The sequence below is a fragment of the Pleurodeles waltl genome, chromosome 10, assembly GCF_031143425.1.
Source record: "Pleurodeles waltl isolate 20211129_DDA chromosome 10, aPleWal1.hap1.20221129, whole genome shotgun sequence".
NCBI classification, from domain to species: Eukaryota; Metazoa; Chordata; class Amphibia; order Caudata; family Salamandridae; genus Pleurodeles; species Pleurodeles waltl.
This window is the reverse complement of record NC_090449.1, coordinates 119,476,917-119,765,274: the sequence shown is the minus strand read 5'-3', so window position 1 is coordinate 119,765,274 and position 288,358 is coordinate 119,476,917. Positions and strand designations below refer to the sequence as shown.

At 44.7% G+C, this 288,358-nt stretch overlaps 1 protein-coding gene across 5 annotated transcripts; it reads right to left on the bottom strand.

Moving 5' to 3' along the window:
- Window positions 1–153,883: 153,883 nt before the first annotated feature.
- LOC138261200 (carbohydrate sulfotransferase 12-like) lies at window positions 153,884–270,425 on the bottom strand. 5 transcript variants are annotated; one of them, XM_069209945.1, is made up of 5 exons: window positions 270,233–270,391; window positions 260,072–260,153; window positions 232,296–232,337; window positions 158,081–158,273; window positions 153,884–155,841 (listed from the first exon to the last, which is right to left on the bottom strand). In XM_069209945.1, exon 5 carries the CDS (start codon window positions 155,750–155,752, stop codon window positions 154,484–154,486), a length of 1,269 nt encoding a protein of 422 aa, XP_069066046.1. In that variant the 5' UTR covers window positions 155,753–155,841; window positions 158,081–158,273; window positions 232,296–232,337; window positions 260,072–260,153; window positions 270,233–270,391; the 3' UTR covers window positions 153,884–154,483. The 5 variants fall into 5 exon arrangements, 3 of the variants coding, with proteins under 3 accessions (XP_069066046.1, XP_069066045.1, XP_069066044.1); XM_069209944.1 differs by lacking the exon at window positions 158,081–158,273 and having other exon boundaries at window positions 270,233–270,412; XR_011199052.1 differs by lacking the exons at window positions 153,884–155,841; window positions 158,081–158,273 and adding an exon at window positions 174,679–174,719 and having other exon boundaries at window positions 270,233–270,425.
- Window positions 270,426–288,358: the final 17,933 nt, after the last annotated feature.

Below are 288,358 nucleotides of genomic sequence, written 5' to 3'. Positions count from 1 at the left end.
AGAGTACTGCCAGACACAAGGCCAGCACAAAGTGACATGACCACAACTTGTGAGTCCTCCAATCTACATGACATGTGAGTCCTCCAATCTTTTCTGCTTGTGCAGCTAAGTGCTACTGCCACCTGACAGAGCTTGAAGTTGGCCCCAAAGAAAGGTGCTGCCAAGTAAGTGGCCACTGAGGGGGAGAAGAAGAAGTATATTTCCACCACTGGCATGCTGACTAAACCTTTTCAGGAAACATGTGCCTGCAGCCCTGTCCTTCGGCCAGCAAGCTGGGAGAAGCACTCCTGCATCAATGGCGCCACCCCAATCTCAGTCCAAAGCCATGTCTCTCAGTAAGGCCGCCACTGCAATCATGGCGATGATGAGTGAGTCTGAATTGGAGTTGTCTCTGTCGCAAACTAGTACCTAATCGTCGCAGAAAACTGAGCAAAATGGATAACAGGGGGAGCCGCGGCCAGCAATACTAGATCTTCCTGAAGTAGGAGCACAGCAGGAGGTTGAGCTTCCTGCTGAGCAAGATGTACCTTTTCTTGAAACATTGGCTTTGTGACCTCCAACAAGCAAAAGGAAGGATACTCCACCATTTTTTCCTAGCCCCCCCTTCTGATAAACTGGACATGGATTGGACCCTGGCCAAGTATGAGACCTGCCACGAGTGACAAGAGAAAAGGAAAGGTCCTGAAAGTCTTAGAAATATGGAAGAGGAGGAGTAGGATAAATCAGTCATTGTCATGGAAGCTGGCTCAGAAGGCACCCACATTACCCTTCCTACTCAACCTGCTCAGAGGGATGTGGCACTGGTACCACCACCACCTCCTCCAGCTTCAATATTTGTAAGGCCCCTGCTGAGACCTGCATCCACCACCACCTCAGTCCAAGTACACACTGCAGAGAGACAATCATCAACACACCCACCTATCTCCAGTTCTTTGGGCAATGACTGTGGCACCATTGGCCCCCTAAAAGGTTCTCCTCCCCAGGTTGGCACTTCTTCATAGTTAGAAAGCAGCAGGATAACATTGCAATATGCCCTATTTGCCAAATGAGTGTTCATCAAGGTAAGCCTGGCTCACACTATGGTACTGGAGACCAGACGACCCATATGAAAAAACATCACACAATCCGGTGGGACGAGCACCTTAAAAAACTGCTGCAGGTGGTGGTGGTGATGAGAGAGGGGAATCAGTTCTGATCATGGTGGGAGGTGAAGATGATGAGCAAGAAGAGGGACACAGATTTACAGATTATGCCCTGGCAACAGTATCACCCGCCTCAGCAGCCTTGAAATTACACAAGAGTCAGATGGAGACACCATACCCTAAGAAGAACATTGAGTCTACCACCCTCTAGTTCTCTGATGCCTCCTGCGTCACTGGCAACACAAAGGAAAAAATACCAGGCTACTATTACGGGCATGTTTAGGAAGGGAAGGCCCTACAGACGCAACCATCCAATGACAGGTTTGTACAATGGGAAGATGGCAAAAATGTTACCGCTGGACCTCCTCCCTTTTTCTTTTGTGGAAGGAGTAGTAGTTTTAGAATTTGTGGTGGTCAGCCGCCTGAAATGGAAGGCTTTGCCAGAGTTGCTAATCCATCTCCATCATGATGTCTGGCAATTGGTTTGACAAGCTTTGCAGCAGAGTGCTTTTCACATTATCCACCTGATGACAGACATGTGGATCATTTGTCAAGCAACTGATTACATGTGTATCACTGCACACTGGATCAATTTTGCTGGGGTTAGGCAACAGCTATCTACAGGTGTCAGCACTGAAGAAACGCTTAAAGGCATTCAGGAGCAGGCAATGGTAGCTATGTTCGCCATGGAGAAATCCCATATAGCTGCAAACATCTTGAAAGACTTTAACAGCAAGGTGCTTAAATGGCTTCTACCCAGAGGTCAGACAATTCGATATGTTGCCACAGACAATGGTAGTAATATAGTTAAGGCCATGGCAGATGGTAGCTATTTCAGGGACCTAGGTTTCAGGACTTTCTTAAAAAAAAGGAGACATAGCAACAAACTGACCATCTGCAGTACAATCTGCACTCATTTTAACCATTCTTTTAAAGCCCGGAAGCAGTTGAAGATTATTTAGCATGCTAATAAAGTACCAGGTAAAGCCCTCATACAGGGGGTGCCAACAGATTGGAACTCAACCTATTACATGTTGAAACATCTGTTTGAGCAGTACATACCGATCAATGACTATGAAATTCAAAGAGGAGGTTATGCTATTTGGAAAAAGCATGACCATGGATACCACAAATAGAGCCTAGTCAAATGCCTGACGCAGATGCTACTTCCTTTTGAGGTCTTCACATGAGGAGTCAGCAAGGAGCACTGCACAATGAGTCAAGCAATCCTGTTGTTGCATCTGCTACATGACCAGTTAAAAAAGGTATCGGAAAAGTTCACCGGTATGAACGGCAAAAGAGAAGCGCATGAGTTGGTTGAGAGCTTAATCCTTCAGTAGGCTGATAATCCAAGACTGCAAAAAAACATTGTGTCGTCCAGAGAGTACATCTGTGCCACAACACTTGATCCACAGTACAAAAAAGTAATGGATTATTGAGCAAGCAAGAGACCTAGAAGGGGGATAACTGGAAGTTAGAGGCTCACGCAGAAGTTCTGGGGTCCAGCTTTAAAACTGCAGAGAGGGCAGTGGGGTTGTCTCACAGCAGCCAACACAGGCAAAAAGAACACCAGCAACAACAGCAACAGAAGAATCGGACCCAACCTCTGTAAAAGCTTGGTTTCAAGTGTCAGGAGTTAAGTCAAGTGCAGTGGTGAAGGCAAAAGAGGGCAAGCAAGTGGCATCACCAATTACCATTCAGAAGATGTTCTAGGACCATCTGGATGGCCCAAAAGAAATCTACGTGGATCAAAACCCATTGGTTTATTGGTATGGGAAGATGCGCCAATGGCCAGAGCTCACTAGGCTGGCAATAAAGTATTTGGCTTTTTCAGTAGCCAGTGTTTCTGCTCAGCATGTTTTCAGTGCAGCTCGAGTAGCTGTTACTGTCAGAAGGACCATTCTCTTGTCTCAAAACTTGGAGATTGGCCATGATTAAAATGAACCAACACGTCATACCACACAAATACACTTTTCCTGAACACTAAAGGAGGCGACAGAAGATAAGGGTGATTGGTCAGACTCACGTTTGTTAGCTGACCAAAGTCTGGGCGAACCCCCTGAATAGAGGATGAAATCTACTTCCCTGACTGAGTAGGCCACCATAGAACATTTTAATTATTTATTGTTGAACTGCTTAGTGCTTTGCCAAAACAATTGATATAACTAGAGTAGCATAATATATTTTGTTTGTGTCTGACTTATGCAGCCCTACCACTTTTAAGGCACATGTATGGTCAGATAGCGGTTCGGCCAGTGTGCAGTGAAGAAGCCTCCCATTCCCTTCAGGACACAAGAGACAATACCTGCGCCCCACCTGCGGCTTTCATTCTTTTTTCATAACCTAGCAGGGCAGCCCCAGTAAAGATCATTTGATTTACAAGACTGCACAATTCCAATGTGTTGTTTGCATCAAAGAGGGGATACAATTGTGCACCTACCACCATGCCTGGATTGAAACTGGTAACTATTGCACCATTGAGTTATATATTATTGAGTGATTATGAGTGATGATTGATGATTCATGTGGTGGCAGACAGTGAGGGAGGGTATTCAACTAACTTGTAAACTTGATTTCGATGATTTGCAATGTTCGGGACTGATGGGTAATCATTTTTCCTGAAGGTGATTGGTCCTTTCACACTTAGTGAGATTTGCTTTCAGGGTCCACTCCTTTTTTCTGGTTCTTCAGAGAGCAGACAAACACAAATCTACACAAAATACTCAAATCCTGTTTCTCTTCTTGTTCTTCAACAGCAGTGCACTACAGGTATATCTGCCTTAGGTCGAGAAAGAGTTGGAATGATTTTTACTTGAAGTCAGGTGGAGGATGGAAGGACTAAGGGTGTTACTACCTCAACAGCTAGAAGAAGGAAGTTATCGACTTAAAAGGGAAACCGACATTATGATGACCCTGAGATCTACTCAGCTCTCTGAACTGCAGAGAGGTGAGTTGATTTGGGAAATGCTGCAGAGTATGTGTGCTGGCTCAAATGTGAAACTCCTCTTATGTGGTTATGGTGGGAAGGCTGTTGCTTGTAACTCGAAACAGACTTATGATGCCACATCATCATCATCATATTATGCACACACTTGAATAAATGTTACATTTGTCAGATTGATTTCCCGGGTACATGAGCTTTGTCTGTGATTGGTTGTAAATTGCCCTCACTTCACAGTTAATCAACTATAACCAGTGCCCTAAGGTAACTATACCTCGCATCCACATGATGCACAATTTTTTCGTCCCCAAGCCCTCCAGAGGTCGTCATTGCTCCCATAAGCAGGGAGCTGCTTTGCTGGAGCCATGTTTTCATCTGCTTCCATGAACGCATATTTGCATGAAGGGAAATAGATAAAAACTCCGCTTTCTGTAAGCAGGAGCTGTTTGATAGCACCCACTTGCAGAAAGCGGAGTGTTTGCTGTGACTTGGCTGAAGCTGTCAAAGCTCCCCCCAAGTGAGAAGAAACAACTGTGTCCTGGGGGTGGGCACCCCGGGACATAGCAGGAGCCGGGCTTAGAGGGTGGCAGTCCAAAGGGCCGTTATTAGCTCCACGAGGGTGGGGCACGAGTCCCCCCTCCAATGTTGCATTTGCCCCAGGGAGGTGGTGGTCCCGGGGCTGGGGGTCTGCAGCGGACCCCTTTCATTCTTTTATTGTAGACCAGCAGGCGTGGTGACGGTCCCTAGGGCTGTGAGGGAGGGGGAGCGCGCGGCCCCTGCATACAAGTCAGTCATTCCCCTTCGGGAGGTGGTGGTCCCCAGGGTTGTGGGGGTGCTGTACAGCCCACCCACATTCAATTCCAACTTTGCCATAGGGAGGTGGTGGTCCTCCACCCTACTAAAGATGGGTGGGCCGCACCCCTGACCTTCTGCGCTGCTTGCATAGGGTGCTGGTGGAACATGTGCCGCCTGCTTCTGTCATCGAGACTGGAGGAGGAAGGAGAGGGCCTGAGTTAGCATGGAAAGTTGAGAAACAGGACGGGGAAAGACAGAGGATAGGCCAGAAAAGAGGAATAAAGATTACATTTTAAAAAGTGCAAAAACGTACACAAAACGTAAAATAAACACACAGGAATTTAGTAAGTAACAAAATAAGTAAAAACTAGTTGAGAATCAGGATAGGAAATAGGAGATGGAGTTGCATTGAGATGGATTGGATTCACAGACAGCAAGGAAAGGGGAACAGAAGCATACAAAAGCAAAATGACCACATCTATGTGGACCACTTGGTGCCATTTGTTCTGACTTTTCAGCGGTTGACATGAAAAAGCAGTGTGAACAGATAGCCGAGCATTCTTCTGCCCCTTTGTGAAGTTATGTGGAATCTTGAGGAGTGTTTATGTATCTCTGCTGAATTCCATGGAGCAAAACTCTACTAATTCCTCCCAGACCTAGTTTTTTCTGGTTACAATCAATTTGCTTTTAACATGAAGATTAAATTAGTAAAGAACTGAATAGGAATTACACTATGGAATGCCCTTGAACACTTTGAAAGTGGAAGTATTTGCACCATAATATGACTTCATACATGGAGATTGGAAATACTGGACATTTATATTTTTTGATTATTTATTGAGTGCTGAGTAATATCATTCAATTTCTGTTCAGGGTTTTACCTGATTGAGGGATTTGGGGAGGCTATTCCCTCATATTCATGCACCTATTTGACTTGTTTCATTCTTTTGTATAACTATTGAAGACAGTGGTAGGTGTAGTTCCTGTTTTTTGCTTCACCAATCCATTGTAAATTATGCGAGATATTGGGAGATATCTTTGGCGTTTTAATGCCATCTGTACAACAGATTTAAATTATGTGAAAATTAAAAAACTGCCTATGCTAGTAGATAGGCTTACTACTAACACTGCAGTAATTTTAAGAGTAATTAACAAAGAATTGTTTGCTTTAAGAACCAAGGTATGGCAAAATAGACTTGCATGAGACATGATGCTCGTAAAAGAGGGAAAGCTTGCAAGATGCTTCTTTTAAGACTATGCTGTGCTTTTATTCCCAGAGTATACAACTTGATTAACAATTTCATGCTCAATTTTACTAATGATTCAAAATAATACTGTACCAGAAGGTCAGTAATGGAGAGGCACACGGATCTTTATAGAAAGGTTTTTTTTTACAGTCTTATAATCCTTAGTATTCTTTTCCTGCTTTTTAGTTTCTTCCTCTTTATCTTCTCCTAGGTATTCCAACCTTCTCTCTCTTTATATTCTTCTTTACCCAGATGGAGACTCAGGAGGCGTATGGAAAGAAAGAAGAATACAAGAAGGTTGGTATGTATGTAACACACTTTGTTTTCCTTTCTTTCTCCTTACTGTTTCTGACTCTCTCTCTCTCTCTATCCCTCTGATATTTCCTTTTCTTTTCCTGTGCTGTTGTTTTCACTTTCCTTTCTGAGGTTTCCTTTCTGCCTATCTTGTGGCCTTTCTTTGTCTCTGGTTGCGTTTCTTCCTCTGTATTTTCTCTGTCTTTCACCTCTTCTTTATGACTTAGTTTATCTTTTCTTCTCTCTTTTTGTTTTTTTTCTTAAGTCCTGTTCTACTCCCTGAACTTTGCTACTCGCAACAGTCAGAGTGTCAAAACACATACAAAGATATACATGGAAACAATGTATGGAGCATAACCTGCTTCGTTTTCAATAAAGTAACTCAATCAAAGGTTTACAACAAAAAAAATACTATTGTGGTCAATCTCAGTTTCTTTCATTTCACCCTTCCCCGAACCCTATATTCCTTATTCCCGTTTGTTAAAAGTATTATTTTTGCCCCCGTGTCATACCTGGTTGGCCCACGCCCAAGCCAAAAGAGCTGACAAGTAACCTTTAACAGTGAACAAAACAAATAACAAGACTTCAAACATCCTGGCTTGGAGTGGATGAATTTGGTGGGTGAAACACCAAACCACAAACCTGTGCCAACAACTGGAATACAACAATTTTGCCTCACTGTCACGATTCTGTCAACAACCTTGAAAGGAAGATCAAAGGCAGTCAACTGTCGCCACTCAATCTCCATGCAGGAAGATACAGAGTGCGTAGGTCGGGTGCAGGACCCGTCACTGCTGCTGCAACAGAAGCTCCTTTCACAGCAGTAGCTTGATCAGAGGACAGATACTCATGACCAAGAATTTCGGGTACCACAGTCTTCTTGCCCACTCCGGTGCCAGTAGGATGACTTGGACCCAGTGATTCCCGGGGCTGTATTACATTTACAGCACACTTTACCTGTATGATTTACGGCATACCTTTGAATAGGTGCACCAAATTACAGTGAACGTGCTGCCTTAAGAGCAGCCGTAAACTAATTCTGCCCCGGAGCAGTGCATTGAAGTGAAATACAGAGTGGATGCTTCAAAGTGGGTCAGTGTTTCACAGTGCAGACGGCAAACCACCTGCACTTTTAAGAGGGAAGACAAATCCACTTGCAGGTGGGTTCAGTGAATGACTGCAGTGGCAAAAAGATTGAACTGCGGTTCTCCCCATTCTTGAAAGATGTCCCAGCCACCTCCAGGTCTAACTGCTATTTGTAGCCCACTAGGCAGGAGTATGGCTTCAGGGGGGTGTATATGGTGGAACATCCCTTAATAAATTCTCAGTCGGGTCTTGACATGGCATTAACAGTAGGATCGACCTACTGCTACAGAAGTGATACAAGTCACTGTTGCTGCAGACTGGACAGAGGTTGTTGGGAGAAAAAGGGAGTAAGGGTGTTTTTTAATGATGTTCGTCGTCCCACAGGTTAATCCATCACTAACTGAATATAATGCACTCAGTACTGCGAATGGGATATCTGTCAGGTTCAAGGTGGAGTAACCTGACTATCAAACTCTAAATCAGGCCCTAACTGTCTAAAAAAGTGAGAGACAGCAGAACAAAGTTGTGTGATGGGGAACAAAAGTGATTGAGACTCTAAAGACCGCCTTCCCTTCCACAGATCTAAATTCAAAAAAATTGTTGTTACTTATTTATTTAATGCGGCTATCTAGCCTTTGCAAAATCAATATGTCTGGTTTGTTTCTTAGGTTTATGCCTCTTGTTCTGTTATATGTCTGGATGCCAAAATATACAAGTCACAAAGAGGCACCTAAACTCTGGCCAGGTGGCATGGTTTGTCAGGTTCAGGATTTTAGTTTCATATTTTAAGCCAGAGACCTAATTACACAGGCCAAGTCTCTTTGAAAGGATTTATAATTACACCTCTTTGCCAAAACCCCTTTTAGAGAATCTCTGTCTTTTTAATCCTAATTAAAGAAGTGGTTGCCTGGGATAATTACTACAGTGATCAATCCATGCACATCATTGGAGATTCACACCCCCCCCCAGACCTTATGTGTGTTGCTTAGACACCTGAGACATAGTACTTCAGCAACAAAGTCAGCTTTCCTCTATTTGAATTACCTTGTGTACACGAGAAGCCTCAGTCATAAAATTTGCATGCCAGTATTTTATTTTTCGCAGTCAAGTTCTAAAAATTCCACCTTTGGTCACACTGCACCACCTTCTTTGCTTGGTCTCTGCCTGGCCTGCCACCCTTATGTCTCTGCAGAGTGACAGTGGGTCACATGGCCAGTGTTTGAGATGTTTCCAGATCTACTCTGAGAATAGCAGCCCAAAAATGTACACTTTAGAGATAGTTAATTAGCATCCCAACAGTTAGTTCTTACAGCACTTCATGCTGCGTCATTCTGCAGGGATGTAAATATTGGATGTTCTGAGAAATCGAAACACATGATGGACACAATTTCTGTAGTTCAATTGCATGTGTGACGTTAGCAGCCTCACTGCTAACCTTTCTGTTAGAAGCCTCTCTTAGAACATCAGTTGTGGCCAAGTCACAGTGTCATATCAATACATCATGTTCGTTGGTATCTATAATTCCATTACCATTATCCATGGGGGATAAAACCTAGTGTACATAAGACAACCCCCTGTCTCTCTGCAGCATCCAGAATCTTTATGGAATTCAGTAACAGTGCTTCCCCATCAAAGAGATTTATTGTGTTATCTTGCGCAGCAGGTAGATATACATGCCTTTCAATGTCACTAGCCACATTTTTACCCCACAGCATGTGCAAAAGTCCAAAAACAACAGCATCAAGGTGGATTACACTTATCCGTCCAATTATGCTTCCATCTGGGCACACATGCGCATTCACACACAAGACTCATCTAAAAGTACAAAGATCCATACACGCATCATAGGCATAGACATATAATACATACATAAAGTAAACTTTAATCCACCCATACGCACAAACTAATCATCAAATATCCTTGCACAAATACCCACCAATCTACAAACATTTTCCTTTGACATCTATTCCTCGTTTATCTACTCATGCATCTGTCCACACAAATTCAGCATTCATCAAAAGAATTTCATGAACCAGCCATCCTCCCACTCACTAAACTGTCCACCAAATGACACCACCATCAACTTCTCAATACATTCCCTCATGTATCACATAAGTTCTGAAATAATAAATGTTTATACTCAACCATCCATACTTAACAATCTTACTTGCTCAACTATCCATGTATTTACCTATCCACACAACCACAGTAAAACATACACATCACATAGGCAAGGGTGTTTGCACTGCTGCTACAGACTGTGCTGTACCCATTATGTGGGAGGAGGGAGGAAGCTTCGCTGATACTTTCTGATTTACCTATTGTGAAACAGAAGGAAGCTTATACTGCTGCTCAAGTGTCAAGGAGGGAAGCTGCCCTGCTGTTACCATGCTGTACCAGTTCCATGAAGAAAGAACGTTTGCACTAGGTTCCCAGAAGGAGGCCCTGGCCTAAACTGCTCATCCAATAAAGCATCACCAGCGGCTCACTTAAATTGTACCAAGAACTGCCTTCTCCAATTGGGGTCTTGGGGTCTGGTTGCGCCTTCAGAGATTTCTCCTACACAGCATGCGCACCCTGCAGCGTAGAACAGCAGATGCCATTGGTGTCAGACTGAATCAATTGGCCCCAGCACAAATTACGGCACAAGGGTGCTCAGGGAAAGGCTTCCACAGTGACTAAAGCTTACTGTGACTCTCTGCAGAAAATAAATTCACAACCACTGCCGAAATGCATATGATTTGTACTACAGTAGTAATGGTTTCATGAGTGTATTTTTTTGTTTTATTTAAGGCTGCTTATAGACATAAAAGCTGTCAGGCCTTCTAGTGTGCATGCACGTTTATCTGTTAAACAAATATACACATATACTAGCTGCATCTTCACTTATCCACAAAATATTAAAGACATTTGGATAAACATGGGTAAAAAGAGTACAAAATAAATATGGATAAACGCTGATGAAAATGTCCATAAGGCGGGAAACCAGGAGGTCCTAATAACCAATAGTCTGTGAGAAGGTAATATGTGACAGTGGGCCAGCGGTATTAGAGCCATCTGGTGCAGAAGCCGCACCAGTAGGCTCTGTTAATCTTTCTGAAGAGCCACATGCTGATATTCTGCCCCCCCCCGCCTCATCTCCCCCCCCCCCCCCCGCCTCAAACAATACCCATTATTCGTGAAGCAAAACCAGTTAGACCTCCAGCACAGGTGGAAGTTCAGGCAATGCTTCAAAATACACAGAGCGACATTCGGAGGGGCAGGGGGGCGAAGAAGCCTATTACAGACTTTCGGTGCGGTGGGGGTAATGTCTTCGGTGCCAACAGAAGTCACGGCCAACGTGGGACCCCAGAAAGCACAACAGACACTAAACATAAGTGAACCTGAAGAAAAGTTTGCACAATCAGTGAAAAGCACTCCAGATATTATTTTGAGTGAAATGAGGGATTTGAAAAGCGCGCAGGCACCTGAGGCAGCTATGATTCATGAGAGGCTGTCAGAGATAGAGGAAGCCATGACTTTGACCCCAAAGAGGTTAAAGGAGGCTGAAAGTCTAATCTTGACGCTAGAGGATCAAGTTATGACTATACAGCAGAAGTTACCCATTTGGAAAAGAGTAAAAATGCTCTGGAGAACAAACTACACGATTTAGAGAATTATAATAGGCGCTCAAACCTCCGCATAGTGGGAGTTGTGGAGGGAAGTGAAGGCCCCCAAGTAGGGGAGTGGGCAGAACCTCTTCTGAAGCAGGCAATTCCAGAATTAAAGATCACAGGAGCACACAGAGTCCCGGCTTGACAAATTCTTAGGGAAAAATATCCACACACAATCTTACTAATTTGCGACTACCGTGAAAAGGAGCTAATTCTTCTAAGACTATTGCAAAGAAAACTCTCTCAACTACTGAGGTGCCCCAATTTAGAATTTTCTCCTACATGCCAGCAGCCACGACACCAATGCGCAGAAACTTTGTTAAAATGATTGACACATTCAAAACCAGGGGAGCACAAGCAGCTATTGTTCAACAGTCAAAGCTCAGGGTCTTACCCAAGAGACAGTTTTTTTCTATTTAATGATATCAGTGAGGCTCAGGTGCTTCTTCAGGAGTTGGCCAGCAAGGCTGTGTGACAGATGGTAGCACTAGTGTGTGTACATTTTAAGATGCCTTAAGGGTGTTTAAAGCTTTCAAAAAGTTCTGATTTTCACAATAATTGTGTAGCAAAGATATGCATGATTCTATACTATTTTCTGTTATCTATTTTAATAGGCAGTTCTTCAGGTATACTAATGGGGCAAATGGGGAAAAGAGATGAATGTATTGTGTTTTCTTTGGGGGGACAGGGTTGAGAACTTCCCAGGGCTAGGTCCTGGTAGTTTTGAGCGCAGTAGGCTGCAATAGAATAGCACCCAATGGACCTATTGGGAGAGGGACGTAAATATGGGAAATTCTTACTTTGGGGAGGCACCCAGTCGGGGCAAGGGTAGGTGGGGTAGCTGGGTCACTGCAGGGTGGATAAAGGGAGAGTTCTATTTCATTGTACAAAGGTTGAAAATATTCAGTGGAGTTGGATAATGTTATAATTCGAACTGATGCATGCATTACAGAAGGGAGAAACTGTCTGGCCCTGGTATGGTTGGTTCAGAAGACACTATTACATCTTTAGACCTACATGGTAGACAAACTATTTATCTGTATATTGAATTATGGTGTAATTGCAGTATATGTATTGCAGAGTGTTGATTGCAAAGTTAGCCACCTCAGACATTTAGGCACTTTAGACACTTACAACGTTGTATTATGTTAAGGCAGACTAGGATTGCATTCAGCTACTACACCACTCAGTCACTTTATTCGCTCAGAAAAATGTTATTAGGGTTAGTCCAAATACAGTTTAAAATTAGGCCATACGCACCGTAAGAACTAGCTTATTAGATCATACAGTGCACATAAGGTCTATAGAAGCATAGTTACATTGAATACAAATGGCCTTAATAATAAACGTAAGGCTCAGGCTATAGATGTTTGGATTAGGAGACACTCTCCGGATGTTGTGCTCCTTCAAGAGATGCATTTCAGGGCTAAGAGTAATGATTTATTTAAAATGTTTAAGCACTGGGCAGGGTACTGTTGTGTGTCAAACACGAGTGCTGCATGCAGAGGGAAGGCCCTTTATATTAATAGACATTTTCCTTTGCAGGTTGCATTCGCCCAGGTTGACACAGAAGGCTGCTAGTAAGTGGACTGCTTAACAAAACTAGGCTTACTCTAGCCACAATATATGCACCAATCTCAGATGATCCAGTGCCCCTTACCAAACTGTGCCAGACGCTATTCACTATCCCGGGTTTTTTGATTTTCTGGGGTGACTTTAACTTCCTCCAAAACCTTGAGATGGATTCATTGTCAGGCATGTGCAGGCAGAATAAGCCACTCACAGCTAGCTGCTTAGCTCAGTACACCAGAGCACTTAATCTTGTGAATCTGTGGCAAGTTAACCATTTTGATGCCTGGGATTTTTCATGCTGTTCGGCTAAATATAACTCCACGTCTAGATTGGATTATTTCCTTGTTCACGCAATTTGCAATAAAAAAATTATGGGCATATCCAGAATTAATTCTATGATCATGCTTTGGTGAAAATGGAAATATCTGGCATCAAGGTCGAAAGGGCAGATGGTAGGTGGCCTTTTAGAAGAGTTAACCTGGAAAAGGAAGAATGGGGCAAAGACATTGGCACTGAAATCACACAGTACTTTTAGGCCAATGTAAACAAGGCTCAGGTTGAGAATATCTGGGAGGCCTTTAAAGCAACTATCTGTGGCCACATTACCTCCAAAGAAATCACATAGTGTAAAAGCTTGGCGGCTTAGAGGGCAGAGCTAGAGATACCTCTGACTCTCACGAACATTAATGTCTTGTGCAATAGAAGTTCTGCTAATAAGGAGGCGCTTAGACAGGCAGGAAGTCGCATGCTAGACTACTATTACACACAGGGGTATGTTGCCAACTCTGCGTTCCTTCAATAGGTGTATGAAGAACGTGAATACATAGTTAGTTTCCTTGCATTACAGGCACAAAAGCGCTCTTCGCAAAATATTTACATATCTTGTTGATCCAGACACTCACACTTCTATAATTGAACCTGCAGATGTACAAGATGCATTCCTCAAACACTACACAGAAGTTTATAGTAAGCAGCAGCAAGTAGATGTTACGTGACAAAAGTCCTTTTTATGTAAACTCCCTATCCTTAAGCTACAATTAAGTCAAGCTCAGGCTTTTGTGGCCAAATTGTCATTGGAGGAGATAAAGGTGGTTATGAAATCACTGGCTTATGGAAAAGCACCTGGGGAAGATTGCTTACCAGACAAATTGTATAAGAAATTTACAACAGTGTTAAATGTCGAACTATTAAAACTGGCTAACCATATCCTGGAGGGTGGGGAAGTTCTGACTTATTTTCCTATGGTAGAAGTAATTAGCTTCCTAAAGAAGGGAAAGAATAAGGAAAACATTAACTCTTATAGACCTATCTGCCTCTTAAATGTTGACTACAGCATTTTTGCTAAATTATTAGCAAACTGTATACATTGGGTTATGGGGCTCCATCGTTCATGCCAATCAGTGTGACTTTGTGCCAGATAGGCAACTATTCACCAACACAAATTTGTTAATTGAAGCTTTAGATTATTTTGCACACAACAAAATACCAGCCCAGGTCATGTTTTTAGATGCCGAGAAGACTTTTGATTTGGTCCCCTTGGAAAGCCTTTTTATTACTCTCAATGAGTTTGGCTTTCCCACGAGCTTCATACAGACAGTAATGCATCTCTATAGGGACGCATCAGCACAAATAATTATTAACTCCTATAATGTTCGCACATGCAAGGTGGGCAGGGGTACGCGGCAGGGTGGTCCCCTGTCACCTATACTTTTCACTTTCTTCATCGAACCATTAGCAATAGCTATTCGCAGTAACATGGAAGCGGCACCACCAATAAGTGTGACAACTGGTATTAAACTGTATGTGAATGATAAAGCCTTGTTTTTAAAATCCAAGATAAAAATTCAAAAAAGGTCTGTGGGATTTTTCAAGAATATCAATAGCTAAGAGGTTATAAAATAAGTCTAAAACTGAGATTTTATTGTGCAATTGCGCATTAGATACTTTAATCATCAAGTTTCACCTGGTAATTTGCACAAAACCCAAGCGTTACCTTGGTGTGTTTGTCTCTTAAAACATTAACAATCTATACATGCTAAACTACGCCCCTTTAATTATTAAAATTAAGATACTGTTTGCTATATGGACCAATCTGCCTTTGTCAACCCTAGACTGCGCTGCTATGATTCGCATGCCGGTCCTCCCCTTAGGTAACTTTCTGTTTGCTGCTCTTCCTTGGGCTCTGCAGATGAATTTTCTGAAGGAGTTGGTAGGAATGTTTTCTGCCTTCTTATGGGCCATTAAAATTCCTAGATTGTCTCTGGATACATTATGCCGACCTATAAGAGAAGGGGATCTCGGTCTCCCAGATCTAAGGGAATATTATTTTGCTAAATTTGCATACATTACATATAGATTTTTTAATTCCTCAAATGTAAATTTAAGCAACGATTTTTTTCTTGATTAGATTTTTCAAGAATTCGAGATTTTTGATTTCCTCAGGCTTTTGAAAACCCATAAGAAAGTTAGATATAAGACCCTACAGTGGCTATTAAAACATAAAGCACAGTTGTTTAAGCACTACCATATGCCTGTTATTAATGGTGTCACTTATCTGGTGGACACATTTAGCAGAGATCGACCCTTCCTTAAGAAAAATATTGTTTCGAAATGGGAGAGCAAAGGCTGCAACACAATTAGGAACTTTATACACTTTGTATTGTGGACGGTCTGGAGTGAAGTGGAGGCTAAAATTAGACATTTTAAAGTTGTGTTGGAATGGTCTTATGTTCAAATTCAACATTTTTTAAATGAAACTGACTTAATTACGATAGTCTCAAGTTTAGAATTGGCAGAAGAAATGATGGAGTCTAGAACCCACAGGTCCATCAGTTGCTGGGTTGCTCTTTTTAGAGGTAGAAGGCAAATGTATTATATCCAGAAGCTCGGGCTAAATGGCAGGCTAGAGAAGATCTCTCACTCACAGTCGCCACCTGGAATAAGATTAATGAGTTTAACACTTCTTTAGTGAAGAGTGTGAATTTCAGCAGTATGTAATTTTATACTAAATGGCTTTTGTATAGAACAGTAGCTTTCCGGCATAAAATGTAACCTCAAATTCCAGAAAAATGCTTTTGTTGCTCAATGGAGGAGACGGGCGGTTGGACTCATATCGTATGGGGCTGCTCCAAAATAAGGCTATTGTGGGAGGAAATTCCAAGGTATTGCTCCTGTATGCTGGGATTGGAACAGACTGCTAGATGTTCCGAAATGAATATTAATACCCTGCAAGCAAAATGTATCTTTATTATCGCTTTGATCGCCAGATTGTTAATGCTTCAGAATTTTGCGCACAGAAACAGTTCTGTCGTTTCAACAATGGGGGTCTAAAGTGAGAAAAATTAAGGAACTTGAAAGGAAATATGCTTTAAGATCTGGATCCTATGACAGTTTTTTTGAAGTTGTGGGAGGGTCTCGGATGAGGAAGTCAAATGTCTAAGTTGATTTTTTTTTTTTTAAATAAGAATGTGTAATGTGTGATGTGCAATGATAATTTTTGGTGCTATGATATGTCTCTTTCCACTGAGACAGATGGCTATCATATTTCTGGTTGTAATGTATGTGAATTTATGATTTATCAGTTTCTATGAATTTGACGTTTTAATCTTTTGTTTATTGAATTCTCTCAATAAAAAAATAAAAAAATATAGCAATTCTGCTTCTGTTTGCATCAAAAATAGCAAGAATCTAGACAGCTCTAAAATCATCTTGTATTTGATTATGTAATATTGGAAAGAGTAACATACTGGATTGTGATGATTTTCAGAATTTCATTATCTGATGTGGCATGAAAACACTGGTCAAACAGATGGTTAAAGTTTTATTCCTCTTAAGATTGCTTGGATAGTTAAGGTATATGCAGCTGAGCATCGCTTGATATGTTATATCTCACATTTGTAGTTTAATTAAGATAGATTAGTTAGAGAAAGCTTTTGTAATATTCCACTTGCTCACTTCCTTTTGTGTCTACTACACCCAGAAATGAATGACATTTTAGCCACATAATTAGGAACGGTAGCTCAAAACGTAACAGCCGCTTGAAGCAGAGCAATGGACTATTGTACCCCAGATCACAAAACAAAATTGCAATGTTCTTCAGCACACTTCACACAAATAATCTTCATGTTTTTTACATTTGTGCTACCAATTCTATATTTTCTATTAAAAGAAAGATAAATCACTGTTTCCTTGCTGTGTAGATTACCACAGTGTACAAGGGCTTTATGGTCCAAGTAGTTTCAAACTTCCCTTTACTGGAGTTATAGATACTTTAGGTTGTTACACACTGCTAGGTAATCTGCAGGATCTTCCACTATTTTTCAGCGTTCAACTACCCTGCTCTCACTTGTTTCTTCTCTTTTAAGTGTTGCCTACAGCTGGGCCTAGCCTTACTAGAAGCCCTGTTCACATCGCCCATCCTAAACCTGGTGTCCTAATGTTAGGTATGGGATTTTGCTAGTCTCCTCTCCTGGGTCTCTCTGTTCCACATTGCTGTGAGGAGGAAATTGGACAATATAGCCCAGACTATGGGGGTCATTATGAGTTTGGCGGATGGAAAAGACCATCCGCCGAACTCCTGTGGTCAGTTTACCACCAGTGCGGCCCCTTCCTGCAGGCCCCATTAAGAATTTCCCGCTGGGTCAACGGGAAACAGCCTACAACATTTATGCTGGCTAATATCAAGCTGGTGGCAATGCTGTAGTGCGTAGGATGCACCTGCACCCGTCGGGATTTTTACTGTCTGCAAAGCAGACAGTGAAAATCCGCCAGCCTTTTCATGGCGGTAGCCCCGCCATGTAAAGGCTGGCAGAAGCAGGGCTGGCCAGGGGGGCACCTGCACTGCCCTTGCCAAGTGCATGGGAATTGCAGGGGCCCCCTAGGGCACCCTGTCCCTGCCAGCCTTTACATGGCGGGGTTACCGCCATGTAATTGACATCCGGGAAGGGAGTCATAATCCCCAGGGCAGCACTGCCTGCATCGCTACCCTGCGCATTAGGACCGCCAGCACTGCCATCCCCTCCAGTGGAGGAAAACTGGTAGTGCTGGTGGTCCGACCGTGGCGCATCGCCATGGTTGTAATGTGGCTGTCAGACCGCCACATTGGCGGCAGTGCGACAGCTACCGCAGCTCTAGCGGTCTTAAGAACGCCAGGGTCATAATGAGGCCCTATGTCTCTGAGGCCTTTAGCTGACTGGCCTTATTTTCCAAATAGCTGAAAACTAGTGTCTTTCACCCTGCCCATTACCATCATCCAATGGCCCAGTTCTCCCTATATTAGTTGAATACACCTTGATGCACGTTGGGAAATCTCAGACTCACACCCCCTAACTTTAATTACTAAACAATACTCCTGCCACTAGGGGGTCCATGGCTGAGTTCATCTGCCCTGGCATTTAAAGATCCTACCAGGTGGTTCACCACCAGGGAAATCACCTGGAGGTCCAGCCACTTCCAGAGGCATAATCCCTTCTGGCACAGGACAAAATAAAACACCCACACTGTTTGTTTTAGTTTCACATGGCAGTTGTGGTGTCCGTAAACACCTGCACCAGCCTCACTCTGATGGTGGGCAAGAAGGCCTTAATGCCAAGTGAATTGCTAGCTCCAACACACTGATGTGGAGCTGGGCCTCCGCCGCAGACCAGAGTCCACCAATCTCCAGCTCTCTCATATGGCCCTCTCAACCCAGAAGGTATGCTTCTGTCACACTGCCAATTCTGAGTAGGGTGGGGAGAAGAGGTTGCCACTGACCCAATCACCGTCCAGAAGCCATCACTGCAGGTCTTTTGTAGTCTCCACCAAACTCTGGATCAATTCTGCCAGATTTCCCTGGTGCTGTGACCATTGAAACTTAAGATCCCACTTTAGACCCTGCATGTGCCATCTGGCATTCTTCAACAGCAGGATGCAGGAGACCAATTATCCCAGCAACCTGAGGTTTATCAGCACTAAGGTCCTGTACAGAGGATGAAACATCTGGACCATAGCCTGAATGTCCTGGACTCTTCTCTCCATGGGAAAGGCACAAAACTCTACACAACTAGAATGGTTCTGATAAATTGAGGCCTCTGTAAAAGAATGAGGTGTGACTTCAGCATATTTACAGTAAATCATATTGATATTAGAAGGTTCACTGTCATCTGGAGGTGGTCGACGACTGCCTGCATGGGGCGATCTCGCCTTCACAGCCAATCATCAGGGTTGGGGATGACTGGGAACCCTGACCTCTGAAGGTGTGTTAAGACCACCGCAAACAATTTCAGATATATCTAAGGGGCACCGGTGACTCCAAAAGGGACTACCGCTAACTGAAAATACCCCGGAGCACCATGAACCACAGATAGCACCTGTGGGCCTGCAGGAGAAGAATGTGGAAATAAGCATCCTGCAAATTTAACAGTACCATACAGTCTGCGGGGCACAGGGAGCACAGGACCTGGGCTAGTGTGAGTATCTTGAATTTGCCTTTCCACAGGAAGGCATTGAGAGTGCAAAGATTTAAAATAGGGTGAGTGCCTCTGTCGTTTTTCAGCACAAGGAAGTAGCATGAGTAACACCAAGTTCCTACTTCTAGGGCCAGAACCTTCTCGGTAGCTCCTTTGGCCAATAGAGCCTACACTTAAGCTCTAAAACGCACATATGATACAGGGCTCCATCAGCTACCCTGGTGGTGCTGGAAGGTGTGGTGGGAAAGAAAGGAAAGGAAGGGCATATTGGAGGACTCACTTGTATGAAGTGACAGCTTTTCACCCCTGGGGAAAATGTTGGATCTGCTTCCAACTAGGTGGCTGTGTGTCAAAAAGGACACACTAAAGAGGTTTTGCAGCAGTGGTTTGTTGTGGAGCGAGGCCTAGCAGCACATTTTCCATGATGCACTGGACATTGTCTTTGTGAGTGCTATAGTCGGGCACAAAAAAGTTGGGACACCCGCTGGGCTGGTGGTGTGGTCTGGCATTGGTGATACTTGGAACTCTTGCCAAAGACAAGGAGGGGTTGAAATTGCTAATGGAATTGGCTGGTGGGGGCAGACGGACCTAAGGAATGTTCTGTGGCCCTGCTTTCCTTAATTCCTGTGCCTTATCCGTTTGTCACCAAAAAGGCAACAGACATCGAATGGCATGTCCATTAAAGAAGCTTGGACATCTTCGGAGAAGCCTGTAGACCTCATATAGGTGTGGTAGTGATGTTTCACACTCATTCCAACTGCCCGCCCTCAGCAGCTGGTTGTGTCCATGCCACAAATTTGCAAATTTGGCAACATCATGTCCATCATGTATAGCCTTAGTGAAGTAGGTCTGAAGATCATCTACGACTGCTGGCAATGTTTGGGTCACAGTATCCCATATGGCATGGGAGCAATGGCCTAAAAGGCAGCTGTCATTGACAGATCAGAGAGCAAGGCTAGTAAATATGTGTCTCAGTACGTTTCGATTCACAAGTGGGGTGAAGGGGACGGTGTTAGGATTCACTTATTTGTTGAGGCCTGTTCAACCAAGCACTCAGACGTTGGGTGCTGTGTAAGAAATCCAGGGTTGCCAGGTGCTGGTCTATGGCAACATGTGATATTGGTTCCAGTGGGGCTAGAGCATGGTGTCACCTGACTGCAAAAAATTGTATTTGTGAAGGCTTTCTTTTAGGACGAGAGGTTCTGTTGGTGCCTGACCCCATTGAAGATCTCTCTGTCTTTACCTCCATGATCGGTAGCTGCAAATCAAGGACTTCTGCCCTCATCACAAAAGAGAAGAAAGTGCCACTAACATGCCATAGCTCCTCATACTCTTTCATACCTATTGTCTGTATTTTACAGGGTAGCACATTCATCTCCTGCATCAAATTGTCATTGTCTGGGTCAAGCATTTTGTGCAATTCCTTGTCTCTGTCATGAGGTAAGGGAAAGGTATGTACGTCAGATGGGTTGCTGATGGCTGAGTCCCAGTGGGATTGGATGCGCCCTTGAGGTTGGGATGTATTCAGCAGAGTCAGCCAGCACAATGGGTTGTGCCTCCTCTTCTGGTGCGGGCACCAGCCTCAATAAGAAAGAAATCTGCGCAGGAAGGAAAGGTGGGAATGAAGTCAGCAACAAGAGTTGGTGCAGAAGCCGAAGAAAGTTCAAAGGGCATTGACAGCGCCAAGGGTGAACCCAACTGCAAAAGTCCAACTGGAGATGCTCGCAGATCCTTCGGGCCCTAAGGTGCTCCAGTAAAGAGCTGAAGATCTTCAGTGTGGCCTCATGACAGGCCTCAACCTGCAGCATTCTTGCCGATGGACCCTGAAACTCAGGGTGCATTGGGACCAAGCTTCAATCAGCTCTGATGGAGATCAGGAGTAAGAGATGGGAGGCACAATGATGCCTTCATGACTTCTCTCTCGATTAAAAGTATCAAGAAGGGGATTAGTAAAGCTTAGACTTCTTGTGTTTCTTTTTAAAGTTAAGCAATGGCTTGGACAGCAATGAAGATCTGCCGTGGGAAGAGGACCTTAATTTCAACTTCGCTCAGTCATGGTGTGGAGTCTTTTAGTGGCTGGTGATGCAGGGTTTTGCCTCCTGGTCCTGTATGGCCTTGGGATTCATTTGGATGCAGTCATAGGTCCTGGAGTCATGTTAGAAACCCAGGCACTACAGTTATACCTCACTGGGATCTGTCACAGACATCTGTTTGCAACAGTCCCTACAAATGTTAACCCTGTTGTTTCAGGAGGTGGCATCCCTAGCACACTGGTAAAATTTAGAAAAGCTCATCAAAAGTGAAATCCGTGTCTGAAGGTGCAGAGAAAGAAAGGGTCAGCGCGCAAGGGTGGTGGTTATATGAGCAGAGCCACACAACGCCACCTACTGGGTTGCTGAAGTACTGCTTTAAAGTTTCGAGATCTGAGGTTAGAAGTGTCCATCAGCAAATCAGCACAATTAAACTCTGAAGGTAATGGAGGTGAGGCCAACCGGAACTAGATGCGAGTGGGATCAGACAGTGGGGATGAGAAACAATTCTGTATGGGACAGGGCAACACAATGTAAGTAGATAACACATCACCAAAACCTATTAATGGAATCACAAATGGGGCAATGTAACATTGCACCATAGTCAACGGACCTGAAAGACAGCCCTTCCAACTAATGGAAGTCCTTGAAAACTACATAGCTGCAAAACGCCAAATGGTGTTGGCGCAATGCCACACTCTATATATGTACTTCTTACATTTATGTACATTCATTTACTGTGCGCCTGATTCACAAAGGTAAAGTTAGACTTTTAGTCTAACTTTACCTTTGTGAATTGGGTCCTATATTGGTAACATGAGGTCATCAACAACCTAACAGTATTTGTAAGCAAGACCTAAAGAAAATATTTTATCGTATGAAAAATGTAATTTAAAAAGAGTCCATAAGTGCACCACATTCATTATTCATTGTCTGGCCTGTCATGGGAACATAAAGGGTTTGGAAAATGGGCAAAAACTCCCATTGTGCATGAACATTATAATTATATGCATATCAATTATGTCGTGCAAATTACCCTTGAGTTACAATGGGCTGAACAGAAATGACTAAAAGCTGTAGAGCGCAAACATGCATTAGTGTAATTTAGCAATGCATAATTTACACGTCTTATTCCACAACAATGTGAATGGATCTCCATGTGTAGATCAACACATTTGGCCTCCTTTGATGGCATACCGGCGACAAGTACAACATAAATTGTTCAGCTTGACCAAGCAACAGCTAATGAATTTTGAAATCATTGGGAAGACAGCAAAGCAAACCTGTGCCTGTATTAAAGAGCTGTGCACAAACATGGACAGTGCCCCATATTAAAATGTATTATCTGCCCCCAGGGTAGCTGCAGACCTGCCGTTACCCTGTGGGCTGCATATTCAGTAAAATATGGAGCAGCTCTCTGAAGAGGGAGAGAGATCCCGTTGTAGGCCGGTGCAATGAATGACTGCACCTGCCTGCAGATGGATGTCTGGGTAGTCCATTGGGCCCCATTTGGCCCTATCTGAAGGCTGAACAAGGTGGTGCATTCACAGTGTGCCACCTTTTTGTGGCATATTTACAGAGTAATATAATAGAGCATGGCAAAAGATACAAGGAGCAAAGTGATTCACTCATTTGCATGAGTCTAGCAGGGGCTGCTCCTTTCAGGGCAAAGCAACAGGGTGGGTGGGCACAAAACAAACACAACAACATTCCAAATAAAAAAAGTAACTGACCTGCCGCATTGCCACCGCCACGCCGCTCTTCTGCCTCCTCTCACTGCAGGTCCTGTGGCCAATCCTAATGCTGCTCTCATGCCGCTGGCAGCATAAGAGCAGCATTAGGATTGACCTGAGAGTCCTGGCTTTGCGCTCCCAGGCAGACTGGGAACCTGTGCCTGCTCTCTCCACCCGGGCAACACAGTACCGGGTTGGAGACAACCCAGTGCGCATGTGTGTTTGGCCATCCTTAAATGGATGGCCAAACACACATGCACACTGAGAGGAGTGCACACCACTCTTCCTCCGTCCTTATCATCCCATATGACCCCACCCCTTGAAAAATAAAAACAATAATAAACATTGTTTATTATCATTCTTATTTTTTAATTTGCAGCTGCTTCTCCTGGTAGGGGGGGGCAACGCTCCTCTGCCATAGCAGAACAGCCACCGCTGGTGGCCAGGCCTTTATGCAAATGAGGGAATGCCCTCTAAAGGTGGTGTTGGTGCTACATGTGTCAGTCCTATCAGTATTACAGAAGGGGCTGCACAAGCATATGTGGTCCGCTCTTTAAAATCAAAGTGTCCCAGGCGGTGTATAAACCGGGGTCACAAGCCCATTATTGCCCTCAGGGCACTGTGTGTAATCCGGATCTTGATCTCTTCAGAAGGGTTCTCCAGCTAGGAAAATTAAGGAAAAATGAGACAAAATAGTAAATTTTTCAGTAGCATTTTCACAGTAAGTGATTAAAAACCAATAGGTTTTACAAGCAGTCTTGGAGAGGTGCTTTAAGAACAATTCAGTACTCCCAGTTCAGCCGTGCAAGCACAACCCTCTGCAACAATTTTTGAGGGGACCTCCCCTCAGAACAACTTAAAAAACAAACATCAAAACAAGAAGGACAAGGGCTTAAGATCCAATTTCGAATAATCTGGATTGCAATTTGAAAGGGCTTGATATCACTGTCGAAACGCCGAATACAGCAGAATATGTCCTTTCTAACTTCCACTTTCTTCCATTTAGCTATTATTTCTTTTGAATTATATGTCTTTGATACAATGTTTACGTTTCCTGTGTCTCACGTTTGTAGAACATTGCAGGGAAAAGCTTCACACAAGTTCTAATAAAGCTTAGTGGGTTAAGTACTCAGTCGAATCCTGACGAGGTTAACAAAGTCATTCTCTCATCCAAGTTCAGTGGTGTCTTGCTTATATTAGACCAGTACTAGTGGCGCCCAGTGCAACAATCTTTGTTGGCACCCCCACCCAAAAACATCCTTCTCCACATATTCCTCACGACCACACTCCACAGGGCCCCTCATCTCTCCAGGGCGCCGCTCTCACGTGCATGTCATTCGTTTAATTGCACTGCTCGTAACAATGCCCTTTACATCACACACATTAAACAGAACCAATGAATCTGCCTGTGTAAATCAGTCTAAAGGAAAAGTTACGTACGACGTCGAGGACTGCAAGGTGTAATAATCACATGCCGCCCATTCTAACAGGCAGTGTATTGTAGGAAGGTCCGGTCTGGAGAAGCACAAACTCAGGATTTAAAATGTACCACAGTGGTTGGGATTAACGTTACTAATAAAAATTATTTCTATCCAAATTATCAATTTTTAACAAAATTAAGAAAATGGAAAACTGGGAGAAAACAGAATATTCTAACCCACACCATGCAGTTCTTTGATGACAATTCGTAGCTCACTGTGCTAAATATGGGTTGTAACTCATGAACTGCAAGTAACAAAAGGATCTCTGGAACAAAAGCAGTAACCAACTGAGTGATCCACATAAAATGCAGTTCTGTGATCTGCATGGTTAATCCTCTGGCTAATTCATCATGAGTGGAAACTGCCACTAGTTAAAATACCTCTCTCCAGCAGGAACATTAATCACCAGAGTTATCTTGACATTTTTATTGCCGCCTGAAATCTGTTGGGCATTCAAAGAATGCCCCGTCCCGAGTGGGAGGGCAGCACAAAGTGCGGCTGTACCAGCTGCATCACCCTGGGTGGCTACTGCCAAATTACCGTAAAGTTGCTCTCTGCTCCAACTACCACTCACACATTAGATATAGCAATTTTGGGCATCTTTGAGGTAAATTAACTGCGACCTCAAGCAGACCAAAGCTCCCAGTGTTAAATAATGTGATTACTCTAAAAAAATGTAATGAGTAAACAGACTCTGGAGACTTGTCACTTCATTGAGCAACCCTGACTGCATAATAGCACCTAGAAGCAGCTCTTCCCTATGTGGAATTACATTTTGTCCCTGCCCTTGCTTCTATGTGTCTCTTTGGTGATGTGCCCAGAGTCACCGGTTGCGTGTGCACACCCCCTGACTAGTTTGTCTGCTGAGCTGAGTGCCACAGCATCCCTGGTCCTTCACCTAAACAAGACTTCCCTTGTAACCTGGCAACCTAACAGGTGACCCAAACATTTAAAAGCAAAAGCTGTGCAGTGGCGAAACTGGTCATTCTAACACTTTGGGAAACCTCAACATTGCTGACCCTTCCCACTGTGGGCCAGATTTATGGAGCACTTGCGCTGTTCCAATGCCACATTAGCGTCATTTTTTTAGACGATTTCTAAGGTGGCGCTGGATGGGCAAAAACGCCACACCATATTTACAAAGTTGCGCCACTTTGTAGCACCTTGTGCCACATTATGCGGTTCCAGGAATAATGTATGCAAGGGGGGGCATACATATTTATGAAAGTGCATTTAGTGCAGCGCCACTTTTCTTGCACCCATTAGCGCCCCCTAACGCCACCATGGTAGCACCGTATTTATAAAACGGCATACCATGGTGGTAGCTCGGGTGACTAGTGCCATCATTTTTTACGCTAGTCCGGCGCTTTGCTGGATTATAATAAAAAATTATGACGATAACCATTCAAAGCACCCAGAGGCCCATTGTAATCAATGGGTGCCTCTTTTTAAAATGCAGATAAAAATGGTGCAAAGAAATCTCATAGATTCCTTTGCACCATTTTTATGGCCCTGCTAGTGCTGGAATGTGCCCCCTGCATACATTATGCCTGGCGCAGGCATAATGTAGCACAAGGGGTTACACAGTGGTGCAATGCAAGCACTGCGCTACCTAGCAAATATGGCGCAGCGTTTTTCCCCTTCAAACACCACATTAGCATCAAACAATTAACGCTAATGTGGTGTCGAGAACGGTGCAAGGGCTCCATAAATCTGGCCCTTAGTTTGATGATATGAGTGAAATGCCATCCTTTGAGAAAATGAGCTATACATTGAATGATAAACTGATAATTTTGGCGATATAGGGTAGTTTCCTGGCTTGGACCAGACAAGGTCCCACTCTGGTGGGGGTTGTTTGGCTGTGTACCAGACAGGGAAGAGCCTCCACCCATTCCTCATTCAAAGATCTATGCGGCTTGCCCTTCACTACGATCTCATAGAATGTGAGGGCACATCAGTGCTGGATCCCTCTAATCGGGAGTGACTGGGAGGGGAGTGGAAGTCTATCTTACTGGAACGGCGTCGCTGGCCGGGTTCCTGATCAGGGTAATTTGGGTGGGGGGGAGGGGTACATGGATGTCAATTCACAGAAATGCCAGCGGAAGTGACATAACGCGCCCTTTCACCTCCATTCACACACACATACATACACACAAATTCACACTTACATACATCCGCTCTCCCATAAACGCACTCTCACCCGCAAGCATGCAGACAACATACATTTTAAAAGGATTTTTTACTTACCTCGGCTACAATGGAATGGCATATTCCAGCTAATTATACTCAATTTTTATTATACTAATGCTGAATAATGTATTGTTATTCACTATTAATATAATACAAATTTCACAGAAAACAGAGTGAAGCCCCAACTGACATCCATAAGGACGACCTACCTCTGTGTTCCACTTCCTGGCACCGAATTTGCCACCTCTGAGGCCAGGATTCACAAAGGCAGTGGCAGGGGTAGCAAAGGACAAACCAGAGGTCGCAGTTGCTACCCCTGACGACCCCTAAATGACATCCATGGGGCTGTGTGAGTGTTAGGTAGTTAACGCCTCCCTTAGGATTTTTTTTTCGATACCTAACTCCAGTGTTTTCTTCTGTTGCCTAGGACGCTCCCCCCCACTGTTAGATGGGCTGAACCCATGGTGTTTTAGAGTGTACACGTGTATTTTCATTTGTTTTGTTGTCCTACGTGGGCGTTATCTATTGGTCTTCCTGGGCTCCCTACTTCTTCCTCTTGCATCAGACCGGCTCTTGAAACACGTACAAGTGTGGTAATACCACTGCGAATATTGTTTCGATGATTGTTTGCCTCAAGAAAAACAAAGAAAGAATAGAAATATTAGAAAAACAGGCAAGAGCCTGTGGGAGCATTTTTATATTTCTCAATGAATTTCAAGTCACCCCTCCGCCTAAATGGAAAAATGAATATGATGGGGCCTGGTGCACACAGCGTGTCCTCTGCACTGGGCCAAGAAGGAAACTATTGCTCACAGGTTGCGGGGCCACTGAAGCCTGCTCCTGACCATCCTGCAGCGTCATCTTAATCATATTTGGGGGCCCCTGAATGGAACACATTTGAATTTTATTGCCCTTGTCCTGCTAATTCAATCCGTCATGATTCCAAACAATACTAAATTATATGTTAAAATTTAACATGGTCAAACAAAAAATATATGTTTTTCCCGGGACACCAAAAATCATTAAAATTACATAGGGTAGAAAAACAAAGGTAGAGGTAGACAGAGAGGGAGAGATGTTTAGGTAGGCAAATAGGATACATAGAGGTCAGAAAAATAACAGATCCACTCTCCCAGGGGCCCCCTTTGAAGGTGGAGACCCTGGGCAATTGCCCTCTGCCCATGTCCAGGGCCACTGGAATTATGCAGCAGGACAGCGCCAAATTATATGCAGGGTAGAGTAAACTATGCGCCAAAAAAGCCAGATAATGCAACACATTTTGTGATAGTATTACTTCATTATTTTATCATTTTTTACACTTGATAACACTGTCTGGGCATTGGTTGAACCCCATTGGTACCATGTTAATACGCCAATATAGCAATAAGCACCAACAAGCATTTGCAATGCAATGGGTCTCACATTTGCTCGAGTTAGAACCATTAGCTTTGTAAACTCCTAACCAGACTTTTCTTGCCACATAAACTGAAAATGAAAAGTAAAACAGTTTCACATAAGCGAGCCAATGGCCACCATGAGCGTGAAGGAGACACAAAAGGAAACAGAAGTTCGCTTGCAGTCAAACGTATTGGCAAAAGGGCACTTATCCATGTAACTGGCAAAAGGGCAATAATCCATGTAACTGGCAAAAGCGCAACTATCCATGTAACATGGTCGATGTCATGCAAAGCGCTTGACTACTGCCCAGCGAGATCGTGCTGCGTAGGAAATAAAAATAAAAAGTAGTCCAGAAGCGATGCAGAAAACATGGAGCCTCGTACGTTTTCAGTAGTTTACCAGTGCTCTCGAGGAGGGCTGAAAACCAGAAAAGGCATGACATATGCATGCCTTTCACTTATGAAATCAAGCGAATTTTGAAAGGCAGGCCCACAAACCAAACAAACTGATGGGTCTGACAAGGGCGTAGTTAGAAGCCCACAGAGAGATTACAACAGGGACAGAGCTCTTGAGCGCTTGACCCTAAAAAAGGTGACAAGCCCAACTTTGCAAAGGGCCTTTCACTGCACAGCAACACATCACTGCATGTTTAGTAATTTTTGAACTGCTTGAGCTAGAAACAACATTTTTTTCTTTTAAAATATGCATGTTATGTGGCAGATGATGGAATATGTGGCAAATGCGGCAAATCTCTGACTATGCAAAAATCGCTGAGGCTGCACAATTGCCTAATTCCAGCGGCCCTGCCCATGCCTTAAAACGTATCTGCCATTCTGCCTATTGCTTAATCCAGCACAGTGATACCGGGCACGGCCTTGGTTGATATCCACACCAGCTTCAGGCTTGAATTTACCATTGCAACGGTGAGCTGTCAGTCGTGTGGCAACCCTATCAGACCGTTAAATCCACAATGGAACAGCTTCCTGTAGTCATGCACGCACATTTACTGAAAAGGGCAATTACCATTGTACCCCATTTCTAGGCTGGGAAGTGTAAGCGCTGAGTTAATTACTAATGAATATTAATATATTTTGAGTTAAGAGTTTGCATAGAAATTGTTTAGCATAGAAAATAATATGCAACTTGGACAATGAGCTCACCTGAATGGCTGCCATTAATCACGAAGTGTCATCATTAAATGCATATTAATATTAATTGAAGTGTTCGTATTAAGACAAATGTAGTAATGTGTTACACTACTGATCATGTGTTATGTATCTTGCTTTGTTAACAGTAGGCGTTAAGTTAGCAAGGTCTGGCCCTACTTGCACAGCCTCATGTTAAACTGCACTGCTTAAAATTACTGTGAGAAATGTACGCCTGGAGAAATTAACACATGCTTTGTTTTCACTGAGTTGACCAAACGTTAGCAGATGTCTTTAACTTTCTCATGAGAACTGCTCGATAGAAAATCTTGTTTTAGTAGTCGAAACATTGTATAGTTCTAAGTGTGAGACAGCGATGTTCCTAGGAGCTGACAATCGATGCACTGACTGGAGTATGGATGGATACAAAAATTGCTGCCTGACGGTGGGAACAGGAGAAGAAGAGTCAATCATTGACATGTGAACAATAGTTTAGTAAAAAAATCTTAGATTTGAAGCTTTACGTTTATTAGCCTGATGATAAACGTACAAATCTTTGACAACTGGAAACGTGAGAAATCTTTTAGGCGATTCTAACTTAATCCGACTGCACCGAGAGAAGACTGCCTTCATCTAATTACACCCATTACTGCTATCATTCTTTACTGCATTATTATTGGAAAGCTATTCGTACTTCTTGCTCTGTCTGAGGAGCTGAACAAGTTCCTGATGATAGTTGCTGTCTTTAACTGTATTGCTGAATTTTAATGCTAAATGGTTTGGAGAGCTTAGAGTTCCCAATTCTGAACCATTTTCCCTTTCACTGCCCAGTTGCTGATGCTGATTGATCTGATGTCCAACTGATGAAGAGAATTGCAGCTAGCTGACCCTTATTGAGGAGAGGTACAACAAAATGTTAATGTATTTGATGTAAATTATGTTCTTTGTTTCTAGATACCAATCGCTGTTTTGATAGAGCCATAGTTAGATGTTTTCCAAATTAACTAGGGAGACCCACATAGAATGTTTGCAAATTAATCAATAACAGTTGATGTCATTTCTTTGCTGAATCTAAATGTAGGAAATCTCTGTTACACAATTATTCTTGCTCTTAATTTGTATTGTGATTGTTGAGTCTTTAGTAGCTTATGCTCTTGCTAAATTGTGATTCTTTAGAAGATTTGGTCAACCAGTGCCATTCTTATATGTGTAGCATTTGTTTTTCAGATTAATTTACGTGACATTAGCATTGTTAATATAGGGAAATAAATATTCAAACTTTACATAAAGGTGTGGTTATTCATGGCCAAATGGGTCATGGTGTGTAAATGTTACTGTCTCCAATTGATTGGATTGTTGTTTATTGATAGTATTGATGAATCCTAGTTGAATTTGGGGTTCGTGGTGGGAACTTCTCTAAGCGCAGTCAAAAGGTCCATCAAATCTCTAACGTGTCCCCTTATAACTTTAAGATAAGAAACCAAATAAGGTCAGTCGTGCTAACAGTGTTTCCTCCCTGCTAACTGTTGCTGGGTAATAAGCTATGTTAAGATGTTTGTATTTTCTGTCCGTCAATATAAGCACATTGTGCTTAATGAAAACAGAATACAGTGAAAACAGTAAATAAGCAAATAGAAATGAAAACGCATAAAAAATGCTCAAGCTAAAAAAAAAAAGGAATAAGAAAACAGCAAACTAGCTTCAGAATGGCAAAATCACTGTCAAATGGAAGGGCCGGATAGGTGACTAAATAGTAAAGGAAATAAGACCTGTTACAAACCTCCTTGTTAAATCAGTAGCGAGATACCAGGGTCGGAATTGAAAGTTCCAACTGGTATCTCTCCTTGATGAGTTAAACTCCATGTAATAGCGATTACCCTACTGAACCCAAAATTGCCAGGTCCTTTTGCACAGGTTTTGGCCTATTCTGGAGAGTTTAATACTCTCATTTAAAACCTGCTCAGAGCCGTGGAGCTCTGTGGCCGCTGCAGGTTGCTGTACAGTGGGTGAAGGGTGTGTTTTGCGTGGCAGGGCCAGGGCAGTTGGCTGGGCAGAGCACCGACCCATGGACGTCAATTCAACAATATGCCAGGGGTAGCCGAAGTGACATCACACGCCATTTCATCTTTACTTTCATTCACACACATTCTTACACAAACACACATTCACTCATTCACACACTCTCTTTTACATAAACACACTCTCATCCACAGGCATGCACACAACATATATTCAAAAGTTTTTTTTACTTACCTCTGCTACCGAGTAGAGTCATATTACAGCTAACTGTACTCCAATTTTTATTACCCTAATATTGTAATAAAAACGAATTGAAAACAAGGAAGTGAAGCCCCAACCAACGTCTATAAGGACGAGCTTCTCTTGTGTCCCTGGCACACATTCTGCCACCTTTGAGGCCAGGGGTTGCAAAGGCAGTGCTAGGGGACGCAAAGGGCAAGCTGAGGGTCGCAGCTGCGATCCCTAAATGAGGTCCATGCACTGCCTGCTCTCCTGCTGCTCGTGGTGTGGCCATGTGTGGGCTGGCGCGATCCTCTGCTCGCTGCTGGCCTCAAGGCCGGTGGTTTTACCTGCTGCGGATTCACAGTTGGTTTAACTAGTCTGTTGTTCACACATAGAGTAAACTCAGGGGCAGGAGCACGGGTCACGTGGAATACGCCAGAATGGAATCTGTCTGAATTTGGCCAACTTGTAATGTAATGAGGGAATTAACGATCTAAAAATAAGTAGATTAAAAATGGCAAAATAGCCAGCGGAGATAAAAAATGGCAAAATAGCCAGCGGTTACAGTGTAGGGTTCAGGGCGGGTATACATGGAACAACATTATTGTAGTTCTTTTTCTATTCATTTTAAATATCTTCAGCACAGCTCTGAAGCAGGAAGATTTGACCATTCAGACCAGGTACTGGAATAGAAACAGCAGGGGGTAACACAGACCACTGCAGCACAGGGGTCAAGGGCTGCAGTTTGGTCTGTAAAATTGGGGTTGAGGGTGGTGAGCTTCAGATTTCCCGACAGTGGAACAAGATCCCCGAAGAGCAACTCTTCTCCGCACTCGCCGCCAACCAACCCACCCTCACCACCGACCCCAACGACGCAGCCCTCAACCTCACAAACTGGATCTCCAACTGATCAGACATCCTTGCTCCCCTCAAACCCACGCATCGACAGACCAACACCAAAAAACCTCTCTGGTTCTCTGACACCCTCAAAGAATCAAAGAAAACTTGTCGCGCCCTTGAGAAAGCCTGGCGCAAGGACCGCACCGCTGACAACATGACCGCCCTCAAGAACGCTACCCGCGAACACCACCACCTGATCCGCGCCGCCAAAAGGAACTTTTTCACCGACAGACTGGACAAAAACAGACACAACAGCAGAGAACTCTTCAGCATCGTCAAGGAGTTCTCCAACCCCAGCGCCAACACCAATGCCGTCGCACCCTCACAGGATCTGTGCGAATCCCTCGCCACTTTCTTCCATCGCAAGATTAGCGACCTCCACGACAGCTTCGGACACCAGACCCAACCAAACACCACCGAACCGGCATCCACGGCCATCACCCTCAACACCTGGTCCCACATCAACACGGAAGAAACCAAATCCATCATGAACTCTATCCACTCCGGCGCCCCTTCGGACCCCTGCCCGCACTTCATCTTTAACAAAGCCGATGACATCATCGCCCCGCACCTCCAGACCGTCATCAACTCTTCTTTTTCTTCTGCTACCTTCCCCGAATGCTGGAAACACGCCGAAGTCAACACCCTACTAAAGAAACCTACGGCTGACCCGAGCACCTGAAAAACTTCCGCCCCATCTCTCTTCTGCCTTTCCCAGCCAAAGTAATAGAGAAGACCGTCAACAAACAGCTGACCACCTTCCTGGAAGACAAAAACCTGCTCGACCCCTCACAAACCGGATTCCGAACCAACCACAGCACTGAAACCGCCCTCATCTCAGTCACTGACGACATCAGAACCCTGATGGACAACGGTGAAACAGTCGCCCTCATTCTGCTCGACCTCTCGGCTGCCTTTGACACCGTCTGTCACCGCACCCTAATCACCCGCCTCCGCTCCACCGGAATCCAAGGCCAGGCCCTGGACTGGATCGCCTCCTTCCTCTCAAACCGTTCCCAAAGAGTTTACCTCCCTCCGTTTCCCTCAGAACCCACCGAGATCATCTGCGGCGTACCCCAAGGCTCATCACTCAGCCCGACACTCTTCAAAGTCTACATGAGCCCCCTCGCCAACATCGTACGCAAGCACGACATCATCATCACCTCCTACGCCGACGACACGCAACTTATACTCTCCCTCACCAAGGACCCCGCCAGCGCCAAGACCAACCTACAAGAGGGTATGAAGGACGTCGCAGATTGGATGAGGCTCAGCCGCCTAAAGCTGAACTCTGAAAAAATGGAAGTCCTCATCCTCGGCAACACCCCGTCCGCCTGGGACGACTCCTGGTGGCCCACAGCCCTCGGCACCGCACCGACCCCCACAGACCACGCCCGCAACCTCGGCTTCATCTTGGACCCTCTTCTCACCATGACCAAGCAAGTCAACGCCGTGTCCTCCGCCTGCTTCCTCACCCTCTGCATGCTCCGCAATATCTTCCGCTGGATCCTCGCCGACACCAGAAAAACCGTGACCCACGCCCTCGTCACGAGCCGCATGGACTACGGCAACACCCTCTACGCCGGGACCACAGCCAAACTCCAAAATCGCCTGCAACGCATTCAAAACGCCTCGGCCCGCCTCATCCTCGACATACCCCGCAGCAGCCACATCTCCGCACACCTGAGACACCTGCACTGGCTCCCAGTCAGCAAAAGGATCACCTTCCGACTTCTCACCCACGCACACAAAGCCCTCCACGACAAGGGACCGGAATACCTCAACAGACGCCTCAGCTTCTACGTCCCCGCCCGCCTCCTCCGCTCCTCTGGCCTCGCACTCGCTGCTGTCCCTCGCATCCGCCGCTCCACGGCGGGTGGGAGATCTTTCTCCTTCCTGGCGGCCAAGACCTGGAACTCCCTCCCCACCAGCCTCAGGACCACCCAGGACCACTCCGCTTTCCGGAGACTCCTAAAGACCTGGCTGTTCGAGCAGCGATAACCCCCCCTTTTTCCCCCAGCGCCTTGAGACCCGCACGGGTGAGTAGCGCGCTTTATAAATGTTAATGATTTGATTTTGACAATCACGCTGGCATTTTAATAATGTTGAAATACATTATGCGACAAGCTGACTCACAAGAGGGGCTTAGGGGCAGGATGAAGGGAGAGGAATGCAGATTGGTAGGTGCACTAAGTGAGAAAAAGCACATAGTTTGTGAAATAACCAACATTTTTGAAGTATTCCCAAACAGAATGAGGGAGAGAGTGTGCGTTTTTGTGTGTGTGTGTAAAATTCCTGGTGAAATCCGACAGACACCTCACCATACCCGACTAAAAGCCATCTATGGTCTGGTGCGACCGGTCAGCCACACCTGGTGCTGATCTGGTGGGCACATGATTATAAATAACTTATGGGTTGAAAACCACCTGCTGTAGAGTTCCTTGTGTGTCCAGCTGGGTACAGGCAACAATAAAAATATCAAGGTAGCTTAGGCGATAACATTTGTACTGGAGAGTGATCAAAGTTTTGACTCATCATAAGTAATGCAGAGGGTTAACATGGCTGCTGTAAAGAGTGTACCATGCAGATTACAAAGCTGTATTTTATGTGGATAACTCTGTGGGTTACTGCTTTTGTCACAGAGATCTTTTTGATGCTTGCAGTTCATGAGTTACCATCCTAATATAGCACAGTGATCTCTGAACTGTAATCAAAGAGCTGCATGCAAACTGCATGGTTTGGATTAAAATGTTATGTTTTTAACACAGTCTTTCATTATCATAAAGTTGTTTAAAATGGTTTATTTGGTAGAAACACATCCTTATTGGTAAACTCAACTCTAACCACTAGGGCAAGCTTTAAATCCAGAGTGTGTGCTTCTCCCTACCAAAATAATCCTAAAAATGATTGCCTACTAGTATGGATGACACGTGACTCCTACACCACCCGATCCTCAATGTCGTATGTAACATTTCCTATAGACAGTTTTGCATACGTTTGATTCATTGCCTCTGTATATGTGTGTATGATGCAAAGTGTGTTGACACACTTTACTGGTATGGATAGTGCTATAAAACAAATGAAATGCATGTGAACGAGAGGCTGTGGAGAGATGAGGGTCACTGTTGGCGGTGGTAGTGAGGGATTCCATGGAGAAGGTGGTGAGTGTAGATGCCAAAAAAGATTGTTGCACTGGCGCTAAAGTCAACCCTGATAACAATCCGTTGAGTTACATAGGAAAGAGATGAGAAACTGTTATCCAGAGTCTTCACAGTCAGACACAAAACTGCAACTGAGGAACACTTATTACACAGGATACAAACATCGAATTTAGTGAGACAGGGCTGTCCTTGAATGTGGGGGAAAGTTCTGCCAGTGCTGTAGAAGGGGTGAATTTAGTGACAAAAATGATGTTCGTATGTGCTGTAGAGGGCACTGAAGGGTGACTTTGCAGTCTGGCCCTCTGACGTGGACACAGCCTTACCAACAGTTTTTCTCCAACCAAAGCTCTAGACCTTGTTACTACTTTTTACATCTTGAAATTTGGAATATAGACAGAAGTACTCAGAATAAAACAGAAAAAGAAAAACAGACAGTGAAGGGGTAGGGTGTGAATTGAAGTATCAGATACCTCAACCTCTTCCACACCAGTTAAAAAATAAAAACACAAAGATAACAACGCCACACCTCAAAAAGCATCATTATATCTCAAGATGGCCGACTGCAGCATCTAGAATTAATTTAAATTCAACGCAGGCAGTACAAATTAATAACTACAAATAAACAATGTTAAAAACAAGCCATAGGCATTATAAGTAAAAAATGCGATCAGAATTCTCTCGTTTTATCAGGTTAGGTAGTACAAATGCCTTCCTCTACTAAAGTGCAGTGGAGTTATGGCCATAGGAATCATTCAAAGGTTTGCGTGCAAAATGCCATCAAACCTAGATACCTAGAATTACTGTATCACTGTTGGATGTTCACCTTCAACATTTAGTGACAGCAAATGTAAGTAGGTCCCACATAAATCAATTACTTGTACTGTGTTTTCTATAGCACTTCTTAAACAATACTTTCTCCAATTGCTAAAAAAGGTAATATTAATTACCATCTCTAGTCATTATAATCAGACCACATAATAAAAATGGTCCTTTGTTTTTTGATTAGTTGTCATAATCAAAGCACTTTGTAGAACTGATTGAGGATTGATTTGTACAGCATCCATTTTAGGACATCCTCATTCCTCACACCTCATCCTTACTTCTCATCCTGGCTTCTCATCCATCATCCCTACTTCTCATCCATCATACATCATCCATGCTTCTCTTCCATCATCCCTACTTCCTATCCATCATACATCATTTCTACTTCTCATACATCATCCCTACTTCTCATCCCTCATCCCTGCTTCTCATCCCTACTATGCAGCAATCATCCCTACTTCTCATCCATCATCCCTACTATACTTCTCATCCATCATCCCTACTTCTCATCCACCATAGATCATCCCTACTTCTCATCCATCACCTTTACCTCTCTTCCATCATCCCTACTTCTCATCCCTCATCACTGCTTCTCATCCATACTTCTTTTCATCATCCCTGTGTCTCATCCCTACTTCTCTTCCATCATCCCTACTTCTTTCCCATCATTCCTACTTCTCATCGTTCATCCCTGCTTATCATCCATACTTCTCATCCATCTTCCATCATTCCTACTTCTAATACCTCATCCATTCTCCCTACGCCTCTGTCACACCAACACATTTTCAGTTTTGTGAAACACACCTTCACACTGATTGGTTGGCAACTGCCAATCAGAGTTAAGAGAGAGAGCTGCATTCTGTTTCACTGAAAAACAGCTTATTCATTGCCTATGCTGGGTGAAGATGGAGGAGAGTAAATACAACTGTGTGTTTGTTTCCAATGACTTCAAGGCTGTACAACATTTCATTTTATTTAACTAAGTGTTGTTCTGTTAACACAGGCCTCTGCAGAAATCTCTGCTGGTTTGGGAAATAGAATGAGCCCACAGCTTGGGCCATAAATCATCTCTTGGAGAAAGGGTTATAAAGTTAATCTACAGTTCACAAAAAACCTTTCTGGTTTCAGTTTCATATGTAGAAGGAAAATGTTTAAAATCAACTCTTGTGACAGTGCAATCCAATTCATCCAAACATTTTCTGGTTTCATTTTTATTTGTAACAAAATGTTTAAATCTGAGGCAGCTTTTACCTCTGAGAGCTGTTTTTGTTTTCTTTTCTGAAACAAGAAAGGTTTTCATTGAACTGTAGATCAACTGTATGACCCTTTCTCTAAGAGCCTATTTATGGCCCAGGCTGTGGGCTCCTTGTATTTCCCAAACCACAAGAGCATTCTGCAGAGGCCTGTGTAAACAGAAAAACAGTTAGTTAAATAAAATGAAATGCTGTACAGCCTTGAATGCACAGGAAACAAACACACAGTTGCTTTTCCTCTACTCCATCTTCACCCAGCACATGCAATGAGAAGGCTGTTTTTCAGTGAAAAAGAATGCAGCTCTCCCTCGTATCTGTGATTGGCTGTTGCCAATCAATCAGTGTAAAGGTGGGTTTCACAAAACTGAAAATGTGTTGGTATGACTGAGGGATGAGGAATGAGGAGTATGGATGATGGGTGAGGAGTATGGATGATGGATGAGGTATGAGAAGTAGGAATGATGGAAGATCGATGAGAAGTATGGATGAGAAGCAGGGATGAGAAGTAGGAATGATGGAAGAGAAGTAGGGATTATGGCAGAGGGCTAGGGATGAGAAGCAGGGATGATGGAAGAGAAGTAGGGACGAGAAGTAGGGATGATGGATGAGAAGTAGGGATGATGGATGAGAAGTAGGGATGATGTATGATGGATGAGAAGTAGGGATGATTGATGAGAAGTGAGGATGTTGAGTGAGAAATAGGGATGATGAAGAGAAGCAGGGATGATGGATGAGAAGTAGGGATGATGTATGATTGATGAGAAGTAGGGGTGAGGGATGAGAAATGAGGATGTTCTAAAATGGAGGCCATAGATTGAGGATTGATTTGACTATATTTTGCAAAAGGCAAATCGCCTAACCTCGACTATTTTTTGTATCATGTCTAGGATCTACATGATCTTTCAAATCCTCAATCCTATTTAAAAGTGGAATACTGAGATGTTAAAGAGCATTTTCGCCCCAACAAATGTGTTCTATCCCAAATCACATAATCAGTCCTTGTTAAAACATAGCAATCCTTTGATCAATACAAGATCATACAAGGCATATCTGAAATATGTTTACCAAAATCTCTTTCATAAATGAAACCATGGTATATTCTGGGGATCAGGACAATGCAGTATATATCATTTGATGCTACTTCATCATTTTGCAAGTCTTCCCGGGCCCACTCACAAAGCCACAGGTCAACACAGGTCAAAAGAACACAATTTTGCCTCACTCTCAACACTGTCTGGGTCTAGTTCGTATAATAATATAATCCAATGTTACTCATTTGGAGATGAAGTAAGCATAAACATTAGCTTTCTTTAGGAGACAGTTGTTATAAATTAGAAGAAACGCAATGGATCATTCAGCTCTAGCTTACGTGACAGGTCCACAAACTGCCTCCTGCTGCGGGATGTTTTTTAGATGGAGCTTTCAAGACCTGTTCTATATACTTTAGTATATAGTTCAGTGTGGGCTTCACTGCTTTTCATTCGCTTGTTTCAGTGTCCTATAAAAATCCTTACTTGCAAATGGTCAGTGCTGCCTCTTTGTCCCTCATTTTTTGTCTTTCGTGTCCTCCCACACAGCAGAGGCCAAGTACTGTATCTTTACAATTTGGTTGTGTATCTGACATCTGAGGGACTATTTTCTTCTTCTCAGTTCTGTTAAATTGTGGGTGTGTGTTCATCCTTACTGCAACTCCTGCTCCATTGGTTTATTTGATGCTTTCAGACATTTGCCATTGCTTGCGCGTCCCTCCCACACAACATTAGTAGAATGTTGTGAGAACTTTAACATTATTTGACGACTGGAGCGGCACTCTCTCAGCACTCCTGTGAGAATTAAACATGTTTGCAACTGATTGTTGCTGCGTGTACTCGACTGTTGTATTTGTATATGATATCCAGCCGTCTGGATTATACACGCAGAACAATGGAGGATTTGTCTGAGCTTTTTATCGTTTCGGTACATCAGTGGTGAAATCGTCATACTGTTGGCATAACATGTTAAAAACTAGACTGTACAATATTAAAGGACATGCTATGTGTAGTAAATGCTACAACATATGTGAGGTACGTTACAGACAACATTGCCACACCCACACACTGCACATATACATAACGTCTGCTCTACCTGCTCTAGAAACACCATCACGTGAAAGGGCTGTACCATGAGCTTGTTTTCCCATCTTGATTAGTGTTTGGTACACATTGTTCCCCTTCTTGATTAGTGTTTGGTACACATTGAGGCGTCATATGATCACCATGTAGGAAGTAGCACTAACCCTTGTAGGCTTTGCAGAAGACATGTGGTGGTGTGCTAGCTGGGGTCGGTTGTAGCTTGTTTCTCTAATTGGTTGTGACAATGGTGAGGAGGCATTTGATGGCCACATATTCGTAGCGGCAGCAGCCAAGGCTTCGGTATTCATTGTTAGTTGTTTTACGCATTGTCTGTTTTCACTCTCTAAGGCCTTAAAGTGCATTTTAATGGTGCACAGAGCTTTCATATGTACAAAGACGGTCATAAAGAGTAAGGGACATTTCAAAGTGTGGTATTTACACAAGTCTTATTTCCATTTTTTGGTTGCCAAATTATCAAGACCACATGTATCTGCTCCACATGTTGTTGTTCTTGTGCAAACTAATGCATAATATATCAACAACAGAACACTATAGTACATAAATAAGTGTATCTGTAGCGCTTCTCGCTTCCATAGGGCAAATGTTACTGGGTGTTTAGAGGACACCTGTTATTAATGGGCCGGAGACAGACTCTTGGAAATGTGAGATGTCCCCCAGGGGGTGGGGAGGGCTGGACAGCGGCACCCAAGCACTTGTGAGTCGTGACTCCTAACTACACAGGAAAAACTGGACAGTATATGCAGATAGGATGCTGCCTGAGACAGGGCCCCAAAAGCTTCTTCCTTTATTTGAAATAGCTTATGTAACCCTTCAGCTGCCATCTACGTAACCTCAAAGCTACAAATTGATTTTATAAATAAAACGTAGGCCCATTTTGCCCACACTGATCTTTTCCGAACAAGGGCACACAAATATCAGTAGTCTTATAATGCGTTGTACCTGTTTGTCTATATCTGATGTTATGTTTCATAGTGTGGTAGTTGGATAGTGCTTCCACTGGAAAAGCTCGGCCTCGGGCAGCTGAGAATGAAAACACCTAAATTTTTCACTCTCTTTACCTGGGTTTGTTATTTCGAACTTGCAGGTGGTGCTTGAGATCTGATTGCCACCCTCCCCTCGCCCCTTTGCCCAAAAGTGTAAATAGTGTAATTACCATGTAGGGTCGGGGACATTAAAGCCCAGTTCAGGAAGCGAAATCTTTGCACTTTGAGTGTGTAACGTGTAAAAAATAATATTATACATCATGCTATCGCACAATGTGCATTATACCACATAATTTCCCTTTTTCATGCCACATAGTTTGTCCCTCCATTGTCACATAATTCCAACGGCTGTGTTCATAATGTGAGCGGAATATATTTTTCTTTACAATCTGTGTGATGCCATGGCATGTCTGTCAATCTCTAATCTCTGGTATCATGTTGTGTGCTGGGTCCAATGCTAATTTTTCTCAAATGTTTAGTCAAATGTTTTATGTTATGTTTCTTGTTTCAGTTTCACTCCAGAGTAGAGAGATGGATAGACGTTTCAATACAAAACTCAACCTGTGTGGGTTCAGGCGTCACAATGCTGATCACATTTTTTCTTTCTACTGAAATGTTTTGGACTAAACATTTGAGGTGATCACATCAGGAAAATATCTGTTTTGGATTTTTTTTAAAGTGTATCATCAGTGCCCTTCAACTGAGGGTCTCTATAGAGTTATAGGAGTGTACGTATTTGTCACTGGAAATAAATTATTTTGAGCTGTGATATTACTCCAGAAGTAGATTATGGTCGCCTTCACAAGGTGAAGTAAGGAAGCAACATTAGACCTCAAAAAATGCATTTTTCCCAAGTCAGAAGCTCTGGCCACCTCCTCTCCCATTCCTTGAGATATATTACTTCACCAGCTAATATATTTTCTAAGTGCCCCGACACTGATTCTTCAGGCTGTTCAGTACTCTAATGATGCAGTTGCACACAGAATGTTATAGTGATGTTGACTTCATCGAAGCACTTGCCTTTCTGCTTGTGCCTTCAAAAGCCCTGGACTGTGTCCATAAATGTTTCCCAAGGCAAACATTTACTCCTGAATCAGACTGCATGACCCATTGTGTAGTAATTGTATAGCTCTTCAATCCTGGCGGCACAACAACCAGGATAATGTACTGCATGTCTCAACACTTACCAGGTCCAGGAGACGAAATCTATTGGCTATGCCAATGCTTGTTATTCCAACATCTATTTGTGCGTATTTACACAGCGCAAGATCACACATTGAAAGCCACTCCCTCATTGTCAGGACCACAAGATGATGTTTCTGTGCATCCAGATGGCGGATGGTGCAGCCAGGGACAGGCTGGGCTCTAACACCCATACCTTTGCACGAAGGCCTGGGAGCCTGCAGCAGAGCAATGGTGTATGACCACAAAGAGCATGCAATATTTTGTAAATTATAGCCACTTTTGTTACCATTGGCATCAGACTCTTGAGTACTGATTGTGTACCTGTGCACACATGGACATCTGTAAGCAAATTATAAAGTGCAAATTTAGCAACAGAGGGCTTGCCCAGAGGTTGTACTATTCTGAAGAAGGAGTGGTGAGGTAGAGTATGGTATGATCATGAAATCAAGTACATCCCTGCAAGGTATTTTGCTACTGAAATTATCTAATAAAATGAAATAAAAGGCACCACGATTTAGTTTACAGTTAACCAAAAGTACATTAGTAGTACATTGGCTGTCAGATAATGTATGAGATTGGATTAGATAAGCATGGTATTTGCACCACGCTAACTTGGTGCAACTCGGAACTCCGCTGTGTCCCACAGGATGGATCTTCTTCTCAGACTGAGGCTGAAATGACAAATTCAGTAATTTAACAACAACGCTAACGCAGATTTTGCCCCACAGAGATGACAGAGAGCTGTAAGTTTGCAAACCACAAAGGTTTATTAACAAATTAGTAAAGTTACAATATCAAATTGAATTAATTAGACATAATTCTAAATTAACCTGGATACAGCATACATGAATATGATCCAAGTAAGTCAATTTAGTAGCTGTGAATGTTGCTTTATAAAAAGCAACATATGCAAATAAATGCAAAGTCTTGTTTCCATAAAGGAATCTCCCTAATGATAACAAAGGTTGAGGATAGGTTGGGGAAATTTAGAAGCTGCAAGTGTCAGCCAATATACCAATGAAGAAGTACCAAATAAAGGTTCCAATTAAAAATGAGAGGGAATGCAATTGCTCTTGATAGTAGCTCTATGAGCAGTGTTAGACCTGGCATCCTTGGTGTGGTTTCCCCTAACGTTTTGCCCTCTGACCACCTGTTTTGCTGACCTCATATTGGCTGGATTTAGGACTCCTGGCACGCTACCACTGCTAACCACTGCTAAAGTGCATGACCTATTCACCTAAAACATGATAACATTGGCCTATCTACAATTGGCATATTTAGTTTACGTATAGTGCACTACCAGTAAATTAATAGCAACTTGTGGGCTTGAAGCACTGATTGTGCCACACATTGCAGTAGCCCTTCAAACATGGCTGAGGCCTGCCATTGTAGAGCTTGTGTTTGCAGATTTAAACTGCCATGTAGAACTTGGAAGTTAAAGTCCTTGCCAGGAGAAAACCTTTGTTTTTAATACAAATAAATCACCTCTAAGGTACGCCCTGGACAGCTCCAAGGGTAGGGTGCAGTGTATTTAAAAAGTTGGACATGTACTTTTAAGTTTTATATGTCCAGGTAGTGAAACATTCTTGAATTTGTTTTTCACTACTGGAAGGTCTACCTCTCCCATGGGGTAACATTGGGATTACCATATTACATTTTATAACTTTTTATAAGTGTATTTTCCAATTGGGAAGAGATGGGACCCCCATGTTTGGTGTCTCTGGAATCATAATTTAAAATCACAACTGATGGTGAAGTCAGGTTTTAAATTGTGATTCTGAAAATGCTACTTTTAGAAAGTTGCAAAAAGAGCAGATGATGGACTGAATGCTAAACAATGTCAAACATTCACCCCCAGTCACGGATTTGGGCCTAAATCCATTGTTTCTTTGCTCACCACCCCATTCTAGTCTGGACCCAGCCATAAGCAAATCAGTCTTGACCCTGCTCCCCATGGGAACATTCCAGTCCAGACTGCCAGGCCAGGACCTCCCTGGATCTGAAACAAGCACCCTGGGACCTGTTTTGGGGTATCAACCAACATCAGCCAGGCTAGCTGGAATCCTGTGGTATAACGTGCAAGATGGATGGGGATGTGGCCCAAGCGATTGCCAGTGGCTGAGATAAATTCAAGTTCACACACTCCATCCATCACCTTGTTATTTTTGCATTTTTCACCCTATGTGCTCCGGGGATGTCCAGTGTGCAATTGGAAGCAGCGCAGCAAGCACAAATACACCATTTATTTAAAAATGGAGTGAGGCACCTGGCCCTACTCATGACAACTTTAAGTGCACATGGGCAACATAAAAGCTGACCAAGATACATGATTCATTTAGTTTACTAAATTTTAGTACAGAAAATAATGTGTAGAATAATTTATAGAGCAATATGTGGAACTAGAATAACTCAGGTATAAATCATGTGGAAATCATGAAAATCACTTGCTCTCTTAAATCCAAGAGTCAAATAATGTGGTCACACGCATTATTAATTGATCAAACATGTAGTAAATTAACATATTATTGAGCGTGAATAAATGATTGTGACTTTTCACTGTCATGCATAGTGATTGTTAAATTAGATTAAAGATGTGGCAGAATAGGCCGCACTTCCACATATGAAGTCTGAGAACAGAAGCGGGTGCAAATATAGTGATACAGTTGCCAGGGCATAAGTTAGTCAATGAGATTTTTGGGTATATGAATGTCAAATTTCCTAACTAAAAAAAGCAGTGGGACGCCGCAGGGTGAATGGGTGTGATCGCAGGGTTAGGCATAGTCTGTTCCCATGAGAAGCAGAGTCAGTACTGATTGGTGTTAGGTCGGCCTCTGCTGCTGATTTAGAGCTTGGCAGACATGGTACTTCATCGCAATAGCAACAGAGTCCCCTGCCTGGCAAACTCAAGGTCCGCCCATCTGCTTTTGAGTCAGATGGACCGCTAGTTTGTCGCTGATGGAGTAAAGTTTACCTACATTGATAAAAACTGCCATGAAGGCAGTTCCTGTCAATTTATAGGGATATCCATGGTGCTGGCATCCATCTCTACATTTTTTCAGGGAGAGTAAAAGCACAGTTACAGAAGTAAAGTCCTTGGCCACCCTGTTGGCCTTAGCTCCGAACACCGAACCCTAAATCAGGCCTTCTTTCTAGACTGGCACAGTGGTTGAAAAACAATGATTTGAAATGCTACCCTAAGTGATTAAACTATTTGCAAACATTTATCCCGTCATATTTTGGGTATCTGAATGCCAGTAGTATGCTTGGAATCCTGAGACTGGCACAGCTTTCCAAGCCTACTACTCCTACTTTTTGTGAATTCCAAAAAGGAGTAAATTTTCACCATTCAAGCAATACGTATATGGGCGCAAATAACTACTTTTTTGGTAAAAAGGTTACTTGGTATATTTAGGGTTCTCAAAACCCTACTACCAAAGCAAGAATGCATTTATTTGGTGTACACCCCAAACATCCGAGCTGAAGCCACACCCCTGCACAGATGGGAATTAATGGCAGATTAGGGGATAGCCTTATAGGTACCTATTGCTGGTGGAGAAACAAATAATAACAGACTACCTTGGTCCTTTGTCCTTTAAGACTGCCTAGATAGAGGGATGGTCAAAGAGGAGAATTAGAGCTCCACCCCTTACAAAAAAAAAAAGTGCACTGAGAGAAATGTAAAAAGGTAAGTGACTAGGCAGCAATTGTATCCCGATTATTTATGATGATAGATAGATAAATAAATGTGAATCTTTGAGGAGGCGCACTCTGTTGGGGCCTGCCCCTTAATGAGGGAAACATAGATTACTATCATGACACCAACAGCAGATAGGCACCGACATGAAACATCGTCCGAATGATGATGGTCGATGCTGAATGCTGACAGTAAGATTCGAAGTAAAGCATTGGTTAACTGGGTCACAACAATAGTAAAAGGGTTCGTACATGAGTAACAATGTGGCTTTATCCCAGACAGAAGCACCATGCATAATTTAAGATGACTGTGTCATGTGTTTCAGGATCTGCCTGCTTCAAAAGATCCAAGTGTGCTGGTTACACTTGACAATGAGGGTGCATTTCACATGGTAAGCTGGCAATTCATGCTTGAGGTACTGGAACACATATGATTTGGCCAGGCCTGCTTATACTGGAACAAATGCTGTATGCTAAACTAACGGCCAGAGTGCATACTGGAAAGGAGCAGACGGCAGAGTTGCCTCTTCCATCCAATATTATTTGCTTTATCAAGAGCACCATTTGCGTGTGAACCCATACACACTCAAACACACGCGTGCGCCCCCCCACACACACAGACACTCACACACACATACACACTATTCTCTCTCTGGACCTCATTCTGCATTTGAGCTCATCTCTTCACCTGTCACTGAGGGCCTGATTACAAATTTGGCAGAGGGGGTTAAACCGTCCCAAATGTGACGGCTATCCCGCCGGCCGCATTACGAGTCCATTATATCCTATGGGACTCGTAGTACGGTGGGCAGGATATCCGTCACATTTGGGACGGATTAACCCCTTCCGCCAAAGTTGTAATCAGGCCCTAAATCTCTTTCTTTATAGATCTCTCTACCTTACCATCTCTTAATCTTTTTCTTTCACAACTCTCTACCTGTATGTAAACCTCACCCTTCTTTCCCCATTTCACGTCTTTCTCTCAATGGCCCCTTTTCCCTCCACGCCACAATTCTTTCTATCTCTTCGTCTAGATCTACCTCTTGCTTCCTTTACCTCTCTCTAATTCCCCTCTTTCTCTACATAACCTCTGTCTCATCCCCTGGAGAACTGTACTCCTCTGCCTCTCTCTACATTTCCTTTGCACTATTTCTCTACCACACTCTAAAACCTCACCTATTTCTCTGCCTCTTTTTCTCTACATACATCTCCCTCTCACTGACTCACCTTATGTTTCCTGCTGGCTACCTTACCTTCCTTTATTTACTTCTCTCAAATATCTTTCTACATCATCTCTTTCTCTACCCTCTTTGTCCGCTACTTGAGGTCTCTCACTGTACTCCTCTCTTGATGTCTCTGTCTATCTCCTGTGTGCTGCCCTGTCCCATTTCTCCTACTCAGCAGGGTCAAAGGTAAATGCACAGCCAGAGGTGCACAAATATAAAGAGGAGACGTCAGGGAAAAGCAATTAGGAGAAAGTGTTCTTTAGTTTAAAAAATGGAGTGGTGAAGATGCTCAGAGCAGCACTTTGATTTTCACTGTTGAACATAAATGGCGGTAGTAAAGGGGAATATATTTATGCTTACACATATTCAGCGATTAAAGCTACAATTCACTGCTTTCAAGCACTATGTGAATATGTCTTACTTTAATATTATGCACCAGTTTACTCAACATCTGTCATCCTTAGTATGATTTTCCTAAAATAGGAGTAACAACTTTGTGATTTGACACTGAGGCCCATATTTATAATTTTTTTGCGCCTCATTTGTGTCATTTTTTGATGCAAAAGCGGCGCAAACTTACAAAATACAATTTTGCGTCAAAAAGTGGCGCAAATGAGGCGCTAAAGAAATATAAATATGGGCCTGAATTCCACATAAAATGTTGATGTTGTGCAAAAGTAAATCTATATACAAGCTCTAAAAAATATATCTTTATCAATGTTGCTGCAAACTTGAGTGTTTGGGGGAGGGGTGTTTGTTAGCTTTAATGTATACATTACATTTAGAATTTAAAGGCAGCGAGGGGCGTAATGTTTCTGGATAAGAGCATTTTATGGGTCGAGTAAACGTCATTGTTATGTACAAAATAATGAAAACTGCAGGAAGCGTAGCAACTGCGTGTGCAATTTCGCAAACTGGGGTAGTTTTGAGTGTTTGTTTAAAGCATCTTCCGAATCACACGACTTGCTTCTCTGATGACAGTAGGCATATATGTACTTCGGGGCCACGTGTTTTTTTGTGACATATTAGAGGTTCCTGGGTGCTATATTCTTCTTCTTCCAGTTCTGAAAACAACCACCGGTGTCTGTTTTTTTAAAGTAAAAAGTTACTGGTTTTAATACTTTGCACAACTTTCATTCAACAAGTAGCCTTTGCATTAGCATTTTTTATATGTGGTGTTATGATGTAACCACATGGATGTACCCTGGCAAAAATAATATCACATCAGAATCGTGGGAAAGAATCACACATACACAGCTTTGTTTCTCTACTTAAAACTGTACCCTATTTGTACACTCAAATAACTATACTTAACTGCCTGGATAAACACCCTTTGTTTAATGTCACATAACTACTTTAAGTTGAGTTCAGAACACAGTTAAACAAACATCTCTTCCCTGCAAGCACAAGAAGCCTCGCACCTAGAACGTTTTTAAGAGTCTTTTATGACTAAAAACCATGACAGTGTTTCAGCTCACTGCTCCTCATCAGGGCAGGAAGCTGGCTGCAGATGGGGAGGGTCAGGTAGCAGGCAGCATCCGGTGTAATTCAGGATCAGGAGTTAGACAACAGTGCCAAAATGCAGCTAATAAAGAGTCTTTAATGAAAACAGAAATATATTCTGGTGAATTTGGTAATCCTGAGAGGAAAACCATGTAAATAGCATTAAATATACTGAAATTCACCATGTTGTACCCAAACATCTTGAAACATGATTTAACATTTAAGTGTACCTCAGTAAAGTACACTCTCATCTCATCCTAACACTGCAGAAACACAACAGAAAGGCTCCACTCGTTACCTATCTTCGATAAAAAAAATATTTGCCATCTGGCTAGCACGTTTTGTATGCTCGGTGCTCACAAATGTGGTGTTCTGCTATTCATGGCTCTGATTCCCAGCAAGGCTGACTAAGACTTCCATCCTTGTGAGTTCAGCACAATTAGTATCATAAATTGGTAAATTGCTACACTTGTCTTCCATGGCTCTTAAAAATAGCAGAAGTACGCAGATAAATCACTATATACAAGAAAAACCTGTATGCCCTGCCTCCCTTCATTCTTAGCTACTGCCCAAGGCTTGCGCATATTGCTCCTTTCTCCTCAGTGGCAAAGCTCATTTAAAGTGTGCTTGTTTACTATTTTTCTTTTTTTATATTACATTAAAACATGATTATTTATTTTGCTTTCATCTCAGGTGCCCACTGGTGGTATATTTTCTGTCTCCTTTTTCCAGTTGTTATCATTAAATGTATAAGTGTCATTTGATAACTTCTTTGTATATTATAAAAAAAAACGTTAAGATATAACATTGCAAAACGTTAAAACAATCAGTTAAAAGCTCCAGCGACTAAGTAATTACAAACAATTGACCAACACCTGGCTGTCTGCTTTGAATAAGGTCATCAAATTAAAATGACTTAATGACAAAACAAATGCTTTGCAGTATAAAGATTTCATATCCCCTTCTACATACTATATTTCTAAAACAATGTCAATAATTAATACAGCAGCGAAAAGCATTAAGACCAATCGTTTGAAAGAATAATAATTCATGTAAGCGTCTGTATTAACTGAATTAAGTGGCTGATTACGGGTTTTGCGGACGGAAACATCCGTCTGCCAAACTCCTGGTGGGGAGATCCCAGTGGTGCTGGTGACCTCCCCGCCGGCCCCAATATGACTTTCCCACTCTGCTGACTTGGTTCAACCGGTCAGCCCAGTGGGAAAGGTACAGCAGCATGGTTGCCAGCTCATAATAGAGCCAGCGCCAACCCTGCCTCACACAGGAGGCACCAGCCCCCTCGAAATGCACAGCCAGACTTCCATGAAAAGGCTTGCAGAGAACAAGGTTGTATTTGGCAGGGAGGCACTGAGTTCAGCACCGCTCCGGCTGATTAGAACCAGGACTCCCGTCAGATTGACGGGATCATTGATCCTGACAGGGGAGGCGGTAGGTAATGTCACGGTCAGACCTCCACAGCCGTGGCGGTCCGACCACCCCGCGAGGCTGGTCTTCGGACCACCAGCCTCGCAATAATGCCCTTAATTTTGAGGGGGACATATCAACTATTTTACTTCCAATCCAGCAAACATTGGAGAAATTACATATATGCAGAGTGATATGAATTACATTAGTAATGTCTGTCGTACAAAATATTGCGGAAAACAAGATTTATTTCAAATTTTAATTTTACTACAATATTCTATGTATTAAAATATTCATACATTTCCAAACGCTTTTGGGTTGCACAATAAATAAGAAAACTACATTGCAACATAATGTTATTAAAACAAATAAATCATTTATTTTAAAAACATTAAATGTTATATTTCATTACTTGTTTTACATTTTTTCAAATGTATGTCCTTAAATATTTTGAATTAAAAACAATATTTCAAAGAATGTAAAGTAATATTTTCACTAATGATAAAATCATGTACATATTTTTCATATTTTTCATATCTTTATTTATTTATTAAATCAATTATTTAAAAATGAGTAAATACCAATCCAATACTAAAAATATTTCTAATCTAGATCATATTTGGTCACTGGGCGCCTCTGCAGCACTTATGCTTATTGATTTCGAAAAAGTATTTGATACCCTGCGTGGTCATTTCTGGAGGAAACCTTCTGTAAAATCGGCTTTGGTCCACAGTTCCGGGCCTACATCAGGGTCCTGTACCTGCCCCACAGGTGCAAATGAGAATAAAAGGAGCTTTGTCCCCTAGGTTTCTTATCCGGCGAGACACCAGACAGGGATGTCCTGTGTCATCCCTCCTGTTTGCATTGGCCATAGAGCCCCTGGCAGGTTTTGCAAGTATTGGGCTTTGATTGGGATCTGGCTACAGTGGGCAGAATCACACTATATGAGGATGGCGTTCTCCTTTTTCTCTCCCAGCACTCTGTGACGGGGACTTGACTAAGCCACACACTGAACACCTTTGTCTCGACCTCTGGTCTACGGGTCATCTGGGATAAATCCCGCTTGGTCTCCCTGCAGGGTGACTAGTGAGATGAGACCTCAGATCCCCATACGCTGCCTTAGTTTTCTGTATCTGGTAGTGTACGTATCTAGAAAACCAGAACTCACCTGAGGCCTAAACCTCCACGCTTTGATGCGGAGGGCTCGTGAGGACAAGTCCAGACCTGCCAACTACAATGAGAAAATAACTGTGTGAGGAGCAGGAGGGGTTGAGGAGAGGGTAGGGGTGGGGCTTTGTGCCGGGAAGTACCTACAAAGCACTTTTGCCCCATCCCTGCCCCCAAACCTCCTCCTCCAAAGTAAAAGAAAAAAGGCCTGCTGAGCTTGTGCTGATGTCCTGGGGTGTTTTAACACCCCTTAATGACACGTCGGCAGTTAGAAGCCTATTAAAACTAACTGAATGCCAACTGTTTACAGTTGTTTTCAGCTTGTTTTCCATACAACCCTGTGATATTGGCTCCTCACTGGGTGACTGTGCGAAGGGAGACAATACTGTGTGTCATGCGGAGGTACTGTGTGAGTTGGCAGGTCTGCATGACCCAATGGACAAGCTGCCCTTCAATCTCTTGGGCAGAATAACAATTTTTATGATGATCCTCCTCCTCTGGCTGCTCTCTGCCCTTCTAACGTCCCTCTTCACATTCCACGGACCCGATTTAACACTCTAACTGCACTCGTGAGGAAGTTCCTTTGAGGCACTCTAGGATGTTAAGGCTGTTATGGACGGATAATGCAGCACAGTATTTTCTAGTTGTGGGATTATGGGGGAAGTGGGTACCTCTGTGAAGTGCTGTATACACTGTGTTTACCTTGAGAGAGCAATAATGTGTGTACTCAAAATTAATAAGTGTTCTTATAAGAAAAATATTTTAAATCTATTGAAAACTGTCCAATGGTTTAACCAACGCTTTTCATCTAATAAAACCTAAACCACAAAAACAATTAACAAATTAATTAGAAATTAAGACAAAAATAAATCAATTTACTACATAAAATATCTTTAAATATTTTTATTTAATTATAAATAATAAAAATAACTAAAAACTTACAAAGTTATTTATGAACAAATACTCAACCAACCCCTGCCAATCGTATAACTCAAAGACAGTATATAATTGAAAAAATGTTTTTATAAAATATTTTATACTACTATTCAACATTTAACTCTAAATTAACATTGTAGAAAAATAGCTTTTACGTATCAGGGTATTTTAGGAATCAATATTTCAAAATATTATTGTTAAAACAAATACCTCGCCCTGAAATGTTCTCACTTAATATTTTTGTAGTCACAATATTTTGACCTCAATAATATGGTCAAATGTGATTCTGAAGTCAGTATTGAGGACATTCATCGGAAAACAGCACCCATGATGGAATTCGACATTTGGAAGGAGTAAAATCAGAAGGGCCTAAGGCAATATCAATGACCCAAGACTTTATGCAGAGGAGAAACATGCTAATATTGGTTTCGGAATGGACTGATGAGAGCCTTCTCCGTTGTTTGTAACAGTGTTGCAGTTGCCCCTAGTTCTGAACCTTTATGTGGCCCTTTGGTGCCTCTTGTGGCCACTTACAGCACAGATGTAAACACAAAATATGATAGTATCTAGGCTAATGCCTCTAAATCACTCACTAAACCAGAGTCTCCATGATAATTTAGCTTCTCATACCGTTACGGAATGGAAGGAGCCATCTGCAACTCACTCCATCCCTGTATACAATATGGCCTGAACAGGCACTAGTCCACTTCTTGTGGACCATTTGCATAAGAAAACAAGGAGCCACAGAAAGGTTTCAACTTCAGTGAACCTATTCCGTAGTGTACAGGCATAAAAACAATGAAAATGACTACTTAGGTATATTTATTGAATTTTACAGGTTTAAAATTGAAAGAACATTTCCAATTATATGGGTTGTGTTCAAATCATGGGTGTGTAATGTGAGAATATGACTTTTCTTAACTGATCTAAATCCACAATCTTTATGGAAAAGGCTTATAACTCTTCACTAGGCCAGATTTTGTGGTCACGTATCTGCAGGCCCAGCATCTCTGGTACTTCATTATGCTGATATGACCACTCACAATTACTATCGCAGCCCTGCCCAGGACATGGCCTCAAGATGTCTGCAAGCATGCAACATGCTTATGTAAATTTCTCTGCCATTCATCTCAGTCAAGAATAGAGGCTTTGAAACTTTCATTGGGTGCTTGGTGGACATGAGCTACATTAATTAGACATTCTGGCCATCATTTAGAGATGGTTGGAAGGGTAAAGAATCCCATTAAATATCTGGTAAATGGATTTTTGTGTATTTAACATAATGTTTATACTTAATAGAAAAGTGGTATTAGTGCATTAAGAACTGAGGAAATACTTCTCCATTGCATGTGAAATCAGTGCCTGTTATCACCACCAAAAAGCTGATCCAAACTCTACACCTTTAAATGCATGAAACCATGGCAGTTACTACCCTATTTAATGTACAGTAATATCACACTTGCAGATGCATTACTGTTGTTACCAAAATCACAGTACCATCAACACATGTATTATGTATTACAAATTAAGATCATTGTTGGAATTGAGCAACAGAGAACTCAAATCATTCAACTATAATCCAGTAAAACCTATCCAGATCTGTTGCTCTGAAATAATACATATTGAGGTCCTTAGTTAATGATTAGTTAACGATTGCTAAATTGATAACTAACATCTTGTCAACATATGTTGAACGAGGTATTATCATCTTACTAATTAGTAACTTAGCTAACATGGCTCTATTAGTTTAGAGAATTAGTTAACGATCTGGGTAGTGTGACACATTTAGGGCCTATTTATGAGTTTGGCGGTCTCAGGACTGCCATGTTGGCGGTGGCGGTCCTACCGCCAACAGCTGGCGGAGAAGATGACCAAATTATGACAATGGCGGTATTCCCAACAGAATACAGACAAAGCATGGCTGCCACAGACAACGGTAGCCACCTGTAGGCCAGTGCTGACCATGTTTCCACCAGCCAGATTACGAGGTTGCATACCACCAAGGTTTCTGCTGCAGTCGCACCACAAAGGAAACCCAAGCGGAAACAAACTTCATAAAAGGAGACACTCACCGTCAGTAACCCATACTAGTCTGCCATTGAACCAGAACTCCACGTCATCCCACTGCTCCAACTCACCCAGAGACTCCAGAATCAATACTGAAGACGACAACAGCAACCGTAAGAACACTTACCTATCACTGTTGTAAATAGCCAAAGGTCGTATGCTCCCACAACATACCAACGGTAACGAGGGTGAGGGCGACACACACAGCACCGGCCCAATCACACACAATAAATCACAACACGTCACAACACCACAACCGCTACACCATCAGTGCATTGGCAAGCACCCACAATAGACACTACCCAGTGACAAAACACACATATCACACAACATACCACAAACAGGGAACCAACACACACAGCAAACACACAGCACATCGCATCTGACATACTATGCACCAAACACACACATGCACACACAGTCGAAGCACACAAAGCTACACAATACTGCAACAAACACATGTCAACCCAAACACCATTCAATACCATGACAACAACATGCCCCCAACATACACATGCCCATCATACAACACACACCAATCACTGGAGGACAGAAGCACTGCACACAATCTCACATGCTGCCCGGACAAAACAGGTAGCACAAGCACCACTTACACACAAATACTCACACAGAATGTCAGCCATGAACAAATTTGCTCTAGGAAAAGAAATGCAGTATAAATTATGTAACATCGAAACCAACAACTGGTTGATCCAAAGATGTATTAATTATAAAATAGATAATTAATGAAATGTTCAAGGCAACAGGCCAGTCCAATTAGAAAATGTGCAACATGCACACAATGTACATCTGTGTGCCCCGAACTTGACTCCTGACTGCCATGTAACCTCAAGGGGGCAGGAAGCACCTCAGGGATTATCAGGCATGGAGGTGAGGGTTTGGGCCTAGGCTTTGAAAGGGGTCCTTTGGGATTGGGCTTGGGAGGGGTGTTTAGGTCTACATGCAGGGGAGGATTGGGTTCTCATGGGAGGAGTAGACTTCTTGATGGGCGGAGGTTCATGGGTACTTGAAGGGGACTAGGGGCGGCCTTGGAGGTGTAAGGGATGGGTCTGGGGAGGGGGAGGGAGCGGTTATGGGTCTAACAGGTGCAGAGAAAAGGTCAAAACATGAAAGGAACGGTCATCAGAAGGGGGTTTGAGTGTGGAGGGTGAGGGAGTGTTTGACATGTGTGTGGGTGTCGTCAGTGCATGTTTGTGGGAGTTATGCTTGTGGGTGTCTGTTGAGTGGGTGGGTGAGGGTGTTTATGTGTTCAGGACTGAGGGGGGTGGCGCTGCTGGGGAATGCTGTGGTGGGTGGTAAGGTGACTGTCTGTCGGGGTAGTGACTGCAGGTATGGTGGATGTGAAGCATGTAGGAGTGTCAGTGGTTGTGGTGTCTGCGGATCTGGTGACTGGGATGCGTGTCTGAGGGTCTGCTATTGTGGGTAGGATAGGTGTAATGACTGGATCTGTGAAAGCTGGTGTGGTGTCTGCAGGTGTTTCAGGTGTAGTGTAAGTGATACTGCGAGTTGTGGGATTGTCAGGGCAGGTAATGACTGTTGCTGTGCCTGCATCTGTATGTTGCTTGTGTGCATGCGGGTGGTGTGTCTTGTGGTGCCTATGTTTGTCTGTGCTACCCTTGGATGTTGAGGTGGATGTATGCCTATCTGTCTGTGTGTTTTGTCTGGGTCAGGTAAGGGGGGTTTGGGTTTGGGAAGAGGAAGGTGGAGGGGAACGAGAGACAAAGGGTGACTGGCTGCCATCAGGGTGAATGCCAGAGCATAAAAGGAACTCTATAGGGCAGCCAGTGCACTGTGAATGCCCTCCAGAAATGCATTACTCTATTGAATCTGAGTTACCTGCACCTGGATGGCATCACAATGGTCGACTGACCAACAGGGATTGACCTCAGGAGGTCAATAGCCTCCTCACTGAGCGCAGCAGGGCTGACAGGGGCAGAGGTGCCTGGGGCAAAGGAGACACCCACCCTCTTGGGTGAGCGGGCACGGCCAACGTAGTGGGGAGATAAGGGGAGGGGCGGTGGTAGTAAAGGGGGTATTAGACTTAGATTGTGCTGGGGTGGTCACAGATGGGTCCGTCACCGCCAGGGAGTGTCCACTGGAGGAGGAATCCAACGATGAAGAACTGGATCCTTCCCCCCGTGCCACTTGACTTGCCCTCCGGGCCACTGTGTCCCTCGGTGTCGGTGGTATCATGACTTCGGGCCCATGGCCAGCAGCTTCCCCACTCGGCTGTGCCGTAGCTCCTTCGCCTGCCAATGTTGATGCTAAGAAACAGAGAGAGAGGTAGGGTCATCACATGTCTTGCACTAGGAATGTAGAAATACCACCATGCATTTCATCATGTAGGATGTCCACCCTGATTATACATCAAGGTTTTCCAATGTACTAGTATACACTTAACAATGGGGACACCTCCTCACACCTCTGAGTAAGTGTAGCAAGTATGCCATGTGAAATTTCAGACTGAGATCACACCCTCACATGAACTTCACATCTAGTTCACAACTCATGAATAACTGGTCTGTTGCTCACCTGTCAGACCGTATGTTGCACATAGAGCTATTTTCAGTGGAATAGGAATGGACAGAGGCCAAAGTTCAGAACAACCTACCAACAGGATATCTGGAATATGGATCCGTAGGTGGTAAGGATGACCCAGCAGGTTATATATAGAGCAGTATTGTGGCACACATATGCCACTGTCACATGTGATCACCACATGCTTCAATACAATATGGTTCACATTGCTGAGTTGTATGTCCCTATTCATAATGGAATCTCCACATCTGTATGTCATACTTACCCCTTTGTACCTGCTGTGCTGCCCTCAAAGGCCCATCCACCTCAGGGTAGATCACTGCCAAAATGCAGGCCATTGGGTGGGGTCAAGGTCCAACAGTCACCCCTCCCTCGTTGGGAGGACATCCCCAGCTGGGCCTCTGCGGTCTTCCGTCCTCAGCGTCTAAGGTCTTTCCACTGCTTCCTACAGTGGGTGCTCCACTGGCTACGAACCCCCAGGGTTCCCACTTGCTTAGCGATGGCACACCAGAGCCTCTTCTTTTGATGGATGTTGACCTGCATGGATCACACAGACAAAGGGAGAAAATTATGTCCAAATGCACCATCCCAACACAAGTGGCAGAACACTTCAGCCACAGCAAGTAGGTAAACATACCCTTCATCCCAGCAAACTCATTCACAATTTACCATCTGCAGTCAGCCCATGTGTGAATTGGAGTCTCCCAAACAACATGCATGAACAGCACCGGGTATTGGCTAGACACATATGACCAGGCCACCTGATTATTCGTAACATAGTATGTCTCTATAAACATTTTACACACCATTATTGCTGTACATGCTGTAGACTATGTTGTGAATAAAGGAAGTTAGAGAACACACTAGCTACCATGTCTCACTACTGTATGTCTGCCTATGCACATGTACACATTTCCATACACCCAGACATGATTGCCCAATCTCTCACTACCTCACATTGCATGTTCACCATCATACACTCCCCACTTCACACATTGTTATACTATTGGACCCATCTGCTCCTCTGGTGAACCATATAGCTGTTCACACAGGGGTAGGACCTCATTCATGATCTTGTCCAGCTCTTCTGGAGTGAAGGCTAGGGCCCTCTCGCCTGCAAAATGTGGCCTGCTAGCTCCCAGAGGCAGTACACAGCAGCTAAGGTAGTGGAGGTATTGATGTCAGCAGTGTCAGGAGTCAAGTGAGAAATACTGCGGAAGATGAAGGTCATGTCCGCCACGTACATGACCATCACCGCCGGTAGACATCGCATTTGGCCCAGGTCTGGCAAAGGCAGCAATGTGTTCCAATAGTAATGTCCGCTGCAGTTGTGACCGCCTACTGCCATGATGATATCCACCGGCAGAGTTAGGTCACTTCCTCATGTCCAGTACAGTAGTTCATGCAGCTGCCATTTTGAGGCAACTATATGTATGGAAAAGTAAGGGAATCTGCATCATTGACGACTCTCTATATTGTGTGAACTATTAGTAAGTGCTGCCTTCATGTTTAGTGGTCTAATTGTGCATGTGTGTAGTAAAGTCTGAGTAACAGAGGAATTGGTGGTTAAGGAAATGATAACCCATTCTCAACATCCTATGTGCAACGACAATAGAGTATAGGTGCAAAAAATATGTTTCACATGTAAACTAAGTTAGACTATCAAACACTGACTGACACAGATGAATATGCATATGTAGTACATCAGAGGATTCAGGGAATGTGAACCAAGGGGACTGTGATAGGATGCATAGCAATATGCTGTCCTTCTAGTGTCATATGCTTTATCTGACAATATGTGTGACTTCTATTTGAACATATTCATTATGTGTATTTTGTAAAAGTCACCTACAATCTAATTTTTTCCCACATAGTTACCCTGGCATGTGGAGAGGAGGACAACCTATAGTGTAGACCTGGACAACATGGAGGAGAGACACATTATACAGATATATCACTTAAATAGGCATACAATCATGGATCTTTGTGATCAGTTGGAGCCAGATCTGATGCCTGCCATTCGCAATTCCAATAGCATACCTCCTATCATTCAAGTCATGACAGTGCTACGTTTCCTGGCTACTGGGCCCTTTCAAAATACAGTGCCCTTTATTTCAGGGATGTCTCAGCCCATGTTCAGTCTGGTTTTGAAGGATGTACTGTGTGCATTGTTGAAACACCTAGACAGCTACATCAGGTTTCCCCAACATTCAGATTTGGCCTATGTGAAGGTAGAGTTTTATGCTTTGGGACACATTCCACATGTGGTTGGAGCCATGGATGGCACCCATGTAGCAATGCCCCCGTGCCATTGAACAGGTACACAGGAACAACTACCACTCTATCAACGTCCAAGTGGTGTGTTTGGCAGACCAGTACATTTCACAAGTCTGTGCAAGGCATCCAGGATCAGTCCATGATTTCTTCATCGTGCGGAACAGCAATGTCCCACTGCTGATGACACAAATCTATACATAGAGGGCCTGACTGGTTGGTAAGTCACATTTGGCATGTGTGTTTGCAAAGTTTATCTTGTGATATCACAAATGTGCATGTCCAAGATATATGTTTGCGTTATTGTAACTATTCCTTACAGGGGACTCTGGTGACCCAAACCATCCTTGGTTGTAGACACCAGTGAGGTACCCAACGACGCCAGGGGAAGTCCGCTACAATGAGGCCACGGAAGGACAAGATGTGTCATGGAGCGGACTTTTGGGCTCCTGAAGGCAAGATTGCACTACCTGGACATATCTGGAGGAGCCCAACAAGGTATGTCAAATAATGGTTACCTGCTGCATGCTCCACAACCTTGCCCTGAGACATCAGATACCATTCATACGAGATGAGGGGGAGCCAGCAGAACCTGTGGGTGGAAATGCAAATTTGCCAAGTGAGGATCAGCCCGATGAAGATGAAGCTGGAGACTTTGGGGCAGATCTCATCAATCAGTACTTCAACTGAATCAAGGTATGTAATGTCTTCTTAATAGTGAGATTTCATGTAATCCACAACTGATGGCTGTCATGCCACCTCCTATTTACCATCATCTGTGAGGCCTTTGCTAGCTCCAGTGCCAATGAGTCAGGTATGCATGCAGATTGTAAGTTAGGATTGTGTACAGTACATTGTGTCATACAGTGTCCCGAGATGTTACTGTACAAGCAAAGTCACACTTGTAGACATTACTTTTCAGAATTGATGTTTGTTTACAGATATGTCCTCTCCCTTACCTCTGTCAAGCACAGATTTTCTGAGTTTCTGTTTGGCTCTTCATCATTGGCAAGTCACAGACGGTGTCAGAAGCAGATGGGAATTACATTCGGAAATGAGATGTGGACATGGATGAAACCAGGTACTGATTGGCATGAGTATGTGGAGCGTAACTAATATGGCCAGACTGTCAGAACACTAGGGTGGAAGTGTGTTTTGCCACCAAGAAGACCTGTTTGATATTAAAGGTGGTAAAATAGTGTCATGTGTGTGTCCATATGTGTCTGACAGATGTGAAAATGCTGAACCATAGCCTCTACCATCATAATGGTTTCTGTTGTATGTGACCTACATTGAACATAGCTGTCAGTGTGTTACTACTTTGCAGACCAATGTGCATGTCTCTGTGGACTGACATAAGTGAGGGGCAAGCCTACGGGTACATGATCATGGTAATTGAAAGGTTCCAGGACTGGGGACATCAGTACTGATCTCTGTCTTTATCGGATTATTAGGAAGCTAGAAGGTAAGGTAGGGGTATCTGATAAGGCTTTACCTGGTGTTACATAGGACCAATCTGTATGCCTACAGGCTTGTATGAAGATTGACATGTCCCTAACTTCTGTAATCTGTGGATTCCACTAGCAGCCGCAGATGTTGAAGGACCAGAAGAGTCATTACTAGTGGAAGAGGCCTGATATTGTGTGGCAGACCTACTCAGGGTAGTGTTGATGTCCCTCAGCACCCCAGCAATGGAAGCCAGGATGGCATTTTGTGCCTGCCACTGCTGTATGACTTCCTGGTGGTTGTCCCTCTGCAGCTGTTGGATTTCCCCCATCACAGTGACTATCTGGCCCATCATGCCTTGTGAATATTGGTAGGCTCCCAAGGCTTAGGCGATGCTTTCCTGGTCAGTATTGTCCCTTTGAGCACTCATCCTCTGGCTCACACCATCCCTCCCATTCACCTTACCCCAAGTGCCTGTGCCCCTGGTACAGTGTGCCCACTCCCACTGGTGGCAGGACCATCATTGTCAGGGGTGACAAGAGGAGACTCAGGTACCTGTACCGGGGGGTACACAATGGTAGAAATAGTCCTTGGAGCACAGATTTGGGGGTGAATGATTGTCTGCGATGTAGATGCAACAGGGCTGGGAGGAGTCGATGGAGGCAGGGTGAAACTGACCAGGTGTCCCTGATGGGCCAGCTTTGTCCTCAGTGTCCACACATCTAGAGGTGTTGTCCTCACTGAGGCCTTCAACCAGAGGGGTAGTGGCAGTTTATGGTATCCTCTCCATGGTGACAATGGCAAGATTACCTCTGGGAGAAGTGGAACAGAGCATTTCTGTAAGTGATAGAACAAGTGTTGTTTTAGTGAATTTGTGTGAGGTGCACACAGTGCCTTAACATGATCCCCAGAAATGACAATGACAGCTGCTGCCAAATCGTACTTAGTACAACATGAGACTCTGAAATTTCAATACCATACACCATGCTCACAGATGGTAAACTATGTTGGAAGTTATAGACTGCTGATACCCTATTATATTGTCTGACTATTGACATGGGTGTTATCCTTTGTTGCCTAGTGAAGTGTCTGGCATGATACATGGCACAAAATGTTGCACAATAGTGTGAGAATAAGGACACAGTATGGGAGTAAGCAATTGACATTGACCTCTGTCTAGATCTACTGCATGCCCATCCAGTGTGGCATCTATACCCCCCCTCCCGCCAAGGTGAGTAAATTCCTATTTTGGCATCTTTGCTAATGGCAGTTTGATGGGGCACTCTGCTGTAGCTGTGTTTGTGTTGTAATGATAGTGGGAGAGGGTCATTGCATTGCTGTCATCGCCATAAGCTGTTTCACAGTGGACCATTCATGATGTGTTAGATAGGTAGTTAGTTTCACAACCATGACATCTCACATTGGAGCACTGTTCAGGTTTTCGTAATGGTGAAATATTGTCTTTTGGGAGTTGTAGTGCTATCAGTTCCCAATACTTCACATGCTATTCCCAGGGGCTGTGTACCCAAGTGAGTTTAGTGGACATGTGGCATGCCAGAGAGGGGTATTCAGACATTTGGATAGAGGGGTGGTGGATGGTTTGTTAATTGAGGTAGGATAAGGTGGTGAGTGAGCCTGCAGGACAAAACAATTGGGTGACATGAATGTTGCGGGTACTTCCAGACTCCACTCCTCCAGGTATTCCTGTCAGGCCCTCAGGATGCAGGATGTTCAAAACCTTCTTCTCCCAAGATGTGAAAGTAGGGAGTGGAGGTGAGGGTCTACTGCCAGTCTTGAGGACTGCCAGCTGGTGCCTGGCAGCCATGGAACGTACATTCCTCCTTAGGTCGTTCCACTTCTTACTTATGTCCTCCCTTGTGCGTGGATAGCTGCCTACAGAATTGACCCTGTCGACTATTCGTTGTTTTTGTGGGGGCATGGTAGTGGTGCTAAAGACAGTGAGGTAGTGTTTAAAAAAAGAAATTGAACAAAAAGTAAGTGATAAGGTTTATGTGCTGTGATGTCAATGGGATGTTGTGTGTTGTGTGTGAAGGTAAATTATGTGTTGTGTATGTTGTTAAGGTGTGTGATGTTTGCGTGGTGAAATGTGTATAAGTGACAAACGTTGTCATAGACAATCTGCAATGGTAATTCCTCTTCTGTGGCTGTGTGTGGCATTCTGATTGCAAAGGATTGTGGGTTGTGTAGGGGTATGTTATATGGGGGAGTGTTTAGGTGTATCAAGTGTGTGGATGTGTGTCAGTTGTGGGATATTCAAACTATCTAATGTGGTGTTGTGTTCAGTGTAATGTGAGTTCAGACTGCCGAGGTTCGCACGGCCAGTGGTTTTCCACCATGGAAGAATCGCTGTCGTGATTTGTGGATTGCAATATGATGGAAGGATTTTTGTCGGCCTGGCGGTGCAGTTGGTGGGACCACCTCTTTTCCATCCACCAGTGTTCTGGCGGTTTCGGAAATGTGGCTGTTCTTATATATCATCATGAATTTGCATTATCATTAATGGTGTTTTTTTCAATCATGGCTAAAATACTTTTCTGATTTTGCCTCACCATTCTTCTTTGGCTAACTGTCCTATATCACAATATGGTTGCTAGAATGTTGTCTAACATATATATCATGTCCCAAATATTGTTTACAAAACCTCTTTCCATTCTTTGTAGATTTTCTATTTTTAATTCCAAAGACACAACATTTTTCTAAATTATATTTAGGATAAGATATTTATGTTGGCTTTGGTTCCCTTGACTGACATCATCAGGTGCTAGCTAAATGCCTATCCACAGCATTTGATACGGTGTTTCACACCAAGTTACTGCTAAGACTACAAGAGATTGGATTGCAGGTCTGCCTCAGCCTGGTTCCAGGACTTTAGGAAAGAAAGAGTGCAGCCTGTCTTACTGGGAGCTTTCAAATCCATGCCTAGGTTGATCGATAAAGGGGTACCACAAGCTTCATGCCTGAGCCCTACACTATTCAACATTTGGCACCCTTAGCCAAAGTCATCAAAGCACGTGGGTTTGATATCCTGTTGTATGTGTATGACACACAGTTAGTAATTTCCTTTCATGAGGATATTGACAAGGTAAAGGACTGCTTTTTTGTGGGTATGAAAGCCATCACAGGGTGACTGTCAGATAACTTCCTTCAGCTGAATCCAGGGAATACCCAGCATCTTTGGACTCCGGGTTGAATGTCCAAGGCCTGTACTCCAAGTAAGGTTCTAAAAAACCTTGGAGTTAGGGTAGAGTAGACCAGGAACTTACTATGAATGAACACGTTCTAGCTACAACGGGTACCTGCTTTCACATGCTACGCCTACTGAGGAAAGCTCTGTCGTTTCTCCCTTTGACAGCCAGAAAGAGCTTGGTACAGGCTTTGTTATGAGCTGGATGGAATACAGGAATGCATTATTGGCTTCCGCCAATGAGTCCCTACTGTCTAACCTACAGGTGGTGCAAAGTACAGCTGCACGGCTGATTTGTAATCAGCGCACTAGAACGGCTTCTACTTTGCTTCTACAATCTCTTCACTGGCTGCCAGAAAAGAAAAGAATAGTATTCAAAATATGTTGTTTAACCCATAACGCTCTGCAAGGTAATGGTCCTAAGTACCGTTGTCAGAGATCTAAGCGATACCAGACCGCTGGAAATTAACATTCCAGTGACAAGGTGTTATTGTTGGTCCCACACATACGACGAACTAGATGTAGTGGAAGAGCCGCCTTCTACTTGGCCTCACCCTCTGGAATAAATTGTCATTCTCGGTTCGAATCTGCCCTGATTATAGCAAAATTAGGACATTATTAAAAATGGCACCATTCTAGAATTTGCATTCAGTGGCCTCAGGTTGACAGAAATTTGTGCGGATTAGAAAATCAAATTAATAATAATAATATGTCAGATGAGATTTTGAAGTCTATATTTCTGTACTGTAATATGACGTTCATGCCTTGACAAAATGTACCTGTGAGAGTGCATGATAATACTGGCAGCATCCTGATTCTTAAATCCAGATTTAAAGTTGGTAATTCCTTTAATGAGTGTGAATCTTGAGTTTAAAGCCTTTTTTCATTCCTTGCTTTGGATCAGGACTCCAGTGTATTACCTCCAATTGTCAGTGACATCAAAGGGCCTGATTTAGAGTTAGTTTGGAAATGAAACATCTTCCAGCTACTAAATAAACTCATAGACATCGATTAAAAAATATGCAATGAGTAGTGAATATGACACCTGTGCCCCTTTAACTTCAGTGACATCACAGGAAGTTGCGTCATGACCGCTGCCCCTCTGACCCTGAATCGTCTAAGGAAGTGATGTCTAAAGATCTAAACAGTGATGGCATCACAAATTTGGCATTGCTAAAGTTTCATAATAACTACATGAACAATAACAAAGCACAGATTAATGCGTATTATAGATATGACATTAACTAGTGCGGTGACATGAAATTCCAAGAAAATATTACTCCTTTCTCTTAGTCTTGCGTAACAATTATGTGTTTCCTCGTAGTAGAGAAGCTACAGTCCCACAAAACACAGAACAACGTGGGGAACATACATTATTTGTATCACAAACTGTCATGATTAAGTGGTACTTCTAGCGTATACCTCAATAAAACATGTAATGATAAATGAGATGAAAAAAGAGATTAAATAAAAAATAATAGTTATGTCCACCTATATTAACTAGTATAAACCTTAGGCCGATTCACAAAGGCAGATTCAGTAGATAACGTAATGAATGAGTGAATTTACTTCATCTGCTTCTGCCAGGAATTCGCAGAAGGATTCTTGGCAGACATAAGCCCTTGAGTGTGCCATGAGTGCTGAATTCTCTGAAACCATAAATCACAGTCAGGAATAGTCTTAAGGGTGTTCATTGGCATAAAGGTGTAGTTGCCTTGGACGTTTATGAATACTCAAAAACGAGTGGGCCTTCTCAAATGCCCATCTCCACTTTCCATCTTGGAACGAGTTATATTTTTATTGTAGCAAAGTACTGACATAACTTCCATTCCATGGTGGGAAGGGGAAAGGAACACTGTCAAATTTGAACAGGGTGTAGTGGAAGGCGTTTCTCCAAAGGAAAAACGATTTTTCCAAAACTACATTTGGCAGTAGATTTAAATATCAAAGTACAGTTTTACTACTTTTTGTGAATTGGCCACATACTGTCGCGCCGCGCCACGCGGCGCGAGCTGAGCATTCGGCTCGCGCCGCACAGCGCGTTCTCAGGACGCGGCGCGCCCCGAGCCTTCTCTGCACAGCGCGAGGCCCCAGATTTTACTTGGGGCCTCGCTCTGCCTTCTGTTGAGTCCCTGTTTTCCCCTGACCCCTCCTTACCTGTTTCTTTTTCTTCTTTTTCTTCTTCTTTTTCTTCTTTACTTTCTGAGGCATTTTTCTGTCCTTTCTTTATGTCTTTCCCCCTTCCCATGTTACCTTTTTCTTCCCAGCATTCCTTGTTCCCTATTTTCTATGGTTCCTGTTTGATTCTATCCTATGTACTTCTTCCCTATCTAAGATGGTGTCTTTTTACTTCCTGTTGGTCACTTCCTGTTTCTTGGTATATAAGGGCTCTGTTTTCTCCCTTTCCTTGCGCTGCAACACTATCTGCTCTGATTGTGTCTTCGCTCCTGATTCTTAGCCTTCGGTTCTGAATCTTGTCAAATTTGTATTTACCTGCATTTTTGTTTCTTTTTGATTCCTGGTTTTTGTTCTTGTTTCAGGAATCCACTGTTTGGAGGGTTTTTCCCCTTTTTTGGTGTTTTTTCCCTCTGGCACTATTTCTAAAGGGCACAGTCTGTTCTTGGCGGTTCCATTGCAGACAGCACCGTGGCTACTAGAAAGAGTCACCCCTTTCTGGGCCAAAGTCGAACCTTCAAGACCCACGCCACTAGATCTGCGGTTTCCAGGCGCAAGCAGCACGTAAGTCGTGACAGATTGCAGCGCCTAACCATTCCGACGTCTTCTGACACTATGGATGATACAGTGGCGGCTGCAGATCCTGATTCATCTCTTTTGACTACTATTCAACAACAAGCTCAGGAATTGCAACAATTGCGCAATGAGAATGCGGTGTTACGACAGGCTTTGGCCCTCCGCAGTGGCGATGTTCCGACTATCTCCGCCTCTACTCCTCGCTTCTCTGGTGAACCAACTAAACTGCGTGAATTCCTGGATGCACTAACGGTGTACTTCGCCTTCAGACCTACCCAATTCTCTCATGACAGGACAAAGGTGGGATATCTTATCGGTGCATTATCCGGTCCTGCCTTGGCCTGGGCAACCCCGATGGTGTCGTTCAACGATCCGGTATTGTCAGACTATTCTGCCTTCGTGACCCGCTTCAAACAAATGTTTAGTCGTCCAGGATTGGAAGCCTCGGCAGAGGAAGCATTATGTGATATCCAGCAAGGTTCCCAAGATGTCCTTCAATATATTACACGTTTCCGTCAGTTAGCGGCAGAGACCACTTGGGTGGAGCGTACCCTGGTAACTTTGTTCCGCAGAGGACTTAAGGAAGAAATAAAGGATGAATTAGTACATTCCACCAGAGTTGAAGATCTTCGTGGCTTGATGGATCAAGCACTTTCCATCGAGTATCGTCTTCAAGAACGACGAATGTAGAAGAGAAGGAATAGAGGATCTTCTCAGCCAAGCTCTTCACGGATGTATCTACCTCGTCCTGAGGAATTTCGTCCCCTTGCTAGAGACATTGAAGGGGAACCCATGCAAGTGGATACTACTCGAGGGCCGCTCTCCGCTAGTGAGAAGGAAGACAGACGGAAGAAAGGATTGTGCCTATACTGTGGTTCTGCTGGTCACATGCTTCGTACCTGTCCTGTACGTCCACCTAGACCCTCGGGAAACGCCACTTCCCGTCCTCTGTAAGAAGGGAGGGGACGGGATCATCGGCTATACCTTCCATCAGTTCATTTAATGACAATACAACATACTTGTTTGTGTTACCTGTCATATTACAACTACCTGATGGCCGCCAAGAAAGAACTATGGCATTGTTGGATTGTGGTGCTAGTGGTATATACATGGATAAGACTTGGGCCACTAAGCAACAGATTCCCACAAAACCCAAAGACATTCCTGAACAAGTGCACACCGTGGATGGATCCTTGATATCCTCAGGTCCAGTCGATACTACGACCTTGATGTTAAATTTACAGTTTGGTAATCATCAAGAACACATCTCCTTTGATCTCATTTTGTCTCCCAACCATACCATTATTCTCGGAATTCCGTGGTTTACAAGACATAATCCATATGTGAACTGGGTAACCCGGACAATTTCTTTATCCTCACAGTTTTGTCAAGAAAACTGCTTTGCTTCCGATAAATATTGGTCACCAAACAGATTAACACCTATTAAGAGTACTACGGAGTATTCCATCAATACTGTCCAAGAAGTTCCTGAACATTATTTAGAGTTCCAAGACGTGTTTCAAAAACCACCCAGACCTGTATTACCTCCACATCGAGAGTACGATTGTGCTATTCCTTTGGAACCTGGAGCAGTCGTCCCCTTTGGGAGGATGTATTCTCTCACGGAACCTGAAAAGGAAGTTCTTAAGGAGTATCTGGAGGAAAATGTACAGAGTGGTCTCATTGTTCCATCGTCTTCTCCGGCAGGGGCTCCTCTCTTTTTTGTACCTAAGAAGACCAAAGATCTTCGTCCTTGCCTAGATTTTCGAGGCCTAAACAAAATAACTATCAAGGATCGTTATCCTTTGCCCCTCATCAAGGATATTCTAGAGGCAGTCAGAGGGGCCCAACATTTTACCAAGTTGGATCTTCGGGGAGCTTACCACCTTTTACGTATCAAAGAAGGAGACGAGTGGAAAACAGCATTCAGGACACCGTTTGGTCATTTTGAGTATAAAGTCATGCCCTTTGGTCTTACAAACGCCCCTGCAATATTTCAAAGATTTATGGACTCAATATTTTCCGATCTCTTGAACCAGACAGTCGTAATTTACTTAGACGACATCCTTATTTTTTCCAGACATCCCGAACTCCATTCTTCTCATGTGAAACAAGTCCTTCAAAGACTCCGAGCACATCAACTATCCTGTAAACCCCAAAAGTGTGAGTTCGATAAGACGGAAGTCAAATATCTGGGTTATCATTTAAGTCCCACCGGCATAGCTATGGACCAAGAAAAGGTACAAGCAATTCTCGATTGGCCTTCTCCCTCTTCTATTAAAGAAACACAATGTTTCCTAGGATTAGCAAATTTTTACCAGCAGTTCATTCAAGACTTTGCTAAACAGACCAGCCATATAACCCATACTTTAAAGAAGGAAAATCTAAAACAGGGGTTTGTCTGGACTAAGGCGGCTGAAACAGCTTTTCAAGATTTAAAGAAGGCATTCACTCAAGCTCCCATCTTAAGACACCCAGATACCAACAAACAGTTTATTGTAGTTACCGATGCTTCCGAAAGAGCTATTGGAGCTGTCTTACTCCAACTACAAGAGGATGATGGTCTTGAACATCCTGTTTTCTATTTGTCCCATATTCTCTCTTCAGCAGAACAACATTACTCAGTGCTAGAAAGAGAGTTGTTAGCTCTGAAGACAGCCTGCATCGAATGGAGACAATTTCTGATGGGTTCCAAGGAGCCTTTCGAGGTGAGAACAGATCATCGTAATCTGCAATGTCTACATAATTGTGTATGCCAAAATAGTCGCCAGGCCCGTTGGGCCTTTTTCTTCAGTCAGTATGACTTTTACATCACCTATATTCCTGGATCTCAAAACATTTTGGCTGATGCTCTGTCTCGCCGTTATCCAGATTGTACTCCTTCCCCGTCTCAGTTTCTACTGGAGCCTAGTAAGATCATTGGAGTTGCTCAATCTTTTCTGGAGGAGGTACAACTGGAGTACTCCAGCCTGTCTAATAGCGAAATAGAGAAATTAAGAACCTTTTTATGCAAGAAGGAAGGACACTATTATCATCAAAATCTGTTATTCCTCCCTACTAACAGAGTTCGAGACAAGGCATTACAGATGTGCCATGATTCACCCATTGCTGGTCATAGAGGTATCAAGGCCACACAAGAACTTCTTTCGCGATCTTTCTGGTGGCCTACCTGGAAATCAGATGTCGAAAGATACGTTCAGGCTTGTCCCATATGTGCTCAAGTCAAGATTCCCCGTAGCAGACCTGCAGGATTACTACAGCCTTTGCCAGTTCCACCAACTCCATGGCATACTATTTCCACAGACTTCATGTGTTCACTTCCACCATCAGCTGGAAACCAGGTTATCATGGTCACTGTTGATTCTTTCACTAAAATGGCTCACTTCACTGCTCTAAAGAAGTTACCTACATCCCAAGAATTGAGCTAGATATTTATCGACCATATTTTCCGTCTCCATGGACTTCCACATACCATTGTGTCTGACAGGGGACCTCAGTATATTTCCCGGTTTTGGAAATATTTTTGCAAGACACTAAATATCAATATAGCACTATCATCCGGTTTCCATCCTCAGACCAATGGACACACCGAGCGTTTGAACCAAGGATTAGAACAATACCTTCGCTGTTTTTGTAATTCCACCCAAAGCAACTGGAACACTTATCTTCCTATTGCTGAATATTCCTACAACAATACTGTCCATAGTGCCTCCAAGGTCACTCCTTTTTTCTGTTCCTATGGCTATCATCCTACCTCTTTTCCTACTTCTCCTCAATCTACCTCTCCTCTGCCTGCAATTACATCTTTTTCCAAACGTCTCCTGCAACTCCATAAACTAATTAGATCTACTTTATTGAACACCAAGAGATATATGAAGAAGATCGCTGATAAGAAACGTGGACCCACTCCAGATTATCACCCTCAAGATAAAGTCTGGCTTTCTTCCAAATTCTTGCCCTCTCGCCTTTCTCTAAACAAGTTCACGCCTCGCTATTATGGGCCTTTTTGTATTCTTCAGTTGATCAATCCTGTCACTGTTCGTCTTCGCTTGCCTCATACTTGGAAAATTCATCCGGTCTTTCATGTATCCCAACTCAAACCTTATGTCCCTGATCCTTTCTCTCGTCAGTTTCCTTGTCCTTCTCCTGTGTTGGTGAATGATGTCCCTGAATATGAGGTTCAGGAGATTTGTGACTCTCGCCTTTTTCACCGACGTCTTCAGTATTTGATTCACTGGAAGGGTCATCCTCTTAGTGAATGCTCTTGGGAAGATGCATCTTCTGTCCACGCCCCTCTTTTGATTTCTCGTTTTCATCGTTTGTTTCCCTTCAAACCTGGACCTTCGGGGGGGGGACCTACTGTCGCGCCGCGCCACGCGGCGCAAGCTGAGTGTTGGAAAATGGGTTATTGATAGGGCAGGTAGGTACCTACACCTAGCAACAAGCCACAAACCTCCACAAAAGTACAGTTAGGTCTCAGTAAATTAATCCCAGCTCTACCCTTGGTAGCTTAGCATCGAGCGTCAAGGCTTAACTTAGGAGACAAAGTGTAAAGCATTCAAATATCACAAAACAGTAATTAAATAAAACACAGGAAACAGTTTAAAAATCCAAAACCAATTTATAAAAATAGCTTATATTTGTATCTTTAAAATGACACAAAAACGATTAAAATCGGTTCAGGGGAACCGGAGATATGAATTTTTAAAGTATTATTATTTTCTAGCGCATAGAAACAAAAAGCGCCAATCGGGTCATCTGGTTGCACCAGGACCGGGACAAAGTCAAACTTTCAGGCCGACCGCGATGGAGCCCTGCTCGGCTACAAGTCGCGGGAGGCCTCGGTCAAAAAGTTACCTTCTGACTTAGTCTCTTTTTCGATGTTTTTCTTCCCCGGGACGAACCTGCCAGTTGGATCCGACCTCCTGGAGCCCTTGTCCGGATACGCGAAGTCGGTTTCCTCGGTGGTGATTTTTACCTTCGGACTTAGTCGTTTTTTCGAGACGAAAATCCTTCGACCGGGGTAAACCTGGATCTTGATCCGACGTCCGTGGAGCCCTTCTCGGATACGATGGCTGGAAGGTCCCGGTCAACTTTTTACGTTCGGACTTAGTCTTTTTTTCGGATGTTTTTCTTGACCGGGACGAACCACGAAGTCAGGCCGGGTCGCGGTTGAGGCAAGCCGGCTAGAATTTCCGCGTCGAGTCGGTCACTTTATGGAGCTTTTTTCTAAAATTTCTCCAATCTTTTCCAAACTTCTGGGGCTTCACCCAGATGTTCTTTTAAGGTTCTTTTGGGGTCCACAGCTCACCCCAAGGGTCCAGAAGTTCTGTGATGGTCCTTGGGAAGTGCGGACTTCAACTCCCAGAATACACCTGGCGCAAACTCCTTTTTGGCCACTGCACAGTGGTCAGCTGGTCACTTTTTCAGGAGTTGGTGCAGGGGACTCTGGTTAGCAATTCTTCACCTGTAGCAAACAGGGAGTCCCTCCTTGAACCAGTGGAAGCCAGGCAAAGTCCTTCTTGTGGTGAAGCCCAAGTGTGCAGCTGGTGCAGTCTTTCTGAGTGCAGGGTCCAGGTGCAGGCCAGGGGTCCAGCAGGGCAGTCCTTCTTCTCCTTGTAGTTCTTTCTTCTTGAAATTTGGTGGGGATCTGAGGCGTGGGTGCAGGTCTGCCAGTTTTATCCTTGCTCCTGGGTGAAAAGCAGGGGGGCCCTGGTCCTCCAATCAGGGACAGGGTCGTCCCCCTGTGATGACCACTTCCTGGGAAGTGTGGCAAAAATCCATCCCAGAAGGCAACAGTCTCTAAAAATCCAAAATGGATGAATCTGATTTTTAGAGGAAAGATCTGGCTGAGCCCACCCACTGGTGTGGCTAAAAATCATAAACACACCCCTCTCCTGCCCTCTCCTAATCTAATCAAGGGGGCACCTAGCTGTCTGGGGTTGCAAGATGTGGGGGTGTTGCTGGGTGCTCCAGATGTCCTTCTCTGCCTTTGAAGACCAGTTTGGCAGCCCTCCCCCTTCCTGCTTCCCCATCTGCTGAGGGGAGATTCTCTCCCCCAAGCACATTCCTTTGTGTGAAGTCAGGCCACTTCACACCTCATTAAAGTAGCCTGGCAGAAGCTGCTGCAGGCTGGCCAATCAGAGCACAGCAGCAAAAACAATGCAGAGCTGAAATTGGCAACTTTTTAGGTAAAGTCTAAACTTTTTACCTGCACTAGTTATATTAAATCCAACAACTGGAAGTTGTGGGATTTATTATAACAATCAATTTGATACCAAATTCTTGGTATGTAACATTTAAGGAGACTTTAAAATTTAAAAGAAAGTCTGCCCATTCTAGCCTATGAAGGCCATTTACTTCAATGAGGGAAAAACGAATTTGGCTGTTTTTACCTCACCAGGGCTTATAAATCTATTTTTATAAAGTCCCTGCTTATAGTTACATGGCACCCAGCCCTAGGGGCACATAGGGCACACCTTAGGGGTGACTTATATGTAAAAATAAGGTAGTTTAAGACTTTGGAAGTACCTTTAATTCCAAAGTCGAATTTGCATATAACTTTAATTTAAAAGCAGCCAGCAAGGCAGGCTTGCTTTTAAAATGACACTGGGCACCTCAGCAATGCACCTAGGTGTGCACCACCTATGCTGTGGTCCCTAAACCTACATGCCCTACCATATACTAGGGACTTATAGGTAGGTTAACTTAGCCAATTATAATTAGCCTAATTTGCATATCCATTTTACACAGAGCACAGGCCCTGGGACTGGTTAGCAGTACCCAGGGCACCATCAGAGTCAGGAAAACACCAGCATAAAGTGGAAAATGGGGGCAAAAAGTTAGGGGGCCTCTGCAATCAGCCCCAGTTTCTCACACTGAGCATTCGGCTCGCACCGCACAGCGCGTTCTCAGGACGCGGCGCGCCCCGAGCCTTCTCTGCACAGCGCGAGGCCCCAGATTTTACTTGGGGCCTCGCTCTGCCTTCTGTTGCGTCCCTGTTTTCCCCTGGCCCCTCCTTACCTGTTTCTTTTTCTTCTTTTTCTTCTTTTTCTTCTTCTTTTTCTTCTTTACTTTCTGAGGCATTTTTCTGTCCTTTCTTTATGTCTTTCCCCCTTCCCATGTTACCTTTTTCTTCCCAGCATTCCTTGTTCCCTATTTTCTATGGTTCCTGTTTGATTCTATCCCATGTACTTCTTCCCTATCTAAGATGGTGTCTTTTTACTTCCTGTTGGTCACTTCCTGTTTCTTGGTATATAAGGGCTCTGTTTTCTCCCTTTCCTTGTGCTGCAACACTATCTGCTCTGATTGTGTCTTCGCTCCTGATTCTTAGCCTTCGGTTCTGAATCTTGTCAAATTTGTATTTACCTGCATTTTTGTTTCTTTTTGATTCCTGATTTTTGTTCTTGTTTCAGGAATCCACTGTTTGGAGGTTTTTTCCCCTTTTTTGGGGTTTTTTCCCTCTGGCACTATTTCTAAAGGGCACGGTCTGTTCTTGGCGGTTCCATTGCCGACAGCACCGTGGCTACTAGAAAGAGTCGCCCCTTTCTGGGCCAAAGTCGAACCTTCAAGACCCACGCCACTAGATCTGCGGTTTCCAGGCGCAAGCAGCACGTAAGTCGTGACACATACATTGAATCTGAACTCTGCTAGTGGCTAAAATTAGCTCTAATTTTTTATAAAAGACGTTTGTCTGTCCCAAATAGTCTCCCTGTATACCTTTGTCACGCAGATTTGGGACTCATCCCGCAAGGGGACCATGTTAAATTAAAACCGCTGATGCTCTGGAGAGCAATATGGGTCCAGCAGAAAACCTTACTTAAGCAGGCTTTAAGTAATGATAGCAAGTCTTTAGAGAAAGTGCAGAATATCACAGGACTACGATGTAAAGGAGCTCCTCGCCTTGATGATGACAGAGGATAGAGTCCACAACGCACTCTTAATGACTTCCATTGCAAAAAACAACTACAACGTAATGTGTTTGGTGTATGTGCCCAACTACGGCTTGTGTATGAGTCTAACAAGAAGCGGGTAAAAGAATCCTTACGTCTTGCTACCACCGAGAACATGGAACCATATTTGATGTTTCCCCTTTCCCACTCACAAAGATTCTATTTAACTAGATTCAGATTGGGCATAGCCTGTTATCTGGTTTCTTTTCCTAGTACTGCTCATCATGACTGGCTCTTGGACCTCTGTCCGTGTGATTCAACAACGACCCAGTCTCTCTTACACTTTTTATTTTTCTGTAAGCTATATACAGGTCCTCGGAAGCACTTTTTAATTCCCTTACTAAAGCATTTGAACATTAGATGCTGTAGACCAGCCGCATGTTACTCACAGGTTCTACAAACAGTACACCTGTCTGATGTTTACAAACTTCTATCTACCACCGTCCGAATGAGAAAACTAGCGGGGAAATAAAATCATAAGCCCACCGTGCTTGTTGTGGTAAGAGCTGTGTAATTGGGCAGGGTGCATCTTGTCTCCTGTGTAAAGCTCTCCTACCTGTGTTTACAATTGCACTAAGCACCTTTTTCTTGTCTGTTCCTTTACATTTCTGACAATTCTGGTATATATTTGTGGATGGTGTGATGGAGAGTGTTTTAACTGTTCACTTTTATATAGTTTTTATGAAGTTGGAATATGAATTGCTGTACTATGATGTGGCAGTAAACATTTTTGTTGTTTTAATTCTCTATGTTTTTTATTTGATGTTAAATGCATATGAATATTGTCTCTTATGGTTATAATTTTGTATATCGAATAAAGATTATATACTACTACTATCCTTCACCATTCTTACATTCTGATTTGTGAACACTTGTTACAAACGTGAAGCGAAGAGGGGAAGTCTGTGTTCAAACAAATCAGTTTTCATGCAGTCAAAATAACGAAACATGGCAAAAAAGGTGTTTCAAACACTTGTATTTTACTTGTTTATTTTTTATTCAATCATTATTTAATCATAAGAGTGTGAGTTGCACTCCTGAATTTATATGTTTTACAGAACAGAAAGGGCATTGTCCTAGCTCCCAGTGGCTGCAGTAGAAAGTAGCAGTGATCCTCAGGACACTGTTTATATTCACCAGCTTGCACCACGGTTGGTGTCTTCTTCGGAGACATGTAATGCTCAGTCCTCCTCGACAAGTCCAATGGGCACACATAAAAAATTAATTTGTACAAACAATAACATAGGGAATCACCAAAGACTGCATATGCCCTCGTGCATTATAGATGAAGGGATGAAAATAACAATATTCGACACATAATAAATCACCTCACCAGCTGTACCTCTTCCCCAAGCACTATGTAGACATGACCCAAAAGCAAACTAATTATTCTACGCAAGAACACATATGCATAACAATCTATTGTGCAAAACGTGATTTGAATCCGTACTTAATGACCATGATTAGGTAACTGCTGCATTGCAACTCTGGGTGGTAATTTTTTCTTTTTTTTAACATCTATGAGGGACTTTTCCAAGCAAATCTCACACACTTTCATTAAGTTCTCGCATTTATTCATTTAGCAGCACTCTTTGCACTTCATGCTAGCTGTACGCCATTAATTGCATGCGTAGGAATCTTGACTGACGATAAAGTATGGGCGTAGAGCTACTGCTACAGGGGGACACTATTAGGGTGTCTACAAACATTTTAATTTATCTTTTTAAAGTTTCAATTGCTATTCAGGTGGTAGTAAAGAGGTGTGTAGATCCAACACATCGCCTCTTTGACATAATAGTAATGTCTTACTTCTTCTTGCTGTGGTTGCCATCTTGTTAGGAACCGAGCCAGTTGCTGCACATTATCATGCTAGCTATGTGCAGAGAACAATATTTCAACTGCATTAAGATTAGAGTAGGTGAAAAACCCCAGTGGATTCAGGGTAAAATCTATCAGTAGATCTATTCTAGTGGTGATGGGTTGTCTCATAAGAATGCATCCCCAAAGTAATTGTATCTGCTTTCTGATAAATGCTAGGTCAGTCACTGCCATCAAAGAAGAGCTAAAGCTCTTCAGTACTAGCCTAATCACTATTTTCAAAGCTTTTATACCGTCTCTTTCTCTGTCAATGAATCTTCCATGTCAGCTGAGACAATTGCATTTCACATTTCTGTACGTACACTTTGTACAGGCTGTTAGTTTATCGATCCCAGGGCCCATGTTCCCATTTTGGACAACATTGAGCTGATCTTATTGCTCCTCATTTTATGGCTTTCTCTAAATTTGGAAGAACAGTAACAATGGCATAGGGGTAGTGATGGGTGATGAGAACCAGTATAAGCACCGTGGCTCATTGCAAAACATGGGCATGGGCAAGGGTAGGGTGTTCTTAAAGGGCCACAACATCCACTGTAGACGCAGGAAGCAATCTGCTCGCAAAACACTCCTTACCCAAGTACTTCATGAGAAGGAAGGTGGAGGCCAGTGATATAACCGGGACAGAGATACCACATCTTGAGGCAGTGGAGACAGCATCTCGGGAAGAGTACCCCTGGGCGTTAGGTAGCCTTGACAGCATCTGTAATTGCAGCAATGGTGGGGCTGGCAGATTCAGTGATGACCTTACAGAAAACAAAGACGCATGCTGTTAAGGCAGAGGGGCCTGAAATCTTCGAGATCTCTTCAACATTGGATGAGGAAGATATAAGCCCTAAAACCAAATTTAATAAACACGCAAAGGAGTGTAACTCAAGCCTTAGTCCTGTTGCAGCAGATATGCTAATTAGGAAAATTATTAATGATTTATATGTTATTACTAATGAGAAAATGTACAGAGAAATTAATCGTAGAAAAATAATGTGCACGTTTGAAAATGGGCCCTCGGGGTATGATCACCATGTGTACCAAAACAACTGAAATTGTACGCAATAATGAAAATATACGAAAAAAATGTAATAATATGTCAGAATGAGATGTATAACCTCTGTTTTACATTCATTTGTAGTCTTAAATTAGCTGGACTAAAGGCCTAGTCCCACTGGGCCTTGCACACTCTGAACATGGAAATCCCAAATGCCTTGCAAAGGACTGGAAACTGCTGTATGTAACCTTGACTCATTCGAAGTTCAAGTAACTTAGCTAGAATTTTCTGAAGTGTACCGGCGGACAGGAGATGATGAAGACAATTTGCTACAATTATGCATAGAGCAGGCTAAATGTACTTGAACAATAGAGGCACTGACTGAAGAGCCATATGCAACAATTTTGATACCAGATGAGCTGGATGATGAGGGCATCGCATAAAGAACCAACCAGCTTCTTGTGAACAGGGACATATGAAAATTAGTAGATTTGGTAAACAAAAACTATAGGTTAAAGTCATATCTGCTTAGTGACTGACCAATTAGCAATTTGGGGGACGGACTGGGAGACCCTAATAAAAAGTCGTGACAAGGAAGAATTTAGAAGAGTAGCGGGAACAGAATTGATGACGTCAGGAGACGCTGCCCCAGGTGCTGATATTGGGTTTATACTGTGATCCTGATTCGTAGCTGACTAATTGATGACCCGAAGACGAAGACTGATCTGTTGCTGATCCATCCTGGATAGGTAGCTATGAGAATGTGACTGACTATTTTTATGTCTTTTCTTCTAGGTACCAACTGCGCTGATTATAGATGTCCTCATTTAGGTAGATTTTTCCAAAATAATGTTTCCTCCAAATTGTTTTCGCATGAAGACCCACATTCTAATGCTAATCTTGGTTAGGTAGACTATTAAAGGGTGACGTTGACAGTGACAAATGATTGATGAACTTAATTGCTGAACTTCATTATCAATGCTAATGTTGTAGCTTATAGAATGACTTGCATATGTCCTCTTAAGTAATGGTGTTTTATTAATGAACTAACAGATGATTTAGAATTGCAAGCAATAGGGAATTAAAGTTGTTAACTCCTTACCATGTTGTGGTTATTCATGTGTAGATGGGTTTAAGGTGTTTTTCAATAAAATGTTTTCTTGATTATTGACTTTGATTATTAGTTCGGTAGTCACTGCATGACTAGGATACTCCATGCAATTCAAAAGGTTCATCGACCTATACGCGTCCCCTTGTAAGTTTACTTACTAAGGACCAGGCGTGCTAGCAGTCCAAAAGTGTTGACTCAAGATGGTGAGAGAAGCAGACAGGGCTTGGTCCATAGCCCAAACCCAGTAGTAGATAGGCTTGCACCATCAGAATTAGGACACAAGATCACAACGGAGGCAATATTACATCAACATGAGCATGTCCCAGCAAAGGAGTAGGTTGATTGGATGCACTCGACCCTACTGGTCAGTTTGAGAGGAGTAAAAGGGGCTCTAGATTATTCCCATGAGATACAGTGCACACCGACTCAACCATCAACTGATCCAGGGGAACAGTAATTAGGCATAGAGGTGGAACAACGGGGGATCCAGGGCCCCAAACCAATAGGTGACTATTATCCAGGCTCTAAAGAACTTAGTGATAGCACTGTTGACCACATCATAACCACCATGAACTCTTCCTTACTGGAGGTGGTTAAGCCTTCTCGTGGCAGTCGCATAAGCTAGAAGTCCAGGTGGAGTTCATACACATGCTGGCTCAGAGTGTCTTGTCTTTGGATAAGAAGATGGACGATTTGAGTATGAAGATCGACAATTGGCTTTCTCACAAAGGCAATGACCTCACAACAAATAGCGGCATCATTGACAAGCTTACCATACTACCAAACCTATTATCATCACTAATAAAGCATTGTAAAACTAGGCATGTGGATGTCCAGCACACTGACAATTCTGCCACTCAAACCCTGCAGGAGGAACCAGTGAAAGTAGATCATTTGGAAAAAGGCATTGTATACAGCCATGATCAAGATAGGGCTCAATCCATCAGAGCACTAATATCAGAGGACACCCAGCATAGCCCACAGACGGACTTATCAGCACCTAACATGGAAAATAACAAACATGGCAATCTTGAATGTCAGATAAAAGGCCCGGTAGGCCAAGTTAAGAAAACTCACAACAGCCTGATCAAGGAAGCAAGCATGTGAGGCTGTTTTTGAAAGCATGAGGGGCAATGGATCACTCTCAAACTGGTAAAAGAAAAAAATAAGAAAGGCTATGAAAAACAGCAGAAAACTGAGTCGCCACATGAACAAATTCCACATCACCCAGGAAGTGTGTCACACCGCGTTCAAATGCATTAATGTGCAGGAAAACAGCTCTGATTTCGGCAAAGAGGGCCCATGAACTATCCAATTTTCAATCTGAAGCCCTCTGTGCAAAAATCAGTTGAACAACTTAATCAGCAAGAAGGTACCCCAGTGGAAAAGGAAACTGAAACCCAGCCCCCGCAACATAAGGTCTTGCACCTGCCAAGGCTTACCTACGCTCAGGCAGGGGACCCCATTCATAGAAGGTCTCAAATACAATCAAGCCGCCAGCCTTCTGACATCATATACGAGTAGAAACATTTTGCCATGCAAGTAGGCCCTCATCAGGTTCCCTGTAGTGTTACAACAGAGGAGACAGTGGAGCAAAAATACACAGAGGAGGTGCATGGTAAAAATTCTTCCTACACACAATCCATGAAGCAAGTAGTCAGCAAGGACCATGTAGCAAGAATCCAAAATGAAGGAAACAGCTACTCTCCAGTACAAACACTTATAGAGACAACTTAGTACAACCGCTGGCACCATCTAACACCATCCTAATCTTTACCCCACAGTACAGGACAAGAGGTTCTTGGGACATATTAAATAGGTCCATATTCTTTATCTCCTGAACAATATTCCATCACTCAGGCACCTTACAACAGCACACCTGTTGTCTGTGCAGTTCAAGAACAGTGTTCTGACTAACTAAAACTACTCAACCTTAACGGAATGGTCCAATTCTGGAGTCAACACACAAATCATAGCAGAACTCGGTAAATTATTGGAACAAGGAATTAATGTGAGCATGTTGGCCCAGGAAAAGTATCCACACATCCTGGCAGGGAGACAACAAGTCTGTCAAGGAAATCTCCAGATCACTTCTGACAAATTTAGAACACTGGCACAGGACAAGGTAGTCTTCAGTATCCTGAGAGGGATAAAGCAAGTAAGGACCTCCAACTGAGAAAAACGATCACAATCCAGATGAAACATGACACAGGAAACAATCATCCTACAAGTGGTCCAGCATGCCGGACAACTGGAAGAAGCATTGACAACTACGACTGGTCATGGGTGCCAATGGTACTCAAGGCCAAGGGGTAGCCCCACACTGAGCCGCGGGGGGAATATGTCATCACATGGAGCCACAATCAAGGTGATAAGGTGGAAGGTCTTCATTCTACAGTATCTAACACAAATAATGTGGAATTATTGTGATCAGGTGACATTCTTTTTCCACAAGAAACATGGCTGATGGTGCCTTTTGCTATTCAAGGTTTTCATGCAATTCATACACTGGTCTAAAAGAAAACCCTTTTTGGGAGACCTATGGGTGGCTTCACCACTTATGTAAAACTGGATCTACAAGTGAAAGAAACAGCACTTAGTCTCCTCTCTAACAATTTGCAGGCACTGGAGATCAAAGGTCTGGTGATAGCAACCTCCATTATAGCACTAAATCTGTACATCAACCATTGCAGTGAAATCCAATCCGCATAGGTTAACTACATGGTCACATTGATGAGATCTGTTATGTATCAATATCCCTCCCACGAGTACATCATTGTGGGAGATTTCAACATACGTGACTTATGCCTTCCAGGTCTACAAAAAGTGGCACCCCACATGACCTGCTTGAGGCTTAGATTTATGAGTTGCCTAGCAGTGGCCCTTCCTGAAACTTGGAAGAATCCCTACACAGAAAAGAAAGTAAAAAGCGCAAGGACATCACATAGGAAACTGATTTGGCAGATAAGACAAAAACAAATAGGAACGGTTACATGTTCACATGCATCTAGCACCAAGTAAATCAAGGGAATTCTGAAATTACATTTACAATTTAGCAAGTAAGTCATTGGTCAAGGACTACGCTGTCTCAGTGGACAGGTGGTGCCCTCATGTAACAACTTTATATACTGATGCAGAGACAAAGAAAACAGCGCTGAGTGCTTACCCACTGAAGTTCGGGATGATCTGGACGGAAATCCAACATGCATCACAGGAAAAGAGATATCAAGCATCCTTAAGAGCATTAGGGGAGACATAGCCCCAAGTCCTATTTGTCTGCCCAGGAGCATTTCTAAGGACAATTGGGTCTTCTGGGCCCCACACATGCATAGTTTGATTGATGAATGCATTCTGTCATCAAGTCTTTCAGAATCATGGAAAAGGTCCATCTTGTTTCCTATCCCTAAAAAGTATAGGTTAATTGCCCTGCTTGATGTCGATGGAAAGGCATTTGCGAAGGTGCTAATCCATGAATTTGAGGCATGGATTAATGAGAGTAATATCATCCTGTATTACCAGTACCATTTCAGGCCAAATTCATCAACCATTGATAATGTGGTTGCCCTCTCCTACCTGGGGGAAAAACACTGAAGTTAGTATGCCCCCTCTCTATGCTTGTTTCATCGATTATAGTGCTGCATTAGATGGAATTGATCAGAATATTATCTGGGCCAAATTTGCTAGGTGGGGCATCCCAAAGAAAGTATTGGCAGCATTTATAGCTCTGTACACGGATACATGGGTGCAGCTTGTGATCTCACATAGCCAGGCTACCCAGAAAATATACACCAGCAAAGGGCTCAAGCAGGGCTGTGTTATTGTCCCAGCTCTTTTCAATTTATACACAGCCGATTTGGGAGAGAAACTGTTGAAGGGCTACATATTTCTACAAAAATTAGGTCATCGTAATCTCCCTGAAATCTAATATGAGGACGATCTGGTATTGCAGGATCATACTCGATTTGGCTTGACAAGAGCACTTGGAATACTTTATGCATACAACATCAAGAATGCTTTACAGGCAAATGCTAAAAATCAAACGTTCTGGTGTTTGGGCGAAGGACTGAAAAAAGACAGTTAGAATGGCAGCTGGGCCCACTTAGGATACTATTGTCAACAGACTACATTGCCCACTCTTAGACAAAATCTAAACTAGAGAACACTAAAATGTACATGCAGCATCAGAAAACAATATTTAAATAAACCCCTTTTATTTACATACAAAATTAATTAACATATTCACCTGAAAATGCCCCTATCAGAAAAATAAGAAGGACAGAACAAGTGTCAAAAGAAACAGTGCTCGTGTTCAGGAAGAAAGAGAAGAAAGTCAGTCTCACACCTAACCAAAAAAACAAAAATTACAAAACAGCCTGTTGGTTCAACTTTTAACACATCACAATAGAACAAATATTACACATACTCTTCCTTTCTGTTCCTTAAAGCAGAAGACCCTCAAGGATAATCATCTGACCCATGCTTTTCAACATCTATATGAAATCATTACAGATCTGGACAATGGTTTTGACTTCACCTGGTATTACTATACAGATGACACGCAGATATTCTTCAAATTAGAAAACCCAAAGGACATTGGAACATCAAAAATATTCAATAGCCTCCAGGCTGTTGACCAATTGATGACATAGAGCCACCTCAAATTGAATGCCTCAGAAACTGAACTGCTACCCTCTCAGGGTCCGCCCTAATGATCTAGGATCATCTGCAAAAAATTTAAGAAGGTAAGAAACTTTGGAATTAATATGGATGTCAAGCTGTCAATGAATGCACAAGTGGACAACGTAGCCAACTAAAGATTGCTCACAATTGAAACACTTTGACCTATTTTTCCACACCTACGATTCCCTCACAAGGTTCAAGCTACCACCTCTCTTGTCCTATCAAATCTGGGCTGCGCTAATGGTCTTGATCATGGCTCTCCTCTGTCAACTATGAGAAGTTTACAGAGAATTGAGAACACTGCAGCTAGACTACTTCTACTTCTAAAGCCACAAGCGCACGTTTACCTCGCCTTGAGTGCCTTACGCTGCTCTCAACGCAGTGTAGAGCCCTCAAGGCAGGGTAAATGCAGCTGCTAGAAAATCCAGTCAAGCTGCTTTGTACCACACACAAATCAACACATGACAGTGGTCCAGTAATCATCAGGAAGAAAAACAACAAATATGTACAACGAACAAACCTACGCTCAAGACCAGTCCCTGCCTCAACATTCCTACAACATGAAAAAAATCCGTGGGTAGAACATCTTTCTTTGTTCAAGCTGCCAAACTATGGAATACACTACCCACACACACATAAGACCCATTGACAACCATCTTAGCTACAGGAGATTATTCAAAAGCTGGGTCTTCCCCACATGACAACTATAATCATAACACAAGTGTATCATAAGAGTATACTCATGCATGACCAACTAATGCTGCTCATGGTATAGACATGAAGGGCCATATTTATACTTTTTGACGTAAAACTGCGCCAATGCAGTTTGCGTAAAAATTTTTACCGCCGGCTAACGCCATTTATTTGCACCGCTCGAGAATCAAATTTATATTTTGACGCACTGCAGCGCAAACCACTGGTGTGAGTCATTTTTTTTTACTCAAACCACTGTGTCACGTCGTAAAGAAAAATGACATTAACGCAGCGTAAATGACTGTGAGCCGGTTTACAACGTCACAAACCGGATACGTGCCATTTTTTGACGCAATTGCGTCAAAAAGTGTCACAAACACAGCAAAATGTGCTAAGGAGAGCCAAAATGGATCCCAGATGCTTGCAGAGACCCCCAGGAAGATGACAACAGACCAGGAACCAGCCAGGAGGACCCACAGAAGACCCAGGACAGGGAGAAGAAAAAAAGAAAGTGTTGCTTCAGTGCAGAGGAGCAGAAAATTCTGGTGAAAGAGGTGACGGAACACCAGCACCAACTGTTTGTCACCTCAAAGTTGCCAGTCAGTAGGAGAGAGGCTATATGGCAACAAATTGTTGACAAGATAAACAGTGTGGCAGAAGTATGGAGAACAGTCATCAAGAGCAAGAAACGCTGGCATGACTGCAAACGCAGGACCAAGGAAAAGATGGCCAGGAACAGGAAGGCAGCACTGCAGACCGTCTCAGGGATTCAAGGACAGGATAGCACAGACTACCAGGAGACAACACAGATGCAGGGTAAGTCGGATGAGACACTAAAATGCACAAATGTTAACTGCAAGCGGGGGCATACCTACTACACAATGCCTGTAAGTCATGATATTCAGGGAATGGCATGGACAAAGGGGCATGGCCCGTTCAGAGGAAACCTGGGGCACAGTACTACACTACACCAACAACCTTTGCATGGGGGTATGCTGTCATGCCAAGGATGTTGGAATGGTAAAGCCAGGCCAGGAGGGTAGGGTGCAATGTTAAACTGGCCTGCTGTCACAAGTCAGCTGCTATTCTCCCTACATGAACTAGGGCTCAATTAACAGTCTCAGGCCATATCTGCAAGTGGAATTTAACATTGACAACAGTTGCAACTACCACCTCTGCTGTGTGTGCAGGTCAAGTAGCTAATGGCAGGAACGTCACCATGGATCAAACACACCCAAGTTAGAGGGTTCAGGATAACAACGTTATCAATCCCCTGATATCAATACAAATGTTCCAATCCTGTCAAATGTGAATGTCCATAGTTGCTACAAACATCAGACATTGTCATAAACATTATGAGGTACACATCACTAATATCATACCCATGCTGCATATGTCAGGGTCCACCCTGTGCCTGGGTCACAATAGCTCCAATGACACCATAAAACATCCCAAATGTCATAGAGCTCAGACAACAGCATTGGGGGGGGGGGACATATGTAACTGGCTATTGAAATACACCCGCACAGTCAGAGGAGGAACTGGAACACTGCTAGGTCCATCAGTGCAATCCAATGTAGCACACATTTCCCAACATCAGCAGTACACACTTCCAATGCTGACACCCGTATCGTGCCATGCCAATGCAATACACAGTATATGCTAGGTCTCAGCAACATATAAGTGGATGTGAAATATCAGAGACTGGGTCAGTTCCAGAATGTTAAGTGTGGTGCAAGTGCCATCAGAACACCCACAGCCAGTGAAAGGCCTCACCATGAGAATGGAAGTAGACGGAGGGTTGAGTAGGAGAAGAAGGTGGCACTTCACAAATTGGCCAGAACCAACACCTAGAGGATGTGATGCTGACAAGTCCCCAAACTGACCACAATACATGTGACATGCAGGTGGGGCATAGGCCTGGGAGAATGCTAATATGAAAGACAGGAACAATGAACAGGAACCAAGATCACAATGTGCAACTAATAGGAAGGCAGGCATGTCACATTACAAATCCCACAACACAGACACACTAATTGTACCATATCTCATTGCAGAGGACGATGGCTCTCCTGTGGATATGCCTGTCCTGGACTTCCCTGATGACATGGATGACGAGCTGACAAACATCAGCCAGCAGACCCTCCAAGATATCCTTGGGACCCTCCAGACCCCACCTTCACTCACAAGGAGGAGCACAGAAGTAGCAGCCATCACAGAGGACCTACCCACCACCCCAATTGTATGACCTGCCAGCTCCAACACAGCTGAGGACTTTGACGACACTGGCACCAGCTTTGAGAGAACTGTAGTTGGAGTACAGCGGGAGCTGGCCAAGGAGGTGCCGGTGGGGATGGAAAATATGGCAGCCAGCCCAGAAGGGGTGCGTTCGTGCATGATGTCAACTGCAGAACAGGCAGCAGCCATGCAAGGGCGAACATCAATCTTGCAGGAACTCAAAAAAAAGGTTGAAGGAAATCAGCACAGATGTAAGAGAGTTGACATAACACCTACAACAACAATCCTCTCAACGCGTGCACGAATGCAATATTGACCCCCTCAGGGCTGACCAGGCTGCCTACCACAGTGATATGGCTGCTATACTTAAGAACCAGCTTCTCCTCCTTGCTGCAGTACTGCCCTTAATAGCCTCACAGTTGGCAGCTACCGGGATGTCTGACTCCACGTCTTCAAACACTGAGGTGTGTGTTGCCCCTTCACAACCACCACCACCAGGGGCAAAGGAGACTACACACACACATCAGAAGATGAAGACGTGGAACAGATCACCGTCACCCGTAAGAGTACCCAGTAGCACTAGTCCCTGCCACATGGCCAGCTATAACCAAGGTCTTGTGCTTTGTAACATGCCAGTCTTGCAACAACTGCACTCAAGCACTGTTCTTCTGCCCATTGTTTATCTTGTCACCCTGCCCTGTGATTGACTCTCACTAACTCATGGACAAATCCTGTCACTCTGCACTGTCTGACACTTCACCCCAGCATGTCCAATGACATGTCCTTTTGCACTTGTGTAGGATCACAATGGAAGGTGTCACACTAATGGACTCACAATCATAGACAATGTACAAATAGCACTACAGCACTTTAAAATAAATAGCACTTACACAACAACTTTGTCTCTGTGTAATGTGACATATCAACTGTGATGGCCATCAGTGATGTTTACCTCAGGTCAATCATTATAGATTGTCAATACAACTGACCTGAAAGAATGTTGGATGATAACTATGCACTGTGGTCTGGATTGTACCATCATCTGCCCTTCCTGAGGGTTAATTCTGAGGAAAATAGAAACTATACACCATAATGCTGTGTTGGACAGAATAATGCTTCCTCAAGGGATGTCTAAGCCAAAAAGTATTGCCTTCAACTGCTCCTTCAAGCCAAAACTTACGTATGTGACATTTGACCCAAATTTTACCTAACACACACCATACTACATAAATGGATGTGTATGAGTGTACGTACAAATAAGTAACCTGGCTGAACATTGTAACAAATGATAGGGGTGAGTTATGTGTACCATACTATATGAGAGCATACTACCACTCACCTTAAAAGGTTTCGCTTGGACATAAGGCTGCAGGCAGACTTAACACAATGTCCTCAATACCAATTCTGGTCGCAAAGTATGTGAGATTGAAAACATACATCAAAATTAACAACACTTTGGGATACATAGTAACCTTGAGTGGTGGGTGCAATGGATGGCAGAATCTTAGCAATGTAGCTTTGGTGTAGCTGCCAATGTAACAGCTCAATTGGGATTTGGTTGCAGGATGGGACACAAAAGCTAATACTAAAGAGACACTGTTGACCCATGCCAAGGCCCTGATCCCCAAGGATGTGACACATATTGTAAAGGAGTACCTAAATATTTACTTAACAGTAAAAACAGAAGCTAAAACCAGGGGAAACACCTTACCTAACCTAACCTATCCTAACTACACATTACCCACAACTGGCCCTAACTAACCTAAGCTAAACTTTAACTAAACACTCTAAATATCAGCCCCCCACCCCCCTTATGAGACAGGACACATGGAGGAACACATATAGTAACCTAAACACATACTATCTTATACTAAACAAATATATATATATATTTTTATATTATATATATATATATATATATATTTATTTTAAACATCAAAACCCCAACGTCATCCCCCACCTACCCACCCACACACATAATAAAAAACCAATATTAAAAGTATCATACATCCACCCCCCCCACCCACTACTACTAACTAAACTAACAGCCAATTCTAACCTATCACTAAGCCCCCTAAACCCACTAATGAAAAGAATCAGGAAAGAGGAGAGAGGGGAGGGAATCATGGCTGAGGGTAAAATGTTTACAAGGTCGCCCTCCACAGGGTCTTCCTTATGGCACGCACTCTCCTATTAACTTGTGCCACCTCCTGCTGCAGCCTGGTCATTTTCCTCAACATACAGTCAATATTCTGTTGCATCTGCTGAAAATCTGCTGGGTCTATGACTGCAGCAGGGGTGGTCTGGGTGCCAATTGAAGATGTATGTCCCCTTGTCGGTGCCATGCCTGTAGGAGGAGGTGCAGGTGGTGCTGTGACAGGTCCTGGAGCAGTGGAGGTTGACGGTCCAGCAAAGGTGCCTTCTATGGTTGTTGCCACCTGGGTGGTATTGGTGGCGCTGGTGGTGGTGGCTGTGGTGGACACCGAAGGGCCCCCTTGGGCAAATGCACTCACCACTCCGGATGCTCTTTCATGGCGATAACGCCTTGCCATGTTGCGGAACCCACACTCCACATCCAGAATGTGGCGGTAACGCATTGCCCTGTGCTGAAACTCCCGAATCTGGATGGGATTCACATTGGCAGTTGTTAAAATAAATATAAAATCAAACATTAGGTATTTCATTGTGTGATATGGCTCCAGAAGTAAATCAGACAATACATCTAATGTACCAGAAACAGGCCATATCATCATACAGATAACTGATTGTCCCTGAGGAAGTACATGCCAATGCAGCCTACACATGCCATATCAAACAGCACAGCAATACTCTAAAAGATGGGTAACAACTTAAATGACCTATGCGTCATAGTTCCGCCAGTTGTCACGTAAAGTCCTCCACATGTGACAGGCCAACTAATGACTAACTTCTGGATGACAATCAAGGGCCACACGATCTGTGAGTTGTAAATGGAATTGCCAGGATAGAATGCAATTGCTAATCATGAGTGGGTATCCTAGTTTTGGACAAGTGACTTACAGATTTACATGTCTGTGTACTAAACTTGGATCATCAGTCCGAGGTACACTTTTCATAACCCTACGCCTGTGCCTGAGGGGGGAAGGGGATGTGGACAAGCAAAAAATACTTTCAAACATCAAGGACACCCAGGAAGCTTTGGACAGCTGTACATGGGTTTGGACAGTCCACCACAGGTAAGGAGGATGTCCAACTAGGATACACCCAAACCTTGGACAATCCCATCCACATTTATGTTTGGGAATGCAGACAATTGTCAACATAATTTCCTACCAGTAACACATGACTTACAACAAGGAGATAGATGCAAGCACACATCTGGCCATGAGCTGCAGGGACACCTAGGCCATTGTATTCAAGTGCCTCATACAAGTAGCACAACATGTGGAGCTACATGCTGCTAGGAAGTCAAACATACAGTCAAACCTGTGCATTAGTGAATAGGGACGCTCAAGTCTGTGGGGAAGACTTTGGCATCACTATTTTGTGAGAATCAGGGTCTGACTTGCTGACTAAATCACAAATATGGTCCTCTGCTCCATTTTCTTAATTTAAGTTTTATCCACAAAAGTCACCCTATTCACATGGCCGTACCTACAGGGCTGCCCTACAATCCCAAAATATGGCTATACGCTCATGATTGCCCAACTCAAAGATGGGAAAAAATGATACTCCACTCAAAGAACATATCCGATCATTGACCAGTGCATCATACCTTACTATGTGTCCAACACACAGGAGTCAATCACACAACAGCAGCAAACACAATACAGAACATAAATATCAACACTTACTGGAGATGTCTGGGTCCGCAAATCGAGACACCTCTCCGATAGTGTAGGGGGCAGGTCCACCTGTAAAGCATGGAAGGGAGAAATGTGCTCAATGTCTGTGCACTGTACAACACTTCCAAATACAGTTACTCTGTGTAAGATTAAATCATAAAGTCAAGCCTCTCAGACATGATGATACTGCATCCAACATACCACTGCAAACATGTACAGACCCGGCACTCCAGTGAGTGATACACACATATCTGCACACATGCAGTGGCCCTAACTATCATTTGGTTGCAAACATGCTCCATCATTTGTTTGCAGACTCATTCATGGAGTGTATTCCTCTCATCATGTATATCCATGAGAGACATGCAAAGCCACTTTCCTGGAGGACAGCAATACCAGTCACCCAGCTTTTGTGACTAAGACCAATGTAAAACACACAGGTACAATGTACAGAGGGCCAGGGATAGTTGTTACCCCTCAATTTGTATCATTTGCTTCATTTAATGTACCACAGCTATGGTAAGTTGCACGAAATGTTTTGATATGAACCTGTGTGCATTACTTTTGGCATCCGTCCCTAATTTAATTGTGGCACCACAATGTCCAAATATCAGTCTAAGATGTTACCTGAGGTCAGCTATAACTTGTTACGTACATGTCAGCATCCAGTTCAGACATTTATCAGAAATAATTGAGGGACACATTATTTCTTGAAAATATCTGGATTAAAAACATGTCTTTCCTGGTACACTCACAGACCATGCATAAAACATATGTTAGAGCCACATTTGCATCATCTATTGACATGAAGGCAGCACTAATTTACAGGCTCCTGTTGTCTTTTGTAAGCTGGTGCAGCTGTTGCGTCAACAAATGACGGTAATGTGTAGGAATTATTGTATAACTCACGGCAACTGTATGTTTAACTTGTATTCCACATGTCCAAAAACATTGCATGCAGCATATGAACAAATCTGCTACTGTCACAACAGAGCATTTAAATGTGCACATTACTCTGATTTGTATTCACAAACAGGGCCACCAATCACAGTCTCCAGGTGGTCCAGCAGGTCTTGCTCCCTGGCAACCGGGTCAGCCCAACGGTGTTTCAGCTTGTGGTCGTTGCGCGGTGTGTTGTAGATTCTCTTGAGATGGTACTGGACCTTTGCCCACCGGAGCCTCCTTGCCTCTGTGTGATACCCCTGTATCACACGCCCACCTGCTTCTATCATTAAAGGTAGGAAGTGGTACACCAGCCAAATAAATTCCCCCAACTCCTCCTCTCCCATCCTGCCAAGACGAGGCCTACCCAACATGCTTGCAAAAAAAATGTGATAAAGGGGTACAGAGGATAATGAAGGGAAAGTAGGAGAGGGAAATGAAAACAAATTAACACAAAACAGCCCAACTATCCCCAAACTAACACTACCTACAACAGACTTCCAACAGTACAAAGACAAATTTATACACCAGAAATGACAAAAATACACTTACAGGATACCACAGACACTTAGGAAACACCAAAAGACAACCTAAAGACCACACAGGAGACACATTCACAGAATGCACAGAGAGACAAGTCAAAACACAGCCACACAGTCAGGAAATATCACAGACTGCAAAGTGAAAGTGAAAGTACACCCACTGTACCAATTCTGTAAACAGGATATCCTATTATGTCACTTCCTGCCTCAAATGCGGTGCGTTTTTACTCTTATGTGTCAAAATATTATAACACTTAGGGGGTTATTACAACTTTGGAGGAGGTGTTAATCCGTCCCAAAAGTGACGGTAAAGTGACGGATATACCACCAGCCGTATTACGAGTCCATTAGATCCTATGGAACTCGTAATACAGCTGGTGGTATATCCGTCACATTTGGGACGGATTAACACCTCCTCCAAAGTTGTAATAACCCCCTTAGTCTGTGCGTCATTTTTTGGGACACATGTTTAGAAATTACACTGCATCCATATTTTCAAATATTTTTCTTACTTAACCAATTTCATGGGGTACAGTGTGGGAATTACCACTCAGGTCCAATGGATGTATCATGGCAATGGGCGTCATTTTTTGACGCATAGGCGTAATTTTTTTACGCATGTGTGTCTTTTTTGACATGTATGCGTCAACATTTCTGTATTTGACTGGGTTTGGGTCATTTCTCATTTTTAATAGTACATGACAGGCGTGACAGTACAGAGATAGGCTGTTTTCACTTACATTGTGCATTCCGGTGTATGGGCACATGTGACAGATCATACTACTGCGGACCATGATCCTCTAGTTGTTGTACCGGATTTGCACTCTTCACTGACGCAATAGATGGCCAAACGTGAGGAACACAAATAGGCATTACCCAGTTTGGACATGTTTTGCATCAATAGAGGATAGCAAGGCTTTGCAACTCAATACAGTAACTCAATGCCTGTGTGTCAATGTGTGTGAATTGGCTCTTACTCATGTAGTTGTCCCACTGTGTGAACATCACAAGACGCATTTTCTCAATTCTGCTTGTATGCATGTGTAGTCAATGTGTCCAACCATCAGATGCTATTCAGTGTGGAAATGAGAAAGGAAATGTGTTTGTCATACACGTAGCAAAAAATGCTGTGTGAACTTACAAGGTTTTTTGGGACATAAGCATCACCACTGACAAACCATGCACAGGATAGATAGAAGATGGTTGATCATAGCAATGTTCCAAGACTAAGCCATCACATGTCCTGGAATGTTGGATACCACTTCCTAGGCACTTGTTTGTATACTACCCATGAGTCAGGCATTGGATAATGCTATGTGGGTACGGTGTTTGTGACACCGAGTCCCAAAAACAATCCACAAATGTCATGTCACACCACAGTTTGAGTCATATAAAGTAGCCATGTTTCTCCTGTAGCAGTGGAGGACCAGCAGACCAAGCAGCACGTGTGCACATATTTCCAGTGGTTAATTGCACCAAGGTGTCCAGTTCAAGTGTGTGGGGCCATGTGTAGCCTGAGTCATTGTTGGGGTCCATGTTGTCATAGTTACGTGCAGGTCTAGTCATGAGTCTGTGGAGCAATTTCCTGCATTTACAAAGTATCCTTCACAGCTGACCTGAAGGAAAGCCGAAGAGGAATTGAGAACACACATGGGGATAGTCCAGCTATGGCACTGCAGACGTGTTATGAGACTGACAACAGGGCAACCTTGGTGTGCTGACTAGGTTAATGGATCAGGAATGTTAAACCAGCAGGTTTCCTCACAACATTTGTACACAGGGTGGCTTCTAAAATTTCCACTGCAGCTGGGAACTTCAGTGCGTTTGTGCTGGTTAATCTCACAGCTATTCATCATGCAAGCCCCATCAATATGTTGAGGGCAATGTGAATCACCGTGTGGACTGTCAGGGTACTAACATGTGTTGACATTTTATGCACATTATCTGACATTGCATGTTGGGCTGGAGGCACCATACCCAATCCATGCAGACAGCCATGGTGCACTGTCACTATTTGTCACTCATGCATACATGAAACCCAGACAAGGGATGGGCCATGGTTAGGCCATTTGAAGACAAGTTCCACCCCATGATACGATAAGTAAACTGATAACGCTATACAATGTATTTGAGTATTCATTGTAGACCTACATGACACAATACCCCAGGAGGAAAGTGAGGGCATGGAAAGCAACTATGAGACAAATGTAGCCACAGGGAACCTTTATGGTGACGCTAAGACAGGAACCAGTCAGGATAACAGGATGTAGGGTCAATCAGGAACAAAAATGAACAAGGCAAATTCACAGTGAGCAGACTGAGACTGGTCAAAGCTGGAACAACACTGTGGAAAATGAAAACTGTATTTGTCCTGTGTGTTGGAACATAACACAATAACCCAAGGCCTGTGTTACACAAGTGATTTATACGGCAATGCACAACAGTGTTATACATATAATGGCAGTTTCTATGCCGTTCCAGGCAGCTCCAAGGGCAGTGCATGTTCAAATGGCTGGTCTGCATGGAGGTGCTCACAGGTGTGTGCAACTTCAGTCTCTCATAAGTCCTGTAGGTGAGAATCAAGTTGAAAGGGCCAACAGTATCTTTCACATGGGAAGCAATGTACAGGTGATTACAGGTCTTACAGACTACAAGGCAGTGTGTTATTCAACCAGAAGTCCATGCAGACAGAAGAACAATGACTATGGCATACCATACTAAAGAGGGAAGCACATTGGATTCAGAATGTGAGTCTGGGTGTGTGTAGATGAGGGATTATGTAAGTACAAATATTCCATTTCCAGGGCACTCCAAAGAAGGGTGGTGTGAGACAGGGAACATGGCAGTGACATGACTTATGACCTGGGCTGGCATGTGCAGGGGATGTCTTGTGAGCAATGCTAGTCATACCTGGGGCACTCGTGCTATCCAATTGCTGCTTATATGGAATTCTTGTCACACATACTCCTTGCAAAGATAGCTGATGTAACACTTACTGATGTCAAGGGTCTAGTCATACCTTCATGTTACCAATGCACTGGCACATCCACTGCCTCACGTATGGGCCATATCCTGCAATGAACCATGTTGCCTACATGTATGTGTGAAATAGCTGTGCTCCTCTGATATTGCCCCTCAAATGTGAAATGAACAGGATATATGTCATTTACAGTGTGTGTGAAGTTGGGTGTACATTTATACTCATCAAATATGAAGTGGATTTTTCTGTATCCTAATCTCTATTTCTACAATACTCCAGGAGGCTACACTCTGATTATGATTCTTAGGGATAATGTTATGCAAAAATGATTAACAAGACCATGATATAGTGAATAGAATAGGAGTTTATTAACATATGGTAAGACAGTGGTGATGGATGAGTAGAGTTAAAAGACATTTTGGACAATATGTTGTTGCCGACGCAATCCTGGAGCTGTGTTTGGATGGTCACCCTCATGTTGATGGACAGCATTCTCCTCTTCCTCCTCCTCTTCAGGCATTTGTGGGTCGGGTTCTTATAAGGGAATGTTCCTCCTTACACATATGTTGTGCAGGATGGCACAGGTCAAAATGATTTTGCACACCATTTCAGGTGAGTATAGGAGGCTGCCTCCGGTGATGTTGAGGCACCTGAATCTTGATTTCAGGATGCCAAAGATCCTCTCGACTATGATGCGTGTCCTCTGATGTGCCTCATTATAGGCACGCTCTGATGCTGTGCTTGGGTTTGCAAATGGGGTCATGATCCATGGCTGGATCCCATACCCCTGATCAGCTGAAAGAGAAAATGAGTGAGAAAATGTTGATGTTGCTTGCACCATGATTCTCACTTTGCATGGCAGTTGTTCTCTTGTGTTGTCTGTGACTCATCGGTGTTTGTGTTATTGTGTGGAATCTTAGGCTTCTAGGATGTACCATCAACATTGTGTTGTTTCCTTATCTGAACTGGTGTTTGGCTGATTGACTGGATGTCAGCGGTATTTTTGTAGAGTTGCAGTACATTGTGTACTCCCTTGCATTATGTCATGTGAAAGAGGTGTCCATGTGTCTTAACTGGGGGTGACATGATACTTCCATACACAGATTAACTTCCACAGTGGTGGTAACACTGTTGCATCTATATGGCCTGGACATCCCATCCAATTTAACATATGCAATAGAATTAGTTAAACATCAGTGAGGCCCCTAGATTTGGCATGGTGACAATGTACAACACATCTCCATACGTTGTCAGCACTGACGTGTTGACAATTGACTATGCACAAATATCCCATGTGTGACACATTATCTGCAGACCTATTTCTCTGCCCTTGCCAAGTCGACTCAGGTTCAAACGTGTACCTATACTACTGAACATGTTCTAGTTCAGCTGGCTAACTTGGCTGTGAGGTTGTCATTTTGAGTGTCAGAAAGTCCATATGCCTGTACATCTGTTGTGTGTGTGTGAAATGTTCTCGATCCGTATGTGTAGGAATGTGCACTTTCAATATTGTCACATCAATATGTGTTCTTAGCACAGTCCACTTGCTTATTGGTAGTGGGCAATGTCAGAGCAGGAGTGATGTGAGATACAATGATTCCTTCATTGTAGTCATCATCATGCTATGTGTGTCATGGTGTTTGACCTGCAGCAAAACACATTACGCACCCCTTACACAGTACTTATTGCTTGGAAGGGTGTTTGATTGAGTGTTCTTGATGTGATATTGAAAGATTAATCTTCCAAGTTGTACTGCCAGTTAAGGCCATGTCATAGTCATCGTGTTGTTTTAAATTGTTCCCTTGTGTCTGTGGAGTGGCATCTGTTGGTATTTGGTTCTGTCATATGTCCATAGGTGTGTATCCAAATGGGTGAGGATATCAAACAGGCCTAGCGGTGTCACAACCTCAGTGTGTTCCTGGCCACGTGTCAATGTAGTGGTGTATGTGTTGTTTGTCCTAGAGGGTTGTTGTGCAGTGTGTATATAAGTAGGGTTCTGTACTTACCAACAAGTAGGCCAGTTCCATATCGTCCATCCTGGAAGTGTTGATTGATGGTGCAGTGGCGGAAGATGAATGATCATGTACACTCCCAGGATACTTTGCCACGATGTTGGTGATCAATCCCCGGTGATCGACAATGGCCTGCACATTGATGGAGTGTGTGTGCTTCCTGTTGCGGTATAGATGTTCGGTTGCAGCAGGTGGCACAAGGTGAACATGTGTGCAGTCAATGGCACCAAGCACGTGTGGGAAGCTGTTAATTTAGTAGAAGCACTGTTTGGTCTCCTGCTGCTTCTACTGTGTTATGGGGAAGCTGATGTGGCAGGGTGTGAGGGAGATGATGGCATCCAGTACCTTAGGTAGGAAGGCAGAGAATGAGGGCTGTGAGATCCCGGCAACCAAGGCACCAGTGGTTTGAAAGGAGCCACTTGCCAACATGTGGAGTACAGCTAGCAGCTTGGTTTCTGATGGAATGGTGTGGGGGGTCTGCAAGCTGGGTGCCAACTGTGGCTCAATGTTCCGCAGCAGCTGCTGAATGGCTTGCCAGTTGAGCCTGTACTTCTAGATGATGTCTTGTTGCCGGAGTCCCAGAAGGGTTGTCCTGGTCCGGAATATCCTTTCCTGCCTTCTGCATTGCCTTTGGGGTCCCTGCTTCCCTGCTGGTGTTGTAGAAGCTGCTGTTGTTGGTCCTGTGCCCTGCGTCGGCATGCATGCTGGATGAACAGCACCTCCATGTCTTCCTTTTGGAGCTCTGCTATTGCTTGTGTGTGTTTTCCTTAAGTACTGGTGTGTTTGCCCCATTTTAACGCCTGCCCGGACCTAGGCGTTATTTTTAATGCAAATCGGGCTGTGCGTCATTTTCAGACTCCGCCTGCCGGCCGTGAGGAATTTTTGCGCGGTAGCATAAATATGGCGCACAGGTGTTTACGTCATTTTTTGGACGGGAACGCCTACCTTGCATGTCATAAACGCAGGTGGTTTCCTGCATCCAGAAAATGACGCACACGGTGGAATTGTGGCTTTCGCGGGCTCGCGCGGCAAAGTATAGATATGGTGCACAGTTTGTGCCAAATGTGCGTCAAAAATGTTGACGCACATTTGGCGCAAACAGAGTATAAATATGGGCCGAAGTTTTTGTTTACATGTTTGATTGTACATTGAACTATGCTTCCTGTTATAAGCAGATACATTAATAAAGGAAGGAAAGTATATTTTATGCTACAAGATACATATATATATCTGACAATGTCATAATTGCTGCTCTTATGTACATAAAGGTGCATATAAATAAGAGTTTATACCTGCTACTAGAACGTTTAGAAATGTAATAAAAATTGTTTTATAAAAACTGAATAAACACCCACCTCCAACTTTGAGCTCAACAGTCACTTTTTATAAAAACAACGCACCAATAATTTATACATGAAAGATTAATCTGTTTCTTTTCTTAATTCCAGAATTCATAACCAGTCAAAATAAATACCAATCAATACAAAATGTTGCAATGGCCGAGAAACCTATCCCTGTTTTACCACACCAAAAAATATCATACTCATCAATAACACGCATGCTATTCATATTTTACACATTCACAAATCAATAAATCTGTGTTGTGCAATGCCAACCCAGCCTCTCATAACAAAAGTCAAAAAATAAAACCAATTAAAAAATAATTGTAAGTTCATAAACTATTTTATACAGTGAAGGATTGTCAATTTTAGTCTCAATGAATAGATCTCTCCAGAATAATCATACATGTAGTTCAGTACATATAATTATTTGCTTCATTTTAATTGATGACATTCCAATCCGGAGTGGCTGTTGCCCAGGTGCTGACGTGCGTTTCGGTGCAACGAGCCCAGACGACCTCACACCTTCTTCGGGGCACTTGAAAACGAACCAACATGGAATAAAAACCCACAGGTGAGAGAGAGAAAATGGCAACCACCATACTGGTTCTCTTTAAGTACAAGAATACATGCATAAATATCATAATCAAAGAATGTCCCACATACATATTAAAATACCTCAGAAAAAAGGAACATACCATCACAAATTGTCCCATGTGCTTGTTACTAATGGGGTCCAAAGCCCAGAGGATACCTGTGTAAAAAACATTAAGCACCCGAATACAGTGACTATCACCAAATTTTATGATAAGAACAAATCATGCAACTCCAACCATAACAATATCTCCACTAAATCCACAAAAAGCACCAAAGAAAGCCCCATACACACATTGGGGGTCATTACAACCCTGGCGGATGGTGTTAAAGGTGCGGTAATACCGCAAACAGGCCGGCGGACAAAAAAAGGGAATCATGACCCTGGCGGAAACCGCCAACAAAGACAGCCACTTTAATACACCGCCCGCCACGGCAGTACAGACAAGCAGCGCGGCGGTTACCACCAACAGACAGGCGGGAGACAATGTACCGCCCACACTATTACAACCCGCCAATCCGCCACCTTTTCCAGGGCGGATGCACCGCGGATAAAAACACGGCGGAAACAGCTTTTGCTATGGGAAAACGCTCACCTGAACACATCCCACGAGGAAGGAGGACACCATGGAGCCCGAATTACAAATCCTACCTGCCCTTGTTTTTCTGCTCCTTTACGACCAACAGCTACGTAGGCGCAGAAGATACCGGTGAGTACTGCACCTACGACACAGGGAAGGGGGGAGGCAAAAGTTAGGGGGACACCCACCAAACACACCAATGCAGTCACAAAAATCACAGTAACAACCTACAATCCCCCCGGAAGAATGCAAAGACAATGCGAAATTCGGGCAAACATTGTAATGTGCCAATATACATGTCATACAAAAATATACAGATATACATATCTCAAAATCACTCTTATTTACACATACAATCCGAGAAGTAGTGCAGATATGTACACAACAATGTCCGTGCACCAACAGTCCAAAAATGCTTGGGCGAGGCCCACAATAGATACCTGACCAAAATCGGAGAGAACACTGGCGGGGCATCAGATAGAAACACTACAGGCACTTCAGGGGGAAGGGAAGGGGGGGCACCTCAGCCAGATGAATGCGAAGCCAGATCCACGACGGGGCTCCATGACCATTGATGTATCCTGGGGAGTGCAAAGCCACAGTCTCTCAAGTCACTACAGTCGGTGGGTTGCCCACTGTGCCATCCTGGGGAGTGCAAAGCTACAGTCTCTCAAGTCACTACAGTGGGTGGTTTGCCCACTGTGCCATCCTGGGGAGTGCAAAGCCACAGTCTATCAAGTCACTACAGTGGGTGGTTTGCCCACTGTGCCATCCTGGGGAGTGCAAAGCCACAGTCTCTCAAGTCATTACAGTGGGTGGTTTTCCCACTGTGCCATCCTGGGGAGTGCAAAGCCACAGTCTCTCAAGTCTCTACAGTGGGTGGTTTGCCCACTGTGCCATCCTGGGGAGTGCAAAGTCACAGTCTCTCAAGTCACTACAGTGGGTGGTTTGCCCACTGTGCCATCCTGGGGAGTGCAAAGCCACAGTCTCTCAAGTAGATGCAGGTCTCCACTGGTTGTGGAGGGGGACTGGTGCCCAGACTGGATGAGTCTCCACGTGAAAGTACCTGTCCTGTCACTGTCCCAGCTGCACATGGGATAAGGATGCCTGATGTGGCGGTCCATTCATTCCTACACGGTGCATGCCCTGTTCAGCGGTGCTTTGCCATGGCGGTCTTTGCCCTGTTCATCGGTGCTTTGACATGGCGGTCTTTGCCCTGTTCAGCAGTGCTTTGCCATGGCGGTCTTTGCCCTGTTCAGCGGTGCTTTGCCATGGCGGTCTTTGCCCTGTTCAGCGGTGCTTTGCCATGTTGTTTCAGGACTGTTCAGCGGTGCTTTGCCATGGTGGTCATTGCCCTGTTCAGCGGTGCTTTGCCATGGCGGTCTTTGCCCTGTTCAGCTGTGCTTTGCCATGTTGTTTCAGGACTGTTCAGCGGTGCTTTGCCATGGCGGTCTTTGCCCTGTTCAGCGGTGATTTGCCATGGCGGTCTTTGCCCTGTTCAGCGGTGCTTTGCCATGTTGTTTCAGGACTGTTCAGCGGTGCTTTGCCATGGCGGGCTTTGCCCTGTTCAGCGGTGCTTTGCCATGGCGGTCTTTGCCCTGTTCAGCGGTGCTTTGCCATGTTGTTTCAGGACTGTTCAGCGGTGCTTTGCCATGGCGGTCTTTGCCCTGTTCAGCGGTGCTTTGCCATGTTGTTTCAGGACTGTTCAGCGGTGCTTTGCCATGGCGGTCTTTGCCCTGTTCAGCGGTGCTTTGCCATGGCGGTCTTTGCCCTGTTCAGCGGTGCTTTGCCATGTTGTTTCAGGACTGTTCAGCGGTGCTTTGCCATGGCGGTCTTTGCCCTGTTCAGCGGTGCTTTGCCATGGCGGTCTTTGCCCTGTTCAGCGGTGCTTTGCCATGTTGTTTCAGGACTGTTCAGCGGTGCTTTGCCATGGCGGCCTTTGCCCTTTTCAGCGGTGCTTTGCCATGGCGGTCTTTGCCCTGTCCAGCGGTGCTTTGCCATGTTGTTTCAGGACTGTTCAGAGGTGCTTTGCCATGGCGTTTCAGGACTGTTCAGCGGTGCTTTGCCATGGCGGTCTTTGCCCTGTTCCACAATGCTTTGCCATGGCGGTCTTTGCCCTGTCCAGCGGTGCTTTGCCATGTTGTTTCAGGACTGTTCAGCGGTGCTTTGCCATGGTGTTTCAGGACTGTTCAGCTGTGCTTTGCCATGGCGGTCTTTGCCCTGTTCAGCGGTGCTTTGACATGGCGGTTTTGATACGGACATTGGTGTGTGGCATGATGATCTCTACACTGGGCATTGGTGTGTGGCATGACGATCTCTACAATGGGCATTGGTGTGTGGCCTGACGTTCCATCATTGCCCAGCGGGGCTGTGGCATCCTGGCCCCTCATGGGCTGTGACTCCGGCGGTGGTCTCCTGACCAGTGACGATACTTGTGCCCTCCTGGGCAATGACTCCGGCGGTGGTCTCTGGACCAGTGACGATACTTGGGCCCTCCTGGGCTGTGACTCTGGCGGTGGTCCCTGGACCAGTGACGATACTTGTGCCCTCCTGGGCTGTGACTCTGGCGGTGGTCTCTGGACCAGTGACGATACTTGGGCCCTCCTGGGCTGTGACTCTGGCGGTGGTCTCTGGACCAGTGACGATACTTGGACCCTCCTAGCCTGTGACTCTGGCGGTGGTCTCTGGACCAGTGACGATACTTGGGCCATCCTGGGCTGTGACTCTGGCGGTGGTCTCTGGACCAGTGACGACGGTGCTGGCGGTTGTGTCTGGACCGCCGGATATGATGGCGCACTTCTCCGCTGTGACACTCACAACAGGCTGGGCAGACTTCCTCTGGACCTTACCCACCTTTGTTGGAGTTACAGCTGACTCACCAATCGCCTTCGATCCCATGTCACTTGTTGTCCCACCAGGAGTCTTAAGACGTTCCCGTCGTCCACTCTCCATTTTCAGAGCCTTTACAGGGTTGGGCTGCCAGTGCCTTGGCTCCGGGCCCTACTGCCTGCCCTGGTGGCCGGTGCACTCCAAAAACCTGGAACACGCACCACTGGTACTGGAGGCTTTTTGGCTGAGGCGCTACGACGGGACTGATGAATTGGAGGGGGGGGGGTGGGGGCAAAAAGGTCAATTTGACAGAGGGACAGTTTCTGACGAACACTGGGATGGGTAGCTGGAGTGGGTCTGGGAGTGGAGGAAGAGGAGGTGGTTGTAGGAGGTGTCACTTTAGGTGTTTTGGGTGCAGGTACTGGAGGCTGTCGTGAGGTGGATGGATGTTGGGTGAGTGATTGCCGGCGTTTGTGTACTTTGGGAGGGGGCGTCACAGACACATTGGGAGAGGACACAGGGGACGTGTAAATGGCAGTGGAGGTGGTGAGTGCAGGTGAGCGGCTTGTGGTGCTGGGTGTCCTGGTGCGAGTCCTAGTGCCTGTAGATGTGTTGCATGCAGGTGTGTGTGTAGACGAGACTGGGAGAGAGGATGGAGAAGAGGAGGAGGGGGACACAGTGGAGACAGTGGATGTTGCTGTGTCTGTATGTGGGTGAGGCTTGCGTGAGTGCCTGTGGTGTGTGTGGTGCCTTATGTTTGCATGAGCTACTTGTGTGTGTTGACTTGTGTGCATGCTGGACTGTAGGTGTGCTTGGGATGGGCTGGGGTACAGGAGATTGGGTCTGGGTGGAGGAAGTTGGAGGAGGGAGGCTAGACACAGGGACAATGGCTGCCATCAGTGCTGAGGCCAGAGATTGTAGGGTTTGCTGAAGGACAGCCTGACCAGAATGAATGCCCTCCAGGAATGCATTACCGTGTTGCAACTCCCTTTCTACACCCTGGATGGCATTCACAATGGTTGACTGCCCAACAGTGAGTGACCTGAGGAGGTCAATGGCCTCCTCACTGAGGGCAGCAGGGGTGACTGGGGCAGGGCCTGAGGTGCCTGGGGCGAAGGTGATGCCCACCCTCCTGGGTGAGCGGGCACGGGGCGAACTCTGAGGGGCTGCTGGGAGGACAGTGCTGGTAGGGGGGGTGGCGGCTGTACCTGTAGAAGTGGGGCACACAGGTGGTGCTGCCACCACAGGGGAGCTCCCATCGGCAGACGAGTCTGTGTCACTGGTTGGTGATCCGGTGGTCGACGTTTAGCTCCCCTCGCCCTCCGTCCCACTGGTGCATTCAGAGTCTGTGGTGTGGCCCTCCATGGCCATGTGGGATGCAGCTCCCTCGTGCTCCGGTGCCACTGTACCTCCGCCTGATGATGCTGATGTCCAAAAGGACAGGTAGAGCAGGAAAAGCGGGGGAGACAGAACAAAGAAAGTTTTAGTGCATGGCATGCCGCTACCGTTGGCGGACAAGACAGACGCAACAGCCCCCTGCATTACGCCGTGCTCCTGACCTCTGCACATGAAATTTCTGGGACATGGCCTACATGGCAATGGTGGAAATCTGCGCACATGGATGCCACAGGCGCAACTATACCTCAACTTGGCACTCTGCTGAGGTGGGGTTGAATGCCACATGGCCTACATTACGGAGGGGACTTGCCTACCTAACTCGCCCTGGCCTAGGGACACCCACAGCCCACCTCCCCCAGCAAGAACCCTCCACTGCACGCAAAGTCGGCTGAATGAAGATGTACTCACCCCCTTGTGTCTGCTGTGATGTCCTCAAGCGCCCATCCAACTCCGGGTAGGCCACCGCCAGGATCCGGAACATCAGGGGGGTCATGGTGCGACGGGCACCCCTCCCATGTTGGGAGGCCATCCCCAGCTGAGCCTCCCCCGTCTTCTTGCTGCAGCGGCGAATGTCCTCCCATCTCTTAAGGCAGTGGGTGCCCTGTCTCTGGTGGGCCCCCAGGGTCCGGACCTCCTTGGCTATGGCACGCCAAATGTCCCTCTTCTGGTGGGCGCTGACCTACATGACATGCACAAGGAAAGAGGAACAGTCATTACCAACTGCACCGTCAATGTGAGTGCCCCCCTCCCTATTCTGGCCATGTGGCCCATTCATTCCCATGCATAACTGTTCTATGTACTCTGCCCCCTTCCCTCTTCCACCCAGCCCTCTCCACCCAGGCCTAGCCCATACAACGTGCTCCCTGTCTACTAACCTGTTGGTCTGGAGGACCGTTGAGTAGCGTGTACTGGGGGAGGACCCCATCCACAAGTTTCTCCAACTCCTGTGCAGTGAAGGCAGGGGCCCTTTCCCCAGACGCAGCAGCCATCGTCGCTTCCAGACCGAGGTCACAGCAGCACTAGCAGTGTAGGTCCTCTCCTGTCGAAGGTCAGGTATCTAGTGAGTGAAGAGATAGAAAATGGCAGTGACGTCCGCGGCGGTGACGTCCGCGGTGGTGCGCATCATCACCGCTGGCACACCTGTTCATTGGCTCCTGGGACCCATAGGGTCAAATGTTAACCAATGCAGCATTGCGCCACGGTCTACGACCGCCTACTGCGACGGTGTGCAACGCCAGAGCAGTTACCCCACAATCCCATTGTCCCAGTTTAGAGGTCAGGCAGCCGCCATTTCAGGGGCCCACATGGCTTCATTTACTACTGCGTCAGGCATAGCTAGGCCTATACTCAACACACATACAGGAAGGCTTTTTTGTCTGGTGTAGTCTTGTGTGTAACTGTGGGTACATACCTGGAGGAATAGTGACTCGTTCTTCGCTGTTATCCTTCTTAGGCACCGTCAGCTGGGACATATGAGACGATGGCAGAATCCTCCGGTGTACCGACCGCTGGTGGACCTGTTGACAATGGAAGAAAGACATATCATCGTCACGTACCGGTTTGACCGTGCCACAATCCAGGAACTATGTACCTAGTTTGAGCCCGACCTGATGTCACCAATCCGCCATCCGACTGGAATCCCCCTGACGTGCAGGTGCTGTCAGTGCTCCATTTCCTTGCAAGTGGGTCATTTCAGACAACAGTGGCCATGGCATCAGGGATGTCCCAGCCTATGTTTTCCAATGTGCTGTCCAGAGTGTTGTCTGCCAAGCTGAAACACGTAAGGAGATAAATCATTTTCCCTGAGGTGGAGGATTTGCCTACAGTGAAAGGTGACTTCTATGCCCTTGGACATATCCCCAACGTCATAGGTGCCATTGATGGGACCCATGTAGCTCTGGTCCCCCCCGCAGGAGTGAACAGGTGTACAGAAACCAGAAGAGTTATCATTCCATGAATGTCCAGATGGTCTGTTTGGCAGACCAGTACATCTCGCAGGTAAATGCAATGTTCCCTGGCTCTGTGCATGACGCCTACATCCTGCGGAATAGCAGCATCCCTGATATGATGGGTCAACTCCAGAGGCACCGTGTATGACTATTGGGGGACTCTGGTTACCCCAACCTTTCCTGGCTATTGACCCAGTGAGGAATCCCAGGACCAGGGCAGAGGAACGATACAATGATGCCCATGGGCGGACTAGGAGGGTAATCGAACACACCTTTGGCCTTCTTAAGGCCAGGTTCAGGTGCCTCCATATGACAGGTGGATCCCTATTCTACTCACTGAAGAAGGTGTGCAACATCATCATCGTCTGCTCCATGCTCCATAATTTGGCATTGCCAGGTGCCTTTTCTGCAGGAGGATGATCCAGATGACGGTGTTGTGGCAGCTGTGGAGCCTGTGGAGTCTGTGGAGCCTGTGGAGCCAGTGGACAGTGATGAGGATGAAGCTGAGGATGAAGAAAAGGACAACAGGGAGTCAGTCATACAGCAATATTTCCAGTGACACACAGGTGAGAACATTTTCTGGTTTAACATTACATTAACTTTCACACGTCTACCTCTATCCTGTACCTACATTTCACTCACTATTTGTTAATTGAGTTGTACCCTTCCATTTCAGTTTCACAAGTGTGGTAACCTACGTGTCAACTGCTTGCATCCTTCAAGGGCTTGTGATGTGTGACATTGCTATGTTAGCTTTACAATGGGTAACCCATTATGACACTGTAATTGATAATACAAAGTTCCAAATCATAGACTGACTCAAGATTTTTTTGGCTTTCAAGGGTGTTTATTTAAGTGCTAAATAAATCAAGGAAGGTTGTAAAATGGGGATGGGTGATGGTGGAGGAATGTCCATGGGAGATTCCAGTCTATTAGTCTCACAGGTGCACTGCCCATCTGGACATTGGAAGTGGAGCTGGGGCAGTTCCAATCTGGACAGGGTGACAAAGTGGGACAGTGGGGGGACAATCAGGGTGGTCTTATTTCCTGGCGGGGGTCTTGCCATCTTGCTCTGTCCTGTTCCTGGATCTCAGGGACCGCTTGCGTGGTGGTTGTCCGTCTGCAGGGGATGGGGTGCTGGTGTGGTGGTCCTGTGGTGGGGCGTCCTGTCTACTAGCGCCGGCGGAGGTGGTGGGCAGTTCGTCGTCCTGGCTAGTGTCAGGGGCCCCTTGGAGTGCCACGGTGTCCCTCAAGGTCTTTTGAATGTCCATCAGCACCCCTACGACGGTGCCCAGGGCGGAGCTGATTGTCCTGAGCTCCTCCCTGAACCCCAAATACAGTTTGTCCTGCAGACGCAGGGTCTCCTGCAACTTGTCCAGGACCGTGGCCATTGTCTCCTAGGAGTGGTGGTATGCTCCCATGATGGAGGATAGGGCCTCGTGGAGAGTTGGTTCCCTTGGCCAGTCCTCCCTCTGTCGCACAGCAGCCCTCCCAGTTCCCCGGTGTTCCTGTGCCTCCGTCCCCTGGACCGTGTGCCCACTACCACTGCCCCCAGGTCCCTGTTGTTGTTGGGGTGGTGGGTTAGCCTGGGTGCCCTGTAGTGGTGGACACACCGCTGATTGATCTGTCCTGGGTAGGGAGGTTTGGACCCGCTGGGTGGGTGCTGTGCTGGTGTTACCAGAGGGTGGCAGCTCGGTGTTGGGCTGTGGCTGGGCAAGGGGAACCGACTGTCCTGAGGCCCACGATGGTCCGGGCTGGTCATCAGGATCCAGTGGGGCAGAGCTGCTGTCGTCACTGTGGGCCTCTTCTGGGGGTGGAGTGGTGTTGTCTGGACCCTCGGGTGTGGTGACGTTCCTTCGGGTTCCTGCAGGGGTATAAGAACATGATTATTGCATCTGTGTGTGTAATGGTGTGCAATGGTTGGGTGTGCGTGATCCCCAGTGCAGGCATGCTTTAGTGAGGGGTGCCCATGCTTAGTTGTGTCATGCAGGGCTTGGTGTTGGGATGGGTAGATTAGTGAGGATTTGGGGTGATAGGGGAGGGTGTGAGGGTGGGGGTGTGTGATAGCATGCAGGTAGGGTGGGGGATGTGATAGTTAAGATTTGACTTACCAGTGTCCCATCCTCCACCGACTCCTCCGAGGCCCTCAGGATGCAAGATGGTCAGGACTTGCTCCTCCCATGCTGTTAGTTGTGGGGGAGGAGGTGGGGGTCCGCCGCCAGTCCGCTGCACCACGATGTTGTGCCTGGAGACCGTTGAACGCACCTTCCCCCGTAGGTCGGTCCACCTCTTCCTGATGTCCTCCCTATTTCTTGGGTGCTGTCCCACGGCGTTGACCCTGTCCACTATTCTGCGCCATAGCTCCATCTTCCTGGCTATTGATGTGTGCTGTATCTGTGAGCCAAATAGCTGTGGCTCTACCCGTACGATTTCCTCCACCATGACCCTGAGCTCCTCCTCAGAGAAGCGGGGGTGTCTTTGGTGTGACATGGGGTATTATGTGTGATTTGTGGGGTGGTGTATGTGTTGATGAGTGTGGTGAGTGTAGTGGTATGTGGTGTTTTGTGCATGGATGTTGTGTGGGTGATGGTGTTGTGTGCCTCTGTGTGATGGGGTTGTCAATAGCTGTGCTGTCTCTCTGGCCTTCTCTCAGAATTTCTGGTTGTAGGGGTTTGTGTGTGATGTGGGTGTGTATTTTATATTGTGTTGGGTGTGTGGGAGTGGTGTGTGTATGTGTATCAGGTGTGTGTATTTTGAATTGTCCAATGTGGCGGTGTTTTGTATTTTGAGCGCAGCGGTGTGTACCGCCAATGGAATACCGCGGTTCAAAGACCGCTGCGTGGATTCGTGGGTCGTAATAGCATGGGCGTGTTTCTGTTGGCGTGGAGGTGGAGGATTTGTTTCCGCCACTTTATCGCTGACCTTTGGTGTGGCGGTGTTGTGTGGGTGTCTGAATTTTGGCGGATTCCGTGATGTGTGTCATAATAGCTGTGGCGGTCTACCGCGGCCGCGGCGGTGTATTGGCGGTCTTCTGCACGGCGGTAAGCGCCTTATACCGCCAATGTTGTAATGACCCCCATTATGTATAAATAACAAAACGTTGCATACTTTGCAACAAGATAATTGTGCACATCAGACCATGTAAATATTAGTGATTTCGGTAATTATATATAGGGGGTTTCCGCACCCAATACAGCCTTACCAAGTGTCATGTGCATACGTCTACGTATAAGTTAAATTCAATTTTTTTTTATAAACAAAATATTCCTTTCAACCTTTGTTTCATCACTCCTCTATTAGTCATCTCCCCTAACCTTCTGACTACTACTATGAACCCCAAAACCTACTTTCAAACGTTCCCTCCTTTTTTAGCCATGTAGCCCAACTAACAAGCACACACATTAACTACTTACAATAGCAACTTATTACTTCTCCTATCAAATTCATTCCCATTATTTTATCTCTACTCTAAGCTCCACTAAACACACAAGAAATCAAGAGCACAAACCTAGCACAACTAATGCACAAAGGAAAGAAAAATAAAAATACCAATCTAGTATTAACCTCTAATTTTGGGTTCCAGAGGAGAGTGCTACTTTCTACAAAGAGTTTTAACGCCTCATCAGGGGCAATAAGCGCTTTATACATTCAATTTACAATAATAGTTTACTTGAATTACCTTATGTTTGGCCGCACGCAGTGCAAAGCCATTCAGAAATGAATTCGCTAGAACTTTCAGAAAGTTGTTTGATGTTGTTTATGTTGCTTTACTTCATGTAGTGACAGATTTCGTCATGTCGTGAGCACAGTGCACAATTTTACCAAACCTCGGTCTATGCTTTTAAGATAAATATTTACACAAATACTTTGTCAGCGTTTTTCTTTTCTTAACGTAGAACTTAATTTGGTATGTAGTCCTGCACGATCATTTTGCATCTTTGTGTAGCTTTCTTGTCATTTTTGATTTTCCTGCTGCTTTTAACTTTTGCTTTTAGTCCCTTCTGCAGAACTTGATCAACATGGATGAATGACTGACCTTCCTTTGATGAATTAGAGGTCGTGGCCTTTGGCGCACAGCATTGTTTTGGACTGGTTTGATCACCACTTCAAAAGCACCTGAAGCAAAGCATGGTGAAAACTGGATTCCAACTTTGCTTTTTTTTTAACGATATCCATCCTTCCTCACAGCCTCCCTCTACACCATCCCCGCCCCAAAACCTGGCACCAACTTCTCTTAGATCACCCCCAGAACTGATACTTCTCACAGGCAGATGAAGTGAATTAGTCACTCACCTTTGAAGGTGACTCCTTCTGATTAACAAAGGCACATTATTGTATCAGCCCAGAAATGTTTGTGATGGCCCAGCCAGTGCACTGGACGGCAATGTAAGGCACACCAAAAATAAAATACACTCTTTCCAACTAATTTACCAACATGTGGGCTGGCCATGTTTAGCACTGGCCTAGATGTAGTGCTTAATTTGTTAAAACAAAAACAAAAAAACACATATGTGCCAGGGCCCTTGCCAGGAGGCCACTGTAGCTTGCACCACCCACTGCTCCTGCCAGCACTGCCAATGACAGTACCATGACAACTACTGACCATCACACTGGGACTCTGCTACCAGTGTGACGACTCCAATTATTCAAGGCCACCTAAGGCTTTAAGAATGGCTTAGGCGATAATGTATCATTGAATTATTAGAAAACTGTTGTGATCATTGCAAAATTGTAAATGCCAGTATTGATAATTAAGTGTGGCGTTGAGCATAGGAAACCGCTGGCTCAAATCAAGCCCCACCTGGATGTGTCCAACCTATATCTGGAATCACACCAGATTTTTAGGATGTCACAATAATGCACATTTACACATAGATCGCCTAAACAGAATTAATTTACATGGTCTGATTTTATCCTTCAAAATTTGGCATGTGTCTGGTCCTCCTGCATCTACTTTGGACACCCCTGATGTACTTTGACCTTGAGAGGAGCAACAGAAGTGACAACTTATTTCTGGGGTATAATGTGGCACTCTATTGCTGCATAATGCTAGATTCTATGGGTATCTTATTGTTGTCTATTTGTATATACTGTATAACACGTTGGGTGGATTATAGTGCAGAGCGCACCCTGTGCCTTGACTCTTTCAAAGAGATTTAAACAGTGTTGTGAAAAAATGTATTTCTATGACCAACACAATTGTCTTAAATGGTTAAGATCTACCTTGCACACTAGAAATGACAAGTGAGCTCAGTGTGACTCTGCTTGAATGCACGGTCTTTAATTCCGCAACAAGCATCCTGATTCTTCAGCCCAATCTGACACCAGTCTCTGCAGCAAACAGAAGTTGTGCAAGGTAATTTACTGATCCGCACCCCAAGAAAGGATACTCATTTTCTTTTAGGGGATTATCAGCTAGAACCCCTAATAACAATCTGTGATTGAAATAGCATTTGATGAAGCTGAAATACTACCTACTTATGGAGCTTGGAAAGATCACGAGGCGCTTTGTCATGCTCAGAGCGGAAAGGGCTTGGTAGGAAAATCACATTGACTGAGCAGCTGTTGCTCTTTTGGTAACTAATGTTTTATGCTAGTTGCAGTAATAAATACTTCCTGGATGATCTGTTGCAAAGCCAACCATTGGTGCAGATCTATTTGATATAACAATCGGTTCAGTTATCATTTACAACATGTCACTGGTGAAACACTTAGCGAGAGCTAAGGGCAAGTGTTTCAATCTTTTTGAACCCCTGGCTATTCCCATGACAGTGTTCCATTCTATCGCTTTTACCTCATCCATACCATTATAGCCAGTGGTCAACCATATGTAAACCAGGCTTGTTCCCATACGAGAATGGATCTCCTAGTCTTAACTGCTAGACTGTGTCACTTCCGATGAGGAATACAAGCTGCTTCGTTTGAGTACATCTGCCCTGGGTTTACCGAATGTCAGTGTTGAAATAAAAATGAAAAATACTGTACCAAATCTATGCTAAAATGCCATCCAGTTGATAGGCAAATGTGTTCTCTCCTTTCATGCCTTTGGTTTTAAATATGGTAGTGATGTATGGACTGGTTCAGTGGGATGTTCAGGGGGTACGAACCTGGAGTAGCCGCAATAGCAGGCTCGTATGACATCACTGTGTTGCACATCCTAAAGGGTTGGAAAAATCCTATTGTGGTGGAGCTCACGGTTACATGACATAAGCTTGACACCTTTAATTTCTTCCGACCTTTCATCATATGCCTTAGCACAGTGGTTCCCAACCTTTTGACTTCTGTGAACCCCCACTTTATCATTACTGGAACGCAGGGACCGCCACTGAATCATTATTGGAATCAGGGGATCCCCAATTGAGTCCTTACTGGATGCTGGGGTCACCGGCCTAAATATTGTTGATGATTTGAACCGCTAAGCAACACACAAAAAATAGAGAAGCAAACATTCCATCAAACACATACAGAAAAATGTTATTTAACTTGCAAACAAATAAAACCAAAAAATATATTTTTTTAAATTTTAAGAGGAAGGATGGAGCTTTTCTAAAATCTTTAGGAGCCACACATCATCCATACTATAGTCTGTTTGTTGCACCTGCACTGCTCTCACAAATCAATCTGAGGATACCAATGTCATTTTTAGCCCGCAATTTCAAATTACTTGACATTTACAGTACGTTTTTAACATTTTTCATTTGTACATTTAACCACTTTATTTATATATACTTTATTAATATGTGAATGTTAGTTAATTTTCTAAGCAGTCACGACCCCCTAAGGAGGCATTGTAGACCCCCAGGGGTCCCCGGACCACAGGTTGGGAACCACTGCCTTAGCACTAAAGTAATAAAAACAAATATCTTGTATTGTCTAATTAGTGGATGCTCTATAAGTGATGTTGGCTGGTTTTCTATATTGACTGAAATAGTTGATGGTCATGCCGTGAATTGTTACTGTTGAGAAAGTAAAGAAACAGAAGATAGTCTACAATTATGCTGATGCACATAAGACCTTTATTGCTGGTTTAGACAATGGTTCTTTGAGGTGCTTCCTGAAGGGTATAATTAAAGGGTAACAAGGACTCCATGGTGGTGGCAGTTCACTTCAAGTTATTTGTCAAAATGTTGGGGCAGGAGTTGGGCCAGGGGCTGGCTAGGAAAATAAGCCAGATGAAGGATGAGGCAAAAGAAAAAATACATTCATTGAGCAAGAGAGAGAAATTCTTGTAGAAGAATGCGTCGGATATTGGCAAAGCCTCACTCACAGTTCCTGAGACCACGAAAAATAGGATCTGGACCCAAAGTCAGGAACAAATTAATGCAGTAACCACAAGAAGAAGCAGAGACATGTAACAATGGTGGTAGGACCTTCCCTCCAAAATTAAGGAGAAGCTGGGGAGTTGGAAGAAGGAAGCTGCCGGGACAGGAGGGGGCCGTACACAAACACCGTCTCTGGCCCGGGCTATATTGAATGCACTTTGGTTCTAGGGGAAGTGTCCGGATTAACAGCAGTTCGTACTGCTGAACCCGTTGCCATCATCAGGTTACACTTTGCAGATTATTAATATGTAACATGTTTTGTTTTCACAAACCTAGTTTTAGTTTGTGATGTGTGAAATGGTAACATAACAGTTGCTTCAAATTGCTGATGCTTTAAATAGTTATTGAAAAGTGTGATGGAATGCTTTATGGGGTATGTAGATACTTTAGAATTCATGAAACACAGCACAATCGTTTATGTTGCTGAGCTTTAGATGAGTGAAAAGGAGAACCGAATTGCAATTTTATGATTTATTGTGCTGTAGTTAGCTGATACTGACAGCATGTTTCGGAGTGATTCTCCGTGCAGAAATTCCTGATTTATTCAGCAGCACCAGAAAGGTTTTCATTGATAATAATTTTGAGGTACACACATTGGGTTGTTCTGGGGACAATGCCAGCAGCCTCTGCTGTTAGCCTCTGACTCAATCCTGGCTGAGTGACCACTACAGGGATCAATATGATTATGTTCGCTGACCCATTACCTATATTTGGCATTGATCCCCCCCCCCTTTTTCTTGATTGACTCTTGATTTCTAGCAGACATTTTTTGGATTGTTTGTCAACACTACATGTTAATATTTCTAGTCCTGATGATGACTGAATAATGAACAAATAAGGGTCGAAACGTCGATATTCAACAGCTGATTGGGGCATTTTTGTCGACTCATTACATGTGATTGGCCTGCCATATAATCTTTTTCACATTAATCTAAATTCCACCTTATGACGGTAGCCCGCCGGCTATGCATATGTAGTTGTACATTTGCTATATGTTTCACTTGCGCTGTTTATGAGCACTATATTCACAAGCACCATATGCTCACCTGCACTATTTTTCTCATGAGAAATGTGGATGCTGATTATTGATTCCAATGCCTTCTGAACAACAATTTGAATATAAACATATAAATGGGTACTGCCTCGTAGTATCCTGATTTATTGAGGTTTTTTAAGTCTCTGGTCGTTGATTGCACCAGTTGAGACACTGTTGCAGATATTTAGTTAGCTTCCCCAACACAGTCCCCCGTTAGGAATTTATGGTGCCACACATACACTCTTCTCATATTGCAAGAAGACTGAGTAATGTATATTATTATTTTTGTACAATAAGGATACCGTTCTGGTGCAAAGTGTTACTATTTGACATACTTTGCAACTTTGTATTTGGTGAAGAAAATACTTTTGTTACATTGGGTAAGCGACTGAAATGAAAATATTTTTGCAATAAAACCGCTGTCATCAAATTAAAGTGCACATAGGCTGTAATGGTGTAGCAGGGCAGGGAAAGGCACATGACAAATTTTACAAGGGGTAATTTTTTGTTTTAACAGAACTACACAACAATCTGGGTGAGAGGAAACTATCACAGTAAAACTATTATACATAGGTATGTACGGCTATTAGCTTTCTCCCAGCTAGAAATATAATTTTTGTTTAAACATCTATTATATATAATAAAGATCAACATAAATGCAGAAATAACGGTTTAATATAAATAACTGAATATTCAATCTGTGACCCACAGAAATCGAGCTAACTACAGGCGATGTTGAAAAGCAACAAGTGACAGCTGTTTCTCTGACAACTCCATTGCTCTCTACCAAGTGCAGCAATAAAAAAAACTCAGCATCACGATCGATCTACTCCAGTTACTTCATCAGCAACTCGACCAAATGTACAACATCAACTTGGCAAGTGAGCTTTAAACATTCAAAGACTTTGAAGGCCAAGTTGGGCACATATGCGACCACAGTGTACAGTCCCATAGTATGTAGCAGGAGGAGCGGAATATACGCACATTGAGCAATCAATGTTAGAGGTACAAAATAAGCAATTAGATGCTACAGTAATTGGTAATAAGGCGGTAGAAAGACTGTCCTCTGTTAAAAAAAACAAAAAACACAGCATTGATAAATCTGACAGAAGCCATACCATCTTTATGTGGGGCAATCCTTGAAAGGTGTCTCCATCAAAATAAAAGAATTAGGCCTTCATTACAACCTTGGCGATCGGTGATAAAGTGGCGGCAATACCGTCAACAGGCTGGCGGTAACTACAGCCAAAATATGACCATGGCGGTGAAAACTCCCACAGATAGCCACTTTACCATACCAACCGCCAGGGCGGAAACAACCGCCACCACGGCAGTAGCCGTTGACAGCCAGGTGGAAGTCAATGTTCCGCCCACCATATTAAGACCCTGGAAACCGCCACCCTTTCTGGGACGGTACTAACAATATCAAAAGCCTGGCAGAAACAGAGCTCAGAAGTGAAAGAACTCACCTTTGAGAGAGAGGGAAGAACCACACCGCCATGGAGCCCGAACTGCAAATATTTCCAATGATCTTCTACGTTCTGCTCCACCATGAACACCAACGATGGCGAAGACGAGCACGGTGAGTACAGCCGCCTAGCACACAGGGGATGGGGGAAGAAAAAGAGAGTGACACACACACACACACACACACACACACTCCCAACACCGTACACACAATCAGCTGCAGTTATAAAACATATATACCCTGCACCCCTGAGCAATAATGCAAGGACAACAGGAATGTTCTAAAGTGAGTGTAATAATATCAACACAGTAGACATACGAAAATGCAATGTAACTGGTATATACATATGCACAGTTCAAGGGACACTGCTCAGTCCTCATTGTGCGTGGGCCACAGGGCCACAGGCCAAAGTCCAAGGCCTCACTTGTCACCTGCACCAACATGGAGAGAACACTGCAGGGGCATCAGTTGGAAAATAGGCAGGCACCTCAGGGGGACGGGGAAAGGGGAGGGACAACTCAGCCGGCAGATGGAAAACACCACTGGTTCTGGAGGGGGGCAAGATTCCCTGTACTTGGTCCTAGGGAGTACAAGGCCACAGTCTCTGAAGTGGGTGACTTGCCCACTGGCTCTGGAGGGGGCAGCATGCCTGTGCTGTGTTCTGGGGAGTGAAAGGCCACAGTCTCTCAAGTGGGTGACCTGCCCACTGGCTCTGGAGGGGGCAGCATGCCTGTGCTGTGTCCTGGGGAGTGAAAGGCCACAATCTCTCAAGTGGGTGACCTGCCCACTGGCTCTGGAGGGAGCAACATGCCCTGTGCTCTGTCCTGGGGAGTGCAAGGTCACAGTCTCGGAAGTGGGTGACCTGCCCACTGGCTCTGGAGGGGGCAACATGCCCTGTGCTCTGTCCTGGGGAGTGGCCTCTGATGGCTGTCTACTGGTGGTGGTGGTGGTGGTGCTGGTGTTGCTGCTGGTGGTGGTGGAGGGGAGGCTCCAGCCCATCCCCTACAGCTTTGGATGGCTGTCGGCTGGTGGTGGGGGGAGGCCCCAGCCCATCCCCTGCAGCCTCAGATGACTGCACAACCAAGGTTGGTGGTAGGGGGTCCGTCTGAGTCCCTGCACCAGGCCCCTTGTTCTTCCTGCCTGCTGGTGCTGACTCCTTGCCCTTCCTGGCAGCAGCTGGGGCTGGCTCCTTGCCCTTCCTGGCAGCAACTGGGGCAGGTGCCTTGTTTTTCCTGGCAGCAGCTGGGGCAGGCTCCTTGGTTTTCCTGTCAGCAGCTGCTGGGGCAGGCTCCTTGCCCTTCCTGGCAGCAGCTGGGGCAGGCTCCTTGGTCTTCTGGGCCGCAGCTGGGGTAGGCACTCTTTCCTTGAGGCTGCCTGGTGCAGGCTCCTTCAAACTCTGGGCATGTGCCCTGGATTTTTCCCACCACGAGTGGGTGTGAAGACTACTCTGCCCGTAGACTGGATGGCTGAGGTGCTTGCCTGGGTTTTTGCCATCCTGGCCAGATGTGAAGGATGGGGGAGGGGTAGGGAAGAGGTCAATGGTGGAGAGGAAAAACTTCTTAGGGACATTGGGACGGGAAGAGGGAGAAGGTTTGGGAGTGGAGGAAGAGGAAGTGGTTGTAGGAGGTGTCAGTCTGCTGTGTTTGGGTGCAGGTGCATGGGCTGGATGCTGGTGTGAGGTGGATGGCTGTTGGGCGTCAGAGTGCTTGCGTTTGTATACCTTGGGAGGGGGGTGACAGACACAGTGGGAGAGGACACAGGGGACGTGTGCATGGCTGTTGTGGAGATGTCTGCCAATGAGTTGTGTGTTCTGCTAAGTGTGGTGGTGATGCTGGTATTGGATAAAGATATAGTGCATGCAGGTGTGAGTGTAGACGCAACTGGGAAGGAGGTGGAGGAGGAGGAGGACGGGGAGACAGTGGACATTGTAGATGTTGGTATGTCTGCATTTGGATGGTGTTTGTGTGAGTGCCTGTGGGATGATGTGTGGTGCTTGTGTTTGCCTGTGCCACTCTTTTGTGTTGTCTTGTGCGCATGCTCATCTACCTGTGTGCATGGGATAGGTTGGGGTTGAGGGGAATGGGATTTGGAAGAGGAAGTTGCAGTGGGGAGGGTGGAAACAGGGACAATGGCTGCCATCAGAGAGGAGGCCAGAGCCTGGAGCTGTTGGGCCACCAAACCAGTGTGAATGCCCTCCAGGAATGCATTAGTCTGTTGCATCTGGGCTGCCAGCCCCTGGATGGTATTCACAATGGTTGACTGCCCTACAGAGATGGATCTCAGGAGTTCAATAGCCTCCTCACTCAGGGCAGCAGGGCTAACTGGGCAGGGCCTGAGGTGCCTGCAGTGAAGGAGTTTCCCACCCTCCTGGGTGAGCGGGCACGGGCAACCCGCTGAGGGACTGCTGGGAGGGCGGTATTTGTACAGGGGTGGTAGCTGTACCTGTAGGTGGGATTGGCACAGAGCTGTCTGCCATCACCAGGGAGCTTCCATCAGAGGAGGTATATGTGTCCGAACTGTCCCCTCCTGTCCCCGCCATGGTGCTCCCCTCGCCCTCTGTCCCACTGGTGCCCTCACCGTTGGTGGACTCTGCCTCCTGGGTCCTGTGGGATGCAGCTCCCTCCATCGGCGGTGCCTTTGCTCCTCCGCCAGATGATGCTAATGCACATAAGGACAGGGTGACATAACAAAAAGGGGGGAAGACAAAGGATACACTGGGCCAATGGCTGCACCAACACCACCTTTGGCGTACACACCACCATCACACATAGGGAATAGCCCTACGCACTATGCATTGCACTACCAATTAAAATGCTAGCCACAAAGGTATGGGGAGATGCAGCACACCTGAGACCCACACAGCCCTGACCAGTTGTGGATGCCTACGAGCTAGGTAGCAGGATTATCACTTCATAACCCTGGCCAACAAGGAACCTACTCTGCAATGTCAGGCCCGGGCCTAGGGGCACCCACTTACACACAATCCCCCACCCAGGTACCCCCCTACCATGCGTATGTTGTAATGATGGCAATGTACTCACCCTCTTGTGGCTGCTGTGATGCCCTCAAGCGCCCATCCATCTCCGGATAAGCCACCGCCAGTATGCAGGCCATCAGGGGGGTCAGGGTTCGAAGGGCACCCATTCCTCATTGGGAGGCCATCCCCAGCTGGGCCTCTGCCGTATTCCATGCCCAGTGTCTCAGGTCCTCCCACCGTTTCCGACAGTGGAAACCCTGCCTGCCGTAGACCCCCTAGGGTACGCTTGTCCTTGGCGATGGCACGTCATATATCCTTTTTTTGATGGGCGCTGACCTGCAGAGAAATACACACAGGAAATGGTATCAGTCAGACCATCCTGCCTATTACACTTATGGCCCACCATACCCCTTCACAATACCATTTACACAGCTGTACGCCACCCAGTGAACATCCACACCCCCCCCCCAAACAAGACCTTCACACACACCACTCCATGCATTCATGCCACATGCATCGTGCTCACAGTGTACTCACCTGTTGGTCTGGAGGCCCATACAGCAGTCTGTACTGGGGTAGGGCCCCATCCACCAGTCGTTCCAACTCTGCCGAGGTGAAGGCAGGGGCCCTTTCCCCTGTCACACAAGCCATGGTAGGTTCCAGACACAGGTCACAGCAGCACATGCAGTGTAGGTCCTCTCCTGCTGAAGGTCAGGTAGCAAGTGAGTGATCAGATAGAAAATGGTGGTCACGTCCGCGGCAGTGCATACTGTCACTGCCGGCGTAGATAACCATTGGCCACTGTTCCCCATAGGGTCCAATGTTAATCAATGAGGAGTTGCGCGACAGTTCCCGACCGCCTACCACAACGGTGCACAACGTCAGCGGAATTACCTCACTTCCACCTGTCCCTCCACACAGGGCAGGCGGACTCCATTTCAGGGCGGGGGGGTCAGGCCCTGGATAATACTTGGGTCAAAATTAAAACTAGGACATACAGGACAAATACCACTTAACCATTACAAAGTAACATTATGCATTGTACTTGCATTGTACTGTGGCTCCGATGTTCAGTTTGTGACCGTCTCCTCACTCTTTTGTCCCTTAGACTGCAACTGCTGCAGATGAATAGGAGATGTAGAGATATCCTCGTGTACAGACCCTTGGTGGACTTGGCAACACTGGAGGACAGGCACATTATCCTCACCTATAGACTTGACAGGGCCACAATCACAGAGCTGTGTGTCCAACTGGAGCCTGACCTGATATCTGCTATCCGTCACCCCTCTTGTGCAAGTCCTATCTGTGCTCCATTTCTTGGCAACTGGTTCTTCCAAGTGACAGTGGGCTTGGCAGCATGAATGTCACAGCCAATGTTCTCCATCGTGCCAACAAGAGCATTGTCTGCCCTGATTAAACACATGTGCAGCTACATTGTTTTCCTCCAGGTGGAGGATTTGGTCACAGTGAAGGCTGACTTCTATGCAATGGGACATATCCCCAACATAATTGAGGCGATTGATGGAACTCATATTGCATTTGTACACCCCCTGGCAAAATGAACAGGTGTTCAGAACTCGTAAGTTTCCACTCCATGAACGTACAGATGGTGTGCTTGGTGGACCAGTACATCTCCCATGTCAATGCTAAGTATCCTGGGTCGGTGCATGATGCCTTTATCCTGAGGAATAGCAGCATCCCAAATGTGATGGCCCAACTACAGAGGCACCAGGTGTGGCTAATAGGTGAGTCCTTGTTCCCACCCAGTAGATGTTGGTGTATGGGTATGGTGTGGGCCGTATAGGATAGTGTGTGCCTAAATGTTGTCCCTCGATATTTGCAGGTGACTCAGGTTACCCCAACCTATCATGGCTACTGACACCTGTGAGGAATGCCAGGACAAGGGCAGAGGAACGTTACAATGAGGCACATGGGCGAACAAGAAGGATAATCAAACGGACCTTTGGCCTCCTGAAGACCAGGTTAAAGTGCCTCCATCTAACTGAGGGATCCCTGTGCTACTCACGCAAGAAGGTCTGCCAGATAATCGTGGCATGCTGCATGTTGCACAACCTTGCCTTGAGACGCCATGTGCCTTTTGTGCAGGAGGAGGAGGCTGGAGATGGCCGTGTGGCAGTAGTGGACCCTGTGGACAGTGAGGATGAGGAGACAGAGGATGAGGACAACAGAACAGCAGTGATACGACAATACTTCCAATGACACACAGGTAAGACAGTGTTACTTCACATTTCATTGTCATTATTTAGATTATATTTGGCACTGGCATGCTGTTATTTCCCACTTCTATGCCCACTCACTGTACCCTTTGGCAATTCATTTTGCAGATGTTGGTGCCCCACTATCACTCCTGTTGTGATCACTGCAGCCAACTACAGGTCTTTCCTATTTGAATATTACGGTACAGTAGAATTGCAATGTTTGAACCCGGTTAAACAAATACATACTTTAAAAAGTTTGACATACTTCATACTTGGGACGGGGTGATGATGGAGGAAAGTCCAGGGTATTGTTCTAGTCTATTTGGTGCACAGGTGCATTGTCCAAGAGGACATAGGAAGGGGAGCAATGGCAGTTCAAGGTGGACAGGGTGACAGAGTGGGACACAAGGGTGACAATCAGGAGAGTCTTATTTCCTGGCAGGTGTCTTGGCAATAGTCTCTGACTTCTGCCTGGTTCGCAGGGAATGTTTGTGGGGTGCTTCACCATCTGCAGGGGGGCTGGTGGCCTGTTGATCCTGTGGCAGGGCCTCCTGTCTACTAGCGGAGGTGGAAGGCAGTTCAGATGTCTGGCTAGTGGCAGGGGCCCACTGTTGTGAGACTGCTTCCCTCATAATGTTGGCCATATCTGCCAGCACCCCTGCTATGTTGACCAGGGTGGTGTTGATGGTATGCAAGTCATCCCTGATCCCCTGGTACTGTCCCTCCTGCAACTGCCTGTTCTCCTGCACGTTGTCCAGGATCTGGCCCAGCGTATCCTGGGAATATTGGTAGGCTCCCCGGATCTTTGCCCTGGGGTCCCTGTAGTGGTCGACAGACACTGCTGATTGACGTGTTCTGGAGACAGAGGTATGGGTACGCTGGGTGGGTGCTGTGGTGGTGTTTCCAGATGGTGGAGGCTCTTTGGTGGTGTGTGACTGCCTGGGTAACCGACTGTCCAGAGGTCCTTGATGGGCCAGGTTGGTCATCCAGATCCAGCCGACCAGAGTTGCTGTCATCACTGTGGGTCTCTTCAGTTGGGGGACAGTATAGTGCTGGCACCTCTTCTCTGCTGACATTGGCTAAGATACCTGTAGGGATGTAAATGATGTGTTATTGTTCCTGTGTGTGACATATTGTACATCAGTGGGTTGCCCTCTTTGTTTGTATTTGCCCTGGCAGCTTTCACTTGTGTACTTTGCTGTATGGTGGGATGATTAGTTCTCTCTAGTGTGCATGCTTTAGTGATAGGTGTCCATGCAGGTCTGTGAGTGGTGTCCATGCATTGGTATGGCATGCAGGGCTTGGCATTGGGATGAGTGAGCTGTGGTGGTGGTGGGTGTGGGAGGTGGTGGAGTGATGGGAGTGAGGGTGGGGGTATGTGATGGCATGCAGGTAGGGGGTTGATAGTAGTATAGATTTGACTTACCAGAGTCCAGCCCTCCTGCTACACCGGCCAGGCCCTCAGGATACATGATTGCCAAAACTTGCTCCTCCCATGTGGTTAGTTGTGGGGGAGGAGGTGGGGGTCCATCGCCAATCCTCTGTACAGCTAGTTGGTGTCTTGCTGCAATGGAAAGCACCTTACCCTGTAGGTCATTCCACCTCTTCTTGGTGTTCTCCCTTGCTCTGGGGTGCTGTCCCACGGCGTTGACCCTGTCCACGATCCTCTGCCATAGCCCCATCTTCCTAGCAATGGATATCTGCTGCACCTGTGGTCCAAATAGCTTTGGCTCTACCCTGATGATTTCCTCCACCATGAGCCTTAGCTCCTCCTCTGAGAATCTGGGGTGTCTTTGTGGTGCCATGGGTGTTGTGTAAGTTGTGTAGGTGAGGGGATGTGTTGGAGTGTGTGATGTGGGGTGCGTGGGTGGTGTATAGGTGTAGGTGGTGTGTGGCTCTGGTTTTGTCTGTAGTTGTGGTGTCTGTCTCGTGCCAATGGTTTGTATTCATAAGGGGTTGTGGGTAATATGGGTGCGTGTTTTAAAGTGGTATGGGTGTGTGGGTTTGGTGTGTGTGTATGAGTGTCAGATGTGTGTTATTTAAATTGACCAATGTAGTGTTGTTTTGTGTGTGTATTTTGAGCACGGGGGCATGTACCGCCAATGGTTTACCGCCACTGAATGTCCGCCGTGGTGATTCGTGGGTCATAATGTGATGGGTATAGTTCTGTTGGCGTAACAGTGTGGGTTTTGATACCGCCAGTTTATCACTGACCTTTTGTGTGGTGCACTTGTGTCTGAATAGTGACAGATTGGTGTGTGTGTGTCATAATATGGTGTACGGATATCCGCCGCTGCGGTGGTATGTTGGTGGCAGTCAGCATGGCGGTAAGTGGGATTTACCACCCATGTTATAATGAGGGCCATAGTCTTGTTATTCTGCGCATGCAAATTTATGACAAAAATGATAAAAATTGATAACTGCTCAGGGGTTCCTAGGAGAAGAACCATTATTATACAGCAGGAGATGGCCAAAGTAGTATGTCAGGCTACTTTATCACTGTAATTGCTTCAAAGAACTCCGGTATGTTCCAATAATCAGGCACCCCATGGTCAGGAAAGACAGGAGGCTTGTAGCCATAGTAGTTTGTCTGTATCCCATGTTTAAATGGACAAGGTATACTAGGCGTTGTGCGGCTAAAACAGCAAGGGGAGGTAGCAGAATCATCCAAGGTTAGACCTTTTCCATCCAAAACAAGAATCAGACATTTTAAAGGTCAATTTAATAACCATAAAGATTCTCTTTATTTTGAAAATGGGTGTAACAATGGACACTAAGGCCCTCATTACAACCCTGGCAGACAGCGGTATAATGGAGAAAAGTACTGCCAACAGGTTGGCAGTACTTTTCCCCATAATATGACGTTGGCGGTGTGGATCAAGCCAAACCGCCAATGTACCACTCCATCCACCTTGGGCTTGAGACTTCAGTCTCCAGCCAGGCGGCCGTCACTAGGCCGCCCGCAGGATTATGACCCCGCCTACCGCCATGGTTTTCGTGGCTTCCTTACCTCCACGAAAACCATGGCGGTAGGCACTGTCAGTGACAGGGAATTCCTTCCCTGTCACTGATAGGGGTCTTCCCCAACCCCCTTCCCCTCCCCAGGTCCCCCCCACGTACTCTGCCACTCCAGATCCACCCCCAACATACACGCACCTTCACACACCATCGTACACACTCATACCCACATGCACCCACGCATGCAAACATCCATTCACACACACATCCAAACACACTGACATACATACAAGCACACACGTATTCACACATGCACACACATACAACACGCAATACACACCCGCATTCACGCACGCACAGACACACACACACCCCGACACAAAACACCCCATATCCCCCTCCCCTGTTGGAGCACCCAACTTACCGGATTTCAGGGGGTCCTCCGGCAGGAGACGGGACTGGGCGCTGCTGCCAGCAGCAGTGTCCACCAGCAGAACACTGCCAGGCTGTATCATGTGTCATGATACAGTCTGCGGCGGTCTACTGGTGTGGCGCTTCTGCTGTCAGCAGCGCCACCTTACCGCGGTAGGCAGTTTATACTACCAATGTTATAATGAGGGCCAAAAATTTTAAGACAGTTTTCTTTTATTTTCATTACTAAGTGATCCTCATGTTTCCTGTGACACGGCATTTAAAAAAATGGTTTAATATTAAAAAATATTGATTTGAATCAGTATTTCTTTGATTAATAAATATGTACATATGTCAGAAGTAGTTTATAGTTCTGTATGTGCAACGGTCTGCTCCTTCTGCAGCCCTTGTGGCATGGTGAGCTGGGTTAGGGTGTGGTAGTTCACTATTATCATCTGAAGTGTCATCATCTGGCTGCAGTGGCAGGGCTTTACTGGTAGTAAGGTTGTGCAACATATTACAAGTTGCAACACTTTGACATACAACATCAGGGAATACACTCAAATGAGGCCCTCAGAAGCCCACAATTGTGCTCTGTTACTGCCCTTGTATGCCTGTCAGCAATTCTATGTCATCTTTCCTTAGCTGTTGCTACATACAGGGTGGTATAGTCTGAAATAGTACAATATTAACAATATATTTTTAACCTCATTAGGTAGTCCCTAATCACTAGGCATCTCCAAATTCACCACGTGAAAGACAGTTGCATAGGCCACAGCGTCTGAAAATGTGTGAATCATCAGTACACCCTGGAACTTTTGCTACAAGTTCAGTGATTCTAGCCTGCTTTGTATACTTGGATGTTAAAAAAATGCAGCTTTAGGGATTCCTGCATAGATATTCTGTGGCACTTGCTCAACATATGAAGGTATGTGTATCATCCACTCAACCTATAACTTGAGGAAAAGTGGCATTCTAAAACATTCTAACTGGGTTTGCTGCAATGTCTGAGAACTGGTTACTAAAGCAATGTGTTTGCTTACATTAACCAACACTGCATCTATTAAACTACAGAAAAAATCTAGAAGGTGAGATCTATGAAACCCATTGTGCTGTAGGTCCTGCACCATGATAGCTACAGCTAGAAGCTAAAGGCAAAAAAATAACTTGACTCTGTAGGGGTTTAAACTCACTTCAGTGTGTGACTCTAGACAGTATTGGGTTTGGTTCTAGCATGTCTAAAAGATCCAAATTAACATTACCGGTCACCCTAATGATCGGTTGCCCTAATGCCGATTCTTTTGTCATAGACAAGCATGGATCATCCTTGTGCACAGTGCCAGATCTGTCTCGTCGATTGTGATTTTGTTTGACCGAGAGGAGCACCCAAACCACTACCCTCATAGTGGTGGGAGGCTACCACCTTCACCAGGAGTTAAACAGCACAAATGCAGTGGTGGCAGCATACCATATAGTAATCAGTAATAGTTATCAGAGCCTTGTTTACCTAATGTCACTGGAGTTAGGCCTACAGGCTCTCTCACTTTTTTAAAAGTTCCTCTGCTATGTACTTAACTTACCCTTGGCTTACATCAGAATTAGTGACTCTGCGCTGGATGTATGTGTGCCTGGGAAGGGTACATATAGGGCAATATTCTGCAATTTATGTGTGGATGGTGAATGTACTCTGTATATGCATGCCTGAGAGATATACATTACATAAAGAGATATTGTTCTGTGCACTGTGTGTGAAATTATAGAATGTGCTGAGCGTATGGGTGCTTGTGTGAAGTCAAAACATGATGGCTCAAGTGTTGTGCACTGCGCACATGGTGAGTGTGCTAAGGTACCACTGTCCCCAATGTCATTACAATGTCCCTAAATTCCTTGGGTGTATTGAGTCTAGCAGAGACCCTGAGATTGCTGTTGATACTTCAGAACGCTAAGGCTGAGGAAGATAAGAAAGCAAGAGCACTTGAGAGGAAGAAGCTAAGGCTAGCTCACCTGGAACAAGAGGAGAGGAGAAAGGAGAAATAGGAAAAATGGGCCTGGGAAGAGTAATTGTGAGAGAGAAAATAGAGAGAAATGGAGGAAAAACAGAGAGAGTGAGAGGAGATTCAGAAGGAAAAGGAAAGAGAGCTGGGAAGGGACTTTACAAGAGAGACTGTCAAGAGAAGGAACTTAACCCATTGACCTCTGTGATAGCAAGCATGTTACACATGAGTGAAGGTACCCGAGAGGAACCGGTTGCACTCATCCTAGTTGCTATGAACACTTGGGAGAGGGTTCTGGATGCTCTGAAGCACATTCATCCTAACACAAAGAGATTTGTGCAGGAAGTTAGTATCAATGGGAGGAAAGTGCCTGCCCTTAGGGATACTGGAGCCTTCCACACTATGGATGAGAGGAAGTACCTTAAGTCTTAGGAGATAATCCCTAGGACAGAGGATACAGGTTTGGTAGCCAGTGAACACAGCATGGAGTATCCCCTTGCCAGGGTAGAGACTGACCTCAATGGCAAGGGGATATGTGATTGATGTCGGGGTAAGGAAAAGGCAAGGAGCTGGATGTCTCTTTGTCAATGATTTGATTGCCCCTGGCTTGGTGCCAGTACCCGGAGACTTTATGGCTTGGACCATGTCAGCCATGTTGACCAGAGTACAGGCTGCACGTCAGCTCCAGAGTAAAGCTGGGATCCTCTCTTATTTGCAGGAACCAAGACAAGGTAGTTTGCAGAAAAGGGCAGGCTCCGGGAAGGTAGTGGCTGAGAAGGTCATCACTGGTGCTTCAGAGGGAAGGGAGGATGAGGCTCCTAAAGCTATTTGCTGGAGCCTGGGTTGCTTCCAGAGCTGCAGGGTTTGTTAGCTGCTGTACAGCCTACCAGGAAGGATTTTCACAAGGCACAGGAGGAGTGTCCTATGATGGTGGGACTTGGGAAGGAAGCCAAGGATCAGGTCAGCAAAGGAGTGATCAGAAAACACTATGTTAGCTAGGAGGCTGGTCTACTGTATCGTAAACTGGTAAATCCTGAGCCGGATACTAGCAAGAGGCTAGTAGTTCCATTAGTGCACAGGAACGTCCTGTCATCACTGGCCACTGTAGAGCCCTTAGCAGGATATTTAGGGACTAGAAAAACCCAGGATAGTTTGGACCACCTATTCTACTGGCCAGGGATGCACAGAGAAACAGAGGTTCTGTATAACCTGTCCATCTTGCCAGCTGAGTAGTAAAAAAGGAGGGAAAACAAAGGCATTGTTAGTGCTTCTACCAGTTGTAGGTGTTCCATTAGTGTCACTGTGAATAGAAATTGTTAGTCCATTTGACACCTCCCCTTAGCGTCAGTACACCTTGGTTGTGGTGGATCACGCCACCAGGTTCCCTGAAGCTGTATCTCTGAGGTAGACAACTGCAAAGGTGGTAACAAAAGCTCTCCTAGGGATTTTTTCTAGCGTCGGATTTAGAATTATAGCAATTTCTAACTGGGGAACCAACATTAATTCTTCTTGAATGATACAAGCTTGGGTTCAAGCTCATGTGAGATAACACTTCTCCATTGCATACCACCCACAAACCAATGGTTTGGTGGAGTGGTTTAACAAGACACTAAAAAGCATGATAGGAACTTCACCAGAGAACCTCAGGAGGAAGTGGGATCTTCCCTGGCAGTGCCCCTTATTTGCTTATGAGAGATTCTGTAGAAGGAAAAAGTTGTGGTCTCTAAGAATTTTTGTATGGACGCCTGTTACAGCGTCCCGTCACTTTAGTAAGAGACGGGTGGGAAGGAACCTCAGAGTCTCCACAAAATAATGAGGGGACAGTCTGCAACTGAAGGGCAGAATGTACAGAATGCTTAGCCGGGTTCAGGGATGCGTTAAGGCAGGGGTTGCCAAGAAGTTAGTCCAGGGGGTCATCGAGAGACCTTACAGTCCTTGGTCTAGACCTGTCAAAGCAAGGGTCTACTGACTTGCGGTAGTGTGTGGACTACGGAGCGCTAAATGAAGTAACTAAAACCAAAGCACATCCAATCCCCAGAGTGGATAGGCTTCTGGATTAGTTAGGTGCTGCAAAGTACTTGAGCATCTTGGATCTGAATAGAGGATATTGGCACCAAATGCTAAGGAGAAGACAGCATTATATATGCCAGACGGGATGTATCAATTTAAATTGATACACTTTGGGTTGAAGAACGCTCCTGCCAGTTTTCCACACCTGCTGAATCATGTTCTCGAACGGTTGGAAGAGATCTTTGTGGCCTACATGGAAGATACGGGGATGTTCAGCATTTCATGAAAGGACCACAAGAGGCACCATGGACAGGTGTTGGCTTGGATAAAGGAGGCAAAACTGAGCATCATGGCATCGAAGTGTCAGGTGGGGCAGTTCTCTGTTTTCAACCTTGAGCTTCAGGTGGGAAATGGGAATAATCACCTGTGGAATGCCAAGATTCAGTCTGTGATAGAGAGGGAGATACCCACTACCCAGCCTGAAGTGAGGTACTTTTTAGGACTCATCGGATATCGACTATTATGACCTCTAGGAAGCAGCCCAAGAAGGTAATATGGAATGCAGAGTGTTAAAACATATTTAAGGAACTGAAGAAGGCACTATGCAATGCACTGGTACTAAAAGCACCTGACTACAGACAGCCTTTCATTGTACAGACGGACATTTCTGACAACAGAGTTGGAGCAGAGTAAGCTCAACAGGATGAAAAGTGCAGATCATCTGATAATCTCTATTAATAGGAAGTCAGTACCTAGGGAGTACAACTGGGCGGCTACTGAGGAGTGCTTTGCTATAGTGTCGGCCTTGCATAGGTTCTGCCCATATTTGTTTGCCACTAAGTTTGTAGTGCACACTAATCACAAGCCACCAAAATGGTCGATGGCTCTGAAGGGAGAGAATTCCCAGGTGTTGAAATGGTCTATTTCTTTGAAAGGATTAGAGTTTGTAGTGGAGCACAAAGCTTGACTGAGCCACAGGAATGTTAACTGAAATCCCTGTTGGTTTTACCCATCTGATTGCCCAACCTCTCCAGGTTAGAAGTTAGTTCAGGGTGTTCTCATTAGGGATGGTCGTCTGTTGGGAGGGAAAAGTCCTCTGCATGGTAAATGAAGTGTACTCCCACACTGAGTGCCCAACTGCACTGCAGTCTTGATCCCTAATACTGATTTTGTTCTCTTAGGCGAGCAAAAATCATATGTGTGATCAATGACATATGCCCATCTCACAGATTGTGGTAATGTTGGGCTGGGAGGGGCACCCAAAGCGCTAGCCTTACAGTGATGGAAGGCTACCACCTTCACCATCAATTAAGCAGCACAAGAGTAGTGGTGGCAGCATACCGTACAGTGATCAGCAGTAGAAAACAGGGCCTTTTTACCCAGCATCACTGGAGTGAGTCCTACAAACTCCCTCATCTTTTCTAAACGTTGCGCTACTCTGTGCTTTACTCACCCTTAGCCTACATCAGGTAGAAGTAGAGTGCTGAGTAGCACAGGAGTAGTGACTCTGCACTAGATGTATGGGTACCTAGGAAGGGTACAGTACAAGTATAAAGCAGTACTCTGCAGTGCATGTTTTGTAGTGCATCTACTGCGTGTACGTATGCCTTAGAGAAATACATTTAATGAGAGATATGGTGCTGTGCAGTGTGTGTGCAATGAAAGCATGTGCAGATGTGTATGTGTGCTTGTGTGAAGTTCGATACAAGAAGGGCAAGGTGTTGTGAAGCACGTACTTGGTGAGTGTGTATTCTGGCAGTGTGTGTGATTGTAAACAACACGCCCTGGTCAAATACTGAAAAACGTCAGTGCTGAACAGTGAACACAGAGGGTCCGATTCACAAAGGTAAGGTTAGACCAGAAGTCTAACTTTACTACTTTCGGTATTCACAAAGGGACTTACAAGTAGTATCTTTGCAACTGCAGAGGTTCTGCACTAGGAGCAGAGGATCCACACTCGGGGTGGAGATTCCGCACTGAAGTGGAATCTCCACAGTCAGGGTGGAATAAGTGTAATTTCATACACCTCCAGACAATTAATGTCACCTGCAACCCATAGGCCACAAACCACATAAAAGCAGCACACATCCAAGGCTCTGATTTTTCCACACCTACACTTCACATGCCTGCTCTGCGCCTTGCTATTTGCATGTTAGATGTGAGTTGAAAGAAAAACTACACTGACGAGGAGACCAATATAATTATAACTTTTTAGTGAGGAACTACAATAAACTGCATGATCTACCGCCATATCTCAGCAGTGCAACACAGAAGTGTGCCCCATGGCAGCAGTTGGCTCCTGCATTCAGTGTATTGGGGAGGATGTCCGGTTCATCGCAGACATAAAAAAAAGAAGTGGCAGGTTGAGAGGAGGCAGGTAAAGGAAATGCTCACCAGGATAGAGGCAACTAGAGCTCTCCCTGGTAGACAAACTGGAACCCATCTCCATTTCACCCCACTTGAGAAGGACATCCTCTTCACCATGCATCCCCACCTTCTGCAAGGGCTGCCTGTGAATGATGACCTTAATGTGGTACCAGGTAATATGTGATGATTTCAACAATGACTTAATTTGATAAATGTGCACTATAAACTGCAAATATGAATAATGCAGGTCACCTCAAGTTTGTACAAATATTCAAGGTGAGTTAGACTATTGTGTCTTCTTTTGTATATTGCACTACAGTCCTAGAATCCTTTGTAATGGAAACGTTAACGTCCAATTTCTCATTCACAAACTGTTGCCCATCACTGCTGGTGATTCAATTTTACACTGGTATATGGCACTAAAAAATTTGCTGAATTAGTAACGATCACAGTTCTCTTGTAAAGGCAACTGAGTAAAAGTGTGAAAAGTCATACATAAACATAATTTGTTGGTATTCTTTGTGGACTTCTTTTTATTTTTATATAAAGCCAAATTAGAGTCACTAGCTGGAGCAGAGGTGTCTGCACTTGCAGGGAAGCAACGCCATAGAGCACATCAACCCATACCACCAGCACAAATGGATTCATAAATATGGCCATTTACTACACTGTGATCAGACAGCCCATAGATATTTTACATAGAATCCTTCAACAGTCTCATACATGTGAACTGAACTAGGATGTGTTGTTCATTACATGTCTCAACTAGAATGTAAACTAAATAAACTCATATCATTTTAGGTCCTGTGATATTAGCCAGAAACATATATACTACAGTGATCTCTGCTCCACGTACAGGTATGACATATGGCCAGGCAACATACACCTGGTGGATGATAGACCCTGGTAAGTACACTTAAAAATTACTTCATTAAGGGCGCATACGGCCAAATATATGAAGTGATTTTGCATTTCCTAAAGGACTTATGGCCACATGTACTTGTCGCAAAAGACCCGATTCACAGAATCGGGCCGTTTGCGACAAGAAAAAAGCATTTTGGTATGTACAGACCCTATTTTGCAATTTGGTAATCTATTTACCGAATTGCAAAATTGGTTTGCGAGTCACAATTAGGAAGGGGCGTTACCTTACTAATTGCGAGTCGCAGTGCAATGTATGATTGTTTTGTGGCCATGAATGCAGTCACAAAACAATCGCAGTTAGCACCAATTTCAAATTGGTGCTAACCCATTCGCAAATGAGTCGTAAATTGCGAGTCGCAAAACTCTTGGTCGTACATCTGGCCCTGATTCACAATTTCGTCCATTACGAAATGGCAAATTGCCTTTCCATATGTACAAATGCAGTTAGGGAATTGCAAAATCTTATTTCTACTCAGTAGAAACCACATTTTGCAATTCCCTAAATAGGAAATAGGAAATAGGCATTTCCTATTTGTGTTTCCTAAGCACATGTACAAAACATTTCCTAATGTAAAACGGGCATTTAGGAAATGATATTACCATCGACTCCAAGTTTATGGTAACCAGGAAACATCACTTACAACACGGCAAATGCAAAGAGACGCATTTACTGTGATGCCGCCACCACGCTTACCCGAACGACTCCCTTTTTCTCTGCCTTAACCACCCATTGCTAAACAACGCACATGCATGGTTAAGGCAGAGAAAAAGGGAGTCAGCATCGGGAGAGGACGCGGTCAGGTAAGTGGGGCTGGGGGTAGTTTTGTTTTTAGGGGCAGGGGTGGGGCAATTTGGTTTTAGGGGCAGGGGTGTCAGGGTAGGACACGGTCAAGTAAGTGAGACTGGGAGAGGACGGGGTAGTTTTTAGGGGTGGAGGTGGTTGGGAATTTTTTTTGTTAAGGGATGGGGGGTCGGGGTAGTTTTGTTTATAGGGCGGGGTGGGGGTGGCATACTATGGTTTTTAGGGTTGGGGGCAGGGTAATATTGTCTTAAGGGCAGAGGGGGTGGATTTTTAGGGGCAGGGGCGGCAGGGTAAATTTGTGTTTATGGTGGGTCAGGGGGGTTGGGTATTTAGGGGCTGGGTGGGCGGGTCGGGAGATTTTGCTTTTAGCGGCGGGGTAGTTTTGTTTTGAGGATGGGAGTCGGTTGTTTTGAGGGTGTGTGGGGGGTTTGGGGTTGGTTTTAGGGCTCAGGGTGGGTGTGGGTATTGGGGTAGTTTTTAGTTCGGCTAGTTTTATTTTGTGGGTGAGGGGTCAGGTAGTTGCGTTTATAGGGCAGGTGAGGGGTGGCATGCGAAAACCACGCATGCCGTTCCACACATGCCTTTACTAGGCATGCCTTTACAACAAAAAATCATTGTAAAGGCATGCGTGGTAAAGGCATTTGTGGAAGCCATGTGGTTGCTGTTCCAACCGTGTTGTTCAGGCATGAGTGGTGGTGCATGTGTTATTCCATCATACATCCTTGGTAACCATCTGCAGTTTAAAAAATGCACCCAAAGTGCATTTTTAAAGTGCCATGTACCACACATGCCCCTAGGGCATTTGTCCGCTTCACATGTGCACCACTTATTTTTGGGGTGCATCAATGGGGGCTGTAGGTCCATAGGCACCCTTGGTTTTCCATTTCCTAATTTGCAATTTCCTATAAGTATATCACAAATTTGGAAATGTAAAACCATTTTCCTCATGGGCCTTTAGGTCCATAGGAACGAATGGTGTAACACTTCCTAAAAATCGAATTCCTAATAGCGATTCCTACTATTTAGAAATCACTATTAGGAAATTTCTATTTTTGTACATTCCATTTTGCATAGGTATTTCGTACACCTGGCCCATTTTCTTAAATATTGAATGATATGTCAGCAGTACGTGGAGTGTGTCTAATATCCCTGATGTCACTTATCTCCATATTGTCAGATATGGTTCCTAAGAGAATACTACTTTATGACATGTTGGCTAATTACAGGATGACTCTACATTTAATTTTAAAAAATACAGTATGTACCAAATTGCTTGCATTGTCTCATCTAAAGAGGAGAAGCCACAATTGTGTTGAAGGTGTATACCTAGGACATATACATTTTAAATGATTCACAGCAACCTTTGTATTGAAATATGGGTGCGTATGGTACATTGCGGCTGCTATCAGGACTTCCTCAGTTATCCAAAGAACCTCACCCAGGGATTTGGGAGACATTCTGGCAACAGAATTCAGACCCACTCCACCTGTCTGTCAGGTAATTGTGCCACTACCATGTGTCTGTCAGGTCGTGTTGTAAGCAACTGATTACCAAATAGGGCACAATAGCCAAATCCTTGCGAAAGGATATTAGTAGATATTGCCCCTTTTTTTGAAGCACCTGATGTTGGTGTGTGATATGTTCCCAACATAATCACTGTTGTATGTGTTAATTTTGCATGTTCACATATAATTAATGCTGAACATTAATTATGGTGTCCCTTCATTTTGAAGCTGCTGGATCGAGGACCACGTCTTCCACCACACTATCAAAGAGCCAGGTTGAGCAGCTGACATCATAGGGGATCTCAATAACACACAGAGCTGGAGCTGATGAGTTTAATTTTGCATTGCACATCTGCACTGAATACCTCAATGTTACAGTGTGAGCTGTCACATGTAGGTTTCCACAAAACCAGGTCATTTGTGGGTCATCTGATAGATCCAAATAATATTTGACTCAAACCTTGTGTTGTAGCTTGATAGACAAAGAAAAATGTTTAGCATGTTGCAACCTCTGTCTTTCAGGTGCTGAGGACAATGAGTTGCTTGATGAAGCTGAGCCATCCACCATGGAGGGTGGTTGGTTCATCCAAGGAGAGAACCCAATCCTCCTCTAAGCAGCAATGTCAGTGGCCATCACTGCTCAAGAAGAGGAGAATGAGGAAGAACATGATGATGAAGTGCTAGTCGTTGAGGAGGAACTGGAAAACCAGGAGTGCACTGTCGGCTCACTGGCAAAACACTGAAGCATACATCAGGTATGGCCAGCATTATGCCTTTCACTTCACCTCAGATTGCCCATTCCCAGCAGACAGTCAACCAGCCACAACATTCACCTACTGCAACACAACCATCACCTTCTCACAGGCCTCACATCCAAGAAGATGTTGCTTCTCCTTCCCACTCCTCCCATGACAGTGCACCACAGGCCTTCTTGCAAGTATCTGAGGGACCTCACACCTCTCCTGAGGAGCAGGTTTTCCATAGGCACCATTCTCCTTCCCACAGCTTCCAGGTGCCACCCCTCCCTGCACTGGTTGTATCAGAGGCCATCTCATGGGGAGGGGGCTGGCAGATGATCATGGTGGCCAGGGGAGGATGATTTTTTCTAACAGGCTGATGTGGTGCAGGAAATTTATGCCATAGGTGCTACTCCGCCTGACATTTCAGACTCACTACAGGAAAGCCCTCAGATGATTGACAGACGGATAAGGTTGATAAATCTGGCTTAGACATGTCAAGAAGGCAAAAGTACAACATAACAATCTATAGGGAAGAGAGTGCAAGCCACTATGCCTTGGCCATGAAGATGACGAGGAAATGTTGAACTGTTTCAATGTCTTCCTTCTTGGTCAACACATGAAAGGGACCCAACACACTTACCTGCACCACACCCCACACAGCCACATGTACCACAAGCTGCACAGGTACCCCATGTATACAGGCAGCCCCCTGCACATGCTCCTGGCACAGTACTGTCTCCCACCTGTACAGGCACCCTCTGCCCCTGGACAAGCACCCTCACCCCTGTACAGCACACCCGCCAATTGTACCAGAAGATGTAGCACACCTGCCCACACATCGGCACCAACACAGTAAATGCACTTACTTAAAGATCCTCATGACCTAAACTGTGAAAAGAGAGCTCCCATGAGCCCTGTAAAATATAAATACTCCCAAGATTTGTAAATAATATATTTTTCACAATTCAATACTGAGTTGAGTAATAGTTGATGATGATGAATTGGTTAGTCTGGTTGTAGGCCATATATGTGACGATAAATGTGTGTGAGCAACACATCTTGATTTGAAGGACCATCTGTGTAAAAAGGTGTTTGAAATTGGGTCTCCAGTTGGCAGAGATATGCACCCTGTCCAAGTAGGGACCGCAATCCTACTCAAGTCAATGACAGGTCATAAATTAGCCTGTGTTCACCCTCTGGTAGCTTGGTGCAGAGCAAGCAGGCAACTTATAAGGCTATGTGTAAAGTACTTGTGCAAAACACACACAATAGTCACAAGAGATACACCACAGAAAAATATGTCACATGGATGTCAAAAAATAAAGCTTGTTCATATGGTTATTTTTTACATTTTAGCACAATACAGATCCAATTCACAAATAGCGAAACATTGGCTTTGTAGACTTAAAAGCAGTTAGTTGGGTGGCGCTGGGGAATCCTTGACACAGGTGTGCGATGTCCTTGCTTGTGCTCTTATGAGGGTGTGGGGTGCAGCTATGCTGGGCAGAGCAGCTCCAGTTGCAGTTGAAGGTGAGCAGCAGTGAAAGCGGGCTGTTCCATGCAACATACAGATGCGAGCGGCAAAGCTGGGCAAAAGCCGCTCTGGTTGAAGTTGAAGGTGAGCGGCAAAGGAAAGCTGGGCCACTCTAGGCAGGTCACAGATGCGAGCGGCTAAACTGGGTAGAAGGCACTCGGAATAAAGCTGCAGGTGACCAGCAAAGGAAACCCGGTCCGCTCTAGGCAGGTCACAGATGCGAGTGGTGAAGTTGGGCAAAAGCCACTCGGGTTGAAGTTGAAGACGAAGGAAAGCTCTAGGCAGGTTACAGATGCAAGTGGTGAAAGAAAGAAAGCAAGACTGCATGAAGTCAGTCTGGAGTTGGAGAACGAGTCTTGGGTTACGGGGCATAGACCAGCAGGGCGGCACAGCAAAGTAGGGCAGCAGATCCTGAGAGCCGTCAATCCTGGCACACAGCAGTCTTTACTCCAGCAGTGTTTCTTGAGCCCGGAAGTGTACTGGTTTTAGGGGGTTAAGGGCCCAGTACTTATAATAGAAAGTGCCTTTGATGTGGGAGTCACTACAAAGAGTTCTTGTGAAGTGCACAAGTCTCTCTTTCAGGTCAGCTCCAGCTCCAGACCATCAGTTGGAGGTAATCAGTCCCTTTGTGTGGACTCTAGACATTGCCCTATGAGGTGTAGGTGTGAGCCCTTCCCAACCTCCTCTCCAGGAAGCCCCATCAGTATGCAGATGCATGGAGATACAGTTGGGAATCCTGGGTAGTGGGTGTCTGAAGGGAATGCACAAGTGTAGCTGTCACCTAGCCCAAGCCAGACATGTATTGGAGACAGGCTGTGGGCACACAAGGCAATGAGTGCAGAGAAAAGCCTACTTTCTAAAAATATTATCAAGCACAATATCTCCAGGAAAATTATCAAAAACAAGAAAAATAAAAAGAAGGTGCCAACACAGTAATAGAAAATAACACAAATATTTTTTTTATAATTGCATTTATACCACTATAAAATGGCTCCACAATTCACACTGACATGCAAATTCACAGAATAGTGTTTAAACATAAAAGTGATGGATACAAAAAACAAAAAAACTAAAAACCACATCTTCACAAGTAACAATGAATTGTTAGTATCCAGTCAGCCTAAGAAAGCGTAAACAGCGTTTCAATCCTTTGCTGATCCGAGGGTCGTCATTAGGACACATTAATAATGGAGCACATACAATAATATCCTCTCCTACCACTGTATATCAGTCCGCAAAGAACAAATCTAGTTTCCAAAGTAAGTAAGCAAGCCCAAATAACTCCAGACTTTTATAATCAGCACGATCACTAGTCACCACAGAGAAAGCAAATTAACCAGTGCACGGCAAGGTCCTGTATCAATCTATAAATCACATCTCATCTTCTTCATTGGCACAAATCTTAGCCTGACTGCTTCACCCTACGTACGTTGATAGATTTTGATCCATCGCTATATGGTTCACCAGCCTCTGGAAGGTGGCAGGAGTGTCTTTTAACCCAAAGGGCATCACTTTGAACTTCTAGTGGCCCTCTGGAGTGGAGAAGGCTGACCTTTCCTTAGCTCATTCTGTTAGGGTGATCTGCCAATACAACTTATGTCAGATTGTCAATACCGTGATGCCAGATGAGTATGTGGCAGCCCCTAGCCTGTTAATCAGCTCATCCACCCAAGGGTTGGGATGACCATAAGTATTGGTCACAGAGTTGGGCCCTCTGTAATCCACACATAACCTCAGTTAAGGTGTGGTGTATGGTGGGGCAGCTTTTGGTACTAGAACCAAAGGCGAGAGCAGGGGCTACTGGAGGGTTCTATCAACCCCAAATACAGCATCTTAGCAACCTCACTCTTGATGCTGGCCCTCACCTTATCCAACAACCTGTAAGACTTGTGCTTGACAGGGAGGCTGTCTCCTGTGCCCACATCCTAGGTACACAGGTGGGTAATCCTAGGAGTCAGGGAGAAAAGAGATGAGAACTGTTCCAATACTTGGTGACAGTCCCTCTGCTGCTCAGGAGACAAGGTGTGGGAAAGGATCACTAATTCCAGAGACCCATCCTTCCCCTAGGTGGCTAGGAGGTCGGGCAGAGGTGCACTCTTCTCCTCATCAGTCAGCAGCAACATGGTGACCTCAGACCTGGGGGGCGTGGCCAAGATGGTGACCACGGTACACTGGTGAGCAATTATCCTGCCTCATCTTGCGATGTCAGTCCCCTCCAGCTATTAGAGGGGAGCTTGCTTTGCTGCATCCCCAGAGGCCTTTAGGCAGTTGCCCCGCTCCCGGGGAGACACCCAGTGAGTCACCACGAGTGAGCGGGCCGGTGAGCGTGCCAGCTGCATTAGGTGAATGCGCAGCCCAGTCCGCCCTGGTGGCAAGTGGCAGTTACGCAGGACCCAAGGAGGAGGGATACGTGCTGCTTGGGACCCCTCAGTGGGTACTGACGGTTCCCCTGAAGCAGGGGGTTAAGGTTGACCACTGCGATTACACAAACCCAAGTGGATGCAGGCAGCCACACGGTGCAGCGCCAGCAAGTAGGCCGTTGCTGCTAAATTTCTATGTGGAAAGGAGAGACATGGGGAGACCATGACAGCTGCTACATAAGCGCTCTGGCAGATTTCTCTCCCCGTGCGGGAGGCGACTGCAGACGCCCAGAGGGGGTGATCAGACTGACAGACCATGATGACCTGGGGGCTACACCCAGTGAGACAACAGACTGCAATTCTCCCAACAGTCACAAGATAAGTGACGCTTTTTCAATGCATATGAAGGGGTGAATGGTGTAGATGCACATGAGACTTGGAGAGGAGGATACGTGAGTGGCATGTGTATGAACTGTTCATGCTGATACCACTCCAAAGAGACACCTGACTTATCTGCCATTAACTACTTGATCTGCCCCTTAGGTTCCTGGCATGGACTCAGACCTATTTTGTCCCCTGTTCAGATACTGGGTCTGACCACCTCATTTTTCTTGCTAACTCCATCTGCTGCCTGAACACTGCTAAACATGATGGGGAAGACCAGGGGGGTCATTCTGACCCTGGCGGCCGGTGACCGCCAGGGTCCCCGACCACGGGAGCACCGCCAACAGGCTGGCGGTGCTCCCGAGGGCATTCTGACCGCGGCGGTTCAGCCGCGGTCAGAAAGGGTAAACCGGCGGTCTCCCGCCGGTTTACCGCTGCCCCAATGAATCCTCCATGGCGGCGGAGCGCGCTCCGCCGCCATGGGGATTCAGACACCCCCTACCGCCATCCTGTTCATGGCGGGAAACTCGCCATGAACAGGATGGCGGTAGGGGGTGCCGCAGGGGCCCCCGTAAGAGGGCCCCGCAAAGTATTTAGTGTCTGCTTTGAGACACTGAAATACGCGACGGGTGCAACTGCACCCGTCGCACCCCTGCAACTACGCCGGCTCAATTCTGAGCCGGCGTCCTCGTTGCAGGGGCATTTCTGCTGGGCCGGCGGGCGCTCTTTTGGAGAGCGCCCGCCGGCCCAGCGGAAATGTCTGAATGGCCGCCGCGGTCTTTTGACCGCGGTGCGGTCATTCGGCGGCGGAACCTTGGCGGACGGCCTCCGCCGTCCGCCAAGGTCTGAATCAGGCCCTAGGTGTCTAAAGTCGCTGCTATTGGGGGTGAGTGAGGCACGCACATCCTCCAACCTCCCAGATGAAGCCCTGGATGGCCTGCACCCGCTTGAAGCCACACTGCAAACACATTCACTCAATTTGATAAAGTCTTACAGGCTATTTCGGACATGAAGCCCTCATGGAAACCCAGATCAACAGTTTCACTGGAGGTTAACCTGATGCGAGCTGACCACCGCAAACTGGTCGACCATGTTGGTGACACATAATCCACCCTAGCGACGGTGCACCTGTCGGTTCAGGAAATACAGGATCGGCTAAAGCAAGTTGAGACTGAGGTGGCCATGCTTCAAAGCAGAGCGGAGGATTCAGAAGGACTCTCTTGCAGAAATAATATCTGCTTCCTTGGTTTTCCAGAACGTGTGGAAGGCCCTAATGCAGAATTATTTCTTGAAAGGAGGCTTGTTGAAACAGTGTTGGAGGGCAAGGTCCCGAAGTTCTTTTCTATTGAAAGGGCGCACTGCATCCCGGGAGGACCCCCACCTCCTGGAGCTCCATTGCGACCCTTAATAGCCCAGCTGCTTACCCACCGAGACCGAGGTATGCTTACGCAGAGGTTCTGGACTAAAGGGCCCTGGAAGTATGAAGGCAGTATGATTATGGCATATCCTGATTTTACCATGGCAGTACAACACCAACGGAACTCATATGCCCAGGTCATGTCACGGCTCGGTGAGGTGAATTTAAAATATATCCTGCTATTCCCAACAAAGCTTTTTTTAACCGATGTTGACAAGAGCCAAATTTTCTACTCTCCATAAGATGTCTGGATGTAGCTGCATGCCAAGAACCTGACGGGAGAACCAGAAGAGGACACTGAATGCGATTTGGCTTACACCTAAGTCACAAAATAGCAGGAGGAAATCACTTTGGTCTAAACCAACTAAAGATCAGATAGAGACAGCACAAGTGCGAGTGGTCAAGGAGACTTCACTTTGTAATGGCAACGCCTATGCATCATTTTGCTCCGAACAGGCACTGAGCTCTCTTCCCCTGCTCCTTCCCATCTGGGACCGCAGGTCACACCTCGTTCTGTAGATGATCTATGATGATGTCATCCTCTTTGACGGCACTTGAATAAGCACCAGGAAGGTACCTTATCAGAGGAACCTTAAATTGCTTTGGAGGTAAGACATTGGGAGCAGAGGGCTTTAATGTTCACCGCAGCCAACTCAAGAGGGCCCATGCTGCACCCGCAAAATAATCTTAATTGGACACGCCTCCCTCCCGCTGGACTTTTCTGTAAGGACATGACTGAAATCCAAATGTATGATATGTATATGTTACTTAGTTCAATAGAGGGTGGCATGAGGTCGTTTTGCACTCAGGCCAGGGGAATGGGGTTGTTCAATTTTCTGGTTTATGGGATTGTTTATCACTGTCTAGAACTTTTATCGACTGGAACAAGAGCTGGGGTGAGGTACTGTGTATGGGTGGATGCTAACTGACTGGGCAGTGACACATTTGTAACCCATGGCTGCTATTTACAGTGTGCTTACATGGAATGTTAGGGGCATAGCTACACCGGCCAGAAGGCATAAGATCTATCATACCTCAGGCGGCTGCAAATACATTTTGCATGCTTACAAGAAACTCACCTCCCTAAAAGTGAAATGTATAAAGTGAACTGACAATGGGGCAGGCAGGTGTATGGTGCAGGTTATTCTGCTTATGCTCGGGCCCTTTTTTGGGTTGTTCTTGAGGTCCCATTTGTGAGGGGAAGAGTACTGGCTGATGCCAAAGGTCGCTATGTAGTGGTGGAGGGTACCCTGGATGGATGCCTTTTTTATTTAATATCTGCCTATGATCTGAACACTACAAAACCTGCTTTCCTGGACTCTTTGACACCTACCATACTATTAACACCACAACCTTCAGGAATGTGGGGAGGGGACTTTAACTGTATACAGGACATGCAGTTGGGATCGGTTGCTGCCTCCCCATACCGGGCACATCGGGTATAGAAGCCACAAAACATTTGCGATACTGGTCAAGGACCATGGACCTTCATGAGGTCTGGCGGATGGGTCACCCAGGGGAGCATGAGTACACATATTATGCACCAGGACACCAGGACACCAGGTCCACAAGCGCCTCGATTACCTTTTTTGAAATTTTGAGTGCTGGCCACAGATACGTATCTCTGAATACCTGTGCAGAACTCTCTCTGATCATAACCCGCTTAAAATCACCTTTCAATAGGGGAGGCCGCAACCAGTTACACCTTCCTGGCTCCCTCGCACTGAGGTCTTGCATGAGACAGTGTAGGAGGTGGGCTCCTACAGGCCACTCTCCATGCTTAATATAGATTATAAGATATGAAGTAAGGTCCTTGCTAATAGACTACTCCCACTGCCGACAGCATTACTACACCCAGATCAGAATGGCTTTAGGTCAGGTAGAGCCACACATTTCAATAACAGATGCCTTTGCTATGTCGTGGATGCCTCAGTGGCAGGGCCGTGCGTTCCAGTAGCGGTCTCCTTAGATTTTGAAAAGGCATTCAACACGCTTAGTTGGAATTACCTACTTCAGGCTCTACAAATTTTTTGCATCGGTCCCAACTTCCTGGGATGGATTTAGCTATTGTATACTACCCCCGCGCCCAGGCTCCGGAAAGGCCAATGTATTTCTCGTTCTTTCAACATAGAACGGGGCACTCACCTGGGATGCTCTCTTTCACCAGTTTTGCTTGCCTTGGCAATGGAGCCTCTGGCTGCCACATTGCGTAAGAAGGGACCCCACTGGGGGTTCAGGTGAGATCTGTCCGGCATATCGTCTCTTTGGATGTTGACAATCTCCTCATTTACATATGCGACCATGTTTTGACTTTAACATACTTTTATGATCTACTTGCACAGTGGAGATTTAACATACCTTAAGATTAATTGGGGTAAGTCCTGCATTTTTCCTTTGCTTCGAGTTGAGCAAGCCCAACACCACTTGTTGGCAGACAGCCGTCTACCCTGGGCCTTCAACACTTTCTCATATGTAGGGGGGGCGTGTATCACAAAACCAAGGACCTTCTAAACTGCAATCATAGGAAAACATTGACATCTATATGCCAATCCATGCTGTTTTGGATGCGTCTAGCGCTGTCACCTATGGGAAGGGCATTGATTACTAAAATGTTAGTTCGCCTGAGGTTATTGTATTTTTTCGCAGCCCTGCCAGTGCTCCCACCTACATCATTCTTTGTCGCCCTACCTGGTCTGATGTCAACCCTGATATGGAGTCAGGCACGAAAAAGGGTGTCTCTATCGATTCTACAGCACCCTAGTTTAGAGGGGGACTGGGGGTTCCTGACTTAGAACTGTACTTCGCTGCAGCCCAACTCCAGTGGCCAATGAGGTGGTTAGGGGGTTCTGGATCACAGGAGGGCAGTATGATAAGGCTGCTCCTAGGTAATACAGACCTCTTGGGATGGCTATTCTCCCCAGACAAACCGAGTGGCGTTGTGAGTATGTTCTTATGTGTAGCAACACATAAATGGAATCAGTACATAAACGTTAACCATGCCCCACACCCTTATACACCTCAGATACCCTTATGAAGCCAACCCTACATAAGCTCCTAGACACATATAATCCGATGTTGAGGTGGAATGCAGAACTGACCCAACTAGACGTACTATATCAGAGGGTGACCTGCTCTCTCTTTTTCCGACATATGTACTCAATATGGTATAGGGGCTGGCCTTTCACTCTGTGATTCAGCGTTGAGGGCAGGGATCACAAGTATCTGTCCCCAGGGACTGACGAAACCCCCAGTACACTTGGGACTTCAATGTATACTGACACGTCATGGGCCACAGAGCAATTTCAATCTTATGTACAGCACTACATAATTGTAAGAGGGGCCTTCCACCTCCCAAGAAAGGCATGCTGGGTTGACTGCCTGTCCAAGATACTTACTCCCCAACAATGGTCTATGGCCCTTGAGCAAGTCCAGCGAATCTCCCGCAGAGCATGTCTGAAATACACACAATTTCACTATGTGCACCAGACCTATCTCACACCATATCATCTCAGCAAGATGTTTCCCGAGACACAATCCAAATGCCCAAAATGCAATCTGAACTGCGCATCCTTTATTAATGGTTTGGGACTGTCCCCCACTATAACACGAGTGGGCTCAGGTAATGGAATTAATCTCAGATTTCATAGAGGCCCAGATTTCTCAGAGTCCGCTGATTTGCTTACTGGGCATCATGACGTGCACAAAACAGAATAAACATCTGAAACTGATAGACCTGGCAACTGTTTTATATAGACGCCTAATCGCTATGCATTGGAAGGCCCTGCACCCCCTTCCAATAAATAAATGTCTCAGAGTGACCAACAATTGGGCAGTAGCTGAAGCAGAGACCCTGGATCGGGGTCGCAGATTGCAAGGGAATGCTACCCCCATCATGACCTGGGACAGGTATATATTAAATTTATCTCAGAAATTACACACAGCCGAGAACGACTGATACTATCTGTGGATGGTACCATGAGGTGCCTGGGTGGTGACCAGCGTATGCTTGAGCCACCGCTTCCAGTACCGGCTAGAAGATGTTGTACTGTCCCTAATGCACATACTTCCATGCATGTAAACAGAACCCCACTTTTCAGGGTTTTGTAAGGTTATATATACTTATCCTCCCCCTCACCACCATCTTCTTCACAGACTTCAGCAAAAATGAGATGCATTTTTCTTGCTGTTTCCGCCAGACAGATGCTCGCTGCATTAATGTTATATTGTTGCTCTGTGACACTACTTATGTAATGTGATTGCTTTAATTGGCTTATCCTGTGATTATCTCACTGTTTTGAGACCTTTCTTTCCCTAGGTACACTTATTCCAAATACGTCACATTGGCCTTGGACTCTTGCTTAGCATTTGCTGTGATGCCAGCTGTACTCATTGTCACTTGAATTATTGCTTTTGCATTACTCCTCTGTAGCTGTTTATAAACTAAAATGCCAATAAGGAATATATTTTAAAAATGGTGATCACAGACCGCTCATAGTATGGTTTGAGGTGATTGATATGAATCACCCTACCAGGATGCCTAGGGGGTCTTAAGGTCCACCACATAAGTGACCTTCCCTTTTATCTCATCTACCTCCATAGGGTCTGGACCAGAGAGTCTGGAGGGCCCCAGGCTCCACAGGTTCCATCACCCACACTTTCTGCCCAAGCTGAAATCCTACAGTGGTACAGGTTTTGGTCAAACCACACCTTCAAGTCGACCCGGCTGGCTTCTAAGTTGTCAGATGCTTGCTTCCACAATTAGACCATTTGGCTACAGAAGGCCAGCATGCAGTTCACTACATCCTGGGGGACTTTCCTGGGACCTTGCTCCCAACTCTTGTCGACTAAGCTAAGGGTCCCCTCACAGGGTGCCCATACAGAAGCTCAAAGGGGCTGAAGCCCACTACCTTCTGCGGTGCCTCCCTGTAGGCAAACAACAAACACGGCAAGAGGATATCCAGCTTTCTCCTCAGGCAATCTTCTGATTATGCCTTTTAGGGTCTTGTTGAACCTCACAAAGAGCCCATTGGTTTGGGGGTGGTAAGGGGTGGAGAACTTGTATGCATGTAAGCAGACATGCAGTCCGTGCCCCTGTCAGACACCATTTCTTTGGGGAAACCCACCTAGGTGAAAAACCCTGAAGGGCTCCTGCAACTACAGATGCAATGGTAGCCCTCAGAGGTATGGCTTCTAGGTGCCGGCTGGCATGATCCACCAGGACCAGGATAAACGTGACCAGAAGTAGTCTGGGAATCCACAGGGCCAATGATGTTGGTGCCCACCCTTTCAAAGGGGGTGCGAATGACTGGCAGTGATTCAAGGGGAGCTAATGGGCTAAAAAGCCTTTGTAATTGGTAGCTGTGTCCTGGGAAGACAAGTAGAATATTAAGAGGAAAGGCTTTGCCTTGTGCCGTAATTAGCATGAACTCATAAGGAAAGGCCAAGAAATTCAACTAATCATGTAATGGTTAGGTTTACTGAGAGACTGAGGGTGAATGGGAAGCTTGGTTTTGGTAACTGAAATCATGGTAGTCACTAATTCAGGAAGGGATGTATGTGGTTTTTGCAAAGATGCAGGGAAGCTGCCAAAGTTTTAACTAAAGTCCTAAAGTGCTAGTCACCTTAGGAGCCAAATTCAGCCCATGTTGGGGCATTTGGCCATTCTTTGCACCTAATAACCAGTAGCATCAATGATATGCATCACTGCAGCTGCTTAAGGAACCTGGAAGACTGCAAACCCCACAGCTAACAAAAAAATTTGAACAAATACTGAACTAGCAGTTTGTTCAGAGCCTGTGTAGGACGGAGCTCATGCTTTGGTTTCAGATATGAACTTCCCAAACCTTCACAGAAGTGTTCTTCTTTGAACTGCAGGAACCATACTTCCCACAAGTCTGGAAAGAAGTAATATGACATACAGCATTTTTTTTTTAAAAACAAGGAAACGTTTTTAGCTGGCCTTGTAGCCCTGGAGTATTGGCTTTGAACACATCTGTATCATCTGTATAGTGATATTTCTACAGTGTGACTGTAACTAGGGTGCACCTATTACTCAACCTCAAAGTACTCAATTCAGGAAGCATCAAAGTGCTGTATTGTTGGACAAGGACAGATGTTTACCTTTATTTGCTAAACCACTTTTTTGTTGGCTTTTAGAGCCTTGCACATTTTACTGCTGCTAACCAGTGGTATAATGCTTGTGTCCTCCATTCTAAACATGGTAAAACTGGTCTGATTGGTACATTTAATTTACTTACTAGTCCCTGGTATGTGGCACTATATGTGCCCATGGCCTAAATGAAATGCTGCTAGTGGTCTGCAGCACTCATTCTGTTATCCACTAAAGTAGCACTGTAAAAACATTCCCCAGGACTTCCAATGCAGATTGTAGTGCAATTTTAGACTGCCTTTTCGACCTGGCAATATAAACATTTTGCCAGGTCTAAACCTTTTTTTTCAATACTGATAAGGCATGTGCATTTACGTTTTACATATGATGACAAAGAAAAACTACCAAAGTTGTTTTTTACTGTGGCAAGGCTATCTCTCCCATACTATAACAGAGGGTTACCTTATTACACTTAATAAAGTTGTGGTGTTCTGGCCAGAGCCTCTGACTTCAACAGGGGAACCAGGTTCCAGTCTTGGTGTCAGCTCAACATCCTGGGATTCTGGGCAAATCACTTAATCTGCCTGTGCCTAAAAAAGGCATGTGACCCTGTGTAATGTAACTAGGGCTCACGTACAGCGCTCCAATACCTTTGGATCGAGTTTGTGCTATATAAAACTGCAAAAACATAAAATACAAAACAGAAAACATCAAAAGTGCCTTTCTGACAGTGTCTAGGATCTTATAACTGTGAATGGCACTCTTGTAGTGTGCTGCATATTCCTTATAGAAATGGGGACAAAAGGATCCTGGGTGTAAAGGGAGTGGGTCTTCCTGACAGACTGGGTGGGGTGGAGTTGTGCCTTGCCCTGATTACCCTTCAAATGACACAAAGATGGCACTAGGTATAAATGAGACACCTTGAGAACCTCTCATCAGAACATTCCTGGAAGTGTGGAAGATTCAGAGGAAGGAATGGCCTGCTGTATGTAGAAGAAAGACTGGGCTTGCGTGCCTTGAATCCAGAAGTGACTCCAAGGGTCTTTTTGCTGGACCAGGCCTGGACGCCTCTGCTGGCCTCTGTGGGAGAGAGTCCTGACCCTCCAAGTGCTGCCCTTGTACCCTTGGCTGGAGTCAAAGTGCACTTCTCCCTGTCTAACGAAGGTGCTATCAGATCCAAAGTAATCTGTGCCTCATAATGCTGCGCAGCTCCAAACGCTTCACCGTAACCAATGCTGAGCAACAGAAAGCCTTGCAGGGCTATGCTACATAGAGCCAGTCTGAAAGGTGCACCAGATCCAATGCAGGCGGAGCCCCTCAGCTCCTACCTAAGGGCTTAATTAGATATGACACAGAGCGATGCAAAGCCCAGCAAAACCTCATTGCATAGCTGAAAGACTCACCTGATCTGATGCCAAGTGCTGCAAAGGCACACAGATTCACACCGTACTGATGCTATTTTTATTTAAAACTGTAAAAACTCAGAACTCCGGCTCTTCTGATTCAATTTTTACCACTTTGGTGTTGTTTTCTCTATTACAATTTACTCTGTTATTCTACATTGGCTTCGGATTTTTCTTTATGTTGTCACTTTACTACCATTTGAGTGCTGCATAAATACTTTACACATTGCCTCTGGAGTTAAGCCTGACTAGTTTGGTGCCAAGCTACCACAAGGTTAAGCACAGGTTTATTTAGTGACCTTTGCGGGTCACCCTGATAAGTCCTTAATATGTATAGCAATAAAGGGACAAAGAGACACTTTTAAAAGAGGCAGAGCAAATATTCAACATTATCTGCAATAGTTAGAGCTGAGAAAATTGTTGGGGTATGTTGTGTCTGGGCCGCATACTGCAGGAGCTGAAAGGGTGTTAACTAGTGTTATGTTAATCTTTCATCAAAAATAACTGCTGGACAGCAACTATTCATTGAACTAGAGTTCTGTCTTCATATCAAACTTTTCAGTTCAACCTTCACTTCTCCACCACAGCTATCTACTACTAACGTAAGGCTCCATAATCTTCACTAATGTTGCAGAAAATACATCCAAACCATGCAGTCAATCAACTTAGTTTGGGAGGACATAAAAACTCTGTGTTGAATCATATTAAACTTACCAGGCTATGAGGTAAAATATATCCCCACGGATAAAATTGTTTTACAACAAACCTTGCTTTTAAGTTTGCCCTACACAACCAGCTCTATCACCATTTAATAGTCAACGCCGTGCCTTACTTGTTTTTAGCTTGTCATCGAGGACTGATATTTTCTGACAATCTTCCCTCTATTCTGTATCATGTACATGGACTTTGTTAAAGGATTGTTCATTTTTAAATCAGATTATTTGTATGTATGTGCATTTCCAGTTGTATATGTATTTCCATTGGTTTTCTAATGATTTTAATTAACTATACAATCACGTTGATTTGACAGCATATATTATGGAAGCATCCAACATCTTGCTATTTCCCGGGGGTCAAATTACAGTTTACTTATAGTAATATGCACGGTTTAATAAATCTATTCTAGCCGATAAAACGGAGCTCACACTGTATTCTGATCGAACAGGGTACAACAGGTACCAGAGAAGGAATTGTTCCTATGGGCTCTTTATTATAAATCGTCACTCATTTTAAGGTAACACAACAACAGTGGGTCTACATCCAAGGATTGTGAGAAAAGTCGATAGCACCTATTCACATGATTTATCCAGGATCACGTTTGAACCGAAAACAAAAACATGTGATCATAGATATCAGCAATCTAGACATTCAGCGAAGAATGAGTTATAAAACTAATCGAGGGACACAACAGTGTGGTGCTCAAACAATGTGGCTGAAGTGGGGGACAATAATGCATTGTTCTGTCAAAACGTACAACAATACCAAGCAGTCAAGTCATATACGATGGATTAATCCAGATACATCTCTGGTGGTGTAAAAAGGAAGTATTGGATAGAGGGTCTTCATCAGAGCAAGGACAACTGAAGCACACAAAAAAACTAAGAAAACAAAAATCATAGTCCAGCTTGTGAAATGATGGTTGTACGTCAATAAATCAATCAGTCATTTGTAGAGTGTGCTACTCACCCGCTAGGGTCTCAAGGACCTGGGGGGTGGTGGGGGGGTGGCAGTGCTACTGCTCTAACAGCAAGGTCTTGAGGCGTTTCCTGAAGGTCAGCAGGTCCTGGGTCTGTCATAGGTGGACGGGGAGGGAGTTCCAGGTCTTGGCGGCGAGGTGGAAGAACGATCTGCCGCTGGCTGTAGTATGATGGATGCGAGGGACGTTGGCGAGGGCGAAGTTGGTGGAGCAGAGTTGTCGGCTGGGGTGTAGAGGGTGAGTCGCTCGTTGAGGTAAGCAGGGCCGGCGTTGTGGAGTGCTTTGTGAGCGTGGGTGAGGAGTTTGAAGGTGATCCTCTTGTTGACAGGGAGCCAGTGTAGATCTCTTAGGTGGGCTGAGATGTGGTTGCAGCGTGGGATGTCGACGATGAGGATTTCAGTCTTGTCTGAGTTCAGTTTCAGGCGGCTGCTCTCCATTCAGTTGGTGATGGCCTTTATTCCGTCGTGGAAGTTGGTTTTGGCGGTGGCGGGGTCCTTGGTGAGTGAGAGGATCAGCTGGGTGTCATCGGAGTAGGAGATGATGTTGAGGTTGTGGGATCGGACGATGTTGGCGAACGGTGCCATGTAGATATTAAAAAGGGTCAGGCTGAGTGAGGATCCTTGGGGAAAGCCGAAGATGGTCTTGGAGGCTTCAGAAAGGAAAGAAAGGAGTTGGATTCTTTGGGTTCTGCCAGAGAGGAAGGATGTGATTCAGTCCAGGTCTTCATGGCGGATCCCTGCGTCGTGGAGGCGTGTGAGAAGCGTGTGGTGGCAGACGGTGTTGAAGGCAGCCGAGAGGTCTAGAAGGATAAGGGCCACAGTTTCGCCTTTGTCGAGCATGGTCCTGATGTCATTGGTTGCGGCGATGAGGGCGGTCTCGGTGCTGTGGTTGCTACGGAAACCGGATTGAGAAGTATCCAGCATGTTGTTGTCTTCCAGGAAGTGGGTCACTTGGCCGCTGACGATCTTCCCAATGACCGTTGGCGGGAAGGGGAGGAGGGAGATGGGCAGGTAATTCTTGAGATCTCTTGGGTCTGCTTTCGGTTTCATTAGCAGGGTGTTGACTTCGGCGTGCTTCCAACTTTCCGGGAAGGTGGCAGTCTTGAAGGAGTTGTTGATGATCGTACGGAGTTGGGGGGGCGATCATGGGATTTGCCTAGTTGACGACATGGTGGGGTCAGGGGTCGGAGGGTGAGCCGGGGTGGATGATGCTCATGGTTTTGATGGTGTCCTCATCGTTGATGTGGGTCCAGGAGAGCAAGAGGTTGGTGTGGCTGGGGTCCGGTGCATCGGGGTTAGGGGTGGCAGTGACAGTCGTGGGTGTTGAGGTGTTGTAGCTGTCGTGGATGCCCATGATCTTGCGGTGAAAGAAGGTGGAGAGGGAGTCGCAGAGGTCTTGCGAAGGTGGGGTGTCGTTGGAGCAGGACCAGGGGTTGGTGAGTTCCTTAATGATGTTGAAGAGCTCTTTGCTGTCATGGGTGTTGTTGTCGATGCGTTCCTTGTAGAAGGATCTCTTGGTGGTCCGGATGAGCTGATGGTGCTTGCGGATGGCGATCTTGAGGGCAGTGTGGTTGCTCTCTGTTTGTTTGTGGAGCCACTTCTCGATTTTTCAGCACTCCCGCTTGGAGGCCTGAAGGCTGGCGGTGGCCTGGCGGTGAACCAGATTGCCTTGGTGCTGGTGCGGCTGTTGAAGGGTTTCCTGATCGGGGCGCAGTCGTCTATCCATTGCCCGAGGTTGAGGGCGGCTGCGTTAGGGTCAGTGGTGATGGGTGGCAGGGCTTGGGCGAGGGTGGAAATCAGTTGGTCTTCAGTGATCTTGTTCCAGCTGCGGTGGGGGGATCTGTTGTGGGTGGTGGTGCGTGGCGGGTTTCTGGAAGATGAAGTGGAAGCAACGGTGGTCGGTCCAGCGGAGTTCGGTGGTGTGGCTGAAGGTGACGTGGCTGCTGGCGGAGAAGACGGGGTCGAGTGTGTGGCCGGCGGAGTGGGTGGGCGTCATGACAAGTTGTTTGAGACCAAGGTTGGCGAGCAGGGCGGTGGAGATGCTGTTGTTGGCCTTCTCAAGGTGAAAGTTCAGGTCACCGAGGAGGATGTAGTCTGTAGATGCGAGGGCATGGGTGCTGATTATGTTGGCGATGGAGTCACTGAACTGTGGCCGGGGACCGGGAGGGTGGTGTTGGCATTGATGTGAATATGGAAATGTAAGTGTTCAGTGGCGTCAAGGGAGTTCTCGCTGTTGGTCGAGATTCTGATGGTATTCTTGTGGACTATGCAATACCACCTCCCGGTCTGTTGGTGCGGTCTCTGCAGGTGATGTTATAGCCTTCAGGGATGGCTATGGCGATGTCGGGTTCCGAGGAGGGGTTCATCAAGGTTTCGGTTAGGAAGGCGACATCCGGGGATGATGAGGTGAGTGAGTCCCAGAGTTCGACAGCGTGCTTGTGGACGGAGCGGGTGTTGAGGAGGATGCAGCTGAGGTAGTTTTGTTTGGTTCTGGTGGGATTCTTGGCGGCTTAGGGACAGGTGAAGCTGCAGCTCCGGCAGAAGAAGGGTCTGTGGGGGAGCTTCGGGGTGGCTTGGAAGCAGGTGGTAGAGCGGCCTGTGTTGAGGGCGTGGAGGTCGTTGGCACTGTAGCAGTGTCGGGCAGCGTGGGGAACACGGGGGCCAGGTCGACTGGCGCTAGGTGCGGTCCAGGCGTGGACGGGTGCAGATGGGCTTGCCTCTGGCGCGGCCACCATTAAGAAGGAGAGGTGGGAGGGAGGGAGGAGCAGCTGGGAAGCGGGAGCGGTGGGCCAATGGGGGTGTGAGGGGGGCGGGGCTGCTGGGGACACAACGGTGGGAGAGGGTGAGCAGAGAGAATGGCTTAAGGGAAGCCGAAAACATGCAAAAATATGGAGGAAAAGGTATAAAAGGCTAACAGAATGGAAAAGTGGCTGAAAAACGAAGATAACGCAGTAAAAAAGGCAAATAGTAAGACAGTTACAAGACAGACACACAATACTTATGGCAACCACTAGACACCAGGGATGAGGCGCAGGCGGGTGCCTGCAGGTGGTGGAGGGCCTCGAACTCGCAGCAGCAGCGAGGGCAGTGTATTACAATCACTCAATGTCTTTAGCGCCCGATTCCTTGTGGAACGTCAACCTTGCTGCTCTTTTCAATGGTCAATACATGTTTTTGCAAAACAATCCTCACTCAATCAGATTTTTCTTGGAACCTGATACACAATCCATGAAACCGAGTGCGGCTGATTTTTCTGATGCTACATGTATATACAGACCCACTGCTGTGCTATTACCCTTATGTGATTAATTTCCTTTAACAAACCTACGACAACTCTAAAGGCTTCCCCTTGTACCAAGCCAATTTAGTTCAGTTTTTACTTTTCTTAAGAAGAACACAGATTATCAATTTTAAATCCTGTGAAGTTAATATTATCTTCCAGGTCTTTGTTTGGGACTGGAACATATCAACCCTAACATTTCCTCTAAGCCCCCTGGAACCCACCCCTGCTTTCACAGCTATCAGAAGTAAAAACCCAACACTTGTGCCCTGAACAAAAATAAATGGGTTCATTTGTTGTGCCAAAACCCAACCATCTAAAGATTTAGGACAGGAAATGTGGACAGGAAAAAGCGAAAACACACATTTATGAGTGCTAGGACAAGCGCTAATAGCTGCCAATGTAGACTGCCCAGACACTGGATCTCGGCCACCTTCCGGTACTTTTATATGCGGATGACGCTGTGTTGATGGCCAGGACAGCCAAAGGTCTGCAAAGCCTCTTGAATTCCTTTGATATCTTTATGAGTGGGTTGGATCTGTACACTAATTTTACTAAATCCTTTACAGTGGTGATGGGTCCTCATGCAACAAGATCTAAAACATTTAGGATGAGTAACTACATCTTGGCAAAGAATAGGGCCTTCCCCTATCTGGCTGTGTTATTGGACTCGAACATTAGTTGGAAACCCCTAGTTAATTCAAAGAAAGAGGAGCTTAGGGGCTGTATTTAACTTAGCAACTAGACTGGGGAGCAGACCGCTTAAGGCATTAGTCAAGATTTATCAGGCCAAGTCTATTTCAAAGGCACACTATGGAAGAGATATCTGGCATTACAGGATTTCAAGTGAACTCTAGATGAAAGAAAATAAATTCCTCAGGCGACTATTGTGTGTCCCTCAAAGCACGTCGAATTGTTGTGTGCCTGAGGAGCTGATCAAATATCTTAACAACCAGATAGTTCTTTGCCCATTGCTGAGTTAGATTAGGATATGGACCAAAGAGGAACTTTGCCTAAACCTCTTAATATTTAGGGACTGCTTTTCACTTGACCATGCCTTAAAATTTCCCTGTCTCAAGTACATAAGGGACTCATTCCTTAAATGGAGAAGGGTGGAGCTATTTTCTAATTCTGGGGTATTCTTAGAGTGGAATATAAACGAGTGAAGGAGCACTTCCTTGAATGGAATTTCATTTCAAGAGAAGGGTCTGAATTGCTGAAACCCTCTGTTCAAAATCATTTAATGCTAACTACCACCCAGGATAGGGAGCCCTATTTAGCTCCGGTGAAAAATAATAGGGACACATTTTTGCTTGTAAGATGTAGATTTACCTGTTGCATCTGTCTTTAGTCCACTCTAGAGGATGTTACTATTTTAATTGCCTGACCCCTGCTGCAACAATAGGTCTCTGCAGGACACCATGCATTTTAATATGTTCCGTACATTTTACACCATGCCCAAGAGAACTTTTATTGTCCCATTACTTAAAGACAGAGGCTTTTCATAAGTTCCACCTGCCCTTTTGTTTTCACAGATGCTGCCAGATGAGTTCACCCTTTTAAACGCTGTATGCGTATTAAGAGCCATAATTACCTTCCGGAGTTCGCAGGAAGATTTAGTGTGCCGTATTTTTTTCATGAGTATGATTTTATCTACGCCCTTCATGGTTTTAAATGTAACCAAATAAAGATGTGTACTGATGTGTACTGATTGACTGAGTGCTTGAACTGAGGTTTTAGGTCCGTGTTGTGTCTAGGGTGCACAAGTCAAAGCAGTCAGTATGAACACGTGGTCAGTGTTCTATTCTAGGTTGTGTGTTCAGGGGATCTTAGAACGTGGTAGCAGTGGTTCCCAACCTGTGGTCCGGGGAACCCTGGGGCTCTGCGAAGCCTTCTCAGGGGGTCCGTGAGAGCCTAGATAATTAAAAAATATTAACACATATTGACAAATTAGGTCCCCAGCTTCAAGTACTGACTCAGACGGGGGTCCCCGGATTTCCATGATGATCCAGTGGGGGTCCCTGGGTTCCATTAATGTTAAAGTGGGGTCCACAGAAATCAAAAGGTTGGGAACCACTGTGCTAGAGTGCAGAATGAGGTGAGCGTGGAGTAGAGTGTGGTTTAGGTCATGTGGAATTTGGCGGCGAGAGTTGGTGGATGGCTGCAGCAGAGTTTTTATCTTCTAGCGCAGCACTGCATGGATATCTGAAGGTGGATTTATTTGTCACTTGTTGTTCTTCAAAAATAAACCCCCCCTACCTGAACTATCGTTAATGTATACCTCGTTCTTTTCTATAATCAGGCTGACTCTCAGCATCGCGTATGCGATAAATCCAAACACATCAATGACCACGACAAGCATTGCAGAGCTAGACATTTACTCAGATGTATTGTTACCCACAACAAACTTTGCATTAAATATCTGAAATATATTAATTTATGACAAGATAAAATTAAAAAAAGATATTTAAGAAAATGACGTGTATCAAGAACATTACTCCCCTTTGTAAACTCGGCTGAATATAATAAACAGTCTTTAGGCATGACAGGAGAAATAAGTGATCCTGAACATCCACTGTTTTTGTCAAATATATCCTGCATTTTTATATGACATAAAAAAAGACAAAAGAAATAATGTGGGTCAATTTGAAACATCATTTAAAAATCCAAGGAATTGCATGATTCCGAACGTCCATTATTTGTCAAATGTATCCCCAATTCTTGCACGAGATCAAAACAATGGGAAAAAAAATAAAGTGGGTCAATTTGAACCATCGCTAAAAATCTCAAGCAACTGAATGACTGAACTCGCACCGTTCGTCAAATGTAGCCCCACTTCTTTCATTACATAATAACCACCATGAAAAAGCAAATAGGCAGGTCCATTTCAACTATTATTAAAAATATTAAGAAAGGCGTTAAAAGTAGGCGGTGTTTGTTTTTTGGTATTTTGCAGGTGTTTTAGTCTTGCAGCAAGTGTTCTGGCTTTGGATATCCAAAAAGAACATAATCAGCTTCATACAGCTTGTACAACTGCTGTCTCCATGCTAGAGGGATTTGAGCAAACCAGTCCTCCTCCCAGCTGCTAGCAGTCTTATTTTTGTAGCTAGGGGGGAACTGCAGTAGCGTGTCCACATGAAGGAGCTGAAGCAACTGTGCAGCATCATCATTCAGTGTTTCTAACTTACCAACAAAGTCATACTCTATCTGGCATGGATGGCACAGGCGGTACACTTGCCGCCAGTGTTCATTAAAGGGCTTCTCACTCTCAGTATGTGAGTCCAAGAGATACTGAATGAACTGGGTAAAGGAAGGGATCAAGCCTGTGGAAAAGGCCTCACTAACAGAGGCAGGTAAATTTGTGCGGTTGGAATAGCGTCTCAGTATAGGTACAGCAAAGCTACGGTAAAACTCCTCATTCGCCAAAAGAAATTTACTGCGAAATGCCGAAATGAGTCGCACAAAAGGGTCACGGACAAACAGAAACTTGGTGTACTTCTTCAACTTGATCTTCATCAGGTGGCGCGAGAACTTTCCATATCGACGCCAGAACTTGTTGAAGGTAAAGTGTGTGCTTGAGTTGTGGACATCTTCACGAGGGATCTGGAGGGGATCACGATAAGGAGTCCCACGTTCTGAAAGACTCTCGCTCAGCACAATCATGACCCTCTTCCAATTGGTGCAGGCCACCTTGGGCACATAACAATAAATAATGCCATGACGGTCATCCACAATCAGGTGGTCCAACTCCTTGTTTGGGATGTCATCAAAGGAGCGCTGCTTTGTGGGGAAAGTAAAACTGGAGTTGGCACAGAATTGCCGTAAAGTTTGTTTTCTTGCTTCCTGTAATATTTCCTGGTCCAATGATACCTTAGAGTCATGAGAGGTCCAATCATAGCCCCTCACGTTTTCCTCATAACTGGCCACAATGGCTCCTCTCGATCCCGCTGGAGGAGGTTGCTCGGTCTTTTGGTTCAGATTACTATTATGTGGTGTGCTACTATTCAGAAACATGTCTAAAAACTCATCAACATCTGACAAGTAGGCCGTTTCCTCATCTGGGGGTGCAGTGTGTTGCTCCTCTGGTTTATATGGAGATACTGGCCTGGATAATGGAGTGTGAAAGTAAGAGTTAGCCGTCCCACCATTGTCCCAAAACACAATAATAAAAATGATCATAAAAATTGATCCCAACACTAGGGAGAGGCGAAACATCCGTGATTTGGTCATTCTTCACTCAATGTGAGCACTTCCTCCTTTGTTCACGTCAGCCTCATACTTCCACTCCAAGATTCCATGGCTATGAAGTTAGCAAGAGTCTAGAAAGAGAATGAATGAAAGAAAATCAGTACGGGAAAAGGACAAATACACTTGTGTTTAGACCAAAAACACAATATATAGTATATCTATTAATAATAGAAACAGTTTATCAGTCTTTCTTTCAAATTGGTTCTAAATACAGAAATGGAGGTGCAGATTACCTTTTGAGATTACTGTGCTTTTAAATGAATTTACATGGCCACAAGCCAGTTCACAAATCAAGTGAGCCCAACTTAAGATATGCATCGCTTAAGGACAATAATAGTAAAAGCAGGGGCATTCCAACATTGTCTACAAATGTACGCTCTAATCAATGTACGTAGTAAGGAATCAAATTTGCACAAATTAAGTATGATAGGCTGTATCCAAATTGAGTAATTCTCCCACAAGGTGGACTCTTAGACCAAAAACGAATTAGTTGACAAAGTTTGCCGTGGCACTCATTATATGTTTATGCAAGATGAAAACAAGTGTTTTTTTTTTTTTTAAACACATCAAACATATTGCCAGAAGAGCACTGGAATAAATCCCACCCCTTCAAATACATTTGGAAGCAGAGCACCTCAAAGGAAATTAACATTTTTTAAAAGAATAATCAAAAGGTTATTTTAAACAATTCTTCGTTAAAGATTTTGCACATAAACACAATTAGCACTGTAGCAAGCACAAGAGTTTAAAACAAATCACTCACTCATGACACAAATCAGGGAAAAAACAGGGTATATTGATAAACCGGGCCCTACATACTGAATAGCAGAGGTATGGGCCAAGTCGACAGCAAGGGAGGACTTGCCAGGTGGGAATGGGAGCGGCCGAAGGTACTCCAAGCAAACTATCCAGGACAATTCAGCAGCCATATCAAAGGTACAGTGGAGATAAGTAAAAGACAAATCGAGAGAAGGGACCTGCCACACACAAACCACTTAGTGCAGTTAACAAACTTTAGTTCAAAGGTGTATAGATGCTAAAGAGCAATTGCTACGAATACTGCCTTAGCATCCAGTTGCACCCTAGAAGGCGTGGCCACATGAGGAAGTAACCCAACCACGGCCCTTCCTTGTTCCCCAGTTAGGGCCAAAATTAAGAAATAAAGGCCTGGCTCCACCATGAGGTAAAACATGCCAACAGCCCAGTTTTCCGTGCATCTACTTGGCGCTGGTGTAACAAAGCACACCATTTCTAAACTTCTCCTTGGTTCTCCTTGCACTCACTCCTCCACCAGAAGCATCTTGGTGCAATCATATCCATTCAATCATTCACAAAACAACCAAGCCAGTGGTCGATAAATTATCAATTCCAAATAATGTGATTAAACTAAGCACCCAGGCAGCTGATTAGCCTAAGAACAAATACTAGCAAAGTCAATAGTGGTGACTTACATTTTTAGTTCTGACTAAACCATTAAAAGTAAAGCCTGCTGCAGTGAAGAAAAACAAATAACGATTGCTTTCTGGGTTCAATGCATCTGAGATCAATAATTTAATCTGTTTGACTCCGAGTACTTTGAGATCTAATATAGGCTCCCATGCACTGAAACGCAAGCTCTAGGCAGGAGATGCACTGATACACCAAAGAGCCAAGGGTGACAGAAATACTTCTTGCCGGGGGAGCCATGGCCCACTTGATGTACAGGTTTAGGTGTAGGACACAATAGCTTAACAAGCAGGTCCACTATCAAGGCAGACCTTTAAAAGGAACTGGGACTGCCATTTGCATTTTGCTTAGCGAAATGTAAACGCCCATTGTTTTCATTGTTTTGAGTGGTAACACATTAGTTAGTTCGTACAACTGGCAGACAACTGATAAAAAAGTAAAAACATAATATAAAAAAATAAAAAGATATAGCTAAATTAAATCTTAGAAGCAAAGAAAAGATAAACGGGTACAAAAGGTGAAATTAATTTTTGAGCAATTTGATTTTGTCACAGCTTCAAAATGCTTTTATTTTGCTGAAGGCTAAGGTCTAGCAGAATACCGAAGGACTTTCTAAAAACACGAGAATGATTTATGGGGAAACTCAGCTCAAAACAGAAACACGTTATTTTATCCTGTCCACTTCCCAGAAGTAACATCACTGCTTTAAAGTAAAGATTTCTGCAGAAAGCTTCCACTGGGCTGTGAGTACACTGGACAATTCTTCCAAACAGTTCTGTCACAAGGAAACTGCTGTACTGTACCTACAGCAATAAATGTCAAATCTACACATCAAGAGCGAACCTTTGAAGGCATTTTCCTTACCCGCTTCTCTTTCCTTTCCAAGCCAGTCTGTATTTAAAATGTATTTCTTTGACAGCATAAAACAGCATAAATTAAAAGCTTCACCATCCACATATTTTCCAGCCTCGGTGCCAAGTGGACACTACCACATATCCATGTATGCCGGATGTGAGTCTGCGTTTAAAAACACTAAAATAATGTGTTTTGCGTAATCCTGGAAACGGAGATGCAAAAAAAGACATTCGGGTTATTTAGCAATCAGGGTAAACTCTGGATTATGTATGTATGTGTGCTATTTGCATACTGGATGAGAGCTCGGATGACGGCCACCTTTTTGCAATGAACGAGGGTTTGCTTGAAGATAAGGTAACAAATAAAATACAGAGGTGAACGGACTGTTCGCCTTTTTTATGGGGTGAGTCTGCGAGTGCATGCACTAGCGCATGCGTCTCACTTGCGAGACTCTGTTGTGTACTGCAAAGGGCTTGGAGCCCGTCTGTCGCTCACCATTTGTTGGTTTGCGTGGTGCTCTTCTTTACAGCCTCGTAATTCGTCAAGGCCCGCCTGGCATAATTTCCATTCCTCTGTGTGGAGCAGGGACCAAGCACTGATTGATTCGACTTAATTAGTGCCAGTCCACTGCCCCCAATGTGACTGAGGTACTATTGTGCTCTTTTTAACTTCTAGTGCCCTGCAAACAGAAGGCTAGTGACTGGCAAAAACAATGTCCAGCAGGACAAACAAAATTGCAAAGTTTATTTTTTTAAAGCTAACCTTTTTTTTATTTTTTCAAGTCATCTTTTATCACTTTCCACTCATGTTTTCGTTGTTTTTTGTTTGTGGGTGCCCTTCTTAAAAGATGACAATTGTTCCAAATATTGCAAAACAACATAGTTTTTTGTTATATGCAATCTCTGAAATGATGATTAAACCATAATCGTGAAAAACACCCAATCCAATCCACTCCACTCCAATCCGCCCCACTCCAATCCACCCCACTACAATCCTCCCAACGCACCCCAATCTAATCTGCCCCACTCCAATTCACCCCACTCTAATCATAAACAATCTGCACCACTCTAATCCAAAGCAATATACTCCACTCCAATCCAAAACGATATACCTTAAACTAATCCAAAACAATCTGCCCCCATCCAATCCAAAACAATCTGCCCCACTCTAATCCAAAACAATCTGCCCCACTGCAATCCAAAACAATCTGCCTCACTGCAATCCAAAACAATCTGCCTCACTGCAACCCAAAATAATCTGCCCTACTTCAGTCCAAATCACTCTAATCTGCTCCATTTAAAACCAAAACAATCTGCCCCACATCAATTTGCCCCATTTCCATCTGCCCCACTACAATCCACAACAATATGTCCCACTCTAATCCGCCCCACTCCAATCTGCCCCACTCCAATACTAAACAGTCTGCTCCACTCCAATCCACCACATTCTAGTCTGCCCCACTCCAATACAAAACAATACGCCCCAATCCAATTCAATCCGCCTCACTCCACTCCAATCCACCACAATCCACCCCACTACTATCCAGTCCAATCTACCCCACTCCAATCCAATACACCTCAACCCGATCCACTCCAGTCCAAATCACTCCACTCAATTCCATCCCACCCTACTCTAATCCAACCCAACATACTCCAATCAAATCCACCCCACTCAGGTCCACCGCTACCCAATCACCTCACTCCAATCCAATCCACCCTACTCCAATCCAGTCCACTTTAATGCACAGCACTCCAGTCCAATCCAGTCCACATTAATTCACCTTACTCCAGTTCAATCCACCCCACTCCAAACCACTTTATTCTATCCCACTTCAATCCAGTACACCCCTGTCCAATTAATCCACCCCCCACAAATCCAATCCACCCCACTGCAATCCAGTCCACCCATCTCTAATCGATTCCACTCCAATCCACCACAATCCACTCCACTCCAATCCACCCCACCCACTCCAACCACCCCAACTCAATCCAGTCCAGCCCACTCTACCCCAGACCAATCCACTCCAATTCAACCCAGGCCAATCAACCCAAACCACTCCATGCCACCCCTATCCAATCCATCACACTCAATCCAATCCATCCAACCACACCCTAACCTACCCCACTCAATCCAATCCACCCCAATACAGCCCATTTCTGCTCCATCCCACTCCAGTCCACCCCACTGCAGTCCAATTCACCCGTGCCAACTGAATCCACCTCACCCTAATGCAATCCACCCCAGTCCAATCCACCCCACCCCAAACCAACGCACCTCATCCTGGACCCGTCCACCCACTCCAGTCTACCCCACCCTTAACCCACCTCACCTCATTTCAATCCACTCCACCCTACCCCACCCAAGTTTATTCCACCACAGTCCAATCCAATCGATCCAGCCTGCCCCATTCCAATCCACCCCAGCCCAATCCAATCCAATCCACCCTACCCCATCCTAGTTCAGCCCACTGCAACCCCAACCCAATCCATCTACCACCCCATGCTCCAATCTACCCCACCTCCATGCAATCCATCCCACTCCAATCCATCCCATTCCAATCCAAGATACCCCACCCCAATCCAATACACTCTACCCAAATCCAATCCACCCCATCCCAATATATCCCTCTGCAGCCCACCACACCCCAATCACCTCAATACATTTCAATCCACCCCACTCCAATCCATTAAGATCTACTCCAGTCCACCCACTCTGTCCCAGTCCATTCTATCCCATTGCATCCCAGGTCTGTCCACCCCACACAAATCCATCCAGCCCACCCAACTCCAATCCACCCACTCAAATCCAATCCACCCTACAATCCAATGCACTCCAATCCACCTCACTCTAGTCCAATCTAATCCACCTACTCCACTCCAATCAAATCCAATCCACCCCAAACCAATCCACCACAGCCCAGACCTAGTACCTAATTCAAAACCACCCACCCCAATCCAATTCTATCTACCCAACTAGAATCCACCCCAGTCCCATCCACCTCACCCCATTTTAATCCACCCCACCACAATCCAATCCATACCAATCCACACATCCAATCCAATCCACCACACCCCAGCCCCAGCACTTAAATTAAATCCACCTATCCAATCCAATCTAATCAACCCAGCTAGAATCCACCCCAATCCCATCAACATCACCTCATTTTAATCCACCCCACTTCAATCCAATCCACACCAATCCACCCCACTCCACTCAATCCACCCTAATCTACCCCAATCCAATCTGCCCCATTCTACTCCAATCCACCCCACTACCTCAATCCACACCAACTCACTCCACTCTATTCCACCCCAACCCACTACACTCTATGGCACTCTCTGCCACAGAACCATTGAACTCTACTCAATGGCACTCTGTTCCTCCTACGCCATTCTGCGACATTCAAACAAATACACTCTAAAAAACACTACTCCCCAATGCCACTCTGACACTCCACACCACTAACTTTTAGTCATGCTGAACTAGAGTCACACTAGTTTACAACATGGTAAAACACATTGCCAAAGCCAATTGCTCTTGTACAGGCGAGACCTATTGGGTTTGTCAATGCTTGTTAATCTGGCGGCTAACAAGAAATGTCCCTTATCTCATGAGTGAAGTGAAATCCAGGTCATCCGGAATAAAACTAAATGCAATATTAACAGTATTTCTGACCTTACAAATTTGGAAATGATGTGTGACAATTGTGTAAAGAGGATTTCCCTAAAATCTGGAGTAAAAAACAAAAAGTCTACAGGGTCACTACTCACCTTTATCTTTCTTAGCAGGTATTTAAGCACAGCTGTTGGCAGCGTCAGATGTTTGCACTACTTCTAGGAGCTATAATCTATCATTTGAGTTGGTCAATGAGGCACTTTCTCAGCACGATCTCACATTTTATTTAAAAATAGAAGAGTATCTCCACTTCTTAGTGACAGCACTTTTTGGAAATCGCAGGAAAAAACAAGGACTGAATCGGCCCTAGTAATCCGTTTTAATGAGCAATGAAGAGTAGTGTGGAAAGCTACATTTCTGTACAGTACTTTCAACGTAGAAATTTTATGACCTCTCCCATACCCGACAAGTAGCTAACACTGCCAGAGGGCTACACGCCTCTCAGAGGTACCATCCTTTCTTTTGAGTAGTAGCAGTTGTAGTAGAAGCAGTAGTAAAGCAGTAGTAGTAGTGGTAGAAGTAGGGCTTGGTCAAAATTAGTCAAAAGTCAGGTACCGGGCGAGACGCTCCTGGGTTCCCAGGTGGACCTACCTCCATGAGCTTAGATGAATCAGGGATAGTGCCAACGGGGGGCCCAGGGAGGTGTGCGGGGCCTCAATTTGGGCAATCCCGGATGGGTGATCAGGCAGGGTACAAATTAGTCTGGGTCTGCTGCCAGCCGGGGTATTTTGTGTGGCCTGCAGTCTTCAGTTAACAGGCATCACCTTTCTCTGCCGTGCAGATACAAGATGGTGTCACAGTGCAGCAAGAGGCCATCTTGAGAGGGTGAAGATGTAGTATAGTGTGGCTTCTGCTGGCTGTAACTGCTATATACTCGAGAGGAATGACAGGAGTCCAGCCTTGCGAAGTAGGCCCCCAGAGGACCAGCTCTGAGTGAGGGGGTTTTCTCTATGCAACGCCTAGTGACAGTATTGTGGGCCCAGGGGGGTACAGCAAATGTCTATGCAGGGCAGGACACGTCCTTTGGGATGATTAAAGCGGACTGGAGCCGACTTTCACTCATTAGAGGGGCATTTTCCTTCCTGAGAGGCAAACCTGCGGTTGCTGTGTATTCCGAAGTAGGGCCTGATCTATCCCTGGATGCGCTGTCTGCCGAAGATGCTGCCTAAAGAGGAAAAGGAGTAAGAGAGAAAATTTATTTTTTTGCAATCCGGAGGTCTTCTTCCCCTACAAAACTTGGGAGTGATGCAGAAGCTCTCATTCCTGCTGATGTGACCAGGAGCAATCGCTGTTTCGAGATCTAGTTACCGAGTTTCAAGCTACTACCAAAAGCACTGCCCATAAAGAGTCTTGCTTCAATAGTTGCCTAGAATAGCTGAAGGGGAATGTGAAAGAAGCAGAGATGAAAATGGAGAATCGTAACAAACAAATTATGGAGGTTGTGATCTTGAAGGAGAATGAAGGACAGACCCTGGCGAGATATAGCAAATGTAGGAATGGAGCGATCCCAACAAAGATATGACTGGAGAGACATGGACGCTTTTAGTATAGTGGCCCAAGCACCAAAACCGAGTTTTTAGAATTAAATAGTCTAATAAAACAATACCATAACTATTCGGCTAAGCTGCAATATTTTATTTGAGACAGCACATGGTCTATTCCTAAACTCTGCAGTACCTTTCAAGGAATACTATCACCACCTCTTAGAATTGCACACAGAAACTAGAAGTAGGCTTGTGGAAAAGGTCATTGGGCTTCACCGAATTTATGGAATCTGGTTGCAGGCAAAGGCTTACAGCGATGGTAGGAAACCATAACATTTTTTTATTGACCGTCACTTAAGTCAGTAATGTTCTAAACACTTTAATATGCCAGCATGGTAAATACAGCCCTCCCTTCCCTAGCCACCTCTTTCTGCTCACTGTTTCAAGGTTGAAATAAGGGATGTTCTATGAGATTTCATTGCGGTCCAATTACACCAATTCCTGGCTGCAATCAGGGGAATGTGAGTTGAATCCCAAGCTCGACATTCCAATGAAAGTGCAAATGGAAGCTCATCTCCCAGAAGAACTACAATACTTTCAGTAGGCAATACTAGCCCTTCTCAATAGGGCTGTTATACAATTAGTGACAAAGCAACAGCACCGTTCTGTAGGCTAGGTACTGCACAGATACATCGCTTGCTGGTACAGACCTTCATTGTCAAAACACAAGCTATAAGCTTTGACCAAGAAACAAAAATCAAACTGACTGGTTTGCCAAGAGCATGTACTCGGAAAAAGAGATGTATCGGTCTCACACTATAAGAGATCACTATTCCAGGCTTGTTTTCTATTATAAACTGCACAGTTATGGTTTTGAGCCTCTCTTCTGGCACTTTGTGTACCCCAAACATTGGATTCCCGTAAGACATGATCTACATTGACCAGGACTATTTAAGGGAAGGACATGTCTTAAAATGCAATGAGAATCTGTGCTGCACCACAGCCACCAGGTCACTACACGACAGACGATATTTGCTATTCCATGAGCCATGTTGAAACAATGCTCTGTGTACCCTTCAAACGCTGTTAGTTTCTATCCAGATAGAGACATGATCGCTTTGGCTAAACGTTAGATACAAACATCATGGCTACTAAACTAACAGCTAGAGGCAGCGAAGATGTATGAACAATTGTGGAAAATCTGTGAAAGTTAAAAAAAAGAATCTGCAATGGAAGCCTAAGAAATTTGGGTAAAACTTGGTGATGAAGGCATTTCAATTTTTCCTAAATCGGTGCTAAAATAATGAGAAAAGTACATCAACCTACACTTCATTTATTTTCAACATTACTGGATGCTGAGGAACCGAGCCAAGTGAAACCAGGAAGCCTTCACACTCATTTACACCTATTTTCACCCCTCGTGAGTCCTGGTATCAAGGTCTAAATCTGCCTCATGCATGTCCACCAGCACACCTCCCCAGCCCTACTGTCTTCGGATGACAGACCATCTGCTTCTTTACAGACCCTTCCTTAGGCTTTTCCCTTCTGCGTGCCTACACCCAACAGCACACAGAGCTTTCTGCATTTATTTGTAGGAAGTAGGAGAAAGCCTCCCTTTGATGGCTTCCCTGTTAAGCAGGGGCCCTCAACCTTTTCTGTAATAAAAGCTACTTATATTCGGCAAAAATCTTCCCCATTAATATTAGTGTTGTAATAGTGACTACATCAAACAAGATTACATTAGTGGCCACTATATATAAGATTACCAGCAGTGGTAGGGTGACCAGACGTCCTGGATTTCCCCGGAGACTCCCGGTTGTCAAATGACTGTCCTGGTGTCCTGACACTTTTGTTCATTTTACATACATGCCCCGTTTTTGGGGCAAAGGTCAGGTCAACTTGCCAACGCTTTCATTAATCTGAAATACATGTCCTGGTTTTTGGGACAAAGGTCAGGTCAACCTGCGCATCAGAAGTAAAAGGTATGCTCTCCTTTCACATGCACCTCTAGAGTCTTAAATACTTCTGCTGCGTACGTGTGTGTGTGTACACACACACACACACACACACACACACACACTCTCTCTCTCTCTTTTACAGGAAGGACAGGCCAGATATAAAAGTGAGACTAAAGGCTTTAGTCCTACTTTTATGTCTAACCTGTCCTCGTTTTTTTCTTTTCAAAATCTGGTCACCCTAAGCAATGGTAAACTCAGTGCATCACGGGTAATACATAACACCCATAGCTGGGATGTCCCCTGACACCAAGAAAATAGTATTAGTAATAGGTTTACCGAACTCAGAAGGCTTTATTACTCAAATATCCAATTTGAATATACCACATATATTAATCGAAGTAAGCAAAAGCGTGGGCTGGCTGCACACAGGACAGCTACTTCCAGGTAACCGAAGAGCTACCAGTAGCTCATGTGCTACCCTTGGAAAAGCGTTCTGTAAAGACTGCAGGTGTCCACTGCTCTGCCCTGTAACTGACTGAATGCATATAATGTTGCTATTCTAAGCTAGTAACTGCCTTTTTGTCTACCTCTACTTGCCTCCAGTCATTCTTTCTTCCTTTCCGTTTCCACTTCCTCTATGCCTGGAACTATTCAGTTCATTTACAAAGTGTTCACAATTTGTAGGAAATTGGAAAAATGTTTAAAATCTGAGGGGTGCGATGACATTTTTGATTTCCTCCTAAAAATCTAGGGCACAAGTGGAAATATCCTTAAAAACAGACATTCTCAGGAAGCAACGCACGGACTGCAAAACTTGCAAAGAAACAAGAAGTATTTAAAAGTTTGTCCATTACTATTTGTGGGGTGAAAGGCTGGGTAAGCTCTACAAGAGAGAAGCCTACTTTACTCAAGTAACGTACCTTCACACTGAAAATGCAACTCTTGGCCCTTGCATTCCCTCCTTTCCAAATGACTGGTAACCACGCATAATGCAGGTGGTTAGAGGTATTTCTGTTGGTGCAAGTAATCCCTAGCAAGTTGGGCAGGAGGTAAAGCAATACAGAAAAAAAACTATGAACAGTTGAAGACATTATGATAGCAGTTAGCTTTGGAATGGCAAGAATGTGTGCATCAATGTTATTGCTGGCATTAGCTTTAATTTAAGATAGTTTCAAAAAAAAATTCTCTACAGCACTAAACTGTACTGTTTCAGAACTCTGGCCACCGCCTTCATTTTCAATATAAATATGTGTTGGAATGGAAAAGTCCTCTGCATGATAAAAGATGGGTACCCCTGTCTGAGTATCTGTACTGTTGTCTGGATTCCTAGTGCTGATTTTTGCTGTCACAGGCAAACATGGATCTCGCATGTGTGTCATGACATAGGCCTGTCTCACAGAATGCGATCTTGTTGGACTGGAAGGGCCGCCTAAAGCGTTGCTCTCATAGTGGTGGAAGGCTACCGCCTTCACAAGGAGTTAATCGCACAAGTGTGGTGGTCGCACCATACCTTGTAGTGATCAATGGGAGTGAACAGGTCTTTTTTACCCTTTGTCACTGGAGTCTAGCAGACTTGCTTGTCTGTTTAAAGATCCACTGCTGTGTGCTTAACTCATTCTTGACCTACATCAGGTGGATGTGGAGTGTTGCACAGTGCAGGAGTAGTGATTCTGTGCTGAAATTATGTACGCCTTGGAAAGGGTACAATACAGAGGAAGAGTTGTACTGTGTAGCAAATTTGGGATTAGTGCATGTGCCTAGTGTATGTATGCCTGTGAGGAGTACATTACACGAAAGATGCAGTGCTATGCAACGCATGAGCAATGAAAAGCATGTGCTGGTGTATGTACACTTGCAAAAAGTACAATACATGAGGAGTGAAGTGCTATGCAGAGCACAAATGGAGAGTATGTGTTCTGGCAGTGTGTAACGTGCAAATAGCACACCCTGGTACAATACACACAGGCTACAGTACTGAACAATGCATACAGATTTAATGTGTGTGCTGAATGTATGTGTGTCTGTAGTGACACAATGCACGGAGGTAACCGTGCTGGACAGTATGTGTACTGTGAATGCACACTGAGAATAAGTGCCTCTGCAATGGTACATTACATGGAGGACCCTGGGTTGAATTTTGGGAAGCCCAAACCTGCCTGGTGAACACATGAGGAGTAGAGGAATCCCCCTACAGACAGATTTGTGTATTGCTGCTTTCCTGTGAGCAGAGTGGGACACACACTGGAGGAAGGGAGGAACCGCCATGAGGAGCTGCGGGTACCGATGTTGCTAAGATTTATGGCCCTTCACCTGAGTAAAGATTGAGGTTGCGTTTAGCGAGTCGAGCCTGCACAGCGACAGAACTGCCCCTGACTGACAACAGAGAACCGAAGGATGCCACAGATGACATTGCACCCTTGCTGGGATCTAGTTGGGAGCTGAAGGGCCTGAATACCCTCAACCACGTTACAAGGAAGAGGGGGTGGGGGTGGGGGGGGGGGGGGGGGGGTGGGGGGGGGGGGGAGACAGGGATTTGCCTGACAAATGCTAGGGCCCCGAACTGAAGGGATTGTGTTCTTCTCAATGAATGTTGCTATTCCTTTCCTTGTCTGTCTAGAGTTAGAAATAAAATACTTCTTTTTCTTATAAAAGCAAGTATTTGAATGGACTTTTTGACAGTACTGCCTGCACTTTCGGAGGGTCTGGGGAATTGTGGGACAGTGATGATGCTGCTCCTTTTCTGGCTCACATTAAAAGGCTACACAAGGTGGTAGATCTGTGTCACAATATCTATCGCTCACTTATACCTACATGGAGGCTCCCTGCAGAGGGCCTGCAGGACAGGGCCTTCCGTGCTACCTTATCAAAACATATCACCACATATTTCAAAGATAATGAAGGCACAACCTCGGACACCCGCTTAGATGGGATGCATTCAAAGTAGTCCTTTGTGGACATGCAATTAAGACGGTATATGGTGCTAAGTACATGAAACTCCACTCTTTGGGAACGGACTTGCGGAGGTACAAACAAATGATACCGGATGACCAGACAGCAGCCACTCCCTTAGCACAGGCACAGTGCGCTCATAAAATGACCCTAGACCAGTTGGGCACATTGGACTACAAGTCAAGAAAACATGTAGAGGGTGACAAGGCAGGTAGGCTTTTGGCCTGCCTCCTCCGATTTAACTCCCCCCCCCAAGTCGTTATCACCACTATTCGCAGTGAGACGGGGGTACTGCTTAATACCCAAGAAGCCATCAATGTCGCTTTTCAATCCTACCACACTAATCTGTACACAGCTCCTAGGCAGCCAGATGCAAATCTCATTACATTCTTTCCATGTGCAGAGTTAGAAATAAAATGCTTCTCTTTCTTATAAAAGGAAGTATTTGAACGGAAATTGATTTACTGACAATACTGCGTGCACTTTGAGTTATGAGTCGTATTCTCTCATTTGTGTCTAAATTTCCCCCTGAAGGGAGCCTTTGACTGATCATTCACGGCTACCACTGAAAGTGAAGAATTGGTACTTGGCTAAGTTGCTCAGGATACACAGTAGATTGAGCTCCAGGACACCACACGTAAAAAGCCTCAACACCCAGAGTGCAGTAACCACTGCTTGCACTGTGGCCCTCTGAAAGGGGTTCTAACAATTACATAGATAAATCCATGTGTTTAAATTATTTGTGTTAAATGTAAATCATTTTGTGTTTGATACCGTTTAAAGGGTGAGATCTGTTTGTGAACTGAAAAAAAAAGGGTGAGATTTCTGTCTGAACCATCTGCTGCAGTGCTCCGTCATGAAACAACAGTCTCAAAGACACGACGCGAAGACTCGGACGTCATGTCTGCGAGACAGTTGTTTCATGATGGAGCACTACGGCGGTCTTATCATGGCTCATTAACTCTTGACTTTTTTTGTACACACTTACCCCCTGACCATCATTGAACGAGCTACTTTTTCCATACTTGTACGATCTTGGGGAGTCCGATGTGCTTCCTGTGATTGTTGGGGCTCTTATTATTGTCCTGCCCCCTTTTACTTTCGCCGTATGTACTGATTATTGATGATCGTGAATGACTCATGAGCGCTACGTCCAAGCCTTTCACCACAACATATAGAATAAATCAACCAGTGCATTTCTGTGACTGTTTTATGAGAGATACATTCAAGACTCTCGACATAATCTATAGATGTTGCAAATTGATCTTGCAGGACTTAACTGAAGCAGATAGCCTTCCCAAAGTCTCAATGATGAAACACGTGTCGGCTGCCTTTGAAAGTGATACTGCTTTGTTCTAAGAAGATCGATAAGAAGAATAAAAGCCAAAACAAACAATTCCAAGACTTCTGCCTGTCACTACCCATCCATGGTTGTCTAATAACAGTGGGACGCATATGGTACCTCTACTTTACACTTTCAACGTAATACAGAAGGATCAAAAGAGTGCATCCTTAAAAGGGCAATGCATAAAGAGTATGAGCCAACAGTAAGCCCCCTTCCCCCAAATCCAAGATCCAAGGAAAAAATATAACACAATAAGCAAATTATAGAGAATCTGTAGGGTGATATATAATTTGTACCCTTATGTTATTCAGCCCTTACCAAAGCACAAAGTAGACATCAGATGTTGTATTAATGACTGGAAGGAGAAGACGGACTAAGACTTTGTTTAGTTACTGTTTCCAAAGTCTCTACATTTTCCCACTTGGTCTAAATGGGCAGGCACTCAGTACTTGTGCTTCTTTAATCTGAAGGGGATAGTACCTGCCCTACTCAGCATGGGTGCTATCCTTTAATGGGAGAGCGCTTTCACTTCTTATTAGTAAACAGGTACTCCAGGATAGTATGGCCACTTCCAAATGTCCATGTCAAGCTCTGATCTAAAGAACTATTAAGAAGTGGAGACATCCTTTTTCCGTGTCCTCGTTATGCCTCACAGGTGCAATGTTGCTCTAGGACAAAAGACGGGGTCCCCAGCCCACAGGGGATCGCATTTTACTCATAACCTATGCACATTAGTGGGGAGAAAATATTTATGGGCCCCTCAGCCAATTTTGCAGAGGAATCCTTCATGACTGCCATACCCACTACTCTGTCTGAAACAGAATATTATCTCTGAATAAATTCAGTTGCTGCAAGTACGTTTCCTGACGAATAAGCCCTGAATCAGGTTATTATCCTCTTGCTTCACAAAGTTCCTTATCGGTCACTAAGGGACCAAATTGTAGAGGTTATTAAACTGCCTCTCCTTGCCCACACATTAAGGAATTAATGTCAGAGAGAGAGAGAGAGGAGCTAGAACAGTGTAAGGCAAATGAGGAGTTAGCTGAAACAGCTCGACAAGCGTAGTACACAATAAAGGAGAAAATCAGGGTGCGGGCAAAAACAAATGAGACAACATGCAGCAGAGAACACAAAAGTTCCAGGAAGGGAGGACACAATGAAAAAGAACAATTCATATTACTCGGTCAGAAAAAACATCCGAATGTATGGTAAAGAGTCAAGAACCGAGGGGGCGAACTAAACAAAATCAAGAGATGGATAATTCATCCCAAAACAAGTTAAAGAGTAGGCCCAAGCCAAACTTAAATTATGCAGATGGAATTTTGAGAAATTCGCAATATACTTGTTACAAGAAATTTCTGAAATTTTATCAGTTGCGTATTTAGTCTGCTTTTCAAAGTAAAAATATGGCGCAGAAGCGCATTAACAACCAGAATACAAGTAGCTGTTGTGTTGTTTGCGCTTTGTTAGCGCAAAATGCATCCTCGCATCAAAATTTGACACTACAGCCATTTCACACTAAAATACAGCGCTAAATAACAAATTTGCCCCTTGCATAATTAAGCGTAATTTCACATAATTTTCTTGAAATTTTGGGCAATTACACAAAATGTAGCACACCACGCCCCTAGTTAAGAGCAGTAGGCACTAACACTATTTTAAGAATAATAGTAATCTTCAAAAGTATAGTAAACCAATATGAGACAAAGTCACGATCCGTTTATAAGATCAAAGAGCATAAAGGTACCTGAGACCCGCCTATAGTGAGCAAGGATTATAAAGTCAGAAAAGTGAACACGAATTATTTATAAACGATTAAATGCTCCAAGGGGCACATATTTTATTTTATTTTATGCTATTTATAGAATAATCTAATTGGTTCAATTTAAGACATTCAAGTGTTATGGAAAAGAAGGGGAGTTGAGACATGAGTTAGTGCTTAAAGAGTATTTAGGAGTTAGCAGAATGATTTTTGAGCAGCGATAGGACAAATGTAGGTTTTTGGTGCCAGACGTACAAAGCCCTTTCTGTAGTCACAAACCCTGCGATTCACAAAGTCAGACGGTGTGTACAAAAGCCCATTTATGAGATGGAAATCTCTCTCAGACTTGCAAAAGAGCTGAATCTCAAATGGTAGGGGTGCACCAAGGATATCCTTCTCTTCTTTGTGACTTGGAAAGGTGCATGTCAGTGTTTTGTCACAGCAACAGCAGTCACATACTATTGATCAGTTCGCAGGGATCAATCTTAGGGGGTTGACGGAGAGCTGCTGGTATTTAGGGTGCAGTGGGACAGTTTGCAGGTGCTACGAAGCTGTTGGCTCGTGATTGTTTGCCACTTGTAGAGGTGTGTGCATTCGCATCCTTAGGGAACAATCGCATAAAGTCACAGCTAGCAGGTGGGCCAGAGGTATCTAGGGGTAGCACAGCTCAAAACAGAGGCTACTGTGGGTCCCTGACCAGGTCAAAAGAGCCTGAATACATAAGTGTGGAAATCATTGTGAATTTTTGTGACACAAAATTTGGGCTAATGCTTTCATCGAGACCCCTTAGGCCATTGCAACGAGTGCAATGAAGTGGGAGCGATAAATGGAGGGAAATGAGTCACTGCTTTAGCGATAAGCTGAAGCGAAGTAGATGTCATAGTGTATGTGTGGGTGCAAAGTAGAAAGGGGTTTAGAAGAGTGCTGCTGATAGCTGCTGAGGGTCATGCCGCTGAGGAGAATGGCAGGCGGAAGCATGAAAGTCTTCTAAGACTGAGGCAGCAGCTACATTGGCAGAACAGTAACATGACGGGAGCACTAATGGAGGTGGTACGAATTACAACACTTACCATATGGGGGGTACTTGCTCACTGATGGGTTGGGTATGTTAGCAAGAGATTTACAGAGAGGAAGCCAATGTCTGCCTTTTCAAACATTAGTGCGGTGTTTGGGAGTGTGTGCAGCACGGAGAGCAGTTTTTATGCAGCAATCCTTGAGTTAATCCAGGTCTTGTTATTTGCTGAGAAGTGGAGGTGGGGGATGAAAGACAAAGTGACAATAGTCTGTTAATTTACATGCTAATAGCATTCCAAATGCAGAGATGGTTGTCTGCAAAACCAAGATTTTGAAGACAGTTCAGCCGGGGAGGGCTGTGGCCTGGTTGAGTGGTAGTATGGCGGATTGAACAGCTTGGAAGAGCACAGGACTACATGAATATTGGCTTCATGAGGCAAAGTAAGTTGCAATGGAGAACAGTTACTCGTGGGAAGGATAAACTGAGGAGGGAACTAGGGTGTGGTGCACCGGCATAGTGACACCAACGTTAGAATCCACTTAAAGTGTAGGTGGTACTGATGACTTAAAATAAATGTGGCACAAATGACTCAAAATGCTAGTGACTCACATAACTGGATTCCACACTGTCCAGAGCCAGCATGTTCAACAGTGGGGGGATCGTATAACCAGACAACGTTGATCTGCTACAGATCATGCAGAATAACATTCTGCACAAAGGATCTGTTCTCATCAAGTTGTTTCCTGAAGCAGAACAAAAGTGAAGCACTGCTCTCCTCTAGGTTTACCTGGGTTTAAATTTGATCACACCTTGATTTAATGTAAAGGTATCTTCTTTTCCCAAACTCTCCTTTAACCTTATATTTTCTATATTTTCCCTCTCCAGAATTTACCTGCTTTTAGTCAGCTGAATTCGCCTTCAAATATGCAAGCTTATGTTCTTGAAAGTTAGCAATCACGTAATTAAATATGCTTTTCCACTGAAATTCATGTTTTATTCATCTTCTTTTTGTTGTTACTTTTCGATTTTACAAAGGATCACGTGGATTGACGCCGACAGCATGGCAAAGCACAATATAACCTCTACAAGAACAAATAAAAAACAATTTAGGTAACCAAACTAAGCAGGGACAACCTGGGGGCACTTTATAACTGCTTTCACTCTAGGGCCCCAAACTAATCACCTCTCACGTTGGCAAACAACACATGTATTTGTCACATATATTTGTCAAAGACAGTAGATAGCTTGTGTTTTTTATTTGTTTGCAGACATATGCAATAGACAATAAAGGGGCAAAAGTAATAAACAGTAAAAATGGCAGAATCTAAAAGGTAGTGCGCATATCTCTGAGAAAAAGCAAAAAAAAGTCTCATCTCAAAGGGTAATGAAAAAACATGATATTAAAGCAGATATTAAAAGAGATTGACCTGCCAGCTGTGACGGTAAAGTGGATTACTTTTCAGACATGCACACGTGCACAAGCAACATGCTGGCCCTCAAAGTAAAGAGAGCCAATGGCAGTAGTCGAATGACCCCATTGCCGCATACTACATGCTGTGGGGGCAGGGCTGAACTGGGGCAGAACACAGGCCCAGGAACCAAAATAAAGGTGTCCCACATTTAGAGCTGGGTAGTAAAACAAGCATTTGCAATGCAATGGGTCTTGCGTTTGCTCAAGTTAGAGCTATTAGCGTTGTAAACTCCTAAACGGACTTTTCTTGCCACATAAACTGAAAAAGATAAGTAAAACAGTTTCACATAAAGGAGCTACTGCCCAGCGAGATCGACGCTGCCTACAAAATAAAGAGAAAAAGTAGTCCAGAATTCATTTGGAAAACTTCGAGCCTCGTATGTTTTCAGTAGCTGGCCGGTGCGCTCGAGGCGGGCTAAACACCGGAAAAGGCATGACGTATGTATACATGTCTTTCACTAATTAAATGAAGCCAATTTTAAAATGCAAGCCCACGAACCAACCAAACTGATGCCCTGATGGCCGTGGTTAAAAGCCCACAGAGAGATTACACAAGGGAGAGAGAGCTTTGCGCGCTCGACCTTAAAAAGTGTCACACATCTGTAAATCAAGCAACTCCTGGCTTTTGAAGACATGTTGTATGTGTGGCCTTTGAGGGCTGGGAAACGGCAGATATGTGCTTACTTCTAGCAATGTGAGAGCTAATATTACAGGAATGCGGCTGTGAAATACACGATGTTCCATTAAAAAAAAATTGCACATACTTGCTTTCCTACCCACAAAGTGAGATCTGTCCGTCCAAGCTGCATGTGATAACAGCATCCACACGCTGCGTGGTGCTGCTTGATACTGACGCCTAGTCTACGCTTAAAGATTTTCGCAACACCAGTTCACATACAGCCACAAAAAAACAACACAACTGAGACAACACTCACCTGTCAGACAGGCCCAACTGGCACTGCCATACTGCTGTATAAGTCAGTCTCCCCCTGGTGATGGGAAGAAACACACTGTGAATGACAAGTGACCAATGGATAGGGAGTTCTGCCCGAAAGATCTTGTATATATGTAAAATAATATATATTTAATTTGTGGTATGAATTTTTTGAAAACTTGGGGCGGTCTGTGGGCTAGACAGAAAAACTCCAAAAGCAGGTTCTTGGAGGAAGGGGTGGTAAGTATAATAGGGAGCATCCACACAGATCTCACACTACAGTTACATTAGAGGAATCAAATATTCCTATTAACTTTAATACATCACAAAGCAACACTGTGGTTTTGTCAAGAGCTTTCAAACTGCAATCCGCACATAACATCAAGAGAGCATTTTACCTTGCTTTTGCCTGCCACAGAGAACACATATGCCAGGAAAAAAGTAATGTAGACATGTATACATAGCATATAGCTGCAAAACCTGAACACTGATGTACATGCACAAGTAACGTTTCTGCGACTGTAATGCAGTGGTTCGCAAGCTTTTTCAACCTGCGGCTCCCTTAACCTATATTGGCCACTGCCCACGGCTCCCCATTATGTCACTATTTTTCAGGTGGGGCAATGAAAGTCCGGCCTCGGGAGTACTTCCATTTTTCTCCTGAAAAGTGTCTTGCTGCTCAAATGGGTGTAATTATATCTATATTTTTACATTGTCTTCATTGCCCGATTTTAGAAAGTGTCACTCATAGCCATTAAATGTCACTCATAAATATACTGAAATTATGAAAATGTCACACATAGCAATCTGAAACCTTGGCAGCTATGTAGCATGCACCATAGGGCGGGAGCCTAACACACGTACGTTGTTGGCCACGCCGCCTACCTTTTCTGTCTCTCGGTTGACTCCTCACTCAAAAACAGTAAACAAGGGCCTTGCTGCCCATGTGATCATTAGGCAGGGCCGGCCATCGTTATTACAGGTACGTACATACACCTTGACAAGGCGTACGTTTAAACAAGGGCCTTGCTGTCCATGTGATCATTAGGTAGGGTAGGCCATCATCATTACAAGTACGTACATACTTGACAAGGCGTACATACGTACTTGTTATGATGATGGCCTGCCCTGCTTTATGATTACACAGGCAGCAATAACATTCCGGTATCGCTGTGTGCTGATTGCCGCGCACCTGGCCCCACCTAAGTGGAGGATCACATTTCATGAAGGTATTCGCGCTGGACTTTATTTACTGTTCCCAAGATGCACGTGGTGCCCCTGCCTACTTCTAAAGGCACTCCAGGGTGCAATGATGTACAGTTTGGGAGCCGCTGCTGTAATATGTATAAATTCTGCATAATTTATAAAAAGGTAAATTCCGCCTGGGAATAAATAAACTGGGGAGGGGGAGAGAACAGGCTGTTCGGGAGAAATAAAACCAATTGCCAGGGAAATTAATGAAAATCTAGTTACCACTGGGAAATGTTTTTTTAGTTTGTTTTACTATTCACAAACACCTTACAATGTCCTGCTCTGGGAAGTGCACTAGTCAATCCAATGTTTTCAGAATGTCAGTAAGGAGGGCTGCTAAGAATGAAAAACAAGCAAAGCCAAAAGGCCTTGCTTTCTTTACTCAAGCATTCCAAAAGTCAAAAGGTGTGCCCGGTAACTGAAAATGTAAGCCACACTTATTGGCTTTGGCAATGCTTGTTTAAATAGTATGCTAATTATCGTTTTCATATTCTGCACCTGACAAACACACAAGATTTATACAGGGACGTGGCTTGGTCAGTTAGATGTGGGGGGTGCGGGAGGCTGAGGTTCAGATTTTCTGAAAATCAGGCTGGCATATAATGTTTAAATATATCATAGGAGAAGCAGGGTACATGAGAGGGGCATACGGGGCAGTGGAAGGGAAGAGAAATGCAGATTGGTGGGAGCGAAAACAAAATATTTTGTAAAATAATCAATATTTCTGAGCACTTTCAAAACAGGGAGGGATAGTGTTTGTGCGTTTTTGTCTGTGTGTATGCAAAATGTCCTGGTGAAATCAGAAAGGCATCTCACCATACTGGACTGAAAGCACCTGAACTCAACTATCAGAAAATGCATTTATTAGGAGGGTATAACACCTCAAACACCCCCCAAGCTACACCCCTGGATTTAAATGAACAAGAAAATCATTAATTCACAAAAACCCACGGCCAAATACGGCATTCAGATTTGCATGCCCTCAATATTTTGAAAAGCTGCAATCAGTACTTTCTGGATGCATGCTGCAGTACCTGCGGCTATTTCTAGAATTTTCTAGAGTCAGACATGCTTGCTGGGCACCAGCAGAGGCAATACCACTTGCCTGAATATTCAGTTATAAACCAGACTGTATGACCAATTCATGCAAACATAGACAGGCATATATGGCCACGTGTGCATGCCTGTGTTGACTACCATCTTCCCTAAAATATAAATGTGTGAGCTAGAAACTACAAGATATGCTCTACAGGAACACAAAGAGCAGCTGAGATATTCTTTGATTAGTCAGCCTAGTGACCATAGATTGCAAATGAGCATTCACCGCCGGTCATCTTACCAGTATTAAACCAAGAAGCTGGCTGTAAACACTTGGATCTGTGCAGTAATCACTTCAAACGTGTGAGATCATTTAAAATACAGCGTGCTTTGACCAACAGCTTTCTACCAAGTTTTCACATACTGACAATTTCTTTAAGGCAGAGTCTGTGAAAATAAATAATAAATGGGATGACTGTCATTGACTACGCCCCATGAAGCGCCCCCCCATGACTCCTCTTTTGCTGCAACTTAGTCACCAACTTCGAGGTTCCAGTTTTTTTTTTTTCTATTTCCAGGTCTGTCCCAAGTAGGTGACTGTGCTTGACACTTAGTGCCCGGCATTAATAAATGTAGAAAGGTGTCCACAGAGAATGTAATAAACATAATAGAGCGGCCCCCTACTCTCTCCTTCTCTGCCTAGCGACGGGCACTACTCTCACCAGAGAGCACCTGCTGAAGGAAACTCTCCCCATGACTGAGTGCGGTCTCCGCCATTCAAAACCATTGTGGGTGCAAACGACCACACCTTCGGATTGGGGGCTAACACTTGCAGAGTGGAGCACGGCGAGCATTTCAGGCAGAGCAGAGCTATCTTTATAGCCAATATGAGGGAAAGAAGTGACAAACTACAGTTGAAACATACTAGACAAACAATGACTGATTATGATTGAGAGTGAAGTCCACGAATTCCTCTGACTTCTGATGACGCAGAAATGAAGGTTTTACATTTATTAGCGCATAAACGTAGTGCTGCAATAATCAAGTGTGACTTTAACCGAACTAATAAAGATTGTACGGGGACAAATGTGCCCTCAGAGTAGTTTGCCAACATTTATAAGCGTGCTTTATATAACGTGATGTATTAGAATTGTACTAATCTGACATAACCGTAAACGTGTGCCATGATTTGCTTGCTTGAAATGTTTTAACTTAGCATAACTTTAGTGGAGGCTTCGGCCTAGTTGCCTTGTCTCACGGTTTAGATGCTCGTGTTTTCCAATGTGCTAATAAACGTGTATTCTTGCTTGAAGCTGTACTTTTCCAGTGAGATCGGTTCGCATGCTTATCTTTAAGGTTTCGTGCCAGCCTGGCATCTTCTTCTTTGCGCCAAGGTCAATCTGCAGGTGCGGACAATGGAAGCTCTGAAAGTGAGTTAATTGGTAAAATATGTTGCAACTTACGTTCCCGACTCCAAGGATAATGTATGCCTAGGTAGAAGCTTGTGAATTGTTGTTTTTGATTGGACAATTTGAAGCCAACCTATGAACCCTCCAATGGAAGACCCTACTGGATTTGAACTGTTGTTTATTTAAACCTGGTGCACAAGAAGAAAGCGGCCATTACCCGGACATTACCCATCGGACATTGGCCACAGCCATTTTTTTCCATTAGCCATTAGCCATTTTAGCCATTTGCCATTGGACATTACCCATCGGACATTGGCCATTACCCGTCATTTGCAGGACATTGCAGCCATTATGGCCCATCTTGCCGACCTAGTCATTTTGTCATCTTCTAGGATGCCAAGTGATGTTCGATGAGACTTTGATGCTTTCTCTAATCGAGAGAAAGAGACTTTGAGTAATTCTCGCCCTAGAGACTTTAACTTTGATTTGCCCCTTTGCATGAAGTAGTAGTTTTGTCCTTTTATCTTGCCGCTGTGAGGCAATTGCCCCGTCCACCCTGCCCCCTTGCCTCGTTCCATGCTGATCGAAACCGGTACCTGTGAGACGAAGACTTCCTTGAATGCTGATTGAATTTGGTAAATATGAAAGAAAATGTACAATTGCATTGTGTTTCTTTTAGGTAACCAACTGCTGAGTTTTGATAAGAGCCCTAGTTAGGAGTTTTCCAAATTAATGTTGCTAAATTGTTTTTGCATGAAATCCCACATGCAGATGCTAATTTGAGGTTAGATGAGGATTCATTTAATGCACGATGCAATTTGAGACTTTGTTATGCTGACTAATGTATGCAATTAGCCCATTACAGATTATAGTTTTAGTGGTTTGTGTTGCTATTATCGAATGCATTGTTATTCAAATGCTGCATAGATTGCATCTTTTTCGCCGTTATGGACAGCTATTAATGTTCATTTACATATATCATTTGGTGTTGAGACACATTTATATCATGCTAGCTTTGTTAATATAGGGAAATAAATTCATTAACTTTGAATAAACTGGTGTGGTTATTCATGGCCGAAAGGTCATAGTTCGCCAGAATGTTTTCTGGATTAATTGTGAAGTGTTATGTTGATCAGGGTATTGCTTATGTTCGTTATTGATTATTGATTTGATTAAATTGATTACTCTCGGGTGAAGAGAGCCCCACTTGGTCAAAAGATTAATCGACCCAAGAGCGTCCAGATACAGGTAATTTATTAGGTGGGAACGCTCGATCAGTAGATGGTAGCAGAGGACGGTTTCGCCCTTTGGGACCCCGCTCGAGAGGTAACGGTTTCGCCCTTTGGGACCCCACTCGAGAGGTAACGGTTTCGCCCTTTGGGACCCCATTCGAGAGGTACATGGTGTTGAATTGAAGGTTACGCTCTTTGAGACCCCACTCGAGAAGTATATGGTGTTGAATTAGATTTTTCTTGGGTAAAACAGATTGAGAGAATGATGATGCCCTAAGTCCCCCGCGACTTTCCCGGGATCTCGGAGCTTGCGAATGGAGAAAATGGAGGTGTGACATCGGCGTTGGCGGTACTAGTGACGGTATGAGTGAAGTTAGGATTTTGCGCTTGCACAGCTTATTGCCGAAGATTGTTTGAAAAGGTTGCGAGGATTTTAGAGAATAGCGGAGGTGCGACTCCGAGTGTGAGAGTAGGGAAGTCGTCGAACTTCATGTGCATGTGGCGCTTTGTGCAGAAAAAGGTCCACGTGGTTGTTGTTGTTGAGACGGGCCCTGCGAGGTCAAGAGACTCCGGAGTATGTTGAAAAGTGTATGAGACACTTGTTTTATGTTGTGGTCTGGTCGGTTTAATAGGTTGACCGGGCGTGGTCAACGAGTCGGTACGTGTGTTAAGGGAGTGAAAGAAAACTTCGACTTCGGGCTTTGACAAATTCTAAGTGCACTAAAATAGATCATTGACAAGTTGAGAGCAGAGTCTGCGGGTCAGATTTGCTTGCGAAAGTGGGGACCGAGAAAGATGGAATTAATGCCGAGGCTAGTGAAAAATCCCTAAGGTCCTGAAGCGATTGTGTTACCCTTCCTGTAGTAAACCGACAGATCTGTTTTATTATTATTTGGTTGCTCGCAATACATGCCAGAAGTTGTTACGAGAGGAGCTGAGTGAAGGAGGACAAGCCGCGAGGCTTTGTCAGCCGCAGAGTGTGTGAGTGTGACGTCACTAGGAGCCGCGCTGGGATAGGTTGGTTGCAGAGAAGGGTCGCGCACGGATTGGACGCAGTCCGTGGGGCTCGATTGGAAGGGGAAAGGCAAGCGAAGAGTATTCCGGGAATTAAAGTCACCTATTGATTATAAACTTTGTGAAATAAAAGACGGGAAAATGAAATTTTTTAAAGCATTAAAGAGTGCGATGAAGGGGGAGTCTTACATTAAAGCGAGCGTAGGAGAGGAGACGCCACCCGAAGGTACACCAGCTTACATTGTAATGGAGGAAAGGGGGGTAGCTCCGTGCCTTTGGCTGAAGCAATGGCACAAGCTGACAGAGGGACATGGGAGCGTAGTGTTCCCGATCCATGGGACATTCAATATAAGGATCCTAGAGAATTTGAGATTCGCGATGTACGACATGAAGGTACCTCCAAGGCCAGCACAGTTTGAGGCTCTAGCGATTTGGGAACTAATGGCTAGACAGCAACAGCAAAAGAAATTCGAGACCAGGATAAGAAAGGTAGAAAAGACACTAGCGGACGCTAGGTGGGATAATGCACAGAAGGTGTGGAGGTCAGATATATTGCAGGGGATAAAATTGTTTCCCGCAATTGCTAAGGAAGAAGAGGCGACAGGCAAGAAAGCTACCTGTAAGACAAACAGGAGGTGTTCCAAAGATAGAGAGGACGAGGAAAAGTTAAGGAGAGAAGAAGAGTCAGAGGATGAGGAGTTCATCATCCAATTGCTGAACGACCGTCCACCACCTTATGCAGAGAGTGAACAAGGTCCAAGTACCAGTTCTGCCCCTCCGGCACCGGTACAGAATAATGAAACTCCGAATTCAGAAACGCCATCGGGATCTAAGGACCCGAGTTTACTGTTCACCCCGCAGATACCGCAGGTTAGGAGAATATATCCAGATGTGCCTATATTGAAACCAGCAGAAAATTATCAGCCGCAGGGCCCAAGGTACTACAGCAGTGACAACAGTACGGGAATGATTCTAGATCCAACCGTAATGGGAGTACAGAATGGTCGCAACCCAGCATTGGCACAAGCTGAATCAACCCAGTTTTTGATGCCTCAAAAGCAGATGCAGGGGGGAACCGCACATGCTCAGATGACGGGGAGTCAGACGGGCATGCCGGCAATGATGACCCATAGTGTGGGAATGAACATGCCTCAGAACCTGGGGAATGGACAGAACCCAGATGCGATATCCCTACCCATTACTGTAGGTCCACCGGTACCTTTGTACACTCAGCCTAGCTTAGGTATGAGCGGTCAAGGATCAATGGTGCAGAGTGGGACGGAAAGGAGGTGCATAGAAAACACTCCAGAGACAACTCCGATAGCGGCTCTGCCAACTGGATCTGGGTCCTTGATGGAGTTTAGTCCCATATGTGCTCAGTCAACAGTGGTGAGGTCGAGTCCCCCACTGATGATACCGCTATCATCGAACACTGAGAAGTTGCCGCAACCATCAATGGCAGTCGATGTGAATGCTACACGGATGGGGTTGAATGCGCAACAGCTGACACAGTGGTTCAACAGTCTAAATTCCACACAAAGCTCAGCCAGTGGGAAGGGAGAAGACTATCTGAATAGGGTCAGGTTGAACATGGAAGCAGAAGAATTGGTGGAAGGGACTATGGGTTTGAATAGGTTAGAGTCCTACTCGGAAGAAGAGCTGAGGTATCTATGTCCCAGGGTTACGAGAGAAGTGAACAAGGTACATAGAAGGTTGCAAGAAATAGCTGACAAAAACGGGGTTGAGATAGACAAGACAAAACACTTGAGCAGGAGCTATAGATTGGATTTCGGGACCACAGACTTTGAACACATGAGGTCAGCAGGCATGAAAACGCACCTTAGAGAATTGCTGCAGAGCGCACAAGTGTGGAGGTGCTTAGACAAATGGGAAAGTAGATGGGCAAAGAAAAAGGAAAAGAAGAAAGACAGTGTCCCAGAGCATAAGGAGAAAAGACCACAGAGTAGTGATGCAATAACCATGTTACCAATGAGGGAGACAGCAGGGGGAAAATTAATACATGTACCGTGGCACAGAAGCGACATTCAGTCTTTTACGGATGATTTTCCCAAACTGAGAGAGAAACCGATTGAATGGTATCAACAGACTGATAGGTTTGTGAAGCTTGCAAAATGTCTCTGGGAAGATCTGAACACCCTCTTTGAGATTGTGGTTCCGGCAGATTTGTGGGAAGACTGCAAAAGGGCTGTAGGTTGGCCGACAAGTGAACCAGAGAGAGACAGGGATACGGGTGCACCATCACCTATGGTAATGAGCTTGTACTATAAGGTGATTGAGCATTTGAAGACGAAGGTTGCCGCGAAAAATGTGGACTGGCAGAAGATTGATCGAACTGCCCAAGAGGCTAAAGAGTCGATTCATGGTTACTATGAGAGGTTGTTGAAGGCGTTCAAGAACTACAGTGGCACGGAAACAATAGAGGCGAAGGACATGCTTCATTTTGTGTTTAGATTTGTGGAAGGGCTGAGACCAGAGATAAGTCAGATGATAAAGACGCATTTGATTTGTTGGCAGTCGAAACCGATTGATGAGGTGTTGAATTATGCGAAATACTGTAGCGACTAAATTGAAGTGAAACAGAAAAGGTTGAAAGAGAAAGTGATGATGATGCAACTTAAAGCAGCTCAGACAGGTTTGCAAGGGTTGCAAGGGTTCCAACAGCAGATACCGCAGCCGCAGCCGCAGGGAAATATGGTGTTTCAGCCACAGGCGAGAGGCAGAGGAGGTTTTGGGAGTAATGGTCCGGATTTGAACACTGTTGCGATTCCGAATGGTGTGCAGGCAATGAAAAGGGTGATGCCGTGTCACGTGTGCGGAATCGTCGGGCATTGGAAACGCGAGTGCCCGATGGTGGTGCAGGAAGGTGCAGGTGTTGGTCAGCAAAACAATGATGTCAATGCATTCCAGACAATGAGGGGACCGAAAATGAGAGGTCCAAACCCAAATTTTCAGACCATAAATCAGCTGCAGGGATTACAGCCCATGCAGCCGCAGCAGATGCAGATGCCCCGTATGCAGATGACGCAAATGCAGCCAATGCAACAGCAGTTTCCCATGGTACCTAATCAGCAAATGCAAATACCTTTGGCATCAGTGAGTCAGCAGCAAGTGATGGTTCCTCCACAGGTCTCGGGTCAGGTGATGAATACAAATGGCACAGTACAACAGTTCCCATTACACAGTGAGAATGGAATAAACAATGTATGGGAGAGTGAAAGTTCAGAAGAGGAGGGAAATTGTGTGCTTGCAGCATCCTTGGAAGTTGATCAAAAGGGTCCATATGTGGAGGGAAGAGTTATGGGTCATCGTGTCTCATTCTTGGTTGACACAGGAGCCACACGTTCAACTGTTAGGAGCATTGAAGTACCAAATTTGCCACTCTCAGGGAGAACAGTTCAAGTAGTGGGAGTAGCTAACAGGCACCTGACGAACCCAATCACAGATCCAGTACAAGTCAGAATTGGTAACTACCAAGGGACACATAGTTTTGTGGTATGTGACTCAAGCCCGATAGCACTGTTAGGGAGAGACCTATTGTGCAAATTGGGATGTTCGATTATGTGCTCGGACGATGGAATTAGAATTCAGACGAGCAGTGATGGGGAAGAAGAGGACAGTGTAGAAGGGGATGAGATGGAAACAGTCGATGAAGAATATCCTCGGATTAACCTTTTTCCGATGATAACTGAAGCAGATATTCCAGCTGAATTACGGGAAACAGTTGGAAAGGAAGTGTGGGATATGACAGGAAAAGAAGTGGGATTGGTGAAAGGAGTGGAACCAGTGAAAGTGACCGTAAAACCCAATGTAACCTTTCCCCAGACCCCACAATATCACATGGCACAAGACACCCTCATGAAAGTCGCCCAACTCATTGACGAGTTTGTAAAACAGGGAGTGCTGAAAGAAGTGTTAAGCAGTCCATGTAATTCACCAATCATGGGACTAATAAAGCCGAGTGGAAAGGTCCGAATTGTGCAGGACTTGAGGAAAATAAATGACATCATAATTAAATGCTGCCCTGTAGTACCGAATCCAGCTGTGATAATGTTTCAAATCCCTTGCGATGCCGAGTGGTTCTCAGTCATCGACTTGTCACAAGCATTCTTTTCGGTGCCTCTTCATGAGGACAGCCAATTTCTCTTTTGTTTCAAATTCTTAGACAGAGTTTACAGTTGGTGTCGAATTCCTCAAGGGTTTTCGGAGTCACCGTCAATTTTCAATCAGATTCTAAAGAAAGACTTGGAGGCGTTGGAGTTGCCGTTCGAGTCAACCCTAGTGCAGTACATTGATGACTTACTGATTGCATCTAAGACAGAAAGTGGCTGCACAGCCGACACCATTGCTCTACTGAACCATTTGGGAAGGAATGGATACAAGGTGTCTCCTTCAAAGTTGCAGTTCTGTCAGAAGAAAGTGAAATACTTGGGTCATCAAATAGAGAAAGGGTCACGGAGAATAATGAAGGAAAGAATAACAAGTGTACTTCAAATGAGTCCACCGAAGACAAGGAGGGAGGTGAGGAAGTTTTTGGGGATGGTGAGCTACTGTCGCCAGTGGATTCCCAACTTCTCAACTCTAGCAAAGCCTTTACTGAAACTGACCCAGAAGGATGCCTTGGATGAAATTGAGCTGAAAGGAGACGAGATGGATGCTTTTATTGAATTGAAGGAATGCATGTGCAGGGCTCCAGCTTTAGGCATGCCTGATTACACAAAGCCTTTCACATTGTTTTGTCATGAACGTGATGCATGTTCTTTGTCTGTCTTGACCCAAGCCCATGGTGGCATAAACAGACCAGTAGCGTATTTTTCAGCTACTTTGGATCCGGTCGCAGCAGCACTGCCAGGGTGTTTGCGCGCCGTAGCAGCAGTTGGTATCAGCCTCACTCAGAGTGAAGGAATAGTGATGGGACACCCATTAACAGTCATGGTCCCTCACTCAGTTGAGATACTTTTGACCCGCTCCCGAACACAACACATGACTGGAGCAAGACTCACAAGGTATGAAACAATAATTCTGGGCTCACCGAATGTGCAGCTGAAGAGGTGCACTACGTTGAATCCAGCAACCTTGCTTCCCGGTGAAAATGCTGAAATTGAGAACGCTGAGGACGTCGAGCATGACTGCATTCAGGTGACTGAATTCTGCACAAAACCCCGACCTGACAGTAAGGATACTAAGCTTGATGAAAATGACCAAATTGTTTTTGTTGATGGGTCATGTCTAAGAGATGCATTGGGAATTTTGAAAGCAGGATATGCTGTATGTACTGTAACAGGTGTCTTGGAAGCATCATGGCTCCAAGGAGTCTATTCCGCACAAGTAGCAGAGCTTGTAGCCCTTACAAGAACATGCCAACTGTCTACATTGATGAAGGTTACCATTTACACTGATAGTCAGTACGGGTTTGGAATTGTGCACGACTTTGGGCAATTATGGTCACAGAGAGGTTTCCTGACCTCTTCAGGGTCCCCAGTGAAAAACGGGGAGAGAATAAGGGAATTGTTACACGCCATTCAGATGCCAGCCGAAATTGCAGTGGTAAAGTGTAGTGCTCATACAAAAGGACAGGACTATGTTTCCCTGGGAAATGCATATGCGGATCAAGTCGCAAGATTTTGTGCCTTGAACTGTATATTGCTCAGGGATGAATGGAATTTGATAAGTGAGCCAGAGCTCGAACCAGCTGAAGCATTTGCCTTGAAGGTCGTGGATACAATGGATGAACTAAAAGCATTACAGAATAGCGTCAGGGAGGATGAAAGAGCTTCCTGGATTAAGTCACAATGTACAAGGAGACCAGATGAGTTATGGGTTTCAAATGAAGGAAAATTTGTTTTACCAAATGGTCTCTTATCGCAGCTAGCGCGGTTCTATCATGGGCAGGCTCACCTAGGGAGAGATGCCATGATAAGATTGTTCAAAACTGATTGGTTTAACCCCAGATTCCGTCAAGTTGCAGAAGCAGTTTGCCATCGTTGTGTCATTTGTCAGCAGATGAACCCAGGAAAGGGAACGGTTGTGAACATGAGCCACATTGGCAGGGCGAGTGGCCCGTTCAGCAGAATGCAGATGGACTTTATTGAGATGCCTGTGCATGGAGGTCTGAAGTATGTGTTGGTGATTGTGTGCATTTTTAGTCACTGGATTGAGGCATACCCACACGTAGAAATGACAGCCTTACAGTTGCAAAATTATTGTTGAGGGAGTTGATACCACGTTTCGGATTCCCGATCTCTTTAGAATCAGATAGAGGAAGTCACTTCAATAACAAGGTGATAAAGTTACTTTGCGCAGCGCTGAACATTGAGCAAAAACTGCATTGTAGCTATCGCCCTGAAGCCTCAGGACTGGTGGAACAGATGAATGGTACACTGAAATCAAGAATGGCGAAAATATGTGCATCGACAAATTTGAAATGGCCTGACGCATTGCCTTTGGTGTTAATGTCAATGAAAAACACCCCTGACAGAAAGACTGGATTGTCCCCGCACGAAATTCTCATGGGCAGGGCCATGAGACTTCCCGCAGTTCCCGCAAACGCGCTTTTGAATATTACAGATGATATGGTGTTAGACTACTGCAAAGGTCTGGCTGACGTGGTTCGCTCTTTCTCTCACCAGGTGGAAGCAACCACCTTGCCACTGATCCAAGGTCCAGGACACACACTGAAAGCAGGTGACTGGGTTGTGATAAAGAAGCACGTGAGGAAGTCGTGTCTGGAACCCCGTTGGAAAGGCCCTTTCCAAGTGATCCTGACGACCACTACCGCTGTGAAGTGTGCAGGAGTTCCCAACTGGATTCACGCCAGTCATACAAAGAAAGTGTTGTGTCCCACAGATGAGGAAGTTGAAGCGCTGAAACTGCCAGTAACTGATAACAAAGTGCCGAGCGCTGAGACAGAGCAAAACAGAACTAGAAGCGAACAGGCAGAAATAGAGGAGAGAGAAATATTCTCGGAGGACGAAACAACCGATTCACTTGGGAAGACCAAGGAGAAACCTCAGACAGCGACGAAGCAGCTGAAGGTAACAAAGAGCCTGAAGCAGCTGAAAGTGACAAAGAGCCTGAAGAAAGTAACGGTGACAAAGGGCTCGAAAGAGGTGAAAAAGCAGGAGAGGGTGATCAGAGGAGGGCTTTCCCAGAAGCAGACGGTACAGAAAAAGAAAAGGAAAACCTGATTGACTCCCCAGAAGGAGGGGACAAGGCAGAACAGAACGAAACTGTTCAAACTTCCTCAGAGGAGATCGCAGGTCCATCAAGTGGACACAGTGCAAAGAAAAGACAAAATATATCGCCAGTAAAACTAAGAACTAGAGAAAAGTTGAACAACAATGAAGGGCCAAGAGTGAAAGAGAAAAGAAAGGAAGTGTCTGTCGTGGTACCAACATCAAGTGGCGAAAAAGACTTGGCCAAAGAGGAAAGTACCAGTGAGGCAGAATCAAAGAGAGATGCAAAATTGAAAAGGAAAAGGATACCAAACAGGAGATATTCCGGTCCAGAATGGGCATATGTAGTCAATGACGATTGGACTGACGAATTTGTATCTCTTAGCCTCGAGAACGAAGAAGAAGAGATACCAATAGAAAAGAAAAGTTTTATGGACGCTATTGATTGAAGAAAAAAAAAAAAAAAACTGATAAATGACATTGCTTGCTATAATCTAACGTGATACAACCAGCTGAGACATTGCTAAACCGGATGAGACTTTTGCTAACTTGATAAGACTTTGATAACCTGATTGACTCTTAAACCCGATTTGAGACAACGTTGCTAACTGAAAAGAAAAAAAAAAAAAAAAAAAAAGACTGAGTTATTGCCGAATTGAGACAAATGCTGTTAACCGATAAGTGACTGGGCTCCTGAAGAGAACTGTGTGAACATTGTGCTCGTTAAGCTTTGTAACTAATTGCTAAATCGTTTCTTTTATAAGTGCTTCTAGCTCTCTGATTCTGTACAGATCATGACTAGGTACGCTACACAAAACAGTAGAATGAAATATTGTAAATATGCGTGTATAGGCTTGATAACTGCATGTGTACTAATAATAATGGCAATAGTGCTTGCAACGCGTGCTAAGGGTGAGAATGAGAAAATTGATGCTTCTACTTCTGCTACTGTCACTGAACTAACCGCATTGAAAAGACTAGAATTAGATGAGAGACATTTGCATGATAAGAAGGAACTTTCGTATAATGTTTTCTATCGCCTACTAACAGAATATGTTGAGACTATGGATGCGAAAGATTGTTATGTGTGTACACAGATACCGACATCGGTAACGGAAGGGGTGACTTATCATCACATGCCTCTTACATATGGGATTACATGTAGTTTAGTAACTTCTAGATTTTATGGTCAAACTAACATACAGTATTTTTATTCAAATTATGATGTTACCTTTGCATATGTTCCTATAATAACGCAACTAAGCCAGATTGCTAAAGATTGGGATGCTAAAATAATGAGGGAATTTTTCGAGCCAATGCAACCTTTTGAAACAGCTCACGCTCATAGGGAAAATCTTACCTGCTCGCTATCTGCAGTAGAAATAAGCTTTTTAGATCGCACAGATGATAGAAGGGCACAAATGAATGCGAAATTAGAAAAAGAGCTAAGTAAGAGGACTTCAGTAGATAATTATGCTTTTGCCGCAATAAAAACACAAGGAAGAATAGCTTTAGACGCTTGGCATGTAGGGAAATTTTGTATATATCGTGGTGAATCCTATTATGATAACATTTTCGTGGGAGCGAGTGAGTGTAAACATACGTTTATCTTTAAGGCCAAATGGACATTCATGCTGAACGGACTTGACCCTGTCATACCTGGTGTATATTACATTTGTGGGCATAATGCCTATTATCGTCTTCCAAAGGGATGGTGGGGGAGATGTTATTTGGGTATAGTGTTCTGTAAGGAAATGCCTCCTTGGCATGGTTGCCCCCTGACTTTTTGCCTTTGCTGATGCTATGTTTACAATTGAAAGTGTGCTGAGGCCTGCTAACCAGGCCCCAGCACCAGTGTTCTTTCCCTAACCTGTACTTTTGTATCCACAATTGGCAGACCCTGGCATCCAGATAAGTCCCTTGTAACTGGTACTTCTAGTACCAAGGGCCCTGATGCCAAGGAAGGTCTCTAAGGGTTGCAGCATGTCTTATGCCACCCTGGAGACCTCTCACTCAGCACAGACACACTGCTTGCCAGCTTGTGTGTGCTAGTGAGGACAAAACGAGTAAGTCGACATGGCACTCCCCTCAGGGTGCCATGCCAGCCTCTCACTGCCTATGCAGTATAGGTAAGACACCCCTCTAGCAGGCCTTACAGCCCTAAGGCAGGATGCACTATACCATAGGTGAGGGTACCAGTGCATGAGCATGGTACCCCTACAGTGTCTAAACAAAACCTTAGACATTGTAAGTGCAGGGTAGCCATAAGAGTATATGGTCTGGGAGTTTGTCCAACACGAACTCCACAGCACCATAATGGCTACACTGAAAACTGGGAAGTTTGGTATCAAACTTCTCAGCACAATAAATGCACACTGATGCCAGTGTACATTTTATTGTAAAATACACCCCAGAGGGCACCTTAGAGGTGCCCCCTGAAACTTAACCGACTATCTGTGTAGGCCGACTAGTTTTAGCAGCCTGCCACAAACCGAGACATGTTGCTGGCCCCATGGGGAGAGTGCCTTTGTCACTCTGAGGCCAGTAACAAAGCCTGCACTGGGTGGAGATGCTAACACCTCCCCCAGGCAGGAATTGTCACACCTGGCGGTGAGCCTCAAAGGCTCACCTCCTTTGTGCCAACCCAGCAGGACACTCCAGCTAGTGGAGTTGCCCGCCCCCTCCGGCCAGGCCCCACTTTTGGCGGCAAGACCGGAGAAAATAATGAGAAAAACAAGGAGGAGTCACTGGCCAGTCAGGACAGCCCCTAAGGTGTCCTGAGCTGAAGTGACTCTAACTTTTAGAAATCCTCCATCTTGCAGATGGAGGATTCCCCCAATAGGGTTAGGATTGTGACCCCCTCCCCTTGGGAGGAGGCACAAAGAGGGTGTACCCACCCTCAGGGCTAGTAGCCATTGGCTACTAACCCCCCAGACCTAAACACGCCCTTAAATTTAGTATTTAAGGGCTACCCTGAACCCTAGAAAATTAGATTCCTGCAACTACAAGAAGAAGGACTGCCTAGCTGAAAACCCCTGCAGCGGAAGACCAGAAGACGACAACTGCCTTGGCTCCAGAAACTCACCGGCCTGTCTCCTGCCTTCCAAAGATCCTGCTCCAGCGACGCCTTCCAAAGGGACCAGCGACCTCGACATCCTCTGAGGACTGCCCCTGCTTCGAAAAGACAAGAAACTCCTGAGGACAGCGGACCTGCTCCAAGAAAAGCTGCAACTTTGTTTCCAGCAGCTTTAAAGAACCCTGCAAGCTCCCCGCAAGAAGCGTGAGACTTGCAACACTGCACCCGGCGACCCCGACTCGGCTGGTGGCGATCCAACACCTCAGGAGGGACCCCAGGACTACTCTGATACTGTGAGTACCAAAACCTGTCCCCCCTGAGCCCCCACAGCGCCGCCTGCAGAGGGAATCCCGAGGCTTCCCCTGACCGCGACTCTTTGAACCTAAAGTCCCGACGCCTGGGAGAGACCCTGCACCCGCAGCCCCCAGGACCTGAAGGACCGGACTTTCACTGGAGAAGTGACCCCCAGGAGTCCCTCTCCCTTGCCCAAGTGGAGGTTTCCCCGAGGAATCCCCCCCTTGCCTGCCTGCAGCGCTGAAGAGATCCCGAGATCTCTCATAGACTAACATTGAAAACCCGACGCTTGTTTCTACACTGCACCCGGCCGCCCCCGCGCTGCTGAGGGTGAAATTTCTGTGTGGACTTGTGTCCCCCCCGGTGCCCTACAAAACCCCCCTGGTCTGCCCTCCGAAGACGCGGGTACTTACCTGCAAGCAGACCGGAACCGGGGCACCCCCTTCTCTCCATTCTAGCCTATGTGTTTTGGGCACCACTTTGAACTCTGCACCTGACCGGCCCTGAGCTGCTGGTGTGGTGACTTTGGGGTTGCTCTGAACCCCCAACGGTGGGCTACCTTGGACCAAGAACTGAACCCTGTAAGTGTCCTACTTACCTGGTAAAACTAACAAAAACTTACCTCCCCCAGGAACTGTGAAAATTGCACTAAGTGTCCACTTTTAAAACAGCTATTTGTCAATAACTTGAAAAGTATACATGCAATTTTGATGATTTGAAGTTCCTAAAGTACTTACCTGCAATACCTTTCGAATGAGATATTACATGTAGAATTTGAACCTGTGGTTCTTAAAATAAACTAAGAAAAGATATTTTTCTATATAAAAACCTATTGGCTGGATTTGTCTCTGAGTGTGTGTACCTCATTTATTGTCTTGTGTATGTACAACAAATGCTTGACACTACTCCTTGGATAAGCCTACTGCTCGACCACACTACCACAAAATAGAGCATTAGTATTATCTATTTTTACCACTATTTTACCTCTAAGGGGAACCCTTGGACTCTGTGCATGCTATTCCTTACTTTGAAATAGCACATACAGAGCCAACTTCCTACATTGGTGGATCAGCGGTGGGGTACAAGACTTTGCATTTGCTGGACTACTCAGCCAATACCTGATCACACGACAAATTCCAAAATTGTCATTAGAAATTGATTTTTGCAATTTGAAAAGTTTTCTAAATTCTTAAAAGACCTGCTAGGGCCTTGTGTTAGATCCTGTTTAGCATTTCTTTTAGAGTTTAAAAGTTTGTAAAAGTTTGAATTAGATTCTAGAACCAGTTGTAGATTCTTAAAAAGTATTCCAACTTTTAGAAGCAAAATGTCTAGCACAGATGTGACTGTGGTGGAACTCGACACCACACCTTACCTCCATCTTAAGATGAGGGAGCTAAGGTCACTCTGTAAAATAAAGAAAATAACAATGGGCCCCAAACCTACCAAAATACAGCTCCAGGAGCTTTTGGCAGAGTTTGAAAAGGCCAACCTCTCTGAGGGTGGCAACTCAGAGGAAGAGGATAGTGACTTGGAGGACAATTCCCCCCTACCAGTCCTATCTAGGGAGAACAGGGTCCCTCAAACCCTGACTCCTAAAATAATAGTCAGAGATGCTGGTTCCCTCACAGGAGAGACCAACACCTCTGAAATCACTGAGGATAGCCCCAGTGAAGAGGACATCCAGTTAGCCAGGATGGCCAAAAGATTGGCTTTGGAAAGACAGATCCTAGCCATAGAGAGGGAAAGACAAGAGATGGGCCTAGGACCCATCAATGGTGGCAGCAACATAAATAGGGTCAGAGATTCTCCTGACATGTTGAAAATCCCTAAAGGGATTGTAACTAAATATGAAGATGGTGATGACATCACCAAATGGTTCACAGCTTTTGAGAGGGCTTGTGTAACCAGAAAAGTGAACAGATCTCACTGGGGTGCTCTCCTTTGGGAAATGTTCACAGGAAAGTGTAGGGATAGACTCCTCACACTCTCTGGACAAGATGCAGAATCTTATGACCTCATGAAGGGTACCCTGATTGAGGGCTTTGGATTCTCCACTGAGGAGTATAGGATTAGATTCAGGGGGGCTCAAAAATCCTCGAGCCAGACCTGGGTTGACTTTGTAGACTACTCAGTGAAAACACTAGATGGTTGGATTCAAGGCAGTGGTGTAAGTAATTATGATGGGCTGTACAATTTATTTGTGAAAGAACACCTGTTAAGTAATTGTTTCAATGATAAACTGCATCAGCATCTGGTAGACCTAGGACCAATTTCTCCCCAAGAATTGGGAAAGAAGGCGGACCATTGGGTCAAGACAAGGGTGTCCAAGACTTCAACAGGGGGTGACCAAAAGAAAGGGGTCACAAAGACTCCCCAGGGGAAGGGTGATGAGACAACCAAAACTAAAAATAGTCAAGAGTCGTCTACAGGCCCCCAAAAACCTGCACAGGAGGGTGGGCCCAGAGCCTCTTCACAAAACAATGGGTACAAGGGTAAAAACTTTGATCCCAAAAAGGCCTGGTGTCATAGCTGTAAACAGCATGGACACCAAACTGGAGACAAGGCCTGTCCCAAGAAAGGTTCCACTCCAAACTCCCATCCAGGTAACACTGGTATGGCTAGTCTCCAAGTGGGATCAACAGTGTGCCCAGAGCAAATCAGGGTCCACACTGAAGCTACTCTAGTTTCTGAGGGTGGGGTGGATTTAGCCACACTAGCTGTCTGGCCGCCTAACATGCAAAAATACAGACAGCAACTCTTAATTAATGGGACTAGAATAGAGGGCCTGAGGGATACAGGTGCCAGTGTCACCATGGTGACAGAGAAACTGGTTTCCCCTGGCCAATACCTGACTGGAAAAACTTACACAGTCACCAACGCTGACAATCAGAGAAAAGTACATCCCATGGCAATGGTTACTTTAGAATGGGGAGGGGTCAATGGCCTGAAACAGGTGGTGGTCTCCTCAAATATCCCAGTGGACTGTCTGCTTGGAAATGACCTGGAGTCCTCAGCATGGGCTGAGGTAGAACTAAAAACCCATGCAGCAATGCTGGGTATCCCTGAACTGGTGTGTGTGAAAACAAGAGCACAGTGCAAGGCACAGGGTGAACAAGTAGAGCTGGAGTCTGGAAGAATGGCCCAGCCTACCAAGAGAACAGGAAAGTCAGTTGGGAGACCAACTGCAACACAGCAAAAGAAAGGGAACCTCTCTTCTCAGGAAGAAGTTCTGCCCTCTGAGGGAACTGAGCCTTTGGAGCTTGAACCTTATCAGGTTGAGCTCTTAGGCCCAGGGGGACCCTCAAGGGAGGAGCTGTGTAAGGGACAAGAAACCTGTCCCTCTCTTGAAGGCCTTAGGCAGCAAGCTGCTGAAGAGTCCAAAGGCAAGAAAAATGGAACGCATAGGGTCTATTGGGAAGATGGACTCCTGTACACTGAGGCCAGAGACCCCAAACCTGGTGCCACTAGGAGAGTGGTAGTGCCTCAGCTGTTCAGGAAGTTCATCCTAACATTGGCCCATGACATTCCCCTTGCTGGACATTTGGGACAAACCAAGACGTGGGAGAGGTTAGTCAACCACTTCTACTGGCCCAATATGTCCAACATGGTTAAGGAGTTTTGCCTCTCCTGCCCCACCTGTCAAGCCAGTGGTAAGACAGGTGGGCATCCAAAGGCCCCCCTCATTCCACTTCCAGTGGTGGGGGTTCCCTTTGAAAGAGTGGGTGTGGACATAGTTGGTCCACTAGAACCTCCCACAGCCTCAGGAAATATGTATATCCTGGTAGTAGTGGATCATGCTACCAGGTATCCTGAAGCTATTCCCCTTAGGTCGACTACTGCCCCTGCAGTAGCCAAGGCCCTCATTGGTATCTTTACCAGAGTGGGTTTCCCTAAGGAGGTGGTGTCTGACAGAGGTACCAACTTCATGTCAGCATACCTAAAGCACATGTGGAATGAGTGTGGAGTGACTTATAAATTCACTACACCATACCATCCACAAACTAATGGCTTGGTTGAGAGATTCAACAAGACATTAAAAGGCATGATCATGGGGCTCCCAGAAAAACTCAAAAGGAGATGGGATGTCCTCTTGCCATGCCTGCTTTTCGCTTACAGAGAGGTGCCACAGAAGGGAGTAGGATTCTCACCCTTTGAACTTCTGTTTGGTCATCCTGTAAGGGGACCACTTGCCCTTGTTAAAGAAGGCTGGGAGAGACCTCTCCATGAGCCTAAACAGGACATAGTGGACTATGTACTTGGCCTTCGCTCTAGAATGGCAGAGTACATGGAAAAGGCAACCAAAAACCTTGAGGCCAGCCAACAGCTCCAGAAGTTTTGGTATGACCAAAAGGCTGCACTGGTTGAGTTCCAACCAGGACAGAAAGTCTGGGTTCTGGAGCCTGTGGCTCCCAGGGCACTCCAGGACAAATGGAGTGGCCCTTACCCAGTACTAGAAAGGAAGAGTCAGGTCACCTACCTGGTGGACCTGGGCACAAGCAGGAGCCCCAAGAGGGTGATCCATGTGAACCGCCTTAAGCTCTTCCATGACAGGGCTGATGTCAATCTGTTGATGGTAACAGATGAGGATCAGGAGGCAGAGAGTGAACCTCTCCCTGATCTTCTGTCATCAGACCCGAAAGATGGCACAGTAGATGGAGTGATCTACTCAGACACCCTCTCTGGCCAACAGCAAGCTGATTGTAGGAGAGTCCTACAACAGTTTCCTGAACTCTTCTCCTTAACCCCTGGTCAGACACACCTGTGTACCCATGATGTGGACACAGGAGACAGCATGCCTGTCAAGAACAAAATCTTTAGACAGTCTGACCATGTTAAGGAAAGCATCAAGGTGGAAGTCCACAAGATGCTGGAATTGGGAGTTATTGAGCGCTCTGACAGTCCCTGGGCTAGCCCAGTGGTCTTAGTCCCCAAACCTCACACCAAAGATGGAAAGAAAGAGATGAGGTTTTGTGTGGACTACAGAGGGCTCAATTCTGTCACCAAGACAGATGCTCACCCAATTCCAAGAGCTGATGAGCTCATTGATAAATTAGGTGCTGCCAAATTTCTAAGTACCTTTGACTTGACAGCAGGGTACTGGCAAATAAAAATGGCACCTGGAGCAAAAGAAAAGACAGCATTCTCCACACCTGATGGGCATTATCAGTTTACTGTTATGCCCTTTGGTTTAAAGAATGCCCCTGCCACCTTCCAAAGGTTGGCGAATCAAGTCCTTGCTGGCTTGGAGTCCTTTAGCACAGCTTATCTTGATGATATTGCTGTCTTTAGCTCCACCTGGCAGGATCACCTGGTCCACCTGAAGAAGGTTTTGAAGGCTCTGCAATCTGCAGGCCTCTCTATCAAGGCATCCAAATGCCAGATAGGGCAGGGAACTGTGGTTTACTTGGGACACCTTGTAGGTGGAGGCCAAGTTCAGCCACTCCAACCCAAGATCCAGACTATTCTGGACTGGGTAGCTCCAAAAACCCAGACTCAAGTCAGGGCATTCCTTGGCTTGACTGGGTATTACAGGAGGTTTGTGAAGGGATATGGATCCATTGTGACAGCCCTCACTGAACTCACCTCCAAGAAAATGCCCAAGAAAGTGAACTGGACTGTGGAATGCCAACAGGCCTTTGACACCCTGAAACAAGCAATGTGCTCAGCACCAGTTCTAAAAGCTCCAGATTATTCTAAGCAGTTCATTGTGCAGACTGATGCCTCTGAACATGGGATAGGGGCAGTTTTGTCCCAAACAAATGATGATGGCCTTGACCAGCCTGTTGCTTTCATTAGCAGGAGGTTACTCCCCAGGGAGCAGCGTTGGAGTGCCATTGAGAGGGAGGCCTTTGCTGTGGTTTGGTCCCTGAAGAAGCTGAGACCATACCTCTTTGGGACTCACTTCCTAGTTCAAACTGACCACAGACCTCTCAAATGGCTGATGCAAATGAAAGGTGAAAATCCTAAACTGTTGAGGTGGTCCATCTCCCTACAGGGAATGGACTTTATAGTGGAACACAGACCTGGGACTGCCCATGCCAATGCAGATGGCCTTTCCAGGTTCTTCCACTTAGAACATGAGGACTCTCTTGGGAAAGGTTAGTCTCATCCTCTTTCGTTTGGGGGGGGGTTGTGTAAGGAAATGCCTCCTTGGCATGGTTGCCCCCTGACTTTTTGCCTTTGCTGATGCTATGTTTACAATTGAAAGTGTGCTGAGGCCTGCTAACCAGGCCCCAGCACCAGTGTTCTTTCCCTAACCTGTACTTTTGTATCCACAATTGGCAGACCCTGGCATCCAGATAAGTCCCTTGTAACTGGTACTTCTAGTACCAAGGGCCCTGATGCCAAGGAAGGTCTCTAAGGGTTGCAGCATGTCTTATGCCACCCTGGAGACCTCTCACTCAGCACAGACACACTGCTTGCCAGCTTGTGTGTGCTAGTGAGGACAAAACGAGTAAGTCGACATGGCACTCCCCTCAGGGTGCCATGCCAGCCTCTCACTGCCTATGCAGTATAGGTAAGACACCCCTCTAGCAGGCCTTACAGCCCTAAGGCAGGGTGCACTATACCATAGGTGAGGGTACCAGTGCATGATCATGGTACCCCTACAGTGTCTAAACAAAACCTTAGACATTGTAAGTGCAGGGTAGCCATAAGAGTATATGGTCTGGGAGTTTGTCCAACACGAACTCCACAGCACCATAATGGCTACACTGAAAACTGGGAAGTTTGGTATCAAACTTCTCAGCACAATAAATGCACACTGATGCCAGTGTACATTTTATTGTAAAATACACCCCAGAGGGCACCTTAGAGGTGCCCCCTGAAACTTAACCGACTATCTGTGTAGGCCGACTAGTTTTAGCAGCCTGCCACAAACCGAGACATGTTGCTGGCCCCATGGGGAGAGTGCCTTTGTCACTCTGAGGCCAGTAACAAAGCCTGCACTGGGTGGAGATGCTAACACCTCCCCCAGGCAGGAATTGTCACACCTGGCGGTGAGCCTCAAAGGCTCACCTCCTTTGTGCCAACCCAGCAGGACACTCCAGCTAGTGGAGTTGCCCGCCCCCTCCGGCCAGGCCCCACTTTTGGCGGCAAGACCGGAGAAAATAATGAGAAAAACAAGGAGGAGTCACTGGCCAGTCAGGACAGCCCCTAAGGTGTCCTGAGCTGAAGTGACTCTAACTTTTAGAAATCCTCCATCTTGCAGATGGAGGATTCCCCCAATAGGGTTAGGATTGTGACCCCCTCCCCTTGGGAGGAGGCACAAAGAGGATGTACCCACCCTCAGGGCTAGTAGCCATTGGCTACTAACCCCCCAGACCTAAACACGCCCTTAAATTTAGTATTTAAGGGCTACCCTGAACCCTAGAAAATTAGATTCCTGCAACTACAAGAAGAAGGACTGCCTAGCTGAAAACCCCTGCAGCGGAAGACCAGAAGACGACAACTGCCTTGGCTCCAGAAACTCACCGGCCTGTCTCCTGCCTTCCAAAGATCCTGCTCCAGCGACGCCTTCCAAAGGGACCAGCGACCTCGACATCCTCTGAGGACTGCCCCTGCTTCGAAAAGACAAGAAACTCCCGAGGACAGCGGACCTGCTCCAAGAAAAGCTGCAACTTTGTTTCCAGCAGCTTTAAAGAACCCTGCAAGCTCCCCGCAAGAAGCGTGAGACTTGCAACACTGCACCCGGCGACCCCGACTCGGCTGGTGGCGATCCAACACCTCAGGAGGGACCCCAGGACTACTCTGATACTGTGAGTACCAAAACCTGTCCCCCCTGAGCCCCCACAGCGCCGCCTGCAGAGGGAATCCCGAGGCTTCCCCTGACCGCGACTCTTTGAACCTAAAGTCCCGACGCCTGGGAGAGACCCTGCACCCGCAGCCCCCAGGACCTGAAGGACCGGACTTTCACTGGAGAAGTGACCCCCAGGAGTCCCTCTCCCTTGCCCAAGTGGAGGTTTCCCCGAGGAATCCCCCCCTTGCCTGCCTGCAGCGCTGAAGAGATCCCGAGATCTCTCATAGACTAACATTGAAAACCCGACGCTTGTTTCTACACTGCACCCGGCCGCCCCCGCGCTGCTGAGGGTGAAATTTCTGTGTGGACTTGTGTCCCCCCCGGTGCCCTACAAAACCCCCCTGGTCTGCCCTCCGAAGACGCGGGTACTTACCTGCAAGCAGACCGGAACCGGGGCACCCCCTTCTCTCCATTCTAGCCTATGTGTTTTGGGCACCACTTTGAACTCTGCACCTGACCGGCCCTGAGCTGCTGGTGTGGTGACTTTGGGGTTGCTCTGAACCCCCAACGGTGGGCTACCTTGGACCAAGAACTGAACCCTGTAAGTGTCCTACTTACCTGGTAAAACTAACAAAAACTTACCTCCCCCAGGAACTGTGAAAATTGCACTAAGTGTCCACTTTTAAAACAGCTATTTGTCAATAACTTGAAAAGTATACATGCAATTTTGATGATTTGAAGTTCCTAAAGTACTTACCTGCAATACCTTTCGAATGAGATATTACATGTAGAATTTGAACCTGTGGTTCTTAAAATAAACTAAGAAAAGATATTTTTCTATATAAAAACCTATTGGCTGGATTTGTCTCTGAGTGTGTGTACCTCATTTATTGTCTTGTGTATGTACAACAAATGCTTGACACTACTCCTTGGATAAGCCTACTGCTCGACCACACTACCACAAAATAGAGCATTAGTATTATCTATTTTTACCACTATTTTACCTCTAAGGGGAACCCTTGGACTCTGTGCATGCTATTCCTTACTTTGAAATAGCACATACAGAGCCAACTTCCTACATGTTCCCAAAGGTTTATCAACTGGATGACCTATCGGTGATTCCAAAGACGTCTGGATCTCATCGTATCCAGAAAAGAGAGACCGCAGCTGCTGTGGTAGGAGATATATTTGGAGCCATGATTCCTTCATTGGGAGTTGTGTTGAATCGCATCAAAATAAGAAAGTTGTCTACTATAGTGGATAACATGTTGACAAAGTTTTCAGGTGCTATAATCCTGATGGATGCTGAACTTGCAGCGGAAAGAGCTATGACTCTTCAGAACAGGCTTGCCCTAGACATTCTTTTAGCAAAGGATGGCGGCGTTTGCAAAATGCTTGGTGCGCGTCACTGTTGCACGTATATACCAGACAACAGTGTGAAGATTAAAACAATGCTTGCTAATCTAACAAAAGAGAGTGCAGACTTGAAGGAATTGAAAGAACCAGGAGTTTGGGAGAAGGTTGGAAAGGGACTTGCTTCAGTGGGAAATTGGCTTGGTGGCATCTGGAATGGAATATTACTAAAAATAATACAGGGAATACTAATAGTACTAATTTGCATCTTTGGGATTTGGGGAATAAAGAGGGGAATACTAATGATCATGGCAAGAATTAAGAGAAGGAAGGAAGAGAAAATGATGAAAAGAATGGCAGAAGAGTACAAGGCAAGAACAAGGGGAACTAAAAGGCAAAGAGAACTGACAGAATTTTAATGGAATAAAATTTATGGGAATAGTTTTGTGTGATGACAAGTAGTCATCAGAGGAGGGATTGATGACGCAGAAATTAAGGTTTTACATTTATTAGTGCATAAACGTAGTGCTGCAATAATCAAGTGTGACTTTAACCGAACTAATAAAGATTGTACGGGGACAAATGTGCCCTCAGAGTAGTTCGCCAACATTTATAAGCGTGCTTTATATAACGTGATGTATTAGAATTGTACTAATCTGACATAACCGTAAACGTGTGCCATGATTTGCTTGCTTGAAATGTTTTAACTTAGCATAACTTTAGTGGAGGCTTTGGCCTAGTTGCCTTGTCTCACGGTTTAGATGCTCGTGTTTTCCAATGTGCTAATAAACGTGTATTCTTGCTTGAAGCTGTACTTTTCCAGTGAGATCGGTTCACATGCTTATCTTTAAGGTTTCGTGCCAGCCTGGCATCTTCTTCTTTGCTCCAAGGTCAATCTGCAGGTGCGGACAATGGAAGCTCTGAAAGTGAGTTAATTGGTAAAATATGTTGCAACTTACGTTCCCGACTCCAAGGATAATGTATGCCTAGGTAGAAGCTTGTGAATTGTTGTTTTTGATTGGACAATTTGAAGCCAACCTATGAACCCTCCAATGGAAGACCCTACTGGATTTGAACTGTTGTTTATTTAAACCTGGTGCACAAGAAGAAAGCGGCCATTACCCGGACATTACCCATCGGACATTGGCCACAGCCATTTTTTTCCATTAGCCATTTTAGCCATTTGCCATTGGACATTACCCATCGGACATTGGCCATTACCCGTCATTTGCAGGACATTGCAGCCATTATGGCCCATCTTGCCGACCTCGTCATTTTGTCATCTTCTATGATGCCAAGTGATGTTCGATGAGACTTTGATGCTTTCTCTAATTGAGAGAAAGAGACTTTGAGTAATTCTCGCCCTAGAGACTTTAACTTTGATTTGCCCCTTTGCATGAAGTAGTAGTTTTGTCCTTTTATCTTGCCGCTGTGAGGCAATTGCCCCGTCCACCCTGCCCCCTTGCCTCGTTCCATGCTGATCGAAACCGGTACCTGTGAGACGAAGACTTCCTTGAATGCTGATTGAATTTGGTAAATATGAAAGAAAATGTACAATTGCATTGTGTTTCTTTTAGGTAACCAACTGCTGATTTTTGATAAGAGCCCTAGTTAGGAGTTTTCCAAATTAATGTTGCTAAATTGTTTTTGCATGAAATCCCACATGCAGATGCTAATTTGAGGTTAGATGAGGATTCATTTAATGCACGATGCAATTTGAGACTTTGTTATGCTGACTAATGTATGCAATTAGCCCATTACAGATTATAGTTTTAGTGGTTTGTGTTGCTATTATCGAATGCATTGTTATTCAAATGCTGCATAGATTGCATCTTTTTCGCCGTTATGGACAGCTATTAATGTTCATTTACATATATCATTTGGTGTTGAGACACATTTATATCATGCTAGCTTTGTTAATATAGGGAAATAAATTCATTAACTTTGAATAAACTGGTGTGGTTATTCATGGCCGAAAGGTCATAGTTCGCCGGAATGTTTTCTGGATTAATTGTGAAGTGTTATGTTGATCAGGATATTGCTTATGTTCGTTATTGATTTGATTAAATTGATTACTCTCGGGTGAAGAGAGCCCCACTTGGTCAAAAGATTCATCGACCCAAGAGCGTCCAGATACAGGTAATTTATTAGGTGGGAACGCTCTATCACTTCCTCGCTTCGGCTGAGTTGCTTCGTGTTGCTCAGAGTTGCTGTAGCCGTACTGGTGATGGGTCGTGTGTGATCCACTTTCCACATGTGAACATTTGTGATGTGCTCATTTTGCTGTGTTTAGATGATATTAATTATTTTGCTGCTTGGTGCATTGCCCAATTGAGTGAGAATCAATTTCAGGTGGGTTTTCATAGTTGAGTACGATGTTTGCATCATATGAATTTGGGTATCCCCACCTGAGACTTGATTCATGTATCACAAAACTCTAATGGAATGCAACGGTTTACCAGCTTGACACAACTGTGTGAACACTGGCAATTACCTTATTTCTCTGTGCTTCCGTTTCCTTTATCATCACATTAGAGAGTACCTTAAAAATACCTCCATTTAGGATGTGTGGTTGAGAAAACTTCACTTGTATATTTTTTAATAAACTTTAATGTTGCGTCATGTTGCCACTGAATGCAGTCATTTATTCCCATAGATGTCACCTCACCCACATTTGTCAGGTGTAACCCACTTTTTACTTCAAATCTATAGTACCATGCAAAAAAAAGATGTTAATTCCCCACTGACCTTAATGAGATTATCCTTTAGCACACTTTTACTTGATTATTTACATTCCATACAGATGGTTCAGCTCGTGTTAATGTGCTTAGAGGCAAAAGCGCCCAACGATTGGACTCTGGCTCGGCACTTCCTATTAATGTGCGGCCGCCTCACCACTGTATTCTTCCTCAAATCCATTCTCCTACTGCACTCCACGTTGATGTGTGGAGTTCGTTACATATTGTGGAGACTGCGGCCCTCCAAACTACTCTAGAGAGCTGTTTTTCTTCGAATCTGCTCCGTGCCTCATTCTTTAGTCAGCTCTCTCCAGGGGCAGCGTACATGAATTTTGCTTCCAATTCCTGGGCAGACGGAGTTCGTCTCTTTGGGCCGCTGCTCGCACCTTCCTTCTGAGTGGCGCGGACAATTTTCTCGTTGCCCCAATTACCTGACCCCGTTGGGTGATAGGGCTGCAGTTCACACTTTCCTTCCGAGTGGAGCAAAGAAACTTTCGTCCGTGTCCCACTTACGTGACCCCAATGGGCTTTGCTGATTGGTTGTCAGCCTCCTTCAGCCTAGTCAGAGTTCACGCCTCCATGCCTGCTAGTCAGAAATGCTTCCACCCTCAGATCCATGACTGCAGTCCCCTCGGCGTGACAGGCATTAACGCCAGCAGAGACTTGTTCATTGCAGTGTCTCACATATCAGTGATCTGCACACCATGAAATAACCTTGAATTACATTAATTGACTATTCTGTGATGCGCACACCACAGTGTGTCGCAGTAGCCGGAAGCATATTGCCTGCTTGTTTTATACAGTGATACGCTCACCATGTAGATACATCAACAACAAAATAATATACTTATTGGTGATGTGCACGCTTATACGCACAGAGTAACCTATTGCGTGCTTATTTATATCACAACGGTGATGCACACACCTCACAGCGCATCATTGTATAGTGACAGGCTCACCTTGAAGTAATATTAAAGTAATTTACTCCTCAGTGATATTTACTAGCGTATCCACTGGACAACTGAGCCAAAGTACGATGTGGTCATGTGTATTATTTGTTAACCTAATTGTATTCCATTTCCTTGTGTATTGCCTGATATCATGTATGTTCCTTGTTACAACATATTAAAAATTCATCGTTCAACAGAGGAGAATATTTTGAAGATGAGACAGAACAAGAAATATGTAAAGTAAATATGTAAAATAAAGATTAACCTTAACCAAAGGTCCAAGAAAGTATCTGAACCCAGCAATATAAAGTGTTACAAATGTGGCAGCTGCAATCATCTAGCCAACAATCCAAAATGCCAGGTGAGATCTACTATGTGTACAAAGTGCAACAAGAAAGGCCATTTCGCCAGAGTATGTAGAGATAGTGGGAACAATGAAGTATAAGAAAATTCTGTAAAAAAAATAATCTTCCAGATAAATGAAGAGAATCTGATCAATCAAAACAAATATCCTGAATGTAACTTTTATGTAAATGGCACCCCAATGTAAACATTTGCTGACTCCTGTTCCCCGATTAACAAGAGTGATTTCAACATTTTAACCAACAGGGAAGGCACAATACTAAAGATAACTGGCATATCGCTCACTAGATACAACAAAGATCTTATTCCACTCAAAGGTATGATAAGTGCACGTATTACATTCAAGGTTTGTTTGATGGTAGGTAAAAAATACATTGTGGAAGAAGGATTGAGTCTATTAGTTAGAAAGATTTAGGTATCACCCTAGATCCCAACAACTGGGAACAAGTTTTGATATTGAACAGATCTATCACTGGAGAACAAATATGTGAGGAATTTCCAGATGTATTTACAAAAAAAGTAGGAAAACTACATAATTACCAACATAAAATAAAATTGAAACCTAACCCTAAGTCAGTTATAAGTAAAACCCGACCCATGGCTGCACTATGAATCTGAATTAGTTTTTACTCTGAATATACACACATATACATATACATTCACTGAAAAGGGTTAAGGTAATAGGCGCAATAAGATTTGTTTTTGTTGAATAAAAACCTTAGAAATTCACAGAAAACAAAGCAATAGGCAAATGTAATGTTCAAGTTAGGTGACAATATTAACTTTTTGAAGTAAAAAAACCTTAGAAATTCAGCAGTTATAGTTAGCAGCACAAACTAAAACGTGCACCCTCGTCATGCACTGCTTTTACCTCACATATAACATCACCCATGGCATGTTCTCTGACATCATTTATGACATCACTGATGACATCTCAAATTACATCAATATTTGAGACATCTTCCCAGCAAGTTAGTTAATATTCTAACACTATACTTTTCATAGCCTTTGTAAGTTTTTTCACATTAAAGTCATAGCTATAATTCATAAAGACAGTCATCAGTTTTTGCAATATTCTATAGTATTACTTTTCACATTATTTTTAAGGTGAAATATAACTCTTGAGAGAGGCTTGCGAGATGCTTCTGGGACAGTCGTGAGATCGAAGAGTTTTAAATTTAATTTTAATCTATTGTATAGAGTTCTGTTTATGTTTTCAGTTATTATTTATTGTTAATTACTCGCGAAAGCCGGAACCAAAAATCATCTGCTTGGACTACAAGGGGGCTGTACTTCCTGTTTGGCTCTTGCTATCCACTATCGAGACTGTACATTTGGAATTAGTTCAGTAACAGTGTTTCCTTGTAATTCTGAACAAAGTAAGACCTTAGAGATGGTGAGTAACTTAGGAACATTAATTATGCATTGTCCAATTCAGTATATAAAACAAGATTTTTTTTGCGGTCTCGCATGACGCTGACGAGACACTCGCGAGAGGTCTGGGGAGAAAACACGTCTGAAAGATTGTGGTTGGTTCATATGAATGTTTTTCATTTAGAAAAAAACATTCTATCCTTTTTTTCTTCACTTCCCTATTGGATTTTGCTGAGGGTAGACCTCTTTGGCTTGCTCTCTTTCCCGGTTTGTCTTCCTAGACAATATTATGTTAATCAGATTCTGATGAGCAGCCTCTCAGCCAGCCAAATAACTTTTGGTATAGTATCATCTCAGCCAGCCAAAGACATTTTAGTATGGCAGTTTTTTGACATGAGGCAAAGTAGGTCATCTGCAAACTTTGCAAGAAGGAGTTCAGTCGGGGGAGTAGAAGCAAACAGTACAGTATGAGCACTACAGGCATGTGGAGGTATATGAGATCCACGCAGCCACAAAGGCTTGCTCAGGCAGACTTAGCTGATCCCGTGGAGCTAGACAACTCTTCAGAGGCTTCTACCTCATTTCAACCTAGAGACACTGTGCCTGCCCAAGTACTCAGTGCTGAAGCAGATAATAACCCTGCTTTTCTTAATAAAGCAATTTCTTGCTGCTTAAGTAAGCAGATACGTTTTTTGTCAGAGACATGCAGTCCTGCATAGGACAAGCTTGCCCACTTCAACAAATGACCCCCTAGGCAGTCGTTTTTTTTTTAACAGTTATATTCCCCACATTTTTCTACCGTTTATTTTGAAGGCGATGTTGTTTTTGTTTTTCAACAAATGTCATGTTTTAGTTATCCCCTTTTCTAAAATAATTTTAAAATACCAACAAAATTAAAAAAGTGAGAAAACACAAAAAAATGTAAAGTTGTTAAAAATGTTTTAAAAAGCACTTTTCAGAACTACCCTATAGTTTAATTATCTATGTTGTTTGTATTATGTTTCCAATTTTTTCTATTGTAAAAAAAAAAAAATAACTCTTCCGAGACCTTTGCAAGGGCCAAAAATGCTAATGATTCTTAAACCATATTTTATTTTTCCATTTCATTGTAATCAGGGTCTCTCGCAAGAGTTCAAGAGAATGGCTTGTGAGAGTCAGGCACACAATAACCTGCGTGCAGTCCGAGGAGGCATTACTTCCTGATTACCGTACTTTTATAATGGAGTTTGCATTTACACTAAATATATCCTGATGTAATATGCATAATTTATATAAACCAAAATACTAATAGTGTGTACAGTTGAATGAAATGCAATCCATTGTGTAACTGGGGGGAAAAATGAATCACTGACACCTTTCACCATAGCAACATTTCTGTATATTAGGGTGTGGTAAGTGACTGGCCTGTCCGCTGAGACCTCTCTCTCAGATGATGGGTGTGCATTGTAGGGTATGGGGAGAGTGAATGGCCTCTCCTTTGAGGCCTCTTTCAGATGACAAGTGTAAATAGTAGAGTGAGTGGAGGGATTGGCCTCTCCTTTGAAACATCCCTTTCGGATGATGGGTGTGTATAACAGTGTGTGTGGCACGACTGGCTTTTCTGAGATGACAGGTATGCGTAACAGGGTATATGGATGGACTTGCCTCTCCTTTAAGACTTCCTTTTCAGATACCAAGTGTGTGTAGCAGGGCGTGTGAATGGACTGGCCTCTCCTTTAAGACCTCTCTCTCAGATGACGGGTGTGCATAGTAGGGTGTTTGGGGAATTGGCCTCTCCTTTGAGACATCTCTTTCAGAGGGCGGGTGTGTGCAGCAGGGTGTGTTGATGGATTGGCCTCTCCTTTGAGACATCCCTTTCGGATGATGGGTGTGTATAACAGGGTGCGTGGAACGACTGGCTTTTCTGAGATGACAGGTATGCGTAACAGGGTATATGGATGGACTTGCCGTTCCTTTAAGACCTCCTTCTCAGATACCAAGTGTGTGTAGCAGGGCGTGTGAATGGACTGGCCTCTCCTTTAAGACCTCTCTCTCAGATGACGGGTGTGCATAGTAGGGTGTTTGGGGAATTTGCTTCTCCTTTGAGACATCTCTTTCAGAGGGCGGGTGTGTGCAGAAGGGTGTGTTGATCGATTGGCCTCTCCTTTGAGACATCCCTTTCGGATGATGTGTGTGTATAACAGGGTGCGTGGAACGACTGGCTTTTCTGAGATGACAGGTATGCGTAACAGGGTATATGGATGGACTTGCCGCTCTTTTAAGACCTCCTTCTCAGATACCAAGTGTGTGTAGCAGGGCGTGTGAATGGACTGGCCTCTCCTTTAAGACCTCTCTCTCAGATGACGGGTGTGCATAGTAGGGTGTTTGGGGAATTTGCTTCTCCTTTGAGACATCTCTTTCAGAGGGCGGGTGTGTGCAGCAGGGTGTGTTGATGGATTGGCCTCTCCTTTGAGACCTCTTTCCCAAATGATGGGTGTAAATTAGTGATTGGAGAGGGAGTAGCCTATCCCTTCACACCTCTCTCTCAGATGAGTGTGCATAGTAGGGTGTATGGGGAACGGCTGGCATTTCCTTTGAAACCTCCCTTTCAGATGGCAGGTTTGTATAGCAGGGTGAGTTGATGGACTGGCCTCTCCTTTGAGACCTCTCTCCCAAATGATGGGTGCACAGTAGTGAGTGGAGAGGGCTAGCCTATCCTTTCACACCTCTCTCTCAGATGAAAGGTGTGCGTAGTAAGGTGTCTGCATTAACTGGCCTCTCAGGTGACAGTTGCGCACAGTAGGGTGTGTGGGCGGACTAGGCTCTCATTTCAAACCTCTCTTTCAGATGACAGGTGTGTGTAATATTGAGGGGGAGGGACTGGGCTCTCCTTTGAGACCTCTCTGTCAGATGACGGATGTGCGAAGTAGGGTGTGTGTAGGGACTGGCCTCTCTGCTGAGACCACTGTCTTGGATAACGGGTGTACATAGTAGGGTGTGGGGAGACACTGTACTCTACTTTGAGACCACTCTCTCAGATGACAGTTGTGCATAGTAAGGTATATGGGGAGCAACTGCCCTCTCCTTTAGGACCCCTCTTTCACATGACAGTTTTGCATAGTATGGTGTGTGGACAGACAGGCCTTTCCTTTCAGGTCTCTCTCTCAGGTGACAGGTGTGCTTAGTAAGAGAGTGTGGATGGATTGACCTCTCCTTTCAGACCTCTCTCTCAGATGAGGAGCAGGTGTAGTAAGGTGTACAGAGAGTGACTGGCCTCTCTTGACACTTCTCTTTCAGATGACGGATGTGCATATTAGGGTGTGTCGATAAACTATTTCTCCTTTCAGACATCTCTCTAAAAAAACAGGTGTACGTAATACGGTGTGTGGATGGATTGGGCTCTCTTTTCAGACCTCTCTCTCAGATGAGGGGGGTGTGTGTAGTAGGGTGTATGGAGAGCAAGAGGCCCCTCCTTTGAGATCTTCCTCTCAGATGATAACTGTGTGTTGTAGGATGTATGGGGAAGGACTGGCCTCTCCTTTCACACCTCTCTCAAATGACAGGTGTGTGTAACAGTGAGTGGGGAGGGACTGGCCCCTCCTGTGAGACCTCTCTGGCAGATGACGGATGTGCCTAGTAGGGTGCGTGTGAAAGGACAGGCCTCTCTGCTGAGACCCCTCTCTTGGATAATGGGTGTGAATAATAAGGTGTGGGGAGAGACTGGAATCTCCTTTCAGACCTCTCTCAGATGACAGGTGTGTGTATTAGGGTGTATGGAGAGCAAATTACTTCTCTTTGGATACCTCTCTTTCAGATGACTGGTGTGTGTAGTAGGGTGTGTGGGTATACTGGTCTCTCCTCTCAGACCTCTCTCTCAAATGACGGGTGTGCGTAGTAGGGTGTGTGAATGGACTGGACTCACCTTTGCAACCTCTTTCTCTCAAATAATAGGTGTGTGTATTAGTGAGTGAGGAGGGGCTGGCCCCTCCTTTCAAATCTCTCTCTCAAATGGCAGGTGTGTGTAGTAGGGTGTGTGGATCAACTGGCCTCTCCTTCAAGACCTCTCTCTCAGATGACAGATGTGCACAGTAGGGTGTATGTGGAGCGACTGGCCTCTTCTTTCAAACCTCTCTCTCTCAAATGACCGGTGTATGTAGTAGTGTGTGTGGATGGACTGGCCTCTCTTTTGCAACTTCTCTCTCAGATGACAGGTGTGCATTTTAGGGTGCACAGAGAGTTTGGCCTTCCCTTTCAGACCTCTCTCTCAGATGATGGGTGTTCGTCGTAGGGTGTTTGGCTAGACTAGCCTCTCCTTTGGGACCTCGCCCTCATATTAACAGGTGTGCTAGTAGGGTGTGGGGAGAGACAGGTCTCTCTTTTTTACACACATCCCTCTCAAATGACGGGTGTGCATAGGAGTGAGTGGGGAGAGACTGGCCTCTCCTTTCAGACATTTCTGTCAGATCAAAGGAGAGATGACGGATGTGCGTAGTAGGGTGTGTGAAGGGACTGCAATGCTGCTGAGACCCCTCTCTTGGATAACATGTGTATATATTAGGGTATGAGGGGAGACTGACCTCCCCTTTCAGATTTCTCTCTCTCTCTCAGATGACGGGTGTGGGAAGTAGTGTGTATGTGGATGGACTGGCATCTCTTTTGGGACTTCTTTCTGATGATGGGTGAACATAGAATGGTATATGGGGAGCAACTGGCTTCTCCTTTTAGACCTCTCTCTCTGTCAGATGATAGGTATGCATAGTAAGGGGGTGTGGATGGCTACCCTCTCCTTTGGGACCTCTCTCTCTCTCTCTCAGATAACAGGAGTGCGTGGTAGGGTGTGGGGAGTAATAAGCCTCTTCTTTCAGACCTCTCTCACCTATGGAACAGCAGACCTAACTAGTTATTATATATATATATATATATATATATATATATATATATATATATATATATGGATAGATATATTTGTAACAGATGTGAAGTCTGCGAGATTAGAAAGGACAAAAGATAACTTGCAACACCATTTTTGTGGTATATGTCACTGAATGTCCCTGTTGTCTTAAGTATGTGGGCAGTACCATTTGTCCACTGAAAAAATGAATACTGGAACACATCGGAGCTTTTGCAGAACAAAGACATCAGCTATGCAAAGGCCAAGCACTATTTGCAACATCCCAATAGTGATTGGAAAACAATGACATACTATGGCACAGCCTTCACACAAAATGATGAAAGAGGGGAAGACAGATTTCAAAGACTGTGACAGCTGGAATCACACTTCACTATAAGATTACAAACTAAAAACCCATTTGGGTTTAATACAGATGAAGAACGTTATACACATTTATAATTCGGAGTACACTAACTTTATGTGGACTTAAAGTGCACGCATTTGACTTTTGATTTTTTAGAACCAGCCGAGAGCTTTAGAACGGATTTGCAGTTGAAATATAGATCCCAAGTGTTATAACAATTACTAGGTAGGCATTGAGCCAGTATTTAATTTACAACAGTACATGCACTATGCATCGAACTTTTCTAGGGAGCACCAACTGTACATTGCAATTAAACACTTACTGGAAAATGTATGATGCACCGCAACTTATTTCAGTATGGATACAGAGAGAACAGGGAAGGATTTAAGTATTAAGGTACTTGAAATTAAATGTGCTTAAGCAGAGACTACACAATGTGCAGTTCATTAAATTGTATCGGCTGACACATACGAAAAGTGAAAATAACTGTGATCTGATATGGGTAAGAAGTATTTCCAAATGGCACATTTTTGCTTTTATGTAAACATATGTTTTTGTTTTAAAAATATTCATGGACCACAGCTCCCACAATGCTGCATAATGGCCCAAATGTGCAATTGTATTTAAGATGAAAGGGAAAGGGGATTCACTAACCATAAGCAAGACTTTGTGTCAAAAAGCGTCGGCATGTGGCGAGATCCAGCCGTTGGATGAATAAATCATTGGAAATATAAGACCCCCTGCTTTGATTGTTAATAAGTAAATGAATATATATTATATATATATTCCAGCACTCAGCCACTCGTTTGCCTTGAGTTCCTATTGAGGCAGGTGCCTCCATGCGTAAAAGTGGTGTGCCCTTAATTATTTATTACCACTTGCAGACACAGCACTCAGGGATGTTTAATGTCCTTTATTTCTGCTCGGTAAAAAAAAAAAAACGAGTTTGGGCTTACGTTATTCTCACTGTTTCTCCAACGTTTAATTTCTTTGTCAATTTCTTTACAATGAAACTAATGACATTGAGAAAGTACATTTTAACCAAATGAATATGTTTTCTGTACAAACACAGCGGCCAATAATGTCCTCTAAAATGAGTCTGTTGGAGAACACTCGGTTATTTATTTTCATTTGTGATGAACTTAAGTTCATACATTAAATACACTAAGGATTTCTCGAAGAAAATCAACATTAGGTGGGGACTAGATATTATTATGATTACATTAAACATTACCAGATTATATACAAGTATGACTCATGCAGATGGTATTCGATCATGGTATAAAGCCACTTTGGCTTCTAGGACCCCATCCTCCGGGCCTTTTTTCTTTTTTATGGGGAGGGGACATGCAGCCACCCCTCCCCGAGCCAATAGTGACCTTGGGGACCCCAATCCCCAGGGCCCACCTGAGGCACTCATAAAACACTACATTTGGGCCCAGACCTCCTCCTATGACCCCGTGGCCTCAGCTGGCTCCCCGACCAGCATCATACTGCGTCCTGGCTGAAGCTGGCAACTTCTTTTGCTCCAACCTGGAGAGAGGAGGATATGGGGGAGAAGCAGCTTTTTTAACTGCTCCTGCTGGTGGCAGCAATGTGGAGTTCCCTTCACGTGCCGGGAACCAGAGTCCCAGGAGTGGGATCCCCGGGACACTATACATTATCGTGCTCTCTGGGTTGGGGATATCCCTAACCCTCTTATATTTTTTCCTTCATTTCACTCAGGACAGGGCACTAAGATCCGGACTCATATAGTGGCTGCCTGAAACATTTTTCCTCATGTTGCAGGCAGCCAATCAGAGCACTCACTCCCATGAGAGCAAAGTGGCCTAGGGTCAAAAAAGTGCCCTAGGCCAATCAGAATGCTCCCTTTTTGTTTAATTGGGTTTGAGGGACTCCTGTGAGAGTCCCTCGAACCCAACTGTCCAAATATACAAATATTTTTGTACCTTAATATTTCCAAACCTACTGAATACAAATCTCCAAAGAACACGCTTTCTGGACCAAGATCTAGCTTCCTGCCAAATTTGGTGAAATTCCGTTTATCTGTTTTTTTGTGGTACTGCTCCTTAAAGTCTATGTTAAATGAATGTGTTTTTGCAATTTGGGATGCCCCCTTTGTGGTTGCCCTGCTTGATAGAGCACATGGAAACTTTCTGTACACAGACTAGGCAAAAGAGTATTTTTAAAAAAAAGTTTAATGAAGACTCTTCAAACAACACCAAAGTTATTAGCAAAAGAAAAAAGCATTTGCAATGCACTAGGGTCTCGCATTTGTCGGAGTTACAGCTGTTGTAAACTCCCAACCGGATTTTTCCTGCATGTACAGTTCACACAAAGTGCGTTTATTAACGTAACCGGCAAAAGTGCGATTAAGGAAGCGCTCGACTTCTGCCCAGCGAGATCGCGCTCCGAAAACAGAGAGAAAGTAGTCCACAACCACAGCGAGCCTCGCATGTTTTCCGTACTTGGTCGCTGCGCTCGAGGAGGGCTAACCACGGAAAAGGCATGACGTGTGCGTGCCTTCCACTAATCAAAAGAATCGGATTCTAACAGGCAAGCCAACTTGCCAATGAAAGACACTGACGTGACGTCGATGGTGCTCCAAGCCCTTTTCTAATACCTAAAGCGTCTCGCTAGCGATACGCATGCGCGAGCGCATGCGACGCAGGCTCGACCTTAAAAAGGCATTTCCTATTGAAACGCTGACCTAACTATAACTATGCAGTAGCATCCACCTCTGGGTAATGTATAGATTGGCATTTAGACAATGCAGGAGAGTGACTGGTAGGACCCATAAAACAATGCTACAAGCCGATCATGACTCACATGTACTTAAATCAAAAAAATATTCACAAATACTGACAAAGACAACATGCTAAACGCAGACCTATTTGGTTTGTTTGCTTGAATCTTACACTTGAGTGTTGAGAAACGTTCTTTTAAAGATTGTGCTGGTGATTTGGATCTGAATTTAGTTTTAACTTATTATAGCATACCACCACCTACGAGGAAGAGTGTTTTCTTTTTTTAAATTCAAATTTTTTACACGGTTTGGTTGTTTTGCACTGGCTCAGCAACAAAACATTTTTAGCATGTCATGGGTGGGGTGTCCCTGCATCACATGTATTCACAAATGTGCAGGCATCTTGTTCATTGTACTTAGAGGCCCATCAGCTTGGGCTTGTACCACATGTGGTGCTGGTTAGAGAGGAACAACTCTGTTGCTACCTTGGGAAATATCCTAAAGTGTACAAAAAAGTGATGGATGGAATGCTTCAATTAATCTCAGCCACTGGTAATTATTCAGGCCACATCCAAATCTGTTGTTATTTTGCACACCTGGTCATATCAGTTTGAACCCAGCCATATGCAAATTAGTCTTGACCCTGCTCCAACTGGAACAGTCCAGCCCGAACTGCCAAGCCAGGTCCTCCCTGCTGCTCCAAGCTGCACACTTTGAATATAACTCAAACTAATAAACACCTTAACCCCTTCGCTGCCAGGCCTTTTCCCCCTCCTGTGCCGAGCCTTTTTTTGGCTATTTGGGGCAGTTCGCGCTTAGACACACAACCTTTTGTTCACATAAGCTACCCATGCCACATTTGTGTCTTTTCCAACATCCTAGGGATTCTAGGGATACCCAGACTTCGTGGGTTCCCCTGAAGGAGACCAAGAAATTAGCCAAAATACAGTGAAAATTTTGTTTTTTTCAAAACAATTGTAAAAAGGGCTGCAGAAGGCAGCTCGTGTTTTTTTCCCTGAACATGGCATCAACAAAGGGTTTGCGGTGGCAAGATCACCATCTTCACAGCTTTCAGGAACAGGCAGACTTGAATTGGAAAACCCAATTTTTCAATACAATTTTGACATTTTACTGGGACATACCCCATTTTTACTATTTTTTGTGCTTTCAGCCTCCTTCCAGTTTGTGGCCAAAATGGGTGAGAAACCAATGCTGGATCCCAGAAAGCTAAACATTTCTGAAAAGTAGACAAAATTCTGAATTCAGCAAGGGGTTCTTTGTGTACATCCTACAAGTGTTTCCTACGGAAAATAACAGCTGAAATAAAAAAATATTGAAATTGAGGTGAGAAAAACAGCCATTTTTCTCCACGTTTTACTCTGTAACTTTTTCCTGAGATGCAAGATTTTTTAAAGCAATATACTGTTACGTCTGCTGGACTCTTCTGGTTGTGGGGATATATAGGGCTTGTAGGTTCATCAAGAACTCTAGGTACCCAAAGCCAATAAATGAGCTGCACCTTGCAATGGGTTTATATTCTATACCGGGTATACAGCAATTCATTTGCTGAAATATAAAAAGTGAAAAATAGGTACCAAGAAAACCTTTGTATTTCCAAAATGTCCACAAGATAAGGTGTTGAGAAGCAGTGGTTATTTGCACATCTCTGAATTCCAGGGTGCCCATACTAGCATGTGTATTACAGGGCATTTCTCAAATAGACGTCTTTTTTACACACTGCCTTACATTTGGAAGGAAAAAATGTAGAGAAAGACAAGGGGCAATAACACTTGTTTTGCTATTCTGTGTTTCCCCAAGTCTCCCGATAAAAATGGTACCTCACTTGTGTGGGTAGGACTAGCGCCCACGAAAGGAAACGTGGACACATCACAATTTTTCACAGAAAACAGAGGTGTTTTTTGCAAAGTGTCTACCTGTGGATTTTGGCCTCTAGTTCAGCCGGCACCTGGGGAAACCTAGGAATCCAGTGCATTTCTGAAAACTAGACACCTAGGGGAATCCAGGATGGGTTGACTTGTGGGGCTCTGACCAGGTTCTGTTACCCAGAATCCTTTGCAAACCTCAAAATTTGACCCAAAAAACACATTTTCCTCTCATTTCGGTGACAGAAAGTTCTGGAATCTGAAAGGAGCCACAAATGTCCTTCCACCCAGCGATCCCCCAAGTCTCCCGATAAAATGGTACCTCACTTATGTGGGTAGGCCTAGCGTACACGAAAGGAAATGGCCCAAAACACAACATGGACACATCACATTTTTTCACAGAAAACAGAGGTGTTTTTTGCAAAGTGCCTACCTGTGGATTTTGGCCTCTAGCTCAGCCGGCCCCAGGGGGGGGGGCAGAAATGGCCTGAAATAAATGTGCCCCACCAAACCCCTGGGGAGCGACCCTTGCCTACGGGGTCGCTCCCCCTGCGTGACATTGGCGCAAAAAAAAAAAGATCCCGTGCCTAGTTGTTTCTGCCCCCGGGGCAGATTGACCTAAAATCGGCCTATTTGCCCCCAAGGGAGGCAGAAATGGTCTAAATACAATTTTCCCCCCAGGGGAGCGACCCTTGCCTAATGGGTCGCACCCCATCTCTAAAAAAAACAAACAAACAAAAAATAAATAAAAAAGTAGCCCTGGTGCCTTGAGGTTTCTGCCCCCCCCCGGGGGCAGATCGGTCTAATAACAATAGGCCGATCTGCCCCCAGTGGGGGAAGAAATGGCCTAAAATAAATGTATTCCCCGGGGAACGACCCTTGCCTACGGGGTCGCTCCCCATGCGTGACATTGGCACAAAAAAAAAATATCCCCGGTGCCTAGTAGTTTCTGCCCACCTTGGTGGCAGATTGACCTAAAAATCGGCCGGGGCAGAAATGGCCTAAATACAATTTGCCCCTCTAGGGGAGCGACCCTTGCCTAAGGGGTCACTCCCCATCTGTAAAACAACAACAAAAAATCCCCGATGCCTAGTTGTTATCGGCCTAATTAAAATAGGCCAATCTGCCCAAATGGCCTAAATATAATTTGCCCCCTATGGGAGCGACCCTTAAAACCTCTAAAAACAAAAACAAAAAAAACAAAAAATGCCCCCCCCCCCCCCCCCCCGGGGGCAGATCGGCCTAATAATAAGACGATCTGCCCCAAGGGAGGGCAGAAAAGGCCTTAAACCCCCATCCTCCCCCCCACCCCCCCATGAGCGACCCTTGCCCAAGGGGTTGCTCCCCTCATGCCAGTTTCCTTTTGGAAAAGAAATCCCTGGTGTCTAGTAGGCATTTCAAAAGCCGGATTGCTTTACAATCCGGCTTTCGAAATGCTCAGAGAAACTTCAAAGGGAAGGAAATTAGTTTCCTTCCCTTTGAAGCCTCTCCGGCCTCCTCCACGTGATCGGGAGAGAAATGCTTTGCATTTCTCTTCCGATCACACTGGAAGCTGAGCTTCCAGCGCGATGGGAGGAGGCCTCTGTGACAATCAGCGCGCGATCGCGCGCTGACTTCACAGAGGGTTGGGGGGGGAATCGGGGTGGAAGTGGAGGGCTTCCCCTTCCATCCCTGCCTTGGGGGGAGGGGGGAACCCCACAGAAGGAGCGCTAGCGCTCCCTCTGGGCTCTGTGCCCAGGACGTAATGGTTACGTCCTGGGCACACGAGCACTATGCCTCAGGACATAACCATTACGTCCTGGGCACAGAAGGGGTTAACATCTGGTAACAGGATCATTTACGCAAGGGTCCTGGGCATATTTTAACATCAAAAAGGAGGGGGGAAATATAAAAGGGGAAACAAGGAGGAAAAAAATGACTTAAAACTGACAAAAAAGGAGAAAGAGGGAACTGACAAAAGTGAGAGAAAGGGGCGGGGGGATCTGGCGGTGGATTAAACAGACATGATGTGGAATGTGGGCTACGCCACATTGGTATTCAGCATGCTGGCTTTCAATAGCCCCGGCTGAGGGCTCCCAGTTAAAACTATGAACTCCTGCACTTACTCTTTCATCAGTTAAACATTGAATTCATGCATCTTCCATGATACAAGGTTTCTCTGGGGTATGGAATTTCCATAGCCTGACGCCCAGGACATATTGTTTATGGTCCAGGGCAATAAGTTTTCATGTTTATTGTGTCCCTGGGACTAGTAGGCCCAAACCCCTGCAGCACAAACCCTTTGGCTACTGTCAGTTTACAGTACCACAGTATGGACAGGGAAGGGCACTGTCTGAAGTTAAGGTAACATTTGTGTCCATATGTTATAGCTGTTTAGACTTGTATTTATGGCTCATTAATGCAGTCTTTATTATCAAGGTGAGCACTGTAAAGAAAAGTAAGCTCATACTGCACTACTGACAGTAGTTCCAGTATAAAAATGTGTAAAAAGTTTAACAATATGAGGCTATGTATAATGCACCCTGCAGGCTCTCTGGTTTGATGCATATATATACAGAGGTCTGAAAGAAAGACTGGTGATTCTTTGCTTTCATAATAAAATGATCACAAAAAAATGCAAGTGGGGGAAAACATTTCTTTCTAAAGTTCTGTGAAATTTAGGTACCATTTTTGTAGCATCATTTGGTAAAATGTGTTGTTGCCTGCTAGTATTTTCCAAATACAATCATAAGGGAAAAATCAATATAACTATAACAAGTTCCAACAAGATTATGGGAAACATGACAGTAAAAAGGCATTGGCAAAGTCAATAGGTCTGACACTGATGGTAAAAGTTTTTGTTTTATCAAAGCATATCTTGTTTTGATATGGTTTTTATAAAACTTTATTGTTGTGGGAGTTCCTAGACCCTCACCATTATAATAAACATTGGCAAAAAGCAAAACAAATTTTGATCTCAAAAAGCACACATTGCCACTGTAGTTTAGGGCACAGAACAAAAAAATATGCTCCTTGTGAAAAAGGAGAATGCTGTCACTCACATTGAAGCCAACCGATAAACAGAGAAAGAGAGAATTTTAATACAAACAAAAGGCCTTAGATAACCAATTAGGAACCTGCTCCTTAAAGAAAAATCACAGAAATTCACACATAGTACATGTCCTTGTATTCGTGCAGATTTATGGCCTTCATGAATTCACAGTACTTTACAGAAGTAGACCAGGAAATTGTACTCCTAAAAAATATGAGTGAACTGTATTTTAGCATGAGCAAATATGCATATGTAAATTTGCTGATGCGAAAATCTGTTGAGCGTTTACCAGTTCACTTTCCCTCCAACCATGTTTTCTTAAACCTGGAGGACGCTTTAGTTTGCCCTTGTGAGAATCACATTTCCAGCCTTTCTCTGTATGGGAAAAGATTAGAGAAGAGCTGGTTAAAACCCCTAAAACATGCAAGTTAATAAGTTTTCAACGCTATAACTATTGCTTACTCTGTCTCCAGCCTCAGCATGTAGATCTGTTGAAAGGTGCCTAAATAAGGACATTTCTAGTATTCAAGCCGTACGAGAGTATGAGCCCTGGCATAATTAAAGTCTATTATCAAAGCTCTTATTTAATGAGATTGCTGCCATAATTTGTCACCACTGTACATGGCACCAAAGGGACAAGTGGATTTTTTTACAGGACAAGTACATTTCTGAAGCAACTTGTCACATAGACAAGTAGATCTTTTATAAAATCACACACCCCTCCACCTATTCTTGTGGATTCCGATGTTCTTGCTTTGACTTCCCTTTTACACTGTTTTTTCGCTACACTGGAACATTAACCCATAAAAAAAGGAGACTCAGGAATGTGAAGATGAAAAATCATAAGCAGTCTACCTCTTTGAGCACACTATTACCTGACAAGTATGCTTATAAAAAAAGTGAGTGTGAGCAACAATGCAGCAGCAACAGTAGAAGCATCAAGGAAAAAGTACCTCAATCCAAGTGAGCAGCAAAAGAGCACGAATAAAGCAATTAATCAGTACTTCGTTCTTGCTCCAGTGAAGGGACAAACGCCCCAAGAGAAAGTGAAACTGACATTCGCTGATCAATGAGGAGCAAGGACATGAGTCAAAAGATGGTAACCAATGGGCGGACTCCAGGCTATATTCAGTTAACAAAATATTTTGCAAGAGATAGCGCATGCATTGTTCGCTGGGTGGGACCCTAAAATTGGACACTCCATTAACTTATTCCACTTTTGACATTTTGTGGTAATTATGAGAGGAACTAGTGTGAGAGGACGTTCACTTGTGTTACCCTGCTTGGGAAGTGTGCCACAAGTTGACACGTCCACCGAAAAGCGGTACCTTTCTCATATAGTTTTCATTCATTTAGTGCTCCCTGTTATTTTTTTTTTTTTAACAGTCTATATTTTCATCATTTGTTCCGTAAAATTGAAAGTTGTGCCTATCACATTCTGACGAGCACCAATCTCCGGAGCCCATATTTAAAATGTGTCTGCTGTTTCTTGCACTTTGGGAAGTGAAGGGCATGATGGTATGGCACCCTAAGATGTTTAATTAAAATAGCCAGCTGTATGTATAAACTACATCCCAAGGAAAGCAGTAGGAAGTTTGAGAAAATGTACAATCTGTTCCCAAGACCCAAGCACTGTTTAGCTTTCTAGCAAACTAATATTGATGGACCTGCGGCTTAAAGTCGAACATACAACTATCTCAATTAATTAACCAGAGAGTGGGTGCTTTATAATGCATTAAAACGAACCAGGTTTAACAAATACATGCACGTTTTGCTGCTCTGTTAATGGTGCCACTTGGCAAGACGGGACCTACCCGATAGCGTATCCGGCATTGAAGTGCAGGGATGTGGAATTCCTATTGCCCGACGCCCGGGACATCTTGTTTGGGGTCAAGGGCAACAAGTTTTTATGTTTACTTTGTCCTTGGGACAAGTAGGCCCAACCCTCTGCAGCACAAACCCTTTGGCTGCCTGTTTACAGAGAGTGGAACTCTCTGCAGTGGAGGTAATGTGTTTCCAAAAAATAATGCTGTTCGAACTTGTATTTATGGTTCATTATTTGAAAGCCTTCATTATTAGGGTGAGTGCTGTAAATATATGTTTTAAGGTCACACTTCACTACTGACGTTGGTTCCAGTACAAAAAAAACAAAACCGTGTATACACATGTTTGAAAAGTTTAGGCTATGAGGCTAAGTATAATGCTCCCAGAATGCTCTCTGATTAGATGCAAATGAAGTGTCATTTAGTAAAATGTGTTGATGCATGCTAGTATTTCCCAAAAATATTTCTAATGGAAAATCAGTGTAACCATTTTCAACACGAATATGGGAAGCATGAAAATAAACAAACACTGACAAAGCCAACTGGTCTGACATATTTTTATAAGTTTTTTAGTTTCATCAATGCGTGTCTTGTTTTGACATGGCTTTTGTAACACTTTATTGTTGTGGGAGCTACCAGGCCCTCAACATTGTAACAAACACTGGCAAACCCCCACCCCCCCCAAAGTTTTTGAACTCTAAAAGCACACGTTGCCACCAGTGGCTTAACAAAGGCCCTGCAGCCGCCCTCCAGGGGGCCCCTTCAGCACAGCACCTGCCCTGAGTGAGTCTGGAGAGGGGGCTCCTCCATGTTCTTTGCAAAGGGGCACCCTTCAGTTTCGTTACGTCACTGATTGCCACTGTAGTTCCTGACACTGAACAAAACTACTTTGTGTGCCAATATGCTCCTTGTGGAAGAGCAGAATGCGATCACTCACAGTAAAGCCAGCCGAAAGAGAGAGAAAAGAAGTTGAATAAAAACAAAATGTCTTTGTTAACACCAGACCTAATTAGGGACCAAGACCCACATGTAGGTAGCTTTTTGCATGTCGCAAACAGCGACTTTCGCTGTTTGCGACGTGCAAAAAGCACATTGCGATGCACAAGCCCAGTTTTGCGATTCAGTAACCTGGTTACCGAATCGCAAAACGGGTTTGCCACTCGCAATTAGGAAGGGTTGTTCCCTTCCTAATTGCGACTCGCAGTGCAATGTAGGATTGTTTTGTGACCGCGAACGCGGGCGCAAACCAATCGCAGTTTGCACCCATTTCAAATGGGTGCTAACACTTTCGCAAAAGGGAAGGGTTCCCCATGGGACCCCTTCCCCACTGTGAATGTCACTGTAAACATTTTTTCAGAGCAAGCAGTGGTCCTGCAGACCACTGCCTGCTCTGAAAAAATGAAACGAAAACGTTGTATTTTTTGTTTTTGTAATGCATCTCGTTTTCCTTTAAGGAAGCAGTCACAGACATGGTGGTCTGCTGTCTCCAGCAGGCCACCATCCCTGTGAGGGCCGCTATTCGCAAGGGGGTCGCAAATTGCGACCCACCTCATGATTATTCACTAGGTGAGCATTTGCGAAGCCCTTGCGAATCACAGATGGTGTCAGGGACACCATCCTACATTCGGATTTGCGACTCGCAATTTGCGGGTCGCAAATCTGAACCTACCTACATGTGGCCCCAAATTCTTAAAGAAAGTCACAAAAGTGCAACCATGGTATATGTCGTACCCCTATAAAATATTTGTGAACTGTATTTTAGCATGGGTTAATACGCATGTGTAGATTTGCTCATGTGAAAATCTATTGAGCATTTGCAAGTTCATTTTCCCTCCGGCCACTTTCTTCCCAACCATGGAAGAAGTTCTAATTCTGCCATTGTCAGGAGTAAATGCCCAACCTTTCTTATTATGGGAAAATATTAGAGAGAAGCTGGTGAAAATCTTTACGACATGCAGGTTAGTAGGTTTGCAGACTCAAAGGCATTCCAGCCCTGGAACTATTGCTTACTGCTTCCTCCAGCCCCAGTATGCAGATCTGCAGAAAGGTGGCAAAATAAGGAAATTACTACAGTAGGGATTGAAACTGCAAGTATTCAAGCCCTACTATGGTAGTAGCCCTGGCATAATCAGAGAGGCTATTATCAGAGCTCTTACATAATGAGATTGCTGCCATAATTTGTCGCCACACTACATGGCACCAAAGGGACAAGTAGATCTTTTTACAGGACAAGTAGATTTGAGAAGCAACCTGTCCCCTGGACAAGTAGATATTTTAATAAATTCCACACCCCTGCTAAGTGTTACGTGCTCGGATATGAAATGGCTCCCGGGTACCGCAGGGGTAGAACGACAGGGGTCTTGCTGATGTAAGCAAACTCCAACCCCTTCCCAGCATCAGGCGTTGCCATTTAAATGCCCGTCCACAGCAGTATACAAGAGTACAATTCTAGATCCCCAACCTAGGTGCAAAAATGTCAATTTTTACTTCACTGCTCACTTTTTGACATGAGTAGAGGCTTGAGATGCTAGGAAGGGACATTTCAACCTCCAGCAGCATAACACGTTTCCGCTCAGCAGCAATACGCACAAACAGGTTTGGCATTGAACAAGTTTTGCTCCATTCCTTTCCTAAAGCAGGCGTGCAGAGTCCACCAACAGCCCTACCACTGACCCGTACCCCAAGGCCACATTCTGCAGGGTGAAGGTGTAAATATGCAAACCGCGGATACACCGCACAGGCTTCCCATGCACATACGCAGTCAGAAATAATTTCCATATAATGTATATTAATACAATACACCACACACGATACGAACTGGTCTCCAAACATTCATTTCAGTAATATGAAACATACCAGACAGCATATCTTCAGTTCCAAATTAGCACCAAGTCTTGCCTGCTGCCTTTCTAAATTTCTCTGAAGCAGTGGGGAGCGTCGTCAAGCGTCCCTGGATGGGTGGCAGTCTGGTGAAACAGCTTCTCTGGGCTCGGGCCTCCGTCGCAGGGCCCTGCAGCATCCGTGGAGATCTACAGCCCTTGCTTACACAGGGACTAGCTCTGTCACCACGACACCGTGCCACGCCCCCAGGGGAAAATGACACAAGCACTTACATCATCTACTTAAAAAACATACCTGATAAAGATGCGAGCTACGGGTGAAAGGGAGGGGGGATGGAAAAAAACAAGAGAACATCAGTTCAAGTTGTGCAAAAGGTCAGCAACAAGTTGCTACGATGATAATACTTTACCGATATTGATTCAGTGAGATCCGAAAACTGTTGCACTTGCGGCTGCGTGCCTTTGCTGAGGCAAAGTGGAGCCATAAAACGTATTCTTGGGGTTCTGACACACCCAGCTTCCAAATTTAGATTTTTTGCAATTTTCATATAGCGCAAACTCGACCCTAAGGTACTGGAGCGCTTCATGTTAGCACCAGTTACATTATGCATTTAATTTTTTTTAGGTACAAGGAGATTATGGGCCTGATTATGAGTGTGGCAGTCTGTTGGCGGTCCTACCGCCACATTAAAACTCTGGCGGTCTGACCGCCAGGGAACCGACAGCTCCGCCAGGATCTTGGATCCTGGATCCTGGAGGCAGGCTGGTGGTGGCGGAGATCCTAATCCACCTGCAAACAGAGCTGCCCTTGGGATTACGACCTTGTTCTCAGCTGGCCTTTTCATGGCAGAAACACAGCCATGAAAAGGCTGGTGGAGAACAGGTGCAGGGTGCCCTGGGGGTCCTCCAGGGCAGCTCCTTCCCAATAGCGAAGGAGCTTCACTGCCCTGGCTAAACAAGGAGATGAAAGATAAAACAATATTTAATTATCGTTTTATCTTTTATCTGCTGGCTCAGCAAGCAGTGTGTTTGGGGTGGGGCGGGCGGGGTTGGGCTGTGGGAGGTGGAAGGGGGGGATAGGGCACTAAGTGCCCATGTGTGTTTGGCTGGCCTCAGTGAGTCTGAGCGACACTCCAAGCCGCTCAGACCAATCCTGACATTGCTTACATGCTATGTTTAGTATATAAGCAGTGCTAGGATTGCTGGGGAGCCTGTGCTAGTTCCAGAGGAGCAACGCGGCAGGAGGCGGCAAAGAGGAGAAAAAGGTAAGTGTTTCATTTTTTTAATAACTATATATTTTTTTTATTTATCCCTCCTGAACCTACTGTCTCTCCCCCTGTCCCTCCCCTTGAGATATGCAGCGGCCGCTGTTGGGGGCCCGTGCACTGCCCATGCACTTGACATGGGCAGTGCAGGGAGCCCCTTGGCCAGAACCATTGCAGTGTTTACTGTCGGCTTTGCAGACAATGAACATTGTGAGGGTGCTGGAGCACCCTGCAGGCGATAGCATTGCCCCTGGGACGATTACGAGCCAGAGACAATGCTGTAACCTGTTTCCCGCTAGGCCAGCGGGCGGAAACGTAGGTTTACACCTGCCAAAGTAGCAGTAAACCCATAATAGCTCTGGCGGGGAGGTCACCGCGTAGGCGGCGGCCACCCTGTCAGGAGTTTGGCGGACAGAGTTTTCCATCTGCCAAACTCGTAATGACCCTCTAAGTGATTTTCCCAAAATCGCATGACGTTGAAGCAATGCCCAGACTAGAACCCAGTTTCCCCGTTCGAAATCAGGAAGCTCTGGCCCTTGTGCCACATCCTCCTCTCCCCAAATGCGCACGAATACAGCACTCTTCACACTTGGTGCCCAGATTTCCTGTTGCACATTCACAAACAACAGTGCATTGAGTGCACTGGCGTGTTTTGAGTTGCTAAAGTTGCCCTAAGTGGGAAGGGTATGCCCAGACGTGGTTCCCTTGCTCACTGTGCCACTGGATTCAAGCTAGCCTGGCTGATGAAGGGTGATACCACGAAACCCGTTCCAAGATGCTTGTTTCCGGTCCAGGGAGGACCAGGCTTGGCAGTTCGGGCTGGACTGTTCCCATGAGGAACAGGGTCAAGACTGATTTGCATATGGCTGGGTCCAAACTGGGGTGGCATGGTGAGCAAAAGAACGATGGATTAAACCCAGATCTGTGACTGGGGGTGAGTGTTTGCATTGTTCAGCACTCAGTCCATCATTCTTTTGTGTTGCTAAAGTGTTTAAAGCGAGGGCCAGCTCGGACCCATGTGCCAGCTCTATTTCTCCTGCTCTGCATCGCCCTATCACCTCAGCTGCTCAATGAAAACTAAACAGGAAAAAAAACTGCACGCCACGCACATGAATTTGTCCACTTGCTTTCTATTGTAATGCAGTGTTTGCTTAAAATACTTATATCTGACTATCACACAAAAAACACACATTAAATTCAGTCATCCGTTTTACGCAACTATATATAAATAACCTTTGTAAGTGGTCCCACCAGTTTAATCTATGCCCCAATCTGTGCCCCTCCTAAAATTCACTTCTTGAGGTTCCAGTGATTAAATGGTATAAAAAAGTGGGTGAGTCTCTAAAAGTTTCTTGACCGAAAGGCATAACTGGGAATGCTTTCCAACAGCAGAGGCCTATGGATTATATGTTATTTATTATGCAACTGAGGAAGTGGCTTAAAACATTTAGGCCCTTTTTATGACTTCGGTGGTCTACAACATGGATCGCCGAAGTCCCGCCAGCCACAAGACCGCCAGTGATGGTAGTCTTCAGACTACCATATTATGACTGCTGGCAGCTCTCGTCCATAAATTGGGTGGAGAACTTCCAGCAGCCATACTGGCGGTGCAGTGGAGTGTAGGTTGCTCTGCTGCCACCACCACACCTATCACGACTTAGTAATAGATGTGGCGGTGTTGTGGTGATGGGGTGCCGGTGGCGGAGCAAGCACCATGGACCCCGTTCCCTCCCAGACGACCACTGGGACTACCAGGTAAGGTGATCAACCGTGAGGGGGGGTGTTGAGTGTTGTGTGCGTGAATGGGGGTGTGTATTTGTGGGACTGGAGGGGGTAGGGAGTGTTGTGTTTATTTGCGTGTGTATGCAAGTGTATGTGTGCTTGTGTGAATGCGTGTATGCGGGGTGGTGGAGGTGTAGGTGTGTCGTGGCCATATGTGCATGTGTGTGTGAATGAGTGCGCGTGTATGTACGTATGTGTGATTGCATGGATGTACGGGGGTGGAGGGGTTAGGAATGGGGAACGGGGGTGGGGGAGTTAGAAATGGGGATCGGGGCAGTGCGTTCGAAATGGGGATGGGGCGGGGGTGTCACTGCTTGGGGGGCCTCTGATATGGTCGGGGTGAGGGGAGGGTCCTACATAGAGGGGGGGTTGAGGAATCCTGCACTGGCGACAGGAATAAGCATTCCTGCCGCCAGTCTAGTTACCGCCAGGGATTCCGTGGCGGGGCTGCCACCACAGAATCCCTGGTGGTAAGGATCCTCAAAATACCTCAGGTGGTGTTAGGTGGACCGCCGGGTCAAAGGTGGTCAACCTTCGGCCAGACGGTCCTCCCCCCCCTGGCGGTACAGGTAGTGAACTAGCTGCACTGCAGCCAGTTTACTACCATTGTCATAATTTGGCGGTCCTGCACCGCCACACTGTCGGCGGTCTGGCCGTCACTGCTGGTATGGCGGAGCAGGACCGCCAGGGTCATAATGACCCCCTGAATCTGAATGTCTGTGCTTCACACAGCCTGTCAACTGACCAGTATTTGGGGGCTGCTCTTTGAGTTTTTCGTTACATATATCACACAACAACCACCGCATACCTCTGAAACACGCCGGGCCTATTGCCTTTTATAGCATTTGTTAGCTGTATCAAATAAATAATAAAAAAATGACAACTGAGGAATTGTGAGACACAATAAATGAGACTGAGTTTTATGTCACTGCACCCAGATATGTCACACAACAACCACCACATACCTCTAAAACACGCCGGCCCTACTGGCTTTGACAGCAGTTGTTAGCTGTATGAGATAAATAATAAATGAATGACAATTTGTTTGGTTTGCACACCTTTATGACCCATTTACAGGCACTGTGAGAAATTCTGCATCAACTTCAGAGTTCTCAATTAAGCAACCTCAAAAACCCACACACAAACTGAACTCACTCAGGCATGTGGAGGCAACTCAGTTCACAGTATGCACTATAAAAGAATCACATGTTGTTGAGAAATCTATGATTATTTTTACCAGTAAAGTTAGGGACATGAATATTGAACCTGACAGAGACTCATTTCAAAGTCAATTTTTAATTATCGTCTGGTCAGAGACATAATAGGACCTGTCCCAATTAAAGCTGTGAGCATCTTCTGACAATTATAGTAAACATACTTAAATAAAATAATACTGTGTAGGGGTCTAATTAGCATATTCACTACCTCAGAGAAATTATTCTGCACCACATCATAGCTATCACTTTATTAGGAATGTGTCTAGTATTCAATTAAGCCATAGAGCCAAATTAAGCCATATGTGTTTATATATATATATATATATATATATATACACACACACACACACACACACACACACGCACACAGTGGTGGTCGCCAATGGGTAGTTAAAGTTAGGACCTAGTTACCATAGGAAATTGATTTTTTTGTTATGCTAATAAGCGTGACGCCATTTGACGAATCTTCATGAAACTCCCCCCTCTCACAAAGAAAGATCATCTACCCTAGCCCACTCTGGAAAGTTTTGCAGCAATCCATTAAGCAGGCCTGAGAAAGGTGGAATCTCAAAACACAATTTCCCCCATGCATTTCCATAGGGCATTTTAGACAATGCTACAGCCAAACGGCTGAACGGAATTACCCTACATTTGGCACTAAGGTAGGACTTTTGGTGTAAATCCGTCCAACAGTTTGAGACATTAACACTAAAGGTTTATAGATATCTGGACCATTGTGTCGAAATTCCAAAATTCAAACCATCTGAATGGCTGAAGTGACTTTCAGAGCGAGCACTCCCTTTGGCTGACTGCAACATCGAAAGAAATTTTGTGGTGGCCATTACAGGATTCAGAGACAGAGGCCACTGCCACGAAACGGTTTTTGAAAAAGGATATAAGCGGGCAGGGTAGAAATACCATGACCCCTTAGCCCTTGTGTGTGTGTGTGGGGGGGGGATTAGAGGGGCACTTTAAAAAATATCGGGGTCTCCGTGAGTCTCAAGGGGCTCCAGAGGGGCTGGGAAAATGAATTGCAAAAAAATAAAATGTGGGCTGGGTGTCTGTGGGGGTTGGCAACCCATGGGTGGTGGTGAATGAAGGGCCTGGCCTCAGGACAGACCTGTACCGAACCCCACTCTGTGCATGGCCAGAGCCCAGGCATAACATGACTCTGCCCATTCACCAGCGTTTGAGTATGTTAATAAGACTTTACTTAATTTAAACAAACCCTAAGGAGTCCCTGAAAAAACAAAGGTTAAAGTGATATTACAACTAGGTACGTTAATTATATCTTACTTTGCATTAAAAAAAAAACTTCAGAAACCACATAAAAAAGGTTAAAGTGACATTATATTAAGGTGAAAAAGTATGTTAAAAAGTTAAATTTTAACTAAAAACACAGAATTTCACCAGAGGAAAAGTGTTTTTTGACTTGCCAATATCTTTGGCACGATTTGACAACTCTTCACAAACCCCATCCCCCCCCAAAAAGTGTCCTCTATGGTCTTGTTGAGCATAGAAAGCTTCAGGATGATCCGTCAAACGGGGGCGAAGAAAAAGGGAGGGAGGTAAAAAAAAAGTGTGTTTCCCGATGTTAAATCCCATAGACTCTTCAGACATGTCTGCAGCCCGAACCACTGGATGGAATTACACCAAATTTGGTAGAAAGGTAGCGTTTGGTCCGTAGAACAGCCTTTCTTCATTTAGTGTAAATCCGTTCAGTAGTTTAGGAGAAATTAAAGGAAATCCAAATTTGTATATATGGGGTTGTGACAAATTCACAAATCCTGCCAATCTCATGCAGAGATCTGATTGGCTGCCAACACTCCAACCAGTGTTGGCAGCCATTTTGAGACTCAGCCTCATCCGAGTCTCGAAAAATGATAAATATATACAAAAGCGGGCAGGGTACCGTTACCCTAACGCCCTAGCCTTGCCCCCCCGCCCCCAGGGCTAAAAATAATTTTTTTTTAAAAGTGAATATTCGCGAATTTTGCCATGATTTAAAAAGAAATCTATATATACAACTGCGGTCTCCCACGCTTGCTTTTAATTGTGCCCTTGGTGGTCTAGATAACGGGGCACTGCAAGCAAAATAGGAGGAGGGGTGCACAGGGCTGTTGCGGACCCCCGGGGACCACCATGGCAAAATCTAAAAAGATGGTTGGGGGCCACAGGCCCCTCCCTCGTGGAGCCATGCATGGCTCCGGGGGCCCCAGGGCTGGCTCCTGCTACCGCCTGAGGTGTCCACCCTCAGGAGGTAGCTGTCTGCTTTTGCTTGGCAGGAGCTGACAGCTGCCACCAAGCAAAAGGAAACATAATTACATTTTCAGCAAGCAGAAGCTGTCAAACAGCTCCTCCTTGCTGAAAGTAGAGTTTTCATTATTGCTCCCGCAAGGAGGAAGCTGCTATTTAAAGCAGCTCCCTGCTTGAGGGAGCAATGCCGGCACCCGCAAGTGACAGGAGTCAGCTGGGACTGCAGGGGCCTTGAGGCTCCTCAAGCGGTCCTGTAACTATGACTGCAACGTCACACTAGCAAGATGTTTGGTTCAAATGTTTTAGTTACATTTTGATGCACAGAAGAGTCATTTGAAGCCTTCTGGTAAAGCTCTTGATCTGTCACTCGATAGTTTGAAGATTCAAATCATCGTAAATCATGGTAGTACGACTGTATATTTACTAGTGTTTTGAACGTTACACATTCCCCATCATGTAACATGTACGTCTTTTACAAATCAAAATCTTTGGGTTGAATGCGTTAGTTATGTCTGGACATTGCAGCTTAAGGAGTCACATGTAGCGTAGAGGTTAAGATCTCAGCCCCTCACACTGAAGGTTGAGGGTTCAAGTCTGGGTGTGTCAGTGGCCATAGCTCTGCTTTTATTTCCTTTCAACTTCTCGTATATAAGGTACATACGAAAAGGTGATCTCACTCTATTTACTTGACAAATGCATTTTTCTTTTGGATTTGTCCGATTATATCTCATACTGAGTATATCATTAATAAAAGCCCCAAAAAACCTCTCTTTCTCAAAGTCTCTCTGTCAATCTCTTTCTCTAAATCTCTCTCTCTCTTCCTTCCATAACTGGATGGTAGAGAGAGAGAGAGAGAGAGAGAGAGAGAGAGAGAGAAAGAGAGAGAGATTGCTATTTCAATGGTTTCTCCATACAATCACTTCAAAGCGTCACACTAGCAAGATGTTTGGTTGCAATTTTATAGTTACGTTTTGATGCACAGCAGTACAGTCACCTATGACCTACTGTTAAAGCTTTTGAGTGTCACTCAGTGGGTTGAAGGTTCAAATCCTGGTATCTCATGGCAGTCTGTCTGTTTACCTGTATTTTGAATGTTAAACATTCCTACTGATGGAACATTTACATCTCTTTACCATCACCATCTTTGGACTGAATGTCATAGAGATGCCTGGACACTGCATAGTAAGGAGTGACCTGCGGTCTAGTGGTTAAGTTCTCAGACCCTCACAAAGAAGGTTTAGGGTTCCAGTCTAGATGTGCCAGCTGTCTTTTCTCAGCTTTAAATTCTTTTCAACTTCAAACATTTAAGGTACATACAGAAAGGTGTCCACACGTTGTACTTGTCAGATACAGTTTTTGCTTAATTTGTCAGAACATTTCTCATTCTAAGTGGCGGAAGGTTGGGTGGTTGTAGGGGTTGGACATTGGGCGCACTCTTGCAATGCACTGCTAATTATCCCACATATTGCAACACTCATGACATCTGTGATAACATAATTTATAATATCAATGTAATATTTGAAGTAAAACTATTGAGGAGAAAACTGCATGGCAGCGGCACGAGCACGGTAACTAGGGCACGAGTTATAGTTACTTGTAATAACTAACTGTAACTGCTCAATTCTATGTTTTTTATGTTTAAAATGTGAGCCTAACTATAACATCCCTGTAACCTTTGATTTTTAAGTGAATATAATATTTAAACATATGCTGAATGCAATTGTCTACAGACAACACAGTCATGTTGTCTACCTACTGGTTTGTAAGTTTGCAGCGACTGTGAACACAAGAAAAGAATCCTCTTTCCTATGAATGGGTGATATGTTCCTAACAGGGTTGACAGCTATCAGCCTACAACAAAAACTGATTATTCTTATGATTACACTGAGGAAAATAGCTCAAAATTATATACCCTGAAAAGTAATGTGATGATTTTTGCAGAAGGAAATAGAGTGATAAATGATGGGTAAATTATAGGGGCTAGAAATACAAAAATACCTGGGGAGGGTCTCACCATGAAAAGTAAGCTGAGGCTGCAATCTACTCATAGATCTAATTTTGCATTATCAACTGGGAAAAGTCTGGCATCTTTTTTACAGTTTGGGTAGGGGAAATCTATGTGATCTGAGGAGGGTATTACAGTCTATCATACCACGATTTTTGCTTTTTAGCTTAAGAAGTATTTTTTACTTTATTTGTTTCAGCAAAAGCTATACAAATAATAAATAAACACAACCATATTAAATCAATTTCCACACAACAGATAAAAGACAGGATTAAATAATTAATCAAATAATTAATCACTCAATTCTCAAGTTAAAAGACAAACTAAATGGATCTGGGTCTTGTTACGTTCCAAGCGAACATAACACAAGAACCAACGGGAAGGGAGATAAAGTCTATGTCAGATAGGTGTAGGCCTCAATAAATCATGCCCACTCACTATACAATTCATATAAAATACAATTAAAAATGAGAACCACTAAATTCATCTGGTGAAGTTTATAAAACAATGAAAACAGACTACTTACAATTTACAAAGGCGGAGGATTTGGCTTTGGAGCTCACAAAACCTAGGAGTGTTCGAAAAAACAGAGAATGTTTTTATGAGATTAATCTTGAGATTACCCCATAAAGCGCCCTTAACGCCTATACGCTTGGATCTGGGTTTGCAAAATATTGTTCATGTGGCAGCATTCAGACCGCTAGCATATTGGACATGTTTTTGGCACAACAGTTGTCCACTTTCTATGAGAGTATTATTGAGTAAAGTAATGGCACTTGGTAGCAAAGGTAACATTCTCTGGTTGAAATACATTAAAACATGGTTAAGTACTCTGGGCATCGGTGAATTGTGGACAAACCCTCAAACTATCACAAAAACACCCTGGTTGTTCTCAAGGTGGCTCATGGTTAAACCAGGATACTGTCTGGATTTAACTGGTAGGTTTTTGGTCTTTAATGATAACTTGCACTGCAAGGAATTTATGAATAAGAGTGTACCTCTGCCAGCCAAGTCCTTATACCTACAATCTAGATACAGTATCTTGCCACTAAACAGCTTTCGCTGCAGATGGAACAGCCGAAAATATTTCCCCCTTCTGCCATGACTGCCCTGAATCAGAAAAACACTCACTATTCTTCTGCCCTACTTATGTTATGAATAGAAAATCATGGCTTACACTAATCTGCCGTATTTTGGCAGCAAGACAAATGAGGTCCACCAGCATCATCTCTGGATTATTTATTTAGATATTTGTTGTATGCATGGCGAGTCAGCTGTAAGTATATGTTGCCTCAGGATAAATAATAGTAGATCCCACAACTGACGTTGACATATCTGGGGAAGTGGTTCAGGAGTTGAAACAAAATGTATTGGGTGTAAAATTTCCACCTACACTTGAAGATTTCTCGCTTTTAACTGTCAACACCTACTCTGGCTGGTATGTTGATTCTACACTTGTTTTTAAGCTATGTAAATAATTGTAATATGCACCACTGAAGCCTAGGTATTCAAACAGTTTTTAATTATTTTAAAAGTTTTGTTGTGAGTTGGCACTTTTTATGTATTCTATTTAATCTACTTTTCTCATATTCAATTTTTGGAAAATGTACATATTGTTTTATATTTATGTGCTTTTATGGTTTTATTTAAAACCGAATAAAGGTATTACTACTACTACTACATTCTATGTTTTTTCTACGCATGTTCTACAGATTTTGGATTCATAACTTATTTTAATGATACGAGAGCAATGAGTAACAATATTTCCACAAAAGTATGAATTACTTCCATTTCAGAGTATTCACTTGATCAATCATTTTTCAATATTTACTCCTAAAGATCTCATCTAGTTTATGATTGTGTGTGTCATGAGAGTTTGCTTCCCACAAGGCTTTATTGCCAGATCAATCGATGTTAAAAGATGCTCCATTTTGGATGGTGGAAGTTAGAAGCCTTGCAATTAGTGTTTCACAATCATGTTCAATTCTTAGTTTGGCATGCATGTCAGTAACAAAATGCCCAGGCTCAATATAAATTAGGATATAATTTATTAAGCTGGCATGGCTGCAGACTCTGAAGGTTTTCTTTGGTGGGTATCCTGTTATGTTCACCAATTAAGAGTTTGGAGGCCACACATTGGCATCACTGAGTCAAATGGCTGCCCTCCCCTTAGTGTACCTCAATACATTTAATAAGAGCTCTAGTACACCCCATACAGACTCCTTATTGTTTAGATCAAGCTCAATCATCATTTTGTGTGGTTTAATATTAAAACCTAGGCAGACCAAAATTATTTTTGTTTTACTTCTAAATCCTGATGTTATTTTGATCCAGAAGGAGGTAAACATTGAACAGGTCAATAATAATAATGTTGCTTCCTACCATTAGTATATGATATAGGTTGTTATTAATACTGTGAGGCACATGGGCATTTGCTGAAAGAGCATTCAAAATACAAGTATTAAAACCACCTTTTAGTCTGCCTTTCTTAAAATCTATAGTGGGTACACAATATGATGTGGAACCAACCAGAGTGCTTTCTCCCGTTTCTCAGATTTTCTGGAAACAGCAGATATCATAGGATTTTATAAAAACAACCCAGTCCTTATTATCTGCTTTTTGTTTTAGCCAAGCGATATTCCAGTTTAACAGAGAGCTTGATCTTAAAAGAGGTTGGGTATTAATTATTGCCTATTGCTGAATTTCCTATGAACTTGATACACCTGTTGCTAAACATCCCCAATAATCACTAATTTATTCACCTTTACTATGCAAGCTGTTACAGTTTTGTACAGCCATTTTGTTCTTTCCATGCTTTTGTGGAATTTTACCCTCAGAGTTGGTAGATTATTTCTAATCTATAGTTTATATTAGGCCAGGGTTCTGAAAAGTCGGTACTGGAGAGCCAGGTCCATGCCAGATTTTTAGCACATACACATTTAGAAAAATGTAGATTTCAGAAACATATTTTTTCTGAATGTGGATATGCTAAAAACCTGGCATGGACTGACTTTGCAGAACCCTGTATTAGGCCCACATATAGCTCGACAGGCAAAATAAATGTTATGTAGATTATGCTTGGTTTTTCCATGTTCTGATTCTTCTAGGATACTGGGGTGGGATTCCTCCATGCGTGAAGAGATTTTTATGTCCCAGAGTGCCAGCACTTTTTTGTTTGCCTATACAGTTTTACCATGGAATGGCTAGACCATTGGAAAACTACAATTAAAAGATATTTAAAGGCAGCCCCCATGTTAACCTATGAGGGAGATAGCCCTTGCGACAGTGAAAACTGAATTTGGCAATATTTCACTGTCAGGACATGTAAAACACATCAGTACATGTCCTACCTTTAACATACAATGCACCCTGCCCAGGGCCTACCTAAGGGGTGCCTTACATGTACAAAAAGGGAAGGTTTGGGTCTGGCAAATATGTACACTTGCCAGATCGAACTGGGAGGTTAAAACTGCACACACAGACACTGCAGTGGCAGGTCTGAGCCATGTTTACAGGGCTACTCATGTGGGTGGCACAACCAGTGCTACAGGTCCAATTGCATCGGGAGCACTAGCACTTTAGCACTGATCTGCAGTGGTAAAGTGCACAGAGACAATAAACCAGCAAAAACAAATCAGAAAAAATAGAAGGAAGAAGGTGAAAAGTTTGTGGATAATCCTGCAAAAAGGGCAATTTCCGACACAACGCTATCCCAGCCTAAAGCCAGGGTAGGCCAATCAGTACCTTGCTGGACTTCCTTGCTTAGGGGGATAGAACCTGGACAATGGCCCACTACTGCAGGGGTTGTTTCCAGTTCTACGCCTCTCTGAACCCAGGTGGATCCCTCAGTCAACACTATCAGGGCCCACTGAACTAACCCAGGGGGAACCTTTCTCCTCATTTAGGGCGTCCACCTGTGCAGCACCTAATCTTACCCTGCTCAGAGATTCATTCCAGGAGGCAGACAATAGCACATTGTCCAACAATGTGATGTGGCTCCTTCCACCCCTTGGGTCTGACTTTAGTCCCCACCCCAGGGAAAACTCTGACCACAAGGGCAACAACCAACAGAGGCTGCTGCCAGTGTCAAGAGCCAGCCCCAGGCCATCATAGGGTCTCTAGCCTCTGTGTGTAGTAAGCTGGCCTGGTGTGTGGTGAGCATCTATGGTGTTATCACCCTATACCTGGTCCAGGTATCACCTATGTGAGGTGTAGTCACTGTCTAGGAAGCCAGGCTCTCTAGAGGTAGCTGTGAAAGACCAGCCCAGGCTTATCCAGGAGACATGCAAAGCTTATGCAATACCACTTATAGTCACACAGCACTTACACACATAAAAAACTCATACAGTCTTACAAAAAAAGGTACTTTTTTTAGTGACAGAAATACTATAATACTATATGCCACTTTTCTATATAAACGAGTCTTTGGAAAACAAAGTAAGGAAGTGTTTCCAGAATTTTAAGTTGAGGGTCTACTTTTGCCTTATGAGAGAAAAAGGACAGGATCTAAGTGCCATACAGGATTTGCCCTCCATGTGAAAATGGGAAGCAAAATATTCAGCATGCTTAATTTGTAAAAGATAATTCCTCAAAATACAAGGTTTTTAAGACCTATGTTTTAAAAGGATTTAATTGTTTAATGCAAACTTGGGAAATATTTGTAATTTTGTTTACATTTTTTAATTCCTTCTACATGTTAAGAATGAAAAGTATTTTGTATTTCAAATGTGGTTTGAGTAAATAACATAATTAATGAGGGTGCACGTTTCCTTAAGGCAAAATTCTGATTTTGTTTAAAATGTGTTGTTTGGCTAAGAAGCCACAGACATCAAGTACAGACGTCATAGAGTGAAATTTGCAGTGTCAAAGATGCTTCATCATTTTGTGTATATAAAAATTGTTTGATAAATGAAGTTCACAGTGAACCAAAGCATCTTATTAGCTGTACTTGGAAGACAAAGGGCGGACCCAATGACCCCTTTTAAGTATCTGACATAAGGCCTGATCTATTTTGGTGCCTTAGCAAAATCTAGGAGTGGTGCATCGCATTAGTTTGACCATGCATGGACACCTTGGCCATCTCACTTGTTTCAGTGATTATTCTGCATTGCCAATACTATCACCGCAGGGAAAGTAAAGGACGTTCAAACTAAACCTTCACCCTCTATCAAACCAACACCCAAATCAGCCCATCACATTTCAATGCTTTTGCAAGCACTGCCGCAGACCCCTAAGGAATAATGCACAGCAATGTTTATTATAGCAATCTTCCTGGGACCTTATGTTTTTTTTTTAACGATTTCCATGCATAAAAACACCACATAACGGTTTAATTAAAGCACAGTTTTAAATGTAGTTGTAGGTGGCAAGGTTTCTGATGTATTACTTTCATATTCTTACGACCCAGGTGCATTAAGAAATAATGGTGTTTATATTCTCCAACGTGAACCCCAGACAAAGTAGGTCACGCCACTGAGTCATATACACTGACCACAACATCTTAAACATGTCATCATAGGAAGTTTCCAGACTGAGGTGGGAATGTTGGAATGGCATGGAAAGCACCAAAGAGAACCAACATCACTATGATGCCATGCTAATTGCAGACTGTGTGATACACAAATTATAGTAATTTAACATAATTCCATCCATTCACATATTCATCAGTGCTGTCAAACCCTGTTACCAGTAAAACTGGAGAAAAGAAAAGTGCTACAAATTAATGAGAAGTGGATGGGGAGGAAAATACTGAAAGCTGTGAATTCCCATGGAGGGGCGAAGGATGTAAATCGTTCAATCTGAAGGATGTCCAGAAGCAGAGAAGAACAAGGGTGGAGAAGAAAGCAATCAAATCAAGTGCAAATGAAAAGTACAGTGTATTGTTCACAACAGATCAACAACAACAAAGCTAACAGTAAAGCTGTTTTGCAAACATTTCCCAAATAAAGTTCGCCTAGTCACAAACTGTAACGCAATGATCCATATTCATTATGAAACACAGCAGGGAAAAACAAGCATTGGAAAAGCCGGCTTCAGGAACTACTGGCATAGCCAAATTATTTTGGTGTTGATGTACAGAACCGAGATGCAGTTCTGCTTCATCAAAATCATTTAAAAAAATGTGCAATGGTGGTTGTGTCATTCCACTGATGCACTCATGCATCCAAACTTTTGCCGGGGCCAGTGGAATGACCCAGATGCCATCTGTTTTATTTTTTAGGTTGAGCCTAGGCAGCGCGCATGCGCTGTCTCTCGACATGCTGTAAGTAGTGTGTGGGCTTAATGCTAGACCCACAGCTTGTGATTGGCTAGTCCCTTTGCCACTCTTGTAAGCTCTGTTCCTATTTATTTCTGGCAGACATTTGTCATACCTTCTTTCGTGTTTATCCTTCCCCGAGCACAGCGACCAAGTACAATCTTGTTCCACTGGTTATCTTTATTATGCATTTTGTGGAACTTTTTTGTTTTTGCAGTCGCACTGCAGCGAGCACCAAACACTACCTTCCTATGTTTGCAAAATACGCATCCTACAATGTTTAAGCTTACATATTTTTTTTTTTTTTTGTGTTTGTAGTTGTACTGCAGTCCCAGGCCCTTTATTGCTTGTTTTATTTTGTTTCTGCTAATGTTTTCAGCTCCTGTAAGCGTTCATACAGCCGATTCTGTAAGTTCACCCACTGGCTCTGCATTTGATTTTTTTTCCCCATTTGTCTTTGTTTAATATTATTTTATCCCCCGATCAGCATTCTTTTATTTTTATTAATTCCCATTGGCATGTTTTTGTAAGTACCTGAAGAGCCAACACTAAGACTCAAAACCCAGTTCTCCGGTCTCAAAGTCGTCAGCTCTGTAAGTTATGTCACCACCTCTCAGACGATAACTTGTTTGTAGAATAGGGTGACCACCCGTCCGTAAATTTCATGGACTGCACGTAAATTCGCCCTGCCATCCGTTGTCTGTGATGAAAGGCTTAATGGACAACATTTGTCCGTAATTTTAGCCTTTCACCAAAAGGACAATGGATGGCAGGGCGAAATTACAGGCAGATCAATTGCCCCAGCTGGATTGAAGGGCAGGGAGTCTCCTGTGCTCCGAGGGAGGCAGGCAGGGGCAGACAGATTAGAAAAGGCCTTCTTGCCAGGGTGTCTCCTTCCCTAAACAAATGCAAATGTGTGCAACTGGTAAATCTGCAAATGCAAAGGGGTTTGAAAACCTGCATTGACTTTAATCAAAGGAGTCACTTGAAGCTTTCTGATGGCAAAGATATTTTCTTTTAAAGTGGTAATGTAATGGTAATGGTGTAATGGTGTTCCAAGGTGAGCTGTGGAGTGTGTGGTTTTAATGGTGTATTAGAATTTTTTTTTAGTACTAGGTATAAACTGTATATTATTCATATCTGTATTTGAGAAGCACTTTTTTTAATTTAACCAAAATGTATTTGCGCATTTTGTAGCAGCCTATATTATGATGTAATTGTATTTATATAGCGCTTACTACCCATAAAGAGGCGTCAACTGCATGTTTAAAATAAGGATTTACACATTCACAGTTCTTTCAGGGACCTCGGTACCTCATAGTACTAACAAACTTTGGCAAAGCCAATAGGTCCCGTCTACGGAAGCGTTATTGGCTTTGCCAATGTGTTTTAGCCATGTTATACACCAGAGTGGCTGCTGTTCATGGCTAAATGTTAGTGGCATAGTGGTGTGGAGTGGAGTTGAAGAGGCATAGGAGCAGTGGTGTAGTGGTGTGGGGTACAGTGCAGTTGATTAAAGTGCATTGGAATAGAGTGCAGTGGTTTAGGGGGCAGAGTAGAGTGGCATAGAGTGCTGTGGAACAGAGTGGCAGAGAGTGCAGTAGTGTAGAGTGGTGCATTGGCATAGAGTGCAGAGTAGGCTCACGTGGCAGAGAGTGCAGTGGAGTAGGGTAGGGTGGTGAAGTGTAGAGGATAGTGCTGTAGAGTGCAGTTGAGTGGAGTGATGCAGAGTAGAGTGTCGCAGAGTGTAGTGGTGTAGAATGCAGTAGTACAGAGTAGATTGGTGTACAGTACAGTGGCGGAGAGTGCAATGTTGCAGAGTAGAGTGTCATTGCAGTGATGTAGAGTGGTTAGAGTGGCACAGAGAGCAGTGGCGTAGAGTATAGTGGTTCAGAGTAGAGGGCAGTGGGCAAACAGTGCAATTGTTTAGAGTGCATTGGCGCAGAGTGCAGCGGCATACAGTGGCATGGTGTAGAGTAGTATAGAGTGCAGTGGAGTAGAGTGGCATACAATAGAGTGGCAGAGAGTGCAGTAATGCAGAGTGGTGCAGTGTCAAAGAGTGTCATAGATTAAAATGACCATTACATTTGCACAGACAGTTTTTCAAATCAAACTATATTGTGCACAGACAATGATGTGTGGCAATTGCATCACCTAATGCAATGATTTGTTTTAATGATATGAAGGTGTTTGTTTCCAGCACAGTTCAGAATTAACGAAACTGTGCTTCATTTGTACTCCTAATTCTGATATATTCTGAACTTTATTTAAATGTTGTCATGTGATAGAAAAAACACTCTTTCCTAACCCCAGTATCCAGCAAGATTGTAGCATAAATCCTCTCACTTTGAAGTCAGAGTAAGAAAAGTAACCACTAAGTTCTCACCAAAGACAGAGCCTGACATTTGACTTTGTTCTTTGAATGCACAGCAAATGTGATGAGATAAGAACAAGATGTACAGGCCTGTTTACAGAAAGAGAGCACTCAGAAGGATAATGTAAAAGGTTTAGGCAAGGAAAGGGACAAACTCAAGCTGCTTAGCCTAAAATAAATACAGCCAGCAAATTGAAAGCAACAAAATGTGAGTTACAAACCACAAGGCCAATGGCAAGCAACGGGCTGAATGCATTCCCAATGAAGCTCTAGGAATGTACTTAAAGTGACAGTCGTGGGATACTTTGTGGGGAAAGTCCAGTATTTTAGTCCAGTCCGTATCTTGCAGAGGTTTGGCCACATCAATCACCCAGGTAGTATGACGAGAAGACCTGGAGTGGTTTCCATGTCGCAGGAAAGGTCTGTACACCCATTCTATCACTTTGCCACCAGTTCCTATGGTGTAGAGCTTCTGGCACAACTCTTGTAGGGTTAGTGCTAGGTGGCAGACATGAAATAGGGCATTTAATGATTATTTAAGGTGGTTGTAAGTAAGGAGTTGACCGGGGTGAAAATGGTAGTCTGTCACAAGGGTTTGGAAATTTAGTTGCTCCCTGTCCAGAAACAAATCCCCCAATTTTAAGACACCTGCAGCATGCCACTGATGAAGCTGCTCTGAGTACAGCTGTCCTGTGTGAGTGGGAGACTGGCAGATATTAATCACTAGGTATCAAAAGGTAACTGGTTCCCAGTTCAATCTGAGATCTAATTGTATATAAAGAGAAAAACTGTGCCATATGTTAAAGAAACACTAATTACATTTGAACATTTTTACTTTTTGTTTGTGCAATTTACATTCAAAAACTTTTTTGAAGATTCTGTATGTACTTGACACTTAGGGATAACCCAGATCACTAGTTTGGCTTTTGCTCAATTTCAAAACCATTTAAAGACATGGACAAAGTAGGCAATTGCCTTGCACAACCTTGCAAGGGGTGTGGCCCCTGCTCACCCTTCACAAGCTCGAACAGCAGACCATTGCACCAGAAGAATTTGCCAAGGTGGATGGGTGTTGCTTGTACAACCACTTGACAGTGCCTCTTAGGTTTCTCTCCTGTGTGCAGAGACCACTCCCCAGGTAACCAATACCTCCCCATAGTCTTGGTGGACCCATTTTTTCTGATTTTAGGAACTGTCCCACCTTGTTCTTCACTTCCTTATTTACCCAGTTCTTAGCAACAACACTTTGACTCACTTGCCATGGATCTCCCATTTAATCTGGATTTATCCTCCTCTTTTATTATCTTTGATTGGTAGTCTGTGCTCCCATTTCTGAGATAAATGTAGAGTCCTAGACATACACTCTAGTGCTGTCAGACTATGGACAAGTTGTGGGTACTTCACATCCTGACATTAGGTGTGAGTCTGTCGCCCACACCATCTGCCCTGCCTCATTACATTTTTTTTAGGTTAAAAGTCCATGGGCAGTTCGGGTGAGCCAGATATTTTTGTTCAATTTGTCTAAACTAGCATGAGGTTAACTACCTTAATGTTTCCCAAACTGTTTGCCAGGGGTTTTAAAATGTTCAGAAACAATCAAAATGTTGCTGTTTCTTTCTCTTCAAGAAAGACTGGGTCGTTCTGGGTAGGGGTGATGGCCTTGACACAGTGCTGAAGGGCATTAATTTACTACTGAACAAGGACCTAGTGTGACACCTGAATGTAGCATACCAGGAGGCAATCACTAAAAGACCACAGTGAATAAATAGTGCTATGTTAAAAAAGAGTAAATAAATGCAGTGACAACATAGTGAGGCATGGCCTCTCTTGGGTGGGTCTGTAAAACTGATGTTTGTTCTTGAACTTTTGTCCTCAATTTTGACCCTTTGTCCTGAATTTTGACCCATTGTCCTACATTTTTTACAGTCGTGACCAGAATTTGCCTCAGTGTCAGGTGGTCACCCTATTGTAGAATGAGTTGAATTTATTTTGCAAGCTAGGCCTCTAGAACGGCACACTGCTGCTGTGGAAGTGCGTCTCCTATGTGCATGCTGGTCCTGCCGCACAGAGCCCAGCTCCCGCTCTTCCACACTATCAGCTTGTAACAGCCCCAGGCTCAGAGGAGGCACTTTCTTCCTGAGCAGCCATCTGTTCTTTAGTGTGCCTTTTCCCAGGAAAACTCCATAGGTATCAGCCATGAAGATCGAGGAAGCAAACAGGAACGCTGGAGGGATAGTGGACCGCTCGAGAGGTGAGGCAAAATGTGCAGCTGTGGTAAGGGAGCACGCGGATCAGACTTTTTTTTTTTCATTTACGTTTGTTGCTGTTTTATTTTTATCTGCCCTTATTTTATTTTTTTGACCGAAGCTCCAGCTGAGCTTTTGGCTCTGTTTGTTCTCTGTGCCTTTGAGACTGCAGCCTGTATTTGTTTGCCCTTCAACCACGTTTTTGTTGTAATGTTTGTGCTTCATTGTCTTTATTTTTCTGTTCCATTCTCACTGTGTAAGAGCCTGTCTGTAAGACCTGCTGCGAACAGGGAGCTTTAGTCTCTCTGATTCTAAAGGTGCAGATTGTGCTCAGCCCTCACTACCTTCACTTTAATTTGTACAAAGAAACAATTCCCCCATGGGCTCACGTGTCATGTCGCCTTAAGCCCAGAGGGCGCTAACACCAGCGCCTCGAGTGGTTTTAGGATGGTGTGTTCTTTCTCTTTATATAAATACGCCTCCTTACGGCACTGTCCTTCACTGCCCGTCTCCTCATGTTGTTCTGTATGTAATCCACTCAGATTCATCAGGCTCGATCCTTTACTATGCATGGAGATTTCTTTGATCTGTCCACACACTAGGCCTCTAGCTATTGACGTCTGCTAAAAGCTATTGGGGCTTCTCTGTGCCATGTTGGTTTCTTTTGTTTCTGCAGCTATTCCACCCTATGCCGCCTCACACTTGCAGGATACAACTTTCCCGCTATACTCAAATTTCAAACTAGGCGTAACACTTTTCTCAAGGTTACAAATTTCGTCCTCCCACAATTGGGTAATGGTCTTTTTTAGGGTCGAGCCTGGTTTGCATGCGCTCGCGCATGCGTATAGCAGGGAGTCTCTTTAGTATTTAGAAAAGGGCTCCGAGCCCTGTCAACTTCACGTCAGTGCTTTTTATTGGTTCGTGGGCTTCCCTAATTAAATCGGCTTGCTTTCATTAGTCGAAGGCACGCATAGGTCATGCCTTTTCCGGTGGCTAGCCCTCCTCGAGCGCAGCGACCAAGTACAGAAAACATGCGAGGCTCGCTGTTTTCCATCGGGCTGGTGGACTTTTTTTTAAACTAATTTACGAGCCCGATCTCGCTTGGCAGAAGTCGAGCGCTTTACCTACTTGATTTCACTTTTTCGGGTTACGTGCATAAATGCACTTTTGCCCGATAGGTGAAAAGTCGGGTTAGGAGTTTACAACGCGATCGGCTCTAACACGAGCAAACGCGAGACCCGATGCATTGTAAATGCTTGTTTAAGTATAGGCATTGAATTAGAGCAGTTGTTTATTTAAAGGGTAAACAATGTCCCTTTGCAGTCTAATCCTTACGTTTCAGGGCAGATCACATTGTAGTTTTAAAGGGGCATCTTTGCTAGAAATGTGAAAGTTTACTAACTTTCGGTATTCCTCCAGAGGCATGGGCCTGATCAGGATTCTTCACATAAACCTAATCCACTTCCCTTCATGTCACCCATTTGTGAGATTCCCAACAAACCAAGGCTCACTCCCCGCCCCAGCATGTCACCACCATACACCAATGTACAAAGTAGAAAAAACAAACTTGACAACAAAAGCTCGATCCAACATTTGAGGTCAGAATTAATGCTAATTATATTGTGATGTTACAGTTAGACTCACGGTTCTCCTGGCAGCCTAACTGTAACATCACAATGTAATTATCATTTCCAATTCTCACAAAAAATCGTGCACTTTAAGTTCTAAGGCCCTTGACCTTTTGCATGCACACAGCTCTTTCCAATGCAAGGATGTGGGAAGCTGCATTTCACACGCCTGTGACAGAGCATCTGTGCACCAGCCAGAGACTGGACCTTTTCCTCCACTCACATTTGCTGCCCAGTATGGTTTATAACCTCCTTTATAAATCAACTTTTTGGGAGATGAACAGAACGCAAGACCTAGGAGACAGAACAACTTCTGCAGCCCAGCTCGGTGTTCTGCACAAGCATTTATTTTTTAATGCACTGCATGATAGGCATATTAATGTTTCAAGATCCGAACAGTCTGAATTTTATTTGAACGTTTTTGTAATTTTAAAATAAAAGATATTGGGCCTTAGAGTCTTAATTAAGATTTGTTCACGTTTGAGACTCATGGAAGGCCGTCAGTATTACAGCTCATTTCCTGGGCTCCCCACTGCATGCCAGGTTTGCTGCACAAGGTTGCAGGCATTCAGGTGCAACCTCAGTGGGCCCCTAATGTCTTTTGTCTTCGCTGATTGTGAAAGATGAGCAGCATAGTTGTCAGTCGTGTCATTGCAGCATGTAAGACCCTTGAGTCACTCTTGGATCTTTGCGGACGGGTTCCTATTCCAGCTCATGGCAGCCTGTCATTGTACGCCAAGAGCAAGTGTTGTTTGTGTATTGCCAGTGGTGTGTCTCCCACATAGGCTAGTGTTGCAACAACAAGTTTGAGTGGGGTGTATCCTCCATTCTACGAGGCAGAGACTGAAATATATCAGCTCAGTATTTCCATTCCCCATGTGGTAGAACACTGCTTCAGGGGTGCAACAGGGCCAGCATTAAGTCATCACTTTGACTTCTTTTAGCTAAGCTTTCTGGATTGTAATATGCTCTGTATACAATTTATAACCTATAAGATGGTGCCCGTTATTGAATGAGACGCCTTGGTAAGAAAGCAACAGTACACTCATTGCGTCCCTGTGATTGGTGTGCCACTAGCCATTTCTATTAAATCCTTGAGTAACTGTGTGGCCTGATTGATTTTGCTGTGTATGTACTGGAGGAGTGGATCTCTATGCTTCAAACATTGCACATCTTTGGATCTTTAGAAGAAGCTGCCCCGCCCATTATATTGCAGTGAGTCAGTTTCCAATCTAAAGTAAAGAGTGTAAGGAAGGTGACATTAAACCGTTATCTTTCCATGAAGCGAAAATCTGTATTTTTTCACATGCACCACAGTGAATTACTAACAGAACACTTGTTACTTTTTAACTGTGCATCTTATGTATTACTTTAAACCTTATTATTTAAGATCCCCATGCATGCCTCAAGTACATTAGTATATGTCTGTACGTGTATTACTCTGCTCCAACTACCTATGCTATGGTGTAGCAGTACTTCAACCCTTTCTCTGTTTTTTTAATATGGAAGTTATTTCTGTTGTTTGGATATTGGCCATGCTTTCTTTGTTTTTTTGTTGCTCTTTATAGGAAAGACTTAATTTAGAGTAATAATACTTTAATATGTTCCAAATGGACTTCTACCACACTGTTTGAGTTTTACATTTCTTACTTTACATAGCATCCATCTCACAGGCACTGTGCTTTATCTATTATTGTGGCATGTTGGTCAGGTGTATTTAGGTTGGTCAAAGGATTAATCATTTTTACAAAAAGCCTACTCCAGTAAATGTTTTGTCGAGCAGCAACACATCATTAGCAGTATTACTTGCTATTTAATTTAAAATAAAGTGGGTCACTAGGCTCAAAGACATGTCTACAAATTTCCAAAAGCTAGCTAACAGACTGACCTGTCGTACCAGCCCATCTGGGAGTGCATACACACAACAAATATCCACATGAGACCACAAAATTTACCAGCACACAACATAATTCGATTCCACACCGTGCCATTTCACAGCATACATTACCATTCCACATAATTAACTCCATAACACACAATCTCACTCTACATAATTCCACTACAGTTAATACAATTTAATTACTATCTACTTAATCCCAAAGCACACCATGCCACATATTTTCACTACACAACTCTGCACCACACAATTCCACAACAAACAATTCCAATACAACTCATCTCTACCTCACTTCAACCATGGTCACCTCTCCCCCACACATCCATTGCCTCTCTCATCTCAACTCCCCCTCACACTTCCACTACCCCCTCTCATCTCACAATTCCACTGCCCCTTCTCATCCCTCCCTTACACTCCCTGTCTCCTCTCTCTACTGCTTGCTCACACATGCCACCTCTCCTTTCCCCCCTCTCCTTCTGGTGCCAGTCCAACTTGTGTGTATCTCACACCTCTCTCTCGCTCTCTCGCGCACTCTTCCTGCTTCTCTCATATTGGTTCACTTCAGGTCTTTGAGCACAGTTTCTTCCCTATGCCTTTTCAACATTTCTGCCTCTCAAACCCACACTTGCCTCCTCTTTTTGGGGTGTCTTTCAGGGACGTAGCTTCGGTGGGAGTGTGGGGAGGTACACCCCCCTAATAAATGAATTTTCTGATAAATCATTAGGTACAGATGCTTTCAGTAAGGTATGGGGAGATGTCTGACTGATTTCACCAGGACTTTTTAGATTCATTCACACACACGCTCTCTCCCTCTCAGTTTTTAAAGTTGTATGCAAACTGTTTGTCCTGTAATGTATTTTTACACTATATTCCGGTCTGACTGTCAGGAAATCTGAAGCTTACAACTCTCCCCAATCTTACTGGCCAAGCTACCCCCCTGGTGTCTAATGCTCCTCTGCCTGACTTCATTCACCACTTAATGCACAAACCACCTATCCCTCTCTGTCTTCCTTTCTATCTATTCTGTGCAGCTCTCACCCCTATCTATTCACCATGCCACATAATTCCACTACACACCACACAATTCCACTCATTCCACAACTAACAATTCCAGTTCAACCCACATAGTACGAGAACACATGTGTAAAAGACATCGGCCCTCATTACAACCCTGGCGGTCGGTGTAAAAGTGGCGATAATACCGCCAACAGGCGGGCGGATAAAAAATGGAATTCCAACCATGGCGGTTACCGCCATGCAAAACCGCCACTTTTACACTTCGACCGCTGGGGTGGTAACGACCGCTGGGCTGGAGTCTTCGGTCTCCAGCCCGGCGGCCGTTACTAGACCGCCAGCGGTATCAGGACCCCGCATACTGCCATGGATTTCGTGGGGTTTTGTACCGCCACGAAATCCATGGCAGTAGGCACTATCAGTGCCAGGGAATTAGTTTCCTGGCACTGATTGGGGTCTCCCCCTGCCCCCTCCCCCGAGTCCTCCCCCAACACCCATGACCCCCCTACATCCCCCCCAAAGGTGGTAGGACCCCCTCCCCACCGCGCCCCCTGCCCCCCCAGAAACACCACACACCCCACCAACACCCTCCTACACGCACGCTCACACCACTCATACACATACACTCACACATACATGCACACATACATGCACACATGCACACAGACATATACGTCACATTTCCCATACACGCACTCACGCAACCCATCTACACACTCACATGCACACCCCCATGCACGCACACAACACCCCCTGACCCACCTCCCCTAACGGACGATCACCTTACCTGTTCCGGTGATCCCCCGGGAGGGAACGGGATCCATCGGGGCTGCTCCGCCGCCAGCACCCCATCACCAGAACACCGCCACGCCGAATACTGGGATGTAATTCGGTGGGCAGTGTTCTGATGATGTGGCGGTGGAGCAGCCTCCACTTCACCGCTGACCGCCAGAATGGCTGCTGTCGGCTCTCCGTCCGATAAAGGGCGGAGGACTGCCAGCAGTCATGATACGGTTGGCGGAAGACTGCCACCACTGGCGGTCTTTGGCCCGGAGAAACCTCGGCAGTCTCGGCAAAAGACCGAAGAGGTTGAAATGAGGGCCATAATCATTTACAGTGCCAATAGCTCTAACTCTTGCAAATGCGAGACCAACTGCATTGCAAATGCCTGTTTTATTTACTGATCCAATAAGACAGGTTCTACTGGGATTGGTAAATAAAATAAACATGCTTTAGCACGAATGTGCTAATTAAAAAAAAAAAAAAAAAGGACCACAGAGCTTTGGGGAGCAACGGAGAACCAAATGGGGGTTGGAGGGAGAGTGGAAAAGCAGCCACACAGAGCGGGTGGAAGCACAAGTGGGACACTACAGAAGCACGTGGGCATTGACAGAATCACAGAGCTCTAGAATAAGAGTGAGAAACACATGGAAAAATGCAGAGAATGCAGGAGGAGAAAATAAACATGCAGATGAGATAGTACAACACAGAGTAGTAGTGGAGAGAGAACCACACAAGGAGACAGATGGAAAACCCATGCTCTTGTGAAGTGCCTATGCAAAAAAGAAATAAGAGAAAGCAATGCATGGTAGGGAGAAAATCCGATGGGACAGACAGAGCAACACAAAGCAGTTTATGGAGAGGGAAGCACACTAGGAAGACTGCTTGAAAACACATGTACTCTTAAGGAGGGTTTAAGCAAAAAAAACAAGCATTTGCAATGTAATGGGTCTCGTGTTTTCTCAAGTTAGAGCTATTAGCGTTGTAAATTCCTAACTGGACTTTTCTTGCAACATAAATAGAAAATGAAAAGTAAAACAGTTGACATAAGCGTGCCCATTCAAAGTGCTACGGCCGTCAGGAGTATGAGTGCGAAGGAGAGACACGAAAGGAAAAAGAAGCTCACCTAGTCAAACATATTGGCAAACGTGCAATTATCCATCTAAGATTGTCAATGGCTAAAGCGGTAACAAAACTGCCCCAAAGAGGGCCAAATTTAAAGCATCTACCAATGATAACAAAGGATTTTTGAAAGGCAAGCCCATGAACGAGTGATAGTGATGGGTCTGCTGTCGGGTGGTTAAAAGCCCACATAAATAACACGTCGGAAAATCGCTTGACCTAAAACTCCGGGACTCTTACACCCAACTCTCAGAGATGCTGGTAATTTGGCCCCAGGCAGGATAAGGCTGGGAGCCAGCGCCACTGTCCTGCCAAGGAAACATCCTCAGTTGGGCACCCTGAGGGGCTTTTATGAGGTGCAAGGAGGATCCAACTAGTCACACTGACTATAAACTCAGAAAGATGACTGAATGGGTTGCACACATGCTGCGAAGATCTGCCACGTGTTCAAATCCTGTCAGGGCAGAGCCAGCTCTCTGATTGATCCATCTGAGGTCGATCACACGGTACCATTGACGCTGGTAATGAAACAGGCGAAACAAAAAAAATGATTTACACTTTCTTAGGGTGACCAGAATTTTAAGTTTAAGGCCAAAAACCGGTATACTTCACACAAAATAGAAGAAGGACTACTATTTTACTTCAAACAATCGCACAGAATGACAGCGCTCATCAGCACAGATTTACAGAAGAGGAACTAAGGGCCAGATGTAGCAAACAAGTTGCGACTCGCAAACGGCGAAAATCGCCGTTTGCGAGTCGCAAATTCGTGTTTGCTATGTAGAAATGCATTTTGCGAGTCGGAACCGACTCGCAAACTGCATTTCCGAGTCGCAAATAGGAAGGGGTGTTCCCTTCCTATTTGCGAGTCGCAGTGGTATGCAATTACGTACGCGGTCGCAAATGGAGTCGCTTTTACCATCCACTTGAAGTGGATGGTAACCCACTCGCAAACGGGAAGGGGTCCCCATGGGACCCCTTCCCCTTTGTGACTGGACCCAAAATTATTTTTTCAGAGCAGGCAGTGGTCCAAGGGACCACTACCTGCCCTGAAAAAATCCGAAACTAAAGGTTTCGTTTTTTTTTCTAAGTGCAGCTCGTTTTCCTTTAAGGAAAACGGGCTACACTTGGGAAAAAAAAACTGCTTTATTTAAAAGCAGTCACGGACATGGAGGTCTGCTGTTCCCAGCAGGCCTCCATCCCCGTGAGTGCCCAGAGTCGCAATGGGGGCGCAAATTGCGACCCACCTCATTAATATTAATGAGGTGGGTCTTTGCGACCCCATAGCGACTCGCAGAAGGTGTCTGAGACACCTTTCTGCATAGCAAATTGCGACTTACAATTTGCGAGTCGCACGGACTCGCAAATTGCAAGTCACAATTTGTTTCTTACCTACATCTGGCCCTAAGAACTTACATAAAATGCAATTTTTAAAGCTAGTATAATGCCTTTTAATTAAATTGCTTTCTGATAACATCTGATAACTATCTCTTCTTTGGAAAACAAAAAAATCAAGTCCCACAGTTTTCAGGTGCACCTCTCCAAAAATCGAACATGACCTAAATTTCCCGAAATCTGACAGGACAGCTGGTGAAAAACCGGGACTGTCCGGGCAAATCCGGGACACCTGGTCTTCTTAACCTTTGCGCAGTATCAGTCAGCTGTGATTAGCATGTGTGAGTTATATACACCAGCTGGTATGCAGTGACTTGCCCCCTATTGACCCCTTCGCTGCCGATCACTACAAGCCTTATGTATGCATTTGATCTGCACTTTTCACAGCTGCATATAGCGCTTCTTGCCCCTGATGAGGCACCAAAGTACTTGGAGTGGACATATAGCATGCTAATCCACACGTTTGGACCATGACTAGAAAATGGAATGGCATTTATTGCAGTGTAAACTTTTCCCAGTATGTATCTGGAAGAACACTGATGTTCGAATGGTAAAGCTGGATTTCCAGTGCCCTCTGATTTTGACAGCATGCCCTGCAGATTAGGTTAGTGATGCGCAGTGTTCCTAAGGCTGCCATCCGGAGAGGGTCGTGTGGAGGGAGGGAGAGAAGGCTGCCTTACAAAGTGCGCGGTTGTGCCGCAGGAGTGGGAGGCAGTGCCAGCGCGAGATGGGGGCAGTGCCAGTGTGGCAGCGAGGGAGGCAGTGCGCTAGCGTAGGAGATAGCAGTGCCACTGCATGAGGGACAAGGTTGTAGCAGGGAGGGGGGTGTTTGGGGTACCACACACCCCTCTAATAACTATATTCTCTGTTAAATAGTTGGGTACAGGTGCTTTCAGTCAGGTATGGTGAGGTGTCCATCGGATTACATACACACTGTCTAACAGTCTGTTAGAAAGTCTTCAAAAATATTAGTTATTTGTTTTCTACAAAATCTTCTGTTTTCTCTAATTTAGTAACCCTGCCAGTCTGCATTTCTCTTCCTTTTCACTGCACCTTAAGCCCCTCTCGTGCACCCTCCTTAGTGTATGATGTATTTATCATTAAATGCCAGTCTGATAGTTGAAAATCTGAACCTCACACCTCCCCCACCACCCCGCAATCTCACTGACCAAGGTACGCCCCTGGTGCAGGACGCAGCATCACTGCACCAGTGAAAGAGGCCGTGTCAGCGAGTGATGGGAGACATCGCCAGTGAGGGTACCAGCGCCAGCATGTGATGGGAGGCAGCCCCTGAGTGGGTGCCAGCATGTGATGGGCAGCAGCGCCTGTGTTAGTACCAGCACCAGTGTGTGGTGGGAGGCAGTGCAAGTGTGTGATGGAAGGCAATGCCAGGGTATGATGGGGCAGCGCCAGTGTGGGTACCAGCACCAGGGTGTGCTGGGAGGCAGTGCAGGGTGGGTACCAGCGCCATGGTGTGATGGGAGGCAGCACCAGTGTGTGTACCAGTGGTGGCATGTGATGGGAGGCAGTGCCTGTGTGGGTACCAGCACCTGTGTGGGTATCAGTGTCAGCGTGTGATGGGAGGCAGCACCAGGGTGTGATGGGAGGCAGCGCCAGAGTGTGATGGGAGGCAGCGCCTATGTGGGTACTAGCACCAGCGTGTGATGGGCGGAAGAGCCTGTGTGGGTACCAGCGCCAGCCTTTGATGGGAAGCAGCGGCAGGGTGTGATGGGAGGCAGCGCCAGGGTGTGTTGGGAAGCAGCGCTAGTGTGGTTGCCAGGGTGAGATGGAGGCAGCGCTAGAGTGTGCCAGATTGTGATGGGAGGCAGCGCCAGGGTGGGTACCAGCGCCATGGTGTAATGGGAGACAGCACTAGTGTGGGTACCAGGGCCAGATTGTGATGGGAGGCAACACCTGTGTGGGTACCAGTGCCAGTGTGTGATGGAAGGCAGCACCAGGGTGTGATGGGAGGCAGCGCCAGTGTGGGTGCCAGAGTGTAATGGGAGGCAGTGCCAGCGTGTGGTGGGAGTCAGCGCCAGAGTGTGATGGGAGGCAGCGCCAGAGTGTGATGGGAGGCAGCGCCAGAGTGTGATGGGAGGCAGCACACACTCGCCTCCGACGGTGCCGAGGCAATGGACACCCTTCTACCTCTTCCTGCATCAGGATGGGACAAACAGTCCCAGGATGAGGCCACTGCCGCTGTGTGAAGTCCTTGCAGAGGGCGACGGTTCACAGAGGAAACCTCTTGTTGTTTTTCCAGTATGTTTATTTGTGCAAGTGGGACTTCTGTTTCTGTGCTAAGGGGTTTATAGCACAGGCACGCATTCCAATAGACCCGACTCAGGCAGGAGATCCCTGATTCTTGGGAGAAACAAAATGAATACATTTTGGCTGTCTTCCACCTGAAATTGCCTTCAGCTCCAATAGAAGTCAATGTGTCAAATACATTCTCCCGATTAGTGTTTTAAAATCTCCCACTGTCCTCTTCTAAAGTTTTGGCATATATGGGGCAAGGACGACAAAATGCTCTGTGCCATCACTGCTCTGAGCTCAGAGAAGATTGTAAAACAGGATGCAGGGCCTGATCTTGGTTTTACAGTCGCAGGTATGAAGAAACCCACACCCAGTCTAGGTTTGTGCGCTCACAATGTCTCTCGGAGCTCAGTGTAAAGAGAATTGCCCAGACACCCATGTGAACAGGTAATCCAATCTCAGAGAATGTTTCTCCACTTTACCCCTCTTGTAAGTGGAAGAACTACAAATCAAGTGCTGAACCAATGCTATGCACCAGTGCTATTACCCGTGTGTTTTGCCTCGATTTACTGAGGTGCTATGAATGAGGTCTTTGGAGCCTAAGCCACTGGCAGTAATCTTTCACACAGAGCACACAGCTTTAGCATTTATTTTTTAATTTTTAAACGGTGCTGCTTGTCTCCTTTCGGGTCATTCAGATCGCACAGTGTTGCCCATAGATATCACTTTGACCATTGGAGTGTCTCAACGAGTCTTAATTTATTCTGTGAATTCTGTGGCTTGCAGCCCTTTATTTACAACGAGGAATATAAAAACTACAAGGGTTAGAATAAAATAGTAACATAACAGCAGGAGTGGACAAGGTGCTGATGCCTGACATGGAACTAGGGCTGCCAACTTTCCACTATCACTCTGCAGGACACTGTGCCCAGGAGGCTTAGTTGGCGGGCAAGTGATCTAGGAGTCGCTGGTCGCAGTTTTATTCCATAATCCCATTCTCTGACTTAAGCCATGTTAAAAATATAACTTGATCAGAATTGAGGGAGATTGCAATTCATACGGTTTTTGAGCTCAGATCCTTTTGCCACCTCCTGCAGTCAGCCTTGGCAGCGCGCTGGTGCCACTTTTGAGAGACAAATGTACAACAAGCATTTTTGCCTCGTATTTCAACAAAGCTCTAATGAAGTTAGCAGAGCAGCCTGAGAAGATTTATGGTCTCAACAAAGGAGATAAGCAATGCCCTATGTGTGATGTCATGAGTGCTGGCAGGAAGGGGCCCTGGAGAGAAAGAGAGAGACTCTCTATGATGCGATGCAAGGGCATATGGTGTTTGTTTAGTAAAATAAGCTTATTTGAGGAGCCATTTGTTTAGTAAAATAAGCTTGTTTTAGGAGCCGGTAACGAGGACAGCACTGGAATAAAGCCAAAACAAATGTCAGCGACATGGGAGGAGGTGGGAGGAACGGAATGCTGCAATAAAACGCAGGCAGCTACAAGCCTAATACACGCACAGTGAAAGGGACCACCAAAGAAATGTAAAAAAATAGCCCGTCACAGCAACAGATAAAGAAACCAAAGTGGAACAATACAGTACTTGGTCACTGCTCTGAAACAGAAAAAGGCAGAACTGACCACTAGCGAGCAAAAATCTTTAAAGGACACTGCAACCAACAGATGAAATTGCTTCCTTCCACAGTCTAAGTATACACCAGGTTGAATGCTTACGCTTGACCTAAAATGTAGTTCCCTCAAGTTGAGCAGTGAAAAGAAAGAAGTAAATTCTAAGAGAGGCACTAACAGGAGTTGGACAAGGCAAACTTTTGAATGAGAAGCAAGCAAATGACGGTGACAATAAAGCCAACCAATGTTAGGCAATGGGCAGGTTTTACGCCCACTGTACAAGCTGTGCAAACTGACAACAGGGCTTTTGAAATTAGACAGAGGGGGTCATTACCACCATGGCGGTCCAAGACCGCCAGGGCTGTTTCGGAGGAAGCACCACCAACAGGCTGGCGGTGCTTCACAGGGAATTACGACCATGGCGGAAGCGCCGCGTTCGCACCGCCGGTTTTAATCCACCAGGGCAGCGCTGCCCAGGGGATTACGAGTCCCCCTACAGCCAGCCTTTTCCTGGCGGTTTGAACCGCCAGGAAAAGGCTGGCGGTACGGGAAGTCGCGGGGCCCATGGGGACCCCTGCACTGCCCATGCCACTGGCATGAGCAGTGCAGGGGCCCTCTGCCACGGCCCCGTGGAGCTTTTCACTGTCTGCTATGCAGACAGTGAAAAGCACGACGGGTGCAACAGCCCCCAGTCGCACGGCCGCAACAACGCCGGCTCCATTTGGAGTCAGCTCCTGTGTTGCAGCCGAGATCCCCGCTGGGCCGGCGGGCGGAAACCAGGTTTCTGCCCGCCGGCCCAGCGGGGATCTCCTGATGGCCGCGGCGGGAGTGCGGTAGGTAAAGCCTAGATAGTCAGTAAAAGCCTTTCCCTAATAATCTCAAAATAACTGCAAAGCAGAAGCTCAGATCTGCTTCCTCTCAATGTATTACAAAGACGTGCTGGATGATGGCACAGATATAATTATCTTAAAACAATTGTTCCTGACAAATTGTGAATGTAATCAAATGAAATGCTATGTGTTTGTGGAGAGCTGAATGACATGATAGGAACTGATATTGTGCTTGCTTTCCAACAAAACTAACTTTCAAATAAGTGAGAATATCACACTGCACACAAAATAGCACTCCTACAGCTTTACTTACATAAAAATATTGTGACAATACATAAGGATCCTAGAATACATAAGGATCCTAGAAAACTCTAACAGAAAGTAATGCAATTCAAAATAATGTGCGTATTCATAAAGCCACTACTCAGCTCAATAGTGAGCTAGAAAACAATAAACACTAGTGTTGAGTGCCAGCACATAATACTACAATTGTGTGCCATGAATAAAGCTCCTGATTATTGGAAAGGGAACATTGACCCAAGGAAAAAAACTCTCAAATCAAATATGGTGAATTTTACCTCATCAAATCCCTGTACCAGCAGATCTGCCAATTAGAAGCACTGTGACATGGAATATGCAGTCCAAATCAGTGTACCTTAAGCTTTTCCACAAGTTGTAGGCGGTTAGTAAATAGCCCAGTAAAATCGCTGAAGCAAACTACCCGAAATTCTTGGATCAGCAAATACACAGTCAAGACTCTCATGCTATTAAACATTGTCTGCAGACAGTGTGCCTACCAGAGGAATGGTGCCGGCATAATTGTAACTCTGCTTCCTTTCTTAGCTGTGGCACACCCAAGCATAGATGCCACATGTAGGGCCTGTAAGACCCATAACATTCCTACATGGTAAAACAGGAAGGCAGTGGGAGAAGAAAGCTGGCGACCTGTTGCATGCTTGTGGTGTCAGCTGGGGAAAGAGAAGTGGCAGGTCTGCTGCCTTGATTATAGTTTAACTTATTATCCATGCAGGCTCCACTATTTACATGGACAGGAGACAAAGAGAATAGGCTCACTTCCCTGATAGCACTTCCTCTACGATGGCTTTGCCCACCAGCATGGAGTCTGTGCTATGGAGGGAGGGGCAGACAGCCTTAGACAAACAGGCTCCTGAGTCCATCCATAGCCTGCCTCTGAAAACACTGGTGCCTGCTTGTTCTGTAAGTCATGGTTTGCCCAACCCGGCATACAGGGGCAAAGAGAGAAGTAAGAGTTGCAATAGTGCTTCCTTGGTGGCCCTTTGAGCCCTGTGTCTTTTTTTCTGACATCTCTACACTATAGACCTTCGAAATGCTGGGTAAAATGACAGGTGTGAGTAAGGTGAAGGCCTATCCTTCCTACCACTCATCATTACCAAATGATTTTGGGGAATTCCCTTCCATCTGCCACATATGCTCAGGACTTGAAATTCAGAGGTATATAATGGTGCACTCCCATTCTCAGAAGAAATCCCCCTTCATAGATTGCAAATGGGTCAGATATCCTACACTGAGTTTTACAATGTTTCAATGGGTTCCAATTTAACTTGCTTCCCTCCTTGCTGGATGAAGAAGGCTTCTACAACAGAGGTTGTTGTATCCCAAGCAAAGCACTAAAGAACTACAGCTGTTCTTTTTAAAATGAACAATCTGTCCTCGCCCCTCGAAAGTCAGGTCAGACCAACATAATTACACTTCCAATCCGTAACTATCATTGACAGTTACGACACAATAACCTTAAACACGCTCACTACCAAGGATGAAGCTGAGCTGTCAAAACTATACTGACCAGATCAAAATCATTGTGAATGACATCGAAAGAAAACAAAGATGGTTTCTCTCTTATAATTCAAATGCAAAACAAAAACTAACAAATGTCTCACCCTAACAAACTAAAACCAATTAATTCAAGGAGCAAATGCATACTTTGCTGAACCACTGACGTGTCAATTTCTCTTTACAATAAAACATTGCATTACTTTCCCTAATGTCTTCATGCTCACTCTTTCTTCTGAGTTTGCACCACTCTACCATATTGGAAACCTCTACCAAGACATATTGTGCTTCTCCATCTCCTCTGCTAACTAAACTGTATTCCTCAATCTATTAATAGTTGACTAATTCCCAAACATTTGACATCTAAGACCACCTCTAACCTCACTACTCAGATCTCCTTCTTTTAGGGGAAATATCCGGATGCCAACGTTATCAAAAGCATTGCCTTATCAGCGGTTTCTCCCATTATTTACATCATGTATGCCCTTCTTCTGTCTCAAAAAGCACCCTTCTCCTTTCTTTGCCTTAATCTGATCGAAAGTGAAACTTCATCCTAATGAATTCACCAAACTCAAGCTAATGAAAAAAAACTACCTTTTCTCTACAAACTGCAGTTAATTGATCACATTGACAAAAAACAGCCACTCTGTTGAAACCAGTCAAGCGTATCGGTGCTAAAGGATAAAGAACTACAATCTGAAAGAACACATGACTGGGAAGTTCTAAATTAATATAAGACACTTAGGCCCATATTTATACTTTTTTAGCACAGCATCTGCGTCATTTTTTTACGCAAAAGCGGCACAAACTTACAAAATACAATTGTATTTTGTACGTTTGCGCTGCTTTTGCGTTAAAAAGCGGCACAAATGTAGCGCTAAAAAGTATAAATATGGGCCTCAAACGCCAGCCGTATTTAAAGGCACCATGGCCACGCTTTTTAAAAGCTGATTTTATGAGTTTTCGATTTGGGATGCTGCCTGGGGAAATTAACACGAAATCATGGAAAAGGAGTTGACCAAGTAAACCTGCTGCTTATGTAAAAACAGAGAAAACAATACTATTTATTTTTTATGTATATGCCCAGCCCTTTTACAAGAAAGAAGTGTTCCGCTGAAAACTCTTTTTAATCAACGCGGAATATGTTAATATAAGCAGGCAGTAATAGCAAGTCTAGAACCAATAGATCCGATGCTAAACTCTCGTATATTAAAATTATTAAGAATTGCTGGGAGGAAACTATCCCTTATTGTTACCAGTGATATATAAAAAGTACAATTAGCACTTTTAACAAAATGCCAAGTTCTTTGCATAAGGGCGAGCTAGGAATATTGCCCGAGCTTGTTTTTTTTTTAATGTATGCTGATGTCTACTTTTATACACAGTTTTATTAACTACAGCGTTTCTATTTTTTTGCCAAACTTTGCACATTGTTAGTTGTTTGAAATAAGGGAAGATAAACCAACTGTGTATGAAAATGTGTAATTTCTAATCCATTTTGGGTTTTTGAATTGATTCTAGGAGATTGCATGTGATAAATTGACTCTTTTTATTTTCTTATTTGTGATAATTTAATTGATTTTAAATGGTTTTACATAACATTACAATAAATATTACCTGATTACCTGATCGAATCCTTGGCTTCACCCTGATGAATTCACCTATTTCAGGTTAATGGAAAACCACCTTTTCTCTACAAACTGCAGTTAATTGATCATATTGACAAAACCCAGCCACTCTGTTGAAACCAGTCAAGCTTCAGCCAGAAATGCAGCACAAAGACAGCTACAATTATAAACTATCAGCCGACGAGGGCTTTAAGATCGACCCATCACGCTCTAATCGACCCTCTCCCGTCCACAACACTAGAACAGTGGGGTGATCATTCTCCTAGTTAGCAGCAAGTCCCTAAAACCTTGCTGTTTCGGTTTCAAACCAATGCTCTTTCTGAAATTTCAGTTTCCTCCCGCGATCACACTAGACTGTGCAAGGATATTCCTTCAGGGAAGGGTTTTATGCATTTATAAATCAGATTAGCATATCATAATTGAGGTGTTGGCTTTTAGGTACTTATTTAACACTCAGCAACAAGATCTAAGAGGTCACTACACTAGCCATTTTTTTAAAGACTGTTGGCAGTGTTGAGGATTGGGTTTTCTTTTATATTTAATCGCAGGAAGACTCCAGCTGAAACAAATGGGTCATCATCTTTCTCTCCCTCTTGTGGAATGCCTGCAGGCCTGCTGTTTTCACCTCATTATTAAACTTTGTGTAAACAATAGCACATTTTGTTTCACAACATCCTCTTGTAGCAAGATTTCCAAGTAAAAACCATGTCTCTTCCTCATCCAGTAGTGGGTGTATTTCTCTCTTCTCAAAATCAATCAATCAATTTTAAAAGTCTACCCAAAATAACAGCATGCATAAGTGAGTGAGTGAGTTAACTGGAGAGAACAGCATATGCCACAAGGCTTTCTGGTGCTGGAACGGTAATCATGACTTTCCCAAACCTGTACCATAAGTATCCACTTATGTCAAATTGCCAGATTTTATTCTGGATTCACAAAATTTCTAACCTGCAAATATATGTGGTCAAATGCAACTACTTAGCCAAAGTAGAACATTTTTTTCCACAAAATAGGTTAATCCTGAGGGCAGTAGTCTTTCATCTTCTCATTCATGGAAGGGTCAAAGTAACCACAAATTTTTTTCCCAGGTCCACCACAGTTCTTCAGAACGTTGTAATTCACTAACCAGCCCAACTCGCATTTGATACTTAATAGTCTGATCACATCAACCCTTTTTGGTTCAACCCTTTTTGGTTCCTTCTCCTTGTCTCCACATGGATTAATGCACTCTTTCAAAGTATCTTGGATCATTCACAAAGCTTTCTTCCCAAGGTACCTTAAAGACAAACTCAAGATTGCAAGCAAAACTAGAGAAACACGGGGCAAATCATTTCTCTGCCTAGAAATTTTGAAATGCAAGTAAACAAAGACCAAAAAGCAAGCCTCCTTGGTGGCATCTCCCATCTGAAGCCCTCTAATGAATTACATCACAAGGACCCCTACTCACCTCTTTTTGCATGCTCCCTCGAAATTCACTTCTTGAAGACCCGCCTTGTCTCCCAGGTTACAGAGCCAGCCACTTTTACCACCTGTTATATAATGTAAATACATTTGTTTACAAAACACATAAAAAAGTTGGTGCATTCATCATACAAAACATCCCAACTAAATATGACAGAGTCAGCATCCGACCCTGCCCCCTCAAGTTCAAACAGGGCTTTTAGTGCACTGAAAACCTAGGGAGGTCTCTAAAAGGAACAGGGCCTATAAAGCACAACTAGGAATCCTTACCAAGAGGCATAGCTTATATAATTAAGGGACTGGTTTAAAACATGCAAACTAAAATCCTTTGCTTCCCATAACATTCCACCAGCCCGGTATTTTGGTGGCTGTGAGCTTTCGGTTATTGCATCCAGGAATATCAAAGAGTGACTGACATGCACCCAAAACAAGCCAAAAATATTGTCTTGCCAACACGTTAGCAGTATAGGCTACATGAGTAGCAATGAGTTTGTTATGACTGATTAGAACTGAAAAATGTTCAGTTCTGAAAATATTAAACTGAAATAAACATTACTAAGATCTATGGAAGAGGTAGTAGTCTCTGGAGTGTCTCAGTCACTCTAGCTCTTCCCTTCACACTACTTCACTCTTCAATCTCTAATAATACATTCACACTTTTTTCTTGCCACATCTATCTGAAAAACTTCCATCCGCATATGTCACCCCCATCTCTTTCAGCAGCCTCTTTTCACTCTAACCTGCACTTAATTTCTTGCATATCTTTGACTTCACCACCCCCTCGCACACACACAATGCACCCAGTCACCTGTAAGCACTGCATTTTTTTTTTATTCTTCCTGTCACTATTTTCACATCTGGGTACCTCGTTTTCATACCTTCACATAAGAACACCATTACAGTTGGCACACATGACCACTTCTTGGTGCGATATGAAGAGGCCAAAGATTGGATGAGCCTAATTTCTAAACACCTTAATGGCCCACTGACATGCATGCTGAGAAATGGGCAATGCCTTCTGCCTCAACTTCAGAGTTCTCAATCGTGTCCTCGTATAAACATCCACCCACAACGTTAAAACTCACATGCAACTGGAGGCGATTCAGCTCACAGTACACACTATACAAGCATTACATGCTGCACAAAAAAACAAGAGAAACATAAGGTTTTGGTAAAAGCTAACACTTTTGGGGAATTCAGGATTACATAAAATGTGAAATAGAAATGTGAACAAGAATTATATCAGTGACATGGATTATCTTACCATTTCTTACAGTCATTGTTTGCAAATCAATAAGAGTTTTGCCTGTAAACTTGGGGGCATGAATAAAGGGTCCAAGGGGGACCTGTTGTAATGTCAGTTTTTGACATTTGGCTGGCAGTGCAACGGTCACCAGACAATTATGCGAGATTTATTAGAGAGGGGATTTGGCGCTACTGGCATTGCTGCCCCTCCTTGCCGGGTCTGAGACTCGCCGGGACACAGCTCACATAAAGCCCTGTATTCAATAACTAATGTTACAGCTCCTAGCCCTGCCATCATAGGTGAGAGCCCTCTGATTAGGGAGGCACAGACTGGATCCTTCCTTGCACACAGGTCAGTAGCAATAAACATTCCATCGCTGAAAAGTGACACGCATATACCTCTTACATGGTAAACGTCAAGCAAGCAGGCCTTCTGGCTGTCCTTCTGACCTTGTGCACCACACATCTTCAAGAACATTATTTTATCTACTTCTGCTGCCACACCTGTAAGAAGAATCATCAATAACTCTTTAACTATGGGAACTTTTCCTGAAGACTGGAAAAAAGCTTACGTATGCCAGTTATTAAAGAAAACACGCTTGAACAACTACAGACCACTTACAAAGGAACCTTTCATGGGAAAACTGATAGAAAGAGCTGTATTCGCCCAGATGTCACAATTCATTGAAGACAACTCCATACTTTCAGACTACCAAACTGGATTCCGCCCAGAAGAGGCACTGAATCTTCACTCATAGCAATTTGGGATGAACTTAAAAACACAGTCAACTGCAATGGAGTTGCTGCACTACTTCTCTTAGACCACTCAGCTGCCTTTGATAATGTTGACCATGACACCCTAATTCAGAGACTCCACGAAGCTGGCGTAGAAGGGACTGCTCTCAACTGGATTACACCCTACCTTCAAAACAGAACTTAAATTGTCTATTCTACACCCTTCTCAGTTAAACTCTACCCCACAAAAGCAGGGGTCCCTCCGGGATCAATAATCTCACCTATGCTTTTCAACGCCCACATGATGTCATTACCAGAACTGATTAATGATTTTCCACTCACATGCTACAGCTATGCAGATGACACACTAGTACTCCTTAAATTGCAATGCCCCAAAGTCACTGAAAACTCACAAATCTTCAGTTGCCTCAGAACGGTTGATCAGTGGATGACTTGGAGCCATCTCAAACTGAATGCTTCCAAAACGGAAATGTGGCAACTGGAAAACTTATGACCCACTCTGCGCATGTCCTGACGATCTGGGACCACCTCCTCAAGTATCTAGGGATGTTAAAAACCTTGGAATTCCCATGGACTCCAAGTTAACAATGAATGCCCAAATGGACAACTTAGCACAATCACGCTTCATCACCTTCAAGAATCTGCGACACATCTTCCCCCCTTTGGATTTCAACACAAGGTGCAGGCTACTATCTGTCTTGTGCTATCCAAACTGGATTACACCGATGGCCTCTGTAGGAAGCTAGCCTGGTGTGTGGTGGACACCTATGGTGTTGCCACTTACCAGGTCCAGGCAACTTCTATTAGTGACTGTAGGCAGTGCCTAGGAAGCCAGGGCTCTCTAGATGTAGCTGTGGATGAGCAGCCAAGACTTATCTAGGAGACATGCAAAGCTTATACAGGACTACAATAGTCAACCAGCAACTTATCACACATGAACCATGAAAGAATCACACAGTGTTACAAAAATAAAGGTACTTTATTATAGTAACACAACACTAGATTACTTATAGGCAGTCCCCCAACTGGATGTAAGTACACTATACATATATATATATATTTTTGTAAACAAATAATTTTACCGCACTCAACGATGTATAACTATATGTATATTTTATTGCAGTCAACAACCACCTACGCGTTTCGACTCGCCAAGGAGTCTTGATCACTGTAAATGAGTCCCTCTTTGCTTTCCCTTTTTATCCTAAATATCCTTCCCGCATTTGTAATGCATTATGGATATTGTAGTTTCTACAATTTAATTTTTATTACAAAACAAAAACACATTATCTTTAAATTTACATATATCGTTAATTTCTTCTTTGGCTTTTTAAACTCATCATTTTTTACACTCTTTCTTAACATCTCAATGTTATTTAACAAAATTCAATAATTCTGCTTCTAGGTCAAAGGCATCATTTTGTTGCGAATAAAGGGCTTTTTTAAGATTATACAATTATTTCCAAGCTTACATCATTTTTTGTCAGTAAATAGCAAGAAAATAGAGAGGGGACCCTCCTATCTACAATATCCCGAGGGGGACAGGGCACCGTAACACAGTGAAATAATAAAATTCCCCCACAGGAAAACCAAACCAATCACTCCACACTCACATAATCAATGAATCTCTCTATTGATCAGTCTAAAGACAAAGGAATCAAAGGTGTATATTTAATATAATCCCAGATAAAAAAAACAAATCACAAGATAACAAAACTAACACATCAATCCAAAACCATCAATAAGACCAAATAAAAATCAATAAAAAGGGAGACAATAAAAGACATATACAATAGTCCATTAAAAAGACTGTCCCAATTCTGGTAGGTATAGGCCTATCGATAATTGTCATCAATCCTTGTTCGATAAGAGCCTCCTCCTGTGGGTCCAGTAAGAATAAAGCGTTGACACGTTTCGGTGGGCTTCCAAACGTTTTTCACCACCTTCTTCAGGACTAAATACTATACTCCCCAAGGTTGTTCAACCAAACCTCCATATATGCCAACTCAAACCATCCACACTGATCCAAATATAAGCATAGATACTTTCCTCGAAATCCGCAGTCGTTAGGAAATATATTTCATGGAATCCACATATATTGCAATATCTTGAACCATATGATCCATATGGTTCAAGATATTGCAATATATGTGGATTCCATGAAATATATTTCCTAAAGACTGCGGGTTTCGAGGAAAGTATCTGGGATTATATTAAATATATACCTTTGATTCCTTTGTCTTTAGACTGATCAATAGAGAGATTCATTGATTGTGTCAGTGTGGAGTGATTGGTTTGGTTTTCCCGTGGGGGAATTGTATTATTTCATCATTTTTTGTCAACCAGATTTCTCTGACAAAATATATTACTTATTTCTTATATCAATTTCTTGGTAATAACAATTGTATTGCATGATATCCAATTCAACAGTCATAACAATAAATCTTTCTTCTGACTTTATTAATCTCTACCACTGTTGAACCTCAACAATACCAACATGGATATTGGCTAAGTGCCTGTTATATATGCCCGTTGATTATACTTTTTCCATTCATATCACCTTTTTCTCATTGAGATATGCCTTAACCACCTTCTGACCACCCTAAATCATAAGTGAACATACTGTTCTTCATCCATACTCAACCCAAATGGTATTTTGGTGCGGAGCTTAATAATATATCTGCTCTACAATTGTCGGAGTTTTAGGATTCTATCACCCCCTCTCTCGTTGTGTTTGATGTGCGCTATTCCCACAAATCTTAATCCTCTCCAATCCTTTGTATGTCTTTAGGAAACAATTTTTGCCACTGCATAACTTAGATCTTGATTTGTTATGGCTCTAGTGTGTTCTAAGATCCTTTTCTTTAGTGGGCATATTGTACTCCCAACATATCTCAAGCCACATTCACATTTGAGCATATATACCACATATTGGCTATTACAGGTAATTATTTGAGAGATATGTATTACCTTTCCCTTATGATCTGTAAATGTTCTTGTGTTTCTCGCAATTTGACATACTTTACATCTATTGCATTTGTAGAAACCCATAGCTTCATTGTTTAACCAATTTCTTGCTATTGGTGCTACATACTGACTATTCACCAATATGTCTCTCAATGAGCGTGACTTTCTATATGTTACTAGAGGCTTGGGACCTATCTTTTGCGCAAGATCTTGATCACTTCTCAATATTTTCCAGTGCTTCCTGAATATTTGTTCTATATTTTTACTTTCCTTGCTGTATGTGAGGATTAATGTTGCAAGGAGAGGTCGTCTCAGGAGTTGCAGTCTTGTCGGTTCCTGAAGAGTCCAGTTGCAGTTCCAGTGACCAGAAGTAGATAAATAGCCCTAAAAGGGGGTTTGGTCACATAGCAAGGTGACCACCTATCAGGAGGGGTCTCTGATGTCACCTGAATGACCTGGCCACTCAGATGCTCCCAGGGGCCTCTGCACATCTTGGTTCCAATATGGCAGAATCGAGTGGCCACCAGGAGGAGCTCTGGGCACCACCGCTGGGGTGGTGATGGACAGGGGAGTGGTCACTCCCATTTTCTTTGACCAGTTTTGCGCCAGAGCAGGGGCCAGAGGTCTCTGGACTGGTGCAAACCAGTTTATGCAAGGAGAGCACCAAATGTGCCCTTCAAAAGCAAACATGTGGCTTGGGGAGGCGACCCCTCCCAAGCCATGTAACACTTTTTTTTCCCAAGGGAGAGAGTGTTGCCTTCCTCTCCCACAGGAAATCTTTTGTTAAACCTTTCCCTGCTTGAGCTGGTCAAGCAGCAGGAGGGCAGAAACCTGTCTGAGGGGTGGAAGTAGAGTGGGCTGCCCAGAAAACCCTAGAAGACTGGTAGGAGCAAAACTGGGGGGTCCTCTAAGGAGCCCCCAGAGAGCATTAAATCATACAACCAATACTGGCAACAGTATTGGGGTATGAATCCATCATGTTTGATACCTGATCCCAGGTTCGGAGTTACCATTATGTAGCTGGACACAGGTAGTGAGTGACCTGTGTCCAGTACATGGGTAAAATGGCTTTCCTGCACTTAAGAAGTCCAGTGTAATTGAACTGGAGTTCGTAGGGGCACCTCTGCTCATGCAGGGGTGCCCACACACACAGGGACCTGCACCCTGCCCTCTGGACTAGGAGAGCCTACTATGGGGGTGACTTACCTGTAGTGAAAGGGTGCATGCACCTTTTCACGCATGCTGCAATGGCAGGCCTGTAGACACATTTTTGCATGATCTCTCATGGGTGGTACAATACATGCTGCAGCACACGGGGAGCTCCTGGTGCCCCAATGCCTTACGTATCCAAGTACCATAAACTAGGGACTTATAAGTCAGCACCAGTATGCCAATTGTGAAGTGTACAAAAGCCCTAGGCAACCACATTTAGAGGGAGAAATCACAATCACTGGGGTCCTGGTGAGCAGGATCCCAGTGAAGACAGTCTTAGCATACTGATAGCAGGCAATAAGTTGGGGATAACCTGCCAAAAAGAGGGTACTTTCCTACAGCCTCTACCATGGATCATAGCTATCTACTATGAAAAAACTACAACTTTACATGAAAAGCCACAAGCCCACATCTCCTCTGCCTTGATAGTACTACATTGATTACCGATTGCCAGAAGATCCACCTTCAAGCTGCTTTGTACCACCCACAAAGCTATACATGGAACAGGACCGCTTTTCATCAGAAACAAAATAACCAAATACATTCAACAAAGAAACCTCTGCTCAAGATTGACACCCCGCCTTAAAACACCACCATACAAGAAAAAGACAATAGGTGGTACATCCTTCTCTGTTCAATCAGCCAAACTTTGGAATTCATTACCCCTAAATATAAGATCCACGAATAACTATCTTGTCTTCAGAAGACTACTGAAGAGTTCGCTCTTTCCTTCATAAATACTATATGCAAACAACAATGGACTGCATATGACTGTGTTGATAAATATTTATAATTTGATTATATGTATATTTTAGATATGTTTACTTCTTTAAGAAATATGTATAGTTGCTATTTCATAATAATAAAATATACACATACTCTTTAAGCCTGTTTGACAAATGTATTTCACTCACGGGTAAATGGATATATCTGTGTCTCCATGAGTGTATATGTATATGTGTGTGTGTATATACACACATATGTGTATATTATTCTATGCTTAACATGTTCATAGGTCATTGCTATATAAGTTAATAAGGGCCAGATGTACCAAAGGATTTTACCCATTCTGTGTCTATGGGAAAATGCTTTAGTACATATGGCCCCTAGATACTTATGAATCTCTGCTTTCTTTTTTATATCACAATGAGCAAATATTATCTTAACTATTCTTACAGCAAGCATTTCGCTATTGAAACATTGAGGAAAGATAAATTAATGTTAGAAAAGTACACTTATAAATTAACATCAAACATTGCAAATCCTGAACGTCTGCGTTTATACAATACTATTTTACATCTCATATTATTATATCCATTATTAAAATCCTTACATATACAGGGAGTGCAGAATTATTAGGCAAATGAGTATTTTGACCACATCATCCTCTTTATGCATGTTGTCTTACTCCAAGCTGTATAGGCTCGAAAGCCTACTACCAATTAAGCATATTAGGTGATGTGCATCTCTGTAATAAGAAGGGGTGTGGTCTAATGACATCAACACCCTATATCAGGTGTGCATAATTATTAGGCAACTTCCTTTCCTTTGGCAAAATGGGTCAAAAGAAGGACTTGACAGGCTCAGAAAAGTCAAAAATAGTGAGATATCTTGCAGAGGGATGCAGCACTCTTAAAATTGCAAAGCTTCTGAAGCGTGATCATCGAACAATCAAGCGTTTCATTCAAAATAGTCAACAGGGTCGCAAGAAGCGTGTGGAAAAACCAAGGCGCAAAATAACTGCCCATGAACTGAGAAAAGTCAAGCGTGCAGCTGCCACGATGCCACTTGCCACCAGTTTGGCCATATTTCAGAGCTGCAACATCACTGGAGTGCCCAAAAGCACAAGGTGTGCAATACTCAGAGACATGGCCAAGGTAAGAAAGGCTGAAAGACGACCACCACTGAACAAGACACACAAGCTGAAACGTCAAGACTGGGCCAAGAAATATCTCAAGACTGATTTTTCTAAGGTTTTATGGACTGATGAAATGAGAGTGAGTCTTGATGGGCCAGATGGATGGGCCCGTGGCTGGATTGGTAAAGGGCAGAGAGCTCCAGTCCGACTCAGACGCCAGCAAGGTGGAGGTGGAGTACTGGTTTGGGCTGGTATCATCAAAGATGAGCTTGTGGGGCCTTTTCGGGTTGAGGATGGAGTCAAGCTCAACTCCCAGTCCTACTGCCAGTTCCTGGAAGACACCTTCTTCAAGCAGTGGTACAGGAAGAAGTCTGCATCCTTCAAGAAAAACATGATTTTCATGCAGGACAATGCTCCATCACACGCGTCCAAGTACTCCACAGCGTGGCTGGCAAGAAAGGGTATAAAAGAAGGAAATCTAATGACATGGCCTCCTTGTTCACCTGATCTGAACCCCATTGAGAACCTGTGGTCCATCATCAAATGTGAGATTTACAAGGAGGGAAAACAGTACACCTCTCTGAACAGTGTCTGGGAGGCTGTGGTTGCTGCTGCACGCAATGTTGATGGTGAACAGATCAAAACACTGACAGAATCCATGGATGGCAGGCTTTTGAGTGTCCTTGCAAAGAAAGGTGGCTATATTGGTCACTGATTTGTTTTTGTTTTGTTTTTGAATGTCAGAAATGTATATTTGTGAATGTTGAGATGTTATATTGGTTTCACTGGTAATAATAAATAATTGAAATGGGTATATATTTTTTTTTGTTAAGTTGCCTAATAATTATGCACAGTAATAGTCACCTGCACACACAGATATCCCCCTAACATAGCTAAAACTAAAAACAAACTAAAAACTACTTCCAAAAATATTCAGCTTTGATATTAATGAGTTTTTTGGGTTCATTGAGAACATGGTTGTTGTTCAATAATAAAATTAATCCTCAAAAATACAACTTGCCTAATAATTCTGCACTCCCTGTATATATATTCTCTTACTATGTATTTATATATATATGTATTACTCAAGTCCTGCTGTACTAGAGAAAAAAATAATACAATTAAATAAATTAAAATAAATTAAAAGAAAAAATAAAAGTAAATTTACTCTTGTAAGTTTTACTCTGTCTCCCCATCACCCTATGCCTCTATCAATCTATCCTCCATCCCCACTCTGACTCATCCCAAACCCATTTTACTACTTTGTTCTTCAAAATAACCCTGCCTAAGCTTTTCCCTCCTCTACCGCATCTAGTTCATCCCAAACCTCATGTTACTACTATGATATCCCAAACATTCCTACTAAATTGTCCCTCCTATATCTCACTTTTGACTCATCCAAAACCTCTTCTATCACTATGATCTCCCTAACCCCATTCCACAGACTCTTCCCTTCTCCACCTCTCATTTACGCATCCTAAAACTCATCCTATTACTATAAACGACCAATGAACACTTCTAAATTCTTCCTTCCTCTAATCCCTCCATTTTTTTGGTCAATCCAACTAACAAATTCACATATCCTCTGGTGAAATTAACTCATAATAATGCTAATACTGCATTCATATTTCACTATGCTAATCCATCACTAATTCCTCTTGGGTTCCGGAGTAAGGTGCTATTCGCCGAAAAGCGCTTCCACGCCTCGTCACGGACAGTAAGCGCTATGTAATCACAATTACAAGACCCTTCCTTGGTCACAAAGTCAGCCCACCGGGCTGGCTTACAAACGCCGACAGAAAACCCGGGCGATCAACAAACAGACCCTTCCCCTCCTGCTTTAACTGGTCAGCTGTCAAGCCCCTCCCCTCGCTGACTGGTCAGGACCCTGAGCTGTCAGCAGGCGGCGGCCCCCCCCGCCCCAGCGGTCACCAGTCACCGCTAAACAGCCAGCAAAAAATGAATGACAGCGAGAAGCAGTGTTATGTTAGTGAAGACCGATCCTCGGTGGTCGGCCTGTTCCTTCTTGTCTCTTCCGCCCTCGGCGGACAGCTTCCAGGATGCCCACCCTCCAGAATCAGGCGGGAGGTTCCCGAGCGCGGGCCTTACCTGGCGACAGACGATCCCAAAAATCATCCGACGGCCTCCGTTTCCCTGCCGTCTCCAACCAACTTCAGTACGTGAAAGCAAAGGGATGATGATCGGGAAGCTGGTTTTACAAGTAATTGACAGGCCAGGGGCGGTGCTAGGAAGGTCTCGGCGGCTGCACTCCCCAGAAGAGCCTGTTCATTGGTTAAGAAAAAAATAATTAAAGACCAGCCCTGGAAAATGACGGCCCCGCCCGTCCGCCAAGAAACCGCCCCTTACTGCACTGAAAGCGACCACCCGCTGCCCCGGAAGGTACGACCCAGCCGCAGGGGGGCCGGCGCGGCTGGCAGCGCTGGCTGGGGTCTTGGCAGTCTGCTCTGGTGATGGAGCGGCTCGAGGCGAGGGTTGACCGATTCTGGCACTGCAGTGTTCGAGGTAGATGATAGCAGCTCAGGAACCGCTAGGATTCGCCCCGCCCGGACCGGAGTCCATAGCCTTTAGGCGCCATGGACGGTGTTGGGGGCAGCAAAACAGGCTTTAGTGCGTAGAGCATAGCAGCTGTCATTGAGCTGCAAGGACGTGGCACACATGGACCGTTGGGTGTCACTGCCAGCTGGGCGTAGTGGGTATACCAGAGGCCTGTGAGATGCCAGAAAGTGCCGCGAGGATAGTGTTGAGTTAGTGTCAAGTAGGTACAACAACTGCTCAAGTAAAAAAATACTTCAGTAGGGCGGGGTCGAATGTCTCAGCGAAGTGACAAAAGGCAGTGTCATGAATAACAGCAGAGTCAATAAAAATAAGGCTGTACATACTCTTCACCCAAAAGAAGCCGTAAACAAGGAACACTTGGTACACTTTTCTCGCTTCCTTTATTTATTTCAAAACAGAATTAATTTTAATTAAAGGTTAGCCACTTTAAGCATCTGCTTCCGCGGTATATCCTGTACATTTCAGTATTCTTTAAATCGCAAGTTAGACCAGTGTTAAATACCTTTGATGGCTAATACACACGCCGGAGAAAGCTGCGTGTAATCTGGTTACAGGCATGAATCGTAAACTAAGGTTTAGAATATTAATGTGCCTGCTACAGAGCGCTAAGTGTAACATGTAGTCCGCAAATTTGCATTCTATGAAACCTAGCATTATGAGTTAAGACGTTTGTTGCAGCGATCCTGTCTAACCTTAAGGTCACACATTACAATCATGGTGAGTTAGCTTGTGTGTTATACACTACTTGCAAACAGCTGCATGCTCCATGCTCGTGTGCTCTAAGAAGCACATAATGCACCGTGTTCAGTACTCACTGCTTGCTGTGCACTTTTAGCTACCATGCACCCTCTGCTCTCCTTGCTGACCCAAAGGATTCACTAAGGGTGCTGCGCTGCAATTCTGTGCTCTGTACTCACTGCTTTCTGCTATGATGCGCTTTGCTTGCACACTACTATGGACACACGGCGTCGGCGAGCTCCTGTGCTCTACTGCCAGCAATGCACCTCGTTCTCTGTACTTCCTCTCTTGAGAGGCTTCCTTCTGTATCTGGTCTGCTCCTCTAGGCTCTATACACACTACGTTCTTTATTTCATGGCTTGAGGTGGTATCTGTTGTTGCTTCTTTGATCTTGTAGATATCATACATCCTATGCTCCATACTTTCTGTGTGAGTTGCCCTCTGCTAGAGCTGCTGCTTTACACACTTTACAAACCATGTTCGGTGCTTCCTGTTTTGAGGCGCCCTGTACAAGATATCTGTGCCATTCTAGGCTCAGTACATCTTGTGGTCTATACTTCCTGCTTTGAGGTGGAGAGAGGCCGGATGTAAGTGTAAAGGAGCACAGTGTGCCTTCACTGTTCACACACTGAGCAGAAGTGAACAGCATACACACAGCATATGGTGCAGTACCCGCCCTTGGAGCTGGGGAGATGTGGCATCATTTTGCATGAGGCTGCGTCAAGAGGGAGGAAGAAAAGAGAAGAAAGACTAAGAGATCAAGACTATTTTTTTCTAGTCAGAGATTAATAAAAAGACTGAATTAGAGTAAAACAAAGAAGAAAACCCCAAACAACAGGGGACAGTTCCTTGGAGAACAAGGAGAGCAAGTGGGATTCATACCAAATAGACGAATCCTGGGAGCATCAGGGAAAGGAGAAGGTTTCATGGAGTCCTCCAAAGAAGACCTTTTGAACCGTGGATTCCACCGCATCGGAGAAAAAGAACCAGAGAGCTGGTACGAAGAGTGGTTGTCCACAGCTTCTCACTGGTTATATGTATATTCCCACCACAGTCCAGGAAAGTACTGTGGTCCAGCAGGTGCATGAAACAATACAGGGAGCAGGAGGGAAACAGAACTTGGAAAGAGGACTAACTCGGGAACCTCTAATAGGAAGGGTGTAGGAAGTTGGCTCTGTATGCACTATTTAAAAGTAAGAAATAGCATGCACAGAGTACACCCTCAGCGGCACAGGGGCGGCCGGGTGCAGAGTGCAAACAGGCGTCGGGTTTGCAATTGGTTTCAATGGGAGACCCAGGGGTCTCTTCAGCGAAGCAGGCAGGCAAGGGGGGGCTCCTGGGGGTAGCCACCACCTGGGCTAGGGAGCGGGCCACCTAGGGGTCGCTTCTGCACTGGAGGTCGGATCCTTCATGTCCTGGGGGCTGCGGGTGCAGTGTCTTTACCAGGCGTCGGGTTCTTTGAAGCAGGCAGTCGCGGTCAGGGGGAGCCTCTGGATTCCCTCTGCAGGCGTCGCTGTGGAGGCTCAGGGGGGTCAACTCTGGCTACTCACGGGCTCGCAGTCCCCGGGGAGTCCTCCCTGTAGTCTTGTTTCTCCGCAGGTCGAGCTGGGGGCGTTGGGTGCAGAGTGGAAAGTCTGATGCTTCCGGTGGGAAACGTGGAGTCCTTTTAAAAGTTGTTTCTTTGTTGCAAATTTCAGTCTTTGTGGAACAGGGCCGCTGTCCTCGGGAGTTCTTGGTCCTTTTAGATGCAGGGTAGTTCTCTGAGGCTTCAGAGGTCGCTGGACCCTGGGGGGCACGTCGCTGTTCCTGTTTTTTTCGAAGTGGGGAGACAGGCCAGTAGGGCTGGGGCCAAAGCAGTTGGTGTCTCCGTCTTCTCTGCAGGGGTTCAGGTCAGCAGTCCTTCTTCGTCTTCAGGTTGCAGGAATCTATTTTCCTAGGTTCTGGGGGGCCCTAAATACACAATTTAGTGCGGTGTTTAGGTCTGGGGGGTTAGTAGCCAATGGCTACTAGCCCTGAGGGTGGCTACACCCTCTTTGTGCCTCCTCCCTGAGGGGAGGGGGGGCACATCCCTAATCCTATTGGGGGAGGATTTCTACAAGTCAGAGTCACCTCAGCTCAGGACACCTTAGGGGTTGTCCTGACTGGCCAGTGACTCCTCCTTGTTTTTTTCTTTATCTCCTCTGGCCTTGCTGCCAAAAGTGGGGCCCTGGCCGGAGGGGGCGGGCATCTCCACTAGCTGGGATGCCCTGTGGCGCTGTAACAAAGGGGGTGAGCCTTTGAGGCTCACCGCCAGGTGTTACAGTTCCTGCAGAGGAGGTGAGAAGCACCTCCACCCAGTATAGGCTTTGTTACTAGCCCCAGAGTGACAAAGGCACGCTCCCCATGTGGCCAGCAACATGTCTGGTGTGTGGCAGGCTGGTAAAACTAGTCAGCCCACACTGGAAGTCGGGTATGTTTTCAGGGGGCATCTCTAAGATGCCCTCTGGGTGTATTTCGCAATAAAATGTACACTGGCATCAGTGTGCATTTATTGTGGTGAGAAGTTTGATACCAAACTTCCCAGTTTTCAGTGTAGCCATTATGGTGACGTGGAGTTCGTGTTTGACAGACTCCCAGACCATATACTCTTATAGCTACCCTGCACTTACAATGTCTAAGGTTTTGCTTAGACACTGTAGGGACATAGTGCTCAGGCACCTATGCCCTCACCTGTGATATAGTGCACCCTGGCTTGGGGCTGTAAGGCCTGCTAGAGGGGTGACTTATCTATGCCATAGGCAGTGGGAGGTTGGCATGGCACCCTGAGGGGAGTGCCATGTCGACGTAGTCATTTTTTCCCCACCAGCACACACAAGCTGGCAAGCAGTGTGCATGTGCTGAGTGAGGGGTCCCCAGGGTGGCATAAGACATGCTGCAGCCCTTAGAGACATTCCCTGGCATCAGGGCCCTTGGTACCAGGGGTACCAGTTACAAGGGACTTACCTGGATGCCAGGGTGTGCCAATTGTGGAGACAAAGGTACAGTTTAGGGAAAGAACACTGGTGCTGGGGCCTGGTTAGCAGGCCTCAGCACACTTTCAAATCATAACTTGGCATCAGCAAAGGCAAAAAGTCAGGGGGTAACCATGCCAAGGAGGCATTTCCTTACACAACCTCCCGCCCCCCCCCCCCAAACGAAAGAGGATGAGACTAACCTTTCCCAAGAGAGTCTTCATTTTCTAAGTGGAAGAACCTGGAAAGGCCATCTGCATTGGCATGGGCAGTCCCAGGTCTGTGTCCCACTATAAAGTCCATTCAATGTAGGGAGATGGACCACCTCAACAGTTTTGGATTTTCACCTTTCATTTGCATTAGCCATCTGAGAGGTCTGTGGTCAGTTTGAACTACAAAGTGAGTACCAAAGAAGTATGGTCTCAGCTTCTTCAGGGACCAAACCACAGAAAAGGCCTCCCTCTCAATGGCACTCCAACGCTGCTCCCTGAGGAGTAACCTCCTGCTAATGAAAGCAACAGGCTGGTCAAGGCCATCATCATTTGTTTGGGACACAACTACCCCTATCCCATGTTCAGAGGCATCAGTCTGCACAATGAACTGCTTGGAGTAATCTGGAGCTTTTAGAACTGGTGCTGTGCACATAGCTTGTTTCACAGTGTCAAAGGCATGTTGGCATTCTATAGTTTACCTCCTTAGGCATTTTCTTGGAGGTAAGTTCTGTGAGGGGTGTCACTATTGATCCATATCCCTTCACAAACCTCCTGTAGTAGCCAGTCAAGCCAAGGAATGCCCTGACTTGAGTCTGGGTTTTTGGAGCTACCCAGTCCAGAATAGTTTGGATCTGGGGCTGGAGTGGCTGAACTTGGCCTCCACCTACAAGGTGTCCCAAGTAAACCACAGTTCCCTGCCCTATCTGACATTTGGATGCCTTGATAGAGAGGCCTGCTGCTTGCAGGGCCTTCAAAACCTTCTTCAGGTGGACCAGGTGATCCTGCCAGCTGGAGCTAAAGACAGCAATATCGTCAAGATAAGCTGCACATCAGGACTCCAAGCCAGCAAGGACTTGATTCACCAACCTTTGGAAGGTGGCAGGGGCATTCTTTAAGCCAAAGGGCATAACAGTAAACTGATAATGCCCATCAGGTGTGGAGAATGCTGTCTTTTAGTTTGCTCCTTGTGCCATTTTGATTTGCCAGTACCCTGCTGTCAAGTCAAAGGTACTTAAGTATCTGGAAGCACCTAGTTTGTCAATTAATTCATCTGCCCTTGGAATGGGATGGTCACCTGTCTTTGTGACAGAATTAAGTCCTCTGTAGTCCACACAAAACCCCATCTCTGTGAGGTTTGGGGACTAAGACCACTGGGCTAGCCCAGGGGCTGTCAGAGTGCTCAATGACTCCCAATTCCAGCATCTTGTAGACTTCCACTTTGATACTTTCCTTAACTTGGTCAGACTGTCTGAAAATGTTGTTCTTGACAGGCATGCTGTATCCTGTGTCCACATCATGGGTACACAGGTGTGTCTGACCAGGGGTTAGGGAAAAGAGCTCAGCAAACTGTTGTACGACTTTCCTACAGTCAGATTACTGTTGGCCAGAGAGGGTGTCTGAATAGATCACTCCATCTACTGAGCCATCTTTAGGGTCTGTGGAGAGGAAATCAGGGAGAGGTTCACTCTCAGCTTCCTGGTCCTCATCTGTCCCCATCAACAGATTCACATCTGCCCTGTCATGAAAGAGTTTGAGGCGATTCACATGGATCACACTTTTGGGGGTCCTGCTAGTGCCTAGGTCTACCAGGTAGGTGACCTGACTCTTTCTCTCTAGCACTGGGTAAGGGCCACTCCATCTGTCCTGAAGTGCCCTGGGAGCCACAGGCTCCAGAACCCAGACTCTGCCCTGGCTGAAACTCAGCCATAGCAGTCTTTTGGTCATACCACATCTTCTGGAGTTGTTGGCTGGCCTCAGGTTTTTACTTGCCTTTTCCATGTACTCTGCCATCCTGGAACGTAGGCCTAGTATATAGTCCACTATATCTTGTTTAGGGTCATGAAGAGGTCTCTCCCAGCCTTCTTTTACAAGAGCTAGTGGTCCCCTTACAGGATGGCCAAACAGAAGTTCAAAGGGGGAAAACCCTACTCCCTTCTGAGGCACCTCTCTGTAGGCGAAAAGCAGACATGGCAAGAGGACATCCCATCTCCTTTTGAGCTTTTCAGGGAGCCCCATGATCATGCCTTTCAATGTCTTGTTGAATCTTTCCACAAGACCATTGGTTTGTGGATGGTATGGTGTGGTGAATTTGTAAGTCACCCCACACTCATTCCACATGTGCTTCAGGTATGCTGACATGAAGTTGGTACCCCTGTCAGACACCACCTCCTTAGGAAATCCCACTCTGGTAAAGATGCCTATGAGCGCTTTAGCACTACTGCAGGGGCAGTAGTGGACCTAAGGGGAATTGCTTCAGGGTACCTAGTGGCATGATCCACTACCACTAGGATATACTGGTTCCCTGAGGATGTGGGAGGTTCAAGTGGACCCACTATGTCCACACCCACTCTTTCAAAGGGGACCCCCATCACTGGAAGTGGAATGAGGGGGGCCTTTGGGTGTCCACCTGTCTTACCACTGGCTTGACAGGTGGCACAGGAGACACAAAACTCTGTTACTTTCTGGGACATGTTGGGCCAATAGAAATGGTTGACTAACCTCTCCCAAGTCTTGGTTTGTCCCAAATGCCCAGCAAGTGAAATATCATCAGCTAAAGTCAGAATGAACTTCCTAAACTCCTGAGGCACTACCACTCTCCTAGTGGTACCAGGTTTGGGATCTCTTGCCTCAGTGCAGAGGAGTCCAGCTTACCAATAGACTCTATGTGTTCCAGTGATTTTTCCTTTGGTCTCTTCAGCAACTTGCTGCCTAAGGCCTTCAAGAGAGGGACATGTTTCTTGCCCCTTACACAACCGTTCTCTTGTGGGTCCCCCTTGGCCTAGGAGCTCAACCTGATAAGGTTCCAACTCCATGGGCTCAGTTCCCTCAGAGAGTAGAACTTCTTCCTGGGAAGAGAGGTTCTTTTCCTTTTGTTGTGTTGAAGCTGGTTCCCCAGTCTTCTTTCCTTTTCTCTTGGAGGGTTGGGCCATTATTCCAGGCTTCAACACCACTTTTTCACCCTGAGCCTTGCACTGTGCCCTTGTCTTGACACACACCAGTTCAGGGATACCCAGCATGGCTGCATGGTTTTTGAGTTCTACCTCAGCCCATGCTGAGGACTCCAGGTCATTTCCAAGCAAACAGTCTACAGGGATATTTGAGGAGACTACTACCTGTTTCAGGCCATTGACCCCTCCCCACTCTAAAGTTACCATAGCCATGGGATGTACTTTAGTCTGATTGTCATCATTGGTGACTGGATAAGTTTGTCCAGCCAGGTATTGATCAGGGGAAACCAGTTTCTCTGTCACCATGGTGACACTGGCACCTGTATCCCTCAGGCCTTCTACCCTAGTCCCATTAATTAAGAGTTGCTGCCTGTATTTTTGCATATTAGGGGGCCAGGCAGCCAGTGTGGCTAAGTCCACCCCACCCTCAGAAACTAATGTAGCTTCAGTGTGAACCCTGATTTGCTCTGGGCACATTGTTGATCCTACCTGGAGACTGGCTATTCCAGTGCTAACTGGAGTAGAGTTTGAAGTGGGACCTTTCTTGGGATAGGCCTTGTCTCCAGTTTGGGGTCCCTGCTGATTACAGCTACGACATCAGGCTTTTTTGGGATCAAAGTTTTTACCCTTGTACCCACAATTGGGTTGTGAAGAGGCTTTGGACCCTCCCTCCTGAGCAGGTTTTTAGGGCCCTGTAGAAGACTCTTTACAATTACCCTTGGATGTCTCAACACTCTTCCCCTGGGGAGTCTTTGTGACCCCTTTCTTTTGGTCAACCCCTGTGGAAGTCTTGGTCACCCTAGTCTTGACCCAATGGTCCGCCTTCTTTCCCAATTCTTGGGGAGAAAGTGGTCCTAGGTCTACCAGATCTGATGCAGTTTATCATTGAAACAATTACTTAACAGGCGTTCTTTCATAAACAGATTGTACAGCCCATCATTATCACTTACACCACTGCCATTAATCCAACCATCCAGTGTTTTGACTGAGAAGTCAACAAAATCAACCCAGGTCTGGCTCGAGGATTTTTGAGCCCCCCTGAACCTAATCCTGTACTCCTCAGTTGAGAATCCAAAGCCCTCAATCAGGGTAGCCTTCATAAGGTCATAGGATTCTGCATCTTTTCCAGAGAGTGTGAGGAGTCTATCCCTACACTTTCCAGTGAACATTTCCCAAAGGAGAGCACCCCAGTGAGATTTGTTTACTTTTCTGGTTGCACAAGCCCCCTCAAAAGCTGTGAACCATTTGGTGATGTCATCACCATCTTCATATTTAGTTACAATCCCTTTAAGGATTTTTAGCATGTCAGGAGAATATCTGACCCTATTTATATTGCTGCCACCATTGATGGGACCTAAGCCCATCTTTTGTCTTTCCCTTTATATGGCTAGGATCTGCCTTTCCAAAGCCAATCTTTTGGCCAACCTGGCTAGCAGGAGGTCATCTTCATTGACGCTGTCCTCAATGATTCCAGAGTTGCTGGACTCTCCTGTGAGAGAAGCAGCATCTCTGACTATCACATGTGGAGTCAGGGTTGGAGAAACCCTGGTCTCCCTATCTAGGGTTGGAGGTGGGAGTTCCTCCAACTCACTAGTATCCCCCTCTGTGAAGGCATCATCAGAGGGTTTGTTTTTAGCAAACTCTGCCAAGAGCTCCTGGAGCTGTACTTTGGTAGGGTTTGAACCAGTCTTTATCTTTTTGATTTTACATACAGACCTTAACTCTGACATCCTAAGATGCAGGTAAGGGGTGAGGTTGAGTTCCATCACAGTCTCTTCTGTAGTAGACATTTTGTTTCTAAAAGTTGGAATACTTTTTAAGAATCTAAAACTATCTCTAGAACTTAATTCAAACTTTTACAAAACTTTTAAACTCTAAAAGAAATGCTAACAGGGACTAACACAAGGCCCTAGCAGGACTTTTAAAAATTTAGAAAAATAGCTCAAATTTCAAAAATCAGTTTCTAGTGACAATTTTTGGAATTTAGTTGTGTGATCAGGTATTGGCTGAGTAGTCCAGCAAATGCAAAGTCTTGTACCCCACCGCTGATCCACCAATGTAGGAAGTAGGCTCTGTATGCACTATTTCAAAGTAAGAAATAGCATGCACAGAATCCAAGGGTTCCCCTTAGAGGTAAGATAGTAGCAAAAAGAGATAATTCTAATGCTCTATTTTGTGGTACTGTGGTCGAGCAGTAGGCTTATCAGAGGGTAGTGTTAATCATTTGTTGTACATCCACACAGGCAATACATGAGGAACAGACACTCAAAGACAATTCCAGGGCAATAGGTTTTTGTATAGAAAAATATATTTTCTTAGTTTATTTTAAGAACCACAGGTTCAAGATTTACAAACAATACTTTAAATGAAAGGTATTTCACTCAGGTATCATAGGAACTTTGAATCAACACAATATCATGTAAATTTTTAGCAAAAATGTCAATAAGCTATTTTAAAACTAGACAGTGCAATTTTCAACAGTTCCTGGGGGAGGTAAGTTTTGGTTAGTTTTGCAGGTAAGTAAACCTCTTACAGGGTTCAAAGTTGGGTCCAAGGTAGCCCACCATTGGGGGTTCAGGGCAACCCCAAAGTTACCACACCAGCAGCTCAGGGCCGGTCAGGTGCAGAGGTCAAAGTGGTGCCCGAAACGCATAGGCTTCAATGGAGAAGGGGGTGCCCCGGTTCCAGTCTGCCAGCAGGTAAGTACCTGTGACTTCGGAGGGCAGACCAGGGGGTTTTTGTAGGGCACCGGGGGGGGACCCAAGTCAGCACAAAAAGTACACCCTCAGCGGCACAGGGGCGGCAGAGTGCAGAGTGCAAACAGGCGTTGGGTTTGCAATTGGTTTCAATGGAAGACTCGGGGTCTCTTCAGCGAAGCAGGCAGGCAAGGGGGGGGGGGCTCCTCGGGGTAGGCACCACCTGGGCAAGGGAGAGGGCCACCTGGGGGTCGCTTCTGCAATGGAGTTCGGATCCTTCAGGTCCTGGGGGCTGCGGGTGCAATGTCTTTACCAGGCGTCGGGTTCTTTGAAGCAGGCAGTCGCGGTCAGGGGGAGCCTCTGGATTCCCTCTGCAGGCGTCGCTTTGGGGGCTCAGGGGAATCAACTCTGGCTACTCACGGGCTCTCAGTCGCCGGGGAGTCCTCCCTGTAGTGTTGTTTCTCCGCAGGTCGAGCCGGGGGCGTCGGGTGCAGAGTGGAAAGTCTCACGCTTCCGGCGGGAAACGTGGAGTCCCTTGGAGGGCTACACCCTCTTTGTGCCTCCTCCCTGAGGGGAGGGGGGCACATCCCTAATCCTATTGGGGGAATCCTCCATCTGCAAGATGGAGGATTTCTAAAAGTCAGAGTCACCTCAGCTCAGGACACCTTAGGGGTTGCCCTGATTGGCCAGTGACTCCTCCTTGTTTTTCTCATTATCTCCTCCGGCCTTGCCGCCAAAAGTGGGTCCGTGGCCAGATGCCCTCTGGGTGTATTTCACAATAAAATGTACACTGGCATCAGTGTGCATTTATTGTGGTGAGAAGTTTGATACCAAACTTCCCAGTTTTCAGTGTAGCCATTATGGTGCTGTGGAGTTCGTGTTTGACAGACTCCCAGACCATATACTCTTATGGCTACCCTGCACTTACAATGTCTAAGGTTTTGCTTAGACACTGTAGGGGCATAGTGCTCATGCACCTATGCCCTCACCTGTGATATAGTGCACCCTGCCTTAGGGCTATAAGGCCTGCTAGAGGGGTGACTTATCTATGCCATAGGTAGTGGGAGATTGGCATGGCACCATGAGGGGAGTGCCATGTCGACTTAGTCATTTTCTCCCCACCAGCACACACAAGCTGGCAAGCAGTGTGCATGTGCTGAGTGAGGGGTCCCCAGGTTGGCATAAGACATGCTGCAGCCCTTAGAGACCTTCCCTGGCATCAGGGCCCTTGGTACCAGGGGTACCAGTTACAAGGGACTTACCTGAATGCCAGGGTGTGCCAATTGTGGAGACAAAGGTACAGTTTAGGGAAAGAACACTGGTGCTGGGGCCTGGTTAGCAGGCATCAGCACACTTTCAAATCATAACTTGGCATCAGCAAAGGCAAAAAGTCAGGGGGTAACCATGCCAAGGACGCATTTCTTTACAAAGGGCAATCGTTTTGTTGGAGTTCCTTTCTGATTTTCTTCCCACAATATTTTTCCCCCTCTTCTTAGTGTCTTTTGGTGGTTTTGGGTAGCGGTGATAACATTTCTTTTCTGCTCTACTGAAGTAAACCAATGCACGTCTAAAAGAAAATCTTTTGGAGGTGAATGGGAAGCGTGATTACAGGAATTAGAGAGCCAACATCATGAAAGAGGAACACAGTGAGAAAGCAGGAGACGTCTATAGAAAAGAGAAAGACAAATTATAAGAGAGCTGGTAGATGTAGAGAATAATATTGAAAGAAGACAGTACATTGAGATTGTTTTTTTTTTTGTTTTGTTTTTTAAACATGTTGTCTTAATTTACTTGGGCCTAATATTTGCCTTATTTTCCCTCACAGTCCTGATCTGGTGGTAAGTCTGCTGGGTGACCAGAAGTAAAGAAATGGAAGGAGCAGGATGACTGGACAAAATCATGGCCTATAAAGAATGGAGAGAACGCTTTAGTGAGACTTAGTTTTGAAAGGCTTTGAATTCTGTTGTCGGAATAGAAATGAAGAAGCAACACAATTCTGGTTGGCAATATAGTACAGGATTCTATCAAATATGGCCAAGAGGAATTATCAGCTCTGTGACTGAACTGCACTCAAACTGCAACATAACAGTGTCATATATAGTCTCAAAACCACAATGGACTAGTATTCATCAGTGGCATGCATATTAATTAAAGCGCTTGCTTAGTACATTGTTATCGCTAATAATTTCAGCACAAAGCAATAGTTTTCTGCAAAAACATCTAACCACACATTACAAGAATGTGAATGAAGTGCACCTGTGTTGATACATTTTTGCTAGTAAGTACAATGTCTTTTAGTCTCATGCTCTGAAGCATAGCAACATTTCCACCCCATGTGTCTGCTGCTCCGCAAGCTTAAAACACTTATTGCATTCTCTCATAATGCTATCATCTACAGTTTTTCTCAGAAACGTGTATTACAATGTGGCCTATTATTCATGCTGTGGCTTTCTATTTCAGCTGTGTTACTAATTATTTTATCTAATACAACTCATGTCTGCCTCTCACCCAGGCCGCCACTCTTTTTTGCACTCTATTCTGACATCGTAAACAGTTTGGGCCTGTGTTTGCCCTTGACCACATACAGTTCTGCACTTTTTTCTGCTGATTCGTGCATTAGCGGAAGTGGGCCTTCTCTCTTTTCTGTATTGTCTATGACAATTCCCAGAATTAGTGACTAATACCTTCATATAGGATGCACATGTATGAGTAAGAACGCAATGTAGGAAAAAAAACCTAAAACCAGTTCCCTGTCTTTGCCATCTTTGTTGAACCAACCCGTAGTCTTATTGCTGCTCCTGCCATGCTGTGGTGCAGGTTTAGTATGCGTATTACAGCCTTGCAGAGTACAACACATCAGGGATTGGAATACCACAATTTAGTGCTTGTGCCTGAATTCCCACCACTAAATATCAATCATGCATTACATCGCCCCTCCCCCTTCCCCGAGATCACCTTGATGAGGCGTGCACTCTATGATGCAGCTGCATGATTGGTAACCCAAGCAGTGCACAGCTAAAATTGGCTTTCTCCACAGCCACTACTACCTGACATTTTCTTGCAGTGTCAAATAAATCTGATTACAGGAACTGCACAGTGCTGGTGGTCTGCTGTGGTTACAGTAACAATGGGGGCCTGTCTGGGCTTCAGATCGGCCATCAAGCCAGATCAGTCATCAAGCTGAGCCTGGCTGTCCTGGGTCTTAGGTGACTGTGGGCTGGCCACTCATCTGAGTGGTGTGTCCCAGCGAGCATCACACCCACTAACTGATGCTTAGACAGTCAGATGTCTCTGCTGCAGCCATGCCAACAGGTGGATGTTCCCATGGCAGCACTTTGCCTTTTGTTTTCCAGGAAATGCACAGCGCCACTGGTGACCAACCAAGGTGCTTGACATTCAGATTGGTTCAGGGTGGCATGCACTCTGGAGGATGTTAGCTTTGCTTTTTTCCCTGTTGTGCCTTCCATCAGCAGATAAGTGGTGTTTTCCATACAACCCCTGAGAGTGCTCTCTACAGTGGGGAGGAGGTGGTCGTGGTCGGGTGTTGTGTTTTTTTCTGCAGCCTGCTGGGCCCCTTCCCTCCTCAGCCCTCCACCAGCCTGGCCATCCATCACTGGGGCTTGGTGGAGACGGTTGATGATTGAGAAAGTCAACTACTCATCTTCTGCCCTCCGGTCACATGTGTTTGTTGGGGACTTAGGGTGGGGGAGGGCAGGCTTATTGTTTAATGGTAGGATCCCGGCTGTGACAGCCGACAGAGTGCACAAGTATTTAAGGGTGACCGCCAGCCAACTGAAGCCCTGTCGGCAGCTCCCAAACTTCTCTGCTTACCCCAGTGTCCACAACCCAGTCCCCAGAAAGAAGAACGTTGGCTGCAGAACCTGACAAGCAGATTCAGTAAGCCTGCCTAACAACTGAGCACAACAATGTGGTCGGCAGCAGCACTTTATGGCAGGGAGCGGTTTCTAAATGTGAAGAGGTGGCTTGTAGCACCTGGCAGTGGCTGCAGCATTTTAGAGGCCAGCCCAGTGGTAAGTCAGGTGGCAAGCCGAGCTTGTTATGGTGGTGGCGAGGAAGGTTAGCAAGCATTGCCAATTCCAATACATCTGGCTTGTATTTGCTGTATGATACATCTGGATGCAATAACAGAAAACTCACCGAAAAGCAACCATATACTGCTCATTGCTTTGATTACTTGCGAGAACGTGTCACTCAAAATGTCACATATTTGGCAGTTGAGTGTCACTCATATGAATGCTGAAATCATAGAAATGTCTCACTTAAACTGTGTGAAAACTTGGTGGCATGATGAACTCTTCTCCTCAGCAAAGAGAGTGCATGTCATGCCTAGGTTTAGGTCACCTGGTCACCCTGGATTGAAACAGCCCATAGGAAATGGCTATAGCAGCATTCTTGGTCTCAGTAACATGATTGGGTGACATCAAATTGTCATCGCCCCCAACTACGGAAGATCCAAAAACCGAAGGCGGACCCAAAGGACCTCAAGAACTTCCAGCCTATCTCCCTGCTCCCCTTCCCGGCCAAGCTCATTGAGAAGGCTGTCAACAGACAACTTCCTCGAGCAGAACTGCATCCTGGACCCTTCCCAGTCCGGATTCTGCAGCAACCACAGTACCAAAACCACCCTCATCGCCGCCACCGGCTATATCAAAACTATAGTGGACAATGGCGAAACTGCACCCCTCATCCTCCTGGACCTCTCAGCCGCGTTCAACAGTGTGCCTCCACACCCTACGCTCACACCTCAGCAATGCAGTAATCCGTGAGAGAGCCTTGGACTGGGTCTCCTCCTTTTTCACCGGTAGAACCCAGAGAGTCCACCTCCCCCCACCATTCAGCTCGGAAGCCACCGAAATCATCTGCGGCGTACCCCAGGGTTTGTCCCTCAGCCCGACCCGCTTCTACATGGCCCCGCTCGATACCATCACCCAGTTCCACAACCTCAACATCATCTCATATGCCGACGACACCCAGCTGACCCTCTCCCTCACCAAGGACTCCGCCAAGACCAACCTCGACGAAGGAATGAAGGCCATCGCCTCAAACTAAGTTCCCGAAAAGACAGAAGTCCTCATCTTCAGATCCACCCCCCCTGCGTGGGATGTCTCCTGGTGGCCTGCCACTCTCCGAGCCGCTCGGACTCCCACCGACCACTCACGCACTCTAGGATTTATCTTGGACTCCTCATTATCCATGACCCAGCAAGTCAACGCCATCTCCTCCTCCTGCTTCAACACCCTCTGAATGCTCCGAAAGAGCTACAAATGGATACCCACTGAAACCAGAATCACCCAAGCGCTCGTAAGCAGCAAACTGGACTACGGCAATGCCCTCTACGCAGGAACCATGACCATACTCCAGAAGAGGCTGCAGCACATCCAGAACGCCTCTGCACACCTCATCCTGGACATCCCCCACCACCTGAAAAACCTGGACTGGCTCCCAGTCAACAAGAGAATCACCTTCAAACTCTTCACCCACGCTCACAAAGCACTGCACAACACCGGACCAGAATATCTCAACAGACAGCTCTCCTTCTACACCCCGACCCGGCATCCTGCTCCGCCAGCCTCGCCCTCGCATCCGTGCCATGTGTCCACAGAACTACAACCAGCGGTAGATCATTCTCGCACCTCGCCGCCAAAACGTGGACCACTCTTCCCACCCACCTGCGCAAGAGCAAAGACCTCCTTACCTTCAGGAAACTTCTCAAGACCTGGCTGTTCAAGCAGTAGCAGCACCCCCCTTTCTCCCCCTCCTCAGCGCCTTGAGACCCTCACGGGTGAGTAGTGCGCTTTACAAATTCCTGATTGATTGATTGACACAACTTTCATGTTTGGGCTGAGCAGAAAGGACAGGTCACTGGAGGGGACAAAAAATAAGTACCGGTAGCAAGCACTGACAACTACACAGTTTTTTTTCCTCAATGTGAATACATTCTTTCAATGTGACTAGAAATATTCAGATGTTAATATTGTCACTGTCTAATTCACAGTTAGGTATACCAAAAAACCATCACTTTGAAAATTCCCAACAATTTGGCATTTAATATCAGAGCATTGTTACTGTAAGGTGAATGATACATATCTACATTTCTACCTTTCGTATTTTGAGGAAGCTATCCTTTATAGAAATTAACACATTCCCAAACCTCAGAAAGAGAATGCTCATCAGCACTGCAAAAATTGCTATAGAGTGTCCCAAAAACTTTAGTGTGAAAAGTAGGCAGTCAGTGTTATGGCATATAATTATAACTGTGCAAGGAATGTTTTGAGGGAAACCTATTTTTCTATTGAACATTTATTGATTTTTTTTTAATCTAGAGAATAGCACACAAAATTAACATAACACATTGGCACCATCCATTCGGAGCACAGACGCCAACATGAATTGGACAAATCTTAGATCGCATAAAAATACATGAAATGATACAGGCTATTTAAATTTTTCACACTAGGCTTATTTAGGTGTGTCAGCATAACTGATCCAGTTTTTTTTCATTATTATTATTGCGGGGGCACCATAGTCAAAATTATTTCCATAAAAAATAGGTTGAAAATACATAGTGATTAAAATCACATGGATGTTACACCTATGAGCAAAAGTAAGACATAAAGAGAAAATATAATTTCTAGACAGTACAAACCATTAAAATTCTATAGTCACCAGCACACAAATACTCCTCTTTAGCTAATCACTCATACAGATCTGACAATTTTTAAAAGAGCAAAAGACACATTTCTCAGATATAGCTATTCAAATATAAATTTGATAGAGTGCAATAGTTAAAATACATAACTGAAAATAAGTTCATGAGAAATATGGCTATGCTCCCTACTAGCTTTCTCACATATCTGCTAAAACTTGACATGTGGAGGAAATTATTTTAGAAAAAGCAAGAATTAGACCTGTCTTGTTTTAGAGGAGGTTGAGAGCTACATCGGAACTAGCCCCCTATGCTGATGCTATGTATGTGATTATTCATCTAGATAGATTTCGCGAAATAAAATGGTTTAATAAGATCAAGATGCTGCTGACTTTCTTGGGCTTACACAAACTGTGGGATTCCTCCACAACTGCCTGCCTCCCTTCCAAAGGGAAAATTAAAGCAATTATATTGGTCATTTGTAGTTCAGAATGATGCTAATTACATAAACAGGGGCATGTTGTCTAATAAATTCGCTACATTTAAGTCCAGTAGTGCCCTGGAGCCTTACTTGGATTGCATTACCGATCCTACAGACAGAAAACTATAGATTCATTTAGGCTAGGAACTTTACCCATTAATTAATTTACTGGCAAATGGTCAACACCATCTATGACATTGTTAACATGCGAAGTTTGTAATATCCATAGAAAAACTGTAGCCCATATTTTATTTTAGCTTGTTCAGCTTATATCCGTCTGAGACTATTCTGGATTTTACTAGTTTGCTCCCTGATTGGCACACACAGCCACATTGAAGCTCTGAGAACATTAAGATCAGATCCTAGTCCATCTCACACCTGTGCTGTAGCCAAATGTTTAGGAAAGATGTGGTTTATCGGTATTGGGCCATTGGAATCCAAATTTAAAATCATCAGTTGAAGCCCCTCCTCATGGCATGCAAAGAAGGAACTACCACCTTACAAGCGCATCCAATATGCTGATTAACATATTGGACGGTACTTTCTATGGTATACATAGCAGACCCGTTAAGAGATTTTTGTAATTCTATAAGGTTTTTTTTAACCTCAACCGCATATCCTCAATACAAATTTTCCCCTGGTTATAGACAAAGTCTAACACAAACACTGTCATTACTAACTCTGTGTTTCCCTCCAGGATTTTAGAAAATGAGCATGCCCAGACAAGTTGGAATGTTGCTGCTAAATGGATATCTTTGTCCTATTGTATTTTATATTTTTGATAAGGAACGCACAATGCACTTTAGACTATGCATTCAGTACTGATTGTTTAATGTAATGAAGGAGGGGAAATTTTGCATCTCTGATTGGAACCATGTTTACATGCATAAATAGTTTTCTTTGATTAACCAACATTTTTGATGTAC

Bases quoted from the DNA above. Each gene is read 5' to 3' on its own strand.
- LOC138261200 (XM_069209944.1), bottom strand. From the start codon at position 155,752: ATGACCAAATCACGGATGTTTCGCCTCTCCCTAGTGTTGGGATCAATT.